The sequence below is a fragment of the Tiliqua scincoides genome, chromosome 1 (genome assembly GCF_035046505.1).
Source record: "Tiliqua scincoides isolate rTilSci1 chromosome 1, rTilSci1.hap2, whole genome shotgun sequence".
Taxonomy (NCBI): domain Eukaryota; kingdom Metazoa; phylum Chordata; class Lepidosauria; order Squamata; family Scincidae; genus Tiliqua; species Tiliqua scincoides.
Genome location: NC_089821.1, coordinates 299,121,672 through 299,410,029, shown reverse-complemented (window position 1 = coordinate 299,410,029; position 288,358 = coordinate 299,121,672). Strand labels below are relative to the sequence as shown.

The following is a 288,358-nucleotide window of genomic DNA, read 5'->3' as shown; positions in this document are numbered from 1 at the left end:
GGTTTCTTTCTTACAGAGGGGCAGCTGCCAGGGAAGAAGAAGCCCTGCTCTATTTCAGTTGAGGGAGATTCGCTTTCCCCTAAATTATTTCCATTCAGAGAGTGTGCTGGCAGGGAATAAGAAGCCCTGTTCTATTTGAATGGGGGGAGATGCCCATCCCTCTAAGTTACTTGCCTTCAGAGAATAAGTAGCCATGCGCTATTTGAATGGGGTGAGGAGTGCTTCATCCTAAGTTACTTCCATACAGAGTGGCTGCTGGTAGGAAATAAGAAGCCCTGCTCTATTTGAATGGGGGGAGATGTGCTTTCTCCTAAGTTACTTCCATTCAGGGGGGCTGCTGGCAGGGAATAAGTAGCCCTGCCTTATTTGAATGTGAGGAGATGTGCTTACTTTTAAGTTGCTTCCATTCAGAATGGCAGGTGACAGGGAATAAGACGTCCTGCTCTTTTTGAATGGGGGGAGATGTGCTTCCTCCTAAATTTCTATTTGCTTATGGGCTGCAGGCAGGGAATAAGATGCCCTGCTCTATTTGAACGGGGGGCAGATGTTCTTCCTCCTAAGTTCCAATTTGCTTGTGTGCTGCGGGCGGGGAATAAGAAGCACTGCTATATTTCAATGGGGGAAGATGTGCTTCCCCCTAAGTTGCTTCCTTACTATGTTGCTGCTACTAGGAATAAGAAGCCCTACACTATTTGAATGGGGGAGATGTGCTTCCCCCTAAGTTACTTCGGTACAGAGGGGCTGCTGGCAGGGAATAAGAAGCCCTGCTGTATTTAGATGGGGGGAGATGTTCCTTCTATTAAGTTACATCCTTACAGAGGGGCTGCTGGCAGGGAATAAGAAGCCCTGCTCTATTTCAATGGAGGGAGATGTGCTTCCTTAGAAGTTACTTCCATTCAGTGTGCTCCCTGGGGCATTTGGTGGGCTGCTGTGAGATACAGGAAGCTGGACTAGATGGGCCTATGGCCTGATCCAGTGGGGCTGTTTTTATGTTCTTATGTTCTTAGAGGGACTGCTGGCAGGGAATAAGCAGTCCTGCTCTATTTGAATGGGGGAAGAAGCGCTTCACCCTAATTTATTCCCATTCAGAGGGGCTGCTAGCAGGGAATAATACAACCTGCTCTATTTGAATAGGGGAGGATGCGCTTCCCCCTAAGTTACTTGCTTACAGAGGGGATGCTGGCAGGCAATAAGCAGCACTGCTCTAATTCAATGGGGGGGATGCGTGTCCCCCTAAGTTACATCCATTCAGAGAGTCTGCAGAGATGGAATAAGAAGTCCTAGTCTATTTGAAAGTGGGGAGATATGCGTCCGCCTAAGTTACTTCCATAGAGAGTGGCTGCTGCTAGGGAATAATAAGCCCTGCTCTTTATGAATGGGGGCAGATGTGCTTCCTCCTGCATTCCTGTTTGCTTGACTGCTTCTGGCAGGGAATAAGTAGCCTTGCTCCATTTGAATGGGGGGGAGATGCGCTTCCTCTTAAGTTAGTTCCTTACAGAGGGGCTGCTGGCAGGGAATAAGATGCCCTTCTCTATTTGAATGTGGGGGAGTTGTGATTCCTCCGAAGTTACTTACTTACACAGGGGCTGCTGGTATCAAATAAAATGCCCTTCTATATTTGGTTGGGGGGAAATGTGCTTCCCCCTAAGTTACTTCCTTTCTGAGGGTCTGCTGGCAGGGAATAAGAAGCCCAGCACTATTTGGATGGTCGGAGATGCGCTTCCCCCTGTGTTACTTCCTTACAGAGCGGCTCCTGGCAGGGAATAAGAAACCATGCCCTATTTGCATGGGGGGAGATGTGCTTCCCCCTAAGTTACTTCCTTACAGAGGGGCTGCTGGCAGGGAATAAGAAACCATGCCCTATTTGGATGGGGGGAGATGTGCTTCCCCCTAAGTTACTATCTTATTGAGGGGCTGCTGGCTGGGAATAAGAAGCCCTGCCCTATTTGCATGGGGGAGATGTGCTTCCCCCTACGTTACTTCCTTACAGAGGGGTTGCTGGCACAGTATAAGAAGCCCTGCACTATTTGGATCGTGGGAGATGCGCTTCCCCCTAAGTTACTTCCTTACTGAGGGGCTGCTGGCAGGAAATAAGAAGCCTATTTTTATCTGGGGAGATGCGCTTCCCCCTAAGTTACTTCCTTACTGAGGGGCTGCTGGCAGGAAATATGAAGCCTATTTGGGTCTGGGGAGATATGCTTCCCCCTAAGTTATTTCCTTACAGAGCGGCTGCTGGCAGGGGAAAAAGAACCCCATTTGGATGGGGGGAAATGTGCTTCCTCCTAAGTTTCCTCCTTGTAGGTACGCTTCTGACAGGGCATATGATGTCCTTTTCTATATTATTGGGGGGAGATATATTCCTCTTAAGTTACGTCCTTACATGAGGACTGCTGGCAGTTAATGATAAGCCCTGTTCTATTTGAATGGGGGAGACGTGCTCCCTTCTAAGTAACGTTCTGACAGGGGGGCTCCTAGGAGGGAATATGAAGCCCTCCTCCATTTGAAAGGGAGGAGATGTGCTTCCTACTAAGCTAAGTCCTTACAGGGGGACTGCTTTTAGGGATCGAGAAGCCCTCCTCTATTTGAATGGCGGAAGATGTACTTCTTCCTATGTTACGTCCTTATAAGGATGCTGCTAGTAGGGAATGAAAACCCCTTCTGTATTATAATGGCGGGAAGTTGTGCTTCCCCCCAAGTTACCTTTTGTCAGGGAGGCTGTGGAGGGAACGAGAAGTAATGCTGTATTTGAACTGCAGGAGATGTGCTCCCTTCAAACTTAGGTCCTTACAGGGGGACTGCTGGCAGGGAACATGAAGCCCTCCTCTATTTGAATCGGGGAATATCTGCTTCCCCCTAAGTTATGTCCTTACATGGGGGCTGCTAACAGGGAATGAGAGGCCCTGCTCTATTTGAACGGGGGGAGATGTGCTTCCCCCTAATTTACTTCCTTACTGAGGAGCTGCTGGCAGGAAATAAGAAGCCTATTTGTATCTGGGGAGATGTGCTTCCCCCTAAGTTACTTCCTTACAGAGAATCTTCTGGCAGGGAATAATAAGTCCTGCTCTTTTTGAAATGGGGCATGTGTGCTTCCTGCTAAATTACTTCCTTTCAGAAAGGTTGCTAGCAGAGAATAAGAAGTCCTGATCTATTTGAAAGGGGGCAGGTGTGCTTCCTCCTGAGTTACTTCCATTCAGAGAGGCTGCTGGCTGAGAGTAAGAAGTCCTGCTCTACTTGAATGGGGGAGGATGCGCTTCCATCTAAGTTACTTCCTTACAAAGGGGCTGCTGGAAGGGAATAAGAAACCCTGCTCTATTTCAATGGGGGAATAATCACATTCCCCTAAATTACTTACTTGTAGAGGGGCTGCTGGCAGGGAATTAGAAGCCCTGCTCTATTTAAAAGGGGAAAGTGTGCTTCCTCCTAAGTAACTTCCTTTCAGTGGGGCTGCTCGCAGGGTATAAAAAGCCCTGCTTTATTTGAACGGGGGTAGCTATGCTTCCTACTAAGTTATTTCCACTCAGAAATAACTGATGCTGGTAGGGATCAAGAAGTCCTGCTCTTTTTGAATGTGGGTAGGTGTTCTTCTTCCTTAGTAACTTCCATTCATAGGGGCTGCTGGCAGGCAGTAAGAGGCCCTGAAGTATTTGAATGTGTGGAGATATGCTTCCAACTAAGTTACTTCCTTACAGAGGGGCTGGTGGCAGGGAATAAGAGCCTTGTTCTATTTGGAAGGGGGGGGGAGATGTGCTTCCCTCTCAGTTACTTCATTATGAAGCTGCTGCTGGCAGGGAATAAGAAGCTTTGCTCTATTTCCATGGAGGAAGATGTGCTTCCTTTTCAATTACTTCCTTACAGTGGGTGTACCAGCAGGGAATAAGAAACCCTGCTCTATTTAAATGGGTGGAGAAGTTCTTTCTACTAAAATACTTCCATTCAGAGGAGCTACTGGCAGGGAATAAGAAGCACTTCTCTATTTGAATGAGGGAGATGTGCTTCCTCCTCCGAAACTTATTTAAAGAGGGTGTGCTGGCAGGGAATGAGAAGCCCTGCTCTATTTGGATGGGGGGAGAAGTGTTTCCACCTAAATTACTTCATTACATAGGGGCGGCTGGCAGGGAATGAAAATTCCTGCACCATTTAGAAGGGGGGAAATGTTCTTGCCCCTAAGTTACTTCCTATCAGAAGGCCTGCTGTCAGGGCGCTGCTCCATTTGGATGTGGTCGGTGTTCTTCCCCTTAGATTTCTTCCTTAGAGTCGGACTGCAGGCATGGATTGAGAAGACCTGCTCTATTTGAATGGGGGGGAGATGTCCTTCCCCCTAAGATACTTCCTTGCAGAAAGGCTGCCAGCAGGGAATGAGAAGCCCTGCTCTATTTGGATTGGGCAAAATGTACTTCCCCCTAAGTTACTTCCTTACAGAGGGACTGCTGGCACGAAATGAGAAGCCCTGCTCTATTTGTATGGGGGGAGATTACATTACGTCCATACATGGAGGCTTCAGGCATGGAATAAGAAGCCCTGCTCTATTTGGATGGGGGGAAATATACTTCCCCCTAAGTTACTGCCATACAGAGGGGCTGCTGGGTGGGAAAAAGAAGCCCTGCTCTATTTGGATGGAGGGAGTTGTGCTTCCACCTAAGTTACTTCCTTACACTGGGGCTACTGGCAGGGAATGGAAAGTCCTGCTCCATTTGGATAGGGGGAGATGTGCTTCCCCCAAGTTACTTCCATAGAGTGGGGCTACTGGCCGAGAATGAAAAGCCCTGCTATATTAAGATGGGGGGAGATATGCTTCCTCCTAAGTTACTTCTTTACAAAGAGGCTCCTAGCAGGGAATATGATGCCCTCTTCTATTTGAATGGGGGGGAGATGTGCTTCCTCCTTAGTTACTTCCTTACAGAGGGGCTGCCGGCATCCAACGAGAAGCCCTGCTTTATTTGAATGGGGAATGATGTGTTTCCTCCTAAGTTATGCCTGTACAGGGGAGGCTCCAGGCAGAGAATATGAAGCCCTGGGGGGAGATGTGCTTCCTCCTAAGTTGCTTCCTGATAGGGGTTCTGCTTGCAGGGAACGGGAAGCCCTGCTCTATTTGAATGGGGGAGATCTGCTTCCTTCTAAGTTATTTCCTTTCATGGGGGATGCCGGCAGGGCATGGAAGCCCTGATGTGTTTGAAGTGGGGGAGATGTGCTTCCTTCTAAGTTACGTTCTGACAGGGGACCTGCTGGCATGGAACGAGAAGCCCTGCTCTATTTTAATGGGGGGGGGGGGAGATATGCTTCCTCCTATGTTACTTCCTTACATTGGGGCTGCAGGCAGGGGAAGCGAAGCCCTGTTCTATCTGAGTTGGGGGATATGTGCCTCCTTCTATGTTACTTACTTTTTGAGGGGTTGCAGGCAGGGAATAAGAAGCCCTGCTCTATTTAGATGGGGGGGAGATGTACTTCCTCCTTAATTACTTGCTGACAGGGGGAGTGCTGGCAGGGAACGAAAAGCCCTACTTTATTTGAATTGGGGGAGATGTGCTTCCTCCTACTTTACGTCCATACATGGGGGCTTCTGGCATGGAATAAGAAGCCCTGCTCTATTTGAATGGGGGGAGATGTGCTTCCTCCTTCGTTACGTCCATACATGGGGGCTTCTGACATGGAATAAGAAGCCCTGCTCTATTTGAATGGGGGGAGTTGTGCTTCCTCCATTACATCCATACATGGGGGCTTCTGGCATGGAATAAGAAGCTCTGCTCTATTTGATTCAGGGGATATGTGCTTCCTCCTACGTTATATCCATACATGGGGGCTTCTGGCAGGGAATACAACTCCCTGCTCTATTTGAATGGGGGGAGATGTTCTTTCTCCAAACATACTTCCTGACAGGGGTGCTGCTGGCAGGGAAGGAGAAGCCCTGCTCAATTTGAATGGGGGTAAATGTTCTTCCTCATATGTTACTTCCTGACGGGGGGGTGGTTTGCTGGCAGGGAACGAGAAGCCCTCTTCTATTTGAATGGGGGGAGATATACTTCCTCCTCAGTTACATCCTTACAGAGGGGCTGCTGTCACGGAATGAGAAGCCCTGCTCTGTTTGAATGGGGGGAGATGCATTTTCTCCTATGTTTGTTTTTCTCTGGGGCTGCTAGCGGGAACAAGAAGCCCTTCTCTAGTGAGTGGAGATAAGTTTCCTCGTAAGTTATGTCATTACAGGGGTACTCCTGTCAGGGAATAAGAAACCCTGCTCTATTTGAATGGGGGGGGAGTTGTGTTTATTCTTAAGTTCTTTTTTGCTGGGGGTCTACTGGCGAAGGAAGTGAAGCCCTGCTCTAAACAATGTTCTAAACAAGCTATTGCAAAGAACCTCCTGGAAACCGGAAGTGGTTTACGCTCACTTTTTTGACTGTTCCAAGCCTGGGGTTGCACTGCAGAGGGCTCCCTGCATCTCCTGCGAAGGCCTGAAGCCCTGTATGAGTAAAATCACCCCCCTCACCTCCCTTAGTGATGCAATCATGGGGATCACATTGCCTCCTTCTCCTTCTCCAGCCCCTCAAAGAGATGGGGAAACTTTATACAAATTGGCAGGTTGCGACCCACCAGTTTGAGAACCACTGACCTAGGGAATAAAAGTTGGAATAATGGAGAACTCATTGGGAAACGGAAAAAAATAATGACACACAGGTTTGTACAGGCCAAATATCATCTGATAACATAAGCTAGAACAGACAGAGTTAAGTGGTCCCCAAACTGAGTCTGATCTTACCAAAAAAGGATAAGGGAGCGTCCTGTGGGAAAGAAAAAAAGTTGGTTGAAGAAAAAGTATTTTAAGTGTGGGGAAATGGATGCTGATAGCAATTAAGTGAAAAAGAAAAAACGGAATAAGAGGTAAGTGGTGGCCAAATTGACCCTTTAAATCAAAGAAGATTAAAGATGGAATAAAAGAGAACCACCTGTGACCAAACAGAGCGTGATAGGGTCAGAAAGAAAAGAAGGAACAGGAGTGAGCTAAGTGTGGCTACCTTGAGCTTGATAATGTTGAAGAATAAAGGAGGAATGATGGAGAGCTCAGTGGGAAAGAAAAGCAAGGAGTAAGACACAGGTGAGAGCTGTGTGTGGCCAAGTTGAACCTTATAGAGCAGAGGTTCCCAAACTCCTACCAGGGAGCAGGGAACCTTGTAAGTCACTACAGGGGCGGAGTGGGGCAGGAGTGTGGGGGAAGACCCAACAGCACTGCAGCGATCGTCCTAGCAATATGTGAGTGTAGCCGGGGGGGGGGGGCTGCTGAAGCATCCCTAGGTTCCTGGAGGCTCGCAGTCCCCTTGCAGCTCCCTCCACACAGCTGCACAGAGCTCCGATTGCCGAACGGAGCTCTAATCTGGTTTGCTCCATTCGGCAATCAGAGCGCTGTGCAGTTGCACAGAGGGGGTTGCGAGCCTCCAGGACTTTCGTGCACACTTCAGCAGCTCAAGGTACACTCTTATATTTTTATTATTATTATTGAATAAAGATATGGGTACAGGAACCAAATATACATGGGTTAAAGGTAATACAAAGGGGAAAAACATTGAGAATTCGCAGAACTGTAGTTATTACCATTTTAAATCACCATCAGAAAAAAAAAAATTATTCTACTTTCCTCCATTCTATAATGTCAATACCAATTTAACAAATATTTCCATCTAATCTAGTCTATAATTATCATGAACATGAATATATTTACTTTCGTCTATTTTGATTTTACTTAAATGACTCATAATCCTTTGTCTATCCCTCTGTAAAACGGATTCCATAATTGCTTTATTATTTCTATCTTACCATCCTTCAATTAAGACATCCATTTCAATAATTTCATATAATTTCTTAATCCACATATCTATAATGGGAATTTCTGAGCTCTTCCACATCTGAGCATAGATTAATCCTGTTGCAATAATTGTATACAACAGAATATGTCTTGTATCATTATTACAACTTTCAGGAAAAATATTCAATAGGAATATCTTTGGTTCAAAGGGTATAACACATTTAAACATAATTTGAATATTCATATGTACTTTTCTCCAGAATTCTTTTGCCTTAGAACAGAACCACCACATGTGGTAAAAAGATCCTTTCGCTTCCTTACATTTCCAGCATTTATTGCATGTACCTGGATACATTTTTTTTGCAAGCCTGTCTGGAGGTAGGTACCATCTATAAAAGATTTTATAGATATTCTCTTTCATCGTTGTTGCTTTGATTATCTTCATATTTCATTTCCAAATCTGTTCCCAATTGTTCATTGTTATAATGTGTCCAATATTCTTTGCCCACAGGATCATCACCTCTTTTACTGACTCATCTTCCATTTTCATGTTTAACAAATATTGGTACATCTTTTTAACATAGTGTTCCTCATTTGATAAGAATATTTTATCCAATTCTGTCCCCTCTGGGTAGATTCCTTCTTTTTATCTTCATCTTGTTTTAACTTGTAATTCTGTCAGCCAATCCAATTTAACCCCTTTCTCCAATAACTCTTCTTTTGAATAAAGATCTAATAAGTCATCATATCTCTTATTTTGTGATTCCCGTATCCACATTGGCTTTGAATTAATTTCTAATGGTTTGACCCGTCTCGGGATTTTCCCATAAACTTTATATTTTATTTGTTCCCAAGCAAATAAGAGTTCCCTTCTTATCAAATGTTGTTTAAAGTAACTGTGGTATTTAGCTTTATCTTAAATCATAAAGGCATGGGGACCAATCTGCAGATCATGTAATTCTAGTTTCAACTCTCTAGATTTTTCCAATTCTGCCCGGTCTTTTATCCAGTTCATTGCTGCTGCATAATAATAAATTTCCCAATTAGGCATTCCAAGGCCAACTCGCTCTTTAGCATCTTGCAATAGTTTCATCTTCACTCTTGCTTTTTTCCTTGCCAAATAAAGTTGTCCATAACTTTATTCAATTCTTGGAAAAATGATTTCTTTAATATCACTGGAATTGTCTGGAATAAAAATAGTATTTTCAGTAACACGTTTGTTTTTATTGTTGCTATTCTCCCCAACAATGATAAATTCAATCTATTCCATCTTTTTAAGTCATTCTTAATTGCTATTATTAACTTTAAATAGTTATTTTCCATCAATGTACTGGGTTTATCTGTTAAGATAATACCCAGATATTTAATTTTATTTGTAATATTAATACAAAATTCTTGTATTTGTTGTTTCTTTTGTTTTCTAATGTTTTTCACTAGTAGTTTCGTTCTATCATAATTTATCTTCAGTCCTGCCATTTCTCCATATTCTAAAATATTCAAATTATTTTTAAATGTGTTATACCCTTTGAACCAGAGATATTGCTATTGAATATTTTTCCTGAAAGCTGTAACAATGATACAAGACATATTCTGTTGTATACAATTATTGCAGCAAGATTAATCTATGCTCAGATGTGGAAGAGCTCAGAAATTTCCATTATAGATATGTGGATTAAGAAATTATATGAAATTATTGAAACGGATGTCTTAACTGAAATAATGAAGGATGGCAAGACAGAAATAATACAGCAATTATGGAATCCGTTTTACAGATGGATAGACAAACAATTATGAGTCATTTAAGTAAAATCAAAATAGACAAAAATAAATATATTAATGTTCATGATAATTATAGACTAGATTAGATTGAAATATTTGTTAAATTGGTATTGACATTATAGAATGGAGGAAAGTAGTAATTAATGGGGTTTTTTTATGGTGATGTAAAATGGTAATAACTACAGTTCTGCGAATTCCCAATGTATATTTGGTTCCTGTGCCCATATCTTTATTCAATAAATTAAAAAAAGAGAGAGAATATTTATGTGTGGGGAAATGGATGCTGATAGCAATTAAGTGAAAAAGAAAAAATGGAATAAGAGGTAAGTGGTGGCCAAATTAACCCTTTAAATCTAAGAAGATTAAAAATGGAATAAAAGAGAACCACCTGTGGCCAAACAGAGCGTGATCGGGTCAGAAAGAAAAGAAAAGATCTTGCTTCCCCCTAAGTTACTTTCTTAGAGTGGGGCTGCTGGCAGGAATAGAGAAGACCTGCTCTGTTTGAATGGGGGGAGATGTGCTTCCCCCTAACTTACTTCCTAACAGTTGTGGTGCTGGCAGGGAATGAGAAGGCCTGCTGTGTTTGAATGAGGGGAGATGTGCTTCCCCCTAAGATACTGGCTTACAGTAGAGCTGCTGGCAGGATATGAGAAACCCTACACTATTTGGATGGGGGGAGATGTGCTTCCCCCTAAGTTACTTCCTTACAGAGGGGCTGCTGGCAGGGAATGAGAAGCCCTTCTCTAAGTGGATGGGCGGAGATGTGCTTGCCCCTCAGTTACTTCCTTACAGTTAGAGTGCTGGTATTGCATGAGAAACCCAGCTCAATTTGTATGGGGGGAGATGTGCTTCCCCCTCCTTCCTTAAAGTGGGGCTGCTGGCAGGGCATGAGAAGCCCTGCTCTATATGGTTGGAGGGAGATGTGCTTCACCCTAAATTACTTCCTTACAGTGAGGGTGCTTCAGCAGCTCATGGTACACTCATATATTGAGGCACACTCAAATATTGCTGGGATCCAGCAATTGTTGCAGTGCTGTTTGGGACCCTGTTACTGCACCACTCACCTTAAGGGGGAAATGGCCCAGTTTACACGCTCAGTGGTGGGTTGTAACCCACAGTTTAGGAGCCACTGTTATAGAGGAAGGAAGACTACAAGTTATCAAAGAAGCTGTACATGGACTAAGTTAGCCTGAAAAGGAAAAAGTTTATCAGTAACTGACTTTATCAAGAGGAACAAATGAGAGCTCAGTGGGAGGAAAAGGAAGGAATAACACCCAGGGAAGAAGTGGCCAAATAGAGCCTGATAATGTAAGGGGAAAAAAGCAGGAAGATACAAGAAAGCCATGGCCAAAAGGAGCCTGTGAATGTAGTGAAGAAAAGGAACTACAGAAGAGAGCTGACAGCCCAGTCCTGAGCTGCCCATTGCGCCGGGTCTGCCGTGGCACTGAAACAGTTGCTGCAGCATCCCAGACACAACCACAGCCACCAGTAGCTCCTCGGGGAGGGGAACATTTGACCCCTTCCCCTGGGTAAGGCAAGGAGTTCTGCACTGGGGCTACTTCATTCTGTGACAGCCCTTGGGGTGCTGTAGAATTGAGAGCCTCCATGTCGGGCCCAATGTGAGAAAGAAAGGAAGCAATAAATGGGAGCCCAGTTTATATAAACTGAGCTTGATAAAGTTTTGCGGGGGGGGGGGGGAGATGGGGGAATAAGGGAGAGCTCAGAGGGGAGGAGAAAAAAGGAATAGGACACAGGTTGGCAACCTTCAGTCTCGAAAGACTATGGTACAGCACCTGGTATTCCCAGGCGGTCTCCCATCCAAGTACTAACCAGGCCTGACCCTGCTTAGCTTCCAAGATCAGACAAGATCAGGCATGTGCAGGGTAGGACACAGGTAAGTAGTGGCCAAATAGAGCCTGAAAATGTAAGAAAGAAAACAAATACAGTTGCACTAAGTGTGGCCAAATTGAGCCTGATATCATAAAACAAAGAGGAGGAATAGGGGAGAGCTTGGCGGTAAAGAGAAAAAAATGAATAAGGGCACAATCCTAACCCAGTTTCCAGCACTGACATAAGGGCAATGCAGCTCTAAGGTAAGGGAACAAACATTCCCTTACCTTGAGGAGGCCTCCATGAATGCCACCCAACTGCAGGATGCAGCACACGGCCCATTGGAACCGCTATGCCAGTACTGGAAAGTTGGTTAGGATTTGGACCTCAGACACAAGTGTTGCCCTAACTGAGCCTGATAATGTAAGAAGGAAAAGAAGAAAGCAAACTGTGACCAAATTCAGCCGGATCACGTAAGGAAAGAATGCAAAAGAGATAAGAGATGGTCCCTTTTTACCAGGTAAAGTAGGACAAAAGAGAAGGGATCTCCCAGTGGGAGAGGAGAAAAGGGAGAGCTAAGTGGTGCCAAATACAGCCTCATAACATAGGAGACAACATGGAATGAGGATCTAGATAATAAGTAGGAAATAAAAGAAACAAGACCCAGGCACTGGTGATGCTGGCCCCAGTGCCACCCAGACATAGAAAGGTGGTGGCACTCCCAGAGGCGTAGTACCCTCGGGCATTTGTCCCCCTGCCCTCCCAGGAACACCACTGGACCCAGATAAGTGGTGGCCTGATAATGGAGTCTGATAAAGGAAGAAGTCCAGGCATTTCCATTTGATCAGGAATCAGTTTGACCCATATGTTAAAAGGGACTTGCGCCAGCCTAATGTGCAGTTAGGATTGTACGGACAATTAAGTAGTCGCCCAATAGAACCTGAGAGTGAAATTATGAAAACAAAGCAATAAAAGAACTAACTGGTGGGAAAGAAAAAGGAGTAAAGGAGAAATAATTAGTGTCCAAACAGAGATTGATAATGAAAAGGAAGGAAGGAAGGAAAAAAGAGCTCAGTGTGACCACTTGACTCTGATAATGGAATAAGACACAGGTAAAGAGTGAACAAATGAAACCTGATAACACAGGCCTACAGAATTGAGGGTCAGAAAAGTTTTTCTTAAACTTTATGGTTTGATATGAATTTGGGGTGCCGATTCCAAAAATGGCATCCATTTTGCCCCATCACATCTAGTTTTGGAGATATAGTATAACCTCATTAGTGAATGGTTCAGGCAGCCTCCTCATGAGGAAGCCATGGTGTAGGCTTCCGTGTGAGGAAGCTGCTTGAACCATTCAATTTAGAGAGGAGGTCGGAAAGGAACGGAGGAAGGGGATAAAAGAACCAAGCAGTAGAAAAGTGTGATCCTGGAAGGGAGAATGAATAAGAGAGGGACAGTGGGAAATAGAAAGGAAGGAATAAAACAGAGGTAGATGGTCAGAAACTGTGAAAGGGAGGATGAGAGCAGAGCAGGGAGGAAGGAAGGAAGGAAGGAAAGGGAGTTGGGGGAAACTGAGGCGGAGATCAGAAGAATGGTTTAAAAACTCAGATCTGTTTATAATCTGAGGCTGAGATAGGAGAGTGAACTGGGGAGGAAAAGATAGTGAGAAAACAATCAACATTTTCAGCTCATTTCAGACAAAAAAAGTAAGGTAGAAAAGAGAAAGAATAAGCAAATACAGCACAAGAATTAGAGCATTGTGAAAACTACTATCTCGTCTCCCATTTTCTCTACTTCCTCTGGTAATCTTGTGGAGACAGAGGGTGCTGCTGTTCTCTTGGAGTCCTTGCTGGGGAGAAGCTGGTGTCTATTTAGACTCTGGCTCTTTTCTTGGACAGAGGCAAACACAGCCAGCCCTGCCAGCCGTACGGATTCTTGCCTTGCATGCCCAACTCCCCCTTGCCTGCAATACAACATTCTTCTAGGGTGGCCACCGTTTCTCCAGCTGGATGACGTCAAGGATGGCAGTCTGAGCAATCTCTGGCTACTTCCACCCTCACCTCTGTCTTGGAAAGCTTTGTCCATGCACAGGAGACTAGAGAGAGAACATGAGCATGTCTGTGTGACCGTTTGTGTGATTACATTGACTCGTCTGGTCCGATTCAAGAAAAGCATGGAGGGATTGTAGAAGTCCAGTCATTTCCATTTGACCAGGATGTTTGACCCATATGTTAAAAGACACTTTCAACAGCATATTCCTCCCGAGTCTTTATTCCGGCAAGGACAACAGTTGTGACCACCATCTTGTTGCTTCTCAAGTTGGCCAGCTAACAAAGTTAGCAACTTTGTTGCTGGATAGAATTGACTATTATTATTATTATTATTATTATTATTATTATTATTATTATTATTATTATTATTATTATTATCAACAGTATTTATATACCGCTTTTCAACCAAAAAAAGTTCACAAAGTGGTTACAGAGAAAAATCAAGTAACTAATGGCTCCATCAACAAATGTGCTGTGGATTAAAATGGAAACTCTTGTATTAATAAAAACTGATTTATTTTTTTTACAATTGCTTGTTCATTGTCTTATTAGAAGGTTCCTACCTTTACATCACAGAACACTAAATAACTTCTCCAGTACAATATGTTAAGGGGTCACTCAAAAGAGAGAAGAGGTTCTCATGAGAACTGAATTACCCCAGATGCAGGGAGGAGAGCTGTGTGGACTTGCTTTGCTTGGAAGATGTGAACTGACTCTTCCTACCTTTGCCCTTGAGGCTATTAATCCCTAAAAGCCCTGACGATAGAGGTGAATGGAGTAAGACCCAGAGCAAACACTAGTGAACTCTGCTTTCTGCCTGAAAGCTGATGATTGAACAAAAGGATTCTTGAAGCATGGAGTACACTGTCTGAGAGGAATTTTATCAGGGGGTACAAAGTTTCTTTTGGGTCCCTTCCCAAAGGGGGAGCAGGCAAAACAAAACAGGGGGTAGGGTGGCAACAGCCAGAATAGTTTTTGGAGTCCAGGTCTCCCTGCCCATCCTGTGTCAGCAGCTGGATACAGTAACACATAAAACCACATTCTTCTCTAAAATCTTTTAAATATAGAAAATCATTGCATAAAATTAGCATCATCGTATTTCGGCTCCTCCTAGAATGGAAAGTGTCCTGTGCGGGCCAAAACTGGCTTCTGCAGCAGCTGTAGCCCCACAGCTGGGTCCCTGAGCTCCTATACACTCCTTCATGGTCAGTGGATCCACACGCCTACTGCAGTAGGCCTGTTTTGACACGGTGTTAAGGAATGTTATGTATGCATTCCTTGGCCACTGCCTCGCACCCACGGGAGCACCTACAGCATCCCACACAGGCAGAGTCCGTGTGAGATAGGAATATGCAGGGCTTTTTTTCTAATGGAACGCGGGGGGGGGGGGATGGAGTTCCGGCACCTTTTTGCAGGGGCCCCTCCCCTTCAGAGGCATTCCAGGAGGGGGGAGCAAAATAGAGGCATTCACTGGGTGGGTGCTGGGGGGTGCAGGGTGGGTGGGTGCCTGGCCCCTGCCTGATCGCACAACGACCCCCTTCTGCCCCATCTCCAAGCTCTCGCCTGAGCCCAGCCTGCCTCCCCTACCCCCACGCTCTGCTTCCCCGCGCAACTTCCAAGCCGGTGGAGGGTGTGGGGGACACGCGCCGACGCCGAGGAGGACGGACGGACAGCCAGCCAGCCAGGGAGACGGGCTGGCTGCGGCACCCACGGAACGCCCAGGTACTGGCTTGGCAGAGGAGGAGGGGAAGGAAGCTGGCTGGTGCAGCCCCCGTGTCAATCTGCAGCAGGAGCCTAGGCGTGTCTACTCAGAAGTAAGTCTCATTGTGCTCAATGGGGCTTGCTCCTGGGAAAGGGTGCATAGCCTTGCAGCCTGAGAGCCCAAGCCTATGCATGTCTACTCAGAAGTAAGTTCCATTGTGTTCAATGGGGCTTACTCCCAGGAAAGTGTCATAGCCTTTCAGCCTGAGTAGACAGGCAGAGGAAGGGCTCTGAGGCTGCAGTCCTCTCCACACTTTCCTGGGAGGAAGCCCCATTGATTCTAATGGGACTGACTTCTGAGGAGACAGGCACAGGATTGGACTCTAAGGCTGCCATCCTATCCACAGTAAGCCCCAGTCACTAAAGTGGACTTCTGAGTAGACATAGGATTGGGCTCTTAGGCTTCAATCCTAGGCACTTTCCTGGGAGTAAGCTCCATTGACTAGAACGAGACTTACTTCAGAGTAGACATACCTAGGATTAGGCTCTTAATCCTGGCAGAGATATATATCTGCACCCGTTTTCACATGCTAAGGGCAGGTGAAAAGGGATTCTACATATGTACAATGTGCTGTCCAGCCTTGCCAGAGATCCTCCTCATCCTTCCCCCACAAGCATGCCCTCCGCCAGCCAGCGTTTGCAGCTCCTCTCCAGCAATGCAAAGCAGCTGCTCAGGGCAGCAGAGAACATACAATTGCATGCCAAGCGCCTTCCCAAAGACACAGAGTATTCTGATACCTGAATTAAACCATATTTAATCGCTTGTTTGCAAACGTAGTTGTTTCTATGTGCACCTAAGGACCCCTCTCGTGTAAGAATTCCTTTTTTGTTCTTACTCCCACAGTTGCTTAGAGTAATTTTACTACATGGAACTCACATAAGCCATTTTTTGGAATCCATTCACTGCTTCCTCTCCTCAAAGTAGTGCCACACTACATACTACACGCTACAAGTGCACCTGTACAGTATTTTTGTGTAGAAAAAGTAGCTAGGGGGAAGGGAATGTGGAGATTGACAGCCCAATCCTATGCATGTCTACTCAGAAGTAAGTTCATCTTTAGGGGGGAAGCACATAAAAGATATTTTATTTCTCCAATAAAAAATGGTTTTAAAATAAATAAATAAATAGATAAATAGATAAATAAATAAATAAATAAGATTAACAAGTTGTGAGTTCCTGCACATTTTTTTTTTTTTTTAAACAAAAAAAACACTGGGAATATGTACGGAAATTTCCGGGCCCTCTCCTTTGTCTCCTGGGACCCCTTTTTGACCCTGGGCTCGTGTTGCAATGCAATGCTGCTTGGGAAGCACTCGGGGTTTAGAACCGTGGTGCCTGAGGAAGAGTGCTAAAAGCAGAAGCACTCTGAGGGTTTGAAAGTTAGGACTTGAGCAGCAAGGAATAAAAGCAATGAGAGACGCAGCAGGCATTCGGAGGGTTGATGCAGTGAGAGCTAAGCCGGAAGTAGGACGGTATGAGATTGAGAGAGAAGTCCGTCCTCCCGGCTAGCTTCCTCATACTTTTATTCATTCTCAAAACACATGATGACACTAAGGAAAATTACTGAAGGTTGCTGAAATCTGCACTGCTAAGAAACCTGCTGGCTCTGGCTTGACTGCAATACACATTCCTAGATAAGCACTTCTTCATAACATCCTCTGTTTACAGGCTCTGGGCAAAGACTCAGCAACTGGCCCACTCTGGCATGCCTGAGGGGGGGGGGCAGCAGGTTTGCCTGCCTACCTACCGGTTGCCATGTTACCAAGGCTAAGCCCAGCGCCTGTGTAGATAACCACTACAGGCTCGGGTACAAATTACCCCCTGAACCCTACTCTTATGGGCCCTGTGATGGCCTCAGACAGTGAATATATGACAACACCATATTGCATTGAGTTAAACTGAGCTGTAGCCTCCCACATCAGTTGTCAAGAGCCCTGGTGACAGGGAGTGTTAAACCTGGAGACCTAAAAGTCTTGCTTTTTTAGCTGACATCATCATCCCCTCTTCCTTGCAGTGTAGGTCCACTTGGTGTGCCCCTTCTCCCTCTTGATGACTGGCCCCAGCTCTCTGACCCTATGTCATGAACTCTTTCCGCTTGATCAAGGCCATGTCCATTTTTGCAAAGAAGGTGAACAGCTGTCTTCTCATGATTCTCTGACATTGTTTTAAAATATTTGAATATAGTCAGCACAAACCCCTGTGGTCTCCCCTGCTGGTGACCACGTCTCCCCTGCTTTATATAATAAACCAGTATCTCAGAGAGCAAGCAAGTTAACATAAGAACAGCCCCACTGGATCAGGCCATAGGCCCATCTAGTCCAGCTTCCTGTATCTCACAGCGGCCCACCAAATGCCCCAGGGAGCACACCAGATAACAAGAGACCTCATCCTGGTGCCCTGCCTTGCATCTGGCATTCTGACATAACCCATTTCTAAAATCAGGAGGTTGCGCATACACATCATGGCTTGTACCCCGTAATGGATTTTTCTTCCAGAAACTTGTCCAATCCCCTTTTAAAGGCGTCTAGGCTAGACGCCAGCACCACATCCTGAGGCAAGGAGTTCCACAGACTGACCACACGCTGAGTAAAGAAATATTTTCTTTTGTCTGTCCTAACCCGCTCAACACTCAATTTTAGCGGATGTCCCCTGGTTCTGGTGTTATGTGAGAGTGTGAAGAGCATCTCTCTATCCACTCTGTCCATCCCCTGCATATGTCTCTATGTATGTCTCAATCATGTCCCCCCTCAGGTGTCTCTTTTCTAGGCTGAAGAGGCCCAAACGTCGTAGCCTTTCCTCATAAGGAAGGTGCCCCAGCCCCGTAATCATCTTAGTCGCTCTCTTTTGCACCTTTTCCATTTCCAACCTAACTTGCTGCCTTTCCACAGAAATGTGTCCCAAACTTGAGGTCAACTCCCTGACCGCCACATGCAGTTTCAGGTGGTACAGTATAGCAAAAGCTGCACCACACGATTCCACTGACCGGTCAGTGGACCAATCAGTCCACTGGTCAGTTTGGTCACCATCTATCAAATGTGACCAATGGTGAAGCATTCATTACCACTTAATGGCAAGAATGGAGCAGCGAGAGGTGTTGGCCCTCTCAAGTGTAAAGTTCCACTTCACAGCTTCAGAATGCTGAGGTTCAAACTACATGTGATGATTAAAGAGTTATGTTTAGAGTTATGAACCCCAGTGGCCTTAGTTTTCCTTAGTCAATAGCAGTTGGAACAGGGCCCCCATGCACTGGACTTTGGTGGGTCAGAGCGCTTTAACCCTGTCCAATCAACTCATCAGTACCAGGGTATTTGAGGGACCTCTTCCTTTCATACTATTGGACCTGTCCTCTAAGATAATTCGAGGATACTCTTTTGACCATGCCACCATTGACGGAGGTGAGGGAGAAGGCAGCAAGGAATGGCTGTGGTGGCACCCCAATTGTGGAACTCCTGCCCATTGGAATTAAGAACTGTTCCCTCTTTGGAAACCTTTCTGCAGGGCCTAAAGACCTTTCTGTTCAGGAAGGCTTTTGATGGCTAATGTCAGAAAAACATACAATTTAATAAACATTAAATCATTGTTTTAATTGTTTTAATGGTTTATTGTTTTATTATTGTTGTGTTTTAAAATCTTGTAGCCTTGGGTGCCCTTACTGGGAGAATGGTGGGGCGTAAATGCATCAAATAAATAGTCCCAATTTATGGGGTTCCCCAATCTGACCACTATGTACCACAGAGAAAAGCTCCCCTTGGCCCTAATGGGATTGCTTGTGAGTTAAACAACAACGGGGTTGGAGGGGGTTCTCATAAATTGGAACTCCTAGCCTGGCTGCAAACACATTCTTCCTTTTGGAAGTCTGAGCACATTAATGAGCTCTGATGCAATAAAACTGCCCTTTTTCTCTCCCCACCCACTTTCAGTATGGAGACCTGATGCCGGATGAAGGGGGGACTGGCACCGTGCAAAAGGAGGGCATCAAAGTCTGAAGATAATAGCCATGATCGAAATCAATTACAGCCCTCTTACCCTGTGACCTCCCTGGCATTCACACGGCCTTTGCAAGAGTCTCTTACATGGGAACGATCTTCCCTTGCAGCACACGAAAAGTGACATGAGTGGCAATTTAAGTTCACCGTACGGCAGGTCACACAGTGTTATGTCCATTCTGGGGGCCGCCCCCCCCTTTGGGGTTCCCCATCGCCTACCAGCTGTTGAAGCCGAAGCAGAGGCCGCAATCCAGGTCCTTTGAACACAGTTTAATCGGGTGAGTATCTTTATATTCATGAGAATCGTGACAACACCCTTCAGCTAACAAGAGTTCCTTCTCTCCTTCCACCCCTTCCTCCGTGCAGACGCCATGCCAAGTTGCCCCACTGGCCGAAGCAGTCCCGGAACGTCCTTGGTCTGGCGCTCGGCACCTGGAGCCTCCCGAGGTAAGCCTGAGTGAGTACTGGGGAGGGTGGCTGGGTTCCTGCCCCTTCCCCTCGCCCGGTGTGCCAGAGGTGCCAGGTGTGGCTCACTCCGCCTGGGTTTGTCCAGCCCGTTTTCCCTCCTTGCTGGGCTCCCCAGGTAGGCTGCCTCCCCCCCCCCACGCAGGCAAGCCCTTCACGCCGGGCTGGGTCCCTGGGGGCATGCCTTCCCAGTCAAGGGGTGCATCCCCCTGACACACAGGCTCATTTTGACAAGCGTTCTTTACAATTCCAATGCACCACACAGCTGAGAGCTTCCCGGAGAGGGAACAGACCACACTTCTCCAAAAAGAGAACAGATCTAGAAGACAAGAAAGCAGTGTGTGGCAGATGGCAACGGTTACAGTCCATGTCTTGCCTGCAGACATGCTGCTGTTTCCAGCTTCCTGTGCTTGCATTCTACGCTTTGTTGTTCTTTGCGCTGACTAAACGGCAAAATCTTGATACAGAGCCATGAGCTGTGACGATGTAATATCGCCAGCCTGATTTGTATTGGAGGCTGGAAAAGGATATGAAAAACTAAAGGGCGAGTCACCACAGCCGTGAGCTTTGCGGCACTCAAGGAACAACATTGACAAGTGTGGGGCTCGCATGTTTGGCTTTGCAGGGCAAAATAGCAGCCCAGAGAGAATTTGATCTGTGGAAACTGTGCAGTGGCATAGTTAGAAGTGGTGCAAATCATTAAGTTTTGCAGGGAGCCTCACCACAGTGCGTAAGTGTTCCCTCTCCTTAGGAGTCATTCTGGGCAGAGGAGCAAAACGGACATCATAGCAAAACGGAGGCTACCTGCAAAACTTAGTGCTTTGCACCCACTCTAGCTACACTACTGAAACCGTGTGTGTGTGTGTGTGTGTGTGTGTGTGTGTGTGTGTGTGTGTGTGTGTGTGTGTGTGTGTCAGAAGGAAGGATTAGCCAGTGTTTCCTAAACTGTGAGCCACAGCTCCTTGGGGAGCCATGAAACCAGCCAGGGAATCCAGCCATGGAATCCTCACAAAAAAACCAGCTGTCCTATACATTGTATAGGACTGTAGCCCCAATGGGGAGCCATGGCCAATGGCTCAGTAGGTCAAGGGAGCCACCAGTTGAGAAAGTTTAGGAGCCACTGGATCAAGCCCTTTCCTGTGGGAGATCTTTCAGTGTCTAGTTTGGCCTGAGGCTATGCCTCTGAATTCCGCCCCTCCCAAAAATTTTTTACAGAGGATCCTGATGAGCATTCCTACTTTACTTCTGACTTGACTAGCTTTCTAGGAAGTGCAAAGGGCCACGCTCCACATCCATGGTTCATGTATGGCATGGCTTCAATCCATTGAATGCTGCTGCTGACACAGATAGATCATATTCTATAATCCCTGGACATTAGAGTGAACTGCAGTCAAATTCTTTAAGACGTCCTTGAAATGTCCACTTATTCGTTGTCTAGGTGGAGCCTTCAGATTCATATTCCATACCACTCTGGGTGAAATTTGGTGCAAAACTCTTCTCTTGAAGGTACATCCACACCAGCTTTAAAGAGGTTTGGTGTGTGCTCCAGCTTTGCCATGCAACTCCTAAAAACTGTAGTTGGGTGTATGCAAGAGGGGGGAAAGGGCAAATACAAGAAAATTTCCAGCACCTGACTAAAGACTGCTCCCTGAATGTCTTGGAGTGATGCCTTGACAGTCATATACTGATGGAAAACTGTAGCTTAGATAGGACTTCCAAAGCAAAATAGCACGAGAAGGTGAATCCAGGAGAACACATCTGGAGCATTTGGGCTGCTCATTTCTCCGTTTTCAAAATAGGAATGAATGAAGGTGATTGACAGCCCAATCCTAAGCCAGCTACCACCACCCATACGGCACATTGCTGTAGAATGAAGAATCTTGGCACCGACTTCCGGTGGAGGAGCTGTGTCAGATGGCTGTATCTTCACTGTGGTGGAGATATCAACACGGTTAGAAATCAGCTTGGGAGAATGCCAGCTGATTAAATTCTCCCCTGGAGAACAGGGGAAGACTAAGAGTTTAGCCAGGTGCACCGAAAAGGATCACCTGAAGGATTTTCATTGCTGAAGCGGAGGCTTTATCAGTCGATTCCTGGAGGTGATTCTGGTGCAGGCTGTTCTATTACTCTCGCTGCCGTGTCTGAAGCTGTAATATGCTACAACGCCCAGCACTCCCCATTTCCTTGGATATTTTAGTGCTATAAAAGATCTGAGAATCAGGAGCTTTCCCTACACAGACCTGGAATATCCACAGGACTGGGGTGAGTTTTGTTACTGTTTGGGGGGCAACAAAAATACAAAAGGATTTGATTTACCCTGTGAGTCCTGCAGAATTGGACTTTTGCTTGGTCTTTTGAATTTAATTGGTACAGCTGAGATAAGAGTGAAATTACAGCTCTGGAAAAACAGCCAGAAATATTTGACCTTCAGTTGCTATCTTGGTGAAGGCTGTTGAAAGTTTGTTTTGATAATTAATATGAAGAAGACAACTAGAAAAGCTTCAGTGGATTTAACACCGGGAAAAAATGGCAGATTCTGAGATATTACAGAAGCTTCTGGAGAAAATGGAGGAAGAGAGCTGCAGGATGGTGAACTTTGAAAAAAAAAATGGATGAGAGACTGAATATAATGGATGAGAGTCTTATTAGATTAAAAAATGAAATGACAGAAGAAGTGAAAAAGTTGGAGTATTTCCTAAAGCATCTGGAGAAGTCAAACAAATGAGAGGCAAAGTAGAAGCTCTGGGTAATAAAGTAGAAACGATGTCTAGAGAACTGGATAGAGAATTGGATAAGTTAGGCATACTGGAACTGAGAAATGGAGCAGGGGTGCCCACACCCTGGCCCTGGGGCCACATGCAGTTGTCAAGGTCTCTCAGTGAGCCTTTGGTCCTCCAGAGATTTGTTGCAGCCCGCACTGGCCCGACACAACTGCTCTCAGCATGAAGGCAACTGTTTGACCTCTTTGCATGAGCTGTGGGATGAGGGCTTCCTCCACTGCTTGCTGTTTCATGTCTGTGATGCAGCAGTGGCAGCAAAGGAAAGGTCAGCCTTGCTTTGTGCAAGGCCTTTTATAGGCCTTGAGCTATTGCAAGACCTTCATTCATTCATATAAGTTCATCTTTAATATATTCATTCATGTAAACTTATGTAGATTTATTCAAATTTTAAATGTAAATTAATTCTTTCTTTCTTTCCTTGGCCCCCAATGCAGTGTCAGAGAGATGATGTGGCCCTCCTGCCAAAAACATTGGACACGCCTGGGATGGAGGGAAAGGCTCCAGCATCCCTGCATATATATGGATTTGGGTGGCCAACAGCCAAGGCATTTTGCATGAGTGACAACTGAGCTACAACAATGACACGGAAGACCAGATGTACACCTCACAGGTCTATTTTTTACCCTTGGCAACCTGGCCCAAGTGATTCAGTCTGTTTGTTCTTGACTGCTCCAGGAGGACTGTCTATGGCAGTTCCAGTAGAATCCATGGCTATGAAATGGCACAGGTATGGCATGACAAGCTGCCCTGGAAAGAACTGTTCCTGCCCAGTGTCAGGTTGGCAAGGGAAGTTGCCCCTTTTGGGAAAGGCTTGGCAGAAGTCCTATGCTCATAGAATGGATTTGTGTAGAGCAAGCCGCCCTTGTGACAGATCATGATGTAGACGCCTGCGGCACAGGCTGAGCTCCAAAGCAACCTTCTGAGGACCCTCCCTTGATCGTCACTTATATCAAGTCCATTTCCTCCAAGGATGACATTCCGTCTGTTGACTGAAGGCTTCCTGAGATTACAGTCTCAATCCCCTAAAGAAGAACTATTTAGTGGTCATTGGGATGAGGCCATTTCTGTGAGTCTGTTCCACAGTTGGGAGCAGTGGCATAGCTAAGGGGTGCAGGGGGTAGCAGTCGCACTGGGCAACAAGCTTTAGGGGGGCAACAAGCTGAGTTTGACACTAGTGGCCAAAATTGTGAAAATCTTGGTATGTGCAAATACCATCATGTTAGATATCATTGGAAAGGTAATTTAATGCAGAATGCAATGTAACAAACCTCATTTGAATATCTTTATTCCATCAAACATTATGGCCAATTAACCAGAAAACAAAAACACAACTACCTTAAGGAACAAAAAGTGGATTTCCTGAACTCAAAACTGACCTATGAGACTGATTTTTCTGAAAGCCAATAAGATGTTGTTATGATATAGCATGGAACCACTAAGGTGTCAGTATGAGTCAGCTCTCATTTCAATACAGCTCTCATTTCAATACAGCTACTCCTGCTAACTGGTAAAGAGGCACGTTTTCAAGTGGTGCTCCTCTTAGCAGGGAGAAAATAACCGTCCCTCTTCACCCCAGCACAGTAATCAATAGGGGGCACTTTTTTTAAAATTAACTTAATTAAATTTGATTTTGTCATGGAGGGGGGCTACACAATCTTCTTTGATCCCACGTAGCAGATGATGATGATGATTATTATTATACTTTATTTTTACCCCACCTTTTTCCCCGAAGGGACTCAAGGCGGCTTACAAACAAGTTTAAAACAAGTTTAAAACATAATTTAAAAGCAGATAAAAACATAACATAGATATGTTAGATATCTCCTCAGATAGATGCCTCAGCTATGCCACTGGCTGGGGGGAGGTGGCAGATCAAGCGGGTGGTGAACTGCTGGGGAGAGGAGGCAAGTTTCCCCCCATTTGCATCTTTTCAAAAACCTGGGCGTGATGTCACTTCCGGTTGTAACATCACTTTCGGGGCATCATTTTGAGCTCTGCAGCGAGCCACACGTTCATTAGCTACATCACTGGTTGGGAGGAAGGGGGAGAAAAGAGGACAGAAGCAAAATGAGCAAATATGTTACTGACAGGGGTCTCTAATCACTGAAAGAGGTCATAGGCACTGGTAGAGAGAGTTGTGTACCGCCGCAGAGAAGGCCCTCCAACGTATCTCCGCCTGCTACCCGTTTATGACTGAATTCATACGTGGGATGGGCTCCCAAGATGACCTTAGGGGACTTTTATCTCCTCAGTCTGCATAACCTTCATACTGACAGCCTTGCAGCCCCCTGAGCTCACCCTTTTGCCTTTGTCATGTCTGCCTAATGAGGTACTGGACTGCTAGTGTGTCTGTGACCACAATCTCTTTGCCTCTGGACAGCTAGTTGCAGGGCCTCTGAGAGGAATTTTCTCAAGGGGTACAAAGTTTATTTTGGGCTCCTTTGCAAAGGGGGAGGAGTGAAACAGAGCAGAGCAGTGTGGTGATGGGTGAGCAGAACAGGGGCAGGGAGGGGTAAAACAGGTGGCGTGTTGCAGTCCTGTGCCCCTGGATGGCACAGGGACCAGGTCTGCAACCTCTGCTTGTACCGCTGGTTGGTCACCCCTAGAAAATCTTCCTAGGCCTGAAGCTGTGGAGTTGCTGCCCTGGTGGACTCCTTGTCCTTCAGCAGGAAGATGTAGATACAAGAGGCGGAATGACAACTATTTCTTTTACCTGTTCCACATCCTTCTGGGAAAATCTGATTTACCTCATGCAGCAAAGCTGAATCACTGGCTTAGGATTCAGCAAAGCGCATTATGCTAGTGAAGTGGTTCTCAAACTGGTGGGTTACAACTCACCAGTTCGTGTAAAGCTTTCCCCATCCCTTTAGGGGGCGGGGGAAGGGGAGGGAGGCAGCAACGTGATCCCCAGAATTGCATCGCTAAGGGGGGTGAGGGGGGTACTTTACTTCAAGAAGGCAGGGCTGTAGCAGGCTGCAGGAGGTGCAGGGAGCCCTGTACAGTATTCCCCGAGACTTGGAGCATTCGATAAAAGCGAGTGCAAAGCACTTCCATTTTGCAGGAGGTGCTTTGCACCCGCTTTTAGAAAATGTTCCAAGCCTCGGGGAGCCCTGTGCAGGGCTGCGCAGGGCTCCCCGCACCTCCTGCAGCCTGCTGTAGCCCTGCCTTCTGAAAGTAAGCACAAAGCACCCCCCTCGTTCCTCTTAGTGACGTGATCCTGGGATCGTGTTGCTGCCCTAGCCCCTCCCCTGCAAGAACTTACTGAGGCAGTAACGCTCCCTCAAGGTTTGAGAAACTCTGTGCTAGAGGAACACACGTTCAGCCGGTGTGAAGCTCCTACAAGGATGCTATCCTAATCACACTTAGGGCCCAATCCTAAATGGGCCTAGTGCAGGCATTGAGCTCCAGCACTGGTGCTGGCTAACAAACATGCTCTATGTCACCTCTGAAGCACCTAGAGAGGAGGGATTCTCAGTGTCACGTGGATGGCTGGCTGATACGCCTCCACCACGGGCCAGTGGTGGGTGTTTTTGGAGTGGGGGGAGGCAGGCAGTTGGCAGAACACAGCGGAGGGAGGGGAGGGCCCAGGAGGGGTCAGAGACAGTGGCAGACTTCCCAAGAGTTTCCCCTTGTCTGCTCCCACTGAAAAAAGGCACAGGTTCAAGAGGTCCCATTGGCCCTGCAGCTGCGTCACCTGCAGTCAGTAAGCAAATCTGGGACTTTCCGCACCTGAACCTTTAACACCAAGAGAACACCAAGAAAGAAAACAGCGTCAGGAGAACACCAGCAAGACTGCAGACAGAACTGACTGGAGAGAACGTCCTATCAACTCTTCTGTCAGCAGGTACGTTCTGAGCAAGCGAAGCACCAAAAGGTGCCTGCCAAGTTTTCAGAGACAGGTATCCTGGCAGAACTGGTGGGGACACCAGCTGGTTCATGTCCAGAACAAAGCAGGGGGAAGGCAGTATTCTTCATAAGCAGATGAAGTGTGGTTTTCGTCCAGGCAGAAAGACGCACACAAAGCCTTTTCTGGGGTGCTCAAACTAGGTGGGAGTAGCAGAGGGGCCTTCAGGGAATCCACTCTCTTACAGGATTCTCTCACTTTGCCATACCATGCCCCCCCCATAGCTCTCCATAAACAGTAGCTAAAAGGCTTGGAGCATTCCTTAAACGAAGAACCACAGTGCGCACCTGATAGGTTGCAGTCAGCTTGGTGATGTGCAAAGGAAACAAGGCAGATGGAGACCAATTCTGGAGTCTCCACAAGTGATGCCAGCCACAGGTTGACTTTATATGTTTAAAGGGTTTGGAGGCTTTATTTCTACAACAGTAAGTGAATTACACAAGCCAATTGATTCAGTTTGGATACAAATGTTCACTCTAGTTTCCCATACTTGTTTACACAAGTGCCAAGGAAGATGTAGATAAAACACGGCCTATGACATGGAGAGCGCTAAATGATTGGACAGGCTCCTGGGCAACTTTTCCTTGGGCTTGTGGGGGAGCCTTCTGGAGAATAGGTGAAGGGCTGATACGAGTCCAAGATGTAAGTGAGCAAGTGGCAAATAACACTGCAGATGCCTTGCTTCTGAGCAGAAGCAACTGAGGCAGACTGTGATTCAACCTCGCATTGTTCTTGATCTCTTATTGGCTGCAGAGGGAGGAGTTTGTGCGCTCGTTGGCCAGGAGTGTTGTGTGTATATCCCAGATGTATATAACGCTACCTGAGATTGTGCCCATCACATACGTGTAGTAGCTAAAGATATGGCAGGGAAACGGGTAGTAGGACTCTGGGCTAATTTGTTCAGTTGGTTTCCTGATGTAGGAGGTTAGTTGCATAACCTAATAAGAACTGTGGTAGTTTTGATTTGTACCTTACTGGTGATATATATCATGCTAAAATGTAGTTGTTGCCTAGTTAAGAAGATCATATCAAAAGGATCTAAAAGGTCTAGACCCAAAAGAGAGTATTAATATCAGTATTCTAGTATTTTAGTAATAGTATACTTACAGTATAATACCACAGACACCATTATGTATCAATATATGCAGAATATAAAGTTGTATTGGTGGCTCAGATGGAATATTCCATCTGTGCCAAGAGGGGGCACTGTGGGAAATTTTAGTGGTTTTACCTGTTTTATAATCTCTTTTTATTGAATTGTATGTTTAGTGAGTTATCCTATGTTGTAAGGAGCCAGCAGTGAATATTACTCTGCAGACTGGACAGCTGAGGCCTAGTGTCATGGCTGCAGCCAGAGGGTTGCAGCTCCAGCTTTAAGCCTGCTTACGCAGCAGATAAAGTGAAAAAACATGTTTATAACCAAGGGCTCAGTCAGCTGGGCGCCAGGTACTTTTTGCTCTGACAGTATCTGAGATAAAGAGATACAGGAAACATGTCAGGATGTTCAGAGCAAAGTGATCTCCTGATTTGAGAATTGCAGAAAGTCCCAGGATGAGAGCCAAAGCTTGCATAAGAGGGTATCATTGCATAAGGGGTGTACTTGTTTACACAATGCTATAAAACAATGTTTTATACTTGTTTACACAATGCTGTGAGCAGCTGGAGGTTGCTTGGGGGCTGGTCCTATGTCCTGAGACGGTCTTGTTTCTGTCCTGTATGGTAAATCTGCTGGAGAAATAAAGATGGACTCAAGAACAGTACAAGTCTCTGTCATTCAATTTGGCTGCTCAGAAAAGAACCAGGAAAAAGTAAATTCCTCTCTAACATTGCTTACTTTCAAATGATTCCTTTTTTTAAGTTGTGGGGCATGTCTGCGCCTGGGGCATTATAGTTTAGGGTACCTCTTTTGAGGGATGCAGTTCAGTGTCTCTCCAGCAGAGCTGCTGCCAGTCAGTGCAGAAGAGACGGTAGAAAATCATATGTAAAAATGTGAATGTCTTTGAAAAATGTTTGACACATAAAATAAACCACCAGTTCGAAGTAGGGCGTGTCTCATCTCTTCTTTGAGCAGGTTCCTTACAAGAGGCACCTCAGAACACTGGGGCCTCCCCCTTGCACTCCCCACGGTCTAGACTTGAATCTGAACAAGAGGGGAACCCATACAAAGGCTGAAGGAAATATTGAAAGGCTAATAAAATGGTATGTGGCCCAAACAGAGTCAGGGATTTGGTTTCAGAAGGGGGTGGGATTGGAAGGGGCATGAGTGCCGGACAAAAACCAGTCTGGTGTGACACCGGAAGCTAGGGACAGACTGAACACTACAAGTCTTCTTTCCAATACATTTCTCTGGAGTCCTTGAGCTCATGTTTTACAGCCAGCCTAATCTGCCAGGCAGAGTTTCCCAAGCAGGGACACCAAGGTGAGAAGTTTAAGAAAAAGGATTGGAGAGGTGACCTGTATCTCCATTTCTGGGTGGTAACCAGCACTTGCCAGGTGTCTTTTGCTTTAAAGCAATATGTGTTGGGTGAACCCAACACCTGAAGACTGCTGCCTAAAGACTCAGCATCTCTGCTTCTCTGTATACTATACATCAGACTTTTGTTCACCAGTTGGACCCACAAAAGAATCTTTGCTGCACACGGTTGAAAGTGTTTCTGTAAACAAAGACAGTACACTTGAGCTAGTGAGCATGGTGGTTGAAGGAGATGGAAGAACATGCTCCTGGGCTGCCCCCTTTTCTGTACCCCTTCAAATGTGACTGGAGCAAAATGGCAGGTGTGTTTCAATGTCAGTAAGTGTAAAGTCATGCACATTGGGGCAAAGAATCAAAACTTCACATATAGGCTAATGGGTTCTGAGCTGCAGGGCCTAGGAAAGGGCAGTAAAGGGAGTAATTTGTACCCAGGCCCAGGGTCAGAAAGGGGCCCAGGAGCCAAAGGTGGGGTTCCAGAAAGTTCCTGAGACCTGACATTTTTGTATCTCACATGAACTCGCTGCCAGCACATCATGCGCATAATACACTACGTGTATGCAGTGCTTGCTGCTGCAAGCCACACATCAGGCCCAGGAAAGCCTCGATGTCCCTCCTTAACACAGTGTCAAATTTGGGAGGAAACTGGCTTGCTGCAATAGCTCTTTGGCTTGTGGATCCCATAACCATGAAAGAGTATATAGAAGCTCAGGGACCCAGCTGTGGGGCTACAGCTGCTGCAGAAGTTCATGTTGATCCATCCTGGTGTGAGCCTAAAGGTGATGATGCTAATTTTCTGCAATGGATTCCCTATATTTCAAAAGTTCTAGAGAGACTTAGGAGTGTGTTTGGTTTACCATATTAGCTAGCTGCCAATGCTGCATGGGCGGGTAGACCTGGGCTCCACATCATGTTTTGAGGCCCAGGGTGGCTTCCCCAAGCCTCAGAAGTTCTTCTAAGGCCTTCAAACATCATTTCTGGTTTTGCCTGAAAAACCAGACCTTCTAAGGCCATCCAGAGGGGGAGGGGCCATGCCTGAATCCCTGGGCCTTAGAACACCCTCTGCATACCACTGGGACTGAGGCTGACCAAAGTGGGCAGCCTTGCTCCAAATGGCTTGGCTGCTCAGCATCCTTTTGACCCCTCCTTAGCTACACAACTGTGGGAGGAACTCGGTGCGTTATCATCCATAGAACATCAGTCTCAATTTACTGGGGGCCCTGTGGCGAAGTGTTGAACTGAATTGCCCATTGCACACCCTGCATCCCCCCCCCCCAGTGGATCAGTGGATACCGCCCTTGCCACTGGTACTGCAGGTTCGGGGATGGCTTGGTTGAATGAGTCCTCAGGTGGTGCCAACTAGGGTGACCCCTGACAGTACACCTGCAATGATAATTTATAAGCAGTCATGCCTCCAGGACCACACGCTCTGGTTTGAAGGAGATTTTTGTTTTTATCAGGAAGAGAAGTCCCTTTCCCAGATACCAACACGCATTTCTAAGACCAAGTTACCTGTCAGTTTGCTTTTATTGAGGCTGTTTCTCCACATTGAATGCTTCAACATGTGACCCAAATGGAGCGCGAGCCAGAGATCTGCAGGTACTGGGGATCTTTGACTGGTGGACTGTTCAAATGTCACTGGTCCGTCCACCTGCAGCAGAAAGAAAAAAGTTGTAGTGAGATGTCTTTTTTTGTTGAGAAAGATGGAGGGAGTTCCATCAATCAAGAAATAAATTTCCTTCAGAAAACAGGCTCTGGCCTTGGTCCAGCTACGCAAGTGGTACACTGTCCCCTGGCACAGCATGAATGTGCCATGTCAGGAGAGGAGCCACCAGCTGTCAGGAGCAGGAGGAAAGAGGTTGGAAGAAGACCCAGTTCTCATCCTTCTCCCAAAAGCTCATCTGGGTTACACATGGTGGGCTTCACATTTTCAGTCTGTGTCAGTGGCATATATAGGGGGGCAAGGGGGGCAAAAGCCCTGGGGACCATGCTTGTGGCGGGGTCACAAGCATATGTCAGAATGCCAGATGCAAGGGAGGGCACCAGGATGAGGTTATCTGGTGTGCTCCCTGGGGCATTTGGTGGGCCGCTGTGAGATACAGGAAGCTGGACTAGATGGGCCTATGGCCTGATCCAGTGCGGCTGTTCTTATGTTCTTATGTTCACTTTCCACCGCCACCACCCTTGCCCCACTGACCTCACTGCCACCTTCCTACCTCTCCCCTGACACCTTTGGGGGACTGAGAACATGACCTTTGGCCTTTGTAGCCCTCCAAAGGCCTTCTGAGGCCTCCAGGGGACCTTTAATATCCACTTCTGGTTTTCAACAACAACCAGAAGTGACACTTTAAGGCCCCTAGAGGGCCTTTTGAGGGCCTTAAAACGTCAGGTCTGGTTTTCACCTGGAAAAAAGGAAGTTCGTTTAATGGGCCCTCCAGAGCACTCAGAAGGTCTTTGGAGGATCGTGGAGACCGCGTGTAGCTTTCTGTGGCCCTCTGAGGTCCCTGGTGGGGGGGCGCTCAACTGGGGATGTCTTGGTCCTGGGGTAGTCTTGGTCCTGGCTGGCACAGGGTCCAGGATCGTCCCATAGGGATGAGGAGTCCCATACCGGATGCCCCTCGGCTCCTGTCGGCTTTCCCCCACAGGTCAGTTTAAAAGCTGCTCTGCCACCCTTTTAATGTTATGTGCCAGCAGTCAGATTCCATTCTGGTTCAAGTGAAGCCCATCCCTCTTGTACAGGCCCCACTTGTCCCAAAACGCTCCCCAGTGCCTAGTGAATTTAAACCCCTCCTTCCTACACCAACATCTCATCCACGCATTGAGACCCCCTGAGCTCCATCTGCCTAGCTGGCCCTGCACATGGAATAGGCAGCACTTCTGAGAACACTACCTTTGGGGTCCTGGCTTTCAGCTTCCTACCCAATAGCCTAAATTTGGCCTCCAGGAACTCCCTACTGCACTTCCCCATGTCGTTGGTGCCGACATGCACCACAACCTCCTCCCCCCCCCCCAGCACTATCTACCAACCTGTCTAGATGAGAAGTGATATCCGCAACCTTTACACCAGGCAGGAAAGTCACCATGCGGTCCACACCTCCGTCACAGAGCCCCCTCGCTGTGTTCCTGATAATTGAATCGCCCATTACTAGAAGTCTTCGACCCACCTCCTGCCGAGGTGTATCCTTCATGCAAACAGAAACAGGCCCATCCCCTGAAGAGGGGGGTCCCTCCTAGGAGATTGTTTCCATCCTCCCCAGAGCAACGTCCTCTAGCTCTAAGACTTCCTACCCGAGCAGCTGGTGAGCTGCCCACTTGAGGATGGAATGAAGCCTGCACGTCCCTGGAAGTCTCCTTGTGGTTTCTCTCTACCTGCCTCTGCTTTTCCAGGTCAGCCACCAAGGCTTCAAGAGAGCAGACCTGCTCCCTGAGGCCCTGGATCTCCTTGCACCAAGGACACAGCCATGACTTATGCCCCGGAGGCATATAGTCATACATGAGTCATACATGAGGCACTTGATACAGAACACTAGAGAGCCTCCACCCTGCTGCTGGCTGCCTGACTGCATAGCTTGTGTCCTGTATAGCGATCTATAGATCCTTAGAAGGCTTAAAGCTTCCTTCCCAGACGCTTATTGCCTCCAGATGCTCTGTCCTGGAGTTCACAGGCTCCGATCCACGGGCCAAGAGCCCTTGGTCTCTCGTGCCAAAGGCTCGCGGCACTGGGAGGGAAATTACCTGGCCACAGGTGCAGAAGGGAGAGCAACTACTTCCCCAGGCAACAGCACCTCCCAGAGTAGCTGGCTGCTACTCCTGTGCAGTGGCTTGTAATGGAGCCTCTTCCTCCTTCCTTCTCCCAGCCTCTGGTTCTACCTCTGGCTGAATGAACAAGCAACCAGCTGGCAGCCAGACCACATCATAGATTTCCTGGCTTTCTAAAGCATGGCAATAGAAAAGTAAAAAGGGCCTCTTCAGACCCAAATGACAGGAATTGTTGCATCAGTCCATGTATTGTATGCCATATGCTAAATAAATAAACTGTCACAAAGATTGCGGCAAAGATATGAATGTATTTGCACTTACAAGCATCTGGTTGTTCATCAGGATTTTTTGCAGCAATCACATGATCCAATCATTTTAGAAGTCAAAGGACATGGAAAAAAGAGACACCATCCACCTGCTCTGTTACATTGTAGAGGGGTATTAATGACTGTGTGGACAAAAAAGGAGATTGGAGGAGAACAGGGGAGATGAGTGGAGATTCTGCATAAAGCATCATTTCCTGTTCTTTCAGAGTTGCCTTTTCTTTATCCAGTTGACCATTTCCATTTGAGAGACCCCCCCCCCCAAAAAAAAGGACATCCCAGCCAGCTTAAAACATATTAAATTTCAGCTAAAAACCTAAACTACAAAATAAAAATACGATACCTGGAATATTAATTTTTTAACTGTTAATTATTTGTTCCACACTGTTTTTACTTTGTTTTTATTAATAAGTGGTCATGGTATTAAGTGTTGCAAGCGACCTTGAGTGAGCTCACCTGGGAAAATGTGGGAAAAATTAATTAAACAAATAATAGATGATAAGAAATGTGCAGTAAAATGATAAAAAGCAAAAGCAGCAGGAAGGATGAAAAACAAAACCGCAGCATAAAATACAAATAAAAACGGCAGAAAAGCAGCATTAAAAGACAGCAGAGCACAATGAAAGGCAGTCAAAACCAGCATCGAACAACAACCGCATAACCCTCAGCAAAGATTGGCAGGAAATCAGAAACACACAAACACTAAAATGAAAGCTGAATGAAAGCAGAAAAATTGTTGAACCCCAGCAGAAAACCCCAGGAAGGGCTCCGACTTCAAGAGGGAGGGAGTTCCATCATTCTGGGGCCACCACAGAGAAGGCTCTACCTCTACTTCCCACCCCTCAATCAGGGCGGCCTACAAAGGAGAGTCCCCAGAGATGACCTCATGAGATAAGTCCATATGTAAGGAAGAAAACAATCCCCCAGATATCCAGATCTCAAATATTTGGGGCACTGAAAGTCAAAACCAGCACCTGGAATTGTGCCTGGAAGCAGTGGCGTCACTAGGGGTTGTAAGGGGTGCAGACTGCACCAGGTGACCTGCGGGGGGTGGGGGGGTGACACCACTACTCACCAAAACTTTTAAATCTTGTTATTTTCCAATTATACCATCATGTTATATATCAATCGATGTGTGAATACACATCATGTCTTGTAACCTGTAATGGATTTTTCCTCCAGAAACTTGTCCAATCCCCTTTTAAAGGCATCCAGGCCAGACGCCATCACCACATCCTGTGGCAAGGAGTTCCACAGACCAACCACATGTTGAGTAAAGAAATATTTTCTTTTGTCTGTTCTAACCCGCCCAACACTCAATTTTAGTGGATGTTCCCTGGTTCTGGTGTTATGTGAGAGTGTAAAGAGCATCTCTCTATCCACTCTGTCCATCCCCTGCATAATTTTGTATGTCTCAATCATGTCCCCCCTCAGGCGCCTCTGTTCTAGGCTGAAGAGGCCCAAATGCCATAGCCTTTCCTCATAAGGAAGGTGCCCCAGCCCAGTAATCATCTTAGTCGCTCTCTTTTGCACCTTTTCCATTTCCACTATGTCTTTTTTGAGATGCGGCGACCAGAACTGGACACAATACTCCAGGTGCGGCCTTACCATCAATTTGTACAATGGCATTATAACATTAGCCGTTTTATTCTCAATACCTTTTCTAATGATCCCAAGCATAGAATTGGCATTCTTCACTGCCACGCACATTGGATTGACACTTTCATTGACCTGTCCACCACCACCCCAAGATCTCTCTCCTGATCTGTCACAGACAGCTCAGAACCCATTAAACCCTATATGTAAAGTTTTGATTTTTTGCCCCAATGTGCATGACCTTACACTTACTGACATTGAAGCACATCTGCCAGTTTACTGCCCAGTCTGCCAGTCTGGAGAGATCCTTCTGGAGCTCCTCACAATCACTTCTGGTCTTCACCACTTGGAAAAGTTTGGTGTTGTCTGCAAACTTAGCCACCTCACTGCTCGATATTGTGTCCCTTACACTGCAATTTGTTTAAAAGCAGGACAACAAAGACTTGAATGTACAGCTTGGTGCAGATTCATTAGTTTTTGGTTAAGTATTTGTTTTAATATTTGGAATAACTCACTGAATCAGGATTTGCTTTCTGATTCTTGGACTTACTCTGCATATACTCTCCTTTTTAGTAAGCTATGATCGATTGGTGTACCGGAACACCTGGTGGGTAATGACTCTTTGATGTGGGCCAGAAAGATCATAATCTCTAGATTGAAAGCTATTGAATACCAGAGACCCCTTGCTGAGGCAAACAAAACCCACCCACCCTTGCATTTTCAGATTTTTCCTTCTTCTGGCCAGTGTTCTAGATTTTTATACATTTTAGATCATCCTTTATCTCGTCATGCCTTTACGCTTGCCAGATGCAATGTGTTCCCTTCCCGGGAACTGGATCTGAAATTTAATAAAACTACTCAACAGTGATTGACATGTTCCTGTGAGTTGGGATCCAGGGAGTCTATGATCCACATAGTGTTCCACTGCCCGCTTTACAAGGAGTCTAGATCTATGTATTTGGACCTGTTTTTTGTCAATCACGTTGACTGTCATGATGAATTGAAATTACAGATTTTACTTACAAATGAGAATGAGAAAATGGTAAAACCAATGGCGGACTTTTTACATGCGATTTTAACTAAACGTAAAATGGAGGGAAATTTTACTTGAATCTATATTTATTTTGTTATGATGACCTGCTTGAATGCAATCCTTTGAGTAAGTTGCTCAGGCAACAGCCAAGTTCAATGCTTAATAAAGGTCGTCTGCCTGTCTGCCTGCATGTCTGTCTGCAAGGGCACAGGGCTGTTCAACTGTGATTAGGAATTTGTTTTTCTTCAGCAGAAAAATTGTGTGTGTTGTGTGTGTGAGCCTGTGTGTTCCTGATTTCCTGCCAATCTTTGCTGAGGGTTATGCACTCGTATTACGGTGGTTTTGACTGCCTTTCCTTGTGCTGGGCTTTCTTTCAATGCTGCTTTTACCTGCACTTTATCTGCTGTTTCTGTTTGTGTTTTATGCTGGTGTTTCGTGTCATCCATGCTGCTTCTCCTGCTTTTCATCTCTTTACTGCACTGTTGTCGTCATTTATTTATCATTTATTTAAGGGATTTTTATCCCACATTTTTCCGGGTGAGGCCACTCAAGGGGGCTTGCAAAGTTTAAAGAATAATTTATAAAAACAAAGCATTAAAAACAGTAAAAACCCAGATCAAATAATCACAAATAATTAACCCAGAAAAACAGATTAAATAATTTACAGTTAAAAATTAATATTCCAGCTATTGTATTTTTTATTCTGTGGTTCAGGGTCTTAGCTGAAATTTATCATATGCTGTAAACCAGCTGAGATGCCCTTTGGGGGTGGGGTAATCAAGAGGAAACTAGAACTTTTAAGGCCCTCTGGAGCCCTCAGAAGGCCTTTGGAGGGCTGCAGAGGCCAGGTATGGCCTTTCTGGTCCTCCCAAAAGTCTCAGGGGAGGGGTAGGAAGGCAGCAGAGGGTGGAGGAGCAAAGGAGAGGGCCATGGAGGGTGGGGTCCCCAAGGACATTTGCCCTGCTAGATATGCCACTGTCCAAGAGTGCAAATGTGAAGCCCACCATGTGTACCCCAGATGAGCTGTTGGGAGAAGGGTGACAACTGGGTCCTCCTCCAGCCTCTTTCCTCTGGACAACTGGTGGCTCCTCTCCTGACATGGCATATTCCTGCTGTGCCAGGGGAGAGTTTGCCACTTGTGTAGCTGGACCGAGGCCAGGGCATGTTTTCTGAAGAAAATTTATTTCTTGATGGGACTCAACAGAAATAGACATTTCACCATATCTTTTGTGTGTGTGTGTGTGTGTGTGCTGCAGATGGACGGAGCAGTGACACTTGAAGAGTTCACCACTAAAAGAGTCCACAATACTTGCAGATCTCTGGCTCTCATTTCATTTGGGTCACACTTTGAGGCATTCATTGTGTACAGACCTAGAAACAGCCTCAATAAAAGCAGCTGACAGGCAACTTGGTCTTGGAAATATATGTTTGCATCTGGAAAAGAGACTCCTCTGCTTTTTTTTCTGTAGCCTGATAAAAACAAAAGTCTCCTTCAAACTAGAGCGTGTGGTCCTGGAAGGAAGACTTTTGGTGGAAGCAGAATGCAGGGCTGATCCTCCAGCCCAGTGGGTGCCAAACCTCAGCCTGTGGGCTGATCTGGCACCCATTGCAGTCCTTCCCCTGGATGAACAGTGTTTACAGTTCCCCCAGGGAGCCTCCAGTCTGTGCCACCGATCACCCCCAAACTTCACATCAGCCAGCTGTTTCCAGGTTCTGTCACTCCAGCAGGCTTTCTGCCTGGATTTCAGGGCTGGTATGGCTTGCTGGTGCAATGTTGGGGGCCATTGGTGGCATATAGAGGAGGCTCCTGTACGTAATAGTAAACTCCATTCACACCAGGAGAAAATTTTACGGTGTGCAGAGGTCTCCAGTTTGGTAACCACTCCTCCAGACTGAGAACACAGAAGACCAGTCACAGTTTCCCTGTTGACTCAGGAAGAATTCACATCACTGGATTCAATAGCAAAGTCTAATGTTATTGCCACAGGGGCTGTTTTACTCTGCTTTGCTCCAGAGCACATCCATGAGGTGAAGGGTGATGTTCTTCTGGCAGATTGGGGAGAGGTGTGAACATAATCCTGCCGCCCCCCCCTGCAGTCTGCCAGTGAGAGAGCCAGTCATCTGACCTCACTCCTTCCTCTGCAGGGCTCCTTAAGCTAAGCAGGAATCATGGTGCACACTGGGAGGGCTCCCAGCATGCTCCATGATTCCTGCTTTGTTTAAAGAAGCCTTGTTGCAAGCTGCCCTCCATTCACTCCTTCACACCATGCAGAATTTCATTGATCTCCACCACGTCCCCCCTTAATCACACCTTTTCCAAGATGAAAAACCACACATGCAATCCACACGTGAAGAAGTAAGGAAGGTGCTCCTGCCCCCTCTGAGCTTTGGGGTTTCTCTCTTTTGCATTTCTTACAGCTGTGCAGTTTCACCCTGAACACAGCACAGGGACTATCTTGGAAACTTTTTCAGTGGACATTACCTGAGGAGTGTCTGGCTCAACAGGAGGCACAGTGAGGAATGTTCCTAGGGGCACATCACTGCAGTGGTTTTCAAACTCTCGCGGAGAGTTTGCACCGCAGTAAGTCCTTGCAGGGGAGGGGAGGGAGGCAGCGGGGGCAGGTGGAAGACAGCAACGTGATCCCCAGGATCGTGTCGCTCAGGGGGGCTGCAGGGACTGGGATGCACTCACCAGTCCCTGCAGCAGCCTCCTTGGGGTGCAGGGAGACCTGCGCGAGCATCTGCAGGGCTCCCCAGCTCATTAGAAGTTAAAGTGGAGCAGTCACAATCCACTTCCAGTTTTGCAGAGGTGGAACATGATCACTCCACTTTCTTCACATCCCTGGACGGCTGCTGCAGGGACTGGTGTGTGCATCCCAGTCCCTGCAGACCCGTTAGTGACACAATCTTGGGGATCACGTCGCTGTCCCCTCCCTGCCTCCTCACTGCCCCACCCCTTAAGGGGGCAGAGGCCAGTGCCTTCAGGCTAGGGTATCGGCATGCCCCAGTTTGAAAACCACTGTGTTACTGTCTATATGCTAATATCTTTCCCAAGCACTATTTGAGGAAATGCAATGCTATACACAGTTTTGGGAGTAAGTTCTACTGAATTCAGTGAGATTTTCCTCTGAGTAGACATGTGTAGGATTGTGCTGTGAGAGACAGAATGTAGTTCATGTTACTGTAGGCCAGGGCTTTTCAGACTGGGGCGTTGCGACGCCCCAGCCTGTGGGCCCTGGCCTGTTTCCCCTTAAGGGGCGGGGGCAGCCTGGAGGCAGGGAGGAGGCGGCTCAGGGGGCTGCAGGGGCTTGGCTGCACTTACCAGAGCCTCCTGCAGCCTTCCAGGGGTGCAGGGAGCCTTGCACAACTATCTGCAGGGCTTCCCGGAGCTTCACAAGTGAAAGTGGGGTGATTGCGCCCCGTCTCTGCTAAACCAGAAGCAGAGCATGATCACTCCACTTTCACTTCTGGTGGAGCTGCAGGGACTGGGGTGCATTCACCAGTCCCTGCACCAGCCTTCCTGGGGTGCGGGGAGCCCTGCACGAGCCTCTGCAGGGCTCCCCACATCAGCTGCAGTGAAAGTGGAGTGATGGAAGTGTGATGTTGGGGGTCGCTGAATGCTTCCCAGGGTTCTTGAATGAGGACTAATAAGACCCGGAACGAGAATTGGGGGGGGGGGAGCAACTGTCCTTGCTCCGCTGATGCTTTCATGCAGCAGGGCTGCTTCTTGTCTACTTTTTCCTCCCAGGGACTGAAACATCGATGTGGCAAAGATTCTTTCTTGTTGCTTTGGTCAGATTCCTCCTTCACAGAGTTCTTTGGTCTTAATTGTTCATGCACTTTGGGGAACATTCTTAGAAAATGTCCTGCTAAGATTAGAAGAGCTTGAAGGTGACCCATTGGATGGAGGTCTCTCCCCTGCACTGGCCTTGTGATTAAGGAGGTCTCTGTCTCTGTGTGCACATCTCATGCGAGGGTTCTGCAGTTTAATTGCAAGGGGGGGGCGGGGACAGGTCCGTAGCCAGGATTCTAGAGGTGTGGGGGCGACTATTTTTTCAAGGGGGGCAATGATGTCAGGTATCTATACTGGTGGGCAAAATGAAAGGATAAGTATGGAAAAACATCAAATACCCATAACTCCCCCAAATTCCATGAAGAGAAAATGTGGTTTTTTTTGAAAGATGCATTCATTATCTGTAAAGCAATGTAACAATAATTGGCAAAGAATAAATGCATTTCTGCATGTCATGTAAAATATATTGCCTACATAGAAATAACATGCAACATATCCTTACATTTACTCACCAGTGCAATACACAGGCCTGTAACCCTGCAAAAGTAAAACATATCACTGTGGTGCAGGTAGTATTTACTTGTATTGAAAGTACCTATTTAACACCTATATAGCACCTATCTAACACCTATATAATGCCTATCTAGCGCCTAGGCACCTATCTAGCACCTTTATAGCGCCTAGCTAACAATTATAATGCCTATATAGCACCTATATAGCGCCTATCTAGTGTCACCTATATAGCATCTATCTAATGCCTATCCAACTCTATGAAAACCTTTGGAAAACCCTCATCTCACTTGTGATGAGGAAATTCTTGGTCACATGCAACTGGCTTGTGGCAGAATTGAAATCAACTTCCTTATTTTGTGAGAGCTTTCGGGTAAGATTGATTTCAAAAAGGATGTTGCCACCATGTCATAAGGGAAACCACAAACATTACCTTATGAATTGCATCAATAAGTCCAGCAAACCTCAACTGCATACCCAAAGAAGTGCCAGTCTCCTTTGTCCACTCAGAAATGCTTTTGTGCAAAATCCTGTAACTGCCCGTGCTCCTGAAGCAAAACTTTGGGTCACTTATCCATCCTTTGAGAAAAAATGTGAGAATTGTAATAGATCTAATAGAATATTATGATAAATTTACACATAGACGCTGATGATTCTTATCCCCTGGGGGCTGGGGATAAGAATAGGCCCTCAGTTTGGCTGTACTTGTCGTAAGAGGCGACTAAACAGCCACCGGGTAGATGGGACTCGTCAGCCTGGGAAGGCAGCTCATCTGAGAGAAGGAAAACTCTGATCCCAAACCTCCACTGCCTTGTGGCTACATCCAGTTATGGAAAAGGCTTCAGGAGTCAACCTCGAGGCAAAATCTGGAGCCGGAGTCCCTGAGGCAGTTCATGGCTGAACACAGTCACGTTCTGGCAACTCCTGCGACGCCGCTGGAACCAACTGTATTGGCCTCTGCCTTTCCATTGGACCATTTCAGCAACGTGGAGAGGGGGGATTTGCTGCATAGGTAACAGCCTATCCTCCGTACCTACTTTACCCAGGCTTCGCGCACTGGAGAGGACACTCTGTTCCAGAACCACCATTCAGAGCGTGACACCATTGTCTTCCGAGACTGAAGGATGCCAACAAGACAGAGGTGTCCATACTGAGTATCTTTTGTCACTTCTTAGTTCTTTGGAGGTGCCTGTGCTGCTCTTTGAGGTTTCTTTCCTAGGAGAAACATAGGAGGTTTCTTTCCTCCTCCATTTAAGATTAAGAAGCCCCTAATTTTGAGGGGCTCTAGGTTGTTCGCAGTGCTTATCCAAGTCAGCGATCCCAAACCTGTCAGACACTGCTAAATTTGATCTCTTGCTATACAACACTGGTTCCCAACCCATGGTCCGGGAACCACAGGTGGTCCATGAGACCGTGAGAAGTGGTCCATGAGGTTTCAGGGAAAAAAATCACTTTTGATCACTTCTAGTGTCTCTCTGAGTGAGCAGTCCCCCGTGGACTATCAGAGAGGACGGAGAACAGACCACCTGCAGCTGCAGCTAGCAGCAAAAGCAGTAAACCACAAATCTTCCCTATAAATAATAAATCTCTACTAAATCTTTTCTAATTAAAGGTAGCCCTTATTATGCGTGGGTTTAGTACCTGCGAATTTCTTCATCTGTGGCTCCCCGAACCCCTGATGGAGGCCAACCTGAAGCCTCTGGAGGTGAGGGGAGCTGTGGTCATCTCACCTCTGGAGGCTCTTCTGAAGCCCACAGAGGCTGTGCGCATTTGCCTGCTGCCTCTGCGGGCATCAGAAGAGGCTCTGAATCGACTCGAGCTCCTGTCAGGTTGGGGGGGGGCAAAAACTGCAGGTTTTGAATATCCACTGTTTTCCTTATCTGGGAATGGAATCCCTGTGGATAATGAGGGCCGCCTGTATTACAAATTTAAATGCATTTTTTGTGTGCAGGGGTGGGGGATTGCAGATGGTCCATGGAGATTCCAGTTTTTGCCTCATTGGTCTGCTACAGGTTGGGAACCGCTGCGCTACTGGCATTGCTAGTTCCCCCAATTTGGTTCAGTTGGAACTATTGTGTATGCATGCATGACCCTTGTAAGAGGAAACAAGTACATTTGAATTAGCAGTGTTGGTGACCCCATCTACTAAGAAAGCAACTGTGATCAGGTCAAAGCTTTTATTGTACATCTCAAAGACCAGCATCTGAAAGAGAAACAAACAAATTGGATTGCCAACCATCTCCTCTGTGCAGGACTCTTGCCCCTCTGCAAGTCATCTGACAGAAAGTAAAGTAGCTAGTGTCCGTCAGGTCTGCCTGCAGATGTCAATCACTGTCAGCCATGGAGTGCAAAGCACAGACATCTCAGAACCCATTAGCCTCTATGTTAAGTTTTGATTTTTTGCCCCAAGTCAATTTCCTCTCCTAAATTTATCTCTTAATATTTTTCATTCATCATTCATCTATCACAGGGGTGTCCAAAGTTTTTGGCAAGAGGGCCACATCAGCTCTCTGACAATATGTCGGGGGCCGGAGAAAAAAAGAATTAATTTACATTTAAAATTTGAATAAATTAACATAAGTTTACATAAATGAATATATTAAAGATGAACTTATATGAATGAATGAAGGTCTTGCGATACCTCAAGGCCTATAAAAGACCTTGCACAAAGCAAGGCTAGCCTTTCCTTTGCTACCGCTACTGCATCACAGACGTGAAACAGCAAGCAGTGGAGGTAGCCCTCATCCAACAGGTCACGCAAGAGGTGAAACAGTTGCCTTCATGCTGAGATCAGTTGCGTCGGGCCAGAGCGGACTCCAATAAATCTCCAAAGGGCCAGAGGCTCATTGAAGACTGGGAGCTCCCTGAGGGCCGCAAGTGGCCCCAGGGCCGGGGTTTGGGCAACCCTGATCTATCATATGATGAAATTATATCAAATTATATATATAATACAATCATCTAAATGCCCTATCATATATTTCTGGAGTTCATATATTTCAAAAGTTCGTCTGGAACTTCTTTCTAAATAGAAGATAAGACCGTTGTTGATGCAATTCGTAAGTTCTTGTTTGTGGTGTCTCTTATGACTTCGTGCAACATCCTTTAGGTCAGGGGTCAGCAACCTTAAACACTCAAAGAGCCATTTGGACCCATTTTCCAGATGAAAAAAAACCTCAGGAGCCACAAAACCCTTTTGACATCTAAAATGAAGATAATACTGCATATATAGTTGTTGTATTTTTACCTTTATGCTGTTATAGGTCCCATTTTTATAATGTAGCCCCCTCTTGTAGCTTTTAGTTAGTTTTGTCATACATTCTTGTCCTGTGTTTTCAGACCCCTGGTGTTTTCAGACGCCTATGGTGTTTTGCCTGATTCCAAGGCCATTCTGTGCCTGGAGAATTATGCCCACTTTAAGCAAATTAACTCCCCTTCTTTCCCCCAACAAACGACCCTGGTTCTGCCCTGCACTCCTGCTGGACACCACCTCCAGGGTAGCTCCCTGTTCAACCTACAGAGGTCCTCTCTCCTGCCAGCAGCCTCCCACCACTGCAGCAGACCCTGGGTCCTCAGCAGGCCTTGGGCACAGCAGCCACACTTCAAACTCCAGTGCCTCCAGCAGTTAGTCACAAAGTCAGTCAGAGTATCCAGGGCAGAGTCCAAAGTCAATAAGCCAAGTCACAGTCCAAGGTCAGATTCCAAAGTCAGTCAGTCAAATCAGTCAGAGTATCCAAGTCAAAGTCAATAAGCCAAGTCAGTCTCCTCTCCAACCCACACACCCCCCCCCTTCCTGCCTCAGGTGCTTGTTATATCCCTGAGGGCCCTATTGCCTTCAAGTGGCTGCAGCTGTGCAGCATACTCTGCTGGAAGCCCAGGCCTTACCCTTAAAGGGGCCACTGCTGACATTACATCTACCTCCTCACCAGATCTTCCAGGATTCCAATACATATGTTGGTTATGACATCTGCTTATCTTACATGGATACTAAAGAACTCCCCCCACCTTCCAGAGGCATCCTGCTAGAAGGAAAAAAAGGACACAGACTCCAGAGGTGGGGAAGAGAAGGGGGGGCAGCCACAGGCCAGCTTCTGCCCTGCCTGCCTGCCCTTCCTCACTCAGGCTGCAACCCTCTCCACACTTTCCTGGGAGGAAGCCTCACTGACTACTTGTGAGTAGACCTGCATAGGAGGGGGCTGAGGCTACAGCCCTCCACACCTTCCTGGGAGTAGCCCAGGGACTACATCGGGGCTTGCTCTCGAACAGACCTGCGCAGGCTCCCACTCACCCGTCCTTGCGCTTGGCCTTGAGCAGGCTCCAAGGCTGCCATCCCAGACACCCTTTCCTGGGAGTAAGCTTCATCTGCTGTAATTGGGCTTACAACTGAGTAGACACACAGGATGTCTCCTCAGCTGTGGAGGAAAAGCCTCTCCTTGCACTGAGTGGGGACCTGCTCAGGGAAAGATGGGCTGCAAGGGCTCACAATGGCTGAGGAGGAGGGCATCCTGCTGGAGAGTTGGGGAAGGGAAAAACAGGGAGCTTAAGCCTGCAGAGCAGGCAAAATTGAAAGGGGAAATTAATGTGGGGCAGGTGGGGGTGAAGGGAGAGGAGGGCAGTGAGCTCAGGGGGCGGAGGAAAGCAGCCTGCTCTCTGAACAAAGGTGCCTCCTGTTACCCCCTTTGCCACTTTCACCTGGAGGAGCCATAGCAGACAGCTGAAAGAGCCACATGTGACTGTAGAGCCGCAGGTTGCCGACCCCTGCTTTAGGTGGTCAATCTTACTTGCAACCTCTGACAAAATAAGGAAGCTAACTTAAATTCTGCCACAAGCCAATTGCCTGGGATCAAGAATTACCTTGAGTTGAGGGTTTTCCAAAGGATTTCATAGAGTTGGAAAGGGCCAACAAGATCATTTAGTCCAACCCCCTGCCTGTAACAGAAAATCCTCCTAGAGTAGTGTTTCCTAAACTGTGGGTTGGGACCCACAAGGTGGGTCATGAGCCATTTTCAAATGGGTCCCCATTCATTTATTATTTATTTATTTATTTATTCATTTATTCATTTATTAATATATTCAAAATATTTTATTTTTAATATATTAGACTTGATGCTACTGTGGTATGTGACTGCATTTGGTGAAAAGTTAGACATCTCTACTTTTCACAGGCTACTATGTATATGCTTTTAACAATGATAGTAAATGGAACTTACTCCTGGGTAAGTGTGGGTAGGATTGCAGCCTTGGATTGTTAAAAAATGTTCTGCTTGATGATGTCACTTCTGGTCATGACATCATTTCTGGTGGGTCCCGACAGGTTCTCATTCTAAAAAGTGGGTTGCGGTGCTGAAAGTTTGAGAACCACTGTCCTAGAGCATCACCATCAAGTATTTGTCGAGCCTCTGCTTGAAGATCTCCAATGTGGATGAATCCACCCAGCAGCAAACCTTCCCAGCCCTGCGCCTGGGGCAATGGTCCACAATGACGCCCCTGTCACCACCCCCACATGAAAATCTGCCCCCCTACTCACCTGAGGCTCACAAAGCCTTGCGCGACCTGAGCCCATGTCAGGGAAGCCTCTCTGAGGTTCCCTAAAGCTATAAACTGTGCTTCCAGGAAACTGGAAGCACAGTTTCTGACCCTGTTGGGAGCCTCAGAGAGGCTTCCACGGGATCCTAGAGGTTTGCGCCTGGGGCATTTGCCCCATTGGACCTAATGGTAGGTCCACAACTGAAACCACCATCTCATTGAGCAATTTGTTCCACTGCCGGACAGCCCTTACAATTGGGAGTTTTTCCTGATGTCCAATTGAAATATCTTCTCTTGGAGTTTGTACGTGTTGATAGAGGCTGCTGAGCGTGCAAAGGAGTTAGAGTTACTAGAGTTCATACTCCCAAATTTCAAAACAGAACAAGTTAGAAAAAGGAGAAATAAATGGTAGTTTGAGTATGAGACTCAAGAAGAAACAGAAGCACAAGATTCAGAGCAGAAATTCAAAGGAAGTTTCTACTATGCTGTCTTAGATATGGCTGTACAATCTGTTGTGGAGAGATTCCAACTATTTCAGCAATATCATTCCCAATTTGGTGCTGAAGATCTGTGCTGTGAACTTAAAGCAATAGCTAGAGGTATTTGAATCCAGTGAGTAAAATGGGATTTCAGCCTGGCAGCCCAATCATGTGCTTCCTGGAGAGCGGGGCTGCGGCGGCGCCGAGAACGGTTGCCGCTGCATCTTGAGTGATAACCGGGCAGTGCCGGCAGCTCCTTGGGAGAAGGGGACTTTTTGTCCCCGCCCCCTGGGTAAGGCACGTAGCCCCGCAATTGAACTTCTCGATTCTACGGCAACCCTTGAGTCTCCGTAGAATCAAGAGTCTCCGTGTCTCTCATGTTGAAATCTCCTCAGGGTAAGGGAACATTTGTTCTCTTGCCATGGAGTAACCCCAACAGCCACAAAGAATCAACTCTATAGCTAGCACAAGTCTGAATTGACCCATGAAGATGGGTCAGGTCTAGGAAGGAGGTTAGGATTTGGGTGCCACTGTTGCCAAACCTGCCTCCTTCCTGGGCCCAATCCATCCTCCTCCCCACCCCCTCTTCTCCCAATTCTGCTTTCTCCCTGCTCTGTTCTAACCCTGACTTCCTCCAGAACCCTGTGCAGCCTTACCTGCTCCACTGGGTGTCTGGCATCCATCTTCATATGAACTCAACTGTTTGCCATTTGTAGTGACAACCAAGCCACACACATGGGTGCTGTCATGTTTGCAATAGCTGAAAAGCTGTTAACACCAGAGGAACACACCTCTGGCATAAACAGCTCTGGCATAAACAGCATAAACAGGATTGGGCTGAAAAACTCCCGAGTAATGTTCCAATGTTTCTGTTGCTCTGAGAATCCTTTTCACACTTCTAGTGTCAGTGGCAAATGGTGAAGGCAGTTTCTCAAAGCTCAAACTTATAAAGATTTACATACGCTCAGCAAAGTTGCAAAAGAGACTAGTTGGCTTGGCATCTACGTCAACTGAACTTCAGCATTTGCCCAAACTTCAGCATTTGGCCTGAAGGAACTGGTGACAAAATTTGCAAAGGAAATGGCACACAAAATGACAGTTTGATGTGCCTGAAACTGAAACGTTTTTAATAGACTTAAATTTTGACATCACAATTCACAAGATTATTCAAAATTATTCGTGTGCAATAGCATTATCTTTTAAGAAAGATAATATAAGATTGTTGCATTACTTCTCCTTGCAATTTAAAATAAATTCAGCAGTTTCATGTTTTGTGCTTTTCATTTTTTCTACATCTGTTTTTGAAAATTGATTTTTTTTGGGGGGGGGGGAAGGGTGCAAGTTGTTAGCTTTGCCTGGGGCATAAAATAGCCGGGCATAAAATAGCCTGAGGCCCTGCCCTCAGGTGGCCATAGGCGAAACCTTTGGATGAAACCTTGGAGAGCTGCTCCCAGTTAGAGTGAACAATACTGAGCTAGATTTCTTTACTCAGCGTGTGGTTGGTCTGTGGAACTCCTTGCCACAGGATGTGGTGATGACGTCTGGCCTGGACACCTTTAAAAGGATATTGGACAAGTTTCTGGAAGAAAAATCCATTATGGGTAACAAACCATGATGTGTATGTGCAACCTCCTGATTTTAGAAATGGGCTATGTCAGAATGCCAGATGCAAGGGAGGCCACCAGGATGAGGTCTCTTGTTATCTGGTGTGCTCCCTGGGGCATTTGGTGGGCTGCTGTGAGATACAGGAAGCTGGACTGGATGGGTCTATGGCCTGATCCAGCGGGGCTGTTCTTATGTTCTTAGATGGGCCAATGGGCTGACTCTCCTATCTGCCCACTGCCCACCCCCATCACCACCCACTCCCTGCCCCATTATGCCCTCCCAGTACTATTCACTGTAACCAAATATTCTTATTAGAGAGAGCAGCAGAAGTTACCTTGAAGCCTGGCACTCGCGAAAGCTATTTTAGCACAATTGCTAAGAACCTGAGCAGGACTGGGATACAATTTCCTGGTACCTGAATTAGTCTACCAGATGCCTCCCACTTCACCTGGTGGTGCTTTGACCATTTTTGTTCCCGTAAGTTGCTGCAACCCCACAACTGAGGCTTTGTGACCTCATTGGGATCGGAAACCCAAGGTTGAAGAACATGCTATACTGTAATACCTTGACTTTCATCCACTTTTACTGCTTTGTTCTTTCAGCCATTTTCAATTATAACCACATTTCAAATTTCACCCATGTGCTATTCCTCTTTCGTTCGATTTAATTCAAACTTCCATGACATTCGTCAATGTTCTTAACGTTTACTTTTATTTCTGATAATTTAGGTTTTACACACATGCACATGTGTTTAGTTACTTATGTTTTTGCCAGCCAAAATAAATTTGCAAGTTAAATAAGGCTGTGCTCTGACAGTCATCCAATTTTGACTTTCATCCATGCTCTGCTTCCTAACCAGACGAAAGTGCAAGTGTATTGCCTTAAAAAGGGCCTAGTACTGAGTTCCATTTCTAACTAGGTCCAATTTAATTGTCACCAAATGAATCAAAAGATACAATCTCATGCACTATTTGGAATAGAAACTTCAGCATCCTGGTGTAAGAGACGACCAGTGCAAGGACGGAATGTGTTTTGAAATGGAAATGCCTGAGCCTACCAAGTTGCTGCAATACTATCAGTGAGGTGGGGTGAGGCAGGTCTTCCAGGAGAGACAATTCCAGGGTCTGATAATAACAGCCATTGTCATACATCCCTGACAAACAGGCTTTGGAGGGCACGGGAACATGATGCAAGACCTGAATAGGTTGTCTCTATTGTTCCTGGAAACCACATTACAGACTCCTTGTTATCATTGCTATATCATTTTAATGGTGCTTTTATCTCACTCTTCCCATCCAGACAAACTCAGGCAGCCCACATTGTTGTAGTAAAGTGTGCCAGGAACTCTTGGAAATGAGACAAGGTAAGTAGAATAGTCTTAACAAAATGCAGCATTTCTTGCTGAGGTTCTTCCCTTGCAGGTGGTCCCAAAAAGACAGCTGTCTACTCCTTTTTAGAATCCTCCCTGCCCCTTCGGCCAGCACAAGTCCTGAAATGGATAGCTAGTCTGTGCCCGACCCAGGGCACTCCAAATACTGGCCTGGCTCAACCACAGATAACAACAATGTTGTCCTCCACTCCCCATTTTATTCACGCAACAACTCTGAGAGCTGTCTGAGAGCTAGGTTACGTAGGGAGGGTGACTGGTCCAAGGTTCCTCGTAGAGCAATTTTATGCATATTTACTTAGAAGTAACACTGTGTTCAATGGGAAATATTTACTTATTCCAGCTGAAATGTCTGCGTGACTTCCTCTTTGCCGACGATGCAGCTGTCACTACCCACTCTGCCAAAGATCTCCAGCAGCTCATGGATCATTTTAGCAAGGCCTGCCAAGATTTTGGACTGACAATCAGCCTGAAGAAAACACAGGTCATGGTTCAGGATGTGGACTCACCTCCCTGCATTACAATCTCTGCGCATGAACTGGAGGTTGTCCATGACTTTGTGTACCTTGGCTCAACGATCTCCGACACTCTTTCTCTCAATACCGAGCTAAACAAGCGCATCGGTAAAGCAGCTACCACGTTTTCCAGACTCACAAAGAGAGTCTGGTCCAACAAGAAGCTGATGGAACATACCAAGATCCAGGTCTACAGAGCTTGCGTCCTGAGTACACTTCTGTACTGCAGCGAGTCATGGACTCTTCACTCACAACAGGAGAGGAAACTGAACGCTTTCCACATGCGCTGCCTCCGACGCATCCTCGGCATCACCTGACAGGACAAAGTTCCAAACAACACAGTCCTGGAACGAGCTGGAATCCCTAGCATGGATTCACTGCTGAAACAGAGACGCCTGCGTTGGCTTGGTCATGTCGTGAGAATGGATGATGGCCGGATCCCAAAGGATCTCCTCTATGGAGAACTCGTGCAAGGAAAGCGCCCTACAGGTAGACCACAGCTGCGATACAAGGACATCTGCAAGAGGGATCTGAAGGCCTTAGGGATGGACCTCAACAAGTGGGAAACCCTGGCCTCTGAGCGGCCTGCTTGGAGGCAGGCTGTGCAGCATGGCCTTTCCCAGTTTGAAGAGACACTTTGCCAACAGTCTGAGGCTAAGAGGCAAAGAAGGAAGGCCCATAGCCAGGGAGACAGACCAGGGACAGACTGCACTTGCTCCCAGTGTGGAAGGGATTGTCATTCCCGGATTGGCCTTTTCAGCCACACTAGACGCTGTGCCAGAACCACCTTTCAGAGCGCGATACCATAGTCTTTCGAGACTGAAGGTTGCCAATACTAAATTTACTTATTCACTTAGAAGTCATACTACATTCAGTGGGGCTTATTCCTAGGAAAGGCACATGGGATTAAAGTCTTAGCATTGCAATTGTAAATATTGCCAACTAGTGGACTTTGGAAGGTCATACTGTTCACTAAGGGCACAAGAGTATCCTGTGCTGGAACAGGCAAGCTAAGAGGCTTGCACTGTATCCAGCGCAGGATTGTGGCCATAAGCGACTCAGCCAGAGGCAAGAGGAAACATTTCCCTTTACCTCTGGGTAAGGGCTGCTGGCTTCTATGGGTCTCCTCAGACTTGCGCCACCTCTTGAGGTGGCGCAAGTCCGAGGAGAGCAGAGCAGCTTGAAGCTGCTCCATTTTCCCCGGGAACGGGGGTTGGGATCTGGCATAAGTGCCGGATTCCAGTTCCGCCTCCCTGCCCGCCCACCCACCCTCCCCCGCCCAGGAACACCTCCCTCCCGCTTCCTTCCCTCCTCCCCCCACCTACCTTTGCAGCTTGTGTCGGCCAGCCAGGCCGACACAAGCCTGAGAGAAGAGCTGGCATGGAGGCTTGTGTCAGCCTCCGCAGCCTGGTGCTTCTGGGAACCCTGACCCAGCTTCCTCTTGAGGAGGCGCAAAAGTGCCTTATGGCACGTTTGCAACCCTCCTGGGCTGGCGCTAGGGACTTGCATTGGCCCAAGAGCACTTTAGCATTGCGCCCTAAGTCTGTTACATGAGAAAAACTCCTGGTCTTGATCAACAAATTGATCTAATGTAAAAACTGCCCTGTTGGACCGACTCCTCCATAAAAAAGATTCTCTATTAATCTTTAAAGTTGGATTTATCCATAAAGTTAATCTGCTGTGAGAATAGGCATCAAATTCAAACCTCCGTGCCATCATATTTTCAAATACACTTAACCATGTTTACTGACACGGGAATTTATCAATTATTAACATGTTTAGACCCCAATGCTATCCATTTACACATTTCTTGTCTGCTAAAATTGGGTTTCAGTATTTGGCGCTAATATCATCATATAAAGGGCATTATCCCCTGGGGGCTGGGGATAAGAATAGGCCCTCTGTTTGGCTGTACTTGTTGTAAGAGGCGACTAAACAGCCACCTGGTAGATGGGACTCGTCAGACTGGGAAGGCAGCTCATCTGAGAGAAGGAAAACTCTGACCCCAAACCTCCACTGCCTTGTGGCTACATCCAGTTATGGAAAAGGCTTCAGGAGTCAACCTCGAGGCAAAATCTGGAGCCGGAGTCCCTGAGGCAGTTCATGGCTGAACACAGTCACGTTCTGGCAACTCCTGCGACGCCGCTGGAACCAACCGTATTGGCCTCTGCCTTTCCATTGGACCATTTCCGCGACGTGGAGAGGGGGGGATTTGCTGCATGGGTAACAGCCTATCCTCCGTACCTACTTTACCCAGGCTTCGCGCACTGGAGAGGACACTCTGTTCCAGAACCACCATTCAGAGCGTGACACCATAGTCTTCCGAGACTGAAGGATGCCAACAACACATAGGGCATTGCAGTAGCATAAGTTGAAGCATTTCAGTTCAGCCCTGATTGCAGTAGCAGCATCTAGAGGAATAAGCTCTCCCCCTAAAACTAGCAAACAAGACTTCCCGTGGCAGAACGTTAAATCTAGCAAGTGAAAAAACATGACATTCCTCAGAACTAGTTAGGAGTGAAAAATATGCAGCTATCTTTCTGAGTTTCACTGCCACCATCAGGTTTAAGGGGGATCAAACCTTATTTGCCATAGAGTATAGATTTTGACTTTCTGTGGGCGCAATCCAAAAGTGCCCCTGGGCCAACGCAAGTCCCTTGTGCCAGCCCAGGAGGGTCGCAAAGGCACGTAAGCGCCTCCTTGAGAGGAAGCTGGGCCAGCGCTCCGAGAAGCATCATCTGTATACAGACGTATTTGTACATGAAGAGAACCCAATTTGGGGTAGTGTCCCTCAATTTGACTTAGAAGGAGCAAGATCGTTTAAGAAGAGAGTAAACAAAGATGGGGCCAAGATACATCCTTGCTTGACTCCTATATCAGTTGGTATTTTGGGAGTCAATTCACCAGATGACGTACATCTAATTTGGCAGTTTGTCCCAGTATATACATTTCTTATGAGGCTTAGGGCGCAATCCTATCCTGTGCTGGAACACGCAAGCCAAGTGGCATGGCCTGTATCCAGTGCAGGATAGTGGCCAGAAGTGGCTTGGGGAAATATTTCCCCTTACCCCTGGATAAGGGCCGCTGACAGCCCGCTCTCCCCCAGGAATGCCTCCCTCCCACCTCCCCCCACCTACCTTTCTTCATTGCATTGGCCCACTTGGGTCTACGCAACTTCCAAGGAGGAAGCCGGTGCGGAGACTTGCATCAGCCACCACAGGCCAGTGCTTCTTTGAGTGCCAGCCTGCCTTCCTCTTGAGGAGGCGCAAATGTGCCTTCTGGCATGTTTGCAACCCTCCTGGGCCAACGCAAGGGACTTGCTTCTGCCAAAGGTGCAGTTTGGATTGTGTCCATAGTAGCGTGGTATCAATGTTCATTTTAGTTAGTTTATTCCAAAGAAGATTCCTATCAATGGAATCAAAAGCCCCTTTAATGTCCAAGAATGCTGTATATAATTTCCAATTTGGCTTGGTAATCCAGCAGCTGCCTGGAATGTGCTGGTTTTGGCGAAAGCCATTTTTGGCACTGCTGCAACCCCAAGCCCTGGGCAGCTCAGGATTGGGCTGAAAACAATTGTGAAACACCTGTGAGTTATGTTGATTAAAACCACTTACACTGATAATTGTGAATATTACACTTTGCCACTTGAGGACTAAGATTATATATCTACCCTCTGCATCTGCTATAACCTGAGAGACTTGAAGTGTTACACAACAATGAATCAGAATAGCCACACCTCTTGAACTCACCTGCAAGAAAAGCCTCACCTACCCATTTATGAGTCAAGAGATTTTCCTCTCCAGGCAAAAAATATGTCTCTTGAAGTAACACAATTCCTGGTTTCATTTTCCCAAGACTAGAAAGTATTTTCCGACATTTCTATATATAGCTCTAATGCCCTTCACATTCCATGAGATCATTTTAAACATAACTATTTCAGTATCATTAATATAATCTATCTTAGAGTTGCCCCTAAAATTATAATATAATAATAATTTTGAGAAATTGCCCTCATTCCAATTAGTACATACTAAACCAGTGTTTCTCAAATGGTGGGTCATGAGCTTATTTCAGGTGGGTCCCTGTTCAGTTCAATTTTTACTATGTTAGACTTGATGCTACCATGGTATGTGACTGCATTTAGGGAAATATTACAGGCCTGTACTTTTAACAAGCTAATATGTATATTCTTTTAACAATGGTACTAAATGGGACTTACTCTTGAGTAAGTGTGGGTAGGATTGCAGCCTTGGATTGCAAAAATTTTTCCTGTTTGATGATGTCACTTCCGGTCATGACATCACTTCCGGTGGATCCCAACAGATTCTCATCTAAAAAGTGGGTACCACTAAATGCGTGAGAACTACTGTATTGAACTATCAATAGTATCTAAGCCTGCATGAGGATGTACAATTTCAAGAAAATACAAACTGCAAATTACTCTGATCGCTATATTAAACTTAACATAAGAACAGCCCCACTGGATCAGGCCATAGGCTCATCTAGTCCAGCTTCCTGTATCTCACAGCGGCCCACCAAATGCCCCAGGGAGCACCCCAGATAACAAGAGACCTCATCCTGGTGCCCTCCCTTGCATCTGGCATTCTGACATAACCCATTTCTAAAATCTGGAGGTTGCGCATACACATCATGGCTTGTACCCCGTAATGGATTTTTCCTCCAGAAACTTGTCCAATCCCCTTTTAAAGGTGTCTAGGCTAGACGCCAGCACCACATCCTGCGGCAAGGAGTTCCACAGACCAACCACAAGCTGAGTAAAGAAATATTTTCTTTTGTCTGTCCTAACCCGCCCAACACTCAATTTTAGTGGATGTCCCCTGGTTCTGGTATTATGTGAGAGTGTAAAAAGCATCTCTCTATCCACTCTGTCCACCCCCTGCATAATTTTGTATGTCTCAATCATGTCCCCCCTCAGGCGTCTCTTTTCTAGGCTGAAGAGGCCCAAACGCCGTAGCCTTTCCTCATATGGAAGGTGCCCCAGCCCCGTAACCATCTTAGTCGCTCTCTTTTGCACCTTTTCCATTTCCACTATGTCTTTTTTGAGATGCAGCGACCAGAAATGGACACAATACTCCAGGTGTGGCCTTACCATCGATTTGTACAACAGCATTATAATATTAGCTGTTTTGTTCTCAATACCCTTCCTAATGATTCCAAGCATAGAATTGGCCTTCTTCACTGCCACCGCACGTTGGGTCGACACTTTCATCGACCTGTCCACCACCACCCCAAGATCTCTCTCCTGATCTGTCACAGAAGGCTCAGAACCCATCAGCCTATATCTAAAGTTTTGATTTTTTGCCCCAATGTACATGACTTTACACTTACTGACATTGAAGCGCATCTGCCATTTTGCTGCCCATTCTACCAGTCTGGAGAGATCCTTCTGGAGCTCCTCACAATCACTTCTGGTCTTCACCACTCGGAAAAGTTTGGTGTCGTCCGCAAACTTTGCAACCTCACTGCTCAGCCCTGTCTCCAGGTCATTTATGAAGAGGTTGAAAAGCACCGTTTTAAGTGAAGTTTTAAACTTCACTTTAAAAATATAACAAAAAGAAAAAATCCATATGTGTAAAGAATGGAGAATGGAGACTTTTACAAGAGAGAGAGAGAGAGAGAGGAGGAATGCTTATGAGGATGAAAGACGTGAGAGGGAGATTACCAATCTTATTCTGCTGGGTAGGTCTAAGCAGGCAAGGGCAGACCTACATGATTCCATGGGATAAAAATACAGTAAAAAGGTAATCCTTAGAGCCAGGAAGGTAACTCCTCCAAAAGTGAAGGCAGCTACCAGAGCAAGAGGGCTCAACAAGAGGTTTCCTGACCATAGAACAATGTTGTCAAGCAAAAACACGTGGAGGTTTCAGCAGAGAAGAAAGCAGTGTTGGGAATTCAAGTCAGGAGACTGGGACCCAAGTCGTGAAAATGCGCAATTTTGGGTAACTCTGCAACCTGTGAATTGCGTGCGTGGAAGACTCTGGAAAAGACTCGAGTCAGGACCCCCTTACTCGCCACTCGCCACTACGTGTGCTGATGATGGAAGAATCTTAAAGTGAGATCCTAAATGGTTAATAGTTAATTCTCTTCTCTATTTTGAGAAAAAATAACTGAAATTGGGGCCGGGAGAATGACTGTTGTTCCTCTCAAAGGCAGGATGGGAGGGTCGCTATGTCACAGTGACTCTAAGACTGGGCTTCTCAAACTGGGACGTTGCAATGATTTACTGCATTCCTCAAACTCCCTGTGAGTTTGAGAACCACTGCCCTAAGAGAATATGACCAGAAAAACATGTAGATCATAATTTTCCCAAAGGGAGCTACCCAAAATCTTGCATCACCTAGGTAAAAAATGGTCTAAATGACGTGGCAAAGTTTCCTGAAATTGTTATGCTGTTTGTTGTAGAGGATAAATTGGTTTTGCTAGTGGGTGCGGCTTGAGAGTCGAGGCTGGACGGCAGATAGTGGACATTTGTATCCAAACTGAGATCTATGCTTGTAATTCATCTACCAATGGAAAATAAAGCTTCCGAACCTTCCTAAAGACCTTTGATTGTTTTAGCAGTGCGTCAGTAAAAAGAACCCCAAAATCTTTCAGTCACTGACTCAAGTCTGCCTGTGTCTGGGGGTGCTTGCTTACTCTTTTTGCTACATGGAAAACCTTGTGGGCCATAATTCTGACAGACAAGCAGCTGGGAGGCAGGAAAGGGTTGATGTGAGCGGAAGTGGGGAGGTGGGACTGGGCTCTCTTTTCAGTGTCTGATAGGAAGGAAGGAAGGAAGGAAGGAAGGAAGGAAGGATCATTGGACAAACAATGGGCAGTTTGATATTTCCATTGACTGAGGGAGGGCAGGAAGAGGGGCAGGGCAACCCTCATTGATTGACTGGTTGCAGTGGGACTTCTGAGTAGGACTGTCAAGGATCAGGTCATCCTGGTAACCCTCCTCCCTCTTGTCGCTTCTGTCCTAGCTCTCACTCAGTCCCTCCCACCTCTCCCACTCTCTTTACAGATGGGCGAGGACAGCAGGGGAATGTTCAAAGAGAGCTCCTATGCACACACTCCCCGCAGCAGCCCTGTTTTTTCCACGGCAGGCTTTTTAGGGGGGTGGAACTCGACTCAAGTTCTATCGAGTCACTAAAAGGTGACTTGGAGACCCAGCAAGTGCCCCCGTTAGGACTCTTTTTCAAGTAGAGTCGTGGGGGGTGCTGACTCAGCGACTCAACTCAAGCCACGCTGGGTTTTCCCATCCCTGGAAGAAAGCATAGAGAAAGTCACCAACTAAGCATAGATACTCCTTCAGCATAGAGGCCACCCACCTAAAAGGAGAGAGAGGGTCTCTATGGGGAAGAGACCTGTGTAAAACGCACAGCAGGTTGGGCACCTTGGCAAATGGCAAGATGAAGAAAATGCTCAGCAGCATGGACCCTTCCCCAAGCGACCTACAGTGGAAGAGGTTTCTCTAGGGAAAGAAACAAATTGCAGCGTGGACGCCTCCAAAGAACTGAGAAGTGACAAAAACACTCAGTGTGGACACCTCCAAGGGCTAGAGAAAGGACCCAAAGTTTTGCTTCCAGAGCAGGAGCAGTTATAGGACTTTGAACAAAGTAAACAACACAAAGTAGCCACTGGGCTACTTGAAACAATGATGCATGGAGGGTGTATGCAATAGTGGCTCTGAGTCACATAGAAGACCAGTAATTGGCCCACATTGTGCCTCCTCTGATTGCTTCATGTGCTACGAGATGTTTGTGACTGTGTTACATCAAGATACAAAATTTTCCATGTGTCATTTTTCTGTTAGGAAGCGGTTTTGTGGGCTGGCCGGCATGGGTTCTGAATTTGCCTTTGTCTCCTCTTTTGTTCTTGGTCGTGCAAAAGGAGATTGTGGCAGTTTATAACCAGCTCCTTGGCAAGTTTTGCAGGGAGCCGGCCCACAGCATGCAAGCTGCCCCCCCTCCCCTTGGAAGCTATTTGCCTCTGTTTTGTCCCCCTTTGCCCAAATGGCTCCAAAGGGGAGGGGAGGAGTCACTTGAACGCTGCGGTGAGGCTCCCTGCATAACTTAGTGCCCCACCCCCACTCTAGCTACACCAGTGTGCCACTCCCCGGCATTCAGATGGTTCTTCTAGAATCAAAAGTTATACCCATCTTGGCTTGTAACCTGTGATGGAATTTTCCTCCATAAAATTGTTCGATTCCCTTTTAAAGGCATCTAAGCCAGGTGCCATCACCACATTCTGTGGCAAGGAGTTCCACAGATTAATTACATGTTGAAGACAAGAAGAAGACATGTTGAAGAATTACATAATATAAGAAATATTTTCTTTTTTTGTTCCAAGTTTCTCAACACTTAGTTTTAGTGGATGTCTCCTTGTTCTAGTGTTACTTGTTCCTTGGCCAGGGGTGGGGTGGGGGGATCACATAAGAACAGCCCACATTCTGCTAGCCAGAATCCCATGTTGGATGCAACGCAAGCCTCCTGGCTTGCCTGCTCCAGCACGGGTTTGGATTGTGCCCTGAATCTGTTAATGCAACTTCGAAGTGATAGAGTTTGAGGTGAAGGTAGTTCTTTCTGTGATGTTGGGTCCATCTGACTCATAGACACGAGCAAAAGTCATTAGTGGATGACTTCAATGACTGTCTTCAGTCAGTGCTCAGTTTTCAAGAAGAAAAACATCAAGGGTGAAGATGCCTCAACATTGTGCAAGGAAGGATGAGATAAAATAATCCAGGAAAATGCTGAGGTGTGTGGATACAATAGTTGTTGGGCATGAATGCACAAGAGGACCTACTTCTTCTCCTGTTTATCACACCTTCCCTTTCAAGGAAATGCCTCTAATTCTAAAACAACCTGTCTGGGTAATATATTCATTGTGGCACACGTTGTCAAGAAACGCCTATGATTATTTCCCCCCCCCCCCATGTTTACAGTGTGAAAGTCCTCCCCCACTTTTTGATTCTCATGACACAACAGCCCTGGGAAGTAATTGCTCAATCCTATCCATCTTTCCAGGTCTGATGCTGCTGTAAGGCAGCCCTGAGCTACGGGAACATTTGTCCTGGAGGAGGCCACCATGACTGGTGCCCCACCTCAAGTTGCACTGCCTGTCCCCTTGGCACTGCTGCATCAGTGCTGGAAAGTTGGATAGGATGGGGCCCTAAGTTAAACTGAGAATGAATCACTGACACAAGGTGCGATCTATACCTGCCTATTAGGGTTGGCAAACTTTTAACTTTAGGGATCCTGGACCTTTAACAATTGTGTAGGAGAGGGAATTGAGGCTTGGGATGCGCTGGGACTTACTCCGGAGCAGACATGCGTAGGATCGGGCGGTCAGGCAGCTTCCCCCCCTTTGCCATCCAGTCTGGTGCTGCCTTTGGGTGACTTCTGCTGCTCTCCCTCAGAAGTCGGGACGGGCGACGGCTGCTGCTCTCCCTCAGAAGTCACTGGGTGACGGGCGGCTGCGCCTGTGCGAGGACGCCTGCCCCGCCCGGGCGCCGCTCTCCCTGCAGGTGCACAGCCGCGCGCGCCCCCCGCCAGCCGCTCTGTGGGGGGAGGCGTGGCTTGGCGGGAGCCTGCGCGGCCCCACCTCTCCCCGCCCAGGCGCGGTGATAAGTGCAGCGCGCGCGGCTGTGGGGCGCTTTCCTGCAGCAGGTGCGGCGGCGGTAGCAGCAGCAGCAGCAGCAGCAGCAGCAGCAGCAGCAGCGATGGGCAACCGGGTGGTTCGCGGCGACTTCGAGTGGGTGTACACGGACCAGCCTCACACGCAGCGCAGGAAGGAGATCCTGGGTACGTTGGCCCTGCTCCTCCAGCACCTTGCTGCGCCCCCCCCACCCCTGCACTTCTGGGTACCTCCTAGCCTGGAAGGGGCGAGCGTTCAACTGCTGCCCCCCCCCGCCCGTGCAGCCCGTTCTCTGCAGCCTTCGCAGGAAATGCACTCTGCACATGCTCTAGGGTGGTGGGTCCCAAACTTTTTTTGACTGGCGGCTCTCTTTTTTTGGGTGGGAGGGAGGGAGGGGGGTGGAATGTTCTGAGCATTTTCCCACACTGCAGGGCCCTATGTGACAGTAAGATTTAAATTTTGCTGCATTTATTCAGGGACAGAGTGGGTCATGCTGTTCAGTGTTCTTGACCTGAACTGGTTTTCTTGTACTATGCCAGCCAGCATGTTTGTGTGACTCTGTGAAACTTGTCCCTGTGTGTGTGTGTGTGTGTGTGTGTGTGTCAGCACAGGCTTCTCTTATTCAATGTGGGCTGTGTGTCTTTACACTTTACAAGTGGCCAGTGCAAATTGCTTGAAATCTCTGATTTTTTGGGAGGGAGGGGGTGGAATGTTTTGAGCATTTTCCCACACTGCAGGGCCCTATGTGACTATTAGATTTAAATTTTGCTGCATTTATTCAGGGACATTGTGGGTCATGCTCCCCAGTGTTCTTGGCCTGAATTAGTTTTCTTGTACTATGCCAGCCAGCATGTCTGTGTGACTCTGTGAAACATGTCCCTGTGTGTGTGTGTGTGTGTGTGTGTGTGTCAGCACAGGCTTCTCTTATTCAATGTGGGCTGTGTGTCTTTACACTTTACAAGTGGCCAGTGCAAATTGTTTGAAATCTCTGATTTTTTGGGAGGGAGGGGGTGGAATGTTTTGAGCATTTTCCCACACTGCAGGGCCCTATGTGACTGTTAGATTTAAATTTTGCTGCATTTATTCAGGGACTATGCCAGCCAGCATGTCTGTGTGACTCTGTGAAACTTGTGTGTGTGTGTGTGTCTGTGTGTGTGTGTGGGGCTGTCAGCAGAAGCTTCTCTTATTCAATGTGGGCTGTGTGTCTTTACACTTTACAAGTGGCCAGTGCAAATTGTTTGAAATCTCTGATTTTTTGGAAAACTCATGATGAATCCGATCGGACACGGAGTAGAGCTCATTACAGAGCCTACTCCGTGGTGGTGGTAGCAGCGAAGAGATCGTTCTTCTCTGCTACCATTGAGTCTGCTGATAGCCCTTGGCAGAGCTGTTCCTTGTGGTGCGGGGCCTCCTTCATCAGGCCCCTTCGGTAGTCCAGGAGGAATACATGGTCAGCTGCTGTGATGTGTTTGCCCAACACTTTGCAGATAAAATCGATCATATTCGTCGCGACTTGAATGCCACATTGACAATGTCTGATGATGTCCCCTTGGCAACTGCTTGTCCAGTATTGTGGGATTCTTTTCAACTTGTGCAGCCTGAGGATGTGGACAGACTCCTTTGGAGTGTGAGGCGCTGCGGGGCGCTTTCCTGCAGCAGGTACAGCGGCGGCGGCAGCAGCAGCAGCGATGGGCAACCGGGTGGTTCACGGCGACTTCGAGTGGGTCTACACGGACCAGCCTCACACGCAGCGCAGGAAGGAGATCCTGGGTACGTTGGCCCTGCTCCTCCAGCACCTTGCTGCGCCCCCCCCACCCCTGCACTTCTGGGTACCTCCTAGCCAAGAAGGGGCGAGCGTTCAACTGCTGCCCCCCGCCCGTGCAGCCCGTTCTCTGCAGCCTTCGCAGGAAATGCTCTCTGCACATGCTCTAGGGTGGTGGGTCCCAAACTTTTTTTGACTGGCAGCTCTCTGGACCAGCGGTCCCAGCTCCCCGTTAGGGCTGCAATCCTATGCGTTGTATATGGCAGTGGGGTAGTTGGGGGGGGCGGCTTATCCCTGCTGCCCTCCAGCGCGATCACCCGCTGCCGTGCCTGGGTGTGTTCTTGCTGCTGCTGCTCCATCCTCAGCAGGGCTGGGCAGACATGCCAGCCAACTGTACTGTGGCATACCTGCAGGACTTGCATCTGAGTAGGCATGCCTAGGATTGGGCTCTGAGGCTGCAGTCCTGTGCACACTTTCCTGGGAGTAAGCCCCATAGTCTATAATGGGACTTGCATCTGAGTAGGCATGTCTGGGATTGGGCTCTGAGGCTGCAATCCTGTGCCCACTTTGGATGCAGTGATTATAGTCCGTGAAAAATATGCTATGCAAATGTGCCATTCTGAGCATTACGGGTTTCATATTACAATGATGATAAATGGTACGTCCACCTCTACGGTTGGTGGACTTCGAGTGGGTCTACACGGACCAGCCTCACACGCAGCGCAGGAAGGAGATCCTGGGTACGTTGGCTCCCACTATAGTCTATGGGGCTTGCTACGGGTTTCATATGATGATAAATGGTATGTCCACCTCTACGGACCCAAACACCTTTAACTTGTATGTAAATTTAAGGGCACCTGCTGGAATGAGGAGCAAAGTGGGAGAAAAGGAATCCCCCACTGGGCGGGGCATCCAACATAGCAGGCAGACTGAGAGCCCAGGTCTACTCACACAGCAAATCTTGGCCATGGCGGCCACAGGTTCAATTGAGAGTCCTGGTCTACCTAGCATGTAGATCAGGGCTCCAGGTTCAGGCAGGAGCCCAGGTCTATCTGCTTGGTTGACTTGGGCTGTGGAGTTAAGCTAGTGCTCATGGCCACCCCAAACACAAACTCTGGATCCGCCCCTGAGAAGGGGCGAGCATTCAACTGCTGAACCCCCCCTGCAGCCTCTGCAGCCTTTGCAGGAAATGCACTCTGCACATGCTCTAGGGTGGTGGGTCCCAAACTTTTTTTTGACTGGCGGCTCCTTGGACCAGTGGTCATAGGCTCCCCATTAGGGCTGCAATCCTGTACGTTGTATATGACAGTGGAGTGGGGGGGGCAAAGCACTAAGTTTTACAGGGAGCCTCACCAGCATGCTAGCAACCCCCTCTCCCTCGGAGCCGTTTTGGGTGGGGGGTGCAAAACAGAGGTGAATGGCCTGGAATGGCTCAGAGGGGGAGGGGGGACCACTTGCATGCCATGGCACATGTGAGGCTCCCCGCAAAACCTAGTGCTTTGCCCCCCCCCAGCTACGCCATTGCAATAGGGCAGTGAGGTTTTGGGGTTTTTTTTGGCAAGGATTCTATTGTTCCCTTGGCTAGTTTCCACAGCTTCTTGGGGAGTCACAGTTTGAGAACCATGGCTCTAGGGCAGTGGTTCCCAACCTGGGGTATGTGTACCCCCAGGGGTACTTGCCAGTACCCCTTCAAGTACTTTAGGGGTACTTGAAAAAAGAATTGAATAATGGCAGAAAAGGCAGGTCTGTGTTAGAATGCCTTGTGGATTTGGCATTAGAATTCCTTGTGGGGCTAATATTAAGGGTACAATTTATGGGAATGGGCTACCAAGGGGTATGCAAGTAAAAAAAATGTTGGGAACCACTGCTGTAAAGCACTCCCTGTCAGAGGGAAGGCTTGCTTCCCCTTGTTGCTGAAAGCGGCGTGTGGAGCTCACTCCTGGCTCTTCCAGCATTGCCCACCATGATCAATTGGTCTTTCTCACTTAGGAATCAGCCACCTGTGCCACTTCCCTTTTCTCTTCAGAGCTTTCGACTACACCTGTTAAGGGTGGTGACATCAGCTGGTGGTGAAACCAAATGTTCTTAAAACCAGAGTTCTTCCTTCTGGACACGCCTACTCAGCATGTGGTTGGTCTGTGGAACTCCTTGCCACAGGATGTGGTGACAGCATCTGGCCTGGATGCCTTTAAAAGGGGATTGGACAAGTTTCTGGAGGAAAAATCCATTACGGGTTACAAGCCACGATGTGTGTGTGCAATGTCCTGATTTTAGAAATGGGCTATGTCAGGTGCAAGGGAGGGCACCAGGATGCAGGTCTCTTGTTATCTGGTGTGCTCCCTGGGGCATTTGGTGGGGGCCGCTGTGAGATACAGGAAGCTGGACTAGATGGACCTATGGCCTGATCCAGTGGGGCTGTTCTTATGTTCTTATGTTCTTATCCAAGCTTTTTATCCAGGGGAGGGCGCATGTTTGTATGGTGAGCTGCTGCCTGTGTCCTTAGCATGTGCCTGCCGGAAAAACTGCTCCTGGAGTTTCGCATTCCTTAACAGATGTTCACGGTCTCTCTTATTTATATAGTGTTCCGTCTTCGAGGAACAGAGGATGGCACAGTCTGTCCTTACAGCATAGTTAGGAGGATTAACTGGCAGTAAAGTTAGACTGGGAGATGGTGACTAGCTCAAACTCACTAGTGAGCTTTATGGCCTAGTCTGGTTTTATAGGGCAATTAAAGGTCCTCAGCATCATCAGATCTTTCCACAAGGACATGAAGGGCACTGTTGTCTTTGATGGCTCCACATCAGACCCCTTTGACATCCGAAGCGGAGTGAAGCAGGACTGTGTTCTTGCGCCAACCTTGTTTGGGATTTTCTTCGCTGTCCTGCTGAAGCATGCCTTTGGAACTGCAACAGAAGACATCTATCTCCGGACCAGATCAGACGGAAAGCTCTTCAACCACTCCAGACTGAGAGCAAAGTCCAAAGTCCAGCTGAAATGTCTGCGTGACTTCCTATTTGCCGATGATGCAGCTGTCATTACCCACTCTGCCAAAGATCTCCAGCAGCTCATGGATCATTTTAGCAAGGCCTGCCAAGATTTTGGACTGACGCTCAGCCTGAAGAAAACACAGGTCATGGTTCAGGATGTGGACTCACCTCCCTGCATTGCAATCTCTGCGCTTGAACTGGAGGTTGTCCATGACTTTGTGTACCTTGGCTCAACGATCTCTGACACTCTTTCTCTCGATACCGAGCTAAACAAACGCATCGGTAAAGCAGCTACCACGTTTTCCAGACTCACAAAGAGAATCTGGTCCAACAAGAAGCTGACGGAACATACCAAGATCCAGGTCTACAGAGCTTGCGTCCTGAGTACACTTCTGTACTGCAGCGAGTCATGGACTCTTCGCTCACAACAGGAGAGGAAACTGAACGCTTTCCACATGCGCTGCCTCTGACGCATTCTCGGCATCACCTGGCAGGACAAAGTTCCAAACAACACAGTCCTGGAACGTGCTGGAATCCCCAGCATGTATATACTGCTGAAACAGAGATGCCTGCATTGGCTCGGTCATGTTGTGAGAATGGATGATGGGCGGATCCCAAAGGATCTCCTCTATGGAGAACTCGTGCAAGGAAAGCGCCCTCCAGGTAGACCACAGCTGCGATACAAGGACATCTGCAAGAGGGATCTGAAGGCCTTAGGAGTGGACCTCAACAGGTGGGAAACCCTGGCCTCTGAGCGGCCCGCTTGGAGGCAGGCTGTGCAACATGGCCTTTCCCAGTTTGAAGAGACACTTGGCCAACAGTCTGAGGCAAAGAGGCAAAGAAGGAAGGCCCATAGCCAGGGAGACAGACTGCACTTGCTCCCGGTGTGGAAGGGACTGCCACTCCCGAATTGGCCTTTTCAGCCACACTAGACGCTGTTCCAGAACCACCATTCAGAGTGCGATACCATAGTCTTTTGAGACTGAAGGTAGCCAACACAAAGGTACAGGAGCCCTGTCGGGGGAAAAAGTTGGCAATTAAGCAGACACCCACACCCCCTTTCTTTTCCATTCCCTTCTTTTTTCTGATAATCAGAAGTTCTAGAGCAGGGGTGCCCAAACCCCAGCCCTGGGGCCACTTGCTGCCCTCGAGGACTCTCAATGCAGCCCTCAGGGAGCCCCCAATCTCCAATGAACCTCTGGCCCTCTGGAGATTTGTTGGAGCCCACACTGGCGCGACGCATGAAGGCATGCTGTTTGACCCCTTGCATGAGCTGTGGGATGAGGGCTCCTGCCACTGCTTGCAGTTTCACGTCTGTGATGCAGCAGAGGCAGCAAAGGAAAGGCCAGTCTTGCTTCCTCTTCTAGGCCTTGAGCTATTGCAAGACCTTCATTCATTCATATATAACTTATATGAATGAATGAAGGTCTTGCAATAGCTCAAGGCTATTTAATGTGTGTGTGTGTGTGTGTGTGTGTGTGTGTGTGTGTATATATATATATATGAATATGAATATGAATATGAATATATATATATGAATATGAATATATATATGAATATATATATATATGAATATGAATATATATATATGAATATATATATATATATGAATATATATATGAATATATATATATATATATGAATATATATATATATATATGAATATATATATATATATGAATATATGAATATATATATATATATGAATATATCTTTAATATATTCATTTATGTAAACTTATGTAAATTTATTCAGATTTAAAATGTAAATTAATTTTTTTCCCAACACAGTGTCAGAGAGATGTTGTGGCCCTCCTGCCAAAAACTTTGGACACCCCTTTTCTAGAGGAATAATGGGAATAAAATTTCTGAATGCTTAAGCTAGAGGTATTTGGGTGACTTACTTCAAAGGCATAACAACCTGATTTGGAAACACTTTATCTGATTCTAGATTAGAGGGTTATTGGAAGGCAGTCCTGGCCATGCTCAGAGGCAGTTCCTTACGAAATATGGGCTGAACTTTGGTATAGAAAACCGGTTTAGTGACTGAACGCTGCTCAAATCAAAGTCCTGCCCATAAGATTGCTTCCGCTGCTTCACACCAGTGTTACACCCCATTGTTCTATTTCTGAATCTGTCTTTATGGACCATTGGTGGAGTGTACAAATTCCTCTCATCTGATCGTTTTTTTTTATGAAGTCAGATCTTGTTTATTGTAATAGGGAAGGTTGTAGCAAGCTCTTCTTCCAGCCATTTCTGTTCAATGTTGCATATATGCAACAGAGGACAAATGTAGGCCTGGCGAAGGTGGATTGAGGCAGTTCATTTCCCTGTATTGCAAATTGGGAGGTGATTTTCAGTATTCAACTTGGTGACACCACAGAGTGCAATTTTGATGTGTAGTTGGCTGGGTTGGGAACTTGGGTGATGTGAACTCAAATTGGCAAAGCAGAAATTTAAAATGAGATGTGTGCCTCTCCTGTGCCGCATCGTTCCAGCCCAGCCCAAATGCAACGCAGTGTGTTAAAAAGAAAAAAAGTGACGGCGCAAGCCTAGGCATGTCTACTCAGCAGTAAATCTCATTGTGTTCAGTGGGGCTTAGGTTGTCCATGACTTTGTGTACCTTGGCTCAACGATCTCTGACACTCTTTCTCTCGATACCGAGCTAAACAAGCGCATCGGTAAAGCAGCTACCACGTTTTCTAGACTCACAAAGAGAGTCTGGTCCAACAAGAAGCTGACGGAACATACCAGGATCCAGGTCTACAGAGCTTGCGTCCTGAGTACACTTCTGTACTGCAGCGAGTCATGGACTCTTCACTCACAACAGGAGAGGAAACTGAACGCATTCCACATGCACTGCCTCCGACGCATCCTCTGCATCGCCTGGCAGGACAAAGTTCCAAACAACACAGTCCTGGAACGAGCTGGAATCCCTAGCATGTATGCACTGCTGAAACAGAGACGCCTGCATTGGCTGGGTCATGTCGTGAGAATGGATAATGGCCGGATCCCAAAGGATCTCCTCTATGGAGAACTCGTGCAAGGAAAGCGCCCTCCAGGTAGACCACAGCTGCGATACAAGGACATCTGCAAGAGGGATCTGAAGGCCTTAGGAGTGGACCTCAACAGGTGGGAGACCCTGGCCTCTGAGCGGCCCGCTTGAAGGCAGGCTGTGCAGCATGGCCTTTCCCAGTTTGAAGAGACACTTGGCCAGCAGTCTGAGGCAAAGAAGGAAGGCCCACAGTCAGGGAGACAGACCAGGGACAGACTACACTTGCTCCCAGTGTGGAAGGGATTGTCACTCCCAAACTGGCCTTTTCAGCCACACTAGACGCTGTGCCAGAACCACCATCCAGAGCGCGATACCATAGTCTTTTGAGACTGAAGGTTGCCAACATTATTATATACTCCCAGGAAAGTGTATATAGAATTGTAGCCTAAGTGGACAATAGTACTGTTTGTATGCTGGAAAAGTGTTAATAGAAAGGGTAAGAAACGGCAGAGTAATTGGTCACTTATTAGGTTAACAATTTATATGGTAGCTTTCTACAAACATCAAAAGTGAGTAACATTGCAAAGTGGGAAAAAACCCCAAGACAATACAGGAACAATTCATTCATGCATTATTGATAATTTTGTTTATAACAATACAGTATACTAATTGCTTGTCTGTATTAAATTGCTTGCTTAGGACTAGGAATGCTCTGTCTCCCGGGGCCTTTTCTCGAATGTGTTTCATAGTCTCACGGCCTCTGCAGCAGTGGCTTCACGACGAGCATGTGCTACAGCTTGTCCCTACGCAACCCTCACCCAGACACAGGGGTGGGGCCTCAGGCAGCAGATGGGGGGGTGCCCATCTCTGTCTTCCTCCTTGCCTGCACTGCTCCTCTTTCTCCTTTCACACCCTGGGTTGGAAAACAGGAGCAAGAAGTGTGTGTATGGGGGGGTGGGTGGGAAGAATGCTGAGCTGTAACATTGGAGAGTGGGAGGAGCAGAGGCTGGCGCATCCTCGGATAAAAGGAGGAGCATTTGGCAGGCTGCCTCAGGCATCAGGAGGGCTTGGGCCAGTCCTGAGTGGGGCTGTAGCTCAGTGGCAGAACACAAGCATCTCAGATAACACCAGAACCAGGGGACATCCGCTAAAATTGAGTGTTGGAAGGGGTTAGGACAGACAAAAGAAAATATTTCTTACCCAGTGTGTAGTCTGTGGAACTCCTTGCGGGATGTGGTGATGGCATCTGGCCTGGACGCCTTTAAAAGGAGATTGGACAAATTTCTGGAAGAAAAGTCCATCACAGGTTACAAACCATGATGTGTATGTGCAACCTCCTGATTTCAGAAGTGGGTTATCTCAGAGTCCTAGATGCAAGGGATGGCACCAGGATGCGGGTCTCTTGTCTTGTGTGCTCCCTGAAGCATTTGGTGGGCCACTGTGAGATACGGGTAGCTGGACTAGATGGGCCTATGGCCTGATCCAGTGAGGTTGTTCTTGTGCCAGTGTCCAGGTTTAATTCCCAGCAACTTCAGCTGAAGGACAGAGACTTCTATCTGAGGCTCCAATGAGTTACTGCCAGTCAGGGGGGATGATATTAGGGTGGACAGACCAAAGACCTTCCTTGGGATAAGTGTACGTCTCTGAGCAGGCACTTGCTAGCATCCTAGTGCAAGTGAGGTGGGCATACAGGCACACACACCCCCCGCTCATAAGCAGGCACCGCATCTCCTCCGCTGCCACTGCTTCTTACACAGTGGCCTGGCAGGACAGATCTTGTGAATGGAATGCAACTCTTCAGTTGTCTCATAACTGGGCTGTGCCTTCAAAGCAGCCAGGCTACCTTAGCACCTACACTGTATCACTGAAAAGGCAAGGCTAATTTGTAGTTATTAGTGACAGCCTCCCAACATTTCTAGACATGACATTTAAACTGATTTGTCAGTTCTCAGATCACCAGAGCTGGAGAGGAAGGTGGCAGGTCAGTAATAAAATGCTCAGGCCCAGTCCTGATGCTCTCCAGTTTAACTGATAAATCTTGCCCCACCCCAATGCCTTCTCACAACAGGCCCTAAGGGAGTTGCCACCCTCTAGGAGCTTGTGATTTAAGCATTCGCTCTAATGGGCTGTATCATGCAAATGTTGAAACCACTAATGTAGTGGCTAAGAGTGTAGATTCTGAGCCAAGGAAGGTCCCTGAATTAAATCTGAATTAAATCTTTATTGAGCCATTTGCTCACTAGTGACCTGAAAGCAAAGTAGCACCTGTCAGCTGCAACCCATCCTCCCCCTTCTGCAATGCAGGGAATAACACTGAGCCACAATCGAGGTTGCTGAGATAATGTATATGAAACATTTTAAAAGCTCTAAAATACCGTACAGATACAGAGCAACTGTGCAGCTGGAAGCCAGTTGAATTATGTTAAACAAACAAAACAAAATCACCTGGAAATAATGCACAGGGGTGCGCAATCAAGATAGGAACTGCAGCAGTTGCTAAGTGCAGCAGCTCCTCTGCTCCACCAAAGTTTTGCAGTGTCTTCTATGCTCCCATGTTGTTTAAGTGTTCAAAGTAACTATTAGTAAAACTTACAATGGGTAGAATCTCTCTGTCTCTGTAGGCAACCTTCAGTCTCGAAAGACTATGGTATCGCGCTCTGAATGGTGATTCTGGAAACTCCTTTAAAAGCATATAGAAAGTTTATTTACATGTTATTTACAGATTAGGAATAGATTAGGATGGATACAGGTTTGAAGTTACCCATGGTAGATCATTGATTTCTCCGAGAACCACACCCAAAACTCCTTTACTTGTACTCTGTCACAAACAACTGACCCATGTGATATTGCGTCTCACTTCCCTCTCCTTATTTGGCATACTGGTGCATGGTTTCAGCCCTAACTGGGAAGTCTGTTAGCCATGTATGGAGAAGTTTCTGGCCTGCAACTGTGATTACATAAGACCCTGGAATTTTCCTTTTGTGAAAGCTATGACACACATGTTTCTCTCTCCAGGTCATCTTGACCTTTTCTACCCTGTTTTTAACAGAAAAACACTAGTCATGCTTTTTCCTGATGTTCCTCCTCTGAGAGAAGTTAGGTTAACCCCTAAAATATCCATCAATCTACGTAGTGTGGCTGAAAAGGCCAATTCGGGAGTGACAATCCCTTCCACACTGGGAGCAAGTGCAGTCTGTCCCTGGTCTGTCTCCCTGGCTATGGGCCTTCCTTCTTTGCCTCTTTGCCTCAGACTGTTGCCAAGTGTCTCTTCAAATTGGGAAAGGCCATGCTGCACAGCCTGCCTCCAAGTGGACCGCTCAGAGGCCAGGGTTTCCCACCTGTTGAGGTCCACTCCTAAGGCCTAGATCTCTCTTGCAGATGTCCTTGTATCGCAGCTGTGGTCTACCTGTAGGGCGCTTTCCCTGCATGAGTTCTCCATAGAGGAGATCCTTTGGGATCCAGCCATCATCCATTCTCACGACATGACCGAGCCAATGCAGGCATCTCTGTTTCAGCAGTATATACATGCTAGGGATTCCAGCTCGTTCCAGGACTGTGTTGTTTGGAACTTTGTCCTGCCAGGCGATGCAGAGGATGCGTCGGAGGCAGCGCATGTGGAAAGCGTTCAGTTTCCTCTCTTGCTGTGAGTGAAGAGTCCATGACTCGCTGCAGTACAGAAGTATACTCAGGACGCAAGCTCTGTAGACCTGGATAGAATATACTCTTATGTTCTAAACAGTGCTCAGTTAGTTAAGTGGTGTGCACACAATACCTGGCATTCAAATTCTGAAGCCAAGCAGCTGAGGGACTTGTGAGTTTTTGTTTGTTTATATTTAACATTCTGTAGGCCACATTCATTCTAATATTCTGTAGGCCAGGGTTTCTCAAACTGTGGTTCGTGAGCCAGTTTCAGGTGGGCCCCCGTTCATTTCAATATTTTAATATATTAGGCTTGATGCTACCATGGTATGTGACTGTTTTGGAGAAATGTTACAGACCTGTACTTTTAACAAGCTACTATGTATATTCTTTTAACAATGATAGTCAATGGGACTTACTACTGGGTAAGTGTGGGTAAGATTGCAGCCTAGGATTGTTAAAATTTTCCTGCTTGATGATGTCACTTCCGATCATGACCTCACTTCCAGTGGGTCGTGACAGATTCTCATTCTAAAAAGTGGGTCCTGATGCTAAATGTGTGAGAACCACTGCTGCAGGCTGAAGCTGATGCTGAAATACTTTGGTTATCTCATGAGAAGGGAAGACTCTTTTAAAAAGACCCTGGGAAAATTGAAGGCAAAAGGAGAAGGAGATAGCAGAGGATGAGATGGTAAGATCTCATGGAGGCAATGAACATGAATTTGGACACACTCCGGAAGTTAGTGGTAGACAGGGGGGGCTGGCATGCTGTGGTCCATGGGATCACGAAGAGTCACACACAACTTAACGACTGAACAACAACAGGCCACTTTTTGGCAAGTGCCATCAAACCAACATGTAGGTTTACAGATTAAAAACAATGAAAAACACTAAAATGTTAACTTCTGTTTTTACCGACATGCTGCACTTTCAGGTGTTGTGGCTGGCAGCCCTTCCTTTCAATATAATGAAGCTTTTTATCTAATCCTTCATAAAAAGGTGGCTGAAAGGGTGTAATCGTTCAGACTAGATTCTTTGAGGCTTTGCCAAGTTATGCCATGCAGATCCTCATACTGGAACTGAGAGTGAATAGCCAGATCAATCCTGAAAGGCAAAGTTCACGGCTGTTGAAATGACGTTGGACAGTGTTCGTCAATGTTTGTCCTTCACCGTTTCACTATACATGGTCCACCCATTTGAAGTACCACCAGAACTAACTGACAATGACATCATTGCTAGTTACTTCCTGATGGGGAGGCCAGGTGTAGCATGACAAGGTGCAGGGTGGATGGGAGGGCTATTTTTGAGAATGGAAAAGCATGCTTGGGAACTGTGCCTGCTGAATCAAGCCTCCTACCACTGTTTGTTGTATCACATTCCTGATCTCACTGCTGGGTGGCAGGGGTCCCCCAAGTACTGCCAGACACCACCTCAAGTACCAATGATTGAGAAACAATGGCATAGGAGATACCTAAGGCTAAAAGCAAGATCTGACGTGATCTTTACATCACTTCAATCTCTTGATGCTTTCTTTTACTCCAGTGTCGCTATCCAACTAGTTTCCCCCTATCATTTCACTTGTTGCATTTTTAGAAGATGCTCTATTATGTTGTTTCCTTAGCACAGTGGTTCTCAAACTTTTTAGCGCTGCAACCCACTTTTTAGAATGACAGTCTGTCAGGACCCACCAGAAGCTATGTCATTAACCTGGAGATGATGTCATGGCTGGAGATGACATCATCAAGCAGGAAAAATTTTAGAACCCCATACAAAAAAATCAAATTAACTATTTGAGTAAATTAAAAGTTTACAATAAGTATAAGTTTACAAATTTATTTAAATTCAAGAAGAACCCTCCCAAGTGGTTGGTGATCTGTTTAAAATTTCCCAAACATCGTAAAGACTGCAATCCTATCCACACTTCTCCGAGAGTAAGCCCCATTAACTATTATTGTTAAAAGCATTCACGTAGTAGCCTGTTCAAAGTACAGATCTATAACATTTCTCCAGATGCAGTTACATACCTTGGTAACATCAAGTCTAATACATTAAAAATAAAATACACATCGAAATGAGTGGGGAATCCACCTGAAATTGGCTTGTGACCCCCCTAGTGGTCCTAACCCACAGTTTGAGAAACACTGCCTTAGCAAGGTCTTCATTTGCCAGTTTCACATCCTCATGAGCACCTGTTGAAGCCAGGCAGGCTCCACTATTGTGTGTGCCTTTGCAGAGTTCTTTCACAATTAAAAAGTTGCTGTTTGAGTGTCTGCATTTTTATATGCCCACCAAACCTGTCTGTGAATCCAGCCACCTGATCTGCACCATTTAACCTTTGACTTTGTTCTGGGTGAAGTCTGTTATTTGCAAGCTTTCTTCACATTTATAAGATAAGGGGCTGCTTTTCTTCTTTTTTAAGATCCTGAAAACCAGTGGGACCCGCCTGTTGACAGAATACATTTTTCGTTACACATGACCTGAATAGGAGCTTGGAGGCAGCTGCGGGACGTGTGATCTAGTGTGTGGTGCACTATGCCTTAGGCATGCCTTGGTTCTTTTTCCTTACTGCAACTAAGCTTATGCAAGTGTACCTGAAGCAGTTTGCTGTCTCCATTACCTTCCTCTCCTTTGTTGTTGCCCTTGTGTCAATATCTAGATCAGGGGGGTCAAACAGGAGACCAGAGGGGCTGGATATGGTCCCCGGAAGCTCTTTATTTGGTCTTTATGATAATAAGGCTCTCCCAGTTCCACCAGTGCCTGCTTATCACTGAGCAGTGACGTGAGGCTCAGTAGAAATAGTCTGCTGAAAAGGTGGCCCATGGGATAGTTTCCCAGCACTGCCCTTTCAGCAGATAAACCAACTGCTAGATAAACTATTTTCCATATACAACAGATACTTACATGGTGGTTCTACAGAGGGCCTCTGTGTTCCTGCCACTGAATTCCAGATCAGGGGGAGCAACACTACCCGATGGTGTATTTCTTGCCCCAGGCTCCCTGTAGTGGCTTCTAAGGAATCTGTGCTGTCCATCTGCACTGATTACAGGTGCAACCTTTGTATACATGGATTTTTTAATCTGTTGATTTGTCTTACAGCAAATGGGAGGGGGTGGAATTCAAAGTCACACACACCTTTGCCTCAAGGCAGCCCAAAACACTGAAAAAAGCCATGGTGTAGGATGAGGAAGCTGCCTGAACCATTCACTAATGAAACTATGCCGTATCTCTAAAACTAGACGTGATAGGGCAAAACGGATGCCATTTTTGGAATCAGCACCCCAAATGTACCCAGGAATTGGTGCAAAGTTTAAGGAAGCAAAATGTGTGTTGGCCTGTGTCATCTGAAAGGACTTTTCTATGTGTTTTGTCCATGACAAAAGTGTGCTTGATGGAAGTGCAGGAAAATGCTTTAACTTGAACGGCACTTGAGTTGTGAAACTCTCTCCCCCAGGCAGAAGGATTGGCTTCCCTGTTTCAGTGCCAGCTTGAAACTTTCCTGTTTCACTTAGCTTTTGATTTAGGAGTCTTGCTAGGTTATTTCTGTTTTTGTTCTGGTGCCATGCTGTGGTTCTGCTGCTATTGATTTGTTTTAATTTGATGTGACTTAGGTCATTTTACAGTATTTTACACTGTAAGTCACCTGGAGCGTCTCTCAAGAGAAGGGGAAAGTGTGGATCTTTTAACGAACAAACGGTTAAGAAACTCTTTCCTCCTCGTTCGACCTGAAGCCTTCTGCAGCCTTTTGACCTCCCCAGATGAAAGCACTCCAAAAAAAGAATCGTGAAGCTTCACATTACACCTGTAGTTCTGTGATTCTTTTTTTTTTCTGAAAGGCTTTCTTTTGTCAGAAAAAGCACTCACAGGTGGCCTCAGAGTGACATAAGGAAAGTCCAGTTGGATCAGGCCAAAGATTGATCAGTGCGTTAGTAGTCATAGTCAGCGATCGAGCTGTGACATTCTGCACAAGCTAAAGTTTCCAAATGGCCTTCAAGGACAGTCTCAGACTGAGCTGGTTATACCAGGAGTGGCCAAACTTGCTAAGTATAAGAGCCACATGCCGTGGGCCCTTGTTATCCACAGATTTGAGTATCCGAAGGTGCTGAGCCTGTTCCAGAGGGCCACAGAACATCTCCATAGAGCACACAATACCTTATCCTGTTGCCACTCCTGTGCATCTGGCATGCCAGAGATAGTCTACTTCTAAAACTGGGATGGTGCGTATTCCCAACATGGCTTATAACCTGTGATGGACTTTTCTTCCACAAATCTGTCTAATCCCCTTTACAGGCATCTAGGACAGGTGCCATCAGGAGTTCTACATTACTAGGTAAATTAATTACTAGTTAAAGAAATAGTTCCTTTTATCTGTTCTAACTCTCCCACCAGTCAATTTTTGTGGATGTGCCCTGGTTCTCGTGTTGTGCAACACGGAAAAGAACTTCCCTCTATCCACTCTATGCATCCCATGCATCATTTTATATGTCTCCATGTTGTGTGTGTGTGTGTGTGTGTCCCATGCCTTCATTCTAGACAGAAGAGCCCCAAGAGCCTGTGCTTTCGAGGGAGTAGCTTCAGCCACTTGCCATGGTCCTCTGGTGGTGAGCTTCCTGAAAGCATCTGGCTTTTTCTGGTGATTCTATTGTGACCCTGGCTGAGTTTCTGGAATGAGGTGAAGACCAGGCTATTGCTACAATCATACCTGAGCAACCTCCTCCCAACCACAGTCAAGTCAGCCCCTTAGTTCTTAGTGGACAAGCTGGCATAGAAACTGCTGAACAGATGACTTGAGCAACAGTAGAGGAAGACTCACAGAAAACATGACTAAATGCAGGCTTGAGGGTTTGGACAAAAAGGACCTTGGTCACCCTAACTATGATTACAATTATTGCAAGTCAGTGTTATTGTGCTGATGTACAAATTGACGGGAAGGCCACATTTGGAGTATTGTGTCCATTTCTTGTTACCACATTTCAAAAAGGCTATAGTGGAACTGGAAAAACTACAGAGAAGAGCACCTTAAACAATTAATGGGCTGGGGCTCCTCCAAACATGTCCAATCTCCTTTTCAAGCCATCAAAACTAGTGGCTGACACCACAGTCCATGACTGTATTCTGCAGACAAATTATGCAGTGTCCTAGGAAGGATTTAGTGGAAGAAGAGCCACTCCACACAGTGCATAATTTTATAGGTATCAATTGTGTTTCCCACTTAATCAACTTTTTCCCGGAACTAAAATGCTCTTAATGTTGTTGTTTCAGCCTCTGATCATTTTTGTTGCCCATTTTTGCAGCTTTTCCAGCTCTGCTTTGTGCTCCTTGAGACGTGCTACCAAAATGTACACAATATTCCAAACGTATACCCTAGATGTATATGGGACCAATAGAATACCAGCAGTCTTATTCTTGATCCCTTTCATATTCACCCTATGGCATTTGCTGCCTTCACAGCTGCTGCACATCGGGCCAATATGTTAATTGAGGCTATTCATCCACCATGACTCCAAGACCTTTTTTGTGTTTTATCAGTAGCAGCTAATGTCCCACAGGTGCATATGTGAAGAGGTAATTTTTTCTTCTTCACTGCTCTCTTACTGACATGACACCTTACAGAACCACACAGTCTATTTGGGTGGGTCTCTCTTCCCAGGAAATTTACAATCTAAAATGGATACAGGGAGATGTTCCCTGCCCTGTATCATATTCTGCCATGTGCTGGCTTGATTGCAGCATAGATGGCTGCACGCACAGATTATTTTGTCTCTTCCACAGGCTTATATGAAGTCGCTACAATCTGTTTGCTGTTGTATCTAAAATATTCTTTGTTTCCTGGATTCAACGCTGTTTTAATTTGCAGAAAAAGTTTTTGTAATTTCTTTTGCCTCTACATGATGAAGCCTGTGAGGTTAGTTAATTTTTAAAACTGTGTGACTGGCAAAAGACCAGATGGATCCATGGCTGAGGCAAAAATGGAACGTAGGTTTTTACACCAAGTAAATGCTGCAGTAAACATGCAGTTTGGTCCTGATGCTTTTGTTTTTAGATAGTAGCTGTCACAGTGGGGATCAGGACCATGGGAAAATTTAATTCTTTCCTGTTCCACCACAGTGGGTAAGGGAGGCTGCTTAGCAGCCATTGATAAATGGACACAGAATTTGTTGGTCGTCATTGTCCCTTGTAGAAAGACTTGCCCTTGTATGTGACCACGGGAAAACACCTAAGTACTGTTTGTTCTCAGGAGCTGTTTCTTTTTTTCCAGTGTTTGCAGCATCCAGGACCTGCCCTGTTCTTATCTGACAGTGATGCAGCTGGAAAATAGTACAATTGTGGATAGACCTCCTGTGTTTTATGAACGCTTGCTTGTTTGTACTTGGACTTGCAGTACAAAGTGCTTGTTTGTTGTTTGTCTTATCAGCCCAAGTATAAAGTGCAGTGCTGCTTATCTGAAGTTATTAACAGAATTCAAATATGTTAAAATATAATGAATTGCCTTTCTTTATAAAGCCCCTTCAAGGGTTCCAGGTATGTTTCTCTAACAGCCCAACCCTAACCTGCCCTGGAGCAAGCAGGCCGGTGGGCCTGCCCTGCATCCAAGGCAGGTTTGGGGCTGGAGAGCAACTCAGCCTGGGGCAAGAGGAATTGCTTCCCCTTACCCTAGATCAGGGGTGCCCAAACCCCGGCCCTGGGGCCACATGCGGCTCTTGAGGCCTCTCAATGTGGCCCTCAGGGAGCCCCCAGTCTCTAATGAGCCTCTGGCCCTCCAGAGATTTGTTGGAGCCCACACTGGCCCGACACAACCGCTCTAAGCATGAAGGCAACTGTTTGACCTCTTTGCATGAGCTGTGGGATGAGTGCTTCCTCCGCCGCTTGCTGTTTCATGTCTGTGATGCAGTAGTGGCAGCAGAGGAAAGGCCAGCCTTGCTTTGTGCAAGGCCTTTTATAGGGCTTGAGCTATTGCAAGACCTTCATTCATTTACATAAGTTCATCTTTAATATATTTTTATATTCATATTCATTTATTTATGTATTTATTTATGTATTTAAATTTATAAATTTATGTATATAAATTTATTTATATAAATTTATGTATATAAATTTATTTATATACATATTTTATACATAAATTTATATTTTAAATTTATGTATATAAATTTATTTATATATTCATTTATTATTCATTTATTTAACATATTCATATTCATTTATGTAAACTTATTCAAATTTTAAATGTAAATGAATTCTTTCTTTCCCGGGCCCCTGACAGAGTCAGAGAGATGATGTGGCTCTCCTGCCAAAACCTTTGGACACCCCTGCCCTAGATAAAGCAGCAGCAGCCCCAATGGGGCTGCTCAAATCTGCGCCATCTCAGGATCTGGTGCAGATCCAAGCTGCCTGGGAATGGGGATGGGATCCAGCGTGAATGACCCTGCCCCCTGCTTGCCCCTTGCTTACCCCTCACCTGCCCACAGACCAGCCCACTGCCTGCCCTGCCCCCACCCTGAAATGCCTCCCTACACCCCCCGGACCCCAGCACCAGCCTAGCTTGGCCAGTGTGGGCTTACCCTGGCGGAGCGGGGCTTGGGCTGGTCTGTGGAGGCTGGCGCACATCTGTGTGCCTGTCTGCCTCCACCCTCGCTGGCATGCACCAGTGGGCGGTGGCCCAGGGCACTTTCAGAATTGTGCCCTAATATTGTTGAAATTTGCCTTGTGGTATCTAGTTTCTTCTAGCCATAGAGCAATTAATTTGTGTTGAGGGACAAAGAAAGATGAAAGTCTTTATGTATCTCTCACCTTTGTATCCCACCTTTCCACCAAGGACCTTAACGCAAGATCAGTGAGGTTATTCATTTTAGCCTTGCAACAGTCTTTTCAGGTGGAGGGCTAGACTGAGAAACTGGCCCATGACTCCTGAGCTTCTTAACTGGATGGAGATTCAAACCCAGGGCTTCCTGGTTCATGTTCAGTGTTCTCGCCAGGATTGCACTTTGGCTTCTTGGGCTAGATGCTCACCCTGAAAGAGAACTTGTCACCCAGTATGAGCAGTTGTGGTACTGAGATCAAGCACTATAAAGTGGTTTAAAACAGAGCTCCATCTGTTCCTGGCTTGCAGAATTTCACAGATGGGATCCTGTGAATAATGCTGGGCATTTGGATTGAGCAGATTGAGGAACTGCATCTATAGAAGTTAAAACAAAACAAAAAACCAAAACCAAACAACCTAAAATCTCACCTATCAGCTGTCTGCAAGATAGACTTAGGGGCCTAAATTTAGTTCCTCCAGTCTCCCCTTACCTACCAGACAGCTAATTTGTGGCTTTTAGATCAAAGTTGGGTTCTATCGGTTTTCCTAAACTCTTATCATAAGAACAGCCCCACTGGATCAGGCCATAGGCCCATCTAGTCCAGCTTCCTGTATCCCACAGCTGCCCACCATATGCCCCAGGGAGCACACCAGATTAAAAGCGACCTGCATCCTGGTGCCCTCCCTTGCATCTGGCCTTCTGACATAGCCCATTTCTAAAATCAGGAGGTTGCACATGCACATCATGGCCAGTAACCCGTAATGGATTTTTCCTCCAGAAACTTGTCCAATCCCCTTTTAAAGGCATCCAGGCCAGATGCCATCACCACATCCTGTGGCAAGGAGTTCCACAGACCAACCACACACTGAGTAAAGAAATATTTTCTTTTGTCTGTCCTAACTCTCCCAACACTCAATTTTAGTGGATGTCCCCTGGTTCTGGTGTTATGTGAGAGTGTAAAGAGCATCTTTCTATCCACTTTATCCTTCCCCTGCATAATTTTGTATGTCTCAATCATGTCCCCCCTCAGGCGTCTCTTTTCCAGGCTGAAGAGGCCCAAACGCCGGAGCCTTTCCTCATAAGGAAGGTGCCCCAGCCCAGTCGTCATCTTAGTCGCTCTCTTTTGCACCTTTTCCATTTCCACTATGTCCTTTTTGGGATCATATCCCAATTATCTCCATAAAATGGTGCAAGGGACTTAACAAAGAGCCCAATCCTAGCTAAGGCTGCAATACTATGCACACTTTCCTGGGAGTAAGTCCTATTGAATTCAATTATACTTACTTCTGAGTAGACATGCATAGTATTGTGCTGTAAGCGTTTTTCCAGCAGGCCGTGCACTCTGTTGGTGAAAGTGCCAGCCCAGCAGCATAAGCCATCCACTCCCACTGCCAACTTACCAGTGCAGCAAGGCTGAAGGCCACATTTGTGGGCTGGTGGGAGGGCCTCCTGCTGGCAGCACTGGTAAGTTGGCAGTGGGAGTGGATGGCGGGAGGAACTGGGGAGTGTCTGGGTGGGGAGGAGGGTGAGCTCTCCTCGGTTCTGCACCAGCAAAATAGCTGGCACAGTTCCAAGGAGAACCAATGGGGCAGGGGAAGCTTGCTCCAGGGCAAGGGAACAAATGTTCTCTTACCTTGAGTGGACTTGCAGGACTGCCCACCCCGCAGGATGCAGCATGTGTACCATGGGAAGGGGATTAGTTAGGATTGGTCTGAAAATTAGTCAAGGCTTATATATTGTATTGGCAACCTTAAGTCTTGAAAGACTCTGGTATCGCGCTCTGAAAGGTGGTTCTGGAACAGCGTCTAGTGTGGCTGAAAAGGCCGATTCGGGAGTGACAATCCCTTCCACACCAGGATCAAGTGCAGTCTGTCCCTGGTCTGTCTCCCTGGCTATGGGCCTTCCTTCTTTGCCTCTTAGCCTCAGGCTGTTGGCCAAGTGTCTCTTCAAACTGGGAAAGGCCATGCTGCACAGCCTGCCTCCAAGCGGGCCGCTCAGAGGCCAAGGTTTCCCACTTGTTGAGGTCCATCCCTAAGGCCTTCAGATCTCTCTTGCAGATGTCCTTGTATCGCAGCTGTGGTCTACCTGTAGTAATAGTCAAGGCTAGTTCATCACAAATCATCATGCTTAACATCTCTCTAATAGTTATAGCTCCTCTTTAGGAAATCAAATTTTAACTTGTGCTGAACAATGATGGGAAAATGTTGGGCTGTGTAGGAAAACAGAGGGGTAATGCAGTATTTAGATGACAAAGTGGAGAAGGGCATGGGACATTTGGCAGGTAGTGGTTTTGTTGTAGCACTTGAAATTTCTTAGTAGCAGGATTCTGCTATAACTTTGCATTTTGCTGTCAAATTCTGCTGTTACTTTCACATACTACAATATCATCTGGGAGAGCAGTGATAATGAATAATGTAGGCACCTGTCTCCATGTGGTGTTTGAATGCTTTTGCCTTGTCAAATAGATATATATTGCTGGACAGTCTGGGTCTTCGGGCCCCTTGCTAGAATGCTCAAGAGTGTGATGTAAGCATACAGTGAATCCACTTTGCTGAAGCTGAGCAGGTCTGGTCAATGATCTGTTTGGGAACCTGTGAGATGCTATGTTGAGCTTCATGGAAGAGATGTGGATTGAAAAATAATCAATACATAGAGTTCAACCATCACCTGTCTCCAGGATGGGCAGACCAGTGACTTTCAGGGGCTATACCTGTTGCATGTGGTTTGACTATTTGGGAACTATGTGCTTTGCTGTGCATCTGCTCTCTACTTCTGTCACATTGAGGTCTAGATGGTGTTGGGGGGAGAGGGAGTGATTGGACTAGATCAGGGGTGTGTCAAACCCATTTCATATTGTGGGTCGAATAGCACTTCTGGTCCTCAGCAGGCACCATGAATGATCTAATTAACCAGGAACTGTCCGTGTTGCTGGGAGAGCCCAATTATGGGGGCTGGATGAAGAGCTTCTGTGGGCCATATCCAGCCCGTGGGCCTTAAGTTTCACATCCCTGGACTAGATTGTCTTATGCTTCCTATGTCTATGAAACGATGCAAGCCTGTTTTAACTACGTATATTTAATCTGAAATTACTTTTCCCCCTCAGCCAAGTATCCAGTCATCAAGTCTTTAATGGGACCAGATCCCGTCATCAAATGGATTGTGACAGGAATGGTGCTTACCCAACTTGTAGCCTGCTTCCTCGTGAAGGATTTATCCTGGAAATGGATTTTCTTCTGGGCCTATGCTTTTGGGGGCTGCATCAACCACTCCCTGACTCTAGCGATCCATGACATCTCTCACAATGTCGCCTTTGGAAACAAGCAAGCCAAGTGGAATCGATGGTTCGCCATGTTTGCCAACCTGCCGGTTGGAGTCCCCTACTCTGCCTCCTTTAAGAAGTACCACATTGACCACCATCGATACCTTGGTGGGCACAGCTTGGATGTGGACATCCCCACTGACTTTGAAGGCTGGTTCTTTTGTACCCCATTTCGGAAAGTGATTTGGCTCTTTATCCAACCACTTCTTTATGCGCTGAGGCCGTTATATGTGAACCCCAAGCCGATAACTCAGATGGAAATATTTAATGCTGTGGTACAGTTCTCAGTGGACATTGTCATCTTCTCCCTATGGGGTTTGAAACCTGTGGTTTATTTAGTAGCAGGATCGCTACTTTGTATGGGTGTGCACCCCATTTCTGGGCATTTCATATCAGAACATTATATGTTTTTGAAAGGATATGAAACATATTCATACTATGGTCCGCTCAACTGGATCACCTTTAATGTTGGTTATCATATGGAACACCATGATTTTCCCAGCATTCCTGGAAGTAGACTGCCAATGGTAAGCTTCAAAATTTGAACTTTGCTAGTGCTTCAGGAATCTTTTTTTTTTGCACGCTGCTTATTACAGAAATGTAACTCTGAAATTAACTCTGCTCCCCATCCTGGAACGCAGCAGGCAGGTCAGCTCAATCACAATGTATGTAATGAAATAAGGAAAAGTTCTCAGGTGAGATCCATCCACCCACCACTGTAAAGCTTAGCCCCACCACAGAAAAACACATTTCAGGCCTTATGAAATACGCTTTTGTGTATATGTGGAGAAAAAAAAAAAAAAATTACAAGGTCATAACTGTTGGCAATGGTATAAGAAATACAGAATGTTCAAAATGCTTCATGTGCATTCTCTTAATGTAGTCCTTCCACAGCCCTTTAAGGGTTAGAAGTTCTGATTCGCAGCTCTGTCTCTTAGCCACTCTGTTCTGTCTCTTCTGCATTTTACTTTAGTCAAATAAACAGTAAACTGCTGATGGAAGAATGTGATAGAGAGATTTCTGGGACTTGGTCTCTGGGTCAAATTGCTAAGCAGACATAGACTTCTTTATAAGCATATTGAAAATTTATTTACATGCTATTTACAGATTAAGAATAGATTTGGATGGATACAGGTTCTAAGTTACCCCATGGTGGATCTTTGATTTCTTCCCCGAACCACACCCAAAACTCCTGTACTTGTACTCTATGAAAAACAAGTGACCCATGTGATATTCATGTCACTTCCCTCTCCTTATTTGGCATACTGGTGCATGGTTCTAGCTCTCACTGGGAAATCCGTTATCCATATATGGAGAAGTTCTGGCTTGCACTTTGATTTCACAACACCTTGGAATGTTCTTTTTGGGAATGCTATGACACACATGTTTTTCTCTGCAGGTCATCTTGACATTTTCTACCTTGTTTTTAACAGAAAAACACTATTCATTTTTTCCTAATGTTCCTTCTCTGAGAGAAGTTAGGTTAACCCCTAAAATCTCTAACAATCCTTCATTTTTTTTCTTGACCAAAATAAACATCTCGGTGTTTATCTTGGTCACACTTTTATACTACTGATTTAGGGACATACGTATTTGTTTGAACTTCTTTGCTAGGCTTTTGTATGCAGCTGTATGTATATTTAACTAAAACAATGAGTTTTAACTACACTTTCCTAAGTACACCTTAACTTTTTGGTATTAAAGCTTTACTAACTCTAGTGTCTTGCATTGCCTTGGAAGGTACATTCTTGATACTTGGGAGACTAACTATGAAAGAAAACCTGTCATGATGACAGAAACTATAGCAAGAAAGAGAGTTGCTATATCAATGGTGTAGCTTAAAGAATACAACGCAACTTTTAGGAAGTCTCTTGTAACATGCAAAGCTGCTATTGATAGCAGTAACTGAGATATATGTTTAAACACATGTTTCCTTGCATAAAGTGCAATACCCTTAGTGAATCAATATGTAATTTTAATATTTGAGTTCGTAGTACTTCTACATTTGTCAGACTATGCAGATTTTGCTCATGCAACGAGCATCCGTGTCACCTGATGCTGTGCATCTATGGCTGCTTATACTTTAAAGGCCTTGTTATCTAAGCCAACTTAAGTCTCTTCAGACATAAGTTGTCTTTAGATTAGTGCCTTAGTTAGAAGCTAGCTCATTTTATCGCCGACACAATGCTCAAATGCACACTATACAACTCTTTAAAAGAGTAATATTCTGTAAAAGAAGTACTTTAGACTTTGCAAATTCATTCTTTTAACTTTAAATAATACTAAGGACAGACCACTTGTTAGAGATTTTAGGGGTTAACTTAATTTTTCTCAGAGAAGGAACATTAGGAAAAAATGAATAGTGTCTTTCTGTTAAAAACAAGGCAGAAAATGTCAAGATGACCTGCAGAGAAAAACATGTGTGTCATAGCATTCCCAAAAAGAACATTCTAAGGTGTTGTGAAATCAAAGTGCAAGCCAGAACTTCTTTATACATGGATAACGGATTTTCTAGTGAGGGCTAGTACCATGCACTAGTATGCTAAATAAGGAGAGGGAAGTGACATGAATATCACATGGGTCACTTGTTTTTCATTGAGTACAAGTATAGGAGTTTTGGTGTGGTTCGGAAGAAGAAATCAAAGATCCACCATGGGGTAACTTAGAGCCTGTATCCATTCAAATCTATTCTTAATCTGTAAATAGCATGTAAATAAAATTTTCTATTTGCTTATAAAGAAGTCTATGTCTGCTTAGCAATTTGACCCAGAGACCAAGTCCCAGAAATCTCTCTATCAGTTGGCTGACCCAGATGGGACTCTGGTTGTTCTCTGCTAAGCAGTTAGGAAAAAACAAGCAACTTAAATTAGAAAAGACATGGGATACAAGTTCTCCCTGTATATGATGATTTCTCCCCTGATTGCACATGATGTCTACTGGTGTAAGTAGTGCAAGCAAGTAAGTATGTAAAAGTGTTGTCTAAGTGTCTGTCTGTCTGGTCGACCAGTAAAGCTGCAGTGCAGTTGTTGCAGTGGAGCTGCAGTGGAGTTGCTGCAGTGGAGTTGCTGCATGAGGGTGTGGACCTCAAAGTAAGTACAGGGTACAAAAGTACAGTAATGTACAAGGTACCTACCACAAAAAAGAAAGAGTACAATAGGAGCAAGTGTCCTTGTCCTGGGTACCTTAAGTAAACCTTGTTAAGTAAATAAAGGCCCTTAAAGACAAGTGTGTATATCCCCGGTAACTGTCTGAGTAAGACAGGTTCCAGTTCTGAGTGGCCAGAACTGCGGTGAAACAAGTTTAAAAAAAAATTGTCTAGACCCTTGTATGTAGTAGACATACTTGTGGGAAAGTTAGTAAGCAATCTTTAATTAGTGCTCACTGTCCTTTTAGAGACAGAGAAAGAGTTTAAATTTGTAAATATTAGAGTAACTCAAGCAGTTTCTGTAGTCAAAAATTCGCTTTAGCAGCGTAGCAACTTAGCAGTTCTCCTAAAAAATAGTCAGTGAATCTGCTTCCTGTCTAAAGCTGTGTTGTTTAAGCCAGAGTGATTTAACAGAGCTGTGTGCTTTTATATGCTAGTTTAAAAAAAAATATGAGGCAAAGTAAGAATTTAGGAAGAGCAAATACAAAGAAAGTTTAAAAAAAATTAAAAAAACACTGTGCCCATTGTTGATTCAACAATGAGATCTAACAGAAGTTAGTACCTGAAGTAGTAAGGCTGTCGTAGCATCTAAAGAAAAGAGAGGTAAAATTGTATTGTAAGTGCTTTCAGTGTTAAAAACCTCGGAATGGAGAAAAGTCTGAAGTAAGTATAAAATGTTTAATTCTTTTGCATGTACATTAAAGCTGTAAATTATAAGCATGTGTAATGTAAAATATGCTATTTATAGGTGCAGATGTGTAAGTAATGTGTTTAGATTGTTTGAAGTCCATAGACATGTGTGAAGTGTAAGAATAAGAGTAATAAAGTAAATATAATATATGCTATAGTATTATGAAGTGCTCTTTGTCAAAGTTCTTCCCTCACAAGAATTGCTAATTGTTATGCAAACGTTAGTAAGCGTCACTTCCAAAGTGACTGTGAACTTAAGTAATGAACTCAGTATGATTTTGACTCTATGCTGCCTGTTTATTTCATGTTTAGCTGAAATTGCTGAGTTAAGCTGTCTGGGTGTTCACCAGTTGTTTGGCAATTTCCCAGACTAGTTGCGTAAGCTCCCTGTTGCAGCTATTTTTAACTATGGTCTGCTCAGTTCGGGTAAGAATTTTTCTTTTCTGCGCAGTCTATGATTTATTCATTGTTTAATCTTGAATGTACGCCAGTGTGCGTGTCATACGTAATACTGTCCCCTCATACCCCGGTCCTCAAACCTAGATTTTTCTACAGCGTCACTGTCATAAGCGCAGCAGCAGCCAGAGCTGTAGTAACAGATTGCTAGCAAGTTCTTATAGTTGGCTTTTGCTGTAAAGCAAGGTGAAGCCAGCCACCAGCAGTGCAACTAATGCAACGTTGTGCAAGTGGGCTGTACAATAATATGCTTGAGTGTGCAGAAACTTAGAATGACATAAAAATCCAAAATCTCACCAGAATCCCTGCAAAGAGCAGGGTAGCCTCAAAGGTAACCTCCACCAAAAGGAGAATAAGAAGTCCCACCAGTAAATTTTAACTGAGACCAGCATAGCACACGCCCAACAGTCCAGAGACCCTCGTAGTTCCAAAGCCCTTCCCTAGCATAGCAAGAAGATAGCAGCAAAAAGACCTCTGGAAAGCCTTTGTGCTCTAGAGACCCTGAATCGATCCTTTCAGAGCGTGTGTCTAATTCCATAGCAGCTTCTTTTTTAGCTGCACTCCAAACCTGAGTTTTGTACCCAGTCCCCAAAGACAGTCCTACAGTCCTACTTTCCTTTCTTATCCCTTGAAATTTTTATCCCTTGATTTCTAGACTGTGTCTCTGTTGTGTGTATCCTTGTCAAATCAGCCCCACATCTAGTCTTTGCCAGTTGCTCAGGTGCTGATTTTAAGAAAGGGTGAATTAATTTGTGTGCATTTGAATGTGTAGAGCTAATGTTGCAAAAATGCAAAGCTCAAATAGTTTGTATGTTTAGTTACTACTATAGCAACCTTCAGTCTTAAAAGACTATGATATCGCATTCTGAAGAGTAGTTCTAAAACAGTGTCTAGTGTAACCAAAAAGCCAATTCAGGAGTAGCTGTCTCTTTCACACTGAGAGCAAGTGTAGTCTGTCCTTGGTCTGTCTCCCTAGTTATAAGTCTTCCTTCTTTGTCTTTTTGCCTCAGTCTGTTAGCAAAGTGTCTCTTCAAACTAAGAGAGGCCATGCTGTGTAGCCTGTCTCCAAGCAGGCCACTTGGAGCCCAAAGTTTCCCATGTGTTAAAGTCTATTCCTAAAGTCTTTAAATTCCTTTTACAATTTCTATCAAAAGTTACCTTTGTGTTAAAAGTGCACAACAGTATAAATATGTGTTAACAGTGTCTGTGTAAGCTAACTACAGGAAATTTTTTTTAGAGCACATTCAAATTGTAAATTAAAATAATAATTAAAAAAGTAATAATCTCTGAAGAAAAAATTTCCTTGCTATGCTACTTTATTGTTATCTTAGTTAAGTTCAAATAGTATCCCCTTCCAGTTCTCTTCTAGTACCTGGGTGGCCTATTCTATTAGTGTGCCACTGTGCTGTTATGTTGTTTATGATGCTGCCATCAGAAAGACGCTTCTGCTGGCAGTATACAGTTGATTAAGTATTACATGAAGTAATTAATTTTACTGTGTTTTGCCATTTAGCATATGTGTGTTTTCGTTTGTATTTTCTTTTATTTTCTACCATGTATAATAACAGGCTTATCAAGTATGTAAAAAGAAGGTTAAAGAAAATTTGCAAATGCAGAAGCAAGGTGATTTGAGTAAATAATTTTTAAAATAATAGAAAAATAATAACCTCAACGTTCCAAAGTTGAACAAGCAGCACTATGCATTCACAAAGTACAAAAAGAATAAGTTTAAGTAAGTTTGTTTTGATCTGTGTTCTATTTCTTATAAGTTCATTTGTATGCTTGCAGTAACAGAAGCTTATATGTAAACCGAAGTTTTTTATAATCTAAGTTCTGTGTTGAAGTTCTAAGAAATAAGCCAAAAGTTTCTGGCCAAGATCGCTCAGAGAAAAAAAAAAAAAAGTTCCTTTTATTTCAAAGTTTAAACTGAAGCCTGCAAAGCCAGCCATATAAAAAAGAGTGAAATGTTTTCAGTTTTTAATGTTAGAGCTAATTCTTTTTCAGATAAACCAAGTGCTTATGTGTAAAAAAATAATCATGAAGCTTAAGAGCTATCAATTTAGAATAAACTACTACCTGCAAACAGTAAAAATGACATAGACTTTGTGACTTTGTTTAAAGGAAAAGATTACTAAAACAGATGTCCTATAGAGCATTACTTTAAACTTTTCTAATGGACTATTTCAAAACATAGACTTTTCCAAATAATTTCTTAATAGACTCTTTCTTTAATGATTACAACTGTGTTTGTAGTCTGTTGTGATGTGATGTTTTGAAATGTTTTTTACTGTTCCAACATTTTTCACATTTCATATTTCATGATTGTTTGTTATGTTAATTTGTATTATGTTTTACAATGTTGTTGTTTTCTTATTGATAAATAAATGTGTAAGAGTTAAGCTGTATGTAGAATGCCTGAAGTGTAACCAAATTGTTATTGTTTAATTCTAATCGCTCAAAAGAGCAATAAAAGAAAAATAAGCAAAAAATACATAAACGTAGTTAACCTATTGCACACCTATCACACCTAAGTTAAAAGAAGTAGTAAAATCCGAAGACACTGCAAGTGTAAGTAAATGTAAGTAAAAGAAGAAGCTCTTAAGACGTGTTTCCCTGTTTCCCAAAAAAAAGTGTTTTGCAAGACATTCCTTATTTAATTGAGTGTGAGTAACTTCGATAGTTGTCTGATCCATCATACTTGTGCTACCTTAAGTCAACCTATACAAAGGTATGAGTTTCTTTTCATAAAGTCCTATAATTTTTTTTATAAAGTTAGCAAACACTTCTAGAGTATCTCTACATAAAAAAGCATTTTTATAAAGCTTTAGTTAAGTACACTATTCACAAATAAAGTAGTCTGTCCTTAGTATTATTTAAAGTTAAAAAAATAGATTTGCAAAGTTTGAAGTACTTCCTTTACAGAATATTACTCTTTTAAAGAGTTGTATAGTGTGCATTTGAGCATTGTGTCGGCGATAAAATGAGCTAGCTTCTAACTAAGGCACTAATCTAAAGACAACTTATGTCTGAAGAGACTTAAGTTGGCTTAGATAACAAGGCCTTTAAAGTATAAGCAGCCATAGATGCACAGCATCAGGTGACACGGATGCTCGTTGCATGAGCAAAATCTGCATAGTCTGACAAATGTAGAAGTACTACGAACTCAAATATTAAAATTACATATTGATTCACTAAGGATATTGCACTTTATGCAAGGAAACATGTGTTTAAACATATATCTCAGTTACTGCTATCAATAGCAGCTTTGCATGTTACAAGAGACTTCCTAAAAGTTGCGTTGTATTCTTTAAGCTACACCATTGATATAGCAACTCTCTTTCTTGCTATAGTTTCTGTCATCATGACAGGTTTTCTTTCATAGTTAGTCTCCCAAGTATCAAGAATGTACCTTCCAAGGCAATGCAAGACACTAGAGTTAGTAAAGCTTTAATACCAAAAAGTTAAGGTGTACTTAGGAAAGTGTAGTTAAAACTCATTGTTTTAGTTAAATATACATACAGCTGCATACAAAAGTATAGGAGTATAGGAGTAGAAGTATAGGAGTACAAGTATAGGAGTTTTGGGTGTGGTTCGGAAGAAGAAATCAAAGATCCACCATGGGGTAACTTAGAACCTGTATCCATCCAAATCTATTCTTAATCTGTAAATAGCATGTAAATAAAATTTTCTATATGCTTATAAAGAAGTCTATGTCTGCTTAGCAATTTGACCCAGAGACCATGACCCAAAAATCTCTCTATCAACTTTATTTGTGAATAGTGTACCTAATTAAAGCTATATGAAAATGCTTTCTTATGTAGAGATACTCTAGAAGTGTTTGCTAACTTTATAAAAAAATTTATAGGACTTTATGAAAAGAAACTCATACCTTTGTATAGGTTAGCACAAGTATGATGGATCAGACAACCATCGAAGTTACTCACACTCAATTAACTAAGGAATGTCCTGCAAAACACGTTTTTGGGGGGAAATAGGGAAACAAGTCTTAAGAGCTTCTTCTTTTACCTACATTCACCCACACTTGCAGTGTCTTTGGATTTTACTGCCTCTTTCAACTAGGTGTGATAGGTGTGCAATAGGTTAACTATGTTTATGTCTTCTTTGCTTCTCTCATTGCTTTTTTGAGCGATTAGAATTAAACAATAACAATTTGGTTACACTTCAGGCATTCTACATACAGCTTAACTCTTACACATTCATCTATCAATAAGAAAACAACAACATTGTAAAACATAATACAAATCAACATAATGAACAATTATGAAATATGAAATGTGAAAAATGTTGGAACAGTAAAAAACATTTCAAAACATCACATCACAACAGACTACAAACACAGTTGTAATCATTAAAGAAAGAGTCCATTAAGAAATCATTTGGAAAAGTCCATGTTTTGAAATAGTCTGTTAGAAAAGTTTAAAGTAATGCTCCATAGGACATCTGTCTTAGTAATCCTTTCTTTCAAACAAAGTCACAAAGTCTATGTCATTTTTACTGTTTGCAGGTAGTAGTTTATTTCAAATTGATAGCTCTCAAGCTTCATGCTTATTTCCTCAAACATAAGCACTTGGTTTTTCCTGAAAAAGAATTAGCTCTAACAAGATATCAAAACCGAAAACATTTCACTCTTTTTCATATGGCTTTGCAGGCTTCAGTTTAAACTTTGAAACAAAAAGGAACTCATTTTTTTTTCTTTTCTCTGAGTGATCTTGGCCAGCTTCCCAGAAACTTTTGGCTTATTTTCTAGAACTTTAACACAGAACTTAAATCATAAAAAAACTTCGGTTTACATACAAGCCTCTGTTATTGCGAACATACAAATGAACTTATAAGAAATAGAACATACAGATCAAAACAAACTCACCTAAACTTATTCCTTTTGTACTTTGTGAATGCATAGTGCTGCTTGTTCAACTTTGGAACGTTGAGGTTATTATTTTTCTATTTTAAAAATTATTCACTCAAATCACCTTGCTTCTGCATTTGCAAATTTTCTTTAACCTTCTTTTACATATACTTGATAAGCACGTTATTATACATGGTAGATAATAAAAGAAAATACAAACGAAAACACACATATGCCAAATGGCAAAACACAGTAAAATTAATTACTTCATGTAATTAAGTAATTAATTACATGAAGTAATTAATTACATGAATACTTAATCAACTTTATACAGCCAGCAGAAGCGTCCTTCTGATGGCAGCATCATGAACAACATAACAGCACAGTGGCACACTAATAGAATAGGCCACTCCGGTACCAGAAGAGAACTGGAAGGGGTTACTATTTGAACTTTAACTAAGATACCAATAAAGTAGCATAGCAAGGAAATTTTTTCTTAAGAGATCATTACTTTTCTAATTATTTCAATTCACAATTTGAATGTGCTTCAAAAAATTTTTCTGTAGTTAGCTTACACAGACACTGTTAACACATATTTATACTGTTGTGCACTTTTAACACAAAGGTAACTTTTGATAGAAATTGCAAAAGGATTTAAAGACCTTAGGAATAGACCTCAACACATGGGAAACCCTGGCCTCCAAGTGGCCCGCTTGGAGACAGGCTACACAGCATGGCCTCTCTCAGTTTGAAGAGACACTTTGCCAACAGACTGAGGCAAAAAGACAAAGAAGGAAGACTTATAACTAGGGAGACAGACCAAGGACAGACTACACTTGCTCCCAGTGTGAAAGAGACAGCCACTCCCGAATTGGCTTTTTGGTCACACTAGACACTGTTCTAGAACCACCCTTCAGAATGCGATATCATAGTCTTTTATGAGCACTGTTGTTGTCTTTGATGGCTCCACATCACACCCCTTTGACATCCGAAGTGGCGTGAAGCAGGGCTGTGTTCTTGCACCAACCTTGTTTGGGATCTTCTTCGCTGTCCTGCTAAAGCAGGCCTTTGGAACTACAACAGAAGGCATCTATCTCCGGACCAGATCAGATGGAAAGCTCTTCAACCTCTCCAGACCGAGAGCAAAGTCCAAAGTCCAGCTGAAATGTCTGCGTGACTTCCTCTTTGCCGACGATGCAGCTATCACTACCCACTCTGCCAAAGATCTCCAGCAGCTCATGGATCGTTTTAGCAAGGCCTGCCAAGATTTTGGACTGACAATCAGCTGAAGAAAACACAGGTCATGGTTCAGGATGTGGACTTACCTCCCTGCATTACAATCTCTGCGCATGAACTGGAGGTTGTCCATGACTTTGTGTACCTTGGCTCAACGATCTTCGACACTCTTTCTCTCGATACCGAGCTAAACAAACGCATCGGTAAAGCAGCTACCACGTTTTCCAGACTCACAAAGAGTCTGGTCCAACAAGAAGCTGACGGAACATACCAAGATCCAGGTCTACAGAGCTTGCGTCCTGAGTACACTTCTGTACTGCAGCGAGTCATGGACTCTTCACTCACAACAGGAGAGGAAACTGAATGCTTTCCACATGCGCTGCCTCCGACGTATTCTCGGCATCACCTGGCAGGACAAAGTTTCAAACAACACAGTCCTGGAACGTGCTGGAATCCCTAGCATGTATGCACTGCTGAAACAGAGACGCCTGCATTGGCACGGTCATGTCATGAGAATGGATGATGGCCGGATCCCAAAGGATCTCCTCTATGGAGAACTCGTGCAAGGAAAGCGCCCTACAGGTAGACCACAGCTGTGATACAAGGACATCTGCAAGAGGGATCTGAAGGCCTTAGGAGTGGACCTCAATAAGTGGGAAACCCTGGCCTCTGAGCGGCCCGCTTGGAGGCAGGCTGTGCAACATGGCCTTTCCCAGTTTGAAGAGACACTTGGCCAACAGTCTGAGGCTAAGAGGCAAAGAAGGAAGGCCCATAGCCAGGGAGACAGGCCAGGGGCAGACTGCACTTGCTCCCAGTGTGGAAGGGATTGTCACTCCCGAATCGGCCTTTTCAGCCACACTAGACGCTGTGCCAGAACCACCTTTCAGAGCGTGATACCATAGTCTTTCGAGACTGAAGGTTGCCAACTAATGAGTCTTTTAAGACTGAAGGTTGCTATAGTAGTAACTAAACAAACTATTTGAGCCTTGCATTTTTGCAACATTAGCTTTCATATTTAAATGCACACAAATTAATTCACCCCTTCTCAAATCAGCACCTGAGCAACTGGCAAAGACTAGATGTGGGGCTGATTCAGCAAGGATACACACAATAGAAACACAATTTAGAAATCAAGGGATAAAAATTCCAAGGGATAAGAAAGCAAGTAGGACTATCCTTGGGGACTGGGTACAGAACTCAGGTTCGGAGTGCAGCTAAAAAAGAAGCTGCCATGGAATTAGACACACGCTCTGAAAGGATTGATTCAGGGTCTCTAGAGCACAAAGGCGTTCTAGAGGTCTCCTCGCTTCCACCTCCTCCCTATGCTAAGAAAGGGCTTTGGAGCTACAAGGGTCTCTGGACAGCTGGGCATGCGCGATGCTGGTCCCAGTCCAGAATCTACTGGTGGGACTCCTCAACCTCCTTTTGGTGGGGTCACCTTTGGGGCTATCCTGCTCTTTGCAGGGATCCTGGTGAGATTTTGGATTCTTATGTCATTTCGAGTTTTTGCACACTCAGGCATATTACTGTACAGCCCACTTGCACAATGTTGTATCAGTTGCACTGCTGGTGGCTGGCTTCACCTTGCTTTACAGCAAAAGCCATCTACAAGAACTTGCTAGTAATCTGCTACCACAGCTCTGGCTGCTGCTGCGCCCAAGACAGTGACGCTGTAGAAAAATCTAGGTTTGAGGACCGGGGTATGAGGGGACAGTTCTGGCACAGAAATAACAGGGCAGAGATTGGGACTGAGAAAGATCAGCTGAGCTAGCCAAGCCAACTAACTTTAGGGGACTAGCATTTTTTTCCATCAAAATATGGATACTTCACTGCAAAGAGGTGTGCAATTGCACATCAGGCTCTCTTAGAATACAGACTCACTGGCATGCACTGCAGCTCTAAATCCTATCAGTAACTAGGCTAGGTACAAAGATGTATCTAGCATAGGAAGAAAGGAAACCAGCACCATCACCCACCTAGCAACATAGCTAAGTAACACTGACACTTCCCACCCAAGATCACGGTTGTAGGAAAGCCAGAAAAGATGCAGCCACTTGCAAGGCAGGCAAGGGCTACAACAGTCTGCGTTCCAGGGTGAAAACAAGACAGATTTTATCGCAGCACTGCAAACAACTATGAGATTCATTCAGGTTCTGTCAGCAGAGGAGGGTGTCATGAATATGTACGGTTTAGACTTAGCAGCATTGCAAAGCTTGACCCAAAGTAACCTAACAACACAGAAGGGCTTGCATTCCTAGCTGCAAGGAACCTACAACCCACAGAAGGTGACAAGGTGGCACTTCCGTAGACTGCCAGGAACCTACTAGAGTGGAATGCAACTGTAGACCTCCAATGGGAAGGGGAACTAAGGGGATAGCTTTGCAAATTGCTTTTAACCCTACTGAGGGAAGACTTTGTCCTCAAGGGTTTTAGACACTCCATCAACTGCTGCCCTTGCAACTTTCTGCAACCTAGGTACTCAACAAGTAAAATCTCTTTTTACTATGTTGGTTCCTTGTTTATTGGGAACAAAAGTTCAGAATCTTGCCTTGCCGTTCAGCAAGCTACCAAAATCCTCTTTGTGGACTAGTACCTTGAGGTGCAGCCTTTAAACAATCATTTCACGCATTATTTTACTTGCAAGTAAAATCTTTTCAATTTTTTTTTTACACATGACTGCGCAGAAAGGAAAAATTCTTACTCGAACCAAGCAGATCACAGTTAAAAATAGCTGCAACAGGGAGCTTACGCAACCAGTCTGGGAAATTGCCAAACAACTGGAGAACACTTAGACAGACAATCTTAGCTTAACTCTTGCTAAGAGCACAAGCAGGAAAACTTTTTCTTTCTACATTTAAACTGAAAAAACTCAGGAAAGTTTAAGGAAACTGTAAAAGAAACTGTAAAGGAAAGTGACTTTTTTTAGTCCTAAAAACATGTATAAACTAGGGAAACTCAGATTTCCCTTGCCTGGCCAGGCTGAAAACTGGAGTGACTTCACTCCACTGTAAAAAAAATCACCGCCGTTAGCTGACTTCACTAGTCAGCTAGAAGCACTAATTGCAACTAGAGGAATTAAAGAAGTTTACATACTCTATTTAGACAATAGGAGATAAGACACATGTGATAGACAATATGAAACAAAAAAGCATGAAATAAACAGGCATCATAAAATCAAAATCATAATGAGTTCATTACTTAAGTTCACAGTCACTTTGGAAGTGACACTTACTAACGTTTGCATAACAATTAGCAATTCTTGTGAGGGAAGAACTTTGACAAAGAGCACTTCATAATACTATAGTATATATTATATTTACTTTATCACTCTCATTCTCACACTTCACACATGTCCATGGACTTCAAACAATCCAAACACATTGCTCACTCTATACACATCTGCACTTATAAATAGCATATTTCACATTACTCATGCTTATAATTTACAGCTCTAATGTACATGCAAAAGAATTAAACATTTCATACTTACTTCAGACTTCCCTCTATTCCGAGGTTTCCAACACCGAAAGCACTTACAATACAATCTTACCTCTCTTCTCTTCATGCCACGACAGCCTTACTACTTCAGGTACTAACTTCTGTTAGATCTCATTGTTGAATCAATGGGCACAGTGTCCTTTTAATTTTTTTCTTAACTTTCCTCGTATTCGCTCTTCCTAAATTCTTACTTTGGCCCATATTCTTTTTAAACCAGCACATAAAAGCACACAGCTCTGTTAAAACTATTAACCCACTTTAGCTTAAAACAACACAGCCTTAGACAGGAAGCAGATTCACTGACTATTTTTAGGAGAACTGCCAAGTTGCTATGCTGCTAAAGCGAATTTTTGACTACAGAAACTGCTTGAGTCACTCTAATATTTACAAATTTAAACTCTTTCTCTGTCTCTAAAAGGACAGTGAGCACGAATTAAAGATTGCTTACTAACTTTCCCACAGGTATGTCTACCACACACAAGGGTCTAGACAATTTTTTTTTTTACCTGTTTCACCGCAGTTCTGGCCACCCAGAACTGGAACCTGTCTTACCCAGACAGTCACCGGGGATATACACACTTGTCCCCAAGGGCCCTTATTTACCCAACAAGGTTTACTTAAGGTACCAAGGGCAAGGTACCCAGGACAAGGACACCCGCTCCTATTGTACTCTTTGTACTTTGTATTCCTTGTGGTAGGTACCTTGTACATTACTGTACTTCTGTACCCTGTACTTACTTTGAGGTCCACACCCTCATGCAGCAACTCCACTGCAGCTCCACTGCAACAACTGCACTGCAGCTCCACTGGTCGACCAGACAGACAGACACTTAGACAACACTTTCACATACTTACCTGCTTGCACCACTCACGCCAGTAGACATCATGTGCAATCAGGGGAGAAATCATCATATACAGGGAGAACCTGTATCCCATGTCTTTTCCATTTTAAGTTGCTTGTTTTTTCCTAACTGCTTAGCAAAGAACAACCAGAGTCCCATCTGGGTCAGCCAACTGATAGAGAGATTTCTGGGACTTGGTCTCTGGGTCAAATTGCTAAGCAGACATAGACTTCTTTATAAGCATATTGAAAATTTATTTACATGCTATTTACAGATTAAGAATAGATTTGGATGGATACAGGTTCTAAGTTACCCCATGGTGGATCTTTGATTTCTTCCCCGAACCACACCCAAAACTCCTGTACTTGTATTCTATGAAAAACAAGTGACCCATGTGATATTCATGTCACTTCCCTTTCCTTATTTGGCATACTGGTGCATGGCTCTAGCCTTCACTGGGAAATCCGTTATCCATGTATGGAGAAGTTCTGGCTTGCACTTTGATTTCACAACACCTTGGAATGTTCTTTTTGGGAATGCTATGACACACATGTTTTTCTCTGCAGGTCATCTTGACATTTTCTACCTTGTTTTTAACAGAAAAACACTATTCATTTTTTCCTAATATTCCTTCTCTGAGAGAAGTTCCTTCTCTGAGAGGTGGGACATTGTGTAGACAGACACACAGTGCAGCTGGGCAGGAAAGAAGCAAAATGCTCAGCGATGCATTATCCAGCCTGCAGCGAGTAAAGAAGAGTCATCTTTAGAATAGCTAAACTATGTGTGACACTTAAGAATGTGATCTTGCTTGTCCTATCAAATGCATATACAGGTTGAGTCTCATTATTTGGGAGGGTTCTGTTCCCAGAACTCAGTGGATGGCAAAAATTGAACGATAGCAAACCAATTTAAAAAACAAAGTCCCATTGCTCAGGTGATTTAAAAACAGCCTTGATGACCTTTGTGATGTTAAGATAGAGTCCAACAATCCAACAATGTCCCTCTCCAGGCCCTTAGAAAGGATGATCTTTCTTTCACATGTTCAAGGGGAAGGGAGGGGGTCGCTTGGAGAGAGAATGATTGATGGATTGTCAGCTGGCTGCCCCCTCTCTAACTGTTGTAAAGGACTGTTTTCCTTTAATTTAAAGGGCCCTTCTCATCATGTTGAGATAAAAAATCTCTAAAACAGTAAGAATAGCATTTTAAAGGGGTGCATTTTTCCCCTTCTCCAGGGATCAGCACATTCCTTCTCATTTACAGGGGCCATTCGGGTTGAGTCAAATCCATGTATAAAGGTTGGACCCGTACAGGGAAAGATTTTTCCTCTTCTGTGTTCTACTGCAGGTTGCCACCAATGCAACCAGCATGGATCTGCTTTCTGCCAGTTAAAAGTGAGCAGAAAGTGAATTGCTTGCCCCCTCATTGTGCTCTTTGTGTGGTTTCCTCAAACGTGGACACTCATGACTTCTGGTTTGATTTACAGCAGGGGTGTCAAACACAAGGCCCAGGGGGCCGTATGCGGCTCCCCGAAGCTTTTTATCCGGCCCTCAGGCTCTCATCTGCTGAGGTGTTACCGCTAAATCAGCAACCAACATGAAAATTGGGCTTTCCCAAATCTTGAAATATGATCAAGATTTGTATATTTTCTCTTTTGTCATTTGCAGTTAATGTGTTCTTCTGTATGAAAACAAGGTCTGATTTCTGGCCCTTAGCTGCTTAATGATGTCACTTTCTGCTTAATGACATCACTTCCAGCCCTCAGCAGGAGCCCTGAATGCTAACCGGCCCTTTGTATGAAATGAGTTTGATGCCCCTGATTTACAGGGACCACATGAATGAGGGAGCTCCTTCATTCAAGCGGTCTCTTTAAACTGAATGTGGAAGCCCTGCACAGCCACAACTGAGGTAACCATGCAAGGACCCTGGCAAGTGACTGAAATTTTTTGTTTTACTTGTGTAAGAACATAAGAACAGCCCCACTGGATCAGGCCATAGGCCCATCTAGTCCAGCTCCCTGTATCTCACAGCGGCCCACCCACCAAATTCCCCAGGGAGCACACCAGATAACAAGAGACCTCATCCTGGTGCCTTCCCTTGCATTGGCATTCTGATATAGCCCATTTCTAAAATCAGGAGGTTTTGCATACATATCATGGCTTGTACCCCATAATGGATTTTTCCTCCAGAAACTTGTCCAATCCCCTTTTAAAGGCGCCCAGGCTAGACGCCAGCACCACATCCTGTGGCAAGGAGTTCCACAGACTGACCACATGCTGAGTAAAGAAATATTTTCTTTTGTCTGTCCTAACCCGCCCAACATTCAATTTTAGTGAATGTCCCCTGGTTCTGGTATTATGTGAGAGTGTAAAGAGCATCTCCCTATCCACTCTGTCCATCCCCTGCATAATTTTGTATGTCTCAATCATGTCCCCCCTCAGGCGTCTCTTTTCTAGGCTGAAGAGGCCCAAACACCGTAGCCTTTCCTCATAAGGAAGGTGCCCCAGCCCCGTAATCATCTTAGTCGCTCTTTTGCACCTTTTCCATTTCCACTATGTCTTTTTTGAGATGCGGCGACCAGAACCGGACACATACTCCAGGTGTGGCCTTACCTTAGATTTGTACAACGGCATTATAATACTAGCCGTTTTGTTCTCAATACCCTTCCTAATGATCCCAAGCATAGAATTGGCCTTCTTCACTGCCGCCGCACATTGGGTCAACACTTTCATCGACCTGTCCACCACCACCCCAAGATCTCTCTCCTGATCTGTCACAGACAGCTCAGAACCCATCAGCCTATATCTAAAGTTTTGATTTTTTGCCCCAATGTGCATGACTTTACACTTTCTAACATTGAAGCGCATCTGCCATTTTGCTGCCCATTCTGCCAGTCTGGAGAGATCCTTCTGGAGCTCCTCACAATCACTTCTGGTCTTCACCACTCGGAAAAGTTTGGTGTCTGCAAACTTAGCCACTTCATTGCTCACCCCTGTCTCCAGGTCATTTATGAAGAGGTTGAAAAGCACCGGTCCCAGGACAGATCCTTGGGGCACACCGCTTTTCACCTCTCTCCATTGTAGAGGCTGGTGGACCCCAGGCAGCATGTGTGGATGAATGCTCGAGATCCTGCCTGGCGGAGAAGGGTTTGTGTGTACATCTCAACACATGTCCCCTGGAGACTGTGGATTGCACGACCAGGATCTAACGTCTTGGGTTGTATACATGTAGGCCTTCAGGGTGCTAGCTCCCCCCTCCCCCTGCTTTGTGTCACCTGCAAGTTTGTAGTTCAGAAGTGGTGTTAGCAGCTGCCAAAACTTGGAATTTCCATCACCTGCCCTAACAAGAGCCAAGCCCCTAGAACTTCCTTGGGCCTGGTGGGTAGCAGTAAGGAGGTGATTTGGCAAATGCTGTGCCTTCCTTATCTGGTGATGTTCTACCCTCTGCTTCTGTCATTCACTGGATTGAAAAAGGAAGAGGGGAGATAGAGTGGAGGAGTGTGGTAGTCTTCAACAGTTGTACTCAAACTTTTGGTCTCCAGACCCTTTCCACTCCTTACAAAGGTCTTCAGGAGACCTGGGGCTCTGAGGAACACACATTGAGAAATCTATGAATGGTAGGTGCCCAGTCTGCTGCCTGGACAACCTCCTCAGTTGGCCTCATGGATGGGCTGCACCTGGCCTTCCCTGGGAGATGGCAGCTTCATTTGTTCATGTCTAAAGGACTGTTTCTGCCCTGTCTGTGCTTTATGATCCAGGGAGGTGCTCTTGAAGATCCCATTCTGACTCAGGAAAGGCTGGTGGAGATGAGGAACGGGATAGGGCCTCCTTAATAATGGTACCCAGCACTTAGTACCCAGTCTATGAAACATCCTGTCCAGGGACGTGCATCTTGCTCCTGCTGTGTATGTTTTGTTGCTTTTTATTTAGGCAGGCATTTAGTCTTCCTCGTCTTCCTTCATTGTTTGTACCTTTAAAAATGGTGACTTTATGCAGGATGGTTCTGCAGCTGCATATATTGCATACTGTTGGCTACAGCTCTGAGTTTGGTTGTTTTGCTTTCTTGGCTGTCAGTTTGTTTTTCATAGCAGAAACCTGGTGGAATGCAGAGAACCTATGGGGTGGTGGTGGACAGGTCGATGAAAGTGTCGACCCAATGGGCGGCGGCAGTAAAGAAGGCCAATTCTATGCCAATTCATTAGAAAAGGTATTGAGAACAAAACGGCTAATATTATAATGCTGTTGTACAAATTGATGGTAAGGCCGCACCTGGAGTATTGTGTCCAGTTCTGGTCGCTGCATCTCAAAAAAGACATAGTGGAAATGGAAAAGGTGCAAAAGAGAGCAACTAAGATGATTGCTGGACTGGGGCACCTTCCTTATGAGGAAAGGCTACAGCGTTTGGGCCTCTTCAGCCTAGAAAAGAGATGCCTGAGGGGGGACATGATTGAGACTTACAAAATTATGCAGGGGATGGTCAGAGTGGATAGAGAGATGCTCTTTACACTCTCACATAACACTAGAACCAGGGGACATCCACTAAAATTGAGTTTTGGGAGAGTTAGGACAGACAAAAGAAAATATTTCTTTACTCAGCATGTGGTTGGTCTGTGGAACTTCTTGCCACAGGATGTGGTGATGGCATCTGGCCTGGTTGCCTTTAAAAGGGGATTGGATAAGTTTCTGGAGGAAAAATCCATTATGGGGTACAAGCCATGATGTATATGTGCAACCTCCTGATTTTAGAAATGGGTTATGTCAGAATGCCAGATGTAGGGGAGGGCACCAGGATGAGGTCTCTTGTTATCTGGTGTGCTCCCTGGGGCATTTGGTGGGCCGCTGTGAGATACAGGAAGCTGGACTAGATGGGCCTATGGCCTGATCCAGTGGGGCTGTTCTTATGGCATAGTGGAATCCCAGGCTACAAACTCTATAGAAGAGATTGGGAGAGGCATGTTGAAGTTGGGTTGGCCATCTGTCAAAGAAGTGGTAGGATACAGCGGAATAGAAATTGAAGGGAGGACCAGCTCCAGCATAGAATCCCTGTGGGTTAAATTACCAGACCACAGGAATAATGTCATAGTGGGGGCGACGTATCATCGTCTGGATCAAAAATCTGAAGGGGAGCTTGAGATGAGGAAACAAATCAGAGAGCCTCCATGAGAGAATGTTTGTAATCAAGGGGAACTTCCATTATCCTCACATCGAATGAGTCAATTCATGTTCTGGTCATGAAAAAGAGACTGGATTTCTTGACACATTAAATGACTGTGCCTTGGAGCAGCTAGTTGTGGAGCCCACCGGAAGCGCCAAGCAAATCTGACATGATAACCGTTGATTTCCAAAGGGGCCAAACTTCTTGAAAATAAGGAGACAGAAAGAATCTGAAAGGGAAGGTAAAAAGGGTCCACTGTCTCTTGAGTGCATGGAGGCTGTTTCATTCATTTTTGCCCTGGTCATAGGTGTACATGTTTAGTCCCTGTTGCATATATGCAACGTTGGACAGAAATGGCTTAAAGCAACAATAGTAGAAGCCTGGCTGGAGTATATATCATGGAAGAAGAAGGGCTCAACGAAGGCCAGGAGGGTGCCAGCATAGCTAACAGGCAGAGTTAGAGAGGCTATAAAAGGCAAGGAAGTTTCCTTCTGTAAATGGAAGTCTTGCCCTAATGTGGAGAATAAAAAGTACCACAAACTGGCAGAAGAAATGTGAAGTCAATACAGGAGGCTAAGAAACACTTTGAGGAAAGTATGACCAGCAACATTAAGGGAAATGATAAAAGCTTTAAGACCACTTCTGGAGTACTGGGTCCAGTTCTGGTTGTCACAACTCAAGAACAGTATAGTGGAATTGGAAAAGGTGCAGAAGAGAGCGACCAAAATGATTAGTGGGCTGGAGCCCCTCATGAGGAGAGGCTAGAGAGTTTAGGGCTCCAGTCTAGGAAGGACATAAGTGAGACATAAAATTATGGGATGGAGAGAGTGGATAGATGGACGTTCTCCTCTCCCACAACACCAGAACCAGGGGGCAGCCACTAAATTTGAGAGGTGGGAGAGTTAGCAGGCAAAAGGAGATATTTCCTTACCCAGTTAATAATTTATCTGTGGAACTCCTTATCATTGGAAGTGGTGACGGCAGCTGGCCTATATGTCTTTAAAAGGGAATTGAACAGATACATGCAAGGGAAGTCCATTGCAGGTTTATAAGCCATGATGACTCTATGCAGCATCTGGGTTTTAGAGAAAGCCGATCTCTGAATGCCAGGTGCCTGGGAGTAGCAACAGGATGTGGATATCTTGCTGTATACATGCTCCTAGAAGCATCTGGTAGGTGGGCCACTCTGAGATACAGGAAGCTTTGCCTGAACCAGCAGGGCTTTTTTTTATGTTCTTAATACCGCTTTAGACTGTATTTATCGGCTTGTTGTTTTTTGAACGATGTGTGTTATTTTTGATCTGCTCAAACCATCTTGAGCTTTTCTAGGCAATGGAAAGGAAGGATATAGTTACCGAAATGATAGTATGGCCTCACTGAATGTTCTTCTATGTTCCCTTGTGTTCACGGTTACTTAGTCAGATCTAAATCAGTTATAAAAGGAAGAACAGAATCCAGGAGGCCACATTAAGCTCCAGGTGACGGGCGGGTGCCATAACAACTCTGGCTTACATTTTAATTATGGTTACTATGACTCTTTCAGACATTTTCCAAATACGCGCAAGGTAGCAGTACAAGAACAGAGTCTATCATATGGACTCCTTTTTTGTTTTTCTATGTGAAGCTGAGCCTGCATTGTCTGTAAGCATTCCTTGATTGAGGCTCAAATCCTAACCAACTTTCCAGCATAGGCATAGCTGTGCCAGTGGGGCATGTGCTGCATCCTGCAGTGGGGTAGCAGTCACAAAGGCCACCTCAAGGTAAGAGAATGCTTGTTCCCTTACCTCGGAGCTGCATTGCCCTTACCTCACTACCAGAAAGTTGGTTAGGATTGTGCCCTTAAACTTGTAGAGAAGCCATTCCTGATGGGCAGAATTGGAACAAGCTCCAAAGAGACCATGCCCCCAAATTTCCTAGATTTCAGCAGCAACCCCCTCCCAGTTACTATTGCTCAGCTGAGATGACTGCTCAACTCAAAGAGCTTTAAATTTTCTTTCTATTCCATTATCTCCTCCGTTACTTAGAGAAACTTACTCAAATGCATTGAAATAAATGGCAGCTTTTGTTGCAACCCTGGGGGGTTGGCAACCCTAGAAAGAACCAAATTCACAAGAAAATGACTGGCTGATATTTTTGTTTAAGTTGAGGCATATAAATACAGGTCCAGCCTATTTATACACTGATTTTTTATACAACATGGATTTGACTCAACATGAATGGCCCCTGTAAATGAGAAGGAATGTGCTGATCCCTGGAAAATGCATCCCTTTAAAATCAGGGATCATTTTTTAAAATTTAAAAAACTGAACAGTCCTTTAACAATAGCCTCCTTAATGAGAGAGAGAGGGCAGCTGACTGACAATCCATCAGTCCTTCTCTGGACAGGTGACTTTTCCCTTCCCCCTGAGCACATGAAAGATACTTTGCATTGGTGAAGGGAGGAGTCAGAGTAAAGACTTTGAGAGAGACTGATTGTTGATTGGTTGTTAACCTTCAGTCTCGAAAGACTATGGTATCGCACTCTGAAAGGTGGTTCTGGAACAGCGTCTAGTGTGGCTGAAAAGGCCGATTCGGGAGTGACAATCCCTTCCACACCGGGAGCAAGTGCAGTCTGTCCTTGGTCTGTCTCCCTGGCTACGGGCCTTCCTTCTTTGCCTCTTTGCCTCAGTCTGTTGGCCAAGTGTCTCTTCAAACTGGGAAAGGCCATGCTGCACAGCCTGCCTCCACGTGGGCCACTCAGAGGCCAGGGTTGGATTGTCTCTATCTTAACATCACAAGAGTCAGCAAGGCTGTTTTTAAATCACCAAACTTTGGTTTTTAAATTGATTTGCTATAGTGCTTTGCCATCCACATGAGTGCTTGGAACAGAACCCATGTAAATAATTAATCTCAATCTGTATACAAATCCTTTTGTGGATATTCTAGATGGGAATTATACATTGAATCATACATATTCTTTTAAAGCATGATGTTTAGGATCACACAAACATCCAATAGAAAACAGATATATAATAAACTTGTACAGTATGTGTGGTGACCTCTTGATTTTGAAGGTTGTAGTCATTGGGCTATGCTCATATTAAATGTATTTATGAAGAAGACAGTGGCCAAAAGGAGTCATAGATCAGCATCCATCACACTTGAATTCCAAGATGTAAAACCCTTTGTTATACCACTTTTCTAAATGAACATGAAAAGTAGATGGCTTATTTTCTCCAATCAGTTGGTTTAGCCCAGTGGTTCCCAAGCTGTGAGCTGTAGCTCTCTGGGGAGCCAGAAACCAGTCAGGAGAGTTGCCTGATCCACATAATTCTTGAGAATAACGTCTCCCTATACAATGTATAGGATTACAACCCTAATGGGAACCTGTGGCCAATGGGCCAGCAAGTTAAGGGAGCTGCCAGTCCAAAATGTTTGGGAAAACTTTCTAGGATGGCTTTAACAGGTTTTCCCTTTCACCACAAACATTTGCTTCTGAAAGTTAAGGCAACCTCTTCGACATGATGGAATGCAATACAGAGACAGCTACAACAGGAAGGAAAATTGTCTCTGCACCACTCCCCCCACCACCACAAGTGCTTTCCAATTGTGCAAAGGCATATGACATCCAGCCTATTGTATTTTCTGTGCATTTAGAGAACTTATTTTGTAATAAATACACTGTGCTGCTCTTTTAGGCTAAACAGAGATTCCACAGATAAAAGAATACTTGATAAAATGTACTTTTTGCTTTTTGCAGGTAAAGAAGATAGCAGCAGAATACTATGATACTCTGCCTCATCATCAGTCTTGGATTCAAGTTCTCTGGAGCTTCATTTTTGATGAGACTATTGGTCCTTATGCAAGGGTTAAGAGAATATGCAAAGTAGCATCAGAAAACCACTAGACTGAACCTTTTTTTAAAAAATAAGCTTAATACACCTTCATATACCTACCCAACCCTGAAGTAATGTGCTTTATGGATAGAGTTTCCTAGGTAGGGATTCAATAGCTGATGCATCATTTCTTTTAAAAAAAAATCACCAGTTTTCTATAATTCATGCATGAAGAAATGCATGGATTCTGTCTTCATTCTATCATGAAGCTTGTTAGAAGCACTTTATACTGCAATAGACAAGCAAAAGAAAGTATATTTTTATACTTGTCATGCTAGAGAAACCTAGGTGGCAGCAGAGAAGGAATCGGTCTTGATTGTATAGATTTGCAAAAGAGAAGCTAAAATGGATGAGGAATAAGACCATATTTCTCACAAAGAGAAGGTAAACAGTTTAAGGCAGGGGTGTCAAATATAAGGCCTGGGGGCTGGATACGGCCCTCAGAAGCTTTTTATCTTGCCCTTGGGCTCTCAGCTGCTGGGCAATGCTGAGGTGACACTGCTGAAAGGGTGGCCCACGTGATGATTGGGCTCTCCCATACCTTGAAATATGATCAAGATATGTGTATTTTCTCTCCTGTCATTAGCAGCTAATGAGTTCTTACATGAGAACAGAATAAGAACAGCCCCACTGGATCAGGCCATAGACCCATCTAGTCCAGCTTCCTGTATCTCACAGCAGCCCACCAAATGCCCCAGGGAGCACATAACACCAGATAACAAGAGACCTGCTTCCTGGCGCCCTCCCATACTCAATACCTCAATACTCAATAGTGTTTATTTCTGGTTTTGACTTGTTTAATGACATCACTTCCTGTGTAATGACATCACCTCCAGCCCACAGTAGGCATCATGAATACTTTTCGGCCCTCTGTATGACATGAGTTTGACACCTCTGGTTTAAGGCTTTCATGCTCAGGGAGGAACTAGCGCATGGGAACATGCTAGAGTTTTAGAGAGTGAATAAAGATCTTTATTTTTCAGTGGGCACTTTTTCAAGTGGGTGCTCCTTTTTCTAGCAGGGGGAGAGTAACTGGCCCACCTCACCCCAGCACTGTCTTTTCTCGTGGCTGTCTACTGGTATTCCTTGGCATCTTTTTAGATTGTGAGCCCTTTTGGGACAGGGAGCCATTTAGTTATTTGATTTTACTCTGTAAACTGCTTTGTGAACGTTCAGTTGAAAAGCGGTATATAAATACTGTTAATTGATTAATTTTCACTTGGTCAGCCAATCATATTTGTTGGCTGTAGGTTCAGACTGAAGAAATGAAAATATTTTACACTGTGTAAGTAACAGGTGGTCGTCCTTCTCCTGACCTTGACAAGAGCTCTACAGGGATTAAGACCTATTTGAAAAGGAGTCAGCATCACAGTGCTTGTGGGATCCCACTGAATTTGCTGGATGTGCCTTTTGAATGTGGATAAGAATACATCTCCCTCCCCTATAGCTAAACTTGTATTATGTGACAAAAAGTGTATTTACTGGTTGCATTTTAACACAATTATGGCTGTTTCCTACACATCTGAATGCTACTTATTACGCCTTCATTTTGTGCATGTCAGTGCCTGAAATAAACACCAGAGTTGCCTGGTTTCATCTAAAGTGGAATTTTGAGGAAGCTGTTTAGCTAAGTCTAGGAATATTTCCTAGGATGGTTCCATACCTGGGTCACGCAGAAAATATTAATGCGAGTGGTTGGTTGGTCAGTCAAGCTGCATGGTGGGTTTGTTCTGTCTCTCGTAATACTGAATGGCCTTGTTGGGGGGGGGGTGAAATAGGTGAAAAATCTTTACATACTGGGTCAATAAATCCCCTGCTAATTGGGTAAGAGGCACTTGAGCACCCACCTGAAAAAGTGCCTCTTTTTTTAGCAGGGGGAGAGTAACTGGCCCACTTCACCCCAGCACTGTCTGTTCTAGTGGCTGTTGCTGGTGTTCTTTTGCATCCTTTTAGATTGTGAGCCCTTTTGGGACAGGGAGCCATTTAGTTTATTTGATTTTTCTCTGTAAACTGCTTTGTGAACTTTTAGTTGAAAAGTGGTATATAAATACTGTTAATATGAATACTGTTAATAATAAGACCTGGTGCTGCCACATTTCCCTTAAAATTTAATTGCAAGGGCTGTGTTCACGAGAAACATTCAAGGAATACTGAGAAAAGCAGGAAGCATTTTAATGAAGTTCAGAGGGCCTTTGCAAATCCATAGCATGTGATTGCAGTAAACAGCCACCCTAAGTGTGATTCTTACATTTAGCGTTTGCTAGGGTCTATCTTTTTTTTTAAAAAAGGAAAAGATTGTGAGCTTCTCTGGTCCAGGAAGCTGGTTTTTCTTTTTACTATATCAATTTTGTGAATTTTTGTGGGAAAGTGGTTATATGAATCTTCTTAAAAGTACATAGCTCATAACATTAACACAGTATCCTGCTAGCCCATGCAGGGTTTTGGTCGATGAGCCACAATTAAGATTCCTGTGAAGACCCATCCTTTAACAGATCCGCTAAGATAATTTGCAACAATAAGACACTGACTGTCTCCACCAGACTACATAGATCAGAAATGGCCAACTTTTGTAGCGTTGATGGCTCCCTCCATTCTCTAGATTGGGGTATCCAAACATTTTGGCACATCATCTCTCTGACGCTGTGTTGGGAGGCCAGAAAAAAAAGAATTTACATTTCAAATTTGAATAAATTTACAGAAATTATATTAGAAATGGAACTTATATGAAGGAATGAAGGTTTTTGCAATAGCTCAAGGCCTATAAAAGGCCTTGCACAAAGCAAGGCTGGCCATTGCTTTGCTGCTGCATCACTGACGTGAAACAGCAAGCAGTGGAGGAAGCCCTCGTCCCACAGTTCACGTCAGAGGGCAAACAGTCACCCTCACGCTGGGAGCAGTTGCATTGGGGCAGCACAGCAAGTCTCCAGAGGGCCAGAGACTCATTGGAGACTGGCGGCACCCCATGGGCTGGACTGGGAGTCCCTGAGGGCCACAAGTGGCCCCTGGGGCCAGGGTTTGGGCACCCCTACTCTAGATCAGCGATGGCGAACCTATGACACAGGTGTCAAAGGTAATATGCCACATTTCGGATGATATATCAATATCCAACAACAACCGACTGTGTTTTACTCACATTTTGTTTTTGTAATTATTTGATGTTTTGTTATACAATGGACTATTTTTTTTAATGAATATGTAAAGAATTGTTTCTCGTGTGTGTGTGTGTGTGTGTGTGTGTGTGTGTGTGTGTGTGTGTGTGAGTGAGTGAGTGAGTGAGTGAGTGTGTGTGTGTGAGAGAGAGAGAGAGAGATATACCAGCAGAGTCAAGGTAGGCATTTTCCAAATTTGAGACACTGGCCCCAAAAGGTTTACCATCACTGCGCTAGGTAGTTAATTCACTGTTGCCATCTGAGATACAAAATATGCAACACATGTGCAATTTTTTTCTTCCAACTCATAGCACAGTTTGCCTTGGGGGAGAGGCTACTAGGTGGCCACCCCTGATGGAGATGGCAAGTAAAAATGAATATGGAATTCAAGTCTACTGCAGAAATGTAGAAGAAAAGTCAATCAAAGCCACTTTGACAATGAACAGTTTATTACCGATATGAACACAGATACTGTGATGCACTGATGTACCGCTTTAATATTGTGATAGCTCTGGAGACCAGGGACTTGCTGGCTGACAGCTGGCATCTTCTGCCTCCTCTGGTGATGCCATAAATAGGCTTCTGTTGGCAAAAATGTCTTCATTTACATTGCAGACTACCAGTAAAATTACGCTGAAGTCATCTAGTAAGAGCAAATGGTTCACGTGTTTTCTTATCTACTATATACTAAAAAGAAAAATGTCATACATTTAAATAAGCAAATACAAAATACAAAAAAGGCTGACCAAATCTGATGTGCATTATCTGATGAAATTTAAAAAATTCAGAAATTTAAATTTTAATATTTTTTTTTTTTTAAGATTAAGACTTTTTTCTCTCTCTCTTTCTTTTGAAAATGAAGCAAATCCAAGGCGGCAACAAGCTTCAAAGTCTGCTAATCAAAAGGACTTGGGAAGAATAGATAGTGCCAGGTGTCGTCTTTCACCATCTTGTGTGATCTTGGTACACTTGGAAATGATGCAGTTGCCTTTTGCAGCCTCTCTCCCTCCCGGCTGGTTCCATGGACATTATGTTGTGCTGATTCTACTCAACTCCTGCCTGATGGCTGAAAAACCAATGAAAAAGGCGTAAGCAAAGACCTGTGCTTAGGGCTTAATGATATCACAAATGGTCACAATGTGGATGTGAAAGAAATGAGAGTACTAACAGTGAGAGTAGGAATGGGCCTTGAACTTAGGGCTCCTTTTTTGGTGCCCCACCTAACTACACACAGAATGTAATAATATTACCGTACTTTGCATTTGTATAGCACTTTTGTTCAAAATGTTTCACATGCATTACTTTGTAATCTTTACAACAACTTTTTAAGGCTTTTTAATAACTTTTTAACTTATTATTGCTGCCATATTGAAGACTAGCAGCTGAGAAGGAGTGAATCACCTAAGAACACCTGGAGGTGCAGGTGAGATTCAAACCAGAGATTTCCTGATTTGTAACCCAGACACTATGGCCGTTTAGATTACATCTTCACTAGGAAACACCATGCTTATTTGAATTAGGGATTTCCCAGATTCTGTAGTTTGAATTTATGAGTCAGACAGGTCTCACAATCAGGTATGCGTTCTGTGTGTGATAAGAGGGTAGGAAAGGTGCTGGGCAAGTCTGAAACCTACTGCAGGTGTAAGAATGTGAGTAGATGTGTGTACATATTCAGTGATTACACAGGCCTACAAAACTGAGGGTCAGAAAAGTTTTTCCCAAACTTTATGGTGGTTTGATATGAATTTGGGGTGCCAATTCCAAAAATGGCATCCGTTTTGCCCTATAGTGTCTAGTTTTGGAGATATAGTATAGCCTCATTAGTATAGCCTCATTAGTTCAAGCAGTTTCCTCATGAGGAAGCCATGGTGTAGGCTTCCTCATGAGGAAGCAGCTTGAACCATTCACTAAAGAGGCTATGCTGTGTCTCCAGAACTAGACACGATAGGGCAAAACAGATGCAATTTTTGGAATCAGCACCCCAAATATACCTAGGAATTGGTGTAACGTTTAAGGAAGCAAAATGTGTGCTGGCCTGTGTTATGATTCTAAGTTCCTAAGAGTTCTCCTTGTCAATGCCAATGAGATCACCTCCAGCACCAAGCAGGAAGTTCACTCCCTCCTGCAAGAGCAAAAGACACAACCATCTAGGAATGAGGACAAGCCCTCAAGGGCATAACAAAGAAAAACCTGCTGATGATCTTACCCCACAAAAGATCCCATAGGAATCTATGGTTGCCAAAAGGTATAAAAAGTTGGGCCACAGAACAGCACGTGTCATTCTCCTACATTCCTCCTTGCTGCCAGTTTTGTTGTTCATTGACCCACCAGTGCTGCATTAAGCTACTGCTGCTCTGGACACAATCTAAGGACCACCATGACAAGTCAGCATCCAGGATCTGTAACCCCTACTCCCCTCTCCAGCTGTTTAACCCTGCTTCTCTTGCTGAGCACTACTGAAGCCACTGTCCCAGCGCATTGTGGCCCACCTTGAAGTGCCCCTTCTCCTTGAGAAAGTAGCTTTGGCTATCTTATCCCACTTCCTCTCCTTAAGCTAATCAAGTTTATTGCCTAGGGCTTGCTTCAGAGCTCTCTTTCTGCCTTTTAAGCCTCGCTTGGAAACAGAAGAATCACTCGATCTTGGCATTCTCACCCTGCAGTTCCTACAATGCATTACAACCTCATCCAGCAGAAACAGAGCGGTAATCTTGGTCCTTGGTGCAGCCTCATCCCTAACCCACAAACTCCCCATTACACTTCTATGTTTGTGTCATGTGCAGTGAAATTGACAACATACTTAGTATTTCTACAACTTACAGTGGCTTTCCCTGGGGTGGAGGGGGGGAATGGTAAGTTGTGGAGGTGCCTTAATGTGCTGTGCAAGCAGCCCCTCCCTCTCATCTTTGGAGCCATTCTGGGTGGCGAGAGCAACATGGAGGAGGCAGGTTTCATTATCAGTGGGGTTTCAGCATCTACTGGGGTTCTGGGAATGGAACCCCTGTGGATGCCAAGACACGAGTGTACATTCAGCTATATTTTCATCTGGGAGAAAGCACCATGCCACAGATGCTCTCTGGCATCACATACTAAGCCTAGGTTGTTTGTTTAAGGCAGGGCTTAAGCTGCTTCATGAGCTAATATAAACACAGGTGGGGAACCTGATTTTCATCAGACACAAAGCAGTCAGGACCAAGAGCCTCTCTCATGCGCTTCCTAGCATTATCAAAACTACAGTGTTAAACTGTATTTAGTAGTTATTCCTACTCTGCAGGGGTCCTTGGCAACTCTGGAGATGGGTGGGTTAGTTAAGACTCTTCAACAAAGAATTTGTTGTTATTTGCAGCACTTCAGTAACTCCCAGGATTTGGGGAAGACAGAAGCCATGACAGAAACACTGGTTTAAATATAAATATGTAATGGTAGATACGCCTAATCTGTCTCCCTCTCTCTCACAAGTGTAGGCATTTTGGTAAGCTGTGTATCTGTAAAGTAACATTAGTAGGATGACTTCCCTTCCTGGCTAAGGACTACCAATAAAAAAGGGCAACTTAATTCACAGATGAAAACAGATCTCTATCCTCTTTTTTTCAGCACAGAACAGCATTTAAAACACAAAAAAGGTACTTTCCCCCTATTTCTTACCATCAATTATCTCTTCTTTTACTTTGTGTAACTCTTTTACAACCTCCTCCAATATTTCCTAAAAAGACAAAACAGTAGCCAATTACGTAAAATATCCTCTTCAACATGGAAATGCAAATATGAGTCCCTTGTACTGGTTGAAACTGTTCTTCCCTCCACGGAGCATACATTAGTTTTTAAGTTGAATCAGAGCATTTGTGGTGGGATAAAAATTCAGTTTCCAATTATTCGGAATTATTTGACTATTTGGAAGCAAAAGGGTATGCAAAGTGTACCTGATTTACATAGTTTATTTACATAGTTTTCTTATAGTGAAGTATCGCCCATTTCCCTTGCAACATGATTTGGACACTTTGGGCACAGAGTGCCTGTACACATCAGAAGAGAATGCTCTGACATGATCTATAGACTGATACAGCTGGGAACAGAGGTGAGAATCAGGGACACTGCAGGTGTTACATGTTTATAGAATACATGAAACCTGCATGTAGTTAGTCTTGTGTGTTGCTAGGTCTTTTTGCTGCATGTGCATGCAGTGGCATGTGTGTAACAATGTACTCATGGGCTGTGCAGCACTTGTTACATTCCCAGCACAATCCTAACCTATGCTGATAGAGCCAGGCCACAATGGCATGTGCTGTATCCAATGCACGGCTGGATGAGGCTGCTGAAGGGATGAGGCTGCTGAAGGTAACCTCAGAGTAAAGAGATATTTTTTCCTTACTCTGTGTAACACCCCAGCCTGCCCTATATGCTCACATCTGTGCAGGCTATTTAGCTGATGCAAAACCGAGAAACCTGGGTAGAAAGCCTGGAAGCACAGACTTAGGATACGGCGTGTGCTGCTACCGATCTCACCCCTTCCCAGGCTCGATCTTCCCCCTATTCCACTCTTCTCCTGCCCATAAATGCTCCCTCCTCATCCCCAGAACACTCTCCCTCTCCCATCCCCTGTACCGCCTGACACAATCCTACCTGTGTTGGCTGGTGCAACTTTGGGATCTAGCACCAGAAAGCCAGCACACCTCCTTGCCTTGTGCTGGCAGTGCCAGCTCTCAAGTTGGCACAAAAATGCCGTAAGGCACATCTGCTACATTTGAGAGTTGGTATGGAGGGCATGTGCTGGTTCAAAACAACATTAGAATTAGGCTGCCCAGTGCCTTCCATGACAGGGGGGTTCCTGTATCTGTGGAGCCCTTATCTGCGGATGCAGAAGAGCCCCCTATGTCCCACCCTCACCCTCTCCTCACCTATGCTTACCTCAGGAGGATCTTCGTAGGCCGGCAGAGGTAACACATGTCCACCCACGGCCTCCGCCAGGCTCAGAATGATAGAAAATAGCAAAAAAAAAACCGTGACTTAAAATTTCTCTGTGAAAAGCAGAAGCGACGTTTGTAATGCCTTTAAGGCATAGGGAGGCCCGGGGAAACCCTGGAGAGCTTCCTCAGGACTCCCTATGTCTTATAAGGCATTAAAAAGTCATTTATGGTTTTCATGGAGAAACCAGAAGTAGCATTTTTTGGTATTTTACATCATTCTAAGTCTGGTAGAGGCCATGGGCGGACGTGCATGGCTTCTGCCAGATTCAAAAGACCCTCCGGAGTTGTGCTCCCCTCACCTCTGGAGGGATTAATGTATCCACAGATTCACGTATCTGCAGAGGTTCTGAAACACATTTTTGTAACCTATACAGTGGCCTTTAGAGTCAGCATAGTCCCCTGTTGACATTGTTCTAGGGCCCAGGCAAGTTCTCCCTAACATAGCCTCAGCAAGGTTTGCAGTTAGGGATGAAGCTGGTTTAATTAATTAATTAAAAGCTCTCTCCCATCTTCAACCAAGAACGGACAAACTTCCAACTCACTTGTTTCATGCGATCAAAATCTAAGGTGTCCATTGCCACATCGTTGCTGCTGCTTGCCGGCTTCATCCTCAAGAAAGAGAGAGCAAAAAGCAGACAGATAAAGGAGGAAATTCCCTGCTGTGTTTCAAAGCTGCTAGGTTTATTACACCATCCTGTTAGCAATTCCATATTATACCAAATAGTGGCGGAAACCCACATAGCTCACAGGAAAAGTTAATTGGTTTGATACTCCAGTGCTCCCTCTTGCAACACTTAGAAGTAGTATGATCTTATAAATAAGCAGCATTAAGCCCTGCCCTGCATGGTCATTGAAAGATCTCTGTTTCCAAACAGAGTGTGCATGAGAAAAAGGAAGGAGCAAGCCTAAATGTACGTGAGGACTTTTGATCTGTAATGCTGATCCAGATAGTTTCCATGACTACTTTATTGCAGAGTCTTTCGCTGTGGTTAAACATTTACTGTGCTACATTAGCAAAGGCTTCGAGGTTAGAACGGCTGCTTTGTACATTTTCATTTTCAGCTTCTCTCCCAGGCACACCGGCTTTTGTTTTTGCATAAAACCACTCAAAACTGGATACACTGATAAAAACAGCACCACCTATACACAGTGCTAACTTTTACCCATGCAGTTAGCCTTGTTCCAATGCCTGAGCCAGAGGGACCTCACATGGTAAAGACTGTGCAGTGCACAGCAAGCAAATGGTGTTGGGGCTGCCTGATCTGTTCAAGAAGAAAGATCTAACCAGGTGGCCCATTTTATCTGGTGTGACGTGAGCTACATGGGGATCACTGACTAAACATAATTAGTCCTAATCCCGTTTATCAAAAACGGAGTTAAGATACTAAATTACTAATAAAACATTTACAGTTCAACATAAAATATCAACATTTTTGACAAATTACATTAAGAAGGCTTGGAAATCACCAAAAGTAAAAATTTAGAAATTCCCTCTAGCACATCTGGTGAGCAGTCATTAGGAGACACTTCAATTTTGCCTCATCCGAAAGCCCATTCATTTTGCCGAGAAGTGGAGTCATGTAAGTGTGGCGGGATCTAGTGTGCCAAGGACAATAAAAAAGAATGTGTATGATTGATTCAACATTTCCCAAATTACAAGGGCAGAGGCATTCTTTATATGGTATTTGCCTATATCTGCCTTCTGTGACCTTGGATGGAAACACATTGAATCTTGCCAAAGAGATTGCACGACGTTCAGAGGGGTTGATCAGAATACTCAGATAAGGAGCCATTTGCCCATACTTTAGCGGGATAGAGAAATTAAGAGGGGAGCAAATTCTAGAAGCAAGTTCAAAGAGGTTATGTGCCTTAATGTCTAGCATTCTTTGCTTTACCCTTTGATAAACTTCAGGGAATGGATAGAAACTTAAAAAATCCAATGAAAAACCAATTGATTCGATTTTTGATTTAATTTGGCTATACCTTTTAGAAGAACCAGACTCAGATAGCATTCTGGATAGGAGATTGCCTGGTTTCACGTTATAATGTAATTGGAGCCAATAGCGTATGGTTAAAAGCCATGCTCTTGATACTAAGAGCGATTGTCTGGTCTCCAAACATAATGCAGAGTATGGTACAGATTTGGGTAAACCCAGGATAGCCCTCAAAAATTTAGCTTGGATACTCTCAAGGGTGTGATTTATAGAGCTAATCCAGATAGGGCACCCGTACAGGAGCTGTGCCGATACCTTGGCATTAAATACCTTGAGAGCAGCAGGTATATAACGATTGCCCTGACTAAAAAAGAATCGATTGGGAAAAAAAAGATTTTCCAAAGATAATAAAACGAATGCAGCTGGCCTCTATTTGGCCAGATTCTGTGTCAATTTTAATACAATATGGTTAAATGGCCTTGTAGATTTCCCCAATTCAAGTGAATTCACTTATGCTTCAGCCATTGGTTCAAGTGTTATAGATTATTTCTTGGTTCCACTTCACCTCAAGGTCAATGTTATTGATTTTTTGGTTGATGATCTAGGAATGAGTGACCATTTTCCTTTAATACTCAAGCTAGATTTAGGTTCTTTCCAGTACTCCACCCCTGATGTAGAGCTTGAAAATGAATATGAAATTAGGCCTAAAATCATGTGGAATACTACAATTAATCAGAAAATGAGCGAACTACTCTACACGGAGCCGTACAAGAGCTATAGAATCCAACTTTTAAATGAGTCAGATCCGATAGAACTAATTAAGATATATGAGTTATTAATCTCTAGGGTTTCATCCACTTTAGTCTCCTACACTAGTATACCCTCTGCTAAAGGTGGTACAGGGGAGGGATCCCAAACAATATCCCCTTGGTTTGATAGGAATTGTATGGATCTCAAAAATCAGATTAGATCCGTTTACCAGCAATACTGCTATTCAGGGGCTATTCAAATTCCCGATACATATTTTATTCTAAAGAAGCAGCTGAAACAACTGATCCAAGAAAAGCGACATAATTATGCTTCCCGCTTGTGGTATAAACTACTAGCCGCCATAGAACATAAAAATTCTAAGCAATTTTGGGGTATAATCACCAATTCTGCTCAGAAAACTGCCCCTCGCTCTCAGATGGTCATCTCCCCACAAGAGTGGTGCCGCTTTTTCTCCACCTTATATTGCCAGGAGGGTGAAAGTGGTTTAGCATCTTTTACTTTAAATCCTTCAGCAACCACCCCATGGCCTCCTGTATCCACTGAAGAAATTATAGAGCTAGTCTCTCAAAGTAAACAAGGGAAAGCTCCTGGGCCAGATTTGGTATTGTCAGAGATCCTGAAAGTGGACCCTGAATGGTGGGCCCCTATTCTATCCTCATTATTCACAGTGGTGGACCAAACAGGTATAATACCAGCTGAATGGACAAATGCTACTATAGTGCCTATTTACAAAACAGGCGACCATCGTGATCCCTCCAATTTTAGACCTATAAGCCTTTTATCAGTGGGGGGAAAACTTTATGCAAAACATCTTTTAAACAAGCTGCTATCCTGGATGGAAGATCTGGGCCTTCCAGGGTGGGATCAGATAGGATTTCGAAAAGGATCTTCACCAATTGATCACTGTGCTGTTTTAGCTCATCTGATTGACAAGTACACAAGGCTAAAAAATCAAAAATTATATGTTGCTTTTCTGGATCTTAAAGGAGCCTTTGACTCCATTAATAGATCGCTGCTATGGGACAAACTAGTTAAACTCAATATAGACCCTAGACTTCTTACTCTTATTCAGAAATTTTATACAGGCACCACCTGCCAAATTAAATTTACATCTTCGGGGAAATTGACTCCCAAAATTCAGGTCGAAAGGGGAGTGAAACAGGGGTGCATTTTAGCACCCACTCTTTTTAATCTTTTTCTACACGATTTTACCCCCTTTTTGCTTCAGATAGATGGACATTTTTCCATATTCCAGCATTGCTTTATGCAGATGATGCAGTGCTAGTATCCTGCACACCTATTGGACTTAAGCGACTTTTAAATAGAACTTCTGACTATCTGAACTGTAACAAACTTGAACTGAACTCTTAGAAAACCAAAGTTATGGTCTTTTCAAAATCATGGAGCCCAGGTACTTGGTCTATTGGAGGGGAGAAACTGGAACAGGTCAAAAGCTTTAAATACCTTGGAATTCACTTCCACTACAATCTTTGCTGGGGTACTCATCAAAAATTGGTTACCAACTTGGCCCGTGTCACTTTGCAGAGCACCAATCGATCACTGACTATGTGCACATCACATGATTGCTTCACCATGTGTGTCACTGCCAGTCATCTATGAGTGGCCTGAATAACAGCTTATGACTTGTGTGTATGGTGCCGATGTCTCCATCACCACAGGTTCAGTGCATTTCATGAAACCAGGAACCCCTTTTTTACTGTGCTACATTTCAAAACTACCCTTGGGGGCTGGGGATAAGAATAGGCCCTCAGTTTGGCTGTACTTGTCATTGTTGTTGGCAACCTTCAGTCTCGAAAGACTCTGGTATCGCGCTCTGAAAGGTTCCAGGACTGCTTGGAACTTTGTCCTGCCAGGTGATGCCGAGGATGCGTCGGTGGCAGCGCATGTGGAAAGCGTTCAGTTTCCTCTCCTGTTGTGAGCGAAGAGTCCATGACTCGCTGCAGTACAGAAGTGTACTCAGGATGCAAGCTCTGTAGACCTGGATCTTGGTTTGTTCCGTCAGCTTCTTGTTGGACCAGACTCTCTTTCCATTTCCTTGAATGGACCAGCTAAACTCTGCTTTGGATCTCCTTCGTGTAACTTTGCTAAGGCCATTTTGGCAACTAACAGCCCAATCCTGTGCATGTCTACTCAGAAGTAAGTCTCATTATAGTCAATAGGGCTTACTCCCAACCCCTTCAGGTGTGCCAAATTCCTCAGGGGATTGGACACGGGTATGTTTTACAAAATTCAGCAAAGTGTCCTCCCTTAGTGATCCTCTTCATTACACAAACCTTTCTGAGATGAACTTTTATTGAACAGCAGAGGAGAAATAATAGTGGCAAGTGGCAGCCAGGCAAACAGATCGTTAGCAGAAGAATTTCATGATTTTGCAAAGGGCAAGACATGAGATAGCAAAGGCGCCAAAGCAGTTTTTTATCCAGTACCTAAAAGATGCTGCGAATTGAACGGAGCTCTTAGTTTCGGGGCTCTTTTCCACTGATAGGCTTCTACGGCAATGGAATGAAAAGAGGACATGAAATGACCATGCACAGAAGCATCATGCGCTCACAGTTCAATACATGCAGGCAATCTAGACAGGATCCTCTGCAGCTCACCTAGAAAGTAATGAAGTAACAGGTTTTTCCACAGAGTTGCTTCTTTCCCAAGGCTTCTTCCCAGCATCTGGTTTAAAAAAAAAAAAAATTAAGAGCATTGGTTGGATGGTGGAGGCTCTTTTAAAATTGAAAAAAAAACTCTGATTTTCCTTTATGGCTTGCTTCCTTTCCTTAACAAGGACAGATGTTCTAGAGAGATAAACCTAAACAAACAGATCTAGGCTAAGAATAATGAAATGCCTGCTAAATTGGGAAACTATTAACAAAAATGTGAGACTGTTAAAGGAGGCTTCGTTCAGCTGATGCTGAGCAAATGAATTCTGTTTGCTGTGGGCTAAAGAAACAGGAAATTCTGACTTTTGGCTTCTTAACATTCAGTGCAAATTTTCACAAAAATATACAGCTTGAAGCATGTACATGCTTCCTGTTTTGACTCTCAAGTAATATCCAAAGGAGGGACTCTGTAAGGGGGGGAAGAGAAAAACTAATTTCATTGGAATCTAATCAGGTTACTTTCTGTTTGATATCAAACATCCTGCTTTGCTGAGATGGTCACTTCTTGTACTTCTTGTTCAGAAATAGGACACCAACTTGAAATACTTGAAATCTGTGTGCATGTGTTTGTTTAAATTAAGAGAAAATAACAGGTAACAGCAGTGGTTCTCAAAGTGGGGCGTTGGGCCCTGGACTCAGGGGCGGGGGGAGGCAGCAACGCAATCCCCAGGATCATGTCGCTAAGGGGGGGTGCAGGGACTGGCATACACTTACCAGTCCCTGCAGCAGCCTCCTGGGGGTGCAGGGAACTCTGCGCAACCCTCCACAGGGCTCCCCAAGCGTCAGAAAGTGAAAGCAGAGAGATCGCATCCCACTTCCGGTTTGCGATCACGCCCCACTTCCAGAGGAGGGGTGCGATCGCTCCGCTTTCACTTTCTACAGCTCAGGGAGTCCTGCGGAGGGTCACACAGGGCTTCCCGCACCCCTGGGAGGCTCCTGCAGGGACTAGAAAGTGCATGCCAGTCCCTACACCCCTCTTAGGGGCGCGAACCTGGGGATTGCGTCGCTGCCTTCCCCTCCCCGCCCCTGCAAGAACTTAGCGTGGCTCAAACTCTCCCTGAGAGTTTGAGAACTGCTGGGTAACAGGAATGAATACCTGAGGAATTCTGCTGCTGAACAGGGCCTCGTGTAACAGGCGATGGCGAGGTGCTTGCATCTTCCTAAAAAAAAAAAAAAGACACAGTAAACGAAGTTTCAGTTTAACATCTCATTAAAAAAAAGCATTTCCCTATGACTGCTATACTAAGAGCTTTCCTCCTAGTTGTGGCATTCCTACTTTTCAAGATCCACAACAAAGCAATGCCTTGTCCATGATCAAACAGAAAATTCCAGTTTTTCACCTCTCAAAAATAATCAGGTCCCTGATTTTGTCTTTTTGTTTTCTTTTTCTCTCCTGTCCCCTATGGAGCTCAGGATGATGAAAAGCAGTGGTTCCCAAACTGTGGGTCAGGACCCACTGGTGAGTTGTGACCTGATTTTTGGTAGGTCACCAAAGAGTGATGTCAATATCCGGTAACTAATTACCTCAAGCCCTGAGCCTATTAAAAAAATCAGATAGTATAGCTGCTCATTACCCTATAAAGAGCTCAGCTCCTGCAGTTTGCAAGCATGTGTAAATATAGGGAGATAAATGTTTGAGGGTCTCTTTTCTGATTATTGTTACTTAAACAATTAAAATATTATTTCTTTACAGATCTTCTTTTTTAAAAGTCTAGGAAAGCTAGGTGGGACCCGATAGAGTGTCGTTTAAAAAAAGTGGGTCCTCGTGCTAAAAACTTTGGGAACCAGTAATGTACAGGGTTTTCCCCTCTCCCATTATAATGTCACAATCACCTCATGAAATTAGGCTGGGAGAGAAATCGGTCCAAGATTACCCAGTGAGCTTCATGGCTAAGTGGGTTTTTGAATTCAGAGTTGCCAAGTCATGGTTCAACACTAAGTACCCAGAATGGCTCTCAACACTTTTTGTCAGCCAGCCATATTTTGTTTGTTTACATCTCTGAAAATCAACCTACTTTGCTTATCATTCTAATGTCCAGCCAATGGACTGTGCGATCCAGCAGCCAAATCAGGAAACCCTTTTCACATTTGAAAACTCCAGAGCAGTATTTATCAAAATGTGGGTCAGGACCCACTAGGTGGGTCGTGAACCAATTTCAGGTGGGTCCCCGTTCATTTCAATATTTATTTTTAATCTATTAGATTTGATGCTACCATGTAGCCAGGGAGACAGACCAGGGACAGACTGCACTTGCTCCCGGTGTGGAAGGGATTGTCACTCCCGGATTGGCCTTTTCAGCCACACTAGACGCTGTGCCAGAACCACCTTTCAGAGCGCGATACCATAGTCTTTCGAGACTGAAGGTTGCCAATACTATACCATGGTATGCGACTACATCTGGGGAAATGTTACAGATCTGTACTTTTAACAGGCTACTATGTACAGTATATGATTTTAACAATGATAGTCAATGGGACTTACTCCTGGGTAAGTGTGGGTAGGACTGCAGCCTAGGACTGTGATAAATGTTCCTGCTTGAATATGTCAATTCTAATCATGACATCACTTCTGGTGGGCCCTGATAGATTCTCATTCTAAAAAGTGGGTCCTGGTGCTAAATGTGTGAGAACCACTGCTCTAGAATGTGAGTGAACCTTCCACTTACATTTTGGCTTTCCTCTTCTTTTTTGTCTGCTGGCTTGTCTGACTGCGATGCTGCTTTCCTCCTTAGAACAGAATGAAAGAGAGTTTATAAACCAGTCTCTTGGGAAAAGCATTTGCTGCTGTCACAGAGAACTGACCGTGTTGGTTTTTGTCCCTTTTACTTCAGTAGATTATTTTTGTGCATAAAGAAAAGAATCCAAACCAAGTCAGCCCAAATAACAGACAAGGCTCATGAGGCGACACAGGTGGTAAAGGCTGTTGAGTTCAGATAGATCCAGTGGGGTCATTTGGCCCTACGCACTTGCTTCCACACTAGAACCATCTTTCAGAAGAGGGATGTCAAACGTCTTTCATACGTTAGCATTCATGGTGCCTGCTGAGGGCCGGAGGTGACATCATTAAGCAGAAAGTGACATCATTAAGCAGATGATGGCCAGAAAAAAGCCATTTGTTCCCACACAGAAACTCATTAGCCTCAAATGACAGAAGAGAAAATGGGCAAATCCTTTTCATATTTTCAAGATATGAGAGAGACCAAAGCTGGTAGAGCCCAGTTATAATGGGGGCCAGAGAAACTGCTTCCAGGGTTGCATTTGGCCCATGGGCCTTATGTCTGACACCCCTTTTTCAGACCCTCACTAAAGCAAGACTTTTCTGCAATTCACTGGACTTAAAATGGAGATTCCACATATCGCTTTTTAGGGCCCAATTCTATCCAACTTTCCAGCACTGATGTAGCTGCAATGCAGCCCCAAGGTAAGGGAACAAATAGCCCTTTACCTTGAGGAGATCGCCATGACTATCCCCTGAGCACAGGATGCAGCACACACTCACACACACACACCCCATTGGCACAGCTGCATCAGTGCTGGAAAATTGGATAGGATTTGCCCCTTAGTCCTGGGGCATTCCTCTCCTGGGGAGTGTGTGAAATTACAGTATAACTTTCATTATTTTCTTCCATGCATAAATAGCACCTTTTTCCTTGCAAAACAGCACTGTTCGCTGTACTAGAAAAGAAAAATAATAATAATAATAATAATACAGGTATTTATATACCGCCTTTCTTAGTCATCAGATTTCTCCTCAGACTTTATTCAAGGCGGTTTACATAGGCAGGCTATTTAAATCCCTGAAGGGATTTTTACAATTGAAAGAAGGTTCTATCTTTCAAGAACCACAACATTCAGGTGTTACTTTCTTTATCTGGTTTCACATTCTGGCCTCCATCCTCCCACTCTCAGAGCAGATGGAATAACTCGGCTCAGCTTGTCCAAAGTCGCACGGTGTCGGTGGCCTCGAACTGGCGACCTGTGGATGTTATCTTCAGGCAAATGGAGGCTCCACCCTCTAGACCAGACCTCCTGCTCAACAGCAACTTATATGCAATGCAGGCCAACTGTACTGCTGTTCACAGATAATGCAAAACACACCATCCTTCAGTGACTGTAAAAAGGGTTCCGGACCACCAACCTTTTTGCCAGGAGTTTATTCATTTCTTCCATTAGTCCTCCTCCTCCACTGCTCGTTCGATTGGCATCGCTTTTGGAAGCCCCACTGGGACTGGAACCTCCTGATCCATCCTCTGGCTTTTGAGACAGAAATCAGCATTTTAGGGATCCCAGACACTCGGGACTCAGAGCTTGACTTCACAACACAGAAGGCTAAAGCTTGCATGAGCAGGCTGGACTGAATACGATGACATACATTCTAAAGGAACCAAGGGGAATAGCAAAATTCATCAAGCCAGTGGCCACAACAAGCTTCTTACCCGTTGTACTCTCCTTAGTTTGGCACCAGCCAGAGCTGCCGCTAGTCCCGACACTGATCCATCATCAGTGCAACTTCCTCCTGCTGGCAACGGAGGAGGAGGGGGAGGCGCAGTTCCTGTTGGTGGGGGAGGTACTGGTGGCGGTGGGGGAGGTGGCGGTCCACCAGATGAGGTGGGGATTCCAGCAGCGGCAGAGGGGTGACCTGATGGAAGGGCAGGGCCTGAAACATAAACAATAATAATTGTTTAAGAAATCTAAGACATTTTCTTGCACCCTTTACTCCTAGTCTTCCTCTTTTCATTGCCTGCTCCAACGACAGGAGAAAGTTCATTTCTAGGTCCACCAAACAACAGCATTTACCATATAAAAACTGCATTCGTGATCAAAGTGCTCATGGGTATTATCTCACTTATTCTTACTACAAACTTTTATGGCAGATAGTCTTATAACTGCATGTGCAGAACATAAGAACAGCCACACTGGATCAGGCCATAGGCCCATCTAGCCCAGCTTCCTGTATCTCACAGCGGTCCACCAAATGCCCCAGGGAGCACACCAGATAACAAGAGACCTCATTCTGGCACCCTCCCTTGCATCTGGCGTTCTGACATAACGCATTTCTAAAATCAGGAGGCTGTACATGCACATCATAGCTTGTAACCCGTAATGGATTTTTCCTCCAGATGAGGCAAGGAGTTCCACAGACCGACCACACACTGAGTAAAGAAATATTTTCTTTTGTCTGTCCTAACTCTCCCAACACACAATTTTAGTGGATGTCCCCTGGTTCTGGTGTTATGTGAGAGTGTAAAGGGCATCTCTCTATCTACGTTATCCTTCCCATGCATAATTTTGTATGTCTCAATCATGTCCCCCCTCAGGCGTCTCTTTTCTAGGCTGAAGAGGCCCAAACGCCATAGCCTTTCCTCATAAGGAAGGTGCCCCAGCCCCGTAATCATCTTAGTCGCTCTCTTTTGCACCTTTTCCATTTCCACTATGTCTTTTTTGAGATGCGGCGACCAGAACTGGACGCAATACTCCAGGTGTGGCCTTACCATCGATTTGTACAACGGCATTATAATATTAGCCGTTTCGTTCTCAATACCTTTTCTAATTATCCCAAGCATAGAACTGGCCTTCTTCACTGCCGCCGCCCATTGGGTCGACACTTTCATCGACCTGTCCACCACCACCCCAAGATCTCTCTCCTGATCTGTCACAGACAGCTCAGAACCCATCAGCCTATATGTGAAGTTTTGATAGTCGAGGGGGACCAAAGCTGTGGGACTCCTCCTATGGCAGGAGAGGCAATGTCATCTGCAGAAGGGCTTAGATACTGCCTTGAATCTTGTTTTTTCCACCCAAAAGGACCTTAGCCCCCCAAAAGCATCAGGTTCAGCAGGAGGCAAGCTGAGAAATCTGCCTAGGGCATTCCATTAATGTCTAGGTTAGGGCTTTCCAGATCCTGTCCTGTGGGCCAGATGCCCTGCCTTTTCCCTCCCCTGCATGAACGAAGCTTACCATTCTGCAGCGAGCCATCCTTCCCTGCCGCCGATCGCCCCCAGACCAGGTTCCATCACCCCAGCAGCCACTGTGTCCAGATTTCTGGTCAAGCGTGGTGGACTGGAGCTCAGTTTGGGGGAGATTGGTAGCGGGGCAGGATGCCTGCTTCCATGGAATGGTAAGTGCTGGTTGCACCAAGGTTGCATTTCCCATTACGCTGTGGTCTCCAGTTGGAGACCATCATCTAGGCCATCATCTTTCCCAAGGGCTACCTGAGGGGCAGTTCATACTGCATGTTACATTAAGGCTGCAATCTGGTGCAAATGTACCCGGGAGTAAGTTTTACTGAATAGGAGGTGATTTCTTAGAAAACCTACACAGGCTAGCACTCTAATATGCATTTATCTGGGCAATTTTTTAATTCCCTTGTTCAATTTTTACACATTAAACTATTGCAACTCACTCCAAGAGCCTGGCATGAAATGAGCTAGTTCTTTAAATGAAGTCTTAATACATTACAAAATAGGAATAAGTGGTGAGAAAAACACTCTAAACAGTTTTTTTTTTTGTTGTGTAGTCTTAGTGAGGTGAGATTACACCAAGTGTCCTGCGGAGCTCCTGAACTTCAGAGTTTACCACTTTGTACATGTATGTATGTATGTATATGAATTCTACAAGAACTCAGCACCAGTTTCACACTTCTATTCAATGCTAGTTGTGGGGTTCTTTGGATTGTGGCTTCTGGGCCAAATCCCATCCAACTTTCCAGCGCCGGTGCAGCTGTGCCAATGGTGTGTGCGCTGCATCCTGTGGTAGGGGAGCAACCACAGAGGCCTCCTCCAGGTAAGGGAATGTTTGTTTCCTTTCCTGCAGCACCAGCACTAGAAAGCTGGATAAGATTGGGCCCTCAGTCTCTAGTTACATGGCTGTTAACGGCTGGCAGGGAACCTGGACTGCATAATGTACAATTAAGTGCTACAGTTCTACTTTGCTTTGGAAGTTCCAACTCTTTCAAACCAAGTACTTACTCCAGTGGGAAATGGTGGATGAAGTCATGTAAGGAGGGGTCCTCTTGGACAAATTCACCTCGGATGCAGCAGCATAATGAAGAGGTAATGAAACAAAGTGCGACATGGATTGATATAGCTGGTGTGGAGAATGAGGTGACAGTTGAGAGGGCTGAGGAAAAGCCTGGATGAAGGACCCAGCAGGGATGGTTATAATGGGCAAATGTGAAACAGGCACTGCTTCCAGGTACGAGAAAAAGGACTCGTCTGTTCTCTTCACCTGGGTCCTAGAGGGCTTGAGAGGAATTTGTGTGGCTACGTGTTCTTCATGGTGGCCATTCAGACCTACTTGAGGTACATTTGCAGAGGCATCTTGGACCACTTTATCTGTAGGCCCTTGGATTCCACCATTCTGGGCAGGAATCACAGGAAGGACTACTGGAATATGAGGCTGCAGGATCAACCCCTTTGGCACAGGGGGTGTAAAGGTTACAGGAGGAGAGGATGACTGAGGAGAATATGAGAGAGAGGAACGCCTCATTGGCTGATGAGGGGTGAAGGGGGAACAGGAAGCAGGGGCAGGGGGTGGGGACAAGGAGAACTGCTTGGTGCTCCGTGTAGTAGTCCTGTGGCCTGGCCAGGCTGGAGAAGAGGAAGGGCCAGGAGATGGCGAGGAATCAGAGGCAAACTGTTGATGGCAAAGCAGAGGGGATTCTCTGGCCCCACAAGGGGAGCCGAAAGGGGCTTTGCCAAAGGGTTCAGGGAAAGAAGGAGATGCCGACGACGAGATAACTTTGGAATAAGGAGGTGGAGGTGGAACAGCACCAGTGGAAGAGGAGGCATTGTAGTTACTGTAGTCAGGAGGAGGAGACTGGCAGTGGAAAGGGGAAGAAGACACTTTTATCTGAAGGGTGGAGACTAAAAAGAACAGGAAAAAAAAGGGAAAGAAAAGAATAAAATGGGTATGAACTGAGGAATGAAAGAAGGCAGCATGCTGAGGGAAAGGAGGGACTTAAATAAACCAATTAAAAGCCAACACTTAGGGAAAAAACCCCACAAAGTTAGTGCAGACATTGGGTTTCTGGATGTCCAGATGAAACTAGAAGAGCTACACACACACACACACACACACACACACACACACACACACACACACACACACACACACAGAGCACAGGCTTCTCTGGAGCAGACCCCAGGTTGTGGGACTTCCTGTCCCAGGAGATCTGTCTGGCCCCCACTGAGGATTTTTTATTTTGCCAGTGGAAGACTTTTTGAAGGCGGTTTATGATTTGGCCTGATGTCTCCACAGTGTTTGTTCAGCTGTTTTTACCTCCTCTGCTGTTGTCAACTGTTTTACTGTCCTATGTTGTAAATTTCGTATTTTCAATTTTGTTGTAAGCCACTTTGAACATGCAAGAAAAGCAGAGCATAAATAGTTTAAAGAAAGAAAACTTCCGTGCTTCTAACATTACCCCCTGCCTTTCAATAGGGCTGGGCTGTTTGTGCTATATCTGTATGCTAATACAAGACAGAATGTGAAAGAGATATGAAATGTAACCAAAGTAGATTTAAAATTCATGTCACATGCTATTTTCAGCCCAGGTTGGTTTAATTTTTGGGTGTCAAAATGCAACTGAAATCCCACTGTAGTCTGAACTGAGTTTCAAGGGTCTGTTCCTTGAACTTCAACAGCATACGCACAATGACCCTCCTACATTCCATTATGGATTTGTATCACTGTCTGACTGAGAAGTTTTGAAGTCACAAAATAATTATAGCAATATGTATTAGGTCAACCTGTTCCCATAAGAACAGAGGGAGCAGCCAAAGATTAGAGGAGACAAGCAGGAGGAAAGGCTGGGTCTGCGTTGCTTCAAGAAGCAAGATACATGCCTGTGGTTGAGGTTCTTCTTTCCAGAGATTCTTGGCGCTGCTGCTGCTGATCCATTGCCTGCCTAAAACATAGGTTGAGAAAGAATTCAGTCTTAGTTCTGATGCAAGAAGTTCTATAGATTAATTACACGCTGGGTAAAGAAATATTTTCTTTTGTCTGATCTAACTCTCCCAACACTCAGTTTTGGTGGATGTCCCCTATTAGATGAGGTCCTACTCTCCCCTTCATATGTTTGCTGAATGTGGGGAGCGTTTTGTGAAATGAGAGATTGTGCATTTGGTGATGCATGTGACCCTTCTCCAACAAGCAACACTGCGTGCATACCTGTCGGGCACTAGATGTGAGAAACAGACTTCACTGAACTCAGAAGTCAGACTCCACTATACATTTACAATGAAACCAGAGATCACATTCAGACATCACATTCTCAATTCTATAGACCAGGGGTGCCCAAACCCCGGCCCTGGGGCCACTTGCGGCCCTTGAGGACTCCTAATCCAGCCTGCGGGGAGCCCCCAGTCTCCAGTGAGCTTCTGGCCCTCCGGAGAATTTCTGGAGCCCGTGCTGGCCTGACGCAACTGCTCTCAGCCTGACAGCCAACTGTTCAACCTCTTGCGTGAGCTGTGGGATGAGGGCTCCTGCCACCGCTTGCTGTTTCACATCCGTGATGCAGCAATGGCAGCAAAGGAAAGGCCGACCTTGCTTTGTTCAAGGCCTTTTATAGGCCATGAACTATTGCAAGACCTTCTTTCATTCATATAAGTTCCTTCTCTATTCTATTGGGCAGGAGGTCTGGTCTAGAGGGTAGAGCCTCCGTCTGCCTGAAGATAACATCCACAAGGTCGCCGGTTCGAGGCCACTGGCACCGTGCGACCTTGAAGCAGCTGACAAGCTGAAGCTGAGCTATTTCCATCTGCTCTGAGCGTGGGAGGATGGAGGCCAGAATGTGAAGCCAGATCGGAATGAAACACCTGAATACAGTGGTTCTTGAAAGAAAGAACCTTCTTTCAATTGTAAAAATCCCTATTTAATAAGGGATTTAAATAAAGCCTGCCTATGTAAACCGCCTTGAATAAAGTCTTGAATAAAGACCAAGAAAGGCTGTATATAAATACCTGTTATTGTTGTTGTTGTTATTCATTTATGTAAATTTATTCAAATTTGAAATGTAAATTAATTCTTTTTTCCCCCTGACACAATGTCAGAGAGATGATGTGGCTCTCCTCCCAAAATGCTTGGACCCCCACTGCTCTAGACCATGGTTTGGAGGATCAGGAACAAATGAAGAGCAAGCATTCCTTCCTCCCCTTTCTTGCACACTTTCATTGTTTATTTCCCAGCTTCTTCAAATCATAGCTGGCCATGACATCTGAACAGGATTGCAAGCCACAATCAAACTGTGTTTGAAGAGATTGTTCAAATCACACATTGCTGGTTCAACTACCACAGCAAAATATGATTTGAACAAAAACCAGGAAGATTTCAATTAAGGGCCCAATCCTATCCAACTTTCCAGCACTGATGCAGCCACCAATGCATCTCTGAGGTAAGGTAACAAATGTTCCCTTACCTTGAGGAGGCCTCTGTATCTCTGCCCCCCCCCCCCACAGCACAGTGCATGCCCCATTGGAAAGGCTGCCTCAGTGCTGAAAAATTGAATTGGATTGGGCCCTAAGGAATGCAAGGGAGTATTGGAGTTATTCTCAGTCCTACAAATCTTGGTTCAATACAGTAAGCACCACAAATTTCAGCAACATGCAAGCAAGCCCAAATTTTGCTACTGGTTAGGATGTCAACCCTATGCTCAAGAACTCCCCCCAGATCCCAGCATAACAAAATACAATACAAGTTGAGCCTATTTATCAGCAGATCTTCTATCCCCTGGACCTGCATTGAACCAGACTTGGCCCAACCCGAACCCTCCAGTCACAGTTCGGTCCAGCTGGCTGATGATCCATCAATTATTCTCTCTCCTTCACTCCAAGGCAATCGACTCCTCCTTTCCCCTGAGCATGTGAAAGAAAGATAATCACTCTGCATTGGCGAAGGGAGGGGTTGCTGGCTCAAAGTGAAGTCTTTCTAAACACCTGGAGAGAGACTGATTGAGGGATTGTCTGCCTAATGATTTTATCTTACATCACAAAGTTCCGCAAGGCTGCTATTAAATCACTGAGCAAAAGGACATTGTTTTTTAAATGGATTTGCTTTAATACGATTTTTGCCATCCAAGTGAGTTCTGGGAACGGAACCCTCGTGAATAATGAGACTCAACCTGTAGTTGTTTTCTAACAACCCTAGATGTCAACATCTTCTAAATGTACACAACTTCCTTCTGAACTTCAAGACTAGCCAAACTACATACAGAGTGCTTATGCTAGACTCATGTGTTGTGAGAAAGTTTGTTACATATCAGGACCTTACATACAGACCATTATCAGCCTCACCAGTATACGGCTAGCAAAGTATAATAGCTGTTTTCAAAAACAGCTTGTGATCTGTTAGCTGCCTTTTCTCCAGGGCTAGCAAGGTAAGTGTGCTTGCATTGGTCTCATGCATTGCAAATGTACAGTTTATTACAAAAGCATGCAGTTTTGAGGCAATCCCACCAGATGGCCTCTTACGCTCTAACCATCTTGAAGATGCATTGCTTACTGTTACAGTCTGACCTCTCTTTGGTTAATTAAGTAGCATGAATGATAGTGCACTTCTTTGAGCGTACGTATTAATAAGAACAACACACGAAATTTAGGTCATAAAACGTTCACGTTCAGTTCCAAGTAGCAAAGAAGGCTGAGTGAGAAATATGAAATGAAGCTAGGAATAGTACAATTTAAAACATATTTTCCGAATCTATTTACATTCTGTTTTAGTTTATTTTGGATTGCAAGGGGATCTTTTGAATTTTTTTGTAACAGAAAAATCCAGTGGACCCCTTCCATTAAATTAGACTATTGCCAATGCATATTAAATGTCCAAATTTGCATAATGATTTTTAAAACATTTAAAGCTGATTTAGCAATGGGGTGATGAGTGCTGTTCAAACCACAGAATTCACTTGGACTCTGCCTGGGCACTAGAATCTTAGTAGTAGTTGGCAACCTTCAGTCTCGAAAGACTATGGTATCGCGCTCTGAAAGGTGGTTCTGGCACAGCGTCTAGTGTGGCTGAAAAGGCCAATTCGGGAGTGACAATCCCTTCCACACCGGGAGCAAGTACAGTCTGTCCCTGGTCTGTCTCCCTGGCTATGGGCCTTCCTTCTTTGCCTCTTAGCCTCAGACTGTTGGCCAAGTGTCTCTTCAAACTGGGAAAGGCCATGTTGCACAGCCTGCCTCCAAGCGGGCCGCTCAGAGGCCAGGGTTTCCCACTTGTTGAGGTCCACTCCTAAGGCCTTCAGATCCCTCTTGCAGATGTCTTTGTATTGCAGCTGTGGTCTACCTGTAGGGCTCTTTCCTTGCACGAGTTCTCCATAGAGGAGATCCTTTGGGATCCGGCCATCATCCATTCTCACGACATGACTGAGCCAACGCAGGCGTCTCTGTTTCAGCAGTGCATACATGCTAGGGATTCCAGCACGTTCCAGGACTGTGTTGTTTGGAACTTTGTCCTGCCAGGTGATGCCGAGAATACGTCGGAGGCAGCGCATGTGGAAAGCATTCAGTTTCCTCTCCTGTTGTGAGTGAAGAGTCCATGACTCGCTGCAGTACAGAAGTGTACTCAGGACGCAAGCTCTGTAGACCTGGATCTTGGTATGTTCCGTCAGCTTCTTGTTGGACCAGACTCTCTTTGTGAGTCTGGAAAACGTGGTAGCTGCTTTACCAATGCGTTTGTTTAGCTCGGTATCGAGAGAAAGAGTGTCGGAGATCGTTGAGCCAAGGTACACAAAGTCATGGACAACTTCCAGTTCATGTGCAGAGATTGTAATGCAGGGAGGTGAGTCCACATCCTGAACCATGACCTGTGTTTTCTTCAGGCTGATTGTCAGTCCAAAATATTGGCAGGCCTTGCTAAAACGATCCATGAGCTGCTGGAGATCTTTGGCAGAGTGGGTAGTGATAGCTGCATCGTCGGCAAAGAGGAAGTCATGCAGACATTTCAGCTGGACTTTGGACTTTGCTCTCGGTCTGGAGAGGTTGAAGAGCTTTCCATCTGATCTGGTCTGGAGATAGATGCCTTCTGTTGTAGTTCCAAAGGCCTGCTTCAGCAGGACAGCGAAGAAGATCCCAAACAAGGTTGGTGCAAGAACACAGCCCTGCTTCACGCTGCTTCGGATGTCAAAGGGGTCTGATGTGGAGCCATCAAAGACAACAGTGCCCTTCATGTCCTTGTGGAAGGATCTGATGATGCTGAGGAGCCTGGGTGGGCATCCAATCTTGGGGAGAATCTTGAAGAGGCCATCCCTGCTGACCAGGTCGAAAGCCTTCGTGAGATCTATGAAGGCTATAAAGAGTGGCTGTCTTTGTTCCCTGCATTTCTCCTGCAGTTGTCTAAGGGAGAATACCATATCAGTGGTGGACCTGTTGGCTCGGAATCCGCACTGTGATTCTGGATAAACGCTCTCTGCAAGTACCTGGAGCCTCTTTAGTGCAACTCGGGCAAACAACTTTCCTACAACGCTAAGGAGAGAGATGCCGCGATAGTTGTTGCAGTCACCCCTGTCACCTTTGTTCTTGTACAGCGTGATGATGTTTGCATCCCTCATGTCTTGAGGTACTCCACCTTCTCTCCAGCAGAGACAAAGGATTTCATGCAGCTCAGTGATGATGATCTCTTCGCAGCACTTTAGGACTTCAGCAGGGATGCTGTCTTTTCCAGGTGCCTTGCCAAAGGCAAGGGAGTCCAGGGCCACGTGAAGTTCTTCTAGGGTTGGTTCACTGTCAAGCTCCTCCAGCACAGGCAGGCACTCAATGTTGTTCAGCGCTTCTTCGGTGACTACATTTTCTCTGGAATATAGCTCAGAGTAGTGCTGCACCCAGCGTTCCATCTGCTGCGCCCGATCCTGGATGACCTCGCCTGTGGCAGACTTCAGAGGGGCAATTTTCCTCTGTGTTGGACCTAGGGCTTGATACCATCATACATCCCCTTGATGTTGCCCGTGTCAGCTGCTATCTGTATCTCGGAACAGAACTAGAATCTTAAGATAAAATATAGGCAGGAGAGGACTGGACTTGGATTTGTAAAGACAATAGATATAAGGGTCAACTGATAGCTGGTGTTGCGGACCCTCTTCATGGGGAGGTGCCAAACCATGAGCTGAGCCCCCCTCAGCTCTCAGATGATGATGAGAAGGTCTCTCAGACGAAGGTCTCCCAGATGGTGTTAAACGTGTAGGTGAAACTTCAAAGAGACCAAAAGCAGGGGAAGTTCATGAATGGTGAAGGATATGTACTACTGACCTATTTGGAATTTAGAGTGCAGTTAGGTTGCACCATGCACGCATTTTACTTGTGCAAATTCGAGTATGAGAGAGAGAGAGAGAGAGAGAAGCAGCAGCAAGAAATGGGAGAATGAATCTGCTTCTTTCGCGTTTCTTGTAGTGTGATTATAGTTAATCTTAAAGGGACGGTATGTATTTTTTGGATTTAAGTGCCCTTAGTTACATTTATTTAAGTCTTGTTTGTTTCTTGACAAGGGGCAAAACACCATGACAAAATTTCTCTTTTGCTTTCAGTTGACATACAAAAGAAAACAAAAGGAAAGGGAAAATACACTGAATGAGGAACAGTTGTTATATGCTATATAATGTATGCATTGTCCAATTCACACTGCTTTCAACAAACTCTTGTTGCAGGTGTTATAAGCCAAGCGGACACAGATTGTGGATTATCACAGTTCTCTCAAATCCTTTGCTGAACCACAATATATAACTTTTTCAGCTGCAGCAACAGAGAAAATGCATAAGAAAGCATCCTAACTGGCAAGGAAGACATACTGTATACATACACCCAAATGTAATAAAAAATTTTAAAATAAACTTTTTTATCTAGAACCTGAATAAATTACCAAAAAGAGGAATGACATATCATTCTAAAGTAGAATCACACACAACAAGCCAAAATACCAGAGTAGATACTGTCAGCAGGGTGTTATCTACATAAACCTGCTCCTCTATTGGTAGTTACAGGCCCAACACATTAATCCCCTTAAGAAAGCTTAAGAATACACACACACACCCATCGGAGGAAACATTATGCAGACAGCTTTGTTGCTTCACCCCAGCAGTCTGTCTTGTACGATCATCACCCAAACGAATTTTGGCTGTTCAAGCCTTTCAGAAAAGGTAAAAAGCACAGGCACAAATTTAAAAGGTTATGTCCTAACTGCACATACAGTGTGGATTCTGAGACAACCTTTCACAGAAGCACCCCTCAAGTGGGAGGAGGTTTGTCCCACACATCTTTGCTGCATCACAAACAACCATGTGCAAATATACCGTTTTGGGATAACATGAATTTCTAGTTTAGGATTCTTCCCTAGGGTGTCTGGTACTTCGGAATGGAACTGATGGAACCAATTACAGTCACCACTAATAAATTTTGTGGATTGACGTGGGAAACTGCAAAAGCTCTGGCTGATTTGAACAAACAAACAAAAGTTCCCATGAAAAAAACAATAGGCGTGAATACCATTGACTACAATAGGGTAAAATTTTCACCCTGTTGTTGTCTCAAGTCTGTAAAGTTCTTCAGTGGTTGAATCACAATGGGCCTGCAGGATTCCATACCTTCCAAAGTCTGGATGCAGGCTTAATTTAAGTAATGGGTGGGGGGGGGGAACAGAAATCAAAACACTACCACCATAACCTGAATCTGAAATTTTGCAGCTGATTTTTCCTTCTTACCTTCTTTGAATCACAATGGGCCTGCAAAATTTCATACCTTCCAAAGTCTAATGCAGGCTTGATTTAATTAATTGGGGGGGGGGGGGGAGAACAGAAATCTAAACACCACCACCATAACCTGAATCTGAAATTTCACAGCAGATCTTTCCTTCTTACCTTCTTTGAACCTCCATTTCATCTGGAGAAGGTCCATTTTGAACCTGACGTTGGGTTGTTGGACCTAGAAAGCATTAAAATAGCAGCGATAAATGCAAAGGCATAACAACCTTTTTGCAGTATGTATCTGAAAAACAGAAAATTATTCAAGAGACAAATTGAAGCAAATAAAATTGACGTTAACAAGTCACTATGGAGTAAATCTCAGTGCTGTTGAACCTTGGTTTAGCTAATCTCTTTGTCCATGACTAAATAAGCCAATACAGGAAGCACAGAACCTAACACTGCCATTAACAGCCAGCTGTCAGCATGAAGAGAAGAGTTAAAGGGCACATGTTACAACAACCTTGCAGAAGCTAAGCAGGCCTAGGAGTGATCAGTGCCTGGGTGGGAATCCTAAGTACAGGTGTGCATAGTTTAATAGACTTCCAATTAACAGACTGTGCATACAATGGTGGTCCAAACACAACCAAGAGGCTCTTAATGAGGCAGTCAGGTCTCCCATAGCCTGCTGCAGAATGTTTATACAACAAAGAGGCTCTTAATGCAAGGATTAAAGGTTTTTCCAGTGCTGCCCGTGCCATGTCAGAACTGGTTTTAATCACACGTCACTTGTAGACATTGACTAATCATCTTCTAATTAAAAATTCTCAGTCCTTTCCATTGGTAGACTGCAGGGTGCTGCTCTGCTCCAAGTACGTGAAGTTCAGTTTTGTGTTTATGCCCTGCCAAACTTCATAGACACCATCCAAGCACAGAAATTATTTTTAGCAGCTGCCGGATTTCATGTACACATGACCTGACTGAGGCAGATCTGTCACCTGCTTCATAGGCTGGCTGCACATTACGCATAAATGCATGTAACTACGTCCCCATGATGTCCTTTGAAAATGAAAGAGCCATGCTGGGAAAGGAACATTTTGCGTGGAGAAGTAGTGGGGGGGCGGGATGGGGTACAACTCCTTTCGTCTCCAAATAACCTTCTCCACACACACTTTTTGAAACGCCACGAGGAAGGTGCTTTGCAATGGAGGAACAGTGGGCAGAGAAAGAGCGAAGCATTCTTTCACCTTCCTGCTGCTTCCCTGTTCTAAATTCCCCAAGTCCCAGGCATCTTTTCGAGGGTTAACTCATGTGCATGTGAGACAGGTGGGTAGCCCCTCAGTGAGACTTCTGCTCTCCTTTAACTAGACAGGCTCATCTGCACACATAACAGCTTAGCACAATTTCATGTGCTTTTAAAATACAGGTTGAGACTAATTATTCGCGTGGGTTCCATTCCAAGCACTCATGTGGATGGCAAAAAAAAACGCACTATAGCAAATCAATTTAAAAAGCAAAGTTTCTTTGCTCCAGTGATTTAAAAACAGCCTGGCTGACCTTTTGACTCTAAGATAAGAGTCATTAAGAAGACAATCCATCAATCAGTCCTCCTCCAACTCAGCCCCTCCCTTCACCAATGCAAACCTGCTCAGGGGGAAGGGAGGGGCCGCTGGAGAGAGGAGGATTGATGGATTGTCAGCCAGCTGCCCCCCCTCTCTCCTTAAGAAGGCTATTGTTAAAGGACTGTTCAGTTTTTTAAACTGATTTTAAAGGGATGCATTTTCCCCTTCTCCAGGGACCAGCACATTCCTTCTCATTTGCAGGGGCCATTCGGGTTGAGTCAAATCCGTTATAAAAAAATCCGTGTATAAATAGGCTGGACCTGTATGAGCAATAAGTGCTATTTGGTAATCACACCCTCCTTCTAAAGATTTCTTCTCAAGCGACAATGCGACCTATCTAACATGATGAGTTTGGGAACTGGTCCAATAGGAGAGTAGAGAACAACAATGTGTGTGGGTGTGCTAGCCTGCCTGCTCCTAGGGTACCCTTTTTGTAGCTTGGTCTTTAACAACTCACTCAGGAATGACATGACTACCGCCTGAAGTCTTCTGTCCTTGTTGCTTTGTATTAAATTGCATTTAGTACACCGATCCTGTGACTCAGCCCTAAGAGTATTTTTGGGAACACTGATACCGGAAATGTACTATATCAAGTTTTGTGTCTTCTTGCAGCTGATGAAAATCAGCCACAACTTCTCCTGACCCAAAGAATGTGGGCTGTGTTCTTCATTTCAGCCTGCTACTGTTTCTTCCACTGACTCCGGAAGATGTTGATAGACTTGCAATTAGCAAGCTACATGGCCATTGGGCAAAGACAAACCAATGATAGCATAGCAAGCAGCAAGACTATTTAGCAGCTTCCAAGGTCATTTGTAAACCAAGCTTTCTGGTGCTCAATGACTCCTGATATACTTGACTACAGCTGTTCTTTGAGGAGTTAATTATTTTTCTAATTAAATTGACTCATCTGTTGAAAGCCTCTTCATTCTCTTTTCTCACTCTCCAGGATTCTGGAGCAAACTCTCACAGATCCTCTTAGCACCACCTCCCCATGAGCAAAAGGTACCTGTGTGTGGCAAAACTGGGTGCCAGCACGGGCCTAGCGAGAGGGTCAGAGTGAGCGCCTACTTCCAGGGGTGATCTCCAAGGCATTTGAGGAAATGATCATGTTTTAATCACCCTTTTCGAAACTAATATTTGTTTAGCAGCTTTTGACAAAGAGAACGTTCTAGTCAAAATGTGTTGGGTGTAGCAAGAAATTGGAGAACTTCTGCAAATAAACAAAAACATTTTTCTTCACACTTTCTGAGATTTGTCTCTGTGTTTTGGAGTGGGGTAGCAGTAGTTGGTCCCCACCATTGGGTATATGAAACCATGTGCCCCAATCCAAGTAAGGGCACAATCCTAACCCCTTATATGTCAAGTGCTTTCCAGCACTGGTTTAAGGGTAATGCAGCTCTGAGGTAAGGGAACAAACATTCCCTTACTTTGAGGAGGCCTCTGTGAGTGACACCCAACTGCAGGATGCAGCACACGTCCCATTGGCACCACTTTGCCAGTGCTGGAAAGCACTGACATAAGGGGTTAGGATTGCGCCCCAAGAAGATTCATGCACAGAACATTAAAAAAGCTCTGCTGCATCAGGCCAAACGTTAATTTAGTCCAGTTTCCTGTTTCTCCCAGTGACTCAGCACCTGCCTCTAGGAAGCCCACAAGCTAGAAAATGGACATACCCCTCTCAAGCTATTGTTCCCCTTCAGTTGGTATTCAGAGGCATACTGCCACTGAACCAGGTGGTAGCATATAGTCAGTAACTAGTAGCCAACGTTAGACCTGTCCTTTGCAAACCTGGCCAACCCCATTTTTCAAGTCATCCGAGTTAATGGTCATCACCAGAACTTATGGAAACGAATTCCACAGACTCATTATGTGCTGTTTGAAGAAGTAGCCCTTTTTGTCCATCCCAAATGTTCTAGCAGTCAGTTTCATTGGATGTTCCCACATTCTAGTACTGATATAGGGAGGAAGCTTCTCTCTGTTTTCTTCTAGTCATGTGAGAAATCATTTCTCCCCTTAATCACCTTTTGTCCAAGCTCAAAGACCTCAAATGCTGGAGCCTTTCTTTGTGAGGAAGATGCTTCTGCACTCTGATCGTTTTGATTGTGTGTTTTCCATCTCTACAACAACATCATTCCTGAAGTGTGGTGACCAGAACCGTACACAATATGAGGGTGTTATAATATTAGCAGTCTTATTTTCAATCCCTTTCTTAATGACCCCAGCATAGAATCTGCTTTTTACAGATGGCGCACAGAAATGGTGCCAGTGATTTTGCTGGTGTAAGTCCAAGTGGACCTAGGAAGGGGGATAGGATATCAGAGGCACTGCTGCCAAGAGGGTGACACCACCCTCTTCCCAGCCTTGATTTGCCTCTCCCACCTCGATTCTGCCCACTTCCTATGCTATTTGACAGTTTGCTGACCCATGGTCACAGCTATTTGTGGCAATGGTCCAGGCATGGTGATTGGAGGGTCACCTTTTGCGACAGCCATTAAAGCATGCTGTGGCACCAGAACATGAATTCTGGCACCTCAACGGCCCAATAGTATTGTGCTCTTACTTACATTTATTCCTACTCTCTGCTTCCTATTCTTTAACAAGTTACCATTTCAAAAAGAACCTGTCCTCTTATTCCAGTACTGCTAGGTTTATTGGTAAACAAAAAAAAATAAACAAAAATAAAAAACACACAGAAAAATTCATATTCTTAATAAAATACTTTTTCAAGAATTTTTTTCAGACAGTAAGCGATCTATACTAAAACCATGTCATAAATACATTATGCATATATACCTAGAAAAGGCTTCCAAATATCCAAAAATAAGCCCATTTGTAGTTATTATCTACTCTTCATTGATTCATTCATTCATTCAAATGTTGATATGGTTAAAAGGTCTTCAATCCATTGAGTAGGAGGGTACTTTTCCTTCCAATGTTTTAATATAAGTCTTTTGGTATTGCTTTTAGTAGTACAGTAAAGTGTTTTAGTAGTGCTAAGTTTATGCAAAAGCCTTTGGTGAGGGACTTTGTCAAAAGCTTTTCGAAAGTCTACATATACAGTATTGGAATCACCTCTATCAGCATGCCTGATATTGACTCTTTCCAAATTGTTCTGGAAAATGAGTGAGCAGGACCTAATTTTGCAGAAACCATTCAGTCTTCTGAGCACACACCACCTACTGGATCAGGACCCAGGGGCTTGTGAGTTGCACATGCAAATGTGCAGTCACGTTCAGATGGACAAATGAACAGATAATTGAAAACCAAGTACTGTGGTACATGCATCCAAATCCAACATGTGATGAGGCAGAAATGGTGCTCAGCCAATGTGATGAGGACGGTGCTCAGCTTTGTGACCCTGCTCTTCTTTCACCTCTGTATTTTTACCCACTCATCCTACACAAAAAAAGTAGTAAGAAATTGTAAAAGAATTAGAAAGAATCAATTTTACAGTCCATTGTAAATGGGTTGTAAGTTGGAGAATGTCCAACTTTGATCTGGCTTCAGATCCCCCTCAGTCATGAAGCCCCCTGGGAGATCCTGGGCCAGTCAGCATCTCCTTAGCCTAGGTCAATGTAAGGAAAAAGTAGGGGAGTAACCAAGTGTGTCATCCTTACTCAGTAAAAGAACAAGCTGTTAGGTAGCTTCCCGAACCCAGAAATGACATTCTTGCTGATCTATAGGAGAGTTATACTAAAATATCTTAGGAATCACTTGTTTGCACATGGTATGAGGCAATACTCTCTAAGCCAGACGTAAGTAATTTAGCAGCTGATCAATTATGCCCTGATGAAATACAGGCTAATAAGCTTACCACCTGTTGCTGGAAAACTGCCATAGGACATTAAGATGCTCAGCGCACCCCACCCCCCCACTGCCAACATAAGGGCTGCTGAAACGTCATCCCATCCATCAATACACTCTAGTCTTCATAGGTCACCAGTGACATTGCAAGACCCTCCTACTACTCAGGCTCGAAGACAACAACAGTGGCCGAATGGTTTATGCGACGTATGGTAGAGTCCAGATACATTTTTCCAAACACATGATCTGTTTAACCTTTGAGACACAGAATTCTCTGTCACATTCTGGTTCAAAACATTGAATCAGAACCTCATTAAAAGAATAAACCTGATACCTCAGGGGGAAGTTACTTGTTACATGCAAATTCAGCCTTTATGGTATCCCTCCAAGGAAAAAACAGATTTGGGTGATTTTTTTTTATTTGCAATTTTTTAAGGCAGTAAACTTAAAAAAAAATGGAATATAGAGAAATAATCCAGGAGCCATGCGCAGGAAGCCTTCTGAAGATACTGGGAGGCCAGCATGATCTCTGAAGGGCTTGGTGCAGCCCCAGGTGAGTCCTTGCAGTTCCACAATTCCCCCCCCCCCCAGATTTCATTATCTTCAGGGGGTTGTGGAACCAATCCCCTGCAGATACCAAGTACCCATTCTATAGCTATTTTGAGCTTCTGGAAGGGTAGAAAGCCAAGGCATAAATGTTTTAAATTGGTAATTAATAAAAGTTCATGAACAGTAACCACAATCCCTCATGAAAAAAAACTTGCTTTTCTAGGTGCATGAAATATTGTGTATGGGAGAGCATTCAATCACAGCCCCCAGTTGCAGTCTAAGGGCTCAATCCTACACTGCCTCCCCACCCTGCAGTACAGCCGTGCCAAAATGGCTGCTACACTATCCTGAGACAGCGGCAGGTCGGGGGGACAAGAGGGGCAACAGCCCCAGGCGCCACACCCGTGGCACTTGCGGGGGCAGCACCATCATGCCTGCCGCACTGCTGCCACCTGCCCTCCGGAGCCCTTTTGGGTGCAGGAGAAGCCCCGTGTGGCCTTCAGGATAGCTTGGAAAGCCTTCTGAGGCTTCTGATGAGGTCTTAAGCAGTATTTCCAGGAAACTTGAAAGACCACGTCAGAAGCCTCGGAAGGCTTTCCAAATGGTCCTGAAAGCTGTGAGAGGCTCCATGCAGATAGGTAATTATTCAGGTGGGGGGTGACACTGTGAACCTGTGCCCCAGGGCATCACAGGGGCCAGGTCTGTAACTGACCTGCAAGGAAGGAGAAGCAACTGGAGGTCTCCTTGGGGTAAGTGAAACATTACCAGTTTCTGTACCAGTGAAATCACTGCTGCCATCTTCACTGTCCTCCTGGGCTTGAACCACCCTGTGGGCCACCCTTACTGCCCAGAAACACCTTCCTGTCGCTTGGGCTGTTCCTGCTGTCAGTATGCAGGCCCAGCACCAGGTGGCGTGAGTCTCCCCTAGTGCCTCTCCCCTCCCAGGTGCTGCAATGTGCCTTATGGCATGTTTGTGATGGCCATTGCCTGGGCAGCACATGAGCAAGTGGCACTGCCTAGGTGGTGGATCAGGCTAAGTGGTACTGTCCAGGAACTGTTTTAAATAACATGGCCTAGAATTTATACAGACAAGACAACAGATTAGCTAGTGCCATGTTTTTCTGTCTTCCTTTCCTCTGAAAATGAGTGGTTTGATTCACCTACACAAACATCTGGAGCTATCTGCTCTTCAGGCACCTTGGCAAGGCACACCTAGATCAGTTCATCCTTTGCTAGTTGAAAGCTGAGGTTTGGATTATGGACAGCAACTGGTGCAAGAGTGTTAGGGTAGCGATTTTCGACCACTGTGCTGTAGAACACTGGTGTGCCGCAGATGGTCCGCAGGTGAGCCACAGGACTTTGGGGAGGGTCGTTTATTATTGTTATTGTTATTGTTATTAACAACAGTATTTATACACCGCTTTTCAACTAGAAGTTCACAAAGCGGTTTACAGAGAAAAATCAAATAACTAAATGGCTCCCTGTCCCAGAAGGGCTCATAATCTAAAAAGATGCAAAAGAATACCAGCAGAAGCCACCAGAACAGACACTGCTGGGGTGAGATGGGCCAGTTACTCTCCCCCTGCTAAAAAAAGGAGCACCCACTTGAAAAAGTGCCTCTTACCCAATTAGTAGCGCGATTGAGGGATTTCAGATCTCTACCAGCAGCATGGTGTTCCCTGTCAATGTTCAATAAACTGATGATGTGCCTTGACAATTTTAGCTCCTTGTCAGGGTGCCATGAGATGAAAAAGACTGAAAATCACTGTTTGTTAGGGTCTGGTTTAGGGTTGACCTGGGGTTAGGGTAGTGTGAAGACTTTTGCTTGATATTTCCACTCTGAATTTTGCAAACTTCCTGTTAGGTGCAACATGAAAATTGTTATTCCTTAGTGTAAAGGGAATAATAATTTCTTATGAATTTTAAAGCTTAACCCTAAGGGTTAAGATCTATAAAGCACTGGGCACTATTTCATCATTTCCGTGAGGCCATGTGAGGTACAGAGCAGCCTGGGCAGCTCTGTACCTGATATGAACAAGACCAAGGAGAATATCAAATGACCTTAGAACCCACTTCTGAACTGAAGGGTGTAATCCTATCCTATGAAGCTTGCACCTGCCTCTGAGGAATACCTGTGAGACACTCTCTCTCTCTCTCTCTCTCTCTCTCACACACACACTCACACACATTGCAACCTCCCAAGCTAATTACATGGCATTCGACAGCACCACAGAACTGCCTTGTAGCCCTGCACCTCTCTGTTCGGGTTGCAATTCATGTTTGTATTCACTAACTGTACGGCAATCACAGCAACACTATAGATCGCACTGAGGTCAGGAGCAGACAAAAGACAGGGATCTACTGGGAGATATTTAGGTGTTTTGTAATTTTTCAGCAAGGGTTTCTAACAAAATTACTAGTTAAAAAAATGTCATCGCTGGCCCCAGAGTTCCCTGTGTCTAAAACAGGAACATTAACTGATTGTCTTTCACCAGGTTTTTGCCCAGCCCTGCTGGTCATTTTTAGAGTTATGGGTTAGAATCCCTGATAGGTAGTAACTCTGATTTGTGCATTAATCCTAGTACAGTAAATGGAATTCAAGATGTTTCTGGCTTTGTCCCCCAAGCTACTGTTTTGCATCTGACTCTAGCTGTTGGACCTCTGCATTCTAGTAAACAGCAAAATAGATCCTGCAAGACTGAAGTCTGTCCTACTCTGATAGACAAACTTTAAGTAATGAGACAGACTACTGAATCCTTAGCACATCCCCCTATGTGATCAACATTATCGTGGGCCACAATCAGAAAGGTGGAGGATGCAGCACAAGAATGCAACAAAGGAGAAACTCCTACAAGATGAGAATAAATCAGTCTGCAAATGAGTGACATGCCACATGTAATAGAGCAGCCATTTTCAACCTTTTTCATCTCGAGGCACACTGACAAGGCATTAAAATTGTCAAGGCACACCATCAGGTTTTTGACAATTGACAAGGCACACCATGCTGCTGTTGGGGGGCTCATATCCCCATTATTATTATTATTATTAACATTATTTATATACTGCTTTTCAACTAAAAGTTCACAAGGGGGTTTACAGAGAAAAATCAATTAGCTCTACTAATATATGACCATCCCCCAAACGTCCGCGGCACACCTGCAGATTAGCCACAGCACACCAGTGTGCCACGGTAAAGTGGTTGAAAATGGCTGCTATAGAGAAAGGCAATGCAATCATGACCAATAGTAAAGTAACATAATAAACAGAGACTTGCCAGGTTCTCTAACTTCAAGAACATTCTTTTAAACTCCATGAATAGCTGACAATTATATCGGCTGCTTTGCATGCCTTTTGGGGAAAAAAGCGAGGCACAAATTGAATAAATAACATGTATATAGCCTAATGGATTCTAAATTTTGTTGCATTAAGGACTTCAAAATCCTAACTACAGAGCAAAGCAAGGTTTTGTTTTGTTGTGGTTTCAGGTCTGCTCTCCTATAATGGCTATTAATTAAGAAAAGTCAGTCCACAACGAACAAGAATCCAGAATAAGCTCCCTCTTCTCTTTTCTCTTTTCTAACAGCCCCCATGCAAAAAGACACTTCTCAATTCAATTCATTTCTGCTTTGTGTCTATACAAAGCTATACTCAAAGGGAAGTGGGGTGGGGGAAAAACTGGGCATACATCAGGGAATTTCATCCATGTTTCCCCTGAATTCACTTGTAATGAAGAACAGAAAAGGTGCATTTCAGTTTTTAAATTTAAACTGAGTCTTGCTTCATTAGCATTTGGTTAGAAATGTCACAGAATCCCTCAGCTCTTATTATTCTTTATTTTCATGAGGGTCTTGAGGACCACAAGAGGTTCCCAGACCACGGTTCCCCGAGCCACTAGCTTCTAGCCCATTCCCAGCCTTCAATCCTGAATTTCAGTAGTGTAGTATAATTGAAATCTAATTCTACTCCCATCAGTACTCCATCCGCAACTGAGATCACCCTTGCTCATTCAGTAGTAGTAGGAAATTTGCCTGCTTGAAAAATACCCAATAGATGATAAGAAATGGGCCTCTTTCACTGTACCAAAGCAGTTATTTCATATACGATCAAAAATTCTGCATTTCGCACGTGTTCTCCATTTCACAAAAACACACGTTTTAAAAACCTGGATAAAGGACAAACTATTCCTAAGCAAATAGACGTAAAGCAAACTGATGGAGGCTGCAATCTTGAATGGAGGAACAGCAGAATGTATATGCTTGACCCTTCCTGCACCAGCCTTTTTTTCACTCAAAATAACTCCAAAGCCATTTTAATAAGGTTTTACACTAGAAAAAAATACACATCTGGAACTTGGAGAAGGAAGAAGTGGCATGGGGAAGATTTTGAGTGGGGAAATGCTGAACGTAGAACAGGTTAAGTGCATACATATTGGTGTTCCTCCACTCAACATTTCAGCCTTCTGAGGCTACTTTGCATTTAAAAACAAAATCAAACCTGCTGAGGTTTGTTAGTTACATTTTCATGTAACACCTCCTTTGCCCCTCAGCTCTGCACACTTCAGATTAAGTATGTTAAACACACACACACACACACACACACACACACACACACACACACACACACACATCTTAATCATACTTTTAAAATGTATCTTAAATTCTCAAGTATAGCTTCTAGCTAGCCATCAAATCAGCAAGTACAAAGCAAGTACAGGAAGACATTCATAACTTATGCAGCTGTACAGGTAACAGTTTAATCCAGCTACTGAAAAAGTCCTCTTTTGTCAGGATCCCCTAGATTTGCTGGATCACTTCTGCTCTCATTTCCTGATATTATTTCACATCAACATCTCCGCAGTTTGATCACCATCCGGTGGCAAACAAGAGATGGAAAGCTGCTATACTGTTACAGCAGTAAAAACATCTCCCACAAGGATGAGAGAGGAAATTTTCATTTCAAAACTTACTGCGGTGCAAATATACAGAACTGGAGAAAGGGAGGGGGGGAGAGAGAGGGATTTAACAAAGTCTCCCATCCTTTGCTTCACAAAGACAGTTGAACTTGGAAAGACATTCAAGGCACATAAGAGAGAAGTGAAAACTTTCACCACCTACAAGACATTCTGCACAGGAGGACGCAGTCACACTGACAGAGGCAGAAGCAATGGCAAATCCATTCCCTGTTAACCATAGTATGGTGGCGGCTTTGTTGGGACAAACTCCAGGTGCATCTCTTTCATGGCCAGGACAGGTCTAGAATCCCTTGGTGGGCTGGATTACATGAGGTGTAATCAATACCTTCCACAGCCATGGACGGGGCCTCTCCCTTTAATTATTTAATCTGAGGTTGCCTTCCTAGCCTATCACGATACTTGCAGACCAAGTTACCCCGTACAACATACGGCCTGGACAGGAAGAATAAAACATGGCTGAAGTGGCACTGCAGGGGAAACAAAGAACAGTCCCATAAGTATAGAGTGGCTATTCCGTTCTCATATGGGTACACTCTGAAATATCTATAAATACAGCATAATATTTCAACACAGTTATCCTCAAACTGTGTTCTGGGGGAAAAAACCCCAAGAGATTCCTTAGATCAGCAACTTCTTCACACTTGTTCCCATCTTTTAACCCAATCTACAACATGGGATGCATTTTTTTTCACGCACTGTGTTGCTCCCCGTCTCTCTCAGAGAATATCCACCCTGTAAACTTGACAGATTTAACAAAAATTCCTTCTCCTAGAAAACACTAGAATTAGAGTTCTCTGTGTGGACAACAAAATTCTCAGCTCCTTCGCTGAGGGATCCTATCCAACTTTCCAGCTCTATTCAATCCCATCCAACTTTCCACTAAAATTGGGAGAGTTAGGACAGACAAATGAAAATATTTCTTTACCCAGCGTGTAATTAGTCTGTGGAACTCCATGCCACAGGAAGTGGTGATGGCATCTTGCCTAGATGCCTTTAAGAGGGGATTGGACAAATTTCTGGAGGAAAAGTCCATCATGGGTTACAAGTCATGACAGGTACGTCAAGCTCCTGATCTTAGAAGTAGACCACCTCAGAATGCCAGATGTAGGGGAGGGTGCCAGGATACAGGCTGTGTCTTGCTGTCTTTTGTGCTCCCTGAAGCATTTGGTGGGCCACTGAGATAAAGGAAGCAGGACTAGATGGGCTTTTGGCCTGATCTAGAGCCCAGCAGGGCTCTTCTTATGTTCCAGTGCTGATGCAGCTGTAACAATAGGGTGCATATTGCATCCTGCAATTCAGGGGACAGACATGGGGGCCTCCTCAAGGTAAAGGAATGTTTGTTCCCTTATCTCAGGGGCTGTATTGCAGCTGCATTGGCACTGGAATTTTGGATAGGATTGGGTCCTAAGGTACAATTGCAAAAATGAGAGGGATTTAAATACACAGAAAACCAGTATACGCTTGCAGTGTAGACACACACTCTCTTATTCACTCTCTCTCTCCTGCCACATGGTCTTTTTTAAAAAGCCAAATGTCCTGCTGCCACTGCTGTGATCCTACTTTGCTCAGACTATAAGCTATTTTGTGTGCTTTTGCTTTAGGTGCCTAACATTTAACAGATTCAAGTAGTACATCCAAAGAAAAATTGTATGATACTATGTCAGGCTGAGGATTTCTAGATCAGGCAGACTTAACTCCTTGGTTCTGCTGGTTGTATAAGCAGACGTAGTTCCTGCACTTTCTTCTACATGAGTGCATGATAATCCTGACATTATACTGTCACATATAGATAGGACTGTGGCTCAGAAGCAGAGTATTTGCTGCATGCAGAAGGTTCCAGGTTCAATCCCTGACATCTCCAAGGTAGGACTGGGAACTCCTGAAGAGCTGCTGCCAGTCAGTATAGTAGACAATGCTGGGACAGATGGACCAGTGGTCTGACTCAGTATAAAGCAGTGCACCATGTCACACATCTGCACACAGAGGTATTTCCTTCACATTCATACCACCTTTTTGTCTTTTGCAAACGAGTGTCATATGGTCCAGTGCTCATCTGACAAATGCAATTTGCCAAAAACAAGCTGTTTACCTGATTGGAGGAAAGGCTTTTCAATGTCACACACAGTGAAGCATCAGTGCTGAGTTTTCACATCTCTGTCACATAGTTTCTCTTCTACATTCCTTCTCTTCCCCCCCCCCCCCCCAAAGCTGAAGTCATGGGCTGACCTGTCTTAAGAGCCTTTCAGAAGGCAAGCAGAAGTGTCTTTGGGGTTCACTACAATTGTATTTAGATGAGTAGCCTATGTTTTCCCGGATTGCTTGCCAGTGCTGTCACAGTCACAAGCTGGGAAAGTAATGCAATTTTCATGAGTAGCCAAAAGGATTTAGACACAAATCTAGGCACCTGGACCTTGCAAGCTGGATGGCTGTTTGCTTTTAGTCTTTACAGATATCAGGATCCTGTCAAGGCCCCTGAACTGAGAAATTGCAAGCTGCAGATTCTAGGAAACTCCAGCTTTATCTCTCTCCCTCTTTTTTTAAACAACACGCTTGCAGCTGATATCTCTGTGAACTCAGACCAGAAACAAGAAACCTGCAATGCAAGCAGGGACAGCACCACACATGGGACCTGGTGGGGCATATAAGCCTGCAAGGGTCAACATGGAGGACACACTCTGCCCCTACAGGGTTTCCATGTGAGTTTTGGTGGCCTAGATCTCTAATAAGAGTAACTGGTCATCCTCACCCAACAGTGTCTTCTCTAGTGACTGTCTTTTTCTTTTTCTCTAGTGTCCTTTAAGATCTTTTTAGAATGTGAGCCCTTTTCGGCAGGGAGCCATTAGTTATTTGATTTTTCTCTGTAAACTACTTTGCGAACTTTTTGCTGAAAAGCAGTATATACATTCTTTTAACAACAACAATAATAATAAAAAGAAAAAGACAGAGACTTGCACAAGGATTCTATGCTTTCCTAGTTCTATACAGAGGCTCAGACCCTTTTCCATCAACCAGTTGGGTGGCTCTGAAGCAGCAACCCAGTGCAGGGACCAGTACTTAAGAGGAAGCCAGGACAGGCAGCAGCAACCTCTTTCACAACCTGAAGATAGGAGGGAGACAAGTGGCCCCAGCTGCTGCTGTGACCATCAGTATCCGAGCATGCCAGAAGGATGAGACTGGGTAGCTCACAAAGACACACAGGCAGTGGCATAGCTAGCAGGGGGTGGGGGCGGTCTGCCCCAGGTACCTCCCTTGGGGGGGTGTAACACCACAAATGCCCCAACATTGCTAACATTGCGAAGGTTAGGAGTAACCCCATCATGCTACATACCGTTGGAATTTCCAGCGGAATGCAATGCAAAAAAACCATATTGAAATATCTCCTTTCCATCAAAAGTTATGGTCAAAAAACCAGAAACCAAAAAATGCATGGAACCCTATGGAAAATGAAACTGAGCCATATCGCGCGTTTACTTGCGATTAGGTGAACATGCCATAGTTCATTGGAAAGGGCAGGCTGAGAGGAATCCAATGACACCAGAATGTTTCCTATCCAATGAAAGCATTCCCCCGAAAACACCCAAGAAGGAAGTCCCTCCCTCCAAGCAGAGGAATGTATTGAGCCCTATGGAAAGCGGTAGTAAGCCACACGGTCGCGTTTACTCGCAAGTAAGCAAACGTGCCTTGGCTTCTGGTCAAGTCAGGGAAAGAGGAATGCAAGGCTGGCTGCATGGTCCCAATCCGATGCAAGTGGAGCTCAACAAATGCTCCAGAAGGCAGCCCCCCCCCCCAAAGAATAAACCAGAGGCTTGAGCTGGTAAGGTGGGCCCGGGGTGGGGGCTGAAAATCTCACTGCTTTATCTGTGTGTGTGTGGGGGGGGGTGTTATTGCAGGCAGGCTACAGAGAAAATTCACTTGGTGAAATAGAGCTGGCTTCCCCTTATTTATCTGTTTTTTCTTTAATTTAATTATTTATAATTATTTTATTTTGCTTGATGAAGTCACTTCCAGCCATGACATCACTTCTGGTGGGTCATGAACAGATTGTCATTCTAAAAAGAGGGTCCCAGTGTTAAAAGTTTGAGAACCACTGCCTTAACTCAAAACAGGCCAATGAGACATGGGGGGGGGTGACACCCTAGTGACCAAAATTCTGGAAATTGTGGCTTTTAGGAATTATACCATCATGTTATATACCATTTGATGCAGAATTTCATCCATTGCTTGTGGGGAAATATTCACTGCATTAATTTTTCTGGCCATTATTATTATTCATTCCATGTCATGACTATTACTATCTCTGTCTCACCTACCTCACAGGGTTGTTGTGAAGACAAAATAAGGGGAGGAACCATGTACACCACCCTGAGCTGCTTAGAGGAAGGGTGGTATAAAAATGTGAATTAATTAATCAATATAACTATAATTAATTATGTCATATGGGGTGACAAAAATTTATGGGCCCCGGGTATCAAATGACCTAGCTACGCCTCTGGCTGTACGTGCATGTTTATGTGTGAGTAGGTGAATGTACCTCTGGTCCTAGAGAAGACCAGGCAAAGGGGAATGCAAGAACATCAAAATAGTCCTGATCTGATGAATATGGAGCTCAACAAATGCTCCAGAAGGCAATCCCTCCCACCACCATAGTATGGGGAAATATTCACTGCATAAATTTTTCTGGCCATTATTATTATTCATTCCATGTCATGACTATTACTATCTCTGTCTCACCTACCTCACAGGGTTGTTGTGAGGACAAAATAAGGGGAGGGAGGAAACAGGTACACCACCCTGAGCTGCTTAGAGGAAGGGTGGTATAAAATGTGAATTAATTAATTAAACAATGTAATTAATAATTAATTAATAATTATTGATAATTCATTAATTAAGATATGTGGGGTGACAAAAATTTATGGATCCTGGGTGTCAAATGACCTAGCTACGCCTCTGCACACAGGGGCATAAATGGTTCCAAGTCCCAGGGCCCAGCACAACCAGATGCCAGCCCTGAGTGGAAGTTATTTAATCCATTGTAATGGATTAATGTACTGCATTGTAATGTACTGTAGTGAAATGTACTGTAGTCCAACACAAAAATAAGAGCTATATAGGTTAAAAAAAACAAAACAGGATTCTTTTTGAAAAACCCTAGTCATCCAGACTGCCTTTGGATACTTTTCTTATATTTTTGTTGCAGAGAGAGAAACAACTTGTGAACTCTCCCAGGGATCCCTGCAAGGTACATTCTGAGCATCTATTGAATGATCACAAGCCCAAAAGGACACATGCAGTCAACAGCCATGACCCTGGAGCTGGGCACTCTATTTCCTCTGTCTCCCTTTCCAACTCCAGCCGCTGTTGAGTGAATTCACTGTGCCTCCCCACCACCCCAGTTCCCCCAATTTGCTGTCCCTGCAAGTGTGTGACTGCCTGTCCCTGAGTGGATATGGAAAAAAGGAAAGGATGTATCCTTGCCCCCCTCCACTTTGCCTTCCTCATACTGCTCTTGGTGTCAGCCTCTGCCCTTGGCACTGGGAACCCAGCAGTCTCTTTTGCTACTCCTGTTCATTCAAAACAGGAGTGGGGTGAAAGACAGAGGCTTCGCTGCCAACAGCAGCTCAAGGTAAGAGAAGGGGTGTGGGCAGGTGGGCTCCAGATCGTGTTTTTCTGCTCACTTGGTGCTTTTTTAAGCCGCCCAGTGGGGTGAGGAAAGGCAATTTGGAGCTGCAGCAACTGTGGAGGGAGCAGAGGCTGCCACAATTCCCTTTTGAATTGCTCTCAGCGAGCCAGACCAGGCGCTGAGCAGCAGAGCAGTAGGCTGAATTGGGCTCAGACAGACGGTGGGGAGTTTGTCTGTTCACTCCCTCCAACCTTGCCATTCAATGTGATGCTTTCGCATCACTTTGTGGAAAGTCACTGGTCTTTGATGTTTCCCACTTGGTTTCATGGGGTGTGCTTTGTTACAGAACGCTTCGCATTTAACCACTGGCATTAGAGGGGAGGCTTCCTTTGGAAAAGGCACTTTGCCCAACCTTTGCTGACCACAAGCACATGCTGATCGAGAATTGGTCTTTTTCAAACACTGGAGGGGAAACAAAACCATTGCCCCATGATCTAGCAGCAATTTAACACTGAACAATCACAGCAGCCATAGCCTGGTGGTAGATAACTGTTCTAAGGCCCAGGAGTAGGGTTCCTGCTGTTTCCTCTGCGGTGCTTGAAAGAGACAGTCCCCATGTTCATGTGGTGCTATCTTTCTGGACACACACTGCTGGGCATTCAAAAGCAGTCTCTTCAGTATCCTCCTATTCCACAAATGCAGCAGATAAAATTGTCAAGCTTTATGCAGGCCCTGTTTATGTACCACCAACATGCCACACAGGAACTGAGCAGCTCAGGCGTTTCACTAGAAGTACCCAAGGATGTGGTAAACAATTTTACATCCTGCAAAATTTCTGAGCGAAAGCTGCCGGAGTAGGGTCCATTAAAATAGATGACAACTGATTTCCCATGAGGACAACTGGCAACAAGTGCAGGACAGGCTAAAAGATTTACTTTGTACAAGGCATAAAATTAATGAGCTGGTCATAACTTATATAGTTGGCAACCTTCAGTCTCGAAAGACTATGGTATGGTGGTTCTAGAACAGCGTCTAGTGTGGCTGAAGATGCCAATTTGGGAGTGACAATCCCTTCCACACTGGGAGCAAATGTAGTCTGTCCCTGGTCTGTCTCCCTGGCTATGGGCCTTCCTTCTTTGTCTCAGCCTGTTGGCCAAGTGTCTCTTCAAACTGGGAAAGGCCATGCTGCACAGCCTGCCTCCAAGCGGGCCGCTCAGAGGCCAGGGTTTCCCACCTGTTGAGGTCCACTCCTAAGGCCTTCAGATCCCTCTTGCAGATGTCCTTGTATCGCAGCTGTGGTCTACCTGTAGGGCGCTTTCTTTGCACGAGTTCTCCATAGAGGAGATCCTTTGGGATCCGGCCATCATCCATTCTCACAACATGACCGAGCCAACGCAGGTGTCTCTGTTTCAGCAGTGCATACATGCTAGGGATTCCAGCTCATTCCAGGATTGTGTTGTTTGGAACTTTGTCCTGCCAGGTGATGCTGAGGATGCGTCAGAGGTAGCGCATGTGGAAAGCGTTCAGTTTCCTCTCCTGTTGTGAGCAAAGAGTCCATGACTCGCTGCAGTACAGAAGTGTACTCAGGACGCAAGCTCTGTAGACCTGGATCTTGGTATGTTCCGTCAGCTTCTTGTTGGACCAGACTCTCTTTGTGAGTCTGGAAAACGTGGTAGCTGCTTTTGTTTAGCCCGGTATCGAGAGAAAGTGTGTCGGAGATCATTGAGCCAAGGTACACAAAGTCATGGACAACTTCCAGTTCATGCACAGAGATTGTAATGCAGGGAGGTGAGTCCACATCCTGAACCATGACCTGTGTTTTCTTCAGGCTGAGCGTCAGTCCAAAATCTTGGCAGGCCTTGCTAAAACGATCCATGAGCTGCTGGAGATCTTTGGCAGAGTGGGTAGTGATAGCTGCATCGTCGGCAAAGAGGAAGTCACGCAGACATATCAGCTGGACTTTGGACTTTGTTCTCAGTCTGGAGCGGTTGAAGAGCTTTCCGTCTGATCTGGTCCAGAGATAGATGCCTTCTGTTGCAGTTCCAAAAGCATGCTTCAGCAGGACAGCGAAGAAAATCCCAAACAAGGATGGTGCAAGAACACAGCCCTGCTTCATGCCGCTTCGGATGTCAAAGGGGTCTGATGTGGAGCCACTGAAGACAACAGTGCCCTTCATGTCCTTGTGGAAAGATCTGATGATGCTGAGGAGCCTGGGTGGACATCTGATCTTGGGGAGAATCTTGAAGAGGCTGTCCCTGCTGACCAGGTCGAAAGCCTTCGTGAGATCTATGAAGGCTATAAAGAGTGGCTGTCGTTGTTCCCTGCATTTCTCCTGCAGTTGTCTAAGGGAGAATACCATATCAATGGTGGACCTGTTGGCTCGGAATCCACACTGCGATTCTGGATAGACGCTTGATAGATGGTCATAATTACTTACAAACAAACAAACAAACATTGTTTCTTTCTAGATCTTTTTAAAAAATCTGGTAAACCAAGATGGGTCCCGATAGAGTGTTTTAAAAAGTAGGTCTTGGTGCTAAAAAGTCTGGGAACCACTGATCTACAACAAATAGTGGCTAGTACATCTGGATGACTCATCAGCCTTGCCAGCAAGCTGATGCATCACAAAACCTCTTGGGTGGCAGAACATTCAAAATAGGTTAATAGAAGGCAAAAAAATTTATGGATTTTCACTACACCTCCAATTATGAAATGCTAGGGACAAACAACAGGAATTTTATTCCCCATCACTTCCTGACAGTGAGATTCCTGGAGCCTTTGGTTGGCTTCTGTTGGAGACAGAATAATGGACTTGACAAGCTTTAGGTCTGAACCAGCAAAGCATTACTTGTAGGCTTCTGACACAAGTCTGGTGTGCTCCCTGGGGCATTTGGTGGGCCGCTGTGAGATACAGGAAGCTGGACTAGATGGGCCTATGGCCTGATCCAGTGGGGCTGTTCTTATGTTCTTATGTTCTAAGAAAGTTGGTGGTCGACTCAGCATGAAGGAGCAGCCAGGAAAAGAGCAGAGGTTGCATAATCCCTGCTGAAGGTGGAAAACAAGCAGTGCAGACTCAAACTACTGAAGTTACTGAGGGTATATAAGTACAGTATTCCATTTGAAAAGGCTGCAGCAAATGTTCATGTCTCCTCCTCTCCCTCCCTTGAAAACAAGCCCTCCTCTTTATCATTCAACACCATCTGCTACAACCAAGTGAAGACAAGGGGCCTTCACAAGCTTGTGCTGATTGCTTTAATTGCTTTGGGGTTGAAACCCTTTCATGGCATCATTAGAAGGGGACAAAGCAGCTGCCTGGGATAAGTCAAGATGTCCTATATTGCTTTTGCATCCGAAAGGGCATTGCATTATTTTCCAGCATCACTGCTAACAGACATGGGAAGGGGGGAGGGAATGCACACGTGGCCGACGCCACCCACCTGAGCTCTTGTCGTGTGCTTCCTCTTGCCATCACCCAGCATGAACCAGAACACACACGGCTGCTGTCCTACTTATCAAATGACCTGAAATTCAGTCCAACCACCTGCATCAGCAACCAGCTCACTGAAGACATGGCGGTGGGGAGAGGCACTTTCGATCTGGCTGCTGAACCGCAGCCATCAAATTTGGGAGCTTTTGAAGGCAGACTTGTGTTGTCAGTGCAAGGAGGACAGAGTGGCCTGGAAATGTCTTTAAATCTTTGCATGCTCACTTTCTTCTTCTGTGTGTTTATTTTTCCTTGTCCCAATTTGATGGTAAAAACCTGACAATTCAAAGGAGATTTTTGGGGGGGGGGGGGATATGCCATGCAGTGAAAAAGAGAAATCTGGGGCAAGACTGTCAGTTTTGCTTCTTTCCATTTATCTGTACTCTATGAATTAACCATAAAAAACAATTTTCCTTCTATAGCAGCATCCCTTTCCTTAGTAGGGGAAGGCAGTGGGAAGAGAAAAAGAAGAAAAGGAGAAATATAAAATCTTAGGGCCTTTGCTCACATTACCCACAGAGTTGGGGAACTAAAATAATTATGTGGATCCTACCATTGAACAATGTCTTATCTTCAAACACAGAGACTGCTCCAAAGGTTCTTTTGATCTATGTGGAATTGTACTGAAATACTGCAGAACTCGGCATTACGAATGGGTGATTCCTCGACAGCCTTATTAGAATCTGGAATACATACTGACCTAAAAGTCACCATCATGCTCTTAAATAGTTGCCCATGTGTATTTTTGTTTAATCTCATTGTCCAAATGTTTAGCCAGGGGACATTTAACTGATACAGCCAGCAGATGCAATGCAACAAAATGCAATCCTTTCACACAAAATCGAAACGTTTTCATAAAACAAGAGGTACCAAAATTTACTAAGGGATTTATATCCCATTTTTTGTTCTTCAAAACTGCCCCCAAGGAGGATCACAACTAACTCTAAAACATCACAACAAATACTGTATACATCTTTAACAAATAAAGCTCAATAACATCAACTTAAAACAGAAACTGAGAACTGGCAAGCTAAACGAAAAATGGATTTAAGGCACAATCCGATGCTTATCTTAGAATTCAGTGTTTATTCAGAGAATTTTTTTTTTAATCCTGCACTTTTTCTGCACACGCAGAGGTTGACCCTGAAGGATCTAACATGACAGGTAGAGGGACAGTCCGTGGAGAGACAGTCCCTGAGTTATTTTGCTTGTAAGCTGCGTAGGGCATTAAAGGTAATAATCAGAATCTTGAATCACATCAAAAAACAAACTGGTAGCTAAACTGGCTGCATCGATAGAGATGCCACATGATTGCACAACTGGGCACCTGTTGGCACTGGAGCAAATGCATTCAGCACCAGAACAGCATGTTACAATAACTGGGCGCCCAATGCTACTCAGTGCATGCCGGCTTACCGCCAGTGCAGCTGTTGGCATCCTTCAGTCTTGGAAGAATATGGTGTCACGCTCTGAATGGTGGTTCTGGAACAGTGTCCTCTCCAGTGCGCGAAGCCTGGGTAAAGTAGGTATGGAGGATAGGCTGTTACCCATGCAGCAAATCCCCCCTCTCCACGTTGCTGAAATGGTCCAATGGAAAGGCAGAAGCCAATACGGTTGGTTCCAGCGGCGTTGCAGGAGTTGCTAGAACGTGACTGTGTTCAGCCATGAACTGCCTCAGGGACTCCGGCTCCGGATTTTGCCTCGAGGTTGACTCCTGAAGCCTTTCTCATAACTGGATGTAGCCACAAGGCAGTGGAGGTTTGGGATCAGAGTTTTCCTTCTCTCAGATGAGCTGCCTTCCCAGGCTGACGAGTCCCATCTACCCGGTGGCTGTTTAGTCGCCTCTTACGACAAGTACAGCCAAACTGAGGGCCTATTCTTATCCCCAGCCCCCAGGGGAATACCTTGCAGTGCACACTGTCGCAAACACCGCCAAGCAGTGGAGAGGTAGATGGGGGCGTGTGGGGAGGAGGCGTTCTGTGGCAGGGGAGGCAGAGGGAAGGCAGGGAGGAGGGGTGCTGGGAGGAAGGAGTGGGGCGGGAGGGATGCGGGACCAGTGGAGCTACACTTCACTGGATCCTGAGCCTCAGTGTCAGGTTGGCCGCCTGACATGGAGGCTCTTCATTCTACTCCGACCTTCAGGTAGTCATTGAATCGAGTATTCCCTTTGTGGGGCTATTCGGTTTACCCAGGGGAAGGCAACGAATGTCTCCTTCCCCTGAGGAGAAGGTGGTGGCTGCCTGGAGCATGCTGGATGCAGTGGCAGCCATTTCAGTGCCACTACAGTCCTGTGCGCCAGGCAGTTCATGAGTGGGCTCTAAGTCATAGGTAAGCATGAAGTGCTCCTGATACTTCAAGGGGAGAACAATTTCATCAAGAACAGGTTGACACATCAGTTGTACTAGCTGGCTTCCTAACCAGAAGAACCTCTGTCTTGTCTGCAATTAATTTCAAGAACAAAGTCCACCATATTAATGTGGCACAGTATCCTTGGTTCAAATTCTTATTGAATACTGAAGTCAGGAGTCCACAAATCCACATTACCCTTCCCTTCTGGCTAATTTTTTTGCCTGGATGTCCATACAAAACTCCCTTCCCCATAGATCTCCGTGAACTGCAGAGAATTCAAAAGCAGTGGAGAATTATACCTGGCATGTTCAGACAGTTATGTATGGGGTGCGGTGGAATTCCCATTTCATGTTTGGATTTGGTTCCATAATCTCCATGGGCAGCCTTAATTTGATTATTTTAGGGTTCCTCCTTTCCTTCTTCCCCTCTTTGCTGCCACCTCCTTACTAATATTTATTTTTAATTGGAAAGAACCAGAAAATATGAATTTCCATGAAATTTGTCAGGAAAGAAGTCTGGGAAAGAAGCAGTTAATGACAATGGATATATCACTTCATAACATCTTTCATCTTCTAAGAGCGAAATCCTATCCTGTGCTAGAACAGGTAAACCAAGAGGCGCTGTATCCAGCGAAGCATTGGGGCTCGAAGTAGTTCAGCCAGAGGTAAGGCAAAACTTTTCACCTTACCTCTGGATAAGCCACCGTGGCCCCTATGGATCTCCTCGGACTTGTGCCACTTCCTGAGGTGGCACAAGCCCGAAGAGAGCGGAGTGGCTTCAAGTCGCTCCAAGCTCCACAGGGTTGGGATCTGGCATAACTGCCAGGTCCCAGCCCTGCCTCCCGCTCCCCACCTGCCCTCCCTCCCTCCCGCCTCATCCCTGCCCACCTCAGAGTCTTGTGTTGCCTGAGCTCGGATGATGCAAGACTCAGTGCTTCTGTCGACACAGAGGCTTCTGTCTGCCTCCACAGGCTGGCGCGCTACTGTCTGCCGGCCTTGCCAACTCACGAGGAGGCACAAATGTGTCTTATGGCGTTTCCTAAATCCATCTCAGGATTGCGCTGCGTGAAGCACAGATACAACCTTTTATTACGAACAGGCTACTGGACTAGTTCCCCTGGGGGCTGGGGATAAGAGTAGGCCCTCAGTTTGGCTGTACTTGTCGTAAGAGGCGACTAAACAGCCACCAGGTAGATGGGACTCGTTAGCCTGGGAAGGCAGCTCATCTGAGAGAAGGAAAACTCTGATCCCAAACCTCCACTGCCTTGTGGCTACATCCAGTTATGAGAAAGGCTTCAGGAGTCAACCTCGAGGCAAAATCCGGAGCCGGAGTCCCTAAGGCAGTTCATGGCTGAACATAGTCACGTTTTGGCAACTCCTGCGACGCCGCTGGAACCAACCGTATTGGCTTCTGTCTTTCCACTGGACCATTCCAGCGACGTGGAGAGGGGGGATTTGCTGCATGGGTAACAGTCTATCTTCCATATCTACTTTACCCAGGCTTCGCGCTCTGGAGAGGACACTCTGTTCCAGAACACTATTTAGAGCACGATACCATAGTCTTCCGAGACTGAAGGATGCCAACAAGAAGACTGGACTAGATTGGCATGAGTCAGTATGATAGTATGTTCTTCACGTGTTCATTCTTATCCACTTCAAAGTGTTCTGCTGAGTTCACATCAACATTTTGATTTCATTTCAACACCCAATTTATCTCAGCAGCCACCTTTTAGCAACACAGGCTATAAGAAGCCAATAATAAAGGAGTTAAACTTAGCGCAATGCTACCAGTATCAAAACATTAGCCAATCCCAATGGGACACATGTGCTGCCTTTAAATTTAGCGTGTGAACTGTTGAGACAAACTACTTAACGAAAATGCCAGCCAAGAGAGTTCTCATTCAGTTCTACCTTCTCTGAGGGTTAATTAAAACATTCTACTAATAATAGAGCCTTCTGTTTGTGCAGATAAGCTACTTTTGTCACTGGATTTTAAGAGAGCCGCTGAAAAGATGTGTCCGGAGAGCACTATTTGGTCAGTGCTTCAATTCTATTCGAATGTTTTCTTCTAAGCTTGTGTGTTTTGGAGATGTATTATGAAGACAACACAGGTAACCACTGATGGATTGAATGGAATAAAGACACCAAGCAGTTGACCAAAACAACAACAGCTCACAAAATAAAGATAGCAGATAACCCATGAATTTTGGTGCCTGTGACAACAAAGAACTGAAAATAATTCTTGTAAAGTGTGATAGGGCTGAAGCCAATTAAAGTTTATGTCTACAATTTATAAGTTCTGATGGTATCTATAGCAGTGCCTTCAATAGGGGTGTGCGGGAGGGGGTACAAACCACACCAGGACACTCCAAAAGGACTTGCCCAGTTACATCTGCTTCCAAGGAGTTCAACCATGTTGTTGCCAAAAGAGGCTGCATTTCCCTCCTTGTGCCACACCTAGACTTTCTGAGAACCACAGTGCCGCCTGGCCAGAGCGCATGGTATCCGAGAGGGAAGGCTTGATATACCCCCTCCTCCAACACAGCTCAGTTGAACTGAAGTGGCGAGCGCAGCCTGCCCAGGGCATGTGCTGAGTTAACACTCGGCAACCACAGACAGACAAGAAAGAGGCAGCAATCTGAACAGACACTGCATGAGAGAAGGTCCATGGGGGTGAAACCATGAGTTACCAGACAGGGTGACACAAACCCTGGTGACACCACTAATCTATAGCAAAAATACCAGCTTTACAGTGGACAGTCACCTATCTCAATCCATATCCCTTTCCCATTTTCCCTGTTCCAGTTGACAATCATTTTCAGATTCAGTCCTTGGCATCACCAGGTAGAAGATATTTGACAAGCCTAGCATGTATGCACTGCTGAAACAGAGACGCCTGCGTTGGCTCGGTCATGTCGTGAGAATGGATGATGGCCGGATCCCAAAGGATCTCCTCTATGGAGAACTCGTGCAAGGAAAGCGCCCTACAGGTAGACCACAGCTGCGATACAAAGACATCTGCAAGAGGGATCTGAAGGCCTTAGGAGTGGACCTCAACAGGTGGGAAACACTGGCCTCTGAGCGGCCCGCTTGGAGGCAGGCTGTGCAGTATGGCCTTTCCCAGTTTGAAGAGACACTTGGCCAACAGTCTGAGGCTAAGAGGCAAAGAAAGAAGGCCCATAGCCAGGGAGACAGACCAGGGACAGACTGCACTTGCTCCCAGTGTGGAAGGGATTGTCACTCCCGAATTGGCCTTTTCAGCCACACTAGACGCTGTTCCAGAACCACCTTTCAGAGCGCGATACCATAGTCTTTCGAGACTGAAGGTTGCCAACATGCCAGTGCTGACAATACAAGGATTAACTTGCTCGACTAAACAGAGCTCTGATCGGGCCCAGTCGAAGCCAGATTGCTGCCTGAAGCAATGTCCAAATTTTCTGTGCCCACGGATACATTCCAGCTGTCCAAACCTCCTCTACCTCAGCTTCCTCTCTGTTCCTCTACCTGACCACTTCTTTAAAACAGATGGATGTGGGAGGATGTTGGAAGCAAATGCCTTCCTCCGCTCCCGGCATCTTCCTGCCTGGCCTGGTTTAAAGAAGGGGTTGGATGGTGGAGAGAAGAATGAATGGTGGTGGATGGGGAGATGCAATTTTGTTTCAATCTCTCTCCTGGAGGAAAGTGCAATGCTCCCCTCTGAGTAAGCAAGAACAAGATTGGGGTGGTGGCAGGGTGAAATGGCTGGGCCATGAGAAGGTGCAGGGTGCAAGACACTCACTCACCCCTGCAACTTTGACACTACCCCCAGCCCCCACTCAAAGCAGCTGTTTCACCCACCTCATGCGTGGACCAGGCAAGGCCCTGATCCAGTGGTTATTTACTTTCGGCCCAAACCTAACCAAATTCCCACAAAGCAATTCAGTGGGGCTGCTGCAGCCTCCGCTGCATCCAAGGCAGGAACTGAGGCAGCTAAGGCCTTCATTTGTTCCCTTCCCTTGTGTATGCGCAACCTCCTGATTTTAGAAATGGGCTGTGTCAGAAGGCCAGATGCAAGGGAGGGCACCAGGATGAGGTCTCTTGTTATCTGGTGTGCTCCATGGGGCATTTGGTGGGCCGCTGTGAGATACAGGAAGCTGGACTAGATGGGCCTATGGCCTGATCCAGTGGGGCTGTTCTTATGTTCTTACGTTACCCTGTGTCAAGCCCCAGAAAACTCTATGGGTCTACGCAGATCTACATTAGCCCAATTGCTGGTGTAGTACTGAGTAGCCCCATGTAGGGCTTTCAGGTCCAGGATGGGGCTTAGGATGTGGCCTCCACTGTCCTGTCCCCCCTCCCAGGCCTGAACAACCCTCCTCTCTGTCATTCTCCAACTCTGAAACACCCCTCCCTGCCCCCCATTCCACCCTCCCCCCACCTCCCCACCACTCGGTGTAGGAGTGGTGGGTAGCACTGCTCTAACACTGGGGGATAGCTACCAGTGCAGGCCTCTCTTCACTGGTACTGGCCTTCATGCAGTCAACATGTGCCTTCTAGTATGTTTGCAACAGCGCACGTGCCTGTCCCGCCGGCAGGAGCTGGTTTAGGATTAGGCCGTAAATAGCATGCAAACTAGCCCAAACCATGTACTTCAAGTAGCATGTAGCCGGTTCCTGTTTTAGCCACCTCTTAAAGAGACTGCCTCACAAGTACCAATTGCAAGGATAAAGAGAAAGTAACAACAATGTACACAAAAGCAGAGGAGAACTGAAAGAACAACATTTGGGATGAGGGACACCATAAAAAAAAGAGGCAGTGAGACACTGCACTGCAGTTTAGGACAGGTCAACACCTACTCTTGAGGAAGTAAACCTCTGCTGAAAGAGTGACAGCACGTGAGCTAGAGCTGCACAACAGTAGCGGGTGTGGGTGTATGTGCTTATCCTCATCACTAGAGTGAGCGTTACAAAATTAGCTCCTCCTTTCAAGGCTTTTTCCTACTTCAAGTAGGCTTCTCGTTAGTTTCTTTTCCTGTCTTGCTGTCTTATGAATTACTGCCTGAGCAACCATGATCAGTTCTTTCTCTTATCTTATTTTGCAGTATGCATATACAGGACCGGCCTATTTATACACGGATTTTTTATACACGGATTTGACTCAACATGAATGGCCACTGCAAATGAGAAGGAATGTGCTGATCCCTGGAGAAGGGGAAACTTTTAAAATCATTTTAAAAAACTGAACAGTCCTTTAACAATAGCCTTGTTAATGAGAGAGAGAGAGAGAGAGAGAGAGAGAGAGAGAGAGAGAGGGCAGCTGGCTGAGAATCCATCAATCCTTCTCTCTCCAGATAATCCATAATCCATCAATCTCTTCTCTCTCCTTCTTCTCTCAACAGACCCCCTCCATTTCCCCCCAGCACGTGAAAGAAAGGTGATTGCTTTGCATTGGTGAAGGGAGGGGCTGAGTGAAGCTTTCTAAGCTCTTGGAGGAGGACTGGTTGATGGATTGTCTTCTTAATGACTCTTATCTTAGAGTCAAAAGGTCAGCCAGGCTGTTTTTAAATCACTGGAGTGAAGAAACTTTGTTTTTTAAATTGATTTGCTATAGTGCGTTTTTTTGCCATCCACGTGAGTGCTTGGAATGGAACCCACACAAATAATTAGCCTCAACCTGTAAAGCACTTTGTGCAAGTCTACTCCACTTCCATTGAGTTAGTTACTTCCACGGCTCAGCTTATACAATATATTTCATGAGATAAATAAACCAGGAGTGAAGTCTTGAAAGAGAGAAGCTACAGAGTGAAAAGCAGGCTGCTGCATCAACCCTTTGCAATCCACTGGGATTCCTAGCATGCAAAAAACAACTGATCAGATATACACTTGCACAAAAACTGGCTGTCTCCAAAACTTTTCCTTGACACCGTAGCAATCTAGTATCCTGTCCATGGGATCACCCCTGGAAAACACAGTGGACAGCAAATTTCAACGTAACTTTTTATATACACGTGCTCACAGAATGGCTTCAAAAGTCACTCTGTGAAAAATGAATTGTACTCCAAAATAAATCTGGAGGAGACAGAAGAAATCCACAGCATAACACAACTTCCTGAAGTGCCTTGGGCAAATCAGGGCCTCAGCCTCAGTTTTCCATCTGTGAAATGAGAATACTAGTGACCTATCTCTCACCGTTATTGTGGGGATGAAAATGGCAAGAACTATAAGTGTATACTGACAACCACAGAAACAGTAATTGTTGGGATGTCATTGAATAAGGTAATCAAATTGTTCGTTAAACACTACCTATATATATATATGTCCCACACATTCTACGTGTAACATTCACAACATTCCTGCAAGACAGGCAAGTATCACTTTGTAGCAGATCAGGAGTGAGGTGAAGAACTGAGCCCAAGGACACAGTGGTTTGCCCAAGCCAATCTATGAGATCTTGGTTAACATAAGACTAACAGGACTAACCAGGGACTTTCCAGCTCATGACCCATTTTCTGAACGGCTGTGCTACACAAGCTATTTGATGGGACAACTAGTTCTGGAATGGGCTGGAATCCCTAGCATGTATGCACTGCTGAAACAGAGACGCCTACGTTGGCTCGGTCATGTCGTGAGAATGGATGATGGCCGGATCCCAAAGGATCTCCTCTACGGAGAACTCGTGCAAGGAAAGCGTCCTACAGGTAGACCACAGCTGCGATACAAGGACATCTGCAAGAGGGATCTGAAGGTCTTAGGAGTGGACCCCAACAAGTGGGAAACCCTGGCCTCTGAGCGGCCCGCTTGGAGGCAGGCTGTGCAGCATGGCCTTTCCCAGTTTGAATAGACACTTGGCCAACAGACTGAGGCAAAGAGGCAAAGAAGGAAGGTCCATAGCCAGGGAGACAGGCCAGGGACAGACTGCACTTGCTCCCAGTGTGGAAGGGATTGCCACTCCCGAATTGGCCTTTTCAGCCACACTAGACGCTGTTCCAGAACCACCTTTCAGAGCCTTTCATAGTCTTTCGAGACTGAAGGTTGCCAACAAAAGTATAGTATGTTACCAATCTCTGCCCCTCCACCCTTATCAATCCCTTATGCTAAGAAAAGAAGATTGTTATGGCTAATTGTACATTTCCTTCTCCTGCAGTGGTATATTCCATCACACTGTGACTGTGTTTTGGTCAAGACAGAGTGGTATTCCCAGAGGAAAAGTAAAATCCCTACATTAGCAAACAGAGCATAAGCTACACTTTTGTCCCGGGACAGATAAACATTTGATAAAGTTTATCCCATGGTGTGACTATTCTGAAAAGTAGTAGATTCCCACAGAGTAAAGTTACACTATCAGGGTAAAAGCAGCTCTACGTCCAGTTAGCTTTACGGGAGTGTACACAACAGCAAGTTTGCAGTCGGCAAAGAGAAAACAGCTCTGTCATGGTTACTCCAGGCTTTTGGCTGTCACTCCTGTTATCCCTGTGGAGAGGGGGGTGGGGCAGGGATAATTTACAAGCCAAATTAGCCTCAAGCAACCAGAAGCAGCTCAGCTATAAATCCAAAATAACTCCTCCACAGTGTTATTCTTGCAAGTGCGATTTGATAAAAATCTAAGGGAGACTAGCTAACCCAACAGATCAGATCGGAACAGTGTTCAGCCTAGTCTAGTGAATTTCCCACAAAAAAGCTGTGTGACAAACGGGTGACTTGTATATAACAGACACCCAGTGCCACTGGGGATCTTGTATACAAAGATGTCTGGAACCCTTAATATGACCTGTTTAAAGTTTCCACCCCGCACTAATTAAACATGGCTAGAATTTCCTAAAATACCCAATCCCCAAATTCAAGTTACTGATTCCCTTTTTGGTTTATTCTGGCTCTTGCATTTTTTGCTTTGTTTCCTCACCTTTCTCTTCTTCTCACTTCCATTAAGCTGCAGTCCACAATTACTAAAACAAGGGACAACACAACATGGAACACTACCTAAGTAAAAGGTAATTGCCTCTTTCATTGATTCTGTTACTTCATAATTCAGTTGTATAATTCATGTTCCAGTCTTTTAACTTCCCCCCTTTTAAATGGAAAGCTTGATAGTTATACAAGAGTAGGCAGCTGTACCCTGACCCTTTTTCATCAGAACTGTGATGGGCCAGCAAAACAAGACAGCTCTTGAGGTTTGCTTGGGTTCTTTAGCACAGCCTCCCTCCCTCCAATAAATGCACCGAGCCATTGCTGCTTTAGGGGGTTAGTGCAGAACACTGGCAGGGACCGCCACAACTTGCAACTGTCTTAATCAATAGGAAACTTGTACTTACAGTGAGTGCTCAGGCTGATTGTGGCCCAGCTCACTCCTTTCAGATGACCGTGCCGAGTCCGCCGGACTGGCATTTTAAGAAAATTAATTTACTTCCTACGTTGCAACATATACAGTGATAGTTTAAATAATCCGTCCAATTGATTTCTGCATGAGGCATAGAGGATTCTGTATCCAAATGACACATCAGGAAGAGGGCTTGCAGCTAAACAGCAACTGAACCAGTCTCCAGCATAACAAGGTAAATCCCATGTGTAGAAAAACTCCAAGGGGAGAAAAAAAAAAAAAAAGGAGATGGGTGGGGGAAGAACAGTAACTCTGAAATACAGCCAATAACCCTAAAGACTCCTTGAGATATTTTGGACTGAAAAGTCCTCCAATCAGAGCCACGGAGACAGGAAAAAAAACGAACACATGCCTTCCTCGACCATATATGTCTTAGATTAGGCAGACAGGCAGACTTTGGAGAGACTGAAACAAGAGATGAGTCTCTGAAACCCATCAACCGGCATCACATGTCAACTTGTCAACATGAAATACAGTAGAGTTCTGAGGACCTGTTTTGAGAAGCCGAATTAGAGGGTGAAAGAACATGCTTGTTAAGCACACACACACCTGAAGAGTTTCAAATGGATTACTGTACTATTACAAAATACCCACTTTCAATGAATTAAGAGGAAAAACCTAAAATGAAAAACACTGGCTTAAAAGGGCCACGTTAACTTTTCAAGGTTAAAAATATTAGCTCTTCATCATGTGAACCAACACAGAATCAAGAGGCTCAAATGCTGAATCTGGCAAGAGATTTTTTTTTAAAATAGGCGGCTTCTTCTTGAGAAGAAGCTTCTTGATTTGCTGCCAGATCTCTTTTGCCTTGGTACTTATTTCCCTGGCGAATTCTAATGAGATTAATCACATTTAATCTGCAGCAGGAAACAGAGTCCCAAATCAACAGATGTTTTAAAAGGGCTGCATATTGCAGGGGAAGGCATGGAAGTGTTCAACTCTGTCACCCCCACTCCTCAATTAGAGTTTTATTATTTAATTGTCACTCTCTAATGCGATATTATGTACAATTCAACAACGAGGAGAAAATTATAAAACCCACACATGAACATTCATAAAAACATCCATCCCTTCTACATCTATCAGAATACAAAGGAACAAGAATCATTAAAGAGATGGACACCCTGATCATCCACCTGGGCAATGGTACTTGCTCACGTGTTGCCTGGGTCATGGCCATCGCAAATGTGCCGAAAAGCACCTTGCGGCAACTGGGAGGAGAGAGGCGCTGGTGGGCTCACACCACTAGGTGCTGGGCCTCCATGCTGGCAGCAGGAGTTCCACAAGGAGCAGGGAAAAGGCATTTCTGGGTGGGGCGAGGGCAGCAGAGGCTTTCTCCAGATGTTATGCCCTCTCCTGCACTTGAAAGCCCAAATCGTCACCAGCATCCCAGTGATTTCGCCAGTGTGCCAAACGGTGGGGAGGTCTTTGAGGACAGGGGGAAGGCAGGGAGGGAGTAAGCCTGAGTAGGAGAGGTCGGCTTGAAGGATGATTCAGGCCAAGGAGGGGGGTGGGGATGGCGGCAGAGGCTGCCTCCAGATTCTATTCCTCCTCCCACACCTGAAAACAAAAATCTGCACCAGTGATTTCGCTGATGCAGATCGGAGTAGACCACAGGGGCTGTGGGGGTGCAACATGGGGTAAGGAAAGTTTCCTTAATCTGATTATGTATGAACAGTACTGGAACAGTCCAACAATATTTAATTGCAGATTTTAATGTTTTATTGCAGTTTGCGGCTCCAGTAATCAGCAAAACCTGAGGCTCATGAGCAAGAACAGGTCTTTTTCCTTGGATAGCTTGTAATAGGAAATATTTTTCTTGCAAACATGGGGTCACTGCAGCTTACAATAGCAGTGTGGCATGGGGGTAGCATGGGGGCAGCTTATGGCACCTTAGTTCCTGTGCTGCATGAATAATGCATGAAGTCTTATGTTAAATGTAAAAAGGTCTTTATATTAAAGACACTGTGCTGTCTCCTTTCCATAACAGTTTTTGGAGAGCCTACCAGCATGGAGGGGGCCACAGCATGTACTCTTCTCATATGGTTCAGAGTTTCTCATGTCATTCTTGTTGGAGTTGGTGCAACTCCATCTGCTGTCCAGAGGGGACAGGATGCTGTCCAGATGGGGTCAAGCTATGGCCCAGTGACTCTGACCTTTCTACCTGTTCTCTCTGTGATCCTTGTGGGGTGTGGCCCTAACCCTTTATCCTTCCCTTCTCCTCTGAGCACTTCCTCTTGTCCCCTGACCACCGACCTGTTAAGATGGCGCACACCAGGGCTCTGATGCCCAGGCCATCTTGAGCAAAAGGCATGCAGGGCGAGGCAGCTCCAGGGCCTTGCTATCTCTAAGTGTTAGCTGAACCTCTGATCCTAATCAGATGCTGTAAATATACACTCAATGGAACTGTAAGTAAATAACTTCTTTTTTGCAACTTTAACAAGCCATTGCCTCTTTGTCTTTTTTATTGAATAGCAGTCAGCCGGGTGAGGGAGGTTCCCTTGGGTGATACCGAAAGGGGGGTCTGCTGCTTAAGCTACTCTGCTTCCCCCCCCAAGAGGAAACTACTTTTAATTTCCTCCAACAGGTTACGGGCCCAGGTACCATGCACTAAGAAACCCAGGGACTATGTACTAAGAAGCCAAGATACCTTGGAAAAATTTATTTTTTGCTTTTTGATTTTCGGGATCTCTCCCCACTCACTTGTGTAAGGCTGAACTTGCTTGCTAAGTAAAAGATGGCAGAAGGATCATATGTGGAAGTCTTAGCCATACAACCAATGGTCAGGCGGAACCCCAAAACTTTCCACAACTGGTATTGTAGAATAAAGGCAGAAATACACATGTATGGAGCCTTACCTGTTCTAAACAAAGAGCGCCCAACTAATGAAGAGGCTGCAATTGAAAAATGGGATCAGGCAGATGGGAAGGCTAAGTGCCTCATTCTCAGATCACTAACTGAGCTTCAGTTGTCTTACGTGCTAGAGGCTAATACAGCAAAATAAATGATAACAATCCTAACTGAAATCTATTCAAAAACAGGAATGAAAGACCAGTTCAGTTTGATTAATGATTTGTGTTGCCTCAGATTGGAAAGGAAAGGGGACTGCGATAAGTACTGCAGCAAGATGATCCAGCTTTTCCATGATCTTGCACTCACTGGCATGGTTCTTTCAGAGGATCTTTTAATTTCCTCCAACAATTCTGGCAGTGTAGCAGTTCTCATACCACTGAAGTAATGGAAGAACTGGATCTTGGTGTTAAAAGCTAGGGCACAATCCACTTAGTACTCTTAGGGCACAATCCTAACCCTTTCCAGCACTGACATAAGGGCAATGCAGCTCTGAGGTAAGGGAACAAACATTCCCTTACTTTGAGGAAGTCTCTGTGAGTGACACCCAACTGCAGGATGCAGCACATGTCCTATTGGCACTGATATGCCAGTGCCGGAAAGCACTGACATAAGGGGTTAGGACTGTGCCCTTAGAGAACACCACTCTTTCCAGGCATGGGAGAATATCATGCCCAGAGGGATTGTTTCCCCAATGATAAATTCCCATCAGTGAAATTTTTAGATGGTGAAGCTTTCTCTGCACCAGTCAGAGCAGATAATTTATAAGCAAGTATTTAGAATTTATGCAATAAGTCTAATTTTTCAGCCTCAAATCAACATATCAGCCATTAATTCGAAAGAAAAACAATCTCTGACTTTTTCAAAACCTACTGCATTTATTCAATTCTAATTGCAAATATACATATACAAGCACCATACCAAAAGTTTAAGCAAGGCAAAGGGACTAGATAGCTCCATACTTACGAGTACAGGGTTTTGTTTTGTTATTTTGTTAAAAACATACAAAACAGCACATTTTGGTGTTTAAGACACTTTCCAGTAATTAAAATAGACTACTTTTCCAGTTAGAAATAATATAGTGGCTGCATCCGCTGACACTATATCATCTACCTAGTGCATTTTTTAAAGGCATTTAAAATTACTAAAAATGAGAACTTGGAATGAGAATAAAAACAAATGAGACAACTTTGTGCCTTTTTCATCATGAAATCTGTGAAAAAATAAAACCATTTTCAAGTATCCCTACTTATGAGCAAAGAGATAGGAAGCTTTTCACTGCTAAGTCACGTTCTAGTATAGCAGCAGTCAGGAAGAGGGTTGTCAAATGACTGCCAAAAATGTCCTTTTGACAGGTCAGTTTGTCTTACCAACACTCAGGATTTTAAAAACAGACAACTTTCACCAATAGAATACTGATAAAAGTTTTCTTAAGCACCTGAACTATTGAAATCTTTATTTCACTGCCATATTTGCCATTCTGTGCTTTTGACACTAACTAAGCTAAGCAACGATAATGGTTGAAACTATCCAAGTTGCTTCCTCAGTGGATGAATTACATGGGCTTTCCAGCAAATTCTGCCTTTCAAGAGTGCTCCATTCAGCAGTAAAAAGGGGATCTGCCAACCTAGGCTACCACTTCAGCACTACAAGGGGACAGCAGGGCACAAGGTGCAATTAGCAGAGGAGAAGTTGTGAACAGGATGCTTAACCTTTCCCCTGCCCAGCTAGATAAAAAACCAGTTTGTACTGGGGTGCTTTTTCCAACATGACATGGCCAGCTTTGGCATGCCTTTTTTCTTTTTTATGTTGCAATTGGATATGTGGAAAGGACTGCAGCTTTGGTTGTGGAAGCAGAAATGGGAACCAAGGCTACAATCCTATCCACACTTCTTATTGCAACATAAAAAAGAAATCAGGCATGCAAAAGGAGGGGGAATCATTTGCAACTTTTATCTGATTCTGGCACTTAAAGAAAAGAAGTCATCTATTCCCAGAGAGCAACAGAGGATATTATCAATGTGCTACTGTTGAAACCAAGCCAGTAGGAAGCTGTGATGAGATGGTACATGAGGTAGTACCAAGCCCATTACTACAAACAATTCCGATTCTATTGATAGAAATTAAGCATCTGACGAATGCACAAATAAACTTCCCACAAACAAAGCAAAAGCTATACGTAGCTCAGAAATTCAACAGACCATATTCAAGTGCTGATCAAAGGCAGGTCTGCTATTAATTCAATCCTCAGTGCACCATGTTTACAAAGAGGCTTAGGTTAACTATTCCAAATACTGTACCATTCAGAGACCAACAAAACCCAAAGGATAATTTTGTAGTCTTGAATATGCTACTAAAATAAATGAACAATTTCAAAATCTCCATAGCAGCATTTAAAGGAGATTCACATGGCTTTTTCTCAAGGTTAACAAAGTACATTTTATTTATATGCATTTATCAAAAGATTTTAGAAAATGTAATAGAACGCGGAGTTTAAAGCTAATAACAAAAAATGGAGGGAGAAGGAGGAATAGGGGAAAAAAAGCTGCTGTGGATCTAAACCACAAAGCACCAAGTGGGTGCAGAAAGGCAATAAGAAGCACATCTGCCCCCCTTCCCTTCCCTCACAAAGACTCCCCAAGTCTTGGAAGGTCTCATAAGGCCTGCTGGAGACCTTAGAAAGGCACTTTTGGTTTTTCGCAAAACTGGCCTTCTCAGGCCTCAGAAGGCCTGTTGAATGCCTTAGAAAGACACTTTGCACTAAATTGGAAGTGCCTTTTTTAAGGCCTCCGGCATGCCTTTTGCAGCCCAAGGTGGCCACGTGTAGCCTTCCCGCACATCAGACCACTTCCTAGAGATGCCCCGGGGGTTCTGGACATCTGGCACCAGGGAGTTGTTAAAAATTTTAAAGATGATTTGGTGCTTAAAACATTTTCCAATCTAAGGAATGAGAGGAGGAGAAGCAGTGGAGATGGGTGCCCCCTGCCAATCTGTCACCCAGGGCAACAGTTTCAGTTGGCCTCACAGATGGACTGGACCTGTACTGTGGTCAGAAAAGTCATGAGTCTTGTCAGGTTAACTGCTTGCTGAATGAGGAGCAAGAAAGAAGGGAATGAGTATAAAAGATTGCGCAACTGGAATGCATGTCGAATGAGAACAAGTTTCAGAAGCAAAACCACAGATTGGTCAAGGAAAATGTCTTGCTACATGCCGCTAGGAATAAAGAAAAAAATTGCATGCATTTCTACATAACAAGTCTAATCTAAAAAAACAACAGGTAGGATTATCAGCCAAGCTTTCCTTTAAAGTTTTTTATATGTGACAATCTCATTACAGCTCTTATAAATTACATATTGTTCATATTTTTAAATTAGAAAAATGTATAAGTACTTTTCAAAACAGAAGTCTCAAAAAGAGATGAACAACATGTAAAATACAATACAACGCAATACAAAAAACCAAGCATAAAACAGGTCGAGAAGTAAGTTTGTTTTTTAAACCCACTAAACGAGTGGTCCTCAAACTTTGTAGAGGCCCTTTAGGCTCTTGTCTAATTTATAAATGCCAAGGCTATAATGGTGATTGGGCAGCAGCGCTCCCCCAAGTAGCAGCTTGTTTAACCCTTGGTGCACATAGCTCAGCAATTTTCAACTTCTTTCATTTCTAACAGCATACTGAAAAGGCACTAAAATTGTCAAGGCACAACATCAGCTTTTGGACAACTGACAAGACACACCGTGCTGTCAGCAATGGGCTCACATTCCCTAAGGGCACTACTAATAAATGAGCCTCCCAGACCACTCAATGCACATTAATGTGCCACAGCACATGGGTTGAAAATAGCCTAACCTGCTATGTCAGTTTTGATGGGTCAAACTCTAGCAAAAAACCTGCATAGATACAAAAGGTTGTAATATTTCAGGCTTCTGAATTTGACACACTCCACAAGGCAGTTGGTTCTAAAACTGCTATCATGTACCTTACATGAGTTACGAGATTTGCAAGTAGAAAGAGAAGATGAAGGGGCTCCAGGCATAAGAGCAGCAAGGGAGAATGGTCAGAGGGTTCTCAAAGAGCAAGAGGCCTCCTCCTGTAGTTATAAAGTAGCAAATAACTCTTTTTCAGGAGAAATGGTTAGCTCTTTTTTTTTGAAAAAAGCATTGGGACAATCCAAGTACAGAGAAACACTCATCCATTTTTCTCCACAGCTGCAGTCAGTCCCTCTTAGTCCTCTACGTGTATCTTTGTCTACAATACACTTGGTTTCTAAAGATGGTTTCTCTCAGTGCAGCAGAAACATGAAGACCTTTTCCTTTTAATGCTCTTCAAAGACTGTGGGAAATCCCGTGCTACTTTAGATACATAAACAGAGCCATTCTTTTCCTGTTGCACTTCTAAAGTAAGGAGTAAGTAAGATTACGGACAACCTCAACCCCACATACTCCCAGAGACAAATTTGAAGAGCATCTCTCAACTCAAACTTTTCAGCAGGAAGAAAAAAATGATACATTTTTGTTGGTTTACCTAAGCTAACGTCATATTTTATGGTGAAAACGGAAGTCATTATTTTAAAAAAGGCAATTCAAAATACATTTGATCTGCTTTAATAATGGAACAAGGGCCGAGCCAAAAGCAGGGGGAGGGCCTGCTTCTCACACAACTGACAGCTGCAAAACTGACTCTACCCATTGATGATTTTTCAGGGGTCGCGATGAATGGGAGCAAAAAAGTTAAACCAGGAGCAAGGGCAACACAACAGGAGTTAGAATCACTGTAGGCAGCAGGTGAGGAAGTGCCAGTGGGGTTAATTCTGGACAATTATAACTGTGCATGTCTAATTGTTGCCCAGTTTCAATCAGGTTGAAAACAGCAGGGACAGTCACCCAGCTGGGAATGGATGCAAGGGTGCAGGACCAGCTGCCTTGCCATCTCATTTGCCCACCCACCCACTCCATGACTGAAGTATGTATGTGCAAGCTTTTGTTTTTAGAGGCCGGCTGCCTCTGCTTGTCAGATGCAGGGTTGGGTACCGGGACACAGATCGTGTCTGTTGTCTTGTATGCTCCCTGAGGTATTTGGTGGGCTACTGTGAGATACAGGAAGTTGGATTAGATGGGCTTTTGGCCTGACCCAGCAGGGCTCTTCTTATGTTCTTATGACTTGTAACCCATGATGAACTTTTCCTCCAGTAATTTGTCCAATCCCCTCTTAAAGGCATCCAGGCAAGATGCCATCACTACTTCCTGTGGCAAGGAGTTCCACAGACTAATTTCACGCTGGGTAAAGAAATATTTTCTTTTTTCTGTCCTAACTCTCCCAACACTGAACCTTAGTGGATGTCCCCTGGTTCTGGTGTTATGTGAGAGGGAAAGAGTGTCTCTCTATCCACTCTATCCATCCCCTGCATAATTTTGTATGTCTCAATCATGTCCCTCCTCAGGCCCCTCTTTTCTAGGCTGAAGAGGCCCAAACGTCATTCCCTTTCCTCATAGGAAAGGTGCATTTCCTAATAGGGAAGATGCCTTACATCATATCTTCCAGACACTCTGCTCTAAAAGGTGTGTCTTCCCCAGTAGCATAGCTACAGGGGAGGCAAAAGCGTAAGTACTGGAGGTGATGCAATGCATTGCACTGGCGTTGCTACAGGGGTGTGGGCCGTACCAGGTGACGCGCTAGGGGGGTGACGCGCCCTGGGGGGAGGACATGCTAACTTTACGGGGTTAGGAGCTACCACATCATGCCATACACCATTGGATGCGGAATGGTCAGTGGAGTGCAATGCAAAAACAGAATTGAAATAGCTCCTTTCGTTCAAAAGTTATGGCCAAAACACCAGAAGGAAAAATGCATGGAATCCTATGGAAAGTGAAAGTGAGCTACTTTCCTCATGAGTTTACTCACGTTTACTCATGAGTAGTCATACTTGCCATAGTCTGCTGGAAAGGGCAGGCTGAGAGGAATCCAAAGACAGCAGAATGGCCCAGATCCAATGAATGCAGCCCCTAAAAAACACGCAAGAAGCTCCCCCCCAGCTGCAAGTCTGAGCCCGAAACGAAGCCACATAGCCGCATTTACTCACAAGTAGGTGGACTTGCCTTAGTAGAGGCAGGCTGAGAGGCTCCAAGGATGTCAGAATGGTCCTCATGCAATGAGTGCAGTCCCCAAAAACACCGGAGAAGGAGGTTCCTCCCTCCCAGCTGCCTCCCTCCCAGTCTATGGAGCCCTATGGAAAGCAAAGCAGCCTCACAGTCGCATTTACTCTCGAGTAGGCAGACGTGCCTTGGCTGGTGGTCAGGCCAGGCAAAGGGGAATGTGAGATACCAGAAGGGTCCTGATCTGATGGAGCTGCTCCAGAAGGCAGCCTCCCCCCCCCCCCCAAAAAAAAAAGAACAAAAAAGAGGCTTTAGCTGGTAAGGGGAAAGTTTTCTATTTTGCACTTGTGAAGCCAGGTGGGTCTTTATTCTGATGTGCCTGAAATAGAAGAACTTTAAACTGGGCACCGGAAGGGCTGAAGAGCTCACTGATTCTTTTTTGGGGGGTTGTTATTGCAGGCAGACTACAGAGTAAGCTCCATCGACCACTATGGGACTTACTTCAGAGTAGACATGAATAGACTTGGGCTCACAGGCTGCAATCCCACCCACACATTCCTGAGCGTAAGCCCCATTGACCACTATGGGACTTACTTCAGAGTAGACATGCATAAGCTTGGGCTCACAGGCTGCAATCCTACCCACACTTTCCTGAGAGTAAGCCCCATTGATCACAATAGGACTTACTTCAGAGTAGATTCACTTGGTGGAACAGGACTGGCTCTCCCTTATTTAATTATTTTAATTTAATTTAATTATTTATAATTATTTATTTTAATTTGCTTGATGATGTCACTTCTGGCCATGACATCACTTCCAATGGGTCCTGGACAGATTGGCATTCTAAAAAGTGGGTCCCAGTGCTAAAAGTTTGAGAACTGCTGCAATAAGGCGTTATTAAGTTGACATGGGTGTGTGTGTGTGTGACTCTACAAGTTTTCAAAATGACTAAAATCAGAATTTGGAGGAATAAGACCATCACGTTATACATATATCAATCAATTCGCAATTTCATGCAGAATGCAATGAAACAAACCACATTGAAATATCTGTGTTATAACAAAAGGTACAGCCAAAAAACTGGTGGGGGCGGGGCGATGGTACATCACCATGCCCACCTGGGGCATTGCCCCGCCCACTACATGGGGTAACGCACAGGCCTCCCACACCGGGTGACGTGAATCCTAGTGACGCCACTGATGCATTGTGTAAGCGGCCCCTCCCGTTCATCATCAGAGCCATTCTGGGCAGCAACAACAAAATGCAGGAGCTTGCCGAATCAAATTTCATCTCCACATTGCCAGCACCGCTCAGAATTGCTCCAATAGTGAGTGGGAGCGGTCCCTTACCTAGTGCGTTGCAATGCCTGCTATATTCAATGTTTTGTGCCCCCTCTAGCTACGCTACTCGTTTTCCTTCCCTTTCAGGAGATGCAGAGGCTCTAATTCACATTAGTTGGGATCATGCTGTTGAAGATGGCATGAAAAATAGCTCCCAACATTATAGCTGAAAAAGCACATTTGATTTGCAAAAATGTTAGGAACCCATTCACGGTGATAATCATGAAAAAAAACTTAAATTAAAACAATAATAATAAGTAATCCTCTAACTAGATAGCATTCTATATATGTTATGCGTGAAAGACTTTTAGAACGGAGGAATTTTGGTGAAGATATGGCTGTTTCAAATTAAGACTTACGGCTGATGGGAAATGCAATACCATTGGTACATTCAAAGTTGTGATTATCTTAGCCTCAATTAAAAACCAAAATGAAGATGAGCAATAATGCACTTTGATCCTGCATTTATCTTGACCTAAGATAAACTAGTTGCTTTCAGGTGATGGTAAAGAAAAGGTAACATTCATCTCATGAAAACGTGGGCAATTTTTGGTCTAATATTTCAAATGATGAATGAAACATGGCTACTTTTCAATCAGAAATGTTGAGCCAAACAGATGATGAACTTTATGTAAATGTAAATATAAACTTGACCATTCAAAGTTGTGTTCATATTAGCCTCAATCAAAAACCAAATCAAATCAATCAAAGCCTCAATCAAAAACCTTGCAAAGGTTATCCACTTCTCAAAGCATGCAAGACTATAGTACTAAGAACTATTTGTTCAAAAAAAAAAGAGCCACAAACGCACTGGTCTGTCATGGAATCATCTGTTGAGGAGCCTCATGCCGATAAAAATTAAAATATTCTTTAGTATTTGGAAAGCCAAAAATAACACAGCCTGAGCTAAACCAGTTAGCAAACAAAAGTGCTTGTGCTTCTCACTACACAAGGAAGAAAGAGTCTTTTCTGGGCTGAATTAACTGATTAAGGGCGCAATCCTAACAATGACTTGGCCGGCCCAAGTCCCTTGGGACGGCCAAGGAAGGTCACAAACATGCCATAAAGCATGTTTGCACCTCTGTGGGAGGAAGCCAGGCCGGTGCTCCGAGAAACACCGGCCTCCTCCCGGCTGGTTGCATCACAACCGGAGAGCCGACGCAATGGAAAAGGTAGGTGTGGGGGGTGGGGAGGAGGAGGGATGGAGGCGTTCCTGGGCAGGGGGAGGGCAGGTGATGGGCTGCCCCAAAGGTGGGCACGCGGGGAGCTGGACGCGGGGCTGTGACCTGGTAGTTATGCTGGATCCCAACCCCCTTCCCGTGGAGAACGGAGCAGCTTCAAGCTCCAGAGGTGGTGCAGGTCTGTAGAGACCCATTGGGGCCAGCAGCCCTTACCATGGGTAAGGGAAAAGTTTCCCCTTGCCTCTGGCTGAGCGGCTGATGCCCACAAACCTGTGTTGGATGCAGCGCAAGCTCCTGGCTTGCCTGTTCCAGCGCAGGTTTGGACTGCTCTCTAAATATGATTGACAGAATTCTGAACAACACTGTATTAGTGCAAACAAACAGTTTGTACTATCATTAGTAGTCATGTATTAGTGCAAGCAAACAATTTTAAAAAATTGTTCCCTCATTTCTTTTACTTTCAATGTTTATTTTTCTGTTTTGCTTTTTTTGCATGTTCTATTTTGTTTATTAAAAAAAATCAAAGCAAAAAACCCATTGAGTTAAATAGTTATCGTACTTGTTTTTTAAAAATTGCACTGCAAGCAAAACAGTCTGAGATTACGCAAACGTATCAAAATCAGCTCAAAGTTTCTAAACTGTTTACCAGAATGCTTCTTCTAGTGTCTGAACCAAAATGTAATGAGAGAATTAAACAATACTGTACTAATGAGCCAGAGCCAGAACTGAACCTCAGGGTTTACTGGTTTAACTCTCTGCTTTGCAGACACTGGGAGGCAATGTTGTACAGCAATAATTGCCTATAGTGCACATATTCATATTCTCTGTCCCAACACAGCCTCTGCCAATCTGGTTTTCGAAGCACTTCATGTAGTACAGAGAAGCCAAGCTTTGAGAAGTATAACCAGCACTACTGCAAGAGGTGTGTGCCAAAAGGCATTTTCCCTGTAGTGAGATTCCTGCTACCACCCCCCCTCCACCCCTGCATTTGTAAAGAGGGTCACAGTATCCATGCTGTGGTAGGGAAACTTGCACCAAAGTCTCCAGTGAAACAAGCATCTATATACAACTTAAGACTGCAATTCTATGCATGCTTCCTCGGCCCTGTTGCTATCAGGTTCCAAGTCTGTGTTATAAAGTGTAGACATTATGAACATTATATTTCTTTTATCTATTAACATGAACTAATACATAAAACAATAAAATGATCAAAACATATGTTAACAACAACCTGTCATCATCCTTCGACTTGCGGTTTTGTAGCTGCTTTTTTGAACAGCCAGTTAAATGAAACAACTTGGGTGCTGACTGGCAGAACATAAATGCACATAGCTGGCAAAAAAATGGAGAGCTATTTGAAATGGTTCTTCAGCAGGAAAGATCCAACCCAGGAGGATGATCAGAAATATTGCAAGGAAAGTGGAAGTTTTCTCCATTCTATTTTATGCACTCAAGTAACACAAAACAATTATAAAGGGTTTAGATGAAAGACTTACAAAGCATTTATAGCAGTGCTTCCGGAAGTGTGAGTAGCAACCCACTGGTGGGTCACGAGTCCAAGCACAGTGGCTGCAGTTTGGCCCCTCCCACCCATTCTGATCTGGCTCCAATATAGAAGAAAGGTGAGGCAGACTGGTGGATGATTGCATTGGCGCTAGCCAGTTGCTGCTCTCCCAAGTTGGATATTTCTTTTTCAACCTGCATTATGCTTAATATCTTTAAAACTGGTATGTTTAAAGCTCACCCCAGAAAAGAAAAATGTACATTTTAAAGAAAGCAGTTAAACTGCCTTCACCACACAAAAAACACAATATCCGTCTTCATTTTTATTCTTTTAGAACATAAATAGATTCCATACTAATGACTGATAAACAATGACAGCCACCATACGGGACAAACACTGAAGAAGACTAATAAACAATGACAACAAGCACTATATGACAGAGAGGTGTGGAATAAAAGCAAGACGGTGATCCCTTTTGTCTTACCTCCGTCTTGCTGTGAGTTCATGATATTCAGAGCAAACAGCATTGCGTTTGAGAACGTGGTTGCCTCTTCTTTACTGGCAAAGTTCAGCCCATACACCTGCCGCGCATCGCGCCACTGATGAAATGTTGGCGTTGCCTGATTGTACTTCAGCCCTTTCACGATTGAATAATTAATCACTACCTAAAATTGAAAGGGAAGAGATGAATGCTAAAGAGACAGGAAAAAAAGCAAGCCAGCAGTAGCTGCAGGAGAGAGAGAAATTAAGAACATCTTCTACTGATAAATTGCCTTGAAGCTATCACAGAAAGCAGGATAGACTCCTTCGATACTAGGCTGCAAAGTATGCTTGCAGTATGTTTTAATATTTTCCTGTGTTTTTGTATCCTGAAACAAAGAGAGATGCAAGAACAAAGAAGAGCATCCCGGGTAAGGGAAGTAAACCTGCAATGGGGCTACTCAATTCTGCGGCAGCTCTTGAGTCGGCGCAGAATCAAGAAGCCTCATCTCTGGCCACAAGGCTCAACACGGGGCTCAGGATCTGGTGGAGCTGAGCGCTGCTGGTCCTGCCACCTCCTGCCCCATCCCGCCCTGCTCCCTCCTCTTCCACGCCTCCTTCCCACCCTCTCTCCACACACCCTGCCTCAGAATGCCTCCCCCCGCTCCCCCCCCATGCCCTCACTCACCTCTCCACCAGCCGGTGGTACAGGTAAGCCACCGGGTAGTGGAATGTGGGCCTGGTGCTGGAGCTGGCCCAGCGCGGACTCACTCTGGGCTAGCTCCGGCGCTGGGTCCATCACAGTGCGTGCCAGCGATAAGCTGGCATGCAGGGCTCTGGATCAGGCCCTAAGCAAGAATTCTGAAATGTTTAATTATAATACACAATATTGCTTTCTTCCATGTTTCGCACTACCTCAATAGTTTAAAAAAACAACAACACTCTCCTATAGAGCCAAACATTGTGAAGCAAAAACACTGGGTGGTATTCCTGTGGTCTGCTGTTTGTTTCTTTTTAACTTAGTGAACAGCAATGAGAATGTGCATCACACGTAGGTTTTGCATACAATGCTTCATTTAATCATTGAAGTTTATCACTACCACATAGCAAGTGACACCAAACAGATCAGTGCACTTGTTCTGAAACAAACAGAAAGGCTTTTGTCACCTTAAGAACATAAGAACAGGCACACTGGATCAGCCCATAGCCCATCTAGTCCAGCTACCCGTATCTCACAGCAGTAATGGCAGTAATGAGATGGTACCCCCACATATGTGGGGGAAAGGCAGGGTAGAAATATGTTGGATACATGAGGTCTGCAGCTACTGTGACATTTATGAAGCAGCATTGGGAGCTCAAAGAATTCTGGGAAATGTAGTTTCTAAGAATTTTGGCTGCTTAGTATGAATTATTGCTCTGTTTATAATAACAACAACAACTTGGTATTTATATACCTCCTTTCTGGTCATCGGATAAGAACATAAGAACAGCCCCACTGGATCAGGCCATAGGCCCATCTAGTTCAGCTTCCTGTATCTCACAGCGGTCCACCAAATGCCCCAGGGAGCACACCTGATAACAAGAGACCTCATCCTGGTGCCCTCTCTTGCATCTGACATAGCCCATTTCTAAAATCAGGAGGTTGCACATACACATCATGGCTTGTAACCCGTAATGGATTTTACCTCCACAAACTCGTCCAATCCCCTTTAAAAGGCATCCAGGCCAGATGCCGTCACCACATCCCGCGGCAAGGAGTTCCACAGAATAACGACACGTGGAGCTCGTGGTCTCCAGTGGGTCATGCTTTGTGACCACCAGAAAGTGTGTTTTGCCACCAGAATACTTGTCTTGTTCCAGCGGCGCAACGCACTAGTAGGATAGGGCTGTGAGTTTCACTTAAAAACATAAAGGGAGAAAACTGTAAAAACCACAGTTACTCACTTGCTGATCTTGAAGTTTAACTCCAACTACTCTAAATGTGTTATTGGAAGTGTTGTGGTAGATGTTGATTCGGCTGAACCCTTGTTGGCCGGGCTTTATTGGCACCCATTTCTTACTGGTATCATCATAGACCATAACTGACGCCCGGGCTTGGCAAATACTCTGTTCACTGTAGAGGGGAAAAAAACATAACTGTAAATCAATGGCAAGCTTGAAATATATGGAACAGTCATAGTCAGCAAGAAAGAAAATAATAATAATGTATTTATGAACTTTAAAGTGTGTGTTGGCAAGTCGACCATTCCAGTGCTGGCCAACCCATTTTGGAGTGGATCTGAGAAAATATTAAAATATTTGTACCCCACTTTTCCAGAGATTGTTTCTGCCATGGTTTGGCTGCTCTGGCAATTCGGATACAGAGGGCGGAGGCAGCATGGGAGAAGGGGTGGTGCTGGAAGGAGGGAGAGGGTCCATGCAGCAGGAAATAAAGGCGCCAGTCCTGGCCAGTGGTGAGGACAGCTGGTGGCATGGTGGAGCGTGGGAACTGGCTAGAGCCTACACAAGGGAACTGGTCAGCAAGCACTGGGACACAGAACAGACCAGCCCTGCAGAGAAGGAAACAAGTGTCCATGAACCCCCTCTACGCAATCACTATGAGGCTCCCATGCATGGGAATGAAGGGGGCCACCACCAATCTAGCCCTGGCAACAACACAAAGGAACACAGATGGAGAGGAGGGAGCAAAACTTCAGGGACCCCAACACCTACCCCAAATTCCAGTTTCACCCAGGCCTTCACACCATATATTTGGAAACATATAAGGAGTATGGAAACGTCTAAGGAGTGAGACATTAGTACCGTGAAGCTCTTCAAAGTCTCAGAGAGTGGGCTTTTCTAGCACCACATCTGAAACCATTTAAGTGGAGGTGCTAGAAACTGAACCTGTCACTTTACATGTGTAAAGCATGCGGTCTACCACTATGAGTCCTGCTAATTAAATGCATTTAGATATTGTGGGGTTTTTTGTTTTTTTTTAAAGCTGATCCTATTGCAATGAAAAGACAAAAGTGACTTCAACCTCACAGCACTGTTGCAATAAACTCAGTTTAGTCAGTATAGCTTTCTATTTTACTGGAGATCTAACGCACACAAGCACTGCTGGGTATGTCACTGAAGCTGAGGAAAACCTGCCTCATTGACCCTGGAAAGAGTTTCTGTAACTGCCAATTGAAACACGCACACACAGACTGAGAGAGAGAGAGAGAGCGAGAGAGAGGCTGTAAAACACTAGTTAGTGACATATTTTAAAATCCTATTTAAAGTTTTCATATTTTTATATAGGTGACAAGCAGTGCATAAATGAATACAGTACATAAATATCTATGAAGTTAAATAGCCTCTAAATATTCCATTGGAACCCATTTAAATGTAGAATACAAAGCAGCCATAACAACCCAGTTATACACACGAGACTAACATTTCACTAAAATAAAATAATTTCACAACCCAAATTAACATGAAGTTGGAATTATAAAAAAACTAATCAGAACAAGTCGGTTTTGGATCAGTATACTAAATAACTAACAGGTTTTTGAAAACAACATTTCAACTGTTACCCTGCAGATGCCTGATCTCGTCTGATCTCAGAAGCTAAGCAGGGTCAGGCCTGGTTAGTACTTGGATGGGAGACCACCTGGGAATACCGGGTGCTGTAGGCTTATACCATAGTCTTTCGAGACTGAAGGTTGCCAACCATTTCAATTCTGTTCTCACTCAAACTGACTGATAGTCATGTCTTTGGCAAAACCTTTCCTGAACTGCTCCAAAGCAGGGTAAACGTTTAGCACCGGGACTTTTTAAAACAACACTGTATCAGGACCCACCTAAGTATTCAAGACTTTTAAAAAAAAAAGGTTTAACTTTACCAGCTGCTCAAGCCTCTGTTTTTATTCTTTTTACTAATGCGGGAGCCTCCTTCTGGAAAGTTTATTTATTGAGCTCCATGTTCATTGGACTGGGACCACACTGGGACCACTCCCTCACCTGGCCTTCAGTAAGAACGGAGCACACATACTCATGAGTAAATGTGCATGTGCTGCTCCATTTCAGTTTCCATACAGCTCAATAAAGTTCAGTTCAGTAAGACCTTTATTGGCATAAAATACAGAGAAAGAACAGAACAGAACAGGAATATACAAGGACAACACAACACAACATAAGCATAAACATCAGTCACTGCCCAGAGTCCCAGGGCTCTGCCTGGCTATTACCCCAGATAAAAAGGAAGCAACATTATCCAGAGTCTCAGGATCAGGAGTGGAAAGGAGAGACTGAAGCATTATTGAATCCTCCCAGCCCTGCATCCTAGCTAGCAATGGACCTAGAAATTTCTTGCGTGACACAACATGCAGCAGGCAGTAAAAAAAGGTATGCATTAAAGTCTCAACGCAATCCCTACCACACTTGCATTTCCTCTCTAAGTAGGGGATACCGCTGAACCTGCCTGTTAACAAGGCTGATGGAAGAGTGTTACACCTTGCCAGTGTGAAAGCTCTCCGGGCCTGTGGGCACACCAGGTGGTAAAAGAAGGAGGCTGGTTTCCCAAAACTGACTGGAATATGAAGATGGAGTGGAGAACATGTGGTTCTGGCGGCACTAAACAGCTCTTGTTGTTCAATATCCAGAATTCTTCCTTTGACAATTCTGTAAGCTGCATCACAACCAATCATACCTAGCTCTGCAGTGTCCAGCCCTATTGACTTAATTTTAGTTAGAAGATCAGTGATCTCTATAGGCAGGACTGGATCCGATAATAATTGTTGCATTAGATCAGAAGAGGTGGGGTTAAATAAAATCCTAAACCAAAATTTCAGAAGTCTTAACCATACAGTAGTCCTTAGTCGAATTAACCCCACCTTGAGACACAAGACCGAGTAGGGAACGCACCTGGGTAACCCCAAAATCTTCCGTAAAAAGGAGGCTTGGATGCGTTCTAGTGGTTGGTTAATAACCTTATGCCAGACAGGAGAGCCATAAGGAACCTGGGAAAGAACCTTTCCCTTAAACGCCTCCAGAGCGGCCGGAACATAACCATTGCCGCAGGTGAAAAAGAAAGGAAAATGGCTGAGGAAGCTAGTTTGGATGCGTTCTGCACTGCCTTGCGATGAAAAGCCCAAGTGAGTCTGTAATGGAAGTTGATACCCAGGTACTTGAAATGCTTAACCTGTTCCATTTTGTTGCCATTACAAGACCACTTAAAAGCTTTCCATCTGTTAGCAAATATCATTATCTTACATTTAGCATAATTGATCTGCAATTTGTTGGTCAAAAAATACTCTGTGGCACGACTGAGCAGACGTTTCAGGCCAGTCCTAGTACAAGATATCAGTACTGCATCATCCGCGTACAGAAGTAGCGGCACTTGGCTTGTGCCAAGCTTTGGACAATGGCCATCTACTTCCTTCAGGGAAGGGGGAAGATAATTTAGAAATAGATTGAAAAGCATTGGGGCCAAGACACAGCCCTGTTTGACCCCTTTGTTAGTGATGATGGAGTGAGTTAGATTCCCCCTCCAGGAGCATCTAACGCTGCACGAGGTATTTAGATGGAGGGACCTAACCAGCAGCAGTAATCTTTTATCAATCCCCATGTCTTCCAACTTGGCCCAAAGAAGCTCCCTATCCACAGAATCAAAGGCACCTTTCAAATCAATGAAGGCTACATAAAGACGAGCCTTACATATCCTGACCTGCTTATAGGCCAAATGAGACAGGATCAGGCAATTATCCAAAGTTAAAAAAAAGTTTAACTTTACCAGCTGCTCAAGCCTCTGTTTTTATTCTTTTTACTAATGTGGGAGCCTCCTTCTGGAGCGTTTATTTATTGAGCTCCATGTTCATTGGACTGGGACCACACTGGGACCACTCCCTCACCTGGCCTTCAGTAAGAGCGGAGCACACATACTCATGAGTAAATGTGCATGTGCTGCTCCATTTCAGTTTCCATACAGCTCAATACATTTTCCTTCTCAGTTTTGCAACCCACCAAAAATCAGGTCTCAACCCACAGTTTGGGAACCACTGAATTGCAGTATTATAGTAAGCGTGAATTACAGCATAAATAAATTTGACACAATAGAGAGTGTGTGCATTTTCTTGAGATACCCTGCATTTTGTTTCCTTGATAAATCTGGTATATGATTTTTTTCCTCCAATCTGTATCTGTCTGCTGCTTTGGATAGTTCTTTTTATAGAAAGATGGGATGAAAAAGTCAAAAATAAAGCGCACCCACGGACACATGAACTGGGCCACTATTGCTGCTAGGGAAGCATAGCAAATTACCATAGCAAAAGCCTGGGTGTGCCTGCGCAGCCCACTGGAATTAGCTCAAGCTGCTGTAAGAAAGCTTTTCAGTGGTGCAGACATAATCCGTTTCGGCTTTTCAAGTGTGCACTGAATACATCAATAGTAATGCACAATACTGGACCCATCTGTAAATAGTTTCAAGGTTTCGTAATTCAAAAGATTTCTCTAAATAGAAAAGCATAACTTGAAAAGCATGATTTGGGTTGCCACACGCAGGAGAGCATGTAAAGCCTTAAGCAACAGAAGCTGTTTTGTAAAAAAAGGGTTATCTGTCTTAATGCAGCTGCTGCAGATCAGTCTCATTCACTAGCATGTGGATTTCTTATGGCCACATGAGACATTCACACCACAGACCACACATAAGCACTGGGCATTTTCCACAGTCTGATGCCATCATTTCTTTCCCATGTGAACCTTGGAATGCCTTGCCTGCATCATTGCAGAAATCCTGGTTAACTCTGCTACAGTCACAATTTCATTTATTTATTTCACTGGTTCTCAAACTCTCTGGGAGTTTGAGGACTGGAATAAGTCTTTGTGAGTGTGGGGTGGAAAACAGAGATGCAATCTCCAGGATTGTGCCACTGCAGGGGCCATAGGGGCTTTTTAAAACATGCCTGAATCCCTGCCAGCATCTGAGGGGGAGCGGGGAGCCCCACGGAGTCCTCCGTCAGGTTCTCTGAGTCTCTAAACACTGACAAAAGTTGTGATCACGAAACTAGAAGTGGGTCCGATCATGTTTTGTCAGTATCATTGCTCCCCACACTCTCCCAGACACAGGCAGGGATTCAGCTATGTTAAAAACAACAACACATAGCATTGCTGCCTTGCCCCTTTGGGGGCAATGGAAGTGCTTCTCAGGCTACCCACCACTTTGAGAACCACTGATTTATAAAAGATATCCCACCTTACGAAAGCTAAAGGTGGATAACAAATTCACAATAAAACACATCCATAATCATAAAAACACTATATAAATACACAATCATATTAAAAATCAATTAATAAATCCAAAACATCAGCATACACCCCTCTAATCTCACTGCAGCAACAAGCATGTTAAGCATAATAATATAAGTAACTTAAGTAGTTCCTATAGTGGGGGAACATTGAGATGGGCACCAAAGTAGCAGAGGAAAGTTCTCAAGCTGGTATGTAAAATGACAAAGATGACACAATTCAGATGGTCCAATCCTATTTTCGCCCCCTACTACAGCAACTGTGCCGAAAAGGGGATTTAAACCCCTTTCTCCTCCATACACCTCCCACCCTGCAATGGGTCTCTTCAGATCTGTGCCAGCTCTTTAGCTGGCACAGGTTTGAGGAAAGAAAGGAGGCAGGGCCGCTGCTGCTACAGGGGATATGGACTGAAAAACTTGTGCCTACCACTTTCTTGGAATTTGAAGAATAGACCTCAAATCCTCAAGCAAGAAAAACAACAGTATCACACGTATCTAGTCAATATAAAATGAAGGGAGAATAACCTTGCTGTTTGCAGCAACTGTTACCCTGCACATGCCTGATCTCTTCTGATCTCGCAAGCTAAGCAGGGTCAGGCCTGGTTAGTACTTGGATGGGAGACCACCTGGGAATACCGGGTGCTGTAGTCTTATACCATCGTCTTTCGAGACTGAAGGTTGCCAACCAACCTTGCTGCTGGAAAAGTGAAGCCAATTTAATGTGTACTTCCTGTACTGTTTTTAAATTTTTAAATAAAAATTAAGACTAGATATGCACTGCCATGCTCAGTTTGCAAAGGTAAGTCTTGCACTAGCGCTAAAACCCACAGATAGTCCAAACAATTCCAGAGTCAGGCTGAAAAAGGTGCAAACCCGGTATAAAGAGAAATCTTAAAGGATTGAGCCCAAATGAGGGTTGAGCCCAGCTTCACAAGTCAAATGACAACCCAGCTGAACACAGGCTCAGCTCTCTATGTTATTAGATATCACTATTTGAAATATTTATATACTGCTTTTTAACAAAGAAAATTCACAAACTGCTATGGTTTGCTAAGCATTTACAAATGCTTGTTCGTTAGGTGGGCCATCGGCTTTTGAAAAACATTTTTAAGCATTGCATGTATCTCCATGAGTTTTGCCACAGTTTTAAAAAGGAAGCTTCTTCCACCCTCCAAGAAAAGCTGAAATGTTCTTCCAAAGTGTAAAACTGCTCCACAGATGGGTAAAGTTTCTTGTGCCATCATGCAAGCCCATCAACCAGCACTAGGAATAACCAGTCTCAGTTTTAGATTTGCTAACCAGTGTTTCTCAAACTGTGGGTCGCAAGCCAATTTCAAGTGGGTCCCCGTTCATTTCAGTATTTTATTTTTAATCTGTTAGACTTGATGTTACCATGGTATGTGACTGCATTTGGGAAAATGTGACAGACCTGTACTTTTAACAAGCTACAACGTATATTCTTTTAACAATGATAGCAAATGTGACTTACTCCTGGCGAAGCGTGGGTAGGATTGCAGCCTAGGAGTGTGAAAAATTTCCCAGCTTGATGATGTCACTTCCAGTCATGACATCACTTCCGGTGGCGCCTGACAGATTCTCATTCTAAAAAGTGGGTCCTGGTGCTAAATGTGTGAGAACCACTATGCTAAACCATTTTTTCTTTCCTGAAGCTTGACTCAGGAGAAAGATATGTCTGGATTTATCACAGTAAAGGTACTTTCAGAATAGTCTCACAGCTCTAAAAATAGTCTCACAGCCTTTACCCTTACAGTCACCTTAGCAATGAGCCCTAGTAATGTCTCAAGGCTATCAACCACAACAACTAAATGGAACCTTCATGTTCAAGAGCAGCACTCCTCTAAAAACAGAATAGCTGCTGCTGGGCAGAAGAAGCAGGAGAAGCAAAACAGGTCTGTTGTTTTTATGCCCTGCTTGATTCCTGGAAGAATCTGGCTTGGTAGAAATGAGATGTCTATCTAGAAACAGTCTAACCCAGAAGGGTTCTGTTTATGTAAAATGACTGTCCACTTCTTTTAGGTCTAAGGATAGAAAAATCTCCTCTGTTGTACTATAAATGCAGATGAGTGCTTTAGAGAAAGCTGAAGAGAAAACAAGGATTTTGACTCACAAGCCAGAAGTAGGAAAAGGGGAAAAAATGCATGGGCTGTATTTTAAAGCATAAGCTGCTGTTTGGACATGCTTTAAGAGGAGATTGGACAAATTTCTGGAGGAAAAGTTCATCACAGGTTACAAGCCATGGTAGGCACGTGCAAGGTAGAGGTAGGCTGCCTCTGATTGCCAGATGAAGGGGATGGCACCAGGACGCAAGTTGTGTGTGTTGTCTGGTGTGTTCCCTGAAGCATTTGGTGGGCCACTGTGAGATACAGAAAGCTGGGCTAGATGGGTCTTTGGCCTGATCCAGCAGGGCTCTTCTTATGTTCTTATGACATACTCAAAATGGACAAACACAATGGCCACCCAGAAGAAAAAGCAATGAAGCATCCCACAAGAAGAATTCCAGTCATGCCAACTTAACAATAGGGATACTGTAGAGTACTAGCTATTAAGGGAGAACACTGGAATAAGCATTTATCTTTTCAAAATACATGGCAGCCCCTGAGACACAATCCTCCAGAACCATCTCCAGTATAAACACCACTGAGAACAAAAGAAGACATCAACTACAAAGGCAGACCCGTGCTGAAAAGAGCAGCCCCTGCCTTGTCCTCTCCCTCTTCCCTGTAATATATAGAAATACAGAGATACAATTAAGCTCTGAGTTTCCTAAACCCCGGTACTCTGGGGGATGGAGCTGAGCAGGACAGCTCAGAGAGCAATGACACTGGCTGCAATCCTAACCATACTTTCCTGAGACTTTGTGTTGGCAACCTTCAGTCTCGAAAGACTATGGAATCGCGCTCTGAAAGGTGGTTCTGGAACAGCATCTAGTGTGGCTGAAAAGGCCGATTCGGGAGTGACAGTCCCTTCCACACCGGGAGCAAGTGCAGTCTGTCCCTGGTCTGTCTCCCTGGCTATGGGCCTTCCTTCTTTGCCTCTTAGCCTCAGCCTGTTGGCCAAGTGTCTCTTCAAACTGGGAAAGGCCATGCTGCACAGAGACTTCCTGAGACTAAGCCCCATTGAACAGAATAGGACTTACTTCTGAGTAGACCTGGTTAGGATTGTGCCCATAGTTATACACTTTGCATCCCTATGCATTACAAAGGATGATATGCTACATCCTTTGTAGAATGATATGCTACAGTTTGAGACAGCAGCAAACACGTGCCAACGTCTGCACGGGTGTTCTGCCTCAGAGAATATTTGGTGAGAGCTGATGGTCACAACTATGAAAATGTGTTGTGGTTCGTGTTCATTTCAACCAAGTTAAAACAAGAGATGTTCCTAACAGTGTCCCTAAGACACCAATGAGCAAAACAGACTTCATCATGAAGGAAGAAGACCTCCACCAGGTCTAGGGGCCACAGCTCAGTGGTACAGCACATGCCATGCAAGCAGAAGGTTCAGTCCTGAGCATCTCCAGTTGAAAGGATCTTGCATAGCAGGGATGGAAAAGGTCTCTTTGCTGGAGAGACACTGCCCGTCTGGGAAGACAAAACTAAGCCAACAGCCTAAAATGACTGTGTGCCTGGTGAATTAATATCAACAATATTATGGGTGCAGCTACTGCTAAAACAGTATTCAGTGTTAGTCAAGTCTGAGCCATAAATAACTGCTCCAATTTTGACTCAGATTCTTGACACTGCAGTAAGACTGCTGCGTGGGGAACGAGAGCCTCTCCCATGAGCAGCGAAAGGGCCTTGATGGACCTTCCGTTCAAGCTTCTACATAGCTCCTCTGCACTGTGTACTGGCTTTTCTTCACCTCTGTCGCAAAAGCAATGGCTGCTGCTGGCCTCGTGCAAGGTGTTTTGAGAAAGTGCAGGAGAAGAACCAGCCTCTCCCACATGTTTCTAGAGGTTGCTCACTCCTGCAGGAAGAGCTGCTTTTTATCGATAAAACATATGCAGTGTTAAAAAAAAAACCTCAAGAAAGCAACAGACAAATAATATTGCTTACACCCCTTCAGCTACAGGGAGCGCCAGGAGCTGGCGACTGGGGTGTAAGACATCTGTTCTGTCTGTTTTCTTGAGATTGTTAATGCTGCTTATTTCAGTGTTTCTCAAACTGTGGGTCGGGACCCACTAGGTGGGTTCGCCATTCACTTCAATATTTTGTTTTTAATCTATTAGACTTGATGCTCCCATGGTATATGACTGCATTTGGAGAAAGTTACAGATTTGTACTTTTAACTAGTTACTATGTATATTGTTTTAACAATGATAGTAAATTGAACTTACTCCTGGGTAAGTGTGAGTAGGATTGCAGCCTATGATTGTGAAAAATTTCCCTGTTTGATGATATCACTTCCAGTCATGGCATCACTTCCGGTGGATCCCAACAGATTCTCATTCTAAAAAGTGAGTCCCAGTGTGAAAAGGTTGAGAACCACTGACTTATGTGTTATCAATAAAAAGCATCTGCTTTACCCACTGATACACTTCTTGCTTCCAAATTCCAAAATAATCTTTTTTTCCCCTAGCAAATACAATTGACGTAGTTGGCAGAATTTGAAAGTGATTCCTCTTTGGGGAGGAATGCTGTGTTTAATGTGGGCCATTAAACTGCAGCTCAGTCTGTCCAGGCACAAAACCTGGGGCCAAGTGGCTCATGTGCTGAACGATAGTCCCTCTAAAGCAGCGATGGAATTTACATCTGAATAGACATACCTAAAATTGGGCTCTAAGGCTGCAATCCTATCCACATTGTCCTGGGAGTAAGCCCCATTGACTATAATGGGACTTACTTCTGAGCAGATATGCCTAGAATTGGACTCTCAGTCACCACCTTAGATAGTTGGCTTGCCTTTTCCTTGTCAAAACATTATGGTGGCCCAGGCTGCAATCCTATCCACACTTACCAGAGAGTAAGCCCCATTAACTAGAATGGGCTTACTTCTGAGTAGACAGGCACAGGACCGGGACCCCAGTCAGAGATCCAGCCCCACTGGGCATTCCAATGCAAGAGGTCTTTCTGTGTGGCAAACGTCACAGGCAGCCCAGGGAAAGGCCCTTGAGGGGCTGCGCTTGGTCTGTGCCTCCCTCTCCCCCCATGCACCAGAGAGGCTCTGCGCCCCCCCCCCAGACGGCCTCCCAACCAGACCTTGCCCATCCTCCTACGTCCCAGTTGGGAGGCCAAAAGAAGAACCCAGCACAAACAGGGGCCAATTCCCCCCTAACCCAGGCACAAGGGCATATTGGTACTGAACCAGTTAAATCCTCTGTTAACTCCACGTGTTAGGAATCTGAGATGGCAGAAAAAGGTGGACCTTACACACATTTGTGGTGCTTAAATGTTTGCAAACACAGGGAGCAGAAATCAGTGATACAAATGCAAAGCGTCCAGCTCACCATGCTTTGTGGGAACAATTAGAAGCCTCTCAGAAGAAAGTGCAACAGGAAGGTGACATCACTGCCTTAAAAGAACAGGAAGGTCTCCTAAGGAGATGCTGCAGTGTGCCCCAGTGAGGGGGAAACTTCTGAAAAGCAAGCTGTTGGAAAGGATGCCCAGCTTACTTACCTGAAGAATCAGCAGTGCCAATGGCAGCATCACAAATTTGATGTCTGGGAGTCATTCCATACCAAGTGGAGGCTCAGCTACTTATCACCTCTTTGAATGAGGTATGGCAGCAGCAGAATTTTCTCAATAGCTGTTTGCAATGTATGAAATCAGATACGGGAGCATCAGCGCAGACCGTCCTGAAAGGTCTTGCACGTACCACAGCCTTCAGGAGTCACTTGCTGCTGAACTGGTGCTCCCCACAGCTTCAGGGGAGCGAGCATGTTATCTGTTCTGCCTGGACATTGTTAATGCTGCTTATGTGTAAAGCATTTGCTTTACCCACTGATGTGCTTATTGCTTCTGAATCAGAAAAGAACCACTGCCTTCCAGCAATACAGTACCTCATATGAACAAGCCAGTGGTAAGTGATACAGCTATAACAAGGCCAAGGTCTTCCTGAGTCAGGTCTAACACAGATAACACAGGCCAACACACATTTTGCTTCCTTAAACGTTACACCAATTCGTGGGTATATTTGGGGTGCCAATTCCAAAAATGGCATCTGTTTTGCCCTATCACGTCTAGTTTTGGAGACACGGCATAGCCTCTTTAGTGAATGGTTCAAGCAGCTTCCTCATAAGGAAGCCTACACCATGGCTTCCTCATGAGGAAGCTGCTTGAACCATTCACTAATGAGGCTATACTATATCTCCAAAACTAAATGAGATAGGGCAAAACGGATACCATTTTTGGAATTGGCACCCCAAATTCATATCAAACCACAATAAAGTTTCGGAAAAACTTTTCTAACCCTCAATTTTGTAGGCCTGTGTAACTCAGCCACAAAATTTCGCTTGAAAGCAGTATGGACCACTCAAATCATGCATTTCAAGGGGCAACTGAAAACACAGACCCTTCCTCCATCTTACAGAAAAGCCCAGCAGGTACAAGTTCTATTGGTTAACCAAAATTCTGTTTTTATGCATTACAAGTGATCAGGGTAACACCATCTCTCACATAACATGATTAATACTTTTTCCAAACCTATGGAAAATCATAACCTGCTGTACTTGAAAGAATCAAGTAAAGGACCACTATAAACCTCTCTCCGCATTGGCTGTTTTTTTTTCTTTTTGTTTGGGGCTTTTTGTTTATTAAAAGGTATAAAGAAAGGTTGTGACGTTGCACAGGATGTGGGGTTGACCTGCTACACTAATTTTAGCATGTTCTTGAGACGGGGCTAGAAGCCACAACTTGCAGCCTCCAAAGAGGTCATGCATGAACTGGACAACTTTTTATCAAAGAAAATGAAGCTACAATGGTGGAGAAAGATTAAGAGACTAGTTAAAATACACTTAACACAAACATCCATGTTTGAATAGAAACCGTATTGAGCTATGGGGGGAATGCCCCCCCACTGGCAACAAACATACAGTCAACCGCTTATACACCTGTTATTTGTTCCAAAGAGAGAGAAAGTCAAAAGCACTGAGCCTCTCAATGACTAACTTGAAAACATAAGAGCAGCTCTGCTGCATCATAAGAACATAAGAACAGCCCCACTGGATCAGGCCATAGGCCCATCTAGTCCAGCTTCCTGTATCTCACAGCGGCCCCAACAAATGCCCCAGGGAGCACACCTGATAACAAGAGACCTGCATCCTGGTGCCCTTCCTTGCATCTGGCATTCTGACATGGCCCATTTCTAAAATCAGGAGGTGGCACATACACATCATGGCTTGTAACCCATAATGGATTTTTCCTCCAGAAATTTGTCCAATCCCCTTTTAAATGCGTCCAGGCCAGATGCCGTCACCACATCCTATGGCAAGGAATTCCACAGACCAACCACACGCTGAGTAAAGAAATATTTTCTTTTGTCTGTCCTAACTCTCCCAACATTCAATTTTAGTGGATGTCCCCTGGTTCTGGTGTTACATGAGAGTGTAAAGAGCATCTCTCTATCCACTTTATCCTTCCCATGCATAATTTTGTAATTCTCAATCATGTCCCCCCTCAAGCGTCTCTTTTCTAGGCTGAAGAGGCCCAAACGCCGTAGCCTTTCCTCATAAAGAAGGTGCCCCAGCCCAGTAATCATCTTAGTTGCCCTCTTGTGCACCTTTTCCTTTTACACTATATCCTTTTTGAGATGTGGCGACCAGAATGGGACACAATACTCCAGGTGTGGCCTTACCATCGATTGTACAACGGCATTATAATATTAGCTGTTTTGTTCTCAATACCTTTTCTAATGTTCCCAAGCATAGAATTGGCCTTCTTTACTGCTGCCGCACATTGGGTCGACACTTTCATCGATTTGTCCATCACCACCCCAAGATCTCTCTCCTGATCTGTCACAGACAGCTCAGAACCCATCAGCCTATATGTGAAGTTTTGATTTTTTGCCCCAATGTGCATGACTTTACACTTACTGACATTGAAACGCATCTGCCATTTTGCTGCCCATTCTGCCAGTTTGGAGAGATCCTTCTGGAGCTCCTCACAATCACTTCTGGTCTTCACCAGTCGGAAAAGTTTGCTGTCGTCTGCAAACTTTGCCACCTCACTGCTCAACCCTCTCTCCAGGTCATTCATGAAGAGGCTGAAGAGCACCGGTCCCAGGACAGATCTTTGGGGCACACCGCTTTTCACCTCTCTCCATTGTGAAAACTGCCCATTGACACCCACTCTCTGTTTCCTGGTCTTCAACCAGGTCTCAGTCCAGGAGAGGACCTGCCCTCTAATTCCATGACTGTGGAGTTTTTTCAGTAGCCTTTGGTGAGGGACCGTGTCGAACACCTTCTGAAAGTCCAGATATATAATCAGACCAAAGATCCATTTAAAGCAGCATCCTAATTGCCACAGTTGCCAACCAGATGCCTCTAGGAAGCTCACAAGCACGTCACAGCATTCCTCCTCCATTGTCATTGCCTCTTAGAACTTAAACTAGACATGACTAGCCCTTTAATGTTCTAAACTAGAGCTTACAAAGGAAGCTGCCTTGCACTGAGTCAGACCATTGGTCCATCTAGCTCAGTATTGCTGACACTAACAGGTAGCAGTTCTTCAGGGTTTTCAGGCAGAAATCTTTATTGGTCTTACCTGGAGATGCCAGAGACTGAACCTGGTATCGTCTGCACAAAAACCATGTGCTCTGCTATTACAGTTAATAGACCCTTCCCTAGCAAAGGCTTTAGAGAATTACTTCTGGTCCACTTCCTACTTTAAACCCATCTGTTAAAGATTAGTCAGGCTTAGTTCGGTCCTTTATCTTACATCAGAGAGTAGTAGACCCAAAGCAACATCTCTCCAACTGATTTTAACATGGTAGAGGGGAGTATAAATGGGAGAAGGCATTCTCTTAAACGTTGTCTTCCTAAGCTATTTGTAGTTTAAAAACCTGTACCTTGAATTTAGCCTATCAAACAATGCAATCCACAGAGAGAGGTGCTTTATGATCACTGCAGCTAACACCCAAAAATATTCTGAACCTGTTGGAGTTTCCAAATTATTTTCAAGAGCAGCACTACGAAGTGTATTACAGCAGTGCAACTGAGAGGTAACCAGTCAGGTCCGTTCACTTCAAGAAGTTTGGCTATTTATACCAGCCAAAACTGGTAAGAAGGTGCTCTTGGCACAGCCTTCAGCTGGCCCTCCAGAAGCAATGCTGGTTCCAGGATCACTCCCAAGCTGCAAACCTGATCTTGTTGAGCACCTTGACCAGTTCAGTCCAAGGGCCACAACCATATCAATGAAGAATAAAAAATGAACTAAAAGCAAGCCTTTGGTTAAATTGGCAGAAGTTCAACGAAGCTAATCTGTCACTGGAAACCTAAATGACTTCATTTTACCACGGAGGCATTAAAGAAGCAGCTAATTTTTAGACAGAAACAAAACAATCTGCAGTGAGCTATTGAACTGAGGCTACAATACGCGTGCTTCATTGAGATGCATTTTGTGTCACCCAAGTCAATGAGCTTAAATGTGTCATCTGAGAACTTAGGGCACGTTAAAGGTGCAGATCCTAGACCAGGTGGGTCCAGGAGGCATGAAAATTTGGAATGCCATTGTCTGTCTTCTCACTTCTTTACCCAATTGACACATCAACGCTTTTGACATTTACAGGGCAGCACCCCTGGGAGTGGTTCATATCAGTTATGCACTGCTGAGCTTTCAGCCGGTGAAAGATTGTGCTGGCATGAGCAACCGGGACAGAGATAAGGAAAGGTGGTTGCAGAAAGGGTTTGACAAAAACTAAATTGCCAAGTGAGTCACCACTCAGCAACAGCTCAAAGCTGCATAAGATGGAAAGAAAACAGACCATGAGTTGGCCAAAGCAAATGTCAGAGTCTCTCTTCTGCACCAAATCCTAGAGCTCTGCTAATTTCTAGCTCAGAGGGGCAGCATTGGGAATGCCACCTCAGGAGGCTTTGGGCATAAGTATAGCACATTCTTGGGTAAGTAGGCTCAGACACGTTGCTTCAGTACCCACTAAGACTGTAATTGACTAAGCCCTGGTTAACATGAGCAAGGTTGGTGTAGTGGCCAGCGATTCCCACTAAAACTCTGTTTCAACACTCTCTCAGCACTATCCACCCTCTCAATTCCCTTTCTCTGCCAGCACTTGGCCTTTTTAACTGTCTTAAAGCAAGAGACAGTTAAAGAAATCTGGAAGGAAATCTCAGTGAGTGGCAAATTTTGCTCCACCCTTTGCTGTTGCAAGTCAAAGACGACTCTGGGTGCTGCCAAAGGAAGGGTGAGAAAATTGGAGGCTGTAGCAGCTTCTGGATACAAAAGCTTCTTGCCAAGTACAGCTTTGCTCACAGGCTCTTGCCTGAACCAGGGCTTATAGGACAACTTTCAATATTTTTTAAAAAGTGAAATGCTTTAGCTATTATTATTTATTATTATTAACAGTATTTATATACCGCTTTTCAACTAAAGTTCACAAAGCGGTTTACAGAGAAAAATCAAATAACTAATGGCTCCCTGTCCCAAAATAGTCCCCATTGTCATCTGGGCACTTGGAACAATCTCAAAAAAATTTTCAAACTACTTTAAACAACGGTAGCTTACTGAAATAACACCATCGGATCTGCAAAAAAGGCACTTTTAGGCACATCATACATTCTGCGCCATCATCATCATCATCATCTTCATCATCATTAACAGTATTTATATACCTATTTTCAACAAAAAGATCACAAAGGGGCTTACAGAAAAAAATCAAATGACTAATGGCTCCCTGTCCCAAAAGGGCTCACAACCTAAAAAAAGATGCAAAAAGAACACCAGTAGACAGCCACTCGAACAGACACTGCTGGGGTGAGGTGGGCCAGTTACTCTCCCCCTGCTAAAAAGAGGAGCACCCACTTGAAAAAAGTGCCTCTTACCCAGTTAGCAGAGGTTTTAACGAAATCATAATGTATACAGCAAAGGCTGTAGACTCAGATAGTTTTTTTGCAATGTCTCATGGCAGCACAGTTTGAATTAGCAGCAAAGCCTCCTCCATATTTCAGAAGATAAGGGATTTTGGGGTGAAAGGGTTTTTTTTTATGCTCTCTCTTTTTTATGCTCTCAAGGTACTCCCATGGACTACTAAACCTGTAAATCCTTCTGCCAAAAACAGCCAGGTGCCAATTATAAGCAGTTTGTATCTCCTTAAACAAGGGATTCCCAATCTGTGAGCCGTGACTCCCCAGGGAGCCGCGGAAGCCAGCTAGGGGAGCCACGGAATCATCGTGTAAAACTCACCACCTTATAGAGTGTGTAGGATTGTAGTCCTAATGGGGAGCCATAGCCAATGGCCCAATAGGTCAATGGAGCCACCAGTCGAAAAATTTTGGGAACCACTGCCTTAAACAAGAGCAAATGGAGTCAGGATGAGCTCCTCATCCAATGTCTGATAAGTTAAAGATAATTGGGGTGCCTCGCTCAAGCAAGTCAATATCAGTTTTACATTCCTGATGCTGTTTAATTGGAAATGGAGGTAGATGAAACAAGAGTTGTTTCCCCCTTCTTAGTGAAGTTTGAATTGCAGGCCCTCATTAGGTCTGTGGAATGCTTTGATTCCCCCTTTCTTCTTGCACAGAAGTAAGGAAATTTTTACTTGTCTCCTCTGCCTGGTCTCCTATTCCCTGGTCTCCTATTCCCTGGTCTCCTATTGGCCTATTCAGATCTACACCAAGTTTTTGCTGGCATAGATGTGCTAGGGCAAAGAGGGTGCATCAGACCCAGGATGAGAGCTCAGGATCTCATGGATGTTGCTGTTGCAAAGATCCATCCCTGGTCCACCACCAGCCCAAACCACCCCATCGCCAATCTACCCACATGACGGACAGCCTGCTACATCATGCAGAAATGATTGGGCTGCTAGACTTGCACATGCAGTTCTGGGACCATTATTCAAAAGGTCTTAAGACAGGGACAGTAATCTTGTCGTTCCAGTCATTAGAAGCTACCTGGGACATGGGTTTGAATGGGTTCATTTCAGCCTGGCATGCCCACCCCGACTGTCGTCGTTAGCAACCTTGAGTCTCGAAAGACTATGGTATCGCGCTCTGAAAGGTGGTTCTGGAACAGCGTCTAGTGTGGCTGAAAAGGCCAATTTGGGAGTGACAATCCCTTCCACACTGGGAGCAAGTGTAGTGTGTCCCTGGTCTGTCTCCCTGGCTATGGGCCTTCCTTCTTTGCCTCTTTGCCTCAGACTGTTGGCCAAGTGTCTCTTCAAACTGGGAAAGGCCATGCTGTACAGCCTGCCTCCAAGCGGGCCGCTCAGAGGCCAGGGTTTCCCACCTGTTGAGGTCCACTCCTAAGGCCTTCAGATCCCTCTTGCAGATGTCCTTGTATCGCAGCTGTGGTCTACCTGTAGGGCCCTTTCCTTGCAGGAGTTCTCCATAGAGGAGATCTTTTGGGATCTGGCCATCATCCATTCTCCCCAGTCCTAAGAAGGTGATTGTTTAATTTGGAATTGAAACCTGGCTGGCAGCGGACAACAATCTGCCCAAATCAAAGTAGGATTTACTTCTAAGTAGTAATGTATAGGATTGCACTATATCCTCTTCCATAGAGACTGTGCAGTTTCACAAGGGGACTGCAGCAGGCTCCAGCTTTCAGGTTCCTGAGACTAGCAAAATGTTTCTCATACCCAAGAGCTCTGAAATAATTGAGGACATTAAAAATCCAGGATCATATTTGTTGGCTTGGTCATGTTGTGAGAATGGATGATGGCCGGATCCCAAAGGATCTCCTCTATGGAGAACTAGTGCAAGGAAAGCGCTACAGACCAAGAGCCTGCAATACATAGGACATATCAGAGGATCTTTGGTGGCTTGGTCTTGTTTTGGATGGTGTGCCATCAGATACAAGGACATCTGCAAGAGGGATCTGAAGGCCTTAGGAGTGGACCTCAACAGGTGGGAAACCATGGCCTCTGAGCGGCCCGCTTGGAGGTAGGCTGTGTAGCATGGCCTTTCCCAATTTGAAGAGACACTTGGCCAACAGTCTGAGGCAAAGAAGCAAAGAAGGAAGGCCCATAGCCAGGGAGACAGACCAGGGACACACTACACTTGCTCCCAGTGTGGAAGGGATTGTCACTCCCGAATCGGCCTTTTCAGCCACACTAGACGCTGTGCCAGAACCACCATCCAGAGCGCGATACCATAGTCTTCCGAGACTGAAGGTTGCCAACATTTGTGATGCTGCCCTGATTGCTGTGACTTTACTGAGATACAGTGCATGGCAATGGTGAATCTCAGGAACACCGCCTGCTTCGAGGTTAGTTACAGCTGACTAAAGCCTTGCTTTCAGGAAATAAAACATCATCATGATATTGTCAATTGGGAAATCAGTGGGAGGGACTTTTATTAAACGTAGCCTTTGACTTGGGTCTTTCCCATTAATGGCATGGAGTATACTGAGAAATTGACTGTGATCAGGTTTAAATTTGATGGGCCTATAATGGGATAACTTGTGGACCAATCCTATGCAGGCCAGTCGCTGGCAGAACATGTGTTATGCTGGAGGTGACTGCTTTACTGCTATCATAGCCTCAGATAGTATGCAATGCCTGGCCATCGGCAGGGTGGCCGGAGTGGCTTCCCACATGCTGGCAAATGGCCATAGAGCCATCAACTAAAGTAGGTTGACTGGGGAGGTGGGACACGGTGGGAGAGGGTGGGGACATGACAAGACAGAACAGGGGAGCAGGGGATGGAACAGGATGGTGATGGGGAAGAGGGAGGATTGTGCCCAGGAAGGGGGTGGGCAGGGCCTCTGAGAGGAATTTTATCAGGGGGTACAAAGTTTCTTTGGGGCCCCTTCCCAAAGGGGGAGGGGGCAGTGGGGCCAGGCAGAACAGGGGGCAGAATAAGACGGGGGTGCTGACAGCCTGAATAGTCTTTGGAGCCCAGGTCTACCAGACTTCTTGATGCAGAGCCCTGGTCTACCTGACCATGCGGCATTGGCAGCTAGATGCATAATATGGAAAACCAAACACGCTTCTAAGTCTCTCTAAAATCTTTGACATATAGAAAATCTATTGCAGAACATTAGCATCATCGTGTTTAGGCTCACACGAGAATGGGCTGTGTCCTGTGTGCACCAAAACACATTTCTGCAGCAGCTGTAGCCCTGCAGCTGTGTCCCTGAGCTCCTATACGCTCCTTCATGGTTATTGGATCCAAGAGCCAAAGAGCTATGGTAGCAGGCCAGTTTCCTTCCAGATCTGACACTGTGTTAGGGAGGGTCATGGCTGCATTTCTGGGCGTGTGCAGTTGCCACTGCATGCCCGTGGCTGTGCCCCCAGCATCAATGCAGGCAGTGAGTTTGGGTGAGATAGGAAAACGTAAGATCCCAGGAACTTTCTGGGCACCTCCTTGTACTCCTGCGCCCCCTTTCTGACTTTGGGCCTGGGTACAAATTACCCCCTTTACTCCCTCTCCTAGGCCCTGGGGGTGGGGGTTAGGTGGCAGCAATGCCTCTTCCCAGGATCTATCCGTCTTCACGGGTCAAAGCAGACTTGTGCCAGCTATAGAGCTGAGTTGACCCATGACAGCTGCTGGGGCTTACCCCAGGGCAAGAAACAAATGTTCCGTTATCTCAAGGAGCCTCTACATGCCAAAACTCCACCACGGGATACGGTGTTGCTGCATCACCATGTGGGGATCTGAAGGCCTTAGGAGTGGACCTCAACAAGTGGGAAACCCTGGCCTCTGAGCGGCCCGCTTGGAGGCAGGCTGTGCAGCATGGCCTTTCCCAGTTTGACGAGACACTTGACCAACAGTCTGAGGCTAAGAGGCAAAGAAGGAAGGCCCATAGCCAGGGAGACAGACCAGGGACAGACTGCGCTTGCTCCCAGTGTGGAAGGGATTGTCACTCCCGAATTGGCCTTTTCAGCCACACTAGACGCTGTTCCAGAACCACCATTCAGAGCGCGTAACCATAGTCTTTCGAGACTGAAGGTTGCCAACATTGATGTGGGTATTACATAGGACTGGACTGTTAGTGCGGCAGTTGAATCAGATGAAACTGAGATTATTAAAGAAAGAAGTTCTAAAATGCAACAAGGAATTATATTTTTCTACCTCCATCATTTGAAGAACGCTACTATTGAGTCGCACGGACTGAAACTGGACCAGTCAGAATATATTAATACGTAACCTGTCCTCCCAATTTTTTTTGAAAGAGGTGCAAGTTTATTTCAAGGGCCTAAGTATCTCTTTAATACTGTCCCCATGTGTGTTTTTCTGCGACCGACTCATCGTGACTGGGAAAAACTGGGTAATATGTAGGATGGGGAATCACAGAATAGAACTTGAGTTAAAAGGGAATTTTGAGACTGGGTTGGACCTACTGGAATGAGAGCCGCTTTTACAGATGCTGCGAACATCAGTCTGAAGATCTAGAGCAAAACATGGCCCAAGTGTTTTTAATCACTCCTGATGCCTTTTTAATTTTGCAGAATTCCCCCCCATGTTCTCATGAAGATTCCAAGTGGACTCCAATTTAGCTATGTATGCAAAAGATGCCAACCAGTGGGCCAACCCAAAGGGCGATAGCTGGAAAACAGTAGTGTATAAAGCAGGAAAATTTGGGTATTACAAGAATAATTTACAGATGCACTAGGATTGCTTTCCCCTACCGGTTTCTACTGTTGGTTCTAATTGCTTTTTACTATGCTTCCAACAAAGTGCCAGAAAGCACTCTGTTGTGATTTATATTGGATTTATATATTTAACATATTACAGATGCTAACAATTTTGTGGTTTTGTATTCATTAAGGGTTATAGTATACAAACCATGCTACCTTCTATTAATGTATTTTTAAAATGTAAGCTTTATTGTAGGATGTTCCACTTTTGAATACCAGTGTAGACTGCAGGTTTATAAAGACATTGTCCTTATGCTTATTGGGTTAGAGGTCTTGCCTCTTGAGGAAATTGCTTGTTCATTCTGCAGGCCAACAGAAATCAATTAGGATGAAGGAAATGGATGCCAACACAACACATTTAGTTCATAGGATCAATATGGAAATAACCCAAATTATCATCACTGCCAAAGCTACTGGGAAGAGTTCTTCAATTACTTATAATGGCAGAGGTGCTGTCAGTCATATATTCCAGGTAATAATTGGTCATTGACATGTGCTGCCTGATTAGGTGTCACTTGTGCTATCTGCAGGTTCTGGAAGAATAAATCTCAGATACCAGTCCATGGGGCTTACTCCATTGTAAGTGCGGACAGGATTCCACACACTAATAATACCTCCATTAGGAGCAAACCAAATGTCACAAACTCTTGAGAAACAAGCTTTAAACTTCTTCAGAACCCTTCATCAGGCTCAAAATAAGGCAGAGAACCAGAGTGAAAGAGAAGAGTGATCACCTTTTTATATTAGCAAAGACGGAGATTAATTCATACATTTCACCAGGCAGAAAGTCAATACTGCAGAAACCAAACTGCTATCTATGACCTATTTGAATAAGTTTCCAGTAACATCAAACACCAGAAATGCAAGTGGACAAATCACAACAGGTGGAGATCGGGATCAACAAATTGGGTTTATCCATTTTAGATGGATTTCAATCATATATTTATTACAACTCCTGTGTTGTCCTCTTCCTCTGCCCCCAAATGCAGCTAACCCAGTTTTTGTTTCCAGAAATACTTTCTATTTTTCCACATAACATACTCTGCATCGAAGCTGTCATATATTCTCAGTAAGGTTGCCAAGTACTTACCTCCCTGACATCGCAGACAGAACTTGGTATACGTATTTTTAAAAACCAAGAAGTATCAACAATCAGTCGAGTGCAACTTTGGTGCAGTACTAAAACACACAGTCTTTGTAACTTCACCAAGTTCCAATGGGGAACATGAAGTTAGCTAAGCCGTTTTAACTTCAGAGTTTATACAGGGTTTTGTAACCAAACAGGAAAAGGAAGCGTCACCAAAATAGAGAGCGTATGTGCAGGAAACTACTCTGCATTTTGGCTTGATGGTTTTTTTTCTAAGCAAGCCCTATTGTTCAGCAGAAAGGCAGGGAAGAAGCAACATCAATGGCCCAAGAACAAGTGCATGAGTTGTATTACTGTCATTGGCACAGTTGAGATTACAACCAGACATTTCCAAAAGAATCTACCCAGCAATTGAATTTAAAGTTAACCTTATCTGCTAGTTCTACCCCCAAGATGCAAAATTATGAAAAGAGCTGATGCTCATTTATGTCATTCCAGGGTCAAAATAAAAGTATTTCTGTTTAGGTAGCATTACGTAGTGTGTACATTTCCATTTCACATCTGAAGCTATACTGTACTCTCTTGAAATATCACAATTCTCATTTTGGATCCCAGTTGAGGGGTTCCCAAACTCTCAGTTGCCAGGACCACATCACCCAGTCTTGCTCTTATGATGGGCTGCAGCAGGTGAATTTCAGAAAACAATATGTATACATTTTGTACATAACTCCAAGAATTTTCGCAGCAGCAGAAAAATATTTGAAAATATGAAATATTTGCTGCTGCTGCGCTGGTGGCTGCTTCTCTCAGATGGGCTTTCAGGAGAAGTGACCCAGCTTTCATCCAGCAGTGGTTTGGGGGCAGAAGAGAAAGAAATGGGGACACACTTAATTATAATGCCACTGGGTTCAGTGAGCTGATCATCCATGTCGGTGGGCTAGATAAGAACATAAGAACAGCCCCGCTGGATCAGGCCATAGGCCCATCTAGTCCAGCTTCCTGTATCTCACAGTGGCCCACCAAACGCCCCAGGGACCACACAAGACCACAAGGGACCTGCATCCTGGTGCCCTCCCTCACATCTGGAGCCCATGGCAGTAGCTCAGTCACAGGCACCCAGGAGAGGGGAAGGTAGAGACCATAGGAGAGGAGGGGGATGGATTGGGAGGGGTTAGAGACCATGGTGGTTGCGAAGGAGAGGAGGTAGAGACCATGAGGGGGAGGAGAGGGATGGATGGGGAAGGGGTTAGAGACTCTGGTGGTGGGGGAGGGTTAGAGACCATGGGGGATGGAAGGGGGAGGGGCTAGAAACTATGGGGAGGAGGGAAGGGATGGGGGAGGGATTAGAGACCATGAGGGATGGGAGGGTGTGGGGTTAGAGACGTGACCCATGGGCTGTAGTTTGGTGAGCTGGTGCTCAAGTCCAATGAAACCCCACATAGGAGACTCCAAAATGTTTGTGAGTGCGTGGATTCTCCCAACTGCTTAATGTTTATGATAAAATAGAAGTCTGCAAACTAGGACAGCATATATGCTAAAATTATACAGGTGCATAGAAATAAAACATTACTGGGTGCAGCATTCAACTTCCAAGAATCTCAGTTTCTTTTCTTTTTTAAATCAAGGTCTTGACCCTCATAGTTGACAAGATATGTGACAATGTGTGGCAATGCCTGCTGCAATCTCAGAATTTTGAGAATGCCAGAGATTGTCTGAATAAATAAAATTTCTGGGTGTTTGTGGTGTACTTAATTCCATGTCACCATCCTCCATAATGACAAAACTAAAATAAATTATGCAGACATCTAATACAATTTAAAATTTGCTCTCCACTGCTTTCCATTTCACTCACACAATGTTCATATGTGCACACAGTATAGGAAAAACTTCAAAGTGTTTTAAGTGGCATGTCTGCAATGGCTTCCTGGTTTATGCACTTTTATTGGACTTTTATTTATTCACCTTTCTGCTCCGGGTTAAGTCCCTAAGGGACTGAAAAAGGGACCTAGATGTTAAAAATCTTCTCCTTGTAGTTGGTAGCTTTACAAGGTTGGTTTTGTACCAACCTGACATGTTCCATTTCCTTTCAGCCATATCAGCCTGTAAACTCATCCTGTTGTTAAACTTGAGGAGGGGCAAGGGGGAAGCGTGACTTTTAGAACTAGGCTAAAGAGAAGTGAGATGTAAGGTGACCTAATTTACAACCCTGGCAAATATTTTTGTTCTACTTCACTAAGCCTAGAGGCTCAGGGCGGAAGGGGCTTTCCTAAACAGTAAGAAGTTTTGTTTATTCTCTATCACCAGTTCCTACTCCCAGATCAGTGTTCACGACTCCCCCGTGCATTCATAAATCTGATATTTTTTTTCAGCCCGCCAATAAATACATGGGGCAGACACGATGGGGCCACTGTTTATCTCATTCCCACATAAAGTGAGAATAGGGGCTCTTACTAGTAAACAGAGAGAATGAGACAAGAGTGCCAAATTCAATCCCCCTCCCCATTCCATTGTTCCAGTGACTTTTCTCCATGTCCTCCTTCAATACTGGAAATGAGCCAGGAACAGTGAAAGTGCCTCAAATGATGCGTATTTTGGAGGGAAGAGTTCAGCACTGTTCTCCTGCATGCTCCTTTAAGAACCCCCTGGCCCCACCTTTTATGTGAATTGAGTGGACAAATTAGAAAAGAAAAAAAAAGTGTGTCTGCCACTAACACTATCATAGTTTGGCTTTTGTCTTAAACTCTCGACCCCAGATCTGAGGAATGGGTCCGACACAGATGGACTGTCTCATAGATCTGACTTAGTTATGGAAGACTTAGCAGTCTAGGGGTGAGGCATTACTGGAGCTAGAGGTAGGGCTTTGCCTGAAGGTTTCTCATTCCTTTCTTGCTTTGATGTTGTGTTTATGCTCCTGTCAAACAGGGCTGGGTACATCTCAGCTGTCAGTTCTCCAGCAGCTTCACATCATCAAACACACCTGCATGCAAAGCTGAACAAAGATGCAGCACAGAGGTGATACTAATGGTATTTTGATCTGATCACATTTTGTTCAATGTAATTATATTTTTATCCCCTTCACGTTTACAGATCAGGTGGGATACACCCACCCTGCTACTCCCAATTCCTTGCTGGACAATGAGGAAGACAACTGAAAGGGGAAAAACAAGCTACAACAGTTAAGTGTGACATTTGGGGTGGCTGATTAGGCTGAGTAAATGTGCATGTTACCCTGCACATGCCCAATCTAGTCTGATCTCAGAAGCTAAGCAGGGTCAGGCCTGGTTAGTACTTGGATGGGAGACCGCCTGGGAATACCGGGTGCTGTAGGCTTATACCATAGTCTTTCGAGACTGAAGGTTGCCAACCAGATTAGGCTGAGAATGATTGGTTCTGAGTCACTCAGTAACAGTCATAGATGAACAGGGCTCTAGTAGACCTACCCACTAACACTATACCATACTGGCTCTTGCCATATAAGATTTGCAGGGTCTGGATGATTGGCACATTTATATAAGCAGCTAAGAGTATTCTTTTTAGATAGCCAATTAATCTTTAAGTTTCCCCTGGGGGCTGGGGATAAGAATAGGCCCTCCGTTTGGCTGTGCCTGTCATAAGAGGCGACTAAACAGCCACCTGGTAGATGGGACTCGTCAGCCTGGGAAGGCAGCTCATCTGAGAGAAGGAAAACTCTGATCCCAAACCTCCACTGCCTTGTGGCTACATCCAGTTATGGAAAAGGCTTCAGGAGTCAACCTCGAGGCAAAATCCGGAGCCGGAGTCCCTGAGGCAGTTCATGGCTGAACACAGTCACGTTCTGGCAACTCCTGCGACGCCGCTGGAACCAACCGTATTGGCCTCTGCCTTTCCATTGGACCATTTCAGCGATGTGGAGAGGGGGGATTTGCTGCATGGGTAACAGCCTATCCTCCATACCTACTTTACCCAGGCTTTGCGCACTGGAGAGGACACTCTGTTCCAGAACCACCATTCAGAGCGTGACACCATAGTCTTCCGAGACTGAAGGATGCCAACAGGCATAATCTTTCAGCACAGTGATGGCCTGGATTTTTATGGGTTTATAATCAGTTGAAAAAATAAGTTTTGTTTTGACAATATTTAGTTCTTCTGTTGGATAGAAACAGTTGATTTTCCTCAGGCCAGTAAGAAAACATTTTAACTGACTGGTCTCAGGAATTAAAAGGTGTGTACAAGCTGTGGCCCCTTCCTTCAGTTCCCCACTTCTGCATAGGCATTGGGAGGAAAGTGAGCCAGCCCCATAGGATTATAGCCCCACACATTATTTAATGCGTTATTATAGCTTAAATTTATCCACTTTAAATTTTGTAACCTGCTTTTTCAATTTAAATGAGCTCTCCCGTGAATAAAGAATGTTAAATATATTTATATTTTGTTTGATTTCCCCCCCCCCCAAGAACTCTTTCTATCAACAGTTTAATGCAACCATATCCTAATGCAGAAGTTGAGTCATGACTTCAGTTCAGTGACTGAGGAAATGCTGGTTACATTTTTAAAAAGGTTAACTTCTTCTTGCGTGTCTCTGTGACCAAACCGGGCTCATCTCCTCACATGGGGAGCCACTGCAATCCAATTTGGTCTACAGAAGGTCAGACACAGTAGCTCAAAATAGTTAAAATGTCACCGCCACAATTTTAGCAGGGTGACCACTGAGCAGATTATAGGAAAGCTGTGCACGTGGCTCTCTTTTGTTATTATTTATTTTTCACATTTTTATACCGCACTTCCTCCAAAGAGCTCAGGGCAATGTACACAGCTGCTCCCCTCCTTTTGTCCTCACAACAACCTTGTGAGGTAGGTGAGGCTGAGAGAAAGTGACCGGCCCAAGGTCACCCAGGAAGCTTCATGACTGAGGGAGGATTCGAACCTGGATCTTCCAGGTCTGTCTACCTTCCAAACCACTAAACCACCCTGGCTCTCTGGCTTCTCACACTTTTGACAGCAGAAGTGTGCTGCAGAGCTATAAAGGTTGAGTCTCATTTTTTGTGAGGGTTCCCAGAACTCATGTGGATGGCAAAAATTGCATTAAAGCAAATCCATTTAACACACAATGTCCCTTCACTGGGTGATTTAAAAACAGCCTTCCTGACCTTTGTGATGTAAAACAGAGACAGTAGGCAGACAATCCAGCAATCCTCTCTCTCCAGGCACTTAGAAAGGCTTCACTCTGAGCCGGCAACCTCTCCCTTCACCCAGAGCAAAGTGATTATCTTTCATTCACTTGCTCTGGGTGAAGAGAGGGGTTGCTTGCCTTAGAGTGAAGCTGGAGAAACGCCTGCTGGATCCACCTCTTCCTATATTTTCCCTGCCCAAAAGAATGAAAACAGTGTGCCCTGCAGCACCTTAAAATTAGGAGAAACATCCAAGCCTTACAGGAACACAACACTAGAAAAGGGAAGACTTCAAAGTTGTTCATGGGAACAGATAGGAATCTGCTTTCTATATATATAGTATTCTCTTTTTTCTTTATAGCTGAATGTTCCTTACAGAATCTATACTACTTTTTTGAGATTCTGAGGGCCCAAGTTCATGGACTTTCTCCCAAAATATTTCTGAAAGGCCAACATACTTTAGGAAATGAAACAGGATTATAAAGTTTCAAAGCAAAGTAGAAGAACCTCAGCTCTTCTCACTACTGTGTGCTCTTCCATAATTAGACCTTAAAAGCCATGGTATATTTCAACCAAAGTTATCATCTATTTAAATGGAAGAGTTAAGTTTGTGCTTAAATCTTCCATGCTAAAGTCAATGGGTCTTAAAAATACTGGACGGCCCAGTATTTACTGGACGGCCCAATGTAACTTCCTGCACAGGGATGGAGCTGTCCTGTACACCAAGGAGTGTGCTGTATCCGGCAGAGGAGTTTCAGGCTGAGAAGGCCTTCTTGAGATAAGGTCCCTTTCCCCATGACAAGCCTTACCATCCTGCTGGATGTACTAGAACCTGCACTAGATACATAGCTGGCACTAGTCCAAGTGGACCTGGGAAGGCGAATCCATGCTGGGAAGGGGAATAGAATATTGGCAGTACCAATGCCAACAATACCTCCCCCTTCTCGGCCTTGATCCGCCTTGCACTTCTCCCCCTTCATTCCCCTTCCTGCCCTGTTCTGCCCAACCCCACTTCCCATGCTGATTTATCAGAAACAGAACACCTTCCATGACTGCTGGTTCATGGACTTGGTTGCTTGCCACTTACAGTGGTGGCCACACCATACTATATGGTATGTTACACTTTGCAAGAGCCATAAAGGAACTTGCACTGTGGGAACACTAGAACTGACAGTATAAGGCAGTGTAAGGGCCTATTGATATTGGGTCGTAACTCTGATTGGACTTTGCCCCTAAGTTTTTTGTACGTTTATCATGTGTTTATTAGAGGGAAAAGTCAGTGTAGAAAAAAGTAGAGGGAAAATAATAGTAATGCTGCACTGAACTTGTAGGAAAACAGGCCACTATCTGGGACAATCCTAATCTAGTTTGTGACCTATCTTTGGTTCAAGCTCCTATTTGGACACTTGTAGTAAGTAAAACATTATTTTTATGTAACCAACAGAGAGCAGCAGGTTCTCCTAACTAGGTGCAATGTGGGTAGGTATCTGGTAACAGCAAGTGGTCAGTTGACCAAAAAGATCCTCACATGATGCTCTCAGCTGACCTGTAGTAGCAGCATGTGGGAAAGCTTTGTGTATGGTCAGAAGACAAGGCTTAGTAAGATATGTAAAGATATGTAAGAAGAAGAAATACTGTGTAGAGATGTTTGGAGTCAGCAAGGAGTATCATGCAAGGATCTACAACACAGTATGGAAAAAAAAAGTAACACTAGTATCTGAAGGGTCAGCCAACACAACTGACTGGCAGGAAATTCAGGGCAGATCAAACCTGGTAGTGTTTCACATAATGTTTCATTAGTTTATGGCAGTGGTTCCCAAACTTTTCCAACTGGAAGCTCTCTTGACCTACTAGGCCATTGGCTGCAGCTCCCCATTAGGACTACAATCCTTTACATTGTATAAGGTGGCGGGTTTGTCACAAGGATTCCATGGCTTCCCTGGGTGGTTTTCGCAGATGGCACACAGTTTGGGAACCACTGGTTTATGGAATTGATTGACCCAAGATGTGGTACTGACCAGTAGCCTAGATGGCTTTAAATCTGATGAGATGTGGAGAACAAGTCTATCAATGGCTACTAGTCAGGATGGCTATATGACTTCTCCAGGTTTAGAGGCAGCAGTTCATCCTGCCTTCTGCAGTTAGATAGGTAACAACTATTCTCTTCTGCTCTATCCTCCTCTTCCTTGTCAAATCCAGGGAATGGGGAAAGAGCAGAGGTGAGAAGGTGCTCCTTGCCAACCCGCTGACCCTCTCAGTTAGCAGCATGGATGGGCTGGTATTTGCCCTGCCCATAAGAACAGCCGCACTGGATCAGGTCATAGGCCCATCTAGTCCAGCTTCCTGTATCTCACAGTGGCCCACCAAATGCCGCAGGGAGCACACCAGATAACAAGAGACCTCATCCTGGTGCCCTCCCCTGCATCTGGCATTCTGACATAACCCGTTTCTAAAATCAGGAGGTTGCGCATACACATCATGGCTTGTACACCATAATGGATTTTTCCTCCAGAAACTTGTCCGATCCCCTTTTAAAGGCATCTAGGCTAGACGCCAGCACCACATCCTGTGGCAAGGAGTTCCACAGACCGACCACACGCTGAGTAAAGAAATATTTTCTTTTGTCTATCCTAACCCTCCCAACACTCAATTTTAGTGGATGTCCCCTGGTTCTGGTGTTATGTGAGAGTGTAAAGAGCATCTCCCTATCCACTCTGTCCATCCCCTGCATAATTTTGTATGTCTCAATCATGTCCCCCCTCAGGCGTTTGGCTGGCACCAAGTCAGGCACATTTTTTTTGGCAGCAAGCACAGGGCTGTTTCATTTACCTTGGTCTTGAAGTGTGTTATTGGAGCTGGTTCCAATTGATTATTCTTATTGATTCTTGTGGTTTTATCCCTCTGTTGTGTTTTATTAGTTCTGCTGATCCAATAAAGAGTTTCTCTTTTGATGGAGTTTTTATTACTGTTGTTGTGAGCTACCCTGGAAATTTGTACCAACTGACTGAAGGCATCCAAGTGTTTTAAATAAACCAACCTACCTACCCACCCATCCAACCTGACTGCTGGTCCTAAGCCTCCTTTCTGGTTTGCAGGGAGAGGCTCCTGCAGAGGCCCTCCCTTCCAAAACTCTTCACTATGTGACATTGCTACCCAGGGCAGAGAGGCTTGCAAGGACAAGGCAATCTCTAGGGCAAGCTTCACACAAGGCGCAACAGGAGGATAATTTTCAATTTTAAACTAGGAACATCAGCAGCATTCATTGGCTTTTGGTTCAAGAGCAGGTATCCTGTGTGAATGAAGGAGCTGAGAGCAAGTCTGAGATTGAATTAGGCAACACAGCATTATAACACTTTAACTCAGTGGGTACCAGAAAACTCTCTCCATAAATTGTGATGCGGATAATGAACCCAGGCCCCATGCTGAGGAGCAATGAAACAATTTATAGTCCATATGGAGAGCAATAATCTGCCACTTCATTCACGCATGGGGTCTGCAAACAGTATTTGCACCAATGTCAACTTGCTGCAGACCTACAGATTACCAAGTGCAGGACAACGGCCAAGTCATAGTCATACTATTATACCAGAAATGTGCTCAAGTCCCTTCTAGAACAGCTTAAATATTTCATTTAAAGCATGAAAGGACTGGGGGGCCCCCAAGTGCCTGGGACATTTTACAACATATATAAAATAAACATTTCCAGATGGTCAGCTTCAAGCCAAAGAACATGACAGGTTCGAGACAGCAGTGGTACAAGAGACGAGGCAGCCTTGTTTTAGGGCTCACACAGAAGGAATACACGACCGTCCAATGTAGGCAGACTGGATACAGCTGGACGCCAGGTGGGGAGGTGGAGTCAGAAGTACCTCTATTTTACTCTTGGTGGGAGAACCAGCAGGAGAAAGTGAAACAAGTTCTCAAGTTCCCATCTAAGCATTGGTAAACAGTATATTTCAGGGCCCACAATAGGAAAGAGCTAACTGAAAAGGCAGCGCAGGGCTGTGAAAACTAACATCAACAAAGACAGGTTGTGTCAAAGCTTTAGGCCCAAGAGGGCACAGTGACCAATTTTTCCGGCAGCATAAGTCTCTTTACAGTGGTCACATAACACAACATGCTGTTCAGTGCGGTCTGGCTACTGCCACAAGTAACAAAGTCTCTGGTGCTGCTAATTCAGCATAGGGGTGGGTGGGACTGAGGCAGGGAGGAACAGGGCAGAGATTAGAACAGGAAGAAGGGTGGACTGAGGCCATGAAGGAGGTGGCTTTGGCGGCAGCGGCACACACCACCTAGTCCCTTTCCAGGGTCCACTAGGACTTGCGCCAGTCATAATGAATAGATAAAATTGAGGCAATAAGGAATACCCAGAAGGGTCCTTTGAGGCCTGAAACACTCACATGGTATACAACACATGCCCCGTTAGTGCAATTGCATCACCACATGGAGAGCTGTGTAGGACTGGCCTGTGAGATACCAACATGAGCTACTGACCAGCCCAATACAGCATCTTCCTGCTTCTTTTGCTTGGACTACCAGCAAAGCTGGCTTGCCAATAAGGCTGAGCTAGGCAGTCACCTTGTGGAAGAAGGTGTGATGTGAGATGCAGGAAGCTGGACTAGATGGGCCTTTGGCCTGATCCAGCAGAGCTCTTCTTATGTTCTAAAGGTGCCTCTGGTAAGCTGGCATTCCAAAGCAAATTGGGCCTGAGAAGCTTTTCCCATTACAATGCCTACCTTCCCTAAAGAACTACGGTAGATTACAAGCTTTCATCTGCTTTTGGAGTGTTCTCTTCCCAGCAATGAGGAGTCAATGCTGAGTCCCAGCTCCCTATCAGGAATGCTGCAGCTTGCAATTCGGCTTCTGAAGATGGAGCTTAAAGCAGCCCATCTGCTCTGTGAGTCAGGCCCAGGGTCACAGACAGAACAGTGGGATGGGTGAGGGGGGAGGAATGGCAGATCTTCATCTATCCCTGAGTTCAGCCACCAGAATTGCTCCAGCCCAATCAGAATGAAACAGGGCATATCAAAAAAAAAAAAAACACTTCCGTGTTAAACACCATCATTTCTGCATTACCTAAATTTGATTAGCTGAACAACACTCAAAGATTCAATCCAAGCTACAAAATCTTAATTTGCCATGCAACCTCATGCAGTGGATTTAAAAATAATAATAATAATAATTGGTCTGTTATCATCCGAGAGATGTTCTTCTGCTCTTTGGGCAAGATCAACTCCCCACAGTACAAACAGAATGCAAAATCAAGCACAGCTGGACCCCTGCCTGTCATACTCCACCAAGGCAGTTAACAGCTTAATAGATAAAACACTGACCTCCAAGACCCCTTTCAGATCCAGCCTGTGGTCCCGTGACAAGCAGGAGAATTGGGTTATAGAGCATTAGAGATTGCAAGGGTGGCTTGCCTAAGCAAAACAAGGCAGCATGTTTTGTTCCAAGTCTTCGTGTCTTTTTTTCCCCCCTTTGATGTCTCTATATTCTTCTTGCCTGCCACCTGAGCCCGCAAGATGTCAAGGTTTACTGGCTTCTAACACCCAAACAATGACCCTTATTTACTTGGCACATCCGCAGCCGAACAGAAGTATGTTTGGGAACATTCTTGTGATATCAGGGATGTATGCAAACAACCCCAGGTTGCCTTGCAGTTTAGACCTTCTTAGCCTTGAGGACTTTCATGCATTCCTTCATTCAGTGCCATTTAAAGAGCCTTGCAAATCTAGTAAAAATTATCTCTTAGGAGGTGCCTTTCCTTCAATATCCAGTCTTTATCTTCCCACACTATTTCAGTTACATTCTTGCATTATCATACTATTATCACAGCTGTCTCGCTTCCCAATATGTTTTCCATTTTGTTTTTTATTTACCTTCACATACGGTTTTGTGAGATAAATCACTTTTAGTTTTTATTAAGAACTGAGACCAACAGGGCAAATTTACACTTTCAATAGTCCACAATGAGGAAAAATCAAGACAGGTAATCAAATTCAAAGTGCTGTTGTTCCCTTTGAGCCCAACCCTGTCACCTCCCCCCGCCCCACCCCCCCACCCCCCGCAATATTGGCAACCTTCAGTCTCGAAAGACTATGGTATCGCGCTGTGAAAGGTGGTTCTGGCACAGCGTCTAGTGTGGCTGAAAAGGCCAATCCGGGAGTGACAATCCCTTCCACACCGGGAGCAAGTGCAGTCGGTCCCTGGTCTGTCTCCCTGGCTATGGGCCTTCCTTCTTTGCCTCTTTGCCTCAGACTGCTGGCAAAGTGTCTCTTCAAACTGGGAAAGGCCATGCTGCACAGCCTGCCTCCAAGTGGACCGCTTAGAGGCCAGGGTTTCCCACTTGTTGAGGTCCATCCCTAAGGCCTTCAGATCCCTCTTGCAGATGTCCTTGTATCGCAGCTGTGGTCTACCTGTAGGGCGCTTTCCGTGCCAAGATGGGTACCGCTGCATCCTGGTGGAGGCAGTTGCGGAGGTCTCCTCTGCATAAGGGAGCAATCTGCAACCAATTGCAGTTTTCCAGAATGTGAACGTATAATTATTTTGTTTCATTGTTATCCTGTTTTTTCCTGCCTGAAGAAGCCCAAAGTGGCATTGCTAGGATGGAGTAGGTGACATGCACCAGGGAGGATGACACCAGTACTGGCCAAAATTTTTAAAATCTTGTTCTTTCCAAATAATACCATCATGTTATATATCATTTGATGCATAATTCCATGCACAACGCAAAGAAACAAACCACATTGAAATATCTCTGTTCTAACAAATGTCATAACCAAAAAAGCAGCAGGAATGGGGCAACGGTGCATCACCACCCCCACTGCCCAGGGTGTTGCCCCACCCATTGCATGGAAGGAGGTCCATAATGGGGCTGACATGCTGGCCTCCCACATGGGAGATGCAAACACTAGTCGCACCACTGACTATAACTACTACAAGAAAAAATAGTTCAAAATGTCAAACTGATCATCATGAAACATTAGATTGTGAGCCCTTCGGTATCACCTGGCAGGACAAAGTTCCAAACAACACAGTCCTGGAACATGCTGGAATCCCTAGCATGTATTCACTGCTGAAACAGAGACGCCTGTGTTGGCTTGGTCATGTCGTGAGAATGGATGATGGCCGGATCCCAAAGGATCTCCTCTATGGAGAACTTGTGCAAGGAAAGCACCCTACAGGTAGACCACAGCTGCGATACAAGGACATCTGCAAGAGGGATCTGAAGGCCTTAGGGATGGACCTCAACAAGTGGGAAACCCTGGCCTCTGAGCGGCCCGCTTGGAGGCAGGCTGTGCAGCATGGCCTTTCCCAGTTTGAAGAGACACTTTGCCAACAGTCTGAGGCTAAGAGGCAAAGAAGGAAGGCCCATAGCCAGGGAGACAGACCAGGGACAGACTGCACTTGCTCCCGGTGTGGAAGGTATTGTCACTCCCGGATTGGCCTTTTCAGCCACACTAGACGCTGTGCCAGAACCACCTTTCAGAGCGCGATACCATAGTCTTTCGAGACTGAAGGTTGCCAATACAGAGCCCTTCGGGGACAGAGAACCATCTTTCACTTCATCAAAGTGCTTTGCCAGCCACTTTGTGGACTTTTGCTATAAAGTACGAGGTAGTACATAAATATTCTTAACAATAATGGTATAGCAGAACAGAAAAGAACTGAGAAGGCAGTTCAGATCAGAACGAGAAGCCACCAGCACAATCGCTGGCTTTGTGCTTATTTGAGCAGAAGGCCAATCGTTCTTCTACTAACTGAGCTCCTGAACTGCACTGAAACCTGAAAGTGTTTCACCAGAAGTAGTGGCACCTACGAAAGGGGTGGCGCGGTAAGTACTGAAATACAGTGCACAAAGAGGACAACAAGGATTTGGGGAGAAGTAGCACAGGGGCAGAGGACTCAAGACTGCATCACGTAACGTTTCAGATTGCATTGCCCCTCCCTACCTTTTCAGCACCAGGCAAAGATATTTTTATTGTCATATTTATTAACCTATTTCTGCCTGGCCCACAGGTGTACACATCTGCTCCCTGTTGCGTATGCACAACACTGGGCAGAAATGACTTAAACCCAAGCTCTTAAAGGTGTGGCAGAAGTGTCTGAATTGTAGTGGTTTTTATTATTTGTTATTTGCCTATTATTATTGTACATTGTTTAAGATTTTTATCATTGTTAAACTTTTCTGGAACTGTCTTACACTGAAGAGTAAGAAGTACATTTTTAAAAGAAGTTTTCCCCTCTTCAGGCAACCTATGTGTTCAAATTCAGTTTGTTGCTTGAAAGAAGGAATTTCTCATTGGTTGTCACCAGTTTAGAAGCATTACTAACATATGGAAGCATTATATTCTTGCAAAGGAAATTAAAAGACTAGGAAATTACATGACTGTTGATTCTTAAATTTCTGTCCCTATAGCAAAACATAAAACAATTGATCTGTAAGTATCTAGGATATGTTGCACATTTTCAGGATTAAGGCTGTGATTCTACACAAAATTACTTGGAGCTATTTCTTCCCATATTTATGACTAAATATGCATAGAATTGCAGCATACAACATGTCAGATTGACCTGATTTTCCTTTGTCAGAGAAACTGGTTTGATCGATAAAATAAATGTAGTGGACATAATACCTTTAATTCAGCAAGCTTTGGAGACAGAATGTCAACGTGACATTCTCATAGTTTTCATCAGAGTAAAAATGACAACCACTAAGAGAGCCAGAGAACACAAACATGTTCAAGTTGAGTTACAATGGGAGGAGGTATTAAGTGGTAACTGTTGGACCCAATGTTGCTTAGTGTTTTCCTTAACAGTTGAAAAACTAACAACTAGCAAATATTCTCATTCAATCAGAAGATGATAAAAATATAGTGAAGATTGTGGACGACGCTATAGAAGAAATGAAAACCCAACCTACTAGTTCAAATTTTTTTTTTTAAAGTTCTAGTGAAAAATCTGGGATAATCTATGATTTTAAAAACTTAAAAAGATCCTCCTCAGAGGACCCCTGTGTTTTCATTACAACTATAATTTTAGCACAGTCTGACAAGGCTTTAGGATAGCAATGAGGAACCATAGATCAGTGACAGAGAACATGTTTTGCATGCAGAAGGTTCCATTTTCATTGTGTGGTATCTCCTACAGTTGAAACCCTGAGATCCACTGCAATCAGTATAGATAGCACTGACCTAAATGAACCAATCATGTGTGTGCCCAATCCTATCCAGTTTTCAAGGGCAGGTGCAGCAGTGCCAATGGGGCATGCACTGCATCTTGTGGTGGGGCAGTAGTCACAGAGGCCTCCTTAAGGTACGGGAGCATTTGTTCCCTTACCCTGTGGCTTCATTGTGGCTGCACCAGGGTTGGAAAACTGGATAGGATTGGGCCCTGAGTCAGTATAAGGCAGCTTCCTTTATTTATGCTTGAGGGGTATGAGTGAACTGAAGACAGGGTTGAGCAGTGAGGTGGCTAAGTTTGCAGATGACACCAAACTTTTCCAAGTAGTGAAGACCAGAAGTGATTGTGAGGAGCTCCAGAAGGATCTCTCCAGACTGGCAGAATGGGCAGCAAAATGGCAGATGCGCTTCAATGTCAGTAAGTGTAAAGTCATGCACATTGGGGCAAAAAATCAAAACTTTAGATATAGGCTGATGGGTTCTGAGCTGTCTGTGACAGATCAGGAGAGAGATCTTGGGGTGGTGGTGGACAGGTCGATGAAAGTGTCGACCAAATCTGTGGTGGCAGTAAAGAAGGCCAATTCTATGCTTGGGATCATTAGAAAAGGTCTTGAGAACAAAATGGCTAATATTATAATGCTGTTGTACAAATCGGTGGTAAGGCCACACCTGGAGTATTGCGTCCAGTTCTGGTCGCCGCATCTCAAAAAAGACATAGAGGAACTGGAAAAGGTGCAAAAGAGAGCAACTAAGATGATTACTGGGCTGGGGAACCTTCCTTATGAAGAAAGGCTACGGCGTTTGGGCCTCTTCAGCCTAGAAAAGAGACGCCTGAGGGGGGGACATGATTGAGACATACAAAATTATGCAGGGGATGGACAGAGTGGATAGAGAGATGCTCTTTACACTCTCACATAACACCAGAACCAGGGGACATCCACTAAAATTGAGTGTTGGGAAAGTTAGAACAGACAAAAGAAAATATTTCTTTACTCAGCGTGTGGTTGGTCTGTGGAACTTCTTGCCACAGGATGTGGTAATGGCATCTGGCCTGGACGCCTTTAAAAGGGGGTTGGACAAGTTTCTGGAGGAAAAATCCATTACTGGTTACAAGCCATGATGTGTATGTGCAACCTCCTGATTTTAGAAATGGGCTATGTCAGAATACCAGATGCAAGGGAGGGCACCAGGATGAGGTCTCTTGTTATCTGGTGTGCTCCCTGGGGCATTTGGTGGGCCGCTGTGAGATACAGGAAGCTGGACTAGATGGACCTATGGCCTGATCCAGTGGGGCTGTTCTATGTTCTTATGAGTGAGGTCTGCAATACTATTGTTGCTTAATAATTCAACATTGAATGTACATTTGCTGAGGGGGTGGGGGGAGGAGAAGATGAACAAATCAATGCTCCTCCTTCAATTGGTCAAAAGCTTGGGGCAACCCTTTCACATTCATGTGAAAACCCTGCACATTTTGCACATATTTTGAAGTCAAATCAAGCGGCCTTTTGATGTACTATCTAGAATTTCCTCTGTGTGTTGGGCATGTGTGAACATGTGCTCACATGTGGTTTTAAAACAGGACATGACATGAGAAAATAATCGTACAAAATCTCTACACAAGAACATGCAGAAAACAAAGATTATGCAAACATTCTTTTAATGTCGCTCATGGTCCAGGTTACTTCACAGAGAAAGTACTAGCTGACCTACTGCTCTAATTAGGCTAGCAGACATTTTGACATTTATATTGCTGCAAGTAGACATTGTTAATAGCTAGAGGGAAGGCTGTCACTGCGTCTAACGATCACAGCATCGTTGGCATTGCACGCTGTGGCCTTTAAACATTCAAGTGCTCATTGAGTTCATCTTTGTTTTACTGATTAAAAAAAAATAACATGCAGATGGCTTGTTCTCCAGGATGCACATTCTACAAACTACACTATCTCAGTTAGTTTGCATCCAGTATAAATTTCCCTGTTTTCCACATGCATTAACTATTTTTCATCAATGCATTCTGCAAATTAACAAACAGAAAAACACACAATAAGCACAACTGAAGATATCCTTTGGTAGAAGGGAAAATGAATCTCTTACAGGTACTGTTGGTCTTGTCTGGTCTACTGTTGTCCCTCTAGCCCCACTCTTTCTCCTCATATAGCTGAACCTACTAACACCACTTTTTCCCCATCCTTCATTGTTTCTCCTTTGAAGAAACAGATATGCCTAGCCAAACATGAAGACTTTTATAAATAAGTACAAATGAAATTATAGAAAAGTGCATTGTACCACATGCATAGTGCCTTCAAAAACGTGTTATTTCAAAAAAGAGTAAAACAAGACAGCGCAAATCAAGAGCTACCAGTAACGCAATTTCTGCTGTTCTCCATTGTTATTACAGTTGCATTGTTTTATGACTGCTGCCTTTATATGATGTTCTGACATTGCATCTCAACATGTTTCAGATGGTTCCATTATTCTTTTATTAGCCACCTTGGAAGCCTCAACATAAAGGCAAATGAAAAATCTTTCAAATAAAAATAAAAATAAAGACCAGATTTTCCTCTCTAGCCATGCAGCCGGTGGCATAGCTGGAGGGGGGCAGCGCACCCAGTCTGGCAGGGAGCAGGCAAGCGGCCCCTCCCTTTGGAGCCATTCCCGGCGGGGGGAGCAAAACAGAGCCGTACGGCTCTGTTTTGCTCCCCCCGCCGGGAATGGCTCCAAAGGGAGCGGCCGCTTGCCTGCTCCCTGCCAGACCGGGTGCGCCGCCCCCCTTCCAGCTACACCACCACATGTAGCACAGCTTCCACGTAGCTGAGGCATATCTCTTTTTAACATTTCAAGCACTGCCACAACTTCTCTTGGTATCTGTCTCAAAACACCATCCAAAATGTTAAAATGAAGCATTTGAGGCCAGGAAAGAGAAGGGCATTTCAAGAGCAGCTGCTCAAAATGACATAAACATCTAATTGCCTAATTGGAGGAGGAAGACATCTATAGGTTAAGATCACTGTCCCTCAACCTTGCTTTGTCATTTGTGCCACCGCATGGTGACTATTAAATGTATCCACTCTAATTAAGCAGTTTTACAGCCACTTTATCCTGGCATAAATCACTGCGCTGGGCATGCACAAATGAAGAGCATGTTCAGACCAGTTTGAATGAAGCATTTTTTACCATGCTTTACAGCCAAATGTTCGTCAAAGAGCCTCTGTCAAAGAGCTCTGTCACTAGCTATACCGCAGGCCACAACCAGCACATACACGCTTTTTCCTACCAGAACAATTTAAATGAAAACAGGCTCCTTTTAGGTTTTTCTGAAAGTATCTTATTTGCATAGAAAAAACAGCACCTTCACAGGAAATATCTAGATACCTCCTTGCAGATATATTTCCTTCCTGCCACTATCACACCTCTTAGCCTCTTCCTGGCTCTACAAGAAGTTTTATTTGCAGGATCACCTGTTCCTTTCTCTCTTATTCCCTGAACTTCTCCCCACCTCTATCCATTGCTTCCTCTAAGGCTCACAATTGTTAACGCACAGATCTGTTCCATCCTCTTTCTTGGACCATCTTTTCCTGAGACCCGTTTTCCTGCCTTTCTAGGTGTCAAAATCCTTCTGTTGCTCAGCCTCCCAGCCCTCCCACATAGATCTCTTACGGCCCAGTCCTGTCCAGCTTTCCAGCACTGTTGAAGCCATGCCAATGGGGCATGCGCTGCATCCTGCAGTAGGGAAGGGGAAGTTATGGAACATTTGTTCCTTTACCTCAGGGCTGCATTGTGGCTGCACTGGTGCTGGAAAATAGGATAGGATTGGGGCCAAGATGTCACATCATAATTTTGTTTCAGTCAAACTGCTCTATAAACATTCTAGCTACAAGTGTGAACATACACAATCAACAAATAGAATGCTTAATGATAACAATCATGATGTTGCACAGAAGCTAAGTCAACGACTGCAGAGAAAGGATTACAGATAACAGGTGTGTCAGTTGAAGACACACTGATGCATGTCAGTGCCATAACTGCACACTTTAGGAACATGGTCAAGGTCTTTCTAACAACAGTCAACAACATCGGCTCCTGTACTGGAACAAGTATCAAATACTGTATAGTTAGGCACAGCTTTAATCAGAAACTATACAGTACAAACATACTAAGTTCTCCTATGGCAAAACCGGTAACTAGAAAACCGAAATTGTGCTCAAAATGCATTTTACACACACACGCATACACACACACACACAAAAATACATTATATATATAATATATATACAATATATATATTATATATATATATATATTGTATACTGCGAGTGCCTGTCAGCCCAATCCTGAGCTGCCCGCAGTACCCAGGTTCGGCAGCTCCATGGCGGGCTCCCGCCAGATCCTGCGCCTCCCACGCTACTGCAGGAGGCTCCTCAGGAGAAATTGTCCTTTCCCTCAAGTAAGGGAAGCAGCCCGCCAATGGGGCTACTCACTTTAGCGGCAACCAAAACGTCAGCGCTAAAGTAAAGGCACTCGGGTAGGGTGAGCAGCCCTGCACAAGCACCTTGGATCCTGCGGAGCTCGACTCCGCCTCTCCCCCTCCCGCGGCCATGCCTCCCCCTCCCCAGAACCCCTCCCCTACACCCCTGGCCATGCCCCCAGCTCCCGTTCCACAGCCCAGTGGTCCAGGGGACTGCCAAGCTGTGGAACTCGGGCTCCCACCGCACGCCAACCCAGCTCCAGTCGGTGCTGGGCTAGCTCCGGCAGAAGCCCAGCAGTAAGCCCCGCAAACATGCCTTATGGCACGTTTGTGACTGAGGTCCGCAGTGCGGAGCCACACCACGCACCTCAGGATTGGGCTCTGTGCCAGGTTGCCGGGAAACCCTGGAGCACCCCCCTGCTGCGAGCCCTCCAAAGCACTCTCCCACCTCCTGGTGGACACTACAGGTCATGCCTCCATTCTGGAACTCCCCCAGTTATCCACTGGGGCTTCTGTCCCGGATTTAAAAAAAAATCAGTGGATATGAAATCAGTGGAAAAATAGCTTTAAAGACCCACTTCCAGGTTTCTTGCTCCTCCATTGTCACCCCAGAATGCATTGGTATAGGCACTATACTGCTTTCAGCCACTAGATGTGGTGAATAATGGGGTCTAAAGAAATGAAATTATTATTATTTAACAGCGTTAAGGTAGGAAATTGGATTTTGGTGCTTTTTTCCTTGTTACAAGGCATTTAAAGGTGCAGGTGAGTTACATCAATGGATACCAAATCAGTGGATACCAAGATCCCACCTGTATTGCCACCAGTGGTATGGAAGGTTCAGGGTTATCAGGTTGGCCAGGTGGGCCCTCTGGTAGGCATGGATAAGCCCTCTGCTACTACATAACCTGGTTGACCTTCTTTGTTCAGACCACACTTGAATAACAGTCCACCTTTTTGCTCACCCATTCCAACCACGCTTCTCTTAAGAAAGGCAATTTGTCAGTACATATTTCAGAACTACAAACCAGACAATGGGGGGGGGGGGGTGGCGGCTCTGAGAGAGAAAAAGCAGCTAGCAACTCAGCATGTATCATTTCCTCTGACACAACCCAGCCCCTCTAGGTTTATACAACCAGGGTCACGCAGTAGATGAAAAAAATTACATATCTGTTTCCCCCCCCCCTTTTGTTTAACGTGACTGGACTGTCATGCATTCAGTTGGTTTCATTTTAACACAGCTTGCCCAAAGTGCAGAATGAGAATGTGGTGATGTAGATGACCTTTTACTGCAGCAACCAATTCTCATTTTGCGAAAGAACGCCAACTGAAAATGCTGGAGTTGAAAAGGGTAGGAGAGAAACCTTCTCTGCAAAGCTACAGCAAAGACTGTACATTTCTAACTTCTACTTGGCCTCATGCTTTTCAGAGGGGAAAAAGATCAATTTAATTCAGTGTACAATTATTACACATGAAGGTACTATTCAAATCTTAGAACAAAAAAGTCAACAACTATTCAAGCCTTGCAACAAAATTGTACAGATGTGATTGAGTTTTACATACTATATTTTTCTGTGGCTGCCACTGGGGGTGGGGTGTTAAAAGAAAACTGAGACTATAGTGATAGCCTGAAATTTCAGGCCAAAATGATTCATTCCTATTGATGAGTTCTGAATTCAGTTGAAACAGCTGGAGAATATTTTCATACGCTTAAGTCAGAATCATGTTCTCGGATAAGAATCTGCTAGAGAGGGGAAAGTGTTTTATTTTTAAATGCTTTTCCAGCTTGATGTGACAAGTTAGTAGGATTTAATAGAAACTGTCTTTTAAAATGCATTTGGCAGCTTTAATGAAAGGGTTTTAATAGAAACTGTCTTTTAAAATGCATTTGGCAGCTTTAATGAAAGGGTTTTACAAATTTTAAAACGCTGTTTTATGCATTTTTACCCAGTTTGTGGATAATTTGGAAAATCTCAAGTTTTTTTAAAGGGAAGGCCCTTAATACATAATTTTATGATAAATTTGATAAAACCCAATCAGAATTTGAGAGGTTTCCAGTCATCCCAGGAAGACAAAGAATTCACTTGTATTTTTAAGCATTTTCACTCAGAAATGCTGCACATTTCTGACAGACTGCACTTGCTCCCGGTGTGGAAGGGATTGTCACTCCCGAATCGGCCTTTTCAGCCACACTAGACGCTGTTCCAGAACCACTTTTCAGAGCGCGATACCATAGTCTTTCGAGACTAAAGGTTGCCAACAATGACTCAGAAATACGATTCACTGAAAAAAACAATGAGTATGCCTGGATGTGTATGAGTACTTTAACACTGTAATGTTTTAAAGCAGTGTTACTCTAACCGTGGGTCGGACCCACTAGGTGGGTCACCAGGCAATGTCAGGTGGGTCCCCATTCATTTTAATAAAAACAAAAACAGATTTGACTTAAGGCTATCAATGCTATGTGACAGCCTTTGGGGAAATGGCTATTATGAATGTTAGGTGCTAAATTAGCATCTGCAATGAAAACCTATTGCATCATGCACAGGGTTCATTCCAATCCTCCTTAACGTTGTGGATATTTTGCATGGAGATGTTTTCAAATGAGCTTCCCCACAATCATTGAAACCACTGAAGTGGTGCAGTCCCTGCATGCAGACACTGCCACATCTGTTAAGTACATCTGGAAAAGTTTTGACCTTTGTGAACACAAGTTAGAAAACACAATTGCACCTTACACTGTAGGATGGGAGGGTATTCTGCTCTTTTGTATACTAGAAAACCCCAAAAGACCCAGTTTTTAGCGAGAACAAAACATTAAGGTTGCAATCCTATGTGCTTTTACTCAGGAATAAGTCATCTGGCTAGTTGATATTGCAATTCCTGGAGGTGCCAGAGTCAATGAAAACGAACTAGAAAAAATGACAAAATACCAAGGCCACTGAAATCACACAACTATGGACAAAACATACCAAAATAGTCCCCATTGTCATCTGGGCACTTGGAACAATCTCAAAAAAATTTTCAAACTACTTTAAACAACGGCAGCTTACTGAAATAACACCATCGGATCTGCAAAAAAGGCACTTTTAGGCACATCATACATTCTGCGCCATCATCATCATCATCTTCATCATCATTAACAGTATTTATATACCTATTTTCAACAAAAAGATCACAAAGGGGTTTACAGAAAAAAATCAAATGACTAATGGCTCCCTGTCCCAAAAGGGCTCACAACCTAAAAAAAGATGCAAAAAGAACACCAGCAGACAGCCACTCGAACAGACACTGCTGGGGTGAGGTGGGCCAGTTACTCTCTCCCTGCTAAATAAAAGAGGAGTACCCACTTGAAAAAGTGCCTCTTAAGTGGTTAGCAGGGATTAACAATGCCTTGTTGATACTTAGGTCTCGGGTTGAGACTTAAATCAATTGCTCAACACCAGTTAACAATTGTTTCCTGTAGTTTGGAATAATAATAATAAAATAATAATAAAATAATAATAATAAAATAATAATAATAATAATAATAATAATATAATAATAATATAATAAAATAATAATATAATAATAATGACTTTCAATACACATACACAGAGCTACATAACCAGTCAATTGAATATTGGGAAAGTGGCTCAAGAAGATTCCACCCCTGCTTGTCCGATTTACTTAATTTGTTTGAGAAACGAAAGAGCAAAGGCAAAATAGCTCCACATTTTTGGGTGAAGCCCAGGGTGAAACAGAGCCTTAACTGAAAAGAGTCAGCAGCCTGCCACTCACGCAGTATGTGTGTGCGCGCATCTGTTCCTTTGCTACTCTGAGTTTCAGAATGAGTTATAATTTCATTTCTGCAATTCACACTTAATCTGAGCCACTGGTCTCCTGCTTCTGCTTCCCTTCTGATTCAGTTTCACAGCTGCTGCAGCTGTGATCCAAAAACCTAAAAAGGAATCTTTTTCCTGATCCAAGCAAGTACAATCAGTTATGAAATATTAATCTGAAAGCCAAGCTACAGTATATCAGGAATGTAATCTTAATAATACATTTTTGTCCACATCCCTGAAAATTAAACTCAGGATAAAGCTCTGACCAGGAGAAAAGAATGGCACTTTTTCCACAACATGCATGTGTAGACTGAATGCACTTATGTGGAGATTATGGATTTAGTTCTTTGACCCCATCCTGTTTTGCCAGATTCCCAGTCAAAGCTCCGCCTGGAGAATTATGCCCACTTTGAGCAAATTAGCTCCCCTTCTTTCCCTAAGAATGACCCTAGTTCTGCCCTGCAACACTGCTGGACCGCACAACCAGGGTAGCTAGCCTGTTCTACCTGCAGAGGTCCTCCTTCCTCCCCTCTCCTGCCAGCAGCCCCTACTGCCACTACAGCAGCACATTAGACCTCCACATGAACTGGGCATGGTAGCCAAACACCAAACTCAGTGTCTCCAGCAGTCCATTCCAGCAGTCTCCCAAGTCCATTCACCAATCAATCCAACCACAGTGCCAGCAGTCCATTAGCCATCAGTTCCTCTGGCCAGTCTGTCCTTCCTCAAGCTTTCCTCCTTCTGCTACCCACACACCCACCTCTCCCTTCATCAGGTGCTTTTATGCCTGAGGGCCCTAGTGCCTTCAAGTGGCTGCAGCTGTGCAGCACACTCTCTGCTGAATGCCCAGGCTTGACCCTTAAAGTGGCCACTGCTGACACCACATCCTACCTCAGTGGTTTTCAAACACTCATGGAGAGTTTGAGCCACTGTAAGTGCTTGCAGGGCCAGGGGGGGAGGCAGCAGGGTGATCCCCAAGATTGCGCTGCTCAGGGGGCTGCAGGGGCTTGGGTGCACTTACCCAAGCCTCCTGCAGCCCCCACGGGGTGCGGGGAGCCCAGTGCAACCTTTGGCAGGGCTCCCCAGAGCAGTGAAAGTAAAAGCGGAGCGATCGTGCCCCACCTCTGCTAAAGCTCAGGCGCTAAAGCGGAGGCGGGGTGCGATCACTCTGCTTTCACTTTCACTGCTGCAGGGAGACCTGCCAAAGATCGCACCCCGGGGAGTGGGCTCTCTGTACCCCGGGGAGGCTGCAGGAGGCTTGGATAAGTGCACCCAAGCCCCTGAGTGGTGCAAGTCTGGGGATCACGCCGCTGCCTCCTCCCTGCCTCCAGACTGCCCCCGCCCCTTAAGGGGGCAGAGGCCAGGGCCCACAGGCTGGGGCGTTGTGACACCCCAGTTTGAAAAGCCCTGTCCTACCTCCTCGCCAGATCTTCCGCAATTCCAATACACATCCCCAATCTACACATGTCCAATTTACTGTCTGTACCGATATTACATATGAACAACCATGCACAATATCTAACTATTGCTCCCTTATAGGCCATAATGGGGCCAGTGTCTGTGATCCTGCCCTGCCCATGCATACACCATACACACTTGTTCAGTCTACACACTACGTTGTCTGAAAAGGGTTAATAAGAAGGGTGATGTACTTACTATTTTAAAAGGCTGTCCATTAAAAAAATGAATTCTACTGATTAAACGTCTTAGCATGCCTGGATTTAGGGGGAAAATATAGCTAGCACACTGGGGTGTCAAATATAAGGCCCACTCCTTATCCAGCCCGTGGGATAACTTTGAGTCGCAGAGTGTAATAGGAGATGAGAGTGGTAGCCAGCCAACTTATCTTCCTCGATTGTCTAATTTTTCTCATGCTGGCTGGAGCCAGGTAAGGCATGCAAATCGCTGATTGAAGTGATGCTTCTAAGTACATCAGTAACTTAGGTCCAGGCTGTGGTGACTGATGGTGGGCAGCATTAAAGGGTGAGTGCTGGTTGAGGGAGGATTGGAGGATGTGGGTGTGTGGTCATTATAGCTTAGTTCAGATTGGCCATTGCCCGTTTTAGTTATGTACTGTCAAATCGTTAACTGCTCTGTACAGTATGGGGAAAAAATGGGAGGGAACACTGCTTGGCAGAGGCTCACATGATAACTGGGCTCTCCCATATCTTGAAAGTATGATCCAGATTTCCACATTTTCTCTTCCGTCATTTGCAGCTAATGAGTTCCTAGGTGAGAACAAGGTGCTTGTTTCTGGTCACCACCCTGCTTAATGACATCACTTCTGATTTAATGATTTCACTTCCAGCCCTTAACAGGCTCCATAAATACTAACTTCAGATGTCTGGCATCCCTGAGCTAGCAGAAGCTGTGCCACCGTGCATTTGCTAGTCCTTGAGGTTCCACAATTCTCTTTATTGTTTTTGCTGTTGCAGAACTAGCCTGGATACCCTTGTAGATATAGCTAGTGACTTGTAAATTTAATAATTTGGAGTATAAGACCTTACAGACAAGAAATTGGATAATCCAGTAGTTCTCACACATTTAGCCCCGGGACCCACTTTTTAGAATGAGAATAAGAACATAAGAACAGCCCCACTGGATCAGGCCATAGGCCCATCTAGTCCAGCTTCCTGTATCTCACAGCGGCCCACCAAATGCCCCAGGGAGCACACCAGATAACAAGAGACCTCATCCTTGCACCTGGCCTTCTGATATAGCCCATTTCTAAAATCAGGAGGTTGCACATACACATCATGGCTTGTAACCCATAATGGGCTTTTCCTCCAGAAACTTGTCCAATCCCCTTTTAAAGGCATCCAGACCAGATGCCGTCACCACATCCTGTGGCAAGGAGTTCCACAGACTGACCACACGCTGAGTAAAGAAATGTTTTCTTTTGTCTGTTCTAACTCTCCCAACACTCAATTTTAGTGGATGTCCCCTGATTCTGGTGTTATGTAAGAGTGTAAAGAGCATCTCCCTATCCACTCTGTCCATCCCCTGCATAATTTTGTATGTCTCAATCGTGTCCCCCCTTAGGCATCTCTTTTCTAGGGTGAAGAGGCCCAAACGCCATAGCCTTTCCTCGTAAGGAAGGTTTCCCAGCCTAGTAATCATCTTAGTCACTCTCTTTTGCACCTTTTCCATTTCCACTACGTCTTTTTTGAGATGCGGCAACCAGAACTGGACACAATACTCCAGGTGTGGCTTTACCATCGATTTGCACAACGGCATTATAATATTAGCTGTTTTGTTCTAAATACCTTTTCTAATCTGTCAGGACCCACCAGAAGTGATGTCATGACCAGAAGTGACACTATCAAGCAGGAAAATTTTTAACAATCCAAGGCTGCAATCCTACCCACACTTACCCAGGAGTTAGTCCTATTTACTATCATTGTCAAAAGCATATACATAGTAGCTTGTTAAAACCACAGATCTGCCACATTTCCCCAAATGCAGTCACATACCATGGTAGCATCAAGTCCAATATATTAAAAATAAAATATTGAAATGAATAGAGACCCATCTGAAATTGGCTCATGACCCGCTTAGTGGGTAGCAACCCACAGTTTGAGAAACACTGGGATAATCTATTTTGGGGTAGCATTAAAAGGTAGGCATTCAGGAGTCCATTTGTAGTAATGGTTATCCCTTTGCTCATATTTGGAAGTTATTCATATTTTACATTAATGGTAAAAATCATTGTAAGTTTTTCCAGAAACAAATCTTGATCATTTTCACATGTCATATGGTTTTGATTTTAAAGCCGTAGGGAAAACAACAACAGACCCAACAGAATGACAGATTTTGCAAAATCAGGCAATGTATCTACAAATCATCTGGCTGTAAGGAATTAGTTTCTTTTGTGCCAGTTTGGTGGAGGCATTGTGACTCACGGACTGTTTTGAGTGTTCTTCCAACTAACAACAGCATCTGAAACATGAAAAGACTATTTCTACACATGCTTATCCCAGCAGAAGCTCTCCATGGAATCTAATCTAAAAGGCAGCTGCAGCCTGGCTTCTGAAAAACTGCAAAGAAGCAAATTAGAACCAGAAGCATCACTTCTAGCAGAGGTTTGAAAGACAGCAAGATCTTTGATGAGTTCCATGTGAAACCTGATCAGATACAGAGTCCAACATGTCTTCAGTTCATAGCATACCTTGCATTAGACACACCTGAGACTTGAAGAATACATGCTGCACACCGTCACACAACCCAGTTACTTGTAGATTTTATTTAAGCATAGATTGAATGCAAAAATCTTGGGGGAAGGAACAAATAGGGTTCAGGTTGGGTCCAGCATTTGATTAGCCCAGTACCTGCAACTAATGCTAAAAAGGGAGCATGGTTGGCTCCTGTCTCCCATAGATCCATTCCCAGGCAACCTCAAGGTCAAACTAGGCAAGACATTAAACGCTGGGTTCATCTCTCCCGCGACAACTTTTTTGCTTAGAAACAACACCAATGGGATGAAAGAAGTTCGTCCTCTGTATTATTTTCCTGCCAAAAATTTCCTATCAAACAGACACACAGACACAGACACAGACACAGAGAGAGAGAGAGAGAGAGAGAGAGAGAGAGAGAGAGAGTTCTTTGCCCCAGAGATGCCACTGCAGTCAATTCCACACACTCCCATTAACAATCAGCCACACCATGACTCACCTATGGGACTAGTGAATGACACCATCAGCTGGAATGCTAGATGGTTGGATTTACTGTACTGAATTGCCTTTTCAGAAACTCCTCTCATCTTCAGGCAGAAGCATAGTTACATCAGTATTTCCCACAAACTAACCATGTAAAGTGTGCAAGTAAAGTTCATAGGTATACACATATTTAAACACTCAGATACACACAGCTGGGAAACCGAAGCCACTTTCCCTCTTTTCCTTCCAGAACTGGGCCTTGTAAACTGTTTTGGAGGAAGCCCTTGCTATTTCTGTCTCCCCTGTGCTTATGGCACATATCTTCCCACTTTCACTGAGCATGCTTATTGGCATCTAGGTCCTTATGTCTTTTCTCTACTTTTATTTACTAGACGGTCCCATTGGTGAGTGGAGGTCCAAGTCCAAAGCTCCACGATCCACATTCAAAACTGTTCATTTGGTAGCAAGTTAATAACAGCTTACGTGCATGGAAAGCACACAAAAACCCAAACTCTAGTACAGTACAGCAATTTTCAGCCTTTTTCATCTTGTGGCACACTGAGAAGGTGCTAAAATGCTTAAAGCACACCATCATTTTCTGACAATTGACGAGGCATGCCATGCTGCTGGTGGGAGGCTCACATCCCCCAGTGACCCTACTAATAAAGATCTTCCCCCAAATGCCTGCAACACAGCTGCAGACCATTTGCAGCACACCAATGTGCCACAGCACACTGGGTGAAAAATCATGGCTCTAGTAGCTGTCTGGAACCTGACCTTATGCACAGCCAGAGTATTGACTGCTTCTGCTAATCATTGGAAGAGGCAAAAGAAATTATGAACTCTCAATATAGGCAATGATGTTGCCTGTATGAGAAGCTACTTCTCTGCTTCTAAGCTACAAGGCATCTCCTATATACTTTTAAGCACAGTAAGCACACAGCCTAGCTTATTGTGTTCCACATGCAACTTACATATTATGGTTACTACACCACTGTGAGTTAGCTGCCTCACAACAGAAAGAAGTGCCTTGAACAGCAACTTCATATGCACATTGGGGCAAAAAATCAAAACTTTAGATATAGGCTGATGGGTTCTGAGCTGTCTGTGACAGATCAGGAGAGAGATCTTGGGGTGGTGGTGGACAGGTCGATGAAAGTATCGACCCAATGTGCGGCGGCAGTGAAGAAGGCCAATTCTATGCTTGGGATCATTAGGAAGGGTATTGAGAACAAAACGGCTAGTATTATAATGCTGTTGTACAAATCTATAGTAAGGCCACACCTGGAGTATTGTGTCCAGTTCTGGTTACCGCATCTCAAAAAAGACATAGTGGAAATGGAAAAGGTGCAAAAGAGAGCGACTAAGATGATTACGGGGCTGGGGCACCTTCCTTATGAGGAAAGGCTACGGCGTTTGGGCCTCTTCAGCCTAGAAAAGAGACGCTTGAGGGGGGACATGATTGAGACATACAAAATTATGCAGGGGATGGACAGAGTGGATAGGGGGATGCTCTTTACACTCTCGCATAATACCAGAACCAGGGGACATCCACTAAAATTGAGTGTTGGGCGGGTTAGGACAGACAAAAGAAAATATTTCTTTACTCAGCGTGTGGTCGGTCTGTGGAACTCCTTGCCACAGGATGTGGTGCTGGCGTCTAGCCTAGACGCCTTTAAAAGGGGATTGGACAAGTTTCTGGAGGAAAAATCCATTATGGGTACAAGCCATGATGTGTATGCGCAACCTCCTGATTTTAGAAATGGGTTATGTCAGAATGCCAGATGCAAGGGAGGGCACCAGGATGAGGTCTCAACATCTGGTGTGCTCCCTGTGGCATTTGGTGGGCCGCTGTGAGATACAGGAAGCTGGACTAGATGGGCCTATGGCCTGATCCAGTGGGGCTGTTCTTATGTTCTTATGTAACAGATCTCTCAAAAGAACACTACAGGGCTATATACCGTATTTTTCGCTCCATAAGACGCACTTTTCCCCCCCAAAAAAGTCAGTCAGAGGCAGTCAGAGGCTACTACTCAGAAGTAAGTCTCAGAGTCACTGGGGCTCACTCCCAGGAAAGCGTGGGTGGGGTGGCAGTCTCGCTGCCCAATCCTGTGCATGCCTACTCTGAAGTAAGTCCCATTAGAGTCAGGGGGGCTTACTCCCAGGAAAGCCTCTCTCCCCCCCCAAGCCTGGAGCATCACAGCCTCTCTTTCCCCCCCACCCCAAGCCTGGAGCATCACATCCTCTCTCCCCCCAAGCCTGGAGCATCACAGTTTCTCTCTTCCGCCCCCCAAACCTGGAGCATCACAGCTTCTCTTTCCCCCCACCCCAAGCCTGGAGCATCACAACTTCTCTGCAACACAAACACTCCCCCCCCCCTCACACACACAGGCTACCCCCTTCTCTTACACACACAGATGCTCTGCCCCCCCCCCACAGCAGGGATAGGGGCGCTTTCACTCACCTCATCCAGCATCTGAATGTAAGCGCCCCCCCCCCCATCACAAAGAAAAAACTGTCTCCTTGGTCAGAATGCCAGTGTTTGCTTATTGCACAAGCCCCAGGTAAGGCTCGTTTCTCACCATAAATCCAGAGGTTTGTTGCGTCTTGAGAATTCAAGTTGTGGTTGGACTTTCCACTTGTTCATTTGTATTGGAATCACGGAAGAACTGGCGAGGAGGTAGATGTGGTGTCAGCAGTGGCCCCTTTAAGGGTAAGGCCTGGGCATTCAGCAGAGTGCGCTGTACAGCTGCAGCCACTGGAAGGCAATAGGGCCCTCAGGGATATAAGGAGTACCTGAGGCAGAAAGGGTTTGTGGGTTTTGAAGGAGTGCAGGTTGGAGGTAGGAGACTGACTGGGTTTATTGAATTTGGAATCTGACTGTGGATTGTGACTGGACTTGGATACCCTGATGGATTTGACTGACCTTGGACTGTAATTTGGCTTATTGGCTCTGGACTCTGATTTGGCAACTCTGAGTGATGGGACTAATTTACTTGGCATCTGTGGACTGGAACTGGACTCATTTTTGCTCACTTTTGTACTGGTGAGTTGCACAAGGGGGACTGATCAGCCTTAAGCGGGCATGAGGTCCAGTGGATTGGGATTTGGCAGAACATCATTGTAGCAGAAAGATGTGATCCCCTATTTGTGTGCACCTGCTTTTGTGAGCTTCATAAATTCTGACTCTAGCAATGATGAGTTCTTGGGGTTTCCAGAAAACTAGAGTACTCAAACCTTTAAGTCTCTTCATTTGTTAACGACAGTGATAATGGTTCTTAATGCCACTGTTGACTGCTGTTCACTTTACATGGTTCAAATGTTATTCCGTTATAGTTCATTAAATATTTTATTACACTATTTGGTTCAGAATATTTTTTTCCTGTTTTCCTCCTCTAAAAACTAGATGCGTCTTATGGAGCAAAAAATACAGTACATACAGAAGTTGAACAGGAACAATATCCATATTCATGAGTAGAGTTGCAATCAAATACACTTGAAAAATCCAATAAATGGCAACTAATAAAGCAGAAAAAATATAACTTCATTAGAGATGCTATTTTATGGCCAATTAGCCAAAGGCATGTGTTACATATTGGCTTATTTTCAGAGCAAGCAGTATCACTGAAACAATCCACTTTATCTTCTTGCTTCCATAAAGCAGTGGCTTTTAAAAATGAGACCTTCAGACAAAACTATGGTGCACCTTCAAGTGCTCTGCAATCTTTTCAATTATCACACTTTTTATATTATGACCGGCTGCTTACTTCTCTCTCTCTCTCTCTCTGGAATGGCTTGGTTTCTTTGAATCTTAAAATGATTGAGTTGGAAGGAACTGGTCATCCAGTTCAATCACCTGCTCTGTTCAGGCAACCACAGAGTCCCTCACAGGTGGCTATTGAGCTTCTGTTTAAAACCTTCAGTGAAGGAGAGCCCAAAACAGCATGAGGCAAACTATTCCATTTCTGGGTAGCTCTTATGGTTAAGATATTCTTCCTCGTGTCTAGCCTCAATCTGCTTCCCTATAGTTTCAACCCACTGGCTCTAGTCCTGCCCTCAAGAACCACAGAGAGTAAGTTTTTTCCCTTCCGCATGGCAGCTCTTCAGATGATTGAAGGCAACTATCTTATCTCCTCTTAGTCTTCTCCAGGTTAAACATAGTATTAACTCTTTTCACCCTTCCTCAAAAGACTTTGTTTCCAGACCCCCTCACCATCTTAGTAGCTCTCCAGCTTATCACCCACTCCAGCTTATCAAGGTTTTCCTTTAAAAATAGTGCCAGTAGGGAATACTGAATACAATATTCCAAGTGAGGTCTCACTAGCGCAATATAGAGTAGAACTATTATTGCTCATTATATGGATTCTATATTTCCATCAGCGCAGCCCAGTAATGCTCTAGCTCAGTGTTTCTCAAACTGTGGGTCAGGACCCACTAGGTGTTTCTCAACCAGTGGTACTTAAGGTAGTGCCCTGTGGTACTTGGGGTAGTGTCATGGAACTCTCAGACCCCTGCCATCTAGCAGCAAGACCAGCTACACAATGCTACAAGCAGTGGTAGGAGGCTCAGCTCTGTGGGTAGAGCTCCAGGGTGTGCTTTTCACCTGCTTGAAATAGTTTTCCGCCCTGAGTCTCTTACCAGTGTTTGTTGTGTTGCATCTGGCCTCTCAATCTGGAAGTAACTGGTGATATCAAAGGTACTTTCAATAGGTGGACGATGCAAAGTGGTACAACAAGGGACAAACATTGAGTAATGCTGCATTAGGTGGGTCACGAGCCTATTTCAGGTAGATTTCCATTCATTTCAATGTGTATTTTATTTTTAATATATTAGACTTGATGCAACTGCATTTGAGAAAACATTACAGATCTGTACTTTTAACAGGCTAATATCTATATGCCTTTAACCAGCGGTTTTCAAACGCTCCGGGTGTTTGAAACCAGAAGTGGAGCGCAATCGCTCTGCTTTCACTTTCGGAGCTGTGGGGAGCCCTGCAGAAGGTTGCGCAGGGCTCCCCACACCCCTGAGAGGCTGCAGGAGGCTCAGGTCAGTGCAGCCAAGCCCCTGCAGCCCCCCTGAGCGGCGCGATCCTGGGATCACACCGCTGCCTCCTCCCTGCCTCCAGGCTGCCCCCGCCCCTTAAGGGAGCAGAGGCCAGGGCGTTGCAACACCCTAGTCTGAAAAGCTCTGCCTTCAACAATGATAGCGGGGCTTACTCCCTGGTCAGTGTGGATAGGATTGCGGCCTTTGGGATGCTTGGGTAATTTTTTTTAACAGATCAGCAACTGCTTGGAAAGGTTAGGATCGTTCTTTTAAATTTTTAAACTAATACTTATTGTAAACATCTGATTGCCTTCGGCCACAATCCTATCCACACTTTCCTGGGAGTAAGCCCCATTGACTCTAATGGGACTTACTTCTGAGTAGACATGCATAGGATTGGGCTCTAAATTGATTTGACTTTGTCATATGAGCGGTGTTAAAAATTCTCCTGCTCGATGACATCAGTTCTGGGTTAATGACATCACTTCCAGTGAGTCCTGACAGGTGGTCATTCTAAAAATGACCCAGTCATTTTTAGAATGGGTCCCAGTGCTAAATGGGTCCCAGTGCTAAAAAGTTTGAGAACTACTGCTCTAGCTCTAGCTGTCCCAGTCTATAGCAGGCACGTAACTTCATGTCCTTTATAAAAATGTTGAACAGCACAGGGTACGACAGAGCACTGTATGGCACTCCATTTGACACATCCCTCCAGGATGATGTGGAGTCCTCTAAAAGCACTTATTGGGAACTTGTCTAACCCAGTAGCGTAGCTAGGGAGGGGTAGGGGGGGAGTCCACCCCAGGTACCTGCCTTGGGGGGGTGACACCACAAAATGACCCAACATCGCAGAGATTACGAGTAACCCCATCATGCTATATACCGTTGGAAGTGGAATTTCCAGTTAAATGCAATGCAAAAAACCGGGGTAAAATATCTCCTTTCCATCAAAAGTTAAGGCAAAAATACCAGTAACAAAAAAATGCATGCAGCCCTATGGAAAGTGAAACCGAGCCATATTGCGCATTTACTCGCAAGTAGGCGAACGTGCCTTAGTCTGTTGGAAAGATTCTGAAAGAAGTCTGTTGGAAACAGATTCTGAGAGGAATCCAACGACACCAGAATAGTTCCTTTCAAATGAAAGTAGCCCCCCAAAAACACCAAAGAAGGAGGTTTCTCCCTCCAAGCAGCTGAAGGTATGGAAAGCAAAAGTAAGCTACGTGGTCGTGTTTACTCGCGAGTAAGCAAACATGCCTTGGCTGCTAGTCAAGTTAGGCAAAGGGGAATGCAAGGCTAGCTGCACGGTCCTGATTGGATGAAAGTGGAGCTCAATAAATACTCCAGAAGGCAGCACCCCTCCCCAAAGAATAAAACAGAGGCTTGAGCTGGTAAGGTGGGCTCTGGGGAGGGCTGAAAATCTCACTGATTTATTGTGGGGGGGGGTGTTATTGCAGGCAGGTTACAGAGAAAACTCACTTGGTGAAACAGGGCTGGCTTCCCCTTATTTAATTATCTATTTTTCTTTAATTTAATTATTTATAAATATTTTATTTTGCTTGATGATGTCACTACCAGCCATGACATCACTTCTGATGGGTCCTGGACAGACTGTCATTCTAAAAAGTGGGTCCCAGTGTTAAAAGTTTGAGAACCACTGCCTTAACTCAAAACAGGTCAATTAGACATTCGGGGGCGGGACACCCTAGTGACCAAAATTCTGGAAATCATGGCTTTTAGGAACAATACCATCGTGTTATATACCATTTGATGCAGAATTTCATCCATTGCTTGTGGGGAAATATTCATTGCATTTATTTTCTGGCCATTATTATTATTTGTTTCATGTCATTACTATTACTTTCTCTGTCTCACCTACCTCACAGGGTTGTTGTGAGGACACAATAAGGGGAGAAACCATGTATACCACCCTGAGCTGCTTAGAGGAAGGGTGGGATAAAAATGTGAATTAATTAATTAATTAACAATATAATTAATAATAATAATAATGAATTAACTAATGAATTGTGTCATATGAGGTGACAAATTTATGGGCCCCGGGTGTCAAATGACCTAGCTACACCTTTGGTCTAACCAGCTTTGAACCCACTTAAGAGTAGTACCGTCTACTCCACATTTTACCATTTTATGAATCAGGAGACCATGGGAGACTTTGTCAAATGTGTTGCTAGGTACACTATGTCCAAAACATTCTGATGGTCTACCATACTAGTCACTCTATTAAAGAAGCATATGAGATTAGTCTGGTACAACTTGTACCTGACAAGCCCACAGTGGCTCTTAAAAACCATCCCATTATTTTATAAGTGCTCACACACATTCCATTTAATAATCAGTTCCAGGATTATTCTGGGTATTGCCATCAGGCTGACTGATCAGTAGTTTAGTGAATCTTCCTTTCTCCTTTTTTTAAAGACAGGGGTGACATTTCTCATCTCATCTCCCATTCTCAGGTGCCTCATTTGTTCTCAAGGAATTCTCAGATTACTCTGCAAGCTCCTTCACTATCCCTGGGTATAGTTCAACTGATCCTGGGGATATAAATTCATTGCAAGTAACTAGGGACTGAATCCTCTCCAACCTTCCAGTGCCAATGCAGCTGGAGGCTTCCATGACTGCCCCCCACCCACTACAGGATGCAGCACACGCCCCACTGGCACAGCTGCATCAGTGCCCTAGGTGTTCACTTCTTTATGAATGTGTATACATTCTTTACAAATAGTGCAATTCTCCCTTTTTTTGTTGGGTCTGTTCCTTTTGAGCAAGCTCAGGGGCAGAACACATGCTTTGCATGCAGACAAACCTAAGTTTAATCCCTGGCACTTCCAGTTAAAAGTGGATCAAGTTGCTGCCTGAGACCTTGGAGAGCTGATGCCAGTCACAGTAGATAATTCTGGGCTGGATAGACCAAAATAAGGCAGCTTTCTATAATCATATGTCCAATGCAGAGAGCCATGTTTAAGCCATAATGATAAATATTTTTTTTTGAAGTACATACAGTATTCTTTTTTAATACATGACACATCCTGCATTGCTGAGGTTAAAACCAAAGTGAGTGAGACTGTGTACCATTCTGCTTTGGTATATTTAATTTTGCCTACCCAGCAAGCACATAAATACATGGTGATCTCTTCCTCTTATAGTTAAAACAGAAGCACAAATCTGGCTTCCTTTTTCCAGCTTCTCTGTAGGTAATCAGAAATCATGTCCTATTCTGATTTAAGCCACCAGAACCCCTTTAGTAAAGCACTTACTTGGCCAGGTTTATAATTACATTGGGTAAGTCTCTGATTTGGTAAAATACTTAAATGCTGGATGATCCTGATTTTGGGGGGGGGGGATCAAAACTGGGGATCACTGGGGGTGGAGACATGATTTACACACTCTAAAGTATGCAGGAAGCCAAACAGGTTGCTAATTGAGGTCATGGGTCAGAAGGCAGAGAAGGTTAGTCTTCTACATCAGTTTCTTAAGGGCTCCAGAAGACAAGAGATAAAAATAGATGGCTGGATTAGGGATATGTAGCAGCTTAGCTGCCAGCAGTTTTGTTGTGCTTTCCAGTAACATTTCCAACAGTCAAAAATGAGCATCTCACTCTTCTTTTTGTGAAGTCATGAGCAGGGTATAGGAAACAATTTTAAGCAAAATTCATGATTTTTGGGAGGAGATAAATGCTCACCACTGTGCCTACAAGTCTAAACATTCCAGTGATACTTACATAACCATGGCTGCAATCCTAACCACACTTTCCTGAGAGTAAGCCCCATTGAACAAAATAGGACTTACTTCTGAGTAGACTGAGAGTACTTCTGAGTGGTTAGGATTGTGCCCCATGATACTTACAGATAGACATAGAACTATTATAGGTCTTTTGGTAAAGGTCAAGTGTTTACATGAAGTATGTATGTTAGCAAGCTGAGATAGACGTAATTGTGGCTTGGCCTGGCAGTGTATAAGGACAGGTTACACAGTTAAACCTATAAGGACAGGTTACACTGCACAGCTGTAAAGAAACATGCACGGGGTGGGTTGATTTAAAGATCAGCAATGGATAAGAGAAAGGTGCTGAGCTATTAATTTCATCGGCACTTCTGCCTTGAAGTTGCCTCCCGCCAGCTGTGTTCACCCTGACCCAGCTTGCTTGCACTTGAATCCTGGCCAGGAAGAAGCATTGCTGGGTTGAAGTGGAAGGCAGGAGGTTAAAGTGGGTAGTCTGTTAAAGTGGAAGGATGCAGCACTTCTCTACCACCCACTTTGCACAATAACTATGTGGTATGACTCACATTTTCAAGACACTACCATCATAGAGTTGCAAGCGACCTATAAGGTAATCTAGTCCAACACCCTAACTGTATCAAGAAATTCTCCTAGAGCATCCTCCATCTAGTCAATGCCTTAATATTGATATTTATATAAAGGTGATGTTCAAAGTGATATACAGACATTAGCTTAGCAACGTTCCCTCTTACAACACCCCTGTAAGGCTGGCCAGTATTATCATCATATTTCAGCTGGAAGGCTGAGGCTGAAACATACTGGCTGGCCCTAGGTCTCCAGCCGCTCACCTGCACAAGTCAAAATTTCACAGCTCACATGCTTCACCATTACACTACAATCACTCTCACGAATATATCCTCACCTCAATTTTCTGCACTCAAGAGTTGCATGAGTGAACACTCAGACGTATATAGACCTTCTTACAAAAAGAAGGGGAGTAGAGATTTATTGCTCAGCAGTATTCAAGACAACTTGACCCAGACCTATGTTTTAAAGAGCGACATTTTACAAAGGCAATTTTCCTTCTGAGAATGACAACATACTACCTATATTTGCACATTCCAAGTTATCACACAAAATTATTTTTCTCTTAGAAATAATAATGCTGCACATTCTTTCCTGGTATGCGATGCAAAATATAGTTCTAAAAACAAAACAAACAGCATTTAACTACAAATGCATTTTGTCTACATCCTGAATTTATATCAAAGGTGAATTTCTGTCCCCCAGTGTGACTGCTAAAATGATTTTTCCTAGTTTTCTTTACAGAGCCAGATACTTAGAAAACCTGTAATATTTTTAAAATCAGGTCTCAGATATGGTGGTTTCCTTATGTAAGCGAAAACGTTCTTTTGTCAGCAATTTTCCTGCAATCTTAGCCAAGGGGAAGAGGAACCAGTTCTTAATACACTTGCATTTTGAAAGAAGGGGTGCAGTTTTATGAGGGAATGGTTTGCAAACCTCTAATTTAATTCCATTAACGTTTGTTGAGAGAGTATGAACATACATCCATGCAGACATAGTAAACTTTACTTGGTTGGAAAGTATGAGTTATGCATGCCTTCAAGGGTTATAATGCTCGTATAACTCAATACACCATGACATCTAGGTCATACAATACTTATCCCATGGATACAATGTAGTCACACTGAGCGACAGACTCTCTCTAAAGCTAAGACTGTCTTCTGTGTGTCCGATCACACTCTTTCCCGAACTTTTGATCACTGAGATGGAGGGAGTTTTTCTAAAATTAAAACTTAAAGCATCCTTAAGGCGAAATGAAATATTACTTTCAACCCAACTTTAATAGACAGGATTAAAGAGGAAGTTGACAGAAAGTGCTCCTTTGAAGTTCCCAAACAACTGGGGGGGAATCTAATTCAGTGTGAAGAATGACACAAGATAAGGAGTCATACTGTCCTGTTCCACTGTGACTTATGCCAAAAATCGCATCCTAGCAGCTATTTGACCCCAAAGTACCTCTTTCCACAGATAGCTCCTTTGGGTGGCTATTTTTGGTACAAAAACCAAAGAGGAGCCTCCTGGCAGAGGAGGAAATATTAAAACCCTTTTACTCCTGTGCTTACAACAGTTTTGAGGCTTGAAAGAACTATTTTTGGTCCACTTCCTGCTTCAAGCCAGTCTGTTAAAAGTTTTAAAGTTACACAGTGGTTCACAAACTTCACCCTGGAAGTAGTGAACCACTTAAGTCTTTGTGAGGGTGGGGGGATGGCAGTGATGCTGCTGGGACAGAAGAGGGGTTTTACTTACCTAAGCAAGTACTGGTCGCCTGGAGTGTGCAGAGCCCTGCAGTCACCTCTTCAGGGTTACTCTGGTTTAAGAATGACTAAACACAGCGATTGGAACCCACTTCCATTTTTTTATTGCAAAACTAGAAGTGGGTTCCAATAGCTACTTTTAGTCATTCTGAGGCTTGGGAACGCTGCAGAGGCATCCACATGGCTTCTCAACACCCCCCTACACCCGGATGCTGGTGCTGGCTTAAGTAAGAAAACCCCTCTTCCGTCCCTGGCAGCAGCACAATCCTAATCCTTAAGGGCAGTGATTCTCAAACGTTTAGCACTGGGACCCACTTTTTAGAATGAGAATCTGTCAGTACCCACCAGAAGTGATGTCATGACCAGAAGTGACATCATCAAGCAGGAAGAATTTTGACAATCCTAGGATGTAATCCTATCCACACTTACTCAGGAGTAAGTCCCATTCACTATCATTGTTCAAAGCATATACATAGTAGCCTATTAACAGTACAGATCTGTAACATTTCTCCAAATGCCGTCACATACCATGGTACATTAAGTCTAACATATCAAAAATAAAATATTGAAATGAATGGGGACCCACCTGAAATTGGCTCATGACCCAACTAGTGGGCCCCAACCCACAGTTTTAGGAACACTGCTTAAGGGGATCCTAAACCAGTGACGAGTGCTTCCCTGGCTGGTGGGTCGCAAACCATCAGTTTGGGAACCACTGAAGTAACATATAACTTTGCCCTTAATGAGAACTGTCTTTATGAGCTTATTGTTGGATAAATTGTGTGACTGAGGGTGCAATCCTAACCCCTTATGTCAGTGCTTTCCAGCACTGGCATAGCGGTGCCAATGGGACACGTGCTGCATCCTTCAGTTGGGTGTCACTCACGGAGGCCTCCTCAAAGTAAGGGAATGTTTGTTCCCTTACCTCAGAGCTGCATTGCCCTTATGTCAGTGCTGGAAAGCACTGACATAAGGGGTTAGGATTGTGCCCTTATTTGAGTATTGGAGGGGTGGCACAGAAGTTGACAAAGTAAGTAATTCCATTTTCCTAAAGTTGGCATAATATTTGTAAGCCCCATTCTGCCAAAAAAGCAACACGGCAACAGCTGTAGCATGAAACACAGAGTCTGTCATTTCAGTAATCTGAGTGGTCCTCGGGTCTTTGCCAAGTCTAATGGACTGACATTGATTTGAGGCTAGGAACCAAAATTGACCTGCTACCCATGCAGCAATTTTGAATTGGGAAAACACCACATAAACCTAACCTAACAGATTTATCCCATGCCTTTTGGAGCCTTTCCAAGACACAGACAAATCATGCGTCAACTTTCTAGGAAAATGTAGACACCACTCAAAATAATGTACTCAGTAAAAGGATGGTTTCAGAACCAGTTAAAACTAGTACAAATGCATAGCAGTACAGCGTATATACTTCCGGCACTAATATACAAATAGCATTTTATAAAACAGGAGCAATCCTGGCTTGAGCATCATCAGCCCATCTGCTGCATTTTCTCTTACGCACACACACTTAGGATAACCTTGCAAATGAATGCTCTTCCTACAGTTCACTGTTAATTTGCCACCTTTCAGTACCGCTTCCCAAATTTAAGGATGGACCAATGGCATGCACACATGCCAGCATTAATTTCCTTGGTAACGATCCAGTTAAGTGTATTGGTAATGTGGGAAAAGTGAGACTTAAATTGTCCAAAGGAGTGAAATTAACAAAGCCCTCTGTTTATATATTACATCTGTTCTGGAATTACAAGACACTTTAATAGAGTGTAACGCCTGAATTAATAAACCCAGATATCATATTTGATACACAGTCCCTTTTATTTATTTAATTTATTTATTTTTCACATTTTTATACTGCCCTTCCTCCAAAGAGCTCAGAGCAGTGTACACAACTTCTCCCCTCCTTTTGTCCTCACAACAACCCTGTAAGGTAGGCGAGGCTGAGAGAAAGTGACTCACCCAGGAAGCTTCATGGCTGAGGGGGGATTTGAACCTGGATCTTCCAGGTCTAACTCCACCTCCCAAACCACTACACCACCCTGGCTCTCTTTATAACTGTGGTATGAAAACAGAGCACTCAATTACTGAACATTTTCATCCCAAGTACAGTCCATCCAGAACTGCTTAATAGAACCAAACAATGAGACTGGCAAGTATCCAGTGTGCCACATCAGAGAGATGCAAGCACTAATGGTTCTGAATGACCATTAGTCATACCCCTGCTAACTGGTTAAGAGGCACTTTTTCAAGTGGGTGCTCCTCTTTTATTTAGCAGGGGGAGAGTAACTGGCCCACCTCCCCCCAGCAGTGTCTTTTCTAGTGGCTGTCTGCTGGTGTTGCATCTTTTTAGATTGTGAGCCCTTTTGGGACAGGGAGCCATTAGATATTTGATTTTCTCTGTAAACTGCTTTGTGAACTTTTTGTTGAAAAGCGGTATATTAATACTGTTGTTGTTGTTGACCATCAAATCCACAATGAATGATGTAGCTTTGCCATTAGGCTATCAAAGGGAATCAGTGTACAGGTTATAATCTAGGTACACTTACTTTCAGGACATAAATAATGATGATGCAACATCAGGAACAGAGGTACTCCTCAATCAGCAGCAATTGGATCCACTCGCTTCTACGCCATACAAGATCGAAATTAAATGTAGAGACTAGAATCTGTTTTTCAAAACAATGAATGAAAAGGTCTAACATTCTCTGTATTGCATGGCAGTTGGACAGTGTAGGAGTGAGGGGCCCTACACAGAATCTCTCAAGTCAAAATAGCTGGTGCAGACTTGAGAAGCCTCATTGTGGGGCTCGGGGCTAAAGTCCCCTTTCCCTGAGGAGACTCCCAGCAGCTTCCCAGCACCACCGGATACAGAAGCAGCCGCTCCAGCAGGCTCCGGGAAGCTTAGGACTGGGCTGTCATTCCCCCATCCACATTCAATTTAGCAGAAATCTTGAGTATGCAGAGCTGATGGGTAGAGCCTGTGGAGGAGCTTCCTTAAAGGGAGGCCTGTTATGGTATTTCTGGACAGAGGCAAGTCTCCTTTCTCTACTTCTGTTGGCTCCATATGGGCTTCTGCTACCAAGGAGGATATAATCTCTTCACACAAACACATGCACACAGTTATGTATACACATATACACAGCAGGGTTCAACAAATTCAAGTCACCAGGGCGAATCAAAATAAGTTTCCGGTGCCAAGGGGATGGCCGCAAGGCCATCGCTGTGAGGCACAACAGCTGCTGGAGCAATTGATGTAACTTCTTTATTTACTTTTGGATCAAAGCCTTTGGCTCTCTTTACCATGACACTGACATTTATCAAATTTTCCTACCACTGCAGGGGTTGGGAAAATGCTATTTAATCCTTATTTATATGTAAAATCTAATTTATACCATAGTGGTACATGAGATTTTGCTGATGGTTGCATGTGACTTTTTTTTTTGTTGTTGTTGTGGCCAGCATTAAAGCATAAAACCCTGAAAGCTGAAAAATTTGTCTGTCTCCTAAAATTTTGGTCTGGCTCCTAAATTCGAAGCAAATCTGTCAGGCCCTGATTTAGCAACACCCATACATAGACATAGCTCCGAGCCGAACGCTGGTCCTCAGTTACGCCAAACAATTACACAGATGGTACAGTGTGTAGGTTCCAACTGTCCCACAGATGTTGGGATCACTTCCTTTGCTTTTATGGAGGCAGAATGCCTCATCTGTTACAATAAAGACATTTATCCTTCACTGAGGCCTTTCAGTATTTAAGCATTCTGGTAATCCCATCTGCTGTGATTTATCACATTATGAACTCACCAGTAGGCAAGAAAAAGCCACTACTTGCCAAAAGTTCATTCACATCATTACAAGGATTCAACAAGTGGTATGTTACCAATGATATATACTGTTCAGGTTGCATATTCTGAACAATTACATTGTCAACTACTTAGGTCCTGGTTTTAATCTCCTTTTGGAAAACTTTCTGATTCAGTGGTTTAGCATTATATTTTCACAGACTTTATTTTAGTACAGACAGGTGAATTTGCAGGACCAGGAATTGAATCTGGCTTAGTGACCTTAGCTTTGCTTTGCAATGGGATTTCCAAATTGCTTGAAAAGCAGCTGACAAGATTCTCTCACTAAACATGCTGACCAGCCCAACCCTAACCCTTAAGACCCTTAGGAAACATCTTAGCTTCAGAGATTTGCACCATTGCAGCTACAATGGTATCTTATGCATGTCAATTTTCACTTGCAAACTCAGAAAAGCATTCCAATTGGCATCCCCACAATTCTGGAACTTCTTTCCAAAAATCTTCATGCAAATTCTCCATTTCAGTCACAACAACACCTGACACTTTAACAATTGGTCCAGGGAAGAGACAACTTTCCACAACAGACTGGAGTTGGTGGTGTTCAGGATTCTACAGGCATTCCTTCTGATTTTCAAGAACCATATGGTCCATATGACAAAAGAGCATACTACCACCATCTTTTACATCAGCCATTTTCAACCACTGTGCCGTGGCACACTGGTGTGCCGCGAGTGGTCCACAGGTATGCCACAGGAATTTGGGGGAAGATTATTTATTAGTGGGGCCAATGGGGAAGTGAGCCCCTCACTGGCAGCATGGTGTGCCTTGTCAAGTGTCAAAAACCTGATGGTGTGCCTTGATAATTTTAGTGTCTTGTCAGTGTGCCATGAGATGAAAAAGGTTGAAAATCGATGTTTCACATCAACAAGCAAGCACCCCCCATAATCTGTTATCCAGCAGCAGGTATTTGGCACTGTTGCTTTCAGAATGAGAGTCAGCTTCTTGCAAGACAAGCAGAACACGCTAGCAGTCCATCCCAGTTGATTTGGGGCCACAGCCCATAGCTCGTTAGCAGGAGTGCACAAATAACCACTCAAAGATCACCTGTTACAGGTAAGCAACCCATTTTTCTTCCAGCTACACAGGAGCTGCTCTTGGATTTAAAAAATGGGACAATATCTAAAGAGCACTTAAAGATAATTTAAATGTGTGGGCAGTGCCGGAGGAACCCAGGTACCTGGCCAAGCATTTTAATATGCTTACAGGTAATAGATAAATTTGAAACAGAGGCACCTAATGAACAAAAATTGCCTTAAAAACCAGTCAATCTTCATTTAAATCTAATAGATTTGATCCACTGTGTGGGTTTGTGCAAAATGGTTCTTTGAAATCTCATTTTAGTGCTTGGATTGATAGCCTTTCCTAATCTAAGAACGGTACTTAATTTGCTCAAACGAGATGCTGGAATTCCTCCAACAAGGTTGTCCTTTGCCCTCTTTTCCTTCAGTTGTAAACATGTGTCCTTGATTAGGCTTAGAGATTTTGCTTCGCTTGTGTCAGAACACAACAAAACTGTGGCTGCATCCTTTGTTTTCAAAGCACAAGCAGCGACGCCATAGCCATTTGGCATAATTGGGGCATGTATTTGTTCCCATGAGGTTCCTTTGTTTGTTTGCATGTACAAATGGAACTGCCTTAGGCCATTTCTGGCTACAAGGTCATACATACCAGTGTACATGTCACTTCACTTAAATCTAACGGGGGGCTAACAGGACTTCCTCTGCACATGGTCTGGTGGGTTTAAAATACTAGTACATTCTTGTAATCACCACTAGGATCATGTCCTCAATTCAGACACAAACAATGAGAGCAGCAAATGGATTGTACAATCCAATGTATGTGTATTCAGAAAAAAGTTCCACCTTGTACAGTAAACAGGGCTTACTCACAAATAAGTGTGCTTAGGATTCCAGTCTTAGAGCCCAATCCTGAGTTTTAAATGTGACCAATATACCACTGTAGGCAGAGCTCTCAAAGTGCTATTCACAAATACCATGGAACAGTTCAGATCTGACAATACAGAATGTTTTCTATACTGCACTTCCATTCTGTGCCCTCCAATATGCTATCATATAATGTTCCTCCCAGAAGTACAGGTTGAACCTCATTATTCGTGTGGGTTCTGTTCCAAGCACTCACATGGATGACAAAAATGCACTATAGCAAATCAATTTGAAAAACAAAGTTTCTTTGCTCCAGTGATTTAATAAGAGTCATTAAGAAGACAATCCATCAATCAGTCGTCCTCCAAGCGCTTCACTCAGTCCCTCCCTTCACCAATGCAAAGTGATCACCTTTCTTTCATATGCTCAGGGGGAAGGGAGGGGTCACCTGGAGAGAGAAGGATTGATGGATTGTCAGCCAGTTGCCCCCCCCCCCCACTCTCTCATTAAGGAGGCTATTGTTAAAGGACTGTTCAGTTTTTTAAACTGATTTTAAAGGGATGCATTTTTCCCCTTCTCCAGGGAGCAGTACATTCCTTCTCATTTGCAGTGGCCATTCGTGTTGAGCCAAATCTGTGTATAAAAAATCCGTGTATAAATAGGCTGGACCTGTAATCCCTTGCACAGGACTATGCTAATAGTCACATTCATTTTATTAAAAACTCCCTGTGGGATGTTTAAGAGCAAATTCACAGTGAGCACGTTTGGTCTCCAACAACTGTTCATCACTCATAGAACAGTTGCACAGAATCACCATCCAAATTCAGCAGGATGGACCATATTCAGTAATCAAATACATAGTGATAACTAGTCACTCAGATTAATTCCCAAATTAGACTACAGTTATCACTCAGAGTCCTGCACTTGTCCAATTGGTGTGATTATCAGTAGGTCACTCAGTCAACACAGTAACTATGTGAAAGATAAGTCTATCTGTCAGGACCGGGCTGGAGGCAGCCATATCATACCAAGTATCTATAGACCTAGCCAATCCAAGGGTTTCATACTGGCTGCCAGATTCAAGGACCACCATTGTTGTATACCCTTATTCCTTAATGTGCATAAAATAGAGCTCCAAATCAGAATCTTCACTCAAATTCCAGCACAGTAACTTAATAGGCAAATTCCCAGCCTCAGGCCATGAGATTCTTGGTTCCAACACTGGAATCTCTGACATTGTACAATTCATATTACTCCTTAAATGGAGCATGCAAACCTAACTCAAGCTGCTGTTCCAGCCTGTGATGGTTCGATCTGGTCTTTTGTATGTTCATGACTGAACAAGCCTGTCCTGATGCATGCAGTGTGTTGAGGTTACTAAGCAGTTCCAGGCAGGGAACAAAGATAAAGGCCTAGGGTTGATCATAGGGAGTTCTCCTCTTTCGGGCCCTGGGAGACCAATGCTGAGGTGCAAGCTTGTAACGGAGTTAAGTAACATGAATGTTGCACCAGCAGTAATAAAATCCAGATGGAAACCTTTTATCATGGGCTGTTAAGAGGCCTCCCTGACCTCACCTCTTCCTGAAACTGAAAGCTTGCTTCTGTGAACATTCAGGACTCCTCTTCACAAGAGCCATTGCTCCTTAGGGACTCGTGCATGGTATCTCTAAGAAGTGAGCTTAACCCACACATTTTACCTTTGCTGTTGAGGGGAAGAGTATGGGAGAGAGAAGTTAGTTCTCAATGCTATGGTAGCCTACAACTTGGTGTGTGGAGAGTGTCTGGACCTTCTTCGCCATTTCATCTTGTTCACCTCTTCACTCATTCCACTCTGAAAGTTCACTGGCTCTCGGTATCCTTTTCAGTTTGGTGTTTTCATGTGATCTGCTATATTACAGCCCAATCTTATCCACACTTACCTGGAAGTAAGCCGCATTGACTATAAAGGGACTTACTTCAGAGTAGACATGCATAGGATTGGGCTGTAAGTCCCCATGCCCAAACAGCCACATTTTCCACTGTTACAAAGGCAAAGCAGAATAAACTGCTGATCCTGTTAAAAGACCCATTTAAACCACACATTTTGCACCAGCAAGGCTCCATATTAGAAACAACCATGGTCGATGCTGCAAGACCCAAGCAATCTCTATAAGGTATCAGCTTAACTCCTTGCTCAACACCTTGTCTGCTCTTAATACACAAAAGATGTTTAATTTAGCCGAGTCATGAAAATCATAACTAGGGGATTCTGACTGTATTGTGTGAATAAAACCGTCAGCCGTGACATTCCCTTGTTTGTGAAAAGATAACTAAACAACAAAGGAACTACTTGGAATGTTTGAGAGCACATTCTAATAATAGGAAACTCTGGAGCAAAATGCGTCAGCAGCCGGGGTCTTGAAAAGAGAGCACCATCTTCTGATTCCATCTACTGCAGCTCAAACAGGTTTGCAAATGTTGCATTCTACCAATCTTAAGGCTGCTTTCGTTCTTGATATCCCCTAAAACTGCATTTTGTTTGACGCCACAACTGCAATAGCAACAGCAGGTTGACAGAGTCGAGACTGTGTTGTCTAGCAAACTGTGTTCAAAAATAGCATTTGCCTCTGCAGAACCAAGATACTCTTTGTTTTTTAAAAACACTTTCTACTTTCTCTCCTAAACTAACACCATTATACATCAGCAAGCTTAATTCCTTACCTCCTGCAGTTCACTATTTTTACTGTAGGAATAAATAATGCTCCAACCTTCTAAATATTTTAGGGCCATTGCAAATGTACTGTTGAGATTCTCAAACTGGGATGTTATGACTCCCCAGCCTGAGAAGCCCTGCCTCTGGCCCCTTAAAGGGAAGGGGGAAGGCAGTGATGCAATCCCCAGGATCATGTCACTGCCAGAGCTGATCTGGTAAGGGTTAACTCACCAGTTCCCAAGCTGGCCTCTGGGGGATGCAGGGAGCCCTGCAGAGCCCTCCGCAGGGCTCCCCAAGTCTCTGTATCTGTAAAAAAAACTATTTTAACCACTATTGGAAACTACTGTAAAAAAGCTATTGGCAACACAAAACAGGAAGTGGTTTCTGATCATTTTTTTTTATGGTTACAGAGGCTTGGGGAGCATTCCCCAGAGACCAGCATGGGGATTGGTGAGTTTAAAAAAAGACCCTGATCAGCCCCAGCAGCAGCGCAATCCTGGGGGTCACGTCGCTGCCTTTGCCCCTCTCCCTCCACAACTTACCCTGGTTCCCTAACTCCTTGGGATTTGGGGAAACTTCCTTGGGAGTCTGGGAACTGCTGTGGTACTGAGTTTCTTACAGGAAGTGCAGATGCAATTACCATTCAGGAGACAGTGTAAGCTAAGCAACTGATTGGCCACTGTGAGCATCAGGATGCTGAACTAACTGAATGTCCTTGGTCCAGCAAAGAAGGGCTCTTCTGATGTTTCACTTTCTTATTCTATATTGCCAGTTGACATCCAGGCTTCTTTTTGTTTTTCATTGCTAACTCTGTGCTTGTCCAATTTTATTTCGTTGTTTAACTTCTTTAACTTTTGCAAATGGGCACAAAATGTGTAAAGATGTGATAAAAATGTTTTCAAGCATCAACGTTGAGAGCCGGGATGTTGTAGTAGTTTGGGCGCTGGACTTAGTCCTGGAAGATTCAGGTTCAAATTCCCACCCAGCCATGAAGCATCCTGGGTGACCTTGGGCCAGTCACTTTCTCTCAGCCTCACCTACATCATAGGGTTGTTTAGAGGACAAAAGGAGGGAAAGAACTGTGTGCACTCCCTTGAGCTCCTTGGAGGAAGGGTGGTATAAAAATGTGAAAAACAAACAAACACTGTCCAGTTTGACTAGAAAATGCTGTCTCTCTCAGCCAGCCTACCTAAGACCATTTCACTTGGAGATACCAGGGGATGGACAGCCTGAAAAGCATTTCCTCCACGATGGGCAGGAGGACTGATTTAGACTGATTTAGAGCTGCCGTTAAGCCCGAAGATAGCAGTCAAAGGACGTCACTTTGAGATCACCGGAAGCTTCCGTGAGTGGCGAGACCTCAAGCAGTGACTTACAAGCTGAACTGAGCTATTCCAGTTGCTCTTTCATGAGAGAGAAGAAGCTGTCTTTGCTGCCCTTTGGTGAGAGAGTCACCACACCATGGGAGGGAACAGTGGCCAGAATTGATATCAGACTGTGAAAGCTGTATTTGGAATGACCAAGAAATGTGGTATATAAAAACCGGTTATTATTATTATTATTACTGATCAATGTATGATCCCTCCCCAGCTCATAATCCACCATCAGCCCATTTCCTTCAAAGAATACCAAAGAAAATGTGGAGGCAAACACATGCCTTTAAAAATTGAACACACTGAAGCCACCCTGAACTAGGATGTAAGGCCACACCAGTAGTATTGTGTCCAGTTCTGGTCACCACATCTCAAAAAGGATATAGTGGAAATGGAAAAGGTGCAAAAGAGAGTGACTAAGATGATTACTGGGCTGGGGCACCTTCCTTACGAGGAAAGGCTACGGCGTTTGGGCCTCTTCAGCCTAGAAAAGAGGCGCCCGAGGGGGGACATGATTAAGACATACAAAATTATGCATGGGAAGGATAAAGTGGATAGAGAGATGCTCTTTACACTCTCACATTACACCAGAACCAGGGGACATCCACTAAAATTGAGTGTTGGGAGGGTTATGACAGACAAAAGAAAATATTTCTTTACTTAGCATGTGATTGGTCTTTGGAACTCCTTGCCACAGGATGTGGTGATGGCATCTGACCTGGAAACCTTTAAAAGGGGATTGGACAAGTTTCTGGAGGAAAAATCCATTATGGGGTACAAGCCATGATGTGTATGTGCAACCTCCTGATTTGAGAAATGGGCTATGTCAGAATGCCAGATGCAAGGGAGGGCACCAGGATGAGGTCTCTTGTTATCTGGTGTGCTCCCTGGGGCATTTGGTGGGCCGCTGTGAGATACAGGAAGCTGGACTAGATGGGCCTATGGCCTGATCCAGTGGGGTGCTTCTTATGTTCATTAATACTAGTCCAAGTAGTAGGGTAGCTACTATGGGGGTGGGGGTAGCACAATAAGTACTGCAGGCACCGCTACACACCGTGTAAGCAGCTCTCCCACTCACTGTTGGAGCACTGTGGAACCTGCAGTATGACCACACTGCCTCCTATAGCTACATTACTAAGTTCAGGTACCTTCCTAGTTTGCTAATTAATCTTCTGCTTGCTCTTAAGGTACTATTTGCCTCTGGGAGGAATACTCTCCATAATGGAGTGGATGAATAAAATTCAGTCTGTGGCAAAATTAGAGAACTCAGAACACAATCCTAACTCTGACTTCGGTCGGCCCAAGTCTCTTGGGCTGGCTTGGGAGGGTTGCAAACCCTAAAGCGGTAAAGCACGTTTGCGCCTCCTAGGGAGGAAGCCAGGCTGGCGCTCCCAGAAGTGCTGGCCTGTGAAGGCCGACGGAGGCCCCCGCACCAGCTTCCTCCCAGCTCCTTGCGTCGGCTCATTCCTGGGTGGGGGGAAGGAGGGCGGTGGGTGACCCCGGGGGCAGGTGCGTGGGGAGCCAGAGGCGGGGCTGGAATCAGGTAGTTATGACCCATTGGGGCCAGCAGCTCTTACCCAGGGGTAAGGGGAAAAGTTTCCCCTTGCTTCTGCCTAAGCTGCTTCTGGTCACAATCCTGCACGGGATACAGCGCAAGCCTCCTGTTCCAGTGCAGGTTTGGATTGCGCCCTTAGCCACATATATTAACCCATTTCTGCCCAGCCCACAGGTGTACACATTTGATACTTGTTGCATATATGCAACGTTGAACAGAAATGGCTTAATGTAAAATTATTTCTGGTCTGAGATTCAACTTTGGACATTTTATAATTTAAGCAGACTAGCAGTTGTATCTCTGTGGAGGGTTCCACAGAGAATCCAGTTTTGTAAACTAAAATTTATCTATGTTCTGCTTTGGTTTTTAATTCAAAAAATTTTCACTATGAATTCTTCTATGTATGCGTATATAAAAGCGGTTTATAAAATTTTTTAAATAAAAATATAAATACTTTTATAAACATCAAAATCAATAGAATTTTAAAAATACATGCCCAAAACTCAAACCACTTTCCAAGGACTTTCCTGTTGTTGAGGACTGTAACCTGGACACATACATACATACACAAAAGCATTCATGAGGTTAGTTTAACATATCAATACCTATTGGAAAAGTCAGCTCAAGCTGACTTCTGCATTAAAGTGGTTGATTAAAGCAGCCCAGAGAATCTATAGTGTCTGGACACCAACTGGAAAAGGAGCAAAAGAAAGTGAGCAAAACAATTAGTGGACCGGGGTACCTCCCTTACAAGGAAAGGCTACAGTGTCTGGGGCTCTTCTGTCTAGAACAGGGGTGCCCAAACCCCAGCCCTGGGGCCACTTGCGACCTTCGAAGCCTCTCAATGCGGCCCAGGGAGCCCCTAGTCTCCAATGAGCCTCTGGCCCTGCAGATATTTGTTGGAGCCCACACTGGCCTGAAGCAACTGCTCTCAGCATGAGGGCGACTGTTTGACCTCCCACGTGAGCTGTGGGATGAGGGCTCCCTCCACTGCTTGTTGTTTCACGTTTGTGATGCAGCAGAGGCAGCAAAGGAAAGGCCAGCCTTGCTTTGCAAAAGCCTTTTATAGGCCTTAAGCTATTGCAAGACCTTCATTCATTCATATAAGTTCATCTTTAATATATTCATTTATGTAAACTTATGTACATTTATTTATTCAAATTTTAAATGTAAATCGATTCTTTTGTTCTCCGGCCCCCGACACAGTGTCAGAGAGACGATGTGGCCCTCCTGCCAAAAACTTTGGACACCCCTGTCTAGAATGATAGCACTTGAGAGGGGACATGATTGACACATATAGAATTATGTATGGGATGGATAGAGTGGATAGAGGAAATCATTTTCCGTCTCGCACAGTACTAGGACCAGGGGACATCCACTAAAACTGAAGGAGAGTTAGAACAGACAAGAGGAAATACTTACTTAGCTACAGTGTGATTAATCTGTGGAACTCCTTGCCACAGGACATTGTGATGGCAACTGGCCTAGATACCTTTCAACAGATTTATGGAGGAAAAATCCATAACAGGTTACAAGTCACAATGACTATATGCAGCCTCCAGGTTTTAGAGGTAGCCTATCTCTGAATACCAGATGAAAAGGAGCGCCAATAGGATACAGGTATCTTGTTGTCATATGTGCTCCCAGAGGCATCAGGTGGGCCACTGCGAGATACAGGGACTAGAAGGGCCCTTGGCCTGATCCAGCAGAGCTTATGTTTTTATAAACAACTAGGAAGTGGCATTGTAAGAGCAGATAAATTCCTTTTGGAAAATTATACTGTTTCAGCTCTTAAAGTCTTGAATTTTCTATTTAAAAAAATTCCCCATTATACAGTTCATTATACAGCTACATTATACAGTTCATTTTAAAAACAAAAAGCCTTCCCCCTTTAAATACAGGACTTCATACAGATGCTTCATAAACAGCACAGTTACTACATCCAGCACTGAAATGAGACATCTTTCAGGAAGAAATCCATCAATTCTTCAAGAATATACAACTACAGAATACGCAATAATGTAGACCAAGGAATGAAGAGTGTGCATCGAATTCAAACTGCAGGGTAGTCAGAACATAATGACCTCATTGGGAAGCCAGCCAAGTGCCATGTTTAAGCATATTCTGAGAATCAGAGCCTTATAAGCAGACAGGAAAGTAGCCATAAACTTTAACACGTGCAACAGCTAGCCTAGGCTTCTGTTTTCTAATCTCTGCACTATCACTGTATTGTCACATATGTTTTAGGATACTGCAGCTACAATCCTAACTTGCGCTGGAGCAGGCAAGCCAGCAGGCCTGCGCAGCATCCAGCGCAAGTTTGGAACCAGAACTGGTCCAACTCGAGGCAAGGAAAAACTCTCCCCTTACCCCATGTCGCACTGCACTGGCACCCAATGGGTCTACTTGGATCTGTGCCAGCTTAGAAGGTGGCACAAATCCAAGTAGAACGGAGCATCCACGCTGCTTGAGAATGGGTAGCCGGCATAACCGCCGAATCCTGGCCTGGGCTCTCACTCCCCACCTGTCTGTCTGCCCCCAAAAATACCCCTTGCCCACCCTCCCCTTCCCCAAAATACCTCCTTCCCACCTTCTCCATGCCCCCCAAACCCTGCATTGACTGAGCTTGGCCGATGCAAACTTACCCCGTCAGGCCTGGATTCGGCGTGGGGAGGCCAGCGCAATCCCTTGTGCTGGCCTCCCTGACTCCTGAGTTGATACATATGTGCCTCATGGCACGTTTGCAACACCCCTGGGTCAGCACAAGTGACTTTCTGCTGTTATCCACACAATAGTCCTGTAAAATTATTCCCACTCTACAGGTGAACTCAGTCCACAATCAAGGTAGGATGCAAACCTAGTACTTTGGGGTATTAATCCGGCACTGTAACCATTAGATTACTCAGGTTAAAATGCTAAAAGTAAGTTCATACTGATAGCAAACAAGCTATTTTGAAATGAATGGATTTTATACCAAGCAGTTTTACAACTCATATACCGAAGCCTCCAGAGCAGCGCACAAGTCCAGGATTCACACATTTTGGTTTTGTGTAACTGCAAAGGCACGCATTCTGTCCAAAGAAGTACAGCAAACACATCTTTGCTAGTTTTATGAAATGCAAAGCGCTGGGAGGAAGAATCAGTGAGAAGGAAGGGTGATGATAACCTTTTCCTGCCTCTCCCTTACATCTTCACATCTCATCTCAGCTAGGTTAACGAAAAACAGGTCAAAACCCAGCTGGGAAAAAGAATTGCAGAAGAAAATATGGGAGTGCTGGACCCCTTCCCCCACCTATCAATTCTCCCTGCAAATTTAACTCCTTTGCATCAGTATTGCAAGCCCATATTCCCATCTTAATATGTAGTTCTACCCTAACAGGAACATGACCCTATACTGGTCATTCAAAGAAATATACAAATCAGGTCTTCTTCTTTGCATCTCTTCGTGTCAGTCCTATGTAATACAAAACACCCTTAGTTATCCAAATCTCTGCCGGACATCCCAAAAGATACAAGGATAAATAAGACTATGGGCACAAACCTAACTGGCTGTTAGATGCGTCTGAGCCTTCTCATGTGTCGGCTGGGCCAGTGCAGAGATGTGCGCCGGCCCACAGAGGCTGTATTCAACCTTCATGCCGACACAGAGAGGAAAGGCTGTGACAGCCGAGTTCAGGTGATGCAGGGGTCTGGGAAGGGCGGGGAGGAGGAGGGAGGAGACAGGTGTGCTGGGGAGGGAGGGGGGAGGGCATTCCAGGGGGCAGGTGTGCTGGGGAGGGAGGGGGAGGGCATTCCAGGGGGCAGGTGTGCTGGGGAATGGGAGGCAGGGCTGTGACCCAGCAGTTATGCTGGATCCCACCCCCATTCCCTGAGCAGCGCCAAGCAGCTCCAAGCTGCTCCATTCTTCTCAGGCTTGCCTCACCTCCTGAGGTGGCGCAGGTCCAAGATGACCCACTGGGGCTGTGTTGGTTTACCCGAGGGTAAGGGAAAGAGTTTCTGGTCCCAATCTTGCAGGCTTTCTAGCCTGCCTGTTCTAGCACAAGATACGATTGCGCTGTATACTGTACAAAATGAACTAAGAGTAACAGCATAACACATTCAGAGCGCACAATGTTTCAACAGAGCACAATCAGTGTGCTGTGTCACATACATGCTGTAGCACATTCATGGCTATTTGAGAGCCAGCTAGGCCAGCACAAAAGCCTGCACCGGCCTGCTGGCACCACATCCCATCCCTGCACCAACAGGCACAGGTAAGATTGTGCTGGGCAGCACAGGAACTGGGAGAGAGTGGTGGGAGGGCATACTGGAGGTGGGTAGGGGGTGTTTCTGGGGCAAGGGAAGTGCAGAATGGGGATCAGGCCCAGGAAGGGGGTTGGATCGGTGGCAGCATTGCACACCACATCCCAACCCCTTCTCCAGCCAGGCACCCCTATATGGGGCTTCCTGGATTTGCACCAGCTGCATAGCTAGCGCAGATTTGGGAAGCCTCATAGGGACAGCTGGGGCTTTACCTGGAGTAAGGAGAAATATATCCCCTTACCTGAAGGAGACCTCCTCCTGAGCTGCACTGGATGAAGCACAGGCCATGAGGCCCAGATACACCAACAAAGGTTAGGATTGAGCTGCAAGTCAGTATAACTTGTGAGAAATGCAAGGCTGGCAAGTTTTTGTGATATATTGAGTTTGAGGTTTAATAGATACCTGCAAAAAAGGGGGAAGGGAGCTAATAATGAGGAGATTTCCAGTTTTATCAATAAATTGAAACAGCCATTCATTGCTGTTATTGTACGTATGTTAAATGCTTTTGAGGTCAGACTGCTATTTATCTGAAATGAATAAGAACATATAGCTTTGGAACTATCTGTGCTTGCTTTGTTGAATAACAGCGACTCCATGAAGAGTCCTGTATAGCTTAAAAAACTTCCATATTGGTGAAGAAGAAAGAGAAGATGGCCCAATAATAAAGTAACACCTTATCTCCTTTTTACCTCCTCTCTTCTAGGAGCACTGAAGTGGCAATGACTAGACAATATAAGCCAGGAGCCATGACTTGGTAGCAGCTACTGTTTTGCAAAAGACCTCCCTAAAAAAGGAATGGCAGGTATGCAAGGAATCCAGATGCAGGAATCCAAAATCCTGGCACACATCTTTCTCCAAGATAGCTACGTAAATGCTTGCCTTGACTGAAGTATCTTAAGATGAACAGGGGTCGTCAACGGAAAACAGCCTTGGCCTTGCCCTGTGCAAGTTGGCATATCAAATCAGTTTTATTTTTAGCAACAATCTGATCAGAATGTCATTAGGAGAATCACTTTTGCCCGACTTCATCTCCATCTGCACAGGATGACTACACAAAAGGACAGCAGGCTCATTGCCTCATCTATATTTGCAGTTGAACTGGGTGACAGTAATTGGCCACTTCAAGGCTGGCAAGCATCCTTCTGACTATGCTACCACAACTGCAGTTACAACACAGCATTGCACCGGCTTCTGGCAAAATCTTCCTCCTATCGAGATGGTACATGCATCTCCTCCTGCATTATACGAACAGAACTAGTTGACTTTATTTTTCATCTTGCATTGTCCAAAAACTGACCACAAAAATAAATTGCTATTTATAATCTTCTCTATAGTGTTGGAGGATACCTTTGTCCCCCCCCCCACACACACACAGAGACCATTGCCAGACTTTAAAAGCTATTTAACCCATTTTTACCCGGCCCACAGGTGTACACATTTGGTCCCTGTTGCGTATATGCAGCACTGGGCAGATATGGCTTAACAGAAAAATATCATCCCCTTAGTTCCTGTGATCAAACTGAGTACTTTCCCTCTCATCCTGCTTAGATATTCAGTTAAACAATTCTTGTCTTTCATAGAAATTAACTGCATTAGCTTTCTACAGGGAACCATCCCTAAAATAACATAAAATGTAAGCACTGCATTCCTAAAAGGAGATGAAGTTTTTCATTATTTTTACCAGTTAGCTTCATAACAAAAGGAGAAAAAAGTAAATGAATCTTTTAAAAAAAAGGTGGAAGATGATGGAAGGTCAGTAAATGTCATAAATGGTAATGGTCATTTGCAACAGGTAAGAATAGCACCAAATTCACATTTGCCTTCACTGTGTTTTGTTTATATTTAGTAAATCTTCACAGCTTCATAGGAAGAGAGTTATAAAGGAACTGCCAGACCCAAAAATCTACTCCCACCCCCGCAAAAATGGAGCTGAACATTTACTAAAAAGATGGCCTTTCAGGAAATCAGTCACCTCAACAGTCTAAACATGATTGCCATAAATCAAAAGATCTGCACTGTATCTGGAGCATTTGATTTTTATTGCATGGTTTTGGTGAAATCCTGCAGTTATGATACCACATGCAGCAGCCATGCTTACTGTGCCACAGCCAGCCCACTAATACCATATATGATCTGAGCATCAATATTTTGCCCCTTAACTATCATAATCTCTATTCTTTACAGAGAAGCATCTGTCATGCACCAAAAATAGCAGATACTTTTCATTTTCCTGACAGAAGAACAGCATGTTTTATATTTATAACTCGAGACTGTACTTGCCACTTCGGGCTGCAACAGTGATAAAAATTCCAACAAGGCATAAGAAGCTATTACTCATCTATGCACTTCATCATGCAGTTAGCTATTGTTTACCTGCAGCTCATCCCCGACACACCCACCTCCCAAACACCGTGGAAGGGTTGAACATTATATACAAAGGCGAAAGACCCCTTCTTATCTCGGAAGCCTCTGGCAATCGTAAAAGGAGCCTAACATTACACAGCAAAAATTCTTGCAAGAACAACAACAACAAAAAAGGCAAGCATGCTGATGTATGAAACCCGGAGCCTACCTGAATTCTTCAAATGCATACATGGCCTAGGAAATAAGACAGAGACCTTGAAGTCTGTAAAATAACCTTGTAAGACGCAGGAGAAGCATTTAGTTGGTCAAGCCACAGGCACAACAGAGACCGGTATGTTGGAAAGATTCTGGGGAGAAAGGGGTCTGCAGATACTGGCCTGCAGCTCAGCCAGCTGCCGACGAGCAGCAGCTAGCAGGGAAAGGCGATGGTATACCATGTGATCATTCCAGCAAGTCTGATTAATGCAGCATACTCCAAGAATACAGGCTGATATCTTTATTATTCAAAGCAAATCAGTGCCGTAGCTACAGAATCGCTACTTTTAACATTCAAATCTTACAGCAGAAAATGACAGCTTACAAACCACACCTCCCATAGAAGCCACAACCACTGATTAAGGCAGCTGACGTACAAGGAGGCCCTTCCTCACCATATGTAAGTCTTGCTGACTACGCTTGTGCTCCCCTGGGATTTTTGCCCTGGCACTTCAATGTCACCAAAACATCTAACCCTCCAAAAAGTCAGACAACATCCCTCCAACATCCATCCAAAAGAAGTCAGAGTCACAGGACAAAAACATATCTTCCTACAATAAATGTTTTAGGGCCCAGTCCTATCCAACTTTCCAGCACCAGTGCAGTGGCAATGCAGGTGCACAGGTGCTGGGGTGCCCCAGTGCAGGGTAACAAGCAGGATACCCCCAGTCCAGAGTAAGGGCACAATGTTCCCATACCTTGAGAAGACCTCTGTGAGGGGATTGGACAAATTTCTGGAGAAGTTCATTACGGGTTACAAGTCATAGTAGGTATGTGCAAGCTCTTGGTTTTAGAGGCAGGCTGCCTCTGATTGCCAGATGCAAGGAAGGGCACCAGGATGCAGGTAGTGTCTGTTGTCTTGTGAGTTCCCTCAGGCATTTGGTGGGCCACTGTGAGATACAGGAAGCTGGACTAGATGGGCCCTTGGCCTGATCCAGTGGGGCTATTCTTATGTTCTTTTGTTCTTATGACTGTCTCCCCACCACAAGATGCAGTGCACACCCCATTGCTGCACCAGCACTGGAAAATTGGACAGGATTTGGCCCTTAGTCTTTAAAGTGCCACAGGACTCTTTGTCATGCCCACAGCAGAGTCACTGAATGGTGCACATTCAAAAAAACCAAATACTCAGGCCAAAATAGCACTAGGTGACATGTGAGTGAGGAAAGACTGTTGAAGGTGTCAGGAGAGAAAGTGTGCAACTGCAGTGCTTGGATCTGCCTAGCAACAGTGCAAGGAGCCATGCACAACATTCTGGGTCAGAAGACAACATGAGATCAAGAGAATGAATGGAACCTCCCCCAAACATGAACAAACCAGGTTTCCTTTCATTACTAAAACATGGCCTTAACAGAGGGAGGACTGCTCAAAGTCAATTTTATCTATAGGTAGAGGTGTGATTTTTTTTTTTTTTTGTGATAATGAAATAAAAACACATAGCACCACTTTCTACACTTTTCATTTTTTTAAAAAGTGAAAAACCACCCCAAATCTGCAACAACAACAACAAAAACATAGGAAATCTGCCAAAAAATACAAAAATAATGGGTTGGTTTGGGGGGGGCATGGATAAGACTGTGGCTGCATCTGCCAACATTATACCACTTAAACACCTACCTTACACACTTTTAAAATGATTATAATTTATAAAAATGCACCCTTGGAATAAAAGCACATAGCACTGCTTACTGCACTTTTCCAACTTGGGAAAAAACGAAATCTGTGAAAAAATAAAAATGTTCAAGAACACCTCTATCTAAAGGGCTGTGTTTTGTTTTGATTTGTTTTTAAGGTCAATGTATTATGCTGCTAAGTATAGTGGCATGGATATGTAGTGGAGGGAATGGTAGGGCATATTCCAGAATTAGCATTCCCAGAATACTTTCAGAGCAAAGTACTAGTTGCTCCAAAACAAGCTGAAGAAGATTTAGAAATGCCCAGTTGTTTGTATCAATATGACTGGGACCTCAAATCTCAAACTCCTTTACAGTACTTGGAAGTTACTTCCAGCCCATTGTAACCAACTTTCCAGCACCAATGCACCTAAAATTCAGGCCCCTGACCTGGAGGAGGCCTCGGTGATTGTCCCCTCCTGTTGGCATAGCTGCATCAGCACTGGAAAGGGTTATTGGGAATTGGGCTACAGATGACAGAACTTGGCTCACTGAACCCCAGGGCTCCTGTTACATCACCTGTTATCTTCCTACAATGTGGTCCTTACTTTGGACCTTTATCTTTCTTTAATTTGGTCCAAGAGCACATGATGCTTCCTGGGTAACCTTGGCCCAGTAACAATCTTCCAGCCTAAGCTTCCTCACAGGGTTGTTGCAAGGACAAAATGAGGGAGTGAACTATATAATACCATCCTGACCTCCTTGGATAAAGGGTGGCATTAAAATGTGAAAAATAAACCACTGCCAACCACAAATGGCGATTTTGCAACTGGTTTTCCTCCTGCCACTACTTGCACCTGGATTTTGTTGTTCTAGTACAGTGGTTCTCAAACTTTTCGCACCAGGACCCACTTTTTAGAATGACAATCTGTCCGGGACCCACCTGAAGCGACGTCATGGCCATAAGTGACATCATCAAGCAAATTAAAATAAATAATTATAAATAATAAATGTCAGGGTTCTCTTCGTCTCACAAGTCCCCAACTTACCCAGGGAGAAGGCTTCTGGGCCAGAGGAGCAGGGAGGAAGCCGGTGGAACATGGGGCCACCTCCCCATAGGCTGCCTGGGCACTCCTGTGGGCGGCAAGGCACAGCAGAGGAACACTGCGGGCTGAACCCCCTACTTCGCCCCCCTGCCTTGGAGGGAGGGGGGAGACAGGACACAGGCCATTTGGCTGCTGGGCAACTGCCCCTCCCCCACCTTGGGGGGAAGGGGAGCACTCCCTCGCCCAACCAGCCAGGGCCTGCCTTGCCAGGCAGGGCACCTGGCTGTGATATCAGGAGCCCACAGCTGGACCTCCCCGAGCCGTCTGCAGAGCTACAGGACCCAGGTGGTCAGGGCCAGCCCACCCCCCAAAGGCAGAGACCAGAGCAAAGACAGCAGTCTTCCCAGCCCTCTCAGGAGCAACCCTGGCAGCTCCAGGTGAGAGGAGGTGGGAGGGAAACAGAGATAGGAAGGGGTAATCCCAGGGGAGGGCAGTCCTACAGACAGGCCCTTTTTGTACCATCCCTGTGAGGGAAGGGGAGGGGCCAAAGGGGAGGGGTCTGCCCTACATAAACCGGGAGGCCAGGGATGACAAGGCAGCTGGGAGTCAGAAGAGTAGGCAGGAGGATCTGCTGCTAGCAGCCCCTACTCCTGACTGGCAAATGCTGCCAACCCAAAGAGGGGGAACTGGGTGACACAACCCCCCCTTCTTCTGGCGAACTGTTCTGAGGCCTCCACAAGGGGGTCCCCCTTGGAAAGGCCGGGTGGGCCCTCCCCTCCCCCCACAGGGAGGCCTCACAATTAAATTAAAGTAAAACATAGTTAAATAAGGGGAAGCCAGCCCAGTTCCACCAAGTGAATTTTCTCTGCCGCCTGCCTGCAATAACACCCGCCCTCACAAAAAATAAGATTTTCAGCCCTACCCAGTGCCCAGTTCAATCTAAGTTCTTATATTTAAACCATATCACTATCAGGACCCACTTAGTTTTACAAGTCTAAAAAAGAAAAAAAAACATCACCTTGCTAGTTCAAGCCTCTTTTTTTATTCTTTTTATGGGGGGGGGCTGCCTTCTGGAGCATTTGATGAGCTCCACTTTCATCAGCTCAGGACCATTCTGGTGGCTTTGCATTCCTCTTTGCCTGACCTGATCACAAGCTAAGGCACATTTGCTTACTCACGGGTAAATGTGGATGTGTAGCTTAGGGCGCAATCCTAACCCACTTTCCAGCACTGACATAAGGGCAATGCAGCTCCTGGGTAAAGAAACAAGCATTCCCTTACTTTGAGGAGGCCTCCATGAGTGCCCCCCAACTGCAGGATGCAGCACATGTCCTAATGGCACAGCTATGCCAGTGCTGGAAAGTGGGTTAGAATTTGGAACTTAGTTTCGCTTACCATAGGGATCAATACATTTGTAAGCTTGGAAGGAGAATTTGCTTCTCAGGTGTTGGGGGGGGCTGCGTTCATCAGATTGGGACCATTCTGGTGTTGTTGGATTCCTCTCAGCCTGCTCTTTCCAAAAGACTAGCAGCCTAAGCCTATGCATGCCTACTCAGAAGTAAGTCCCTTTAGAGTCAATGGGGCTTACTCCCAGGAAAGTGTGGATAGGATTGGGTTGTAAGGCCAGTTTGCCTACTCACGAGTAAACAGCCGATACAGCTGATTTGCTTTCCACAGGGCTCCATGCATTTGCCCTCTCAGCTATCAGCTTATCAGCTAAAACTTCACCACCCACCAGAGATTGAGAAACCCTGTTTCTAGTTCAAAAGCCAAGCAGACCCTGCATCCTGAAGTCTGTCAAGAAACAGAGGTCAAGTTAACTGAGAACCGTCACATCTCTTTTTTTCTGTAAATTTTGTATCCAGGGGCAACCCCATCCCCCACCCAAAAAAATAAATAAATACATTGCAGAAATTATCTTGGCCCAAATCACAATATCAACTAATCTGCACAGTCTGCTGAATTGTTCAAGCAACAGGAATGTCCCATCACCACTGTGTAAAAAAATGGTCAAACTGTATGAGGAGCGTACATTTCCATTTTGAAACATGTTTTCACTGTGGGGATCAAAGGAAGCCTTGCATCCAGCACAAGCAGAATCTCTAGACTACCAAAGATTAACACTGTCACTTTTTTGTATTAATTACTATTAAAGTGCTCCTTAGAACAACAGATAACATAATAGCAACTTTGTCCACATGAATACAGTTCAGCACAATTATCTCCCATATAATTTGTCTGGCCTTTGTGTCTGATCACCTTGTGCACTGATTAGACTCAAACAGTCCTTCTGTAATCATTCTTTCATGGTACTTAAGGATGAATGGAAAAGTAATAGAATAACATTCCCTGAGGTCTTGAACTTGAAGATGCTTCCAAAGCAATGAGTGGGTGTCTCACATCACAAAACGCCGAAAAGCCTATAAGCCCCTCAAACACCATAAAAGCCTATAAAAATCAAACCTATGCAACGGTCAATGTTTTTACATAAGAACAGCCCCACTGGATCAGGCCATAGGCCCATCTAGTCCAGCTTCCTGTATCTCACAGCGGCCCCCAAATGCCCCAGGGAGCACACCAGATGCTCACAAGATTTTGAGACTGGTATTCATCCATCCCCCCAACATCAAATAAATAATCTCACAGTGGTAATTACTCATGATGGCAACAGCCAGAAGGATCCAACTGAATGCTGGCCCAATTTGCTATCATCCTTAATCCTTTCACTGCAAACAGATACATTGTTTTATATACAATACAATAGTGGGTAGGAGGAAGATTTGCTTCCTTACCCTGGTCATTAACTAGCCATTAACTAGTACAACAAAAGCCTTGCACAACGGATTGCTGTTGTGGTCTTAGCACAGTCCATATAAAGAGATAGCTGCACCCCATACTCATTTGGTATCTGGGCAGAGGAAGAAAGTGTTGACAGGGTTTTGAAACAGGAATGTTCAGGGCAGCAACGCTACCAGGGCACTCAATTAAATTCACATTTGCAGCCCTGGCGCAATATGAATGTCTCCCCAGTTTGATTGTGATGCCCTCTGTTTAATTAGAAGCATGAAACTCAATGCTTAAAAAAAATTATGATACTTGAAATGAAAATATGACTTCAGCAGAAAGTCTTGATGGACATCACTGATTTTAAACCAAGTTTTCCATTTATAACAACTTCCAGACAGGTAGCTGTATTAGGACAGCATCACAACTAGTGAATCAGTTTTTTTCCCACATTTTTATACTGCCTCCAAGCAGCTCAGGGTGGTGTACATGGTTCCTTCCCCTCCTTTTGTCCTCACAACAACCCTGTGAGGTAGGTTTGACTGAGAGATAATGACTGGGCCAAGATCACCCAGGAAGCTTCATGGCTGAGCAAGACTTTTATCCTGGATCTTCTAGGTCTAAGTCCAACACCAGAACCATTCATCAACCTGGCTCTTATCAGGAGCACCTTCTGTGAATGAAAGCTTCATTGATTCTAGTCACAATGCTATCCTTAAGAGTTCTGCAGCAAAACCAACAAAGTATCTTAAAGCACCTTCAAAGCTAACAATTGAAATATATGCTTTTGTGGACTGCAAAGTATGTTGTAGTCCATGAAAGCCTATGCCATGTTAAAAGTGATAATATTTAAGGTGCCATAGTACTGATTTTTTTCTCATTTGTATGTCACCCAGTTTCGAAGACTTCTAGAGATTTTCAACTAAAAACGTTCCTTTGCAACTCAGGAGGGTTGTGTCTTGGCATCCATAAGAATTCTATTCCAGGAACCTTCACAGATGCCAAAAGCTGCAGATAAACAAATCTGTGGGTCAGGGCACTGAGACTTCCAAACACGTCTGGAGCATCTGGAGGGTGTTCTGAGGCCCAGGGAGATTGGAAGTGCCTTTCTCATATCTTCTTGAGGCCTTAGAATGCATTCTGAGGCCAGGGGAGGTCTAAGAATACAAATATTTTATACAGTAGCTATACAACTGCAGCTTGACATCCCCATCTCCTTTCCTTCTTTCTACCTATCCTCTGCTTTCAGGTGAAGACCTCGTTAAATGCTACTGCACTCACCAGCCTCTAGTTGGCTTTTAAAAGATTTGTATTCTCCTTTTCCACAGCTTATAGAAACATATACAACAAATTCAAAATTGCGACAATAATTTTTTTTTTTAAAAAGTAATAAAACGCCGTTATGTAAAAAGAGGACATACGCAATTCATGTGTGACATGTGATTTGCTGGACCTTCTGGAAATGCCCTCTTCTCTCTTCCACACTAGGAAAATGAATACATCCTTGCTATATTATCAGTCCTTGTATGGTCTGATTGAGAAATCAAGGTTTAACAAACAATATATCCCCTTGTACGGTTGCTGGGCCATTCAGCTTGAATTGCACACATTGGTCTGACCTGACTGAAGAGGAACCAAGGTTGTCCTCAACAGTTCCTCCTACTTCCCAAACCTTTCGAATGTCAACTCCCTTGGCCTACAGCGTCATTGGCTGTGGCTCTCCCTATTAGGGCTACAATTCTATAATATTGTTTCTCAAACCATGGGTCAGGACCCACTAGATGGGTCATGAGCCCATTTCTGATGGGTCCCCATTCATTTCCATTTTTTATTTTTAATCTGTTAGACTTCATGCTACCATGGTATGTGACTGTATTTAGGGAAATGTAACAGGCCTGTACTTTTAACAAGCTACTACGTATATTCTATGGAACTTACTCCTGGGTAAGTGTGGGTAGGATTGCAGCCTAGGATTGTTCAAAATTTTCCTGCCTGATGTCACTTCCAGTCATGACATTACTTCTAGTGGGTCCTGACAGATTCTCATGCTAAAAAGTGGGTCCTAAATGTGTGAGAACCACTGCTATACCTTGTATAGGGTGGCGGGTTGCCCAGCTGGTTTCCACAGTTTGGAAACCACTATCCTAAGGCATTAAAGCTGCAGCTATGAACAGGACTGGCAGACTAGCATTACCCCCCACCAAACCACCTTTTTGTAAAAGTTTCTATTGCCAAGTCTTGTTGTGTTTTGAGGCAAAAGCAAAAAAATTCTCCAAAAATTAATGCTAGAAGGTAAATGTCAATCACACAGACAAGACCTCTGTCAAGACACTTGAGCCTCAATGTTTCCAGTCTAGCCCTGTTCGACTGCTCAGATCCTCTTCCCAGGCTTTAAGTAGGCAGCAGACTTAGGAAACTAGGCATGTCATCAACCAGAACTTCACAAACACTGGAGATTCTTTTTTTTTTTCCCCCGAAAGCCAAAATATTCAGTAGTGATGACAGCCAAGGTCTGGAACAACTTTCCATGTAAGGAAATAGTTTTCAAACATCTTGTCTCTTTAAAGGCTTACAAGACTGCATCACCTCATGGAAAAATCTCACTGTTTAGATATATCTGATCTACCGATATGTTTAAAACAGGGAGCAAGATGGGGAGAGAGCCGAGAAGCTCGATTCGTGTTTGGTCAAAAATATCTGGATTTAACACTGCTGTGTGTTTTCCAGTGAATTACCCTCCTAAATGGGCAGCTATAAATCTTGTTACAGAACAGGATTATGTGCCAAAACTTCAAAGACATTTTGAAAATTTTCTCTCTAGAATGCCATCTTTCTTATACATCTCATAAAAAAATTAAATGCTTGACACGAAGCCTCAGAAGAACTATAGCTAAGGTTTTCCGGGCTAAGAGATAAAAGGCTGAACCAGCTGGTCATCTCTGTCAAACTAACATGTAAAACTTTGCCCAGCCTTCCACAGGACCTGCAGCATCTTGAGTGCCTAGATCCCAGTCTTGAGCACCTAGATCAGCAGTTCCCAAACTGTGAACCACTGCTCCCTGGGAAAGCACCCAGGGGAGCTGTGGAATCATCCCTTGAAGCGGTGCCCCTTCTTCAAAGCAAGCCAGAGAAAAGTGGAGACCGAGGCATTCTCTCTCCTTCTTGGCTTGCTGGCACTGTCCCACTGGGTGGGGTTTCTGCTCCTGTAATTTTATGTTCACCTTTTTGATGTGGTGGTTAACAATAAAGGCATCCTCACAATGATGAATTGGGAGGAGTGAGTGGGGGGAGATATGAGAGACTGACACTCTGAATGGCTTCCCTTGACCCCTTCTCTAGGACATGAGATCAAAGTGCTTCTTCCTCAGGTTGCAGGCATCAGGTTTTTCTGGTTTTCAAATGCAGGAGGGTTTGAACAGCAAACATGCCTAGCTCCTCTCAATCCAATTATTTTCAGGGAGAAAATTTGGAGTACTACCAAGGCTAGGCTTACCCCACCTCAAAAAAAAAAAAAAAAAAGGAACATAATGGGGGGTGCAGCCAACGATGGTTGGAAAAGTTTGGGAACCACCAGACTGTCAGTGATTTTCAACCTTTTTCGTCTCATAGCACACTGACAAGGTACTAACATTGTCAAGGCACACCATCAGTTTTTTGACAATTGACAAGGCACACCATGCTGTTGGTGGTGGTGGGGGGCTCACATCTCCACTGGCCCTATTAACAAATGACCCTCCCTCAAACTCTCGCAGCACACTTGCAGACCATTTGCGGCACATCAGTGTGCCATGGCACAGTGGTTGAAAACTGCTGAACTAGATGTTTTCTGATTGGCTAGCAGCCTTAGATTTATTGCATTTCAAGTATTTCTTTCCCAGCTACCAGCCAACAGTTCTCAAAGCAGATCACAACTTAAAAAAAAAATACAATAGACAAAGAGCAGTCAAAACTAATAAAAACAATGCACCAAGTGAGTGAAAATAGCAGCAAATCCATCTCTCCATATCCCTCTAAATGCACAAGTAAACACATAGCCACGCTCCACTAAGACTAGAAAAAAATTAATCAACTTCAAAGTTCTTCATGCCACTGATAGCCCAATTCTATTCAACAATGGTGCCCTGGATACGAGGCCAGCTGTACCCAGCATGCCATCTGGAGACCAGACTGGTTGGGAGAGGTAAGAAGCAAAACACTTCACATATAAGCAAAACACTTCACATATAACACTTCACATATAGGCTAATGGGTTCTGAGCTGTCTGCGACAGATCAGGAGAGAGATCTTGGGGTGGTGGTGGACAGGTCGATGAAAGTGTCGACCCAATGTGCGGCGGCAGTAAAGAAGGCCAATTCTATGCTTGGGATCATTAGGAAGGGTATTGAGAACAAAACAGCTAATATTATAATACCGTTGTACAAATCGATGGTAAGGCCACACCTGGAGTATTGTGTCCAGTTCTGGTCGCCACATCTCAAAAAAGACATAGTGGAAATGGAAAAGGTGCACAAGAGAGCGACTAAGGCTGGAATCCTAACCACACTTTCCTGAGAGTAAGCCCCATTGAACAAAACAGAACTTTTGCTAAGGAAATGTCAGGAAAAAAATTCTGAAAGTTCTGACAACATTTTCAAAAAGCAGCATAGCTAGAGGGGGTGCAAAAGCACTAAGTTTTGCATGGTGCCTTACCACAGCATGCATGTGGCCCCCTCTCCCTCCCCTTCAGAGCCATTTTTGGCCAACAGAGGAATCTAGAGCAGCAGTTCCCATTCTTCTCCATGACCTTCACTATGCACAAAGTCTCTCTTAACCTCTTTAGGTTTTCCTCAAAATATTCTACAGCTCCTTGCTTGTGCTTCAGTACCTCGTCCAGCTCACAAATGTGAAAAAGTCTGAAGTTACATTGTACTCTAAAAGCAGACATATCACAGATGTACACAGCAGCATGATTCTATTTGCTGTGGTAGACCTGGGATATCTGCCTTTTCTCTCTGCTTCTCCTGGTGTCCCCTTTGTTACCTTTTGACCACAGTCAAAATTTAGATTATATCAGGGCAAGGAGTTGTCACACACACACCCCATTTACATTGAGTATCATGCATATCAAAAATATCAACATAATTATTTTAAATCCCTTTCATTCTAATTCCTAACATGGATTTTGAAATTTTTACTGTCAAAGCATGCTGAGTTGTTGTTTTCAGTGGATTTTGCACTATGACCCAGAAGATCTTTCCTGGATTACTGCAGACAATTTAGATGTCAGCAGTATTTATGCAAAACTAGGAATTTTTTTGTCCCAATATGCATCCCTTTGCCCCTTGCATTCTTTGGATCTAATCTACTATCCTTTGGCCCAGAACGTAAATGTGTCTTTGAGTCTTCTCAATAACCAGTTTAAAACTGACAAGGAGGCATTTAAGATCAAAATGGGTTCCCCTTCCCTTTCCTATCTGTCAACTGTAGAAATTTCCCTGTACTGCAAACCTGCCCTCCTGCAGGTTTAAATACAACATAAGGGGAAATAGTCCCTTTGCTTTCCTGAAATCCCAGTACATTAAGGCGGAGGCAGTGTTTTAATCTCCTGTATTAATGCCACAGCATTAGCTGACTTCATTACTGCTACCAGTTCTATAACTCAGTTCTGATCAAAAAAAAAAGGGGGGGGGGAATCCTGCTGTCAATTATAATGTCTTTCAGACCAAACATAATCTTCCTCTTGGAAACAGCTCTTTTCAGCACATTACAAATACCTGCCACCCTATTATCACAACACTTTTCTTTGGAAACAATTATTTGTCTTCATAATAGACTTGTACTCTTTCCTTGTTCTCCATTGTATCTATCAATAAAACACACACACACTCTACCATTTTTAAGGCAGTTTCTTGCTGCCCCTCAATGGTAGCTTTTATAATAACTGAATGGGTTCTTTTATATATTTATATTTTCAATCTCTGCAGAGCAGCAAGTATGACAATGTGGAAGATCAAAACGTCGCAATTCTGAGCTCTCTGAGGCATAAGAACATAAGAACAGCCCCACTGGATCAGGCCATAGGCCCATCTAGTCCAGCTTCCTGTATCTCACAGCGGCCCACCAAATGCCCCAGGGAGCACACCAGATAACAAGAGACCTCATCCTGGTGCCCTCCTTTGCATCCGGCCTTATGACATAGCCCATTTCTAAAATCAGGAGGTTGCGCATACACATCATGGCTGGTAACCCATAATGGATTTTTCCTCCAGAAACTTGTCCAATCCCCTTTGCCACATCCTGTGGCAAGGAGTTCCACAGACCAACCACTCGCTTAGTAAAGAAACACGCTAAGTAAAGGCATCCTCAAGTTCTTTCATTTGCCCTGGAAATTAAGAGAGCATACACATGCATCACCACCATTCATAAATAAGAATCTATAGGGGAACACCAGAAATATTTTAATCTGCCTTTGAATGATGAATCTAAAGCAAGAGGGAAAGGATTAGATCAGATAACAACATTTACTGGATCACAGAGCCAGACTGTCTGCCTTCAAATATGAACTATGGAAGTGCCAGTTTGTAGAAAAAAAATAGTCTTCTTGCTTACTTTAAATTGAGAAATATTCATCTATAGCCTACAAATGTCTGAATTACAGCGGATGAAGAAAGGATATGCCTGGTTTACATTAGCTTTCTCCTTCTAAATGGTAACAGTAAACACGGAATTTTGTATTTTGCTTCTCAGACCAAATTTGTACTCACTGCTCTAAAGTTCAATCCTTGTGCATGCCTAACATACCATTATCAGTATCTTGTGTATGCCTGTATCACATGGGCACATCATCTCATTAAACTGGCTGGCATTGGTCAAGTACAAAGAAGTCTAACTGCGATGGTGGCCACTATGTAAAGTTGAAGTAAATAAACCATAGGCTACCAGCCCCTTGACTACATACACTCATCCCAATTTCATACTCTTTGGGTCTCACTGATTTCCAACGTGATTTAAGTTACAGTAGTTGCTTCTAACTTCTCCATTCACTCAACTCGACTTACAACTAAGAACATAAGAAGAGTCTCGCTGGATCAGGGCAAAGGAACATCTAGTCTAGCTTCCTGTATCTCACAGTGGCCCCACCAGATGCCTCCAGGAGCACACAAGACAGGGGACCTGAATCCTGGTGCCCTCCCTTACATTTGGCATTCTGAGGTAATGACAAGTTTAGCTGGATTGAGACTAAATTTAATAAAACCCATATAACATTCCACAAGTCTTCCTTAGGCCTGTTTGTGATGCCCCCACAGCAAACAGAAGCCTCACCATAATAAAGTACAGCTATGTTGCGCTTCTTTGTGAGCATTTATATCCCCACAGCTTTTGGTAGGCAGGATCAAAGCCACTACACAGACCTAGGTGCCTGTCTGCACAGCACGTTGAAGAGATATTTCTTCTGCAATATAGGATTGGAGAGAAATTTCTCTACCCATATACTGCCTTGATATGCATACTTCAGAATCTCAGAACAGGTGGTGAAGACAGAACAATGGGGGGGGGGTGTTGATGCTATGCACAAAGGCTTCTGTCACAGTGGAAGAGGACAGACAACAGCAGTTGAGGCTTACTCCAACATTACCAGCATGACTTGTGAAGTACAGACCCAAGATAGAGATCCCATCAATACGGGTCATTTGACATGTTTCAGACTGCAGGAAGAGGAACATAAGAAGCCAGCCTATATTGGTTCAGACCATTGGTCCACCTAGCTTAGTATGATCAACATTGACTGGCTCCCCAAGGCTTCAGACAGGAATCTTCCCCAGCCCTACACTTAGATGGGTAGGATTTAGCCCGGAACCCTGTGCACGTAAAACAAGTGCGTTATCACTGAGCCGTGGCTCTATCCCTCTTTGCTGATACTAACGCACAAGTATATTAAGTCACTGCTTTAACTTTAAATCAAGCCACCCCCTTCAAATGGAAGTAAATTTGATCCAGTTTACATTTGCAAATACAGTATAAACTGGACTTTTAGACACATACAAAAAGCCAGGGCAGGAAAAAAAAACCCAGTAGAAATAAAGTGTTTCCTTTAAATAAACACTTTGCCTACCAGCACGAGGACCTAAAACTGTATTTGAACATAATGTCAACACTTAAACCTTGTCTATACTGCAGTTTTCCACAGTTCCAATTTGACCAACACTAATTCACGTGTTTGCACCACCTTTGTTATCTGACCGCATGCTTAGAAGCTTGCGGCCAAATTATAAGTGAACTGTATGTACACAGCAGGGATCTAAACCCATGCCAAAAAGCTTCTTCCCAGGTGTTCTTGGCAACACCAATGGCACAGGCATTTTGCTTGTTTGCCACTCTGGTAGACTGTTCTTCTTCTACACTGTGCCCATTAGGTTTTGTGCTCATTTATTGAAAAAACACAAAATATTTTATTGCAGATAATCCTTTTTCAATATTTTAAACAGCAAGAGAGAAAAGGAAAAGCGCAAGGAAATCTTGGGAGAAAATGTTTATTTGTGTAAAACTACAACCGAAGGCACAAAGCAGGTGCAACGAGGGGCAACGAGGGGCTTGCGGGATGCACTGTCACTTTTTATGTGCAGGAGGTCTGGTCTAGAGGGTAGAGCCTCCATTTGCCTGAAGATAACATCCGAAGGTCGCCAGTTCGAGGCCAGCGGCGGCACCGTGCGACCTTGAAGCAGCTGACAAGCTGAAGCCGAGCTATTCCATCTGCTCGGAGCGTGGGAGGATGGAGGCCAGGATGTGAAACCAGATCAGATAGAAACACCTGAATGTTGTGGTTCTTGAAAGAAAGAACCTTCTTTCATTTGTAAAAATCCCTACGGGGATTTAAATAAGCCTGCCTATGTAAACCGCCTTGAATAAAGTCTTGAATAAAGACCAAGAAAGGCGGTATATAAATACCTGTATTATTATTATTATTTATAATAAGAAGCAGATGATGAACAGACTCACAGCCCAATCCTATGCTGCCCGGAGTGTGGGGCTGCCACTGCATCTTGAGCACTAACTGGGCAGTGCTGGCAGCACCTTGGGAGAAGGGGACTTTCGTCCCCTTCCTCCGGGTAAGGAGAACAGCCCCACAATGTGGCTATTCGATTCTATGGCAACCTTTGAGTCACTGTAGAAACAAGAGCCTCCAGGTAGCCCAGTGGACCTGAAAGAGGCTCCAGATCTGGTGGAGTGGAGCACCACTGGTCCTACCTCCTTCCCGCCCCACTCCTCTGGCACGCCTCCTCCCTGCCCTCTCCTCACCCCGGAACGCCTCCTCCTTATCTTCCCCCCCACCTACCTCTTCACCACCCGGTGGTCTCCATGACCGCTGAACAGCGGAGCACCGCCGCTCTGCCGGCGCTCCAGCCTCACAAACATGCTTTAGGTGCTTTACATGTTTAGGAATGTGCCCTCATTTGGTCAATCTGCAGCAGCTCCGACACTCAAGGCACGTTTCAAGTTTTTTATCTGAATGCTTATCCCCTGTAACTTTCACCAGGTGCACATCACTCCTGTTTAGACCTGTTCCATGTATTTTATGCATGGATAATTGCTGCTTATTTCAGCAGCTTCGGCTTAGCACTGGCACAAGCAAACTCACAACGCAAGTACTGCACATTTGTGAGCACAACAGTGGAATACGTCATCCAGAAGAATCTGCATCATACCAATTCAAATGTACAAAGCTCCCTGCTACCTGAATTCATTTGGTGCCCTTCCCCCACAGTTCACTACCAGTAAAGTGTAAACATCTATGAATAGTGTCATCTTTATCCAGATTTCTTACCCAACACACCTCTTGCCTGTCAACAGGGAACTATAGCATTTACCAAGATTTAAATTTACCGACAACATGAAATTAGCAACGTCATATACAACTGATCTCAAAATAAATTCCGCTGAGCAAAATGCAACTTGCTTGTTAGCTGCTGTGCTTTGAATTTTAGCCCTGATCAACCATTGCAAAGTTGCAAATATTTCGTCAGCAAGTGTCGCACATTTGGGCTCTAACCTCCTGTATTCCTGTGCCACCAGCTGAAATTTTCACATTCTGCCTAATTTTCGACGCTTGGCCTACTGGTCTGCTATTCACAAGCGGCATTTTCACACCTAAGATTTAAAACTGCTTTTGAGCAACTCCTGTTCATGGGGAAGCAAAAGCAGGATGCATGAATCAGTAATAAGAATGAGCATTCTGGCCAATATTGGTTTTAGTTTTGCATCACAAACCTGACTAAAGCAAGAGCCACTTGTGCCTCATGTATGAAACTACATGCCAAGTGCATGCCAAGTACATGCCAAGTACATGCCAAGTCCTTGCATCTTTAGACCTGGTAGCAGCTCTCAAGTCAGGGCACACTCATACAACAAAGGTGTAGGTCAGAATGAGATTATGATCTTTTTTTCCTGCTCCCACAATATTCTGCAGCAGCAGAAATAGACCTAGCATCTCTAGCTCATTGTTCCTTCCAGGATATGCTGGTCTTGGTCACGGAGCTAATATATGAGATTTGTAGGTGGTCCTGCATTGAGGCATGGGTCGGAGGATATGAAGATCTTCTAGTTTTGTGCTTCTTCTTTTTTTTTAGAATTCTTGCCCTAGCAGGCAAACAGGAGAAGTAGTTTGCTATCAGGCAAGTAGTCTGCTAGCAGGAGAAAAATGCTACAGATAAATTGAAGGAATCTGAGGGCTACTAAGATATTGAACTATGAGTACAGGAGTCCATGATTCAAATCTCACCTCTGCCATGGCAAGCTACTGGCTCATAGAGAACATCAGGCAGCCTCTTCCTGCCATATGTTGTCTATACTCACTGGCAGTAGCTCTCCAAGGTTTCAAAGAAGGAATTTTCCCACCACCACTTGGAAATGTCAGGGACAGACCTGGGACCTTCTGCATGCAAAGTAGGTATTCGACCATTGAATTACAGACTCTCCCCTAAATCTCTCAGCTTCAAGCTTCCAATCCCTAACATGGAGATAACATTGCCTTGCCGTACAGAGATGTCATGGGAATTACTGAAATAACGCATGTGTAGAATGGAAACACTCCAAAGCACTATGTAACTGGGGAATCTTAGCATGTCTTTCTTTTTTTAAAATTTATTTTATTTTACAAACAACTACAACACACACACATATTTACAGTTGTGCACCCCCCCACCTTCGTTATATCACTCAATAATAAATAATTAATATTCCTTTTCTTTCTTTTACTCCTGTCATTCACCCAAATTCACATATCCCCTTTCCCTCCAAAAAATAATGAATCCGTTCTGGGGTATTTCCTTTTTCAAAAACCTGTCTAACGAATACATCCCAAATATACTTAAAATAATTTATTTGCAAAATCCCTTTCTTCAATTTCATCTCATTCGTTAATTTATCATTGGCTGCAATATCCCATATTTCCCCATACCAAACCTCCCACCTAAACTTAAACTTCTCAATCTTTTGCTATCATCATTCTTGTTAACCATAATTATTACCAATTCTTCCCCCCCCCCAACTCAGAGCCCAGTCCTATCTAACTTTCCAGCTCCAGTGTAGCCACAATGCAGCCCCACGGTAAGGGAACACATGTTCCCATACCTTGAGAAGGCCCCAATGACTGCCGCTCCACCACAGGATGCAGCACGCACCCCACTGGCACAACTGCACCAGAACTAGAAAGTTGGATAGGATTGGGTCCCCAAACATGTTTCTCCAAAACTATTTAATCATGCAATGCTAGGATTTGCTTTCACCTCCTGTCCAACAACTTCATTGATTTCCTTAAACACCTCTGTCCATATTTTCTTCACATCTTTACATCCCCACCACATATGCAGATAAGTACCTAAGGCTGCAATCCTAACCACACTTTCCTAAGAGTAAGCCCCATTGAACGAAACAGGACTTACTTCTGAGTAGTCCTGGTTAGGATTGTGCCCTAAATCTTGTTTACATCTCCAACATTGAGCTGGGATAGAATCTTAGTATTTCTTATATGCAGCTGTTCCAATTCTTTCACAGAACTTCAAGCAGTAAATAGCAATGTGGGGCCATTGTACTTGAGATATGAAGCTGTGGTGCCTCATCAATTAATTGCTTTTATCAACCAACAACTTTTTAATCAATTTAAGAATGCCCAGTTGTTTGGATTTATTCATGTTTAATGGTTATTTAACAAACACACTTTAAAAACCGACAGATAGCTAGTAACATCTTACAAGAGGCATTCCTTCTCCCGCACTCCCTCTCCCTTGAAAGAATGCCTCTTCTGAAACACATACAAGAGTACTTTTTAGAAGTTTTCAATATTTATACAGATAAATATGCAATATTTAATCCCTTTTATTCCTCTAATAATGAGATATCCCTTTTTAACTATGTATTTCTTAGTGATATATATTTTTCAAAATATAAAATACTTTCGTTCCCTTCCCCTGACAAAAGCCCCAGGTCCTGCAATGGGGCTTCTCAAGTCTGCACTGGCTATTTGCAGGGCTCTGCCAGTTGCACCCCCCCTTTTGGGCCAGTCCCTCCCCCCTGCCTCCCCCACCCCAAAAACCTGCAACGCTGCCCAGCGGTGCAACTTACCACTGGGTGCTCCCATGGCATCTTCTGTCTGGCACTGGGCCCAGTGCCTACTGGTGTTGGCCCAGTACCTGTGCTCACTCCTCACAGGGTGCCATAAATGTGCTTTACAGCACATTTACGACACCCAGCGCCGGCACCGGATCTCAGTGCCATTGCTCAAGTCTGATAGGATTAGATCCTTAGAAAACTGAAAAACCTTGCATGTATGGTATCAGGAGTAACAATGACCCCACAAAAAGGGGTTTCTTTTTCTCCATTACCCTTTCTGACTACAGATGGTTATACCAGAACATCATTTCTCGAGAGAAAAGAGCATAAACATTGACCACAGACACATTCTTCACTTCCGTTAACAGCACTATAAATGGCAAGTTTAGTTGTACTCCTCAGATCCTTTACAAACCAAAACATTTTTCCTGTTGGAATTTTCCTTGTGACCCCAATTTTTTTTTTTTAATCACCATCCTTTAGAGACACCATATTGAGAAGCCTTTTAAATCCAGCATTTGGGGTTCTTCTTCCCCCCCCCCCACTGTGTCTATACGTTTTGCAAGAAACTTCCAAACACACATCGTCAAAACAGGCAAGATTTTAGAAAACCTCTCAGTCTAGGACCTTCAGATGAACGCTTTTCCTCTGTTTACAAAAAGATCTCTGCAAAATGTGACTTTGAAGGTTGCCAACTATGTAAACAGCCCAGAACAACGCAAATGCATATTTAGTTAAGTGGTGAGAAAGAATTCAACTTAGTATTCCAAGTGCCACAAGCTAATTATTTTAAAAATAGGAATTAAGTCACATTGTAAAAATTGGTTGGTTTGCAGGCTGTGGCTATAGGCTATATCCTATTGCAGGGATGGGCAAACTTCACACTGCACATCAACAGGTACTTGCCAAGTACAGCACAATGTCAAGAATGAGACCCTGCATCTCACTGAAAATTCTAGACTGTGGGGGAGGGAATGGGGGAAGTGGTGGATTTTTATCTTCAAGCAAAGTTCTTGACAGAGGCATTTCAAAAGCACATTGCAAAGTCAGAAATGTGGCTCTGCCCTCTCTACATTCTCCATGCATGCCAGAAGATGGATAGAAGTGGTGATGGCCACAAATAATGGCTGGCAACCAGGGCAAGCCAAAATGGCCTGGGTATGTCAACGGATTACACTGTAGGAAGAGTAGCAGGATGGGTCTCAATTGTGCACAGGTTGACTGTTTAGTGGCAAAACATAACAAGTTTGGGAATCTCCAGCAGATGCCTCCAGGGGTACTAAGTATTTCCTCCCCTCTCCTGAACAGGGCTCAGGTCTTACAGAGTTGCATAGCATTCTACTGATCATAACCTTAAGAAATAGGTAAAACAAAAGCTTTGGGCAGTGCTCCAATTAGCACATGCACTGTCAGTTGATGTGGAGACAAGATGTGTGTACATACACACTGCTTGTGCAGTATCTACAAGAGTTGTTTACACCTTTTTATAATTCCTGACGTAATCTGTCATATGGGTTTTAGATAACAGTAGCCAATCATCAAGGGACGTGATGGCGTGGCAAGTCAAATTGCTAAGCAGATGAGCCTGTTGACCACAAGGTTGGCAGTTCAAATCCACGTGATGGGGTGCGATCCCGATGCTTGTCCGGGCTCCTGCCAACCTAGCAGTTTGAAAGCATGTAAAAATGCAAGTAGACAAATAGGAACCACCTCGGTGGGAAGGTGCATTCCATGCACTTAGGCATCTAGTCATGCCAGCCACATGATCACAGAAACTATGGACAAATGCCAGCTCTTCAGCTTACAAACGGAGAAGAGTACCGCCCCTAGAATTGGACATGACTAGGTTTAACGCCGGGGAGGAGAACCTTTACCTTTAGCCAATCATGCCAAATACATGCTTCCTAGTAGGTTTATACCCATTTATCCTGGTAACACAGTGATACTTCAAAGCTCTCCACAATGCCCAATGTCTGAATGCAATCCCTAACAAAAACAGCAAAATACCCTGATAACACAGGCCTACAAAATTGAGGGTCAGAAAAGTTTTTCCCAAACTTTATGGTGATTTGATAAGAATTTAGGGTGCCGATTCCAAAAATGGCGTCTGTTTTGCCCTATCACGTCTAGTTTTGGAGATATAGTATAGCCTCATTAGTGAATGGTTCAAGCGGCTTCCTCATGAGGAATAAAGGATATCTTGGACTTCAGGAAACTCCATATTATTCTCATCCTATGTGAATGTCACCTGAATGAAATGCAAGAAAAATTGTGCCAACTGCAGGGAGATTCATCACTACTGAAAGCTTCAGCCAAAGTTCTGTGTAGAACTTTTGGTGCAGAACCTTTACCAAAGTCACCCGCTTTTATAAATCATAGGCAAAAACAGTTTGACAAAGTGACCCCATCATACAAGCCTCAGTATCTCCAACTCCCCACCCATTATATAAAGGGGGAGATTCTATGAGCACTAACCTTCCCTTATCCCATAACAACCAAGTAGGAATTGTTAGAGAATTGCTGTGGGAATACACACACACAGATTGGAGTGTGTCCGCAGTAATACGAGTAGGGAAATAGTGGAAAGGTGAATAAATCAGTAACATCCAAAACTAAAGGCACAAGGAGAGAATAATCACACTGAAAACAACAAACGGGTGGGGGGGGGAAGGAACAATGCATGGTTTCAACTTACACACACATTTATACATGAGCGAGAGAGAGTTTGCAACACAAAGGGCCTTTTCCTTACCCGACACACCAAATGCAGACCAATAAATGCACATCCACCGAGCAAAATAAATATCTAGCACACATTCTGCATAGCAACAAAGATAAAGGAAGGAACCCGTGAACACACACAGCATCATTTATGCACAGCAGTCATGATGGAGGAAGTGCACACACCCACATCCATGGCAACAGAGAGGAGTTGTGTGTTACCTCCATCCCGGTTGCTATGCGCATACAGTGTGTGTGATTCTCCACATGGTGCATACCATATTCCACTGGAATACGAAGTGCCTGTTTTCCCCCACAGAAACCACAGAGTACTCAAACATGCACTAAATATACACAAGCTAAAAAGGTGAATGATACAGAGCCACTCAAATGCATGTCACAGGAATATAATGACACCAGCCACTTCACACACTATTTTTTAGCACAAATTCAAGCATTTTGTTATTTTTGAATGGGGTGCACATGAGTTTTTCCCCTCTGCAAAAATATGGGTTCGAGGAAGGGGCAGGAAATAATTTTTTTTTCTCTCTCTATGCATCTATATCTCTCTCTATAAGGTGGATGTGAAAGGGTGTTCAAAGATTATGAGCGGAGTCCACATCACCAAAATGCCAGGACTCACATATATATAGGAACAGGAGACATAGTGGGCTGAAGCATCACCCTGTGTCCTGCAAACCTGGCCTCCTAATCCTAGGTACTTCAGAGAGTGCTTATTACTACTTACAGTTGACTAACACCTTTTAGAGAAACAGGTATGTTTCCAATATGTGCTCATGTCGTGAAAACTATACCACCTCTGTATAACATTCACCCTCAGATGATGGTGTCTATGAGACACACTGCAGAGACATGTTAGAAAGCATGTGATGTACAGGAAGTACAAAGAAGCCTTTGGTCTTGAGGACATGGTACATACTCAGAGGTTCCCGCATTGTTATCACAACATCTCAGTTTTAGGAGCAAAAACTGATGAAACACAATACTCCAGTCCACTCCTTTGCCTGTAACAGCAGCCGGATGGCCAGAAGTTGGCCGGAGAACCTTTCCATAGCCTCAAAATAAATCTGATGTTCACTTGCTTATGTCTGACCAATTTCAGACATGTAGGTATGTCACCACAACACTGCTCTGTTACTATGTGCATCTACTCAGAAACAAGTTCTATTGTGGTTTGTGGGCCTTACTCCCAGGGAAGTGTGTGTATATGGGACTGCAGCTGTAGTCTGCAATCCCTGCTAACTGGGTAAGAGGCACTTTTTCAAGTGGGTGCTTCTCTTTTATTTAGCAGGGGGAGAGTAACTGGTCCTCCTCACCCCAGCAGTGTCTGTTCTAGTGGCTGTCTGCTGGTGTTGCATCTTTTTAGATTGTGAGCCCTTTTGGGACAGGGAGCCATCAGTTATTTGATTTTCTCCGTAAACCGCTTTGTGAACTTCAGCTGCAAAGCGATACATAAATACTGTTAATAATAATAATAGACCTACAACAGACTGGCACAAGAAAGCAAGAGTAATGACTCAATAGTCATAGGGACCTTGAGTGCTATCCTGAAACACCTGGAAAAGCACTTGAACACCATCAGGATGAGCGCGAGCGCTGTCAGTCAATTGCAAAAGGCCACCTTACTAGGAACAGCACATATACTATGGCAATATTTGTAACGCAACATCGTAGGCCCTTGGAAAGGACTCAATAGGTGGATGTATTCCAAATCCAGTCCAAAACAATAAGACTGTGAAAACTGGATAATGATAATTATTAATAATAATATTGATGATGATGATGATCTGCTCCAGCAAAAAAATATAAGGAGCCCAAAAGGTGTTCTTGGGGTCCCAGATTTGTTGGGGGGCAGAGGTCTAGGGTGGTCCCAGGGAGCCCACATGGATGGTTGCACTGCTTTCAGCCGATGTCCACCAGAAACCTTCCCCCAGGACTGGCTACAGGCCCGGCTGCCTTCGAAGCATAGGAGCAGCAGGGATCTCGGGGCGAGGGAAGTTGGCCACCCTGTGGGCGCGCTCCCGGAAGGCGCCTGGAAGAAGGGAGCGCTGGGCAGCCCGGCCTGGGAGAAGCCAGGCACCTGGGCAGGCAGCCAGGTGAGCGCTCCGCCCCGCGGCCCCGGGCGCAGCAGCGGGAGGGGAGCCGCGGCCGGGCTGACTCACCTCATCTTGCCCGCAGCGGGGCTCTGCGCAGCCGCCCCCGGCCAGCCTTGCCCCCCGCTCCCCGGGCTCCGGCTTGGAGGCGCTGCGGCTGCGGCGAAGGACCCTGGCGGGGCTGCTGCTGCTGCTGCTGCTGTCAGGCGCTCAGGGATGGAGCTCCCGGGATGCGCTGCTGCTGCTGCTGCATCGGCTGCCCGCGCCCAGGCTCCGGCTGGCGCTCAGTGGCATCTTCCCCGGCCCAGGCGAGCGCCCTAGCTGGGCAGCAGCGGCTCCTCGGCGTCCGGAGGCCCGCTCATCTCCCCGGCTTGCCCTGGCTGGCTGGCTGGCGAGGCGAGGGTGGGCGTGGGGCAGGCGGAGGAGGAGGAAGCGCACAAAGCCAGCCGGGCTCTGCTGCCCACTGTGGCTGACAGGCACTTCCGCCAGCCTGTCTGCTGCTCCTGGATGGCAAGCCCGTCCAGGCACGCGCAGAGAGGCGCACGCAAGCCTGGCTGGCAAGTCCAGGCAGGCAGGCAGGCGCAAAGGCAGGGGAGACACACACAGAGACAAGCCTGGAAAGCCCAGGCAGGCAGGCGCAGAGAGAGACACATACACACACACACACACACACAGAGAGACAGAAACACACAGAGAGACACAGAGAAAGACAGAGAGAGAGAGAGAGAGGCCTGGAAAGCCCAGGCAGGCTGGCGCAGAGAGACACACACACACACACACACACACACACAGAAAGACACAGAGAGAGAGAGAGGGAGACACACAGAGAGACAGACAGACACAAGCCTGGCAAGCCCATGCAGGCACAAGCAGACACACACACACACACACACACACACACACACACACACACGCCTGGCATGTTGCTCTTTCCATCTCCGACCTTGCAATGGTGTGACAGCCCCATTCTATGCCTGTCTATCCACCCAGAAGTAAGTCACATTTCGAGTCCTTGGGGCTCCCTCCCAGCAAAGTGTGGAGATGGGATTGTTCCCTGAGTTGTTGTGTGCAGGCGTTTGGGCACCAGGGTCCCCCCTCAGAGTTCAGGGCTCTGCCCCCCCCCCCCACAAGACCCAGTCTTGCTGGCTGTGGATGCAGACCAGGAATCTGATGGCTGTGGCTGCTGAAAGAAGAAGGGCTTCATTGGGCCACACACAGCGCCCCAAGTCTAGAGCAGTGGTGCCCAAACTGTGGGTCAGGACCCACCAGTGGGTTGCAACCTGATTTTTGGCTAAAGATCGGCTAACAGTTTCTCAAACTGTGGGTCAGGACCCCATTCCAGGTGGGTCCCTATTCATTTCAATATTTTGTTTTTTTATATATCAGACTTGCTACCACCATGGTATGTGACTGCATTTGGGGAAGTGTTACACTTCTATACTTTTAACAAGCTACTATGTATTTGCTTTAAAGAATAATAGTAAGTGGGACAGTACTTAGCATGTATGCACTGCTGAAACAGAGATGCCTGCGTTGGCTGGGTCATGTCGTGAGAATGGATGATGGCCGGATCCCAAAGGATCTCCTCTATGGAGAACTCGTGCAAGGAAAGCGCCCTACAGGTAGACCACAGCTGCGATACAAGGACATCTGCAAGAGGGATCTGAAGGCCTTAGGAGTGGACCTCTACAGGTGGGAAACCCTGGCCTCTGAGCGGCCCGCTTGGAGGCAGGCTGTGCAGCATGGCCTTTCCCAGTTTGAAGAGACACTTGGCCAACAGTCTGAGGCAAAGAGGCAAAGAAGGAAGGCCCATAGTCAGGGAGACAGACCAGGGACAGACTGCACTTGCTCCCAGTGTGGAAGGGATTGTCACTCCCGAATCAGCCTTTTCAGCCACACTAGACGCTGTTCCAGAACCACCATTCAGAGCGCGATACCACAGTCTTTTGAGACTGAAGGTTGCCAACAAACAAACTTGTGGGTAAGATTGCAGCCTAGGTTTGTTAAAAATTTTCCTGCTTGATGATGTCACTACCAGTCATGACATCACTTCCAGTGAGTCCTGTCAGAACCACTGAGTTAACTAATTGCCTCAAGCCTTGGGACTGTCCAAAAATCAGATACTGTAGCTGCTAATTACCCTGCAAAGAGTTCAGCTCCTGCAGTTTGCAAGCAGGTATACATATAGGGAGAGAAATGTCTGAGGGTCTTTTTTCTGGTTATTATTACTTATAAATAAATATTTCTTTCTAGACCTGTTTTGAAAAGTCTGCTAAACCTAGGTGGGTCCTGAAAGAGTGCATTTTTAAAAAGCGGGTCCTGATGCGAAGAAGTTTGGGAACCACTAGAGAGCCTCCTGCTGTCTCAGATGCTTGTAGTGTTCTCCGTTGGCAGATTGTACACACACACACACACACACACACACACACACGAGTCTGGAGAAACGATACCTTCAAGGCTGAGAAATGTATTGTGACATAGGCTTGCCTGAACTATTTAGATCAGTAGTTCTCAAACCTTTTGGCATCGGGACCCACTTTTTAGAATGACAGTCTGTTGGGACTCATCAGAAGTGATGTCATTAACGTGGAAGTTATTAACATTCATGCCCAGAAGTGGCATCATCAAGCAGGAAGATTTTTAACATCCCCATACAATAAAATCAAATTAGTTATTTAAAAAAATAATAATAATAATAATCAGAACCTTTATTAGCATAGTTGTTGGCAACCTTCAGTCTCGATAGACTATGGTATCGTGCTCTGAAAGATGGCTTTGGAACATCGTCTAGTGTGGCTGAAAAGGCCAATTCGGGAGTGACAATCCCTTCCACACTGGGAGCAAGTGCAGTCTGTCCCTGGACTGTCTACCTGGCTATGGGCCTTCCTTCTTTGCCTCTTTGCCTCAGTCTGTTGGCCAAGTGTCTCTTCAAACTGGGAAAGGCCATGCTGCACAGCCTGCCTCCAAGCGGGCCGCTCAGAGGCCAGGGTTTCCCACTTGTTGAGGTCCACTCCTAAGGCCTTCAGATCCCTCTTGCAGATGTCCTTGTATCACAGCTGTGGTCTACCTGTAGGGCGCTTTCCTTGCACGAGTTCTCCATAGAGGAGATCCTTTGGGATCTGCCCATCATCCATTCTCACAACATGACCGAGCCAACGCAGGTGTCTCTGTTTCAGCAGTGCATACATGCTAGGGATTCCAGCACGTTCCAGGACTGTGTTGTTTGGAACTTTGTCCTGCCAGGTGATGCCAAGAATGCGTCGGAGGCAGCGCATACATATACAGAGTTCATAGAGAGCAATCCTAAGAGAGAGCGATCCTAAGAGAGCAATCCTAAGCACTCGTTGGGCTGGTGCAAGTTCCTTGCACTGGCCTGGGAGGGTCACAAATGTGCCATAAAGCACATTTGCACCCACTCTGAAGTCAGCTGGACCAGCGCAAGGATGTGCAATGGGCGAGCCTGTGGGCAGGGAACGGGAGGCGGCACCAGAATCCTGCATTAATGCTGGATCATAGCCCCATTCCCAGGCAGCCCGGGGCAGCTCAGGGCTTCTTGGATTTGCGCTACCTATTCAGGTGGCACAGATCTGAGTAGACTCATTGGAGCCACTGTGGCTCTACCCGGGTTAAGGGGAATTATTTCCTCTTGCCTTGGGCCAAGCCACAACCAATTCCAAACTTGCACTGGATACAGTGCAGGCCCACCAGCCTACCTGTTCCAGCGCAAGTTAGGATCGCAATGTAAGTAAATTAGATATAAGTTTGCAATAGGTATAAGTTTAAAAATGTATTTAAAATAAAGAAGAATCCTACAAACCCACTTGAGCAGTTGCTGATCTGTTTTTTAAAAAATTCCCCAAACATCCAAAGGGCTGCAACTCTATCCACATTTAACTAGGAGTAAGCCCCATTGACTAGTATTGTTAAAAGCAAATACATAGTAGGTCTGTACAGATCTGTTACAGACCTCTGTAACATTTCCCCAAACGAAGTCACATACCATGGTAGCATCAAGTTGGATATATTAAAAATAAAATACATATTGAAATAAGTGGAGACCCACCCGAAATTGGCTCCCAACTCACCTAGTTTGAGAAATGCTGATTTAGATTTTTTTTCCCTAGGTGTAAGCTGCCAGCTAAGAACACCATACTTTTGATTAAATATGCCCAAGACCTGGAACCAACCTAAATGCTGCCTCTCCACTTAGTGAGCTGCCAGGCTCCACCCACTCCTTGGACTGGAAACTGAAGAGGGAGATGGAGTGGAAGAGGCTGTGGAGATGGAGGAGAGGAGAGTGGTGGACTGGGGCCCACAATTCCCCTTCACTTTCTGCTCCATCTCCTGTTTCTTTTCCCAATCCAGGGAGAAAGAACAGCAGCTGTGGAGGCAAGCAGGCAGATGGAGGTGGGCAGCCCTGCCAATCTGCTACCGGAGGCAATTCACATCATATATTTTACACATTTTAATGGGCTGAAAAAAATAATCAGTTTTATAAATGAATGAATGAAATTTAAATGAATGAGTAAGTTTTTTTTTAAACTGTGATTTTAAAGGGATGCATTTTTCCCCTTCTCCAGGGATCAGCACAATCCTTTTCATTTGCAGGGGCCATTCGTGTTGAGTCAAATCTGTGTATAAAAATCCGTGTATAACAAGGTTGGTCTTGGTCTTATTGTCTCTTGGCCAAGATAACTAAATGGAATTTCCATATACAATGACAATGTATCAGAGCAGCCGTTTGCAACCCATTTTCAGCTCATGGCACACTGACAAGGCACTAAAATTGTCAAGGCACACTACCAGTTTTTTTACTTACATTAAATCACTCCATTACAATTAATTATTAATTAATATAATTAATACAATTAAATCATTACATGACAAAGAAACTCACAAGAAGCTTGCAGAGGAAAGTATAAGCGATTCTGGAAAGGAGGAAAAATGTTGGTATTAAAGTGTTGAGGTCAGATTGAGCACAAAGTGGAGAGATGTGGGGTGAGGGGCAATGAAGAGATATGAGTGAAACAACTGCAGGATTCAGCTGGAGGGGGGGAGAGAGAACGTGAGGCAAGTGATTCTGGACCCAAGGAAAGTGGGGATGAGTGAAGGGAGGGAAGGGAAAAGCGCTCATTGGAGCTCTGCCCCCTAATCTGAGCCTCCTACTTCTGTTTGTTGCACTGTATTGTCGGTCTTGCTGCCAGGCTATGGGAGTCTGGTGGTCCCGCTAATACCACATGAAGCACCACCACTGGTACGAGCACCACTGGTTGAGAAACATTGCAGTAACAACATTCACTTTAGTACACTTCAGTGATTCCCCTAAAATGATGCTTGACAATGCTGCAAGGTAACAAGTTTTGCTATAGAAATAATTAAGAAATAAAAATCATTCTCGTTTGCTTATCAGGCAACCCTTCAAATCATGGGTCACTAGCGACTGATCAAGGCCATAACAGGCAGCATAGCAAAATGATAGCACTCTATCAACTGTCAGGTTTCATGGTGTATACAGGTCCAGCCTATTTATACACAGATTTTTTATACAGGGATTTGACTCAACACGAATGGCCCCTGCAAATGAGAAGGAATGTGCTGATCCCTGGAGAAGGGGAAAATGCATCCCTTTAAAATCAGTTTAAAAAACTGAACAGTCCTTTAACAATAGCCTCCTTAAGGAGAGAGAGAGGGCAGCTGGCTGACAATCCATCAATCCTTCTCTCTCCAGCAGACCCCCTCCTTCCCCCCCCCCCCCAGCACATGAAAGAAAGGTGATCGATTTGCATTGGTGAAGGGAGGGGCTGAGTGAAGCTTTCTAAGCTATTGGAGAAGGACTGGTTGATGGATTGTGTTCTTAATGACTCTTATCTTAGATTCAAAAGGTCAGTAAGGCTGTTTTTAAATCACTGGAACAAAGAAACTTTGTTCTTTTAAATTGATTTGCTATACAGGTGCAGCCTCCTTATCCAGATTTTTTATCTGCTGATTTGTCTCAATGCAAATAGGGTGTCTCAATGCAAAGTCACACACACCTTTGCCCTGAGCTGTCGTCCTCCATTTTCAGGCAACCCAAAACACTGCAAAAAGGCT

General features: G+C 44.7%; 2 protein-coding genes and 2 pseudogenes across 8 annotated transcripts; 3 read left to right on the top strand and 1 right to left on the bottom strand.

The window, feature by feature from the left end:
- Positions 1-59,050: 59,050 nt before the first annotated feature.
- Positions 59,051-106,808, top strand: DEGS2 (delta 4-desaturase, sphingolipid 2). Its single transcript, XM_066612243.1, has 3 exons — positions 59,051-59,145; positions 81,263-82,005; positions 105,103-106,808. Exons 1-3 carry the CDS (start codon positions 59,064-59,066, stop codon positions 105,247-105,249), a joined length of 972 nt encoding a protein of 323 aa, XP_066468340.1. The 5' UTR covers positions 59,051-59,063; the 3' UTR covers positions 105,250-106,808.
- Positions 106,809-108,818: 2,010 nt separating this feature from the next.
- On the bottom strand, positions 108,819-282,740 carry EVL (Enah/Vasp-like). 7 transcript variants are annotated; one of them, XM_066629016.1, is made up of 15 exons: positions 282,338-282,740; positions 180,529-180,697; positions 178,589-178,769; positions 134,564-134,627; positions 127,569-127,630; positions 125,694-126,590; positions 123,162-123,382; positions 122,864-122,979; positions 121,392-121,452; positions 119,822-119,885; positions 118,672-118,738; positions 118,501-118,563; positions 113,891-113,957; positions 112,030-112,087; positions 108,819-109,453 (listed from the first exon to the last, which is right to left on the bottom strand). In XM_066629016.1, the coding sequence occupies exons 1-15, from the start codon at positions 282,340-282,342 to the stop codon at positions 109,416-109,418; spliced, it is 2,133 nt and encodes a 710-aa protein (XP_066485113.1). In that variant the 5' UTR covers positions 282,343-282,740; the 3' UTR covers positions 108,819-109,415. The 7 variants fall into 7 exon arrangements, with proteins under 7 accessions (XP_066485113.1, XP_066485094.1, XP_066485102.1 ...); XM_066628997.1 differs by lacking the exon at positions 282,338-282,740 and adding an exon at positions 259,359-259,584; XM_066629005.1 differs by lacking the exon at positions 282,338-282,740 and adding an exon at positions 202,711-202,813.
- On the top strand, positions 182,133-182,246 carry LOC136638321 (5S ribosomal RNA; annotated as a pseudogene).
- On the top strand, positions 186,384-186,503 carry LOC136638292 (5S ribosomal RNA; annotated as a pseudogene).
- Positions 282,741-288,358: the final 5,618 nt, after the last annotated feature.

Excerpts from the sequence above, each read along its gene's own strand:
- DEGS2 (XM_066612243.1), top strand. The coding sequence starts at position 59,064 with ATGGGCAACCGGGTGGTTCGCGGCGACTTCGAGTGGGTGTACACGGAC. Across the intron at positions 59,146-81,262 it reads GCGCAGGAAGGAGATCCTGG|CCAAGTATCCAGTCATCAAG; the intron begins GTACGTTGGCCC and ends TTTCCCCCTCAG. Across the intron at positions 82,006-105,102 it reads CTGGAAGTAGACTGCCAATG|GTAAAGAAGATAGCAGCAGA; the intron begins GTAAGCTTCAAA and ends TGCTTTTTGCAG.
- EVL (XM_066628997.1), bottom strand. The coding sequence starts at position 259,381 with ATGTATGCATTTGAAGAATTCAG. Across the intron at positions 180,698-259,358 it reads TATGCATTTGAAGAATTCAG|TGAACAGAGTATTTGCCAAG; the intron begins GTAGGCTCCGGG and ends TCCCCTCTACAG. Across the intron at positions 113,958-118,500 it reads CAATTCGCAGCATCTTTTAG|GATGAAGCCGGCAAGCAGCA; the intron begins GTACTGGATAAA and ends CTCTTTCTTGAG.